At 44.3% G+C, this 288,358-nt stretch overlaps 1 long non-coding RNA gene across 1 annotated transcript; it reads left to right on the top strand.

Annotated features, from left to right (window-relative positions):
• Nucleotides 1-18,494: 18,494 nt before the first annotated feature.
• LOC122456812 lies at nucleotides 18,495-222,502 on the top strand. The gene is made up of 7 exons (XR_006275894.1): nucleotides 18,495-18,547; nucleotides 27,061-27,152; nucleotides 129,709-129,811; nucleotides 170,322-170,462; nucleotides 214,502-214,628; nucleotides 220,380-220,545; nucleotides 221,015-222,502. It is a non-coding gene; the product is annotated as an uncharacterized LOC122456812 (long non-coding RNA).
• The last annotated feature ends 65,856 nt before the right edge of the window (nucleotides 222,503-288,358 follow it).

Genomic DNA, 288,358 nt, shown 5'->3' on the forward strand with positions numbered 1-288,358 from the left:
CAAATCAGCCAATGTATGGGAGTTGCTCAGATACTAAAGGGATAGATTGCCTTCCAAGCCACCATGCCCTCCTTCTAATGAAGAGATTCTGAACCCTGCTGACCTGGTACTGCTAGGCTCTGGCACCATGAAATTCGGTCTTCACATACGAAGGAATTCGAGGCCTCACAAATCTCTGAGTTTGTGAAAGTTCAGCCTGGGAAGCACTGGGGTCAGGGGCCAGTCACACCACTGGGTCTTGCAGCCCTGTGAGAGACTGAAAACCAGCTCAGGTGAGACAAGGAAGGGGAAGTCATTCCTGAGAACTCAAAGCATATCTCAGTCACAACAACCTGGGGCGTGGCCGAGCCTGAGGGAGGATGTACAGGGCTTGGAGCAAGATGTGCCACCTTCTTGAGTAATGACCAGGTTCTCTCCATTTCTCACTCACTGAGTGGAGACAAGATGGGTGAGGTAATATCTTTTATTGGACCAGCTTATGCTGCGGGGAGAGACAAGCTTTCAAGCTACACAGAGCTCTTCTTCAGGTCTGTGTGGCTGGAAAGCATGTCTCTCTCCCCAACAGAAGTTTGTCCAATATAAGACATTACCTCACCCAACTTGTCTTTCTAATAGCCTGGGACTGACATGGCTACAACTGTGCTGTGTATCCCTTTCCTGATTGCCACCCTCCCTTCCCCTGTGGTCTCTGTCTCCCTCTCCTCCTCCCTTTTTTGCTGCTTGTTTCTTTTCCCTTTACCTAACCCTCCCCTCCCTCTTCGAAAGATAAGTGGCACAGAGCCAGGCACTTCTGCTTCTTGCTCTGCCAGCTGTCTCAGGGTCACTGGTTTCTTGCTCTTCTCTATTGTTCTCATGCTGCTCAGCTTGGAATCGCGCAGCACTGTGGGGCCTGATCCAGTGAAAAGTCTCCAGTTGACTTTAGTGGGCTGTGGATCAGGCCCCATGTCTGTCCAAGTGACACTCTCCTTTTGAGGGTGGGAGGCAGCACCAGCATTGGCCTTCTGTGCTCTAAGCCTGCTGCAGTCTAGATGGGCCCACTCAGAAAGGCACTAGTGGTCCCAAGACCTTCTCCAACAGTAACTCTGTTCCCAGAGGGGTTAAACCCATCTGAAGTTAGCACACATCCTTGCTTCAGCTTAGAAGTGCTTTCCACGGAGCTGTTTCACAAGTGCTCTGACATATATGAGCAATGGCTCTTGGTGCACACCACTGCAATCTGCTGATGCAACAGTTTACAGAGAAGCAGAAAGCTATCGTGCTGCTCCCTGCTACAGAGGGCTAAATTAGACCTTTCAGGAAACAACATAGTCCTGAGCATTCTGCTGTGAACCTTCAATAATGCAATTTAGGATTGACTTATTTCCACAGGGCCAGCAGTTCTGAGAGGCTTTTCAGGCAGGTATGAAGGCAAGGTCTGTGGAGGTGCTCAGATAACTATCTCTGAGGCATAGTATGAAAAAAATTAGATACAAGATCCCTTGCACCAAAATCAGTAGCGGTGCAGTCTAAATGGATCCAAAGCCCCAATTCACCAAAGTATGTGCTTATCTTCCTTTGACTTCAATGAGTCACACTCATAAGCATATGTTTAAAAGCATATGTTGCTGAATTAGCACCTCAGTGCCTACAGTTGGTGCGACTTGCCTGGCAAACTCATGTGAAAACTACAAACTGCCTGGTCTTCCATAGGATTTTATGTCAAAGTAACAGGTTTCAGAGTAGCAGCCGTGTTAGTCTGTATTCGCAAAAAGAAAAGGAGTACTTGTGGCACCTTAGAGACTAACAAATTTATTAGAGCATAAGCTTTCATGAGCTACAGCTCACTTCATCGGATGCATTTGGTGGAAAAAAGCCACCAAATGCATCCGATGAAGTGAGCTGTAGCTCACGAAAGCTTATGCTCTAATAAATTTGTTAGTCTCTAAGGTGCCACAAGTACTCCTTTTCTTTATGTCAAAGTAGTTAAATTAAGAATGCACATTTTCCTAGTAGAAAGAAAAGGAGTACTTGTGGCACCTTAGAGACTAACAAATTTATTTGAGCATAAGCTTTTGTGAACTACAGCTCACTTCATCGGATGCATGTAGCTCACGAAAGCTTATGCTCAAATAAATTTGTTAGTTTCTAAGGTGCCACAAGTACTCCTTTTCTATTTGCGAATACAGACTAACACGGCTGCTACTCTGAAACCTGTCATTTTCCTAGTGAGAACAAAGCTACAGGAGTTTGCACCAGTTGATTAAATTGACTTAAATTTACACCTTTAGTTAAACTGGTGCAATTTTTGCATGTAGACAAAGCCTTAAACTTTCATCCTGCAGCTACCACTGCACTATTTGGGTGCCTTATGTTTGGCTAACAATGCCTGTTAGCTGCCCTCTGACTATCTGTGTGTGGGATAGGAGGACTTAACCTGTGACCCATTCCCCTCATTCTCTAGGGCTGAAGTGTGGCCTGTGAGCCATCTCATGGGCATGACGGAGGATGGGAGGAGGAGGAACACACTCCACCTCTTAGCATGAGGACCTAGGGGATTATAGGATTGCAGCCAATTCTGTGTGTTAAATCCCGAGAGCTTGCAGTCCCCTTCCCCAGCAGGGGAGCATGATAAAACATGCTGCAATATGGATCTCTGGAGCAACGCTGGGCTGCACACTGGCCACAAGAAGCCCTGGCTGATAATTTATGCCAGAGAGATGGATGAAATTGTGCAGTTGGGTATGACAAGACTGGCCGAGAGCTGTCACAGTGAAGGACTGCCAGTGAACTATGACCAAACATTTCACAGGTCTTCCACCTCCGCCCCTCTTAACCTGCCCTTGTTGAGTGAGGAGCAGATTTTTTTAGGTGGAAGAGGAAAATAAATATGTAAAAAGTGCCTAGAAACGCAGTTGGAATCAATAGTGCCCATACAATTCCCTTCTTTGCCATTTTTGACTTCTAGGCTTTGTTTGTTTGTGCAGCAGCCATGTCTCTTAAATGAACCATGGCAACTGTAAGCAAAATGGCCTAGTGCTTCCTAGGAAATCATTCCCTCTCTGTGTTGTCCTTGGTGAGGGATGGATGTGATCCGTGCTGGTTCCAGGGAAAGAGAGACTGCGTTGAGCTACATGTGCATCCTGGCACAGCAGGTGATGGCTGACAGAGAAAATGAAAAAGAGGAGGAATGACTGGGGGATGTGTCTGTTCTGGCAGAATGAGCAGGCAGTCAGGAGCTCTATTCCTCATTCAGCCAAGTCACTTGCTGCTTTTCCTCTTTTCCCATTTGTGAAAAAAGGAATGTGAATGCTAATTCCCTGCCTGCCTTACAGGCAGCGCCGGATTAACCTTTTGTGGGCCTGGTGCCAAACATATTTGTGGGCCCCCATGGGGGCAGTGGAGCATGGCGTGGGGAGGTGGGTTCCTGGAGCGAGGGACAGGCCAGGGGTAATGGGGCATGGCATGGCAGGGGCAGCCCCACTCCGCCCAGCTCAGCGTGAGGGCACATTTTGCATCTGGCAACTGCCAGTTTGTACGCTGGCCCACCTGGCGCTGTGCTGCCAGCGTGCCTCCACTGTGCCATACCCCCCTGCCCAGCTCCACCCGATTCCCTATGCCCAGTGCCCCCTGGACCTGCCATGCTTTGTGCCCCCCCAATACTCCACAAATACACAGCACTCTGCATACCACCACTCCTGCCCAGCACCCCACAGCCCCACCATAACTGCCCAGTACCCCCAACTACACAGCACCCCACACAGACCCCCCACTAGCACCCCAACACACAGATCACCCCCACTCCCACTACACAGTGTTCTTCCTCACATCCCCACCACCACAACTACACAGCGCCCCCGACGCATCCCCCCTGCCCACCACCCTAACACACACAGACCCCCCCACTGCCTAGCATCCCAGAACACACAAGCCTTTCCAGTGCCCTCCACCCCTTCACAGCCCAGCACCTCCCCACATAACCTTCCCCCCAAAGACCCACTTTCCAACGCCCTGCCCCTGGCTACACTCACGGGCCCTGCTGAGCCAGCACAGGGCAGGGATCCCCCCTCCCAGCACAGTGCTAGGGGACAGGACAGCTGAAGCTCAGGAGCACAGAGTAGCTGTGGCCCCATCCCCCGGGGCCCCACCCAGCCCTGCTTGCCTGGTGCTGGTGGGGCCCACGGTGGGGAGAACACATTTCCTGGCAGCGGGGACAGGGAGCCGCCGACTTCCCCGGCCCACGGCTTCTGCAGAGCGGCAGGGAGAGGTGGGCCCTGCCCCAGGGACCCGGAGGTGGACAGTCACCTGCCCGGAGGCTCGGGGTGCCAGTGTCTGAGGCCTCCTCTCCGCCTCTGTCACTGGCAGGCAACCACCACTGGCTGCCTGCCAGTGATGGGGGTAGAGAGGAGCCCTCAGCCGGCCGGCTGGCAGAGAGGAGTGAGCAGTTGGCAAGGGGGAGGCACCAGGGGCAGGGAGGAGCCGGTGGGTGGGACCAAGGGATGAAGAGAAGCCCTGGCTGACTGGCCAAGAGGAACGAGTGGTGGAGGAGGAGGTGCCAGGGGGTAGAGAGGTGCCAGCAGCTTGGGGGGCAGCACAGAAGGAATGGACGAGGCCCCCCTTGAGCATGGGCACAGTGCCACTGGTGCCATTGTAAACCCAGTATTGCTTAAAGATTTGCTGTGACGGTGAGGACCAGCAGGATGTGATTAAGTGAAAGTGAATACTGGGATGTTTTCAGTTGGGGCGACTCTAATCCTACCTGAGAGGAAGGAGTCACTTGTATTAAAGCAGTTGAATGGGACTCAGTTTTAAGGTTTGCCACTCACCTTCCTTGGGCACTTCACTTTTCTAACTAATTTTTCCTGTCTGAAAAAGGGGGATAACAGTTACCCACCTTCCTCACAGGCTGTTGGGAAGATCAGTTCAGCAAGAGGTATATATGGAATCGGGAATACAATCTAGAGCTGGGATTTTCAAACACACTTAGTATTGTCCTAACTCAATGTTGGTATCAATGGATGCAGAGTTGGGACAAAATTGAGTGTTTCTGAAATCCCATCCTTGAAGTCCTGCACCCCAACCCCTTTGTCTGACCAGCATATCTCATTCTCCAGGATTTACCAAGGCCAAGTTGAAGCTGGAACTTCCCAAAGCCACAAATGTAAATCATGATCAATTCTCCTTTTCTTATGCATGCATAAATCCCTTTGATATTCAGAGTTACTCTAGCTGCAGGAGAGCAGAGGCAAATAATCACACAAATAAGATCCAGTTTCATCACTGCATCGGACCATGCAGTACCCAATTTCAAATAAGATTATATAATCAGCAACATGAAAGACAGAAGTAAAATGCAGCAAGAGAGACCTGCTGGTAGATGGCACCAAGGGCAGGAGAAGGGTTAGGATGAATGAAGAGGCATCTGAACCTTTGCCTGCTTTTAAGACCAAATACCAACTCTAGCTTCGTTGAAATGGTGGGATAACTACATGTGAATGTACAGTGTCCGGCACAAGGAGGCCCTGATCCCAGACAAGGGCTTCAAGACACTAGTGTAAGGCAATAATAAATAACATACGTTTGCATGTGTATGTTTCTCAGATCTGAAGAAGAGCTCTGTGTAAGCTGGAAAGCTTCTCTCTCACCAATAGAAGGTTGGTCCAATAAAAGATATTACCTCGCCCACCATGTCTCTTTAATATCTTTTGCTTCTCCAGTTTCCAATGCAATGGGAAATTCAGTGCAATGGGAATTTCAGATTAATTTTTTTTGGCATCTATCTCAGCTATTGGACTGAACCCAAATTACGAACCTGTTTGGGTTTATCCAACACCCGCTTTGCATGCACAGACGGTGAACACCATTGGACAGTGCTCTGAATTGCCTGAAAAACAAGACAGAAACCTTGCTAGATTAACTCTGTCATAGAATGGTAGGACTGGAGGGGACCTTGAACTGAATTTCTTGCAAAACTATGTGGTCTAGAGATAAGAGCTTCACTTCCTGCTGTGAGCTGGAATGAGCCAGAGAACAGAACGTTTCATCTCAGTGCAGGCGACTCTTTAACCTCTGAGGATAAGACAAGAAGCAATGGGCTTAAATTGCAGAAAGGGTAGTTTAGGTTGGACATTAGGAAAAACTTCCTAACTGTCAGGTGGTTAAGCACTGGAATTAATTGCCTAGGGAGGTTCTGGATTCTCCATCATTGGAGATTTTGAAGAGCAGGTTAGACAAACACCTGCCGTGGATGGTTTAGACAATACTTAGTCCTGCCTTGAGTGCAGGGACTGGACTAGATGACCTCTTGAGGTCCCTTCCAGTCCTATGATTCTATGACCGGATCCAAGCAATCGGACAGCTCTGCCTTTGACTTGCTGGGTGACCCTGGGTGAGGGAGGAATGGATCAGTGCATGTTGGTATTTACTGGGTGATAGAACCATTCAACATATTCCGCCATGCCTAATCTTAAAGGGGAGGAGTTTCAGCCTGAACTCTGAATTTACATTTTATGTGTGTATGTAACTCTCCTTTAAGTGTGTTACAATGGACAGGAAGGTTGGCTGTGTGGCTAAGATCCTGGCCTGGAACTTGGGTGGCCTGAGTTCAAGTCCTATCTTAGCCATAGACGACTTATGTGATCATAGGAAAGTCATTTAATTTACACTGTGCCTCAAATCTCCATCTGCTAAAGGGGGATAATACCTCCTCGAGGTGTTGGGAGGATAAAATCCATTCATGGCTGTGGTGTATGACCAGAAAGGGTTAAGCATCCTGCAGGATAAATGACTCAAATTCAACCCTTAAAAACATATGGGGAGATAATGTTTGTGGTTTTGTGTATTTACATATATATTGTTAGAGGTCAACAATGTAATCAAACAGTCCCTGTCTATGCTGTATTCTGTTACTTCAGAGATCAAAAGAACATCTTAACATTTCAATGAACTATAAACATAAGATGTCTCTGAATTCATTTGTCTTTGAAATATGTAGCCAATCATCTGCAAATGGTAGAAAAACAGGCAATTGCCTTATGTTAATGTGTGTGAATAATTACCGGGCAATGCTTAGGAAATGAGTGCCTGTTGTTCTGTCAAAGAAGGTCTGAAACTGTATGAAAAATGGCTTGGTTCCTGATCCTGTCATCTCAGATCTGCTTGAGGCTTCATGCAGGGGAAGTCTAAGCCATAAGGATCCCAGTCCTGACTGAACCGCCCTGAATATAAACATTGGACTATAACTTTTAAACTGTTTCTGAAAGAACTCTCTGCATCTAGAAAGCTCTCCATCTCTGCTATGAATCTGAATCTCAAGGTTGACTCATTCTGTAGGTATGCTGATCTTTTAACCAATGCTCTCTCCCTTTTCTTTTTTAATAAATTTTAGTTTAGTTAATAAGAATTGTCTGTAAGCGTGTATTTGGGAAAAGTCTGGAATATTCATTAACCTGGGAGGTAATATGTCCCATCCTTTGGGATTGGTAGAACCTTTTTTATATGATGAAATAAGATTTTCAGAAATCCTCATCATACCTGACTTGGGTGTCTGGGTGAAGACCTGAGGCTGGGTTACTTTAAGGGAACTGTGTTGTTGACTTCTGAGTAACCAGTGAGGTATAATAGAAGCTGTTTTGTGCTGACTTGGTAAATCTAAGTATTGGAATATCCACCAGCTTGGGGGCTTGTCTGCCCCATTCTTTGCAGTTCACCCTAATTGAGTGACCTCAGCTGGCTCTCCTGGGATTCTGGTCACAGAGGCACTCATTGCTATGGTGATAAGGATCTTCAAAGTACTGGGAGAGATTACAAAAACCTAGGTGTGTTACTCTCAGGGGTGAAAGTGGGCCAGTACAGGCTAGTATGGCCTACTGTAAGAAGCTGGTACCAGCCCATACACAGCCCCCCTTAAAGCACTGCCCCTTTCCTCTTCACTGCCCCTTCTCCGTCAGCAGCCCTCCAGGGCTGCCAATGGGGGAGGCAAAAGGGGCAACGATGTTAAAGCGCTGCGGTGGCGCTTTAACATCATTGCCCCTTTTGCCCCCCTCCCCCAGCTGCTGATGAGGGGGAAGGGGGCAAAAGGGGCAGCTGATTTTAAAGGACCCAGGGCTCCAGACTGCTACCTTGTCAGTGACCGGAACCATGTGCCCTTTTAAATTGCTGTTGGAGCTCCAGGCAGTGGGGGACAGGCAGCATGGATGGGCTGGCTGAGGGAGGCTGACCCCACCAGCCCTCCCCTTCTGCCTGAGGCCCCCATACCGTAAGAATTTAATATTACTTTCACCCTTAGTTACTCTAAGCATATGTTGATACATCCTTTTTAAAATCTAAACATCTAGTTTTGCAGAAATTTGTGTACAGAAATCTTACTGTAAAGTTGGAAGAAGTCAGAAAAATTTGAATAATACCCGAGGGAATGGTCTGATAGGCTAATGCCATACGTCAGTATAGTGGCATTTAACTAGTCAGGAAAACAACAGAAAATGACACTAAGGCTGTGTTTAGACTATCAGAGGAGGTAGGTTTTTTTAAAAAAAAAAAGTTTAGCTAATACATTTTAGTTATCATTTGAAAAAATTCTAGTTTAGACAGAGTTCATCTTGACCAATGAGCATGTGTTAAAATATAGCTAGCCCTGTCTACACTTGGGTTTTAAAACATTAATTAAAATGTGTTAGCTAAGGGGTATGTGTGTGTGTGCATGTATGTATGTATGTATGTGTATATTTAAATATTTAAGCACCCTTTACTCTTGTCTAGACGAGCCGGGGTCTCCATGATGGCATTGAACTCACTCTGTTTGAAACCTAATCTGACTGCTTTATCCCATCACTGCATTGGGGATTCACTCTGTCATTAGCATTTCAATTTATTTAATTCATTAAGGCTCGCTGAGCAATGTAACCAAGTCACTGTAAAGCTACCACTAGCAATTTTGCTGTCAGAGATAGTCTCGCCTTCTATTTTTACAGATACACTTTCATTTCTTGCTCAAGCGGGTACATTCTGAATTTCTGGAATAGCCTCCCACTGACCCCTGTATCATTGGCAGACATCTTTATTTAGAGTCAGCATGGACATGTTTGCAGTTTTCCATTGCACTAATTACAACTTTCTCAAAGGTATACACAAAATTATGTGGATATTTATTTTAGTTGGACAGTAACTCTAGGATTAAGCTTTTACATTATAGCTGCACATTTTCTGCATTACTTTAGCTAAGGAGGGTTGAAAGGATTTGGTGTTTGATGCCTGGAATAAGCTCAGTGAAATTTCATCCAAAAAATAAAGTAAGGTTCTCCAATTAACCGTTCCAAAAACGTGAAATGTTACAGTTTAGGTTGCACATGCAACCCCAACTCCGCCTCATTGTACCCACACATTACAGGCATTGACTGCGAAGCTGGTGTGAACTAGGAATAACTCCAGTGAAGTCAGCAGAATTACTCTGGCATGAGTGAGTTCAGAATCAGGCATGTGATCACATACTATTTCTAATGGAATGTAAGCTACCCCTTTTGACATGAGCAGTTAGCCAAATTTGGGGTGTTTCACATTGTTCCATTTAGGAGGAGGAATTGATGGTAAAGTCAGGTATTTTCTCTGATGCTTTCTTCTCTATGGACTAAGAACGTACAAGGTCCTGAGAGTTTCTTGGCTTACAGCCCCAAGTCTTTTTAGCAAGTCCCAGCCCCAGAAGCCCCCTCTCTAGACTTCTCTGAGGGTCACACACTCTGCTTGTCCTGGGCAGGACAACAGAGTAGCTGATATGGGACTTGATTAATAAAGAATTAAAGGAGGGTAATATAATGAATACTAATCAACATGGCATTATGTAAAATAGATCCTGTCAAACTATCTTTCCTTTTCTCTTTTAAAATGAAATTACAAGTTTGGTTGACAAAGGTAATAGTTATGAAGTACTAATACTTTGACTTCTGTAAGGTATTTAACTTGGTACTGCACAATATTTTGATTCAAAAACTAGAATGATAGAAACTTATATTATACATTAAATGTATTAAAAACTGGCTAACTGATAGATCTCCAAATGTAATTGTAAATGGGGAATCACCATCAAGTGGGTGTGTTTCTAGTGGTCCCACAGGGATTGGTTCTTTACCCTACGATATTTAACATTTTTTATCAGTGGCCTAGAGGAAAACATAAAATCATTACTGATAAAGTTTGCAGATGACACAGAAATTGGATGAGTGGTAAATAATGAAGTGGACAGGTCATGAGTACAGAGCAATCTGGATTGCTTGGTAAACTGGGCTCATGAAAACAATATGCATTTTAATACTCAAATCTAGCAACCTGGCATGAACCTAACAGGACCTGACTACAAGTGTTTGGGTTAGGTCTGAAAACAACACAGCCCTCTCAAGCTTGGGGTAGGATAGGCTCTGATCACCTCTCCTGCCTATGAATTTGATGTGGAGATGTTCTCTTGGTAGTGTCCTCTCCTGCTGGACACTACCACTTTGCTGTGCTGTGTGTGCCTCAGAGTCACAGCACCTCTTGCTCTGCAACGCACAGAGCATGTGAGGCAGTGGAGGCTAGCAAGAGAAGAACATGCAGTAGCTGATGCCTCAACTCCACTGGCAGATGGTGGCCAGAGATGGTTCTCAGACATACGGAGTCGGAAGTCCCCACCAGGCTGAGCCCCAGAAGACAAGGCAGCAGTGCTGATGCAGGTTGGGGGACTTGTTGAATCTGAAAAGGAATCCATGCTCCTGGGTTGAGTTGAGGTGTGGGTCAAGCTGTAAAATTAGGCCTGAGCAGACCTCTAGTTAATATGACTGTCAAGGTTTCTTCCGCACTCTGAATTCTAGGGTATAGATGTGGGGACATGCATGAAAATCTCCTAAGCTTATTTTTACCAGCTTAGGTTAAAGCTTCCCCAAGGTACAAACTATTTTCCTTTTTCCCTTGGACTTTATTGCTGCCACCATCAAGCGTCTAACAGGTATATAACTGGGAAAGAGCCTGCTTGGAAACATCTTTCCCCCCAAAATCCTCCCCAAATCCTACACCCCCTTTCCTGGGGAAGGCTTGATAAAAATCCTCACCAATTTGCATAGGTGAACACAGACCCAAACCCTTGGATCTTAAGAACAATGAAAAAGCAATCAGGTTCTTAAAAGAAGAATTTTAATAGAAGAAAAAGGAAAAGAATCACCTCTGTAAAATCAGGATGGTAAATACCTTACAGGGTAATTAGATTCAAAACATAGAGAATCCCTCTAGGCAAAACCTTAAGTTACAAAAAAACACAAAAACAGGAATATCCATTCCATTCAGCACAGCTTATTTTCTTAGCCATTTAAACAAACAGAATCTAACGCATATCTAGCTAGATTACTTACTAAGTTCTAAGACTCCGTTCCTTTCTGTTCCCGGCAAAAGCATCACACACAGACAGAGAGAGACTTTTTTTCCCCTCCCTCCAGCTTTTGAAAGTATCTTGTCTCCTCATTGCTCATTTTGGTCAGGTACCAGCGAGTTTATCCTAGCTGCTTAGCCCTTTACAGGTGAAAGGGTTTTTCCTCTGGCCAGGAGGGATTTTAAAGGTGTTTACCCTTCCCTTTATATTTATGACAATGGTTAACTGTAAATGTATACATTTAGGAGCAAAGAATGTAGGCCATACTTTCAGGTTGGGGGACTCTATCCTGGGACACAATGGCTCTGAAAAAGATTCAGGGGTCTTGGTGGATAACCAGCTGATCAGGACCTCCCATTGCGACACTGTGGCCAAAAGGGCTAATGAGATCCAGGGATGAATAAACAAGGAAACCTTGAGTAGGAGATTTTAACTTCTGCTTGGCAGAGGTGTGACTGTGGCTGGAATACTGTGTCCAGTTCTGGTGTCACCAATTCAAGAAGGATGCTTTGATAAATTGGAGAGGGTTCAGAGAAAAGCCACCGGAATGATTAAAGGACTGGAAAATATACCTTAGTGACAGAGCTCTTTCAGTCTATTTAGCTTAACAAAGAGAAGGTTAAGGGGTGACTTGATCAGAGTCTATAAGTCCCTACTTGGGGAACAAATATTTAATAATAGGCTCTTCGATCTAGCAGAGTCAGGTATAACACGATCCAATGGCTGAAAGTTGAAGTTAGACAAATCCAGACTGGAAATAAGAAATACATTTTTAACAGGGAGGTTAATTAACCATTGGAACATTTTACCAAAGGTCATGGTGGATTCTCATCACTGACAATTTTTAAATCAAGATAGGATGTATTTCCAAAAGATGTGCCTAGGAATTGTTTTGGGGAAGTTCTGTGACCCGTGTTATACAGGAAGTCAGACCAGTCACTAGCTTTTTGGAATATCCCTTCTGACCTTGGAATCTATGAATACCTGACATTCAGAACAAAACTCAGGTGGTGTGAAGCCACATTCAACAAGTATAGGAGAGAAAACATTCACGAGTTACTCTATGAAGTAAAACTGTCATGTTTATGACAGCTCCAGCACTGTGTACCCTTAGTGCACAAGTGGTTTTATTCCCCAAATGCTTTGCAAAGTTGACAAAAGAACCAGGCTACTGTTTAGCAGAACCATTGCATGGGGTTATAGCGTAACTGGAATTTTCATCTAGGGACTCAATAATACACAGTTCAGGTCACTGATGTATACATTTTCTGTTTGGGCACATAGCTCCCATTAATACTAATGGGAGCAACGCATCACACATGAATGCAGGAGAATATTTCCCATTACTTTTGGTCCCAAAGCTCTCAGCTGGGAGATCCTCAAGGAAAAATGGCCATTTATTTCATATTACAGTCTGTAATACATCAGATACAGTACACTGTGAATCTTATTTGTGTTATAGTATTGCAATGTGGTCTGGATTATAAATCTCTTAATGGCCTGTCTACTTTAAAGGAAACATGCATTTGATTTTCCTCTCACTTATGCCAGTTTTACTCCAGTGTAACTCTATTGGCTTCCAGGGGTGACCCCTGACTTATATTGGTGTGACAGGAGAGTCGGGCCCCATGAATTTTTATAATTTAAATTAATCATTCATATATCATTATATGAGGAAACACGGACTAGTAAAGGCAGGATCTTAAAGGCACCTTTAAGAGAGATCCATTTGTTCTCTCTTTTATGAGTCAGCTGGTCATGACTGGATATGAGGAATGGAGGGCAACTTGACAGACTAAATCCTAGCCTTAGTACACTGGCATCTGAAGTTAACTCCCTTAACATTAATGTAGATACTCCAGACTTATGCTTGTGGTAACTGAAGGGAATACTTGGGCTACTGGGCATATCCAGTGAGGTGACTGAATTCTGAGAAGGGTTTGGGGATAGTGGAGCCCTCCACTTGGAAGGAAGCTGGTCAGAAATTACCAGCAAGTGTTTAGAATATTAATAATAACTTGACTGTGGTGATGACAGAGTAAAAGATACTCATTTGCTTTTTCTCAGTCTACTTGGCCAATAAGCCCCCTCTCCCCAAGGCATCTGAACTAAGCCAAATCTATTTATCCCTTCACTGTAAAGATGTTGCTTCTTTCCCTGTCTCTGCTCTCTTGCTGCATCAATGCTTTGCTGGGTATGAAAGGAAATATTATTTATTAGTATTGCCATAATGCTTAGAGGCCTCAATCATGGACCAGGACACCACTGTGCCAGGTGCTGTACGAATGCAGAAGAAAAGAATGCTCTCTGCCCCAAGAACATCCCAAGTAATGGGATATTCTCTTAGGCTGCCATTACTGGCACTCCATAAGCTGATCTGTTTTGTGAGCACATGTGTGAAACAGAATGATCTGTTCCCAGCTGTCTGGAGTTGAAGGATCTGATCCAAACCCCAGTGAAGTCAATTGAGAGACTCCCATTGTCTTTAGTAGACTTCAAGCCTTGGTCTCTGTTGGGCCGAGGAGTGTGATTTCTTAGGTCACTCCCGAGTTTAGTTGCTTTTTCAAATTATTTTACATGTTTTATCTAATTTTGACTTATTTCTTCCCCACAATCACTTTCACACCATTATTATTGGCTGCCTGTGTGATAGTTGGGTTGGTGTAATCCTTGGAGCGCCAAACAATCGCTGCTTGCCAAATTCTTCTCCCAGTACACCCTGTGCCAAGGACACATACTAGCTCTGGCTGAACACAATGCTGCAGATTCTTCTCCTCTCTGTGTTTTGTACTGCTGAAGCCTCTTTGGAAAGCAGATGTCTGATGTGTCACCATTCTGTGTAGATGCCACATCTCCAGGCGGTTTCCGTCTTCTTCCTTCTCCTTTAATTTTTAAAAAAGATATGTCTAGTAATATTTCTATACATCTGAGGAAAGTAACAAAAGGCTATCCTCCCCTTCCAGGAAATTATCACAGAAACATCTTTACAATCTAACAATGTGTGTATGTGTGGGCATGTACACAAACACACAAGTTAAATATTTGCGCATCACAAGATCTTATGAAACTTCCTCTATTTTTTATATCTCTAGTTACAACATAGAGTAAATCCAGTTCTAGGGCTAAGGCTACATCATATCTCCCTTAACTAAAAGGACCTGTGTGTGTGTGTGTGTGTGTGTGTGTGTGTGCAGATGGTGTTTCACTGCCATCTTCTTCCAGGGTATACCAGGGAAGGGTGGTAACAATGGTGTAAATCACACATGAATCTGGCCACATTTTGCTGCGAAAGCAGAATTGTTCCTAAGTGGAATAACTTTCAGACTTTCCTATAGACAGTCAGTATCCCTGTACTCTGAGAACAGTTTCCCCTGTGCCAGCTCAGAGAAGAGTTACTCTGCATTTACACCATAGAATCATAGAATCATAGAATATCAGGGTTGGAAGGGACCCCAGAAGGTCATCTAGTCCAACCCCCTGCTCAAAGCAGGACCAAGTCCCAGTTAAATCATCCTAGCCAGGGCTTTGTCAAGCCTGACCTTAAAAACCTCTAAGGAAGGAGATTCTACCACCTCCCTAGGTAACGCATTCCAGTGTTTCACCACCCTCTTAGTGAAAAAGTTTTTCCTAATATCCAATCTAAACCTCCCCCATTGCAACTTGAGACCATTACTCCTCGTTCTGTCATCTGCTACCATTGAGAACAGTCTAGAGCCATCCTCTTTGAAACCCCCTTTCAGGTAGTTGAAAGCAGCTATCAAATCCCCCCTCATTCTTCTCTTCTGCAGACTAAACAATCCCAGCTCCCTCAGCCTCTCCTCATAAGTCATGTGCTCTAGACCCCTAATCATTTTTGTTGCCCTTCGTTGTACTCTTTCCAATTTATCCACATCCTTCTTGTAGTGTGGGGCCCAAAACTGGACACAGTACTCCAGATGAGGCCTCACCAGTGTCGAATAGAGGGGAACGATCACGTCCCTCGATCTGCTCGCTATGCCCCTACTTATACATCCCAAAATGCCATTGGCCTTCTTGGCAACAAGGGCACACTGCTGACTCATATCCAGCTTCTCGTCCACTGTCACCCCTAGGTCCTTTTCCGCAGAACTGCTGCCGAGCCATTCGGTCCCTAGTCTGTAGCGGTGCATTGGATTCTTCCATCCTAAGTGCAGGACCCTGCACTTATCCTTATTGAACCTCATTAGATTTCTTTTGGCCCAATCTTCCAATCTGTCTAGGTCCTTCTGTATCCTATCCCTCCCCTCCAGCGTATCTACCACTCCTCCCAGTTTAGTATCATCCGCAAATTTGCTGAGAGTGCAATCCACACCATCCTCCAGATCATTTATGAAGATATTGAACAAAACGGGCCCCAGGACCGACCCCTGGGGCACTCCATTTGACACCGGCTGCCAACTAGACATGGAGCCATTGATCACTACCCGTTGAGCCCGACAATCTAGCCAGCTTTCTACCCACCTTATAGTGCATTCATCCAGCCCATACTTCCTTAACTTGCTGACAAGAATGCTGTGGGAGACCGTGTCAAAAGCTTTGCTAAAGTCAAGAAACAATACATCCACTGCTTTCCCTTCATCCACAGAACCAGTAATCTCATCATAAAAGGCGATTAGATTAGTCAGGCATGACCTTCCCTTGGTGAATCCATGCTGACTGTTCCTGATCACTTTCCTCTCCTCTAAGTGCTTCAGGATTGATTCTTTGAGGACCTGCTCCATGATTTTTCCAGGGACTGAGGTGAGGCTGACCGGCCTGTAGTTCCCAGGATCCTCCTTCTTCCCTTTTTTAAAGATGGGCACTACATTAGCCTTTTTCCAGTCATCCGGGACTTCCCCCGTTCGCCACGAGTTTCAAAGATAATGGCCAAGGGCTCTGCAATCACAGCCGCCAATTCCCTCAGCACTCTCGGATGCAATTCGTCCGGCCCCATGGACTTGTGCACGTCCAGCTTTTCTAAATAGTCCCTAACCACCTCTATCTCTACAGAGGGCTGGCCATCTCTTCCCCATTTTGTGATGCCCAGCACAGCAGTCTGGGAGCTGACCTTGTTAGTGAAAACAGAGGCAAAAAAAGCATTGAGTACATTAGCTTTTTCCACATCCTCTGTCACTAGCTTGCCTCCCTCATTCAGTAAGGGGCCCACACTTTCCTTGGCTTTCTTCTTGTTGCCAACATACCTGAAGAAACCCTTCTTGTTACTCTTGACATCTCTTGCTAGCTGCAGCTCCAGGTGCGATTTGGCCCTCCTGATATCTTTCCTACATGCCCGAGCAATATTTTTATACTCTTCCCTGGTCATATGTCCAACCTTCCACTTCTTGTAAGCTTCTTTTTTATGTTTAAGATCCGCTAGGATTTCACCATTAAGCCAAGCTGGTCGCCTGCCATATTTACTATTCTTTCGACTCATCGGGATGGTTTGTCCCTGTAACCTCAACAGGGATTCCTTGAAATACAGCCAGCTCTCCTGGACTCCCTTCCCTTTCATGTTAGTCCCCCAGGGGATCCTGGCCATCTGTTCCCTGAGGGAGTCAAAGTCTGCTTTCCTGAAGTCCAGGGTCCGTATCCTGCTGCTTACCTTTCTTCCCTGCGTCAGGATCCTGAACTCAACCAACTCATGGTCACTGCCTCCCAGATTCCCATCCACTTTTGCTTCCCCCACTAATTCTACCCGGTTTGTGAGCAGCAGGTCAAGAAAAGCGCTCCCCCTAGTTGGCTCCCCTAGCATTTGCACCAGGAAATTGTCCCCTACGCTTTCCAAAAACTTCCTGGATTGTCTATGCACCGCTGTATTGCTCTCCCAGCAGATATCAGGAAAATTAAAGTCACCCATGAGAATCAGGGCATGCGATCTAGTAGCTTCCGTGAGTTGCCGGAAGAAAGCCTCATCCACCTCATCCCCCTGGTCCGGTGGTCTATAGCAGACTCCCACCATGACATCACTCTTGTTGCACACACTTCTAAACTTAATCCAGAGACACTCAGGTTTTTCCACAGTTTCGTACCGGAGCTCTGAGCAGTCATACTGCTCCCTTACATACAGTGCTACTCCCCCACCTTTTCTGCCCTGCCTGTCCTTCCTGAACAGTTTATAACCATCCATGACTGTACTCCAGTCATGTGAGTTATCCCACCAAGTCTCTGTTATTCCAATCACGTCATAATTCCTTGACATCACCAGGACCTCCAGTTCTCCCTGCTTGTTTCCAGAGTAATGGAGATCAGAATTCTGGCCCCTTGACTTCATTGGACCGACTCCTGATTTTAAACATCGTAAGGCCCTGATCCACCAAACATTTAAGTGTGTCCTCATTTCAAGCGTGCAAGTAATCCCATTGAAGTAAATGGGACTATTTACAACTTGAAGTTAAGTACATGTGTAAGTGCTTTGCTGGGCCAGGACCGGAGGGACAGCAGCATCTTTTCTTCAATTCACGCAACTTGGCTGGTATGAGACATGCTCATGGCACAGATGTGAGCGTGTAGTAGTGATGGGCAAGCCTCTTTGTTCCTGGAGGTTCCATTTGGGTGAGCTTTCCAATGTTCTTTGGCTCGGCCATTTGGTGGCAATTTGTTGAGAGATTTCCCTGCTATGCAATGGTATTTCAGCAACTGCAATAGCTCATTTAAAAAACACAGCTGTAAAGATGCTAAGTTCTTAAAATGGAAAGTGCATTTTTCTAAGGCTGACAAAAATCTGAGCGTAAAGGATTGCTCTTGCTGTCTGCATTTAGCTGCCATTTTTGTTTTTTCTCTCTCTCTCTTAAGGTGTCTGCAAGTGTGTAAGTCTCATTAGCGTTAATAGGAACTGAATTCAAGCATTAGCTGGAGAACAGTTCCCTAAATGCTGCCTTTGCTTCTAAAGCCAAGATTTGGTCCCCGCCTCTGTTGCTAATCTGCTTCTTGCAGACTGTAATTGTCGTCCCCCCCGCCCCGTGAAGTAGCAACCAAACAAGGCTTCCCTCAGTCACTGTGAGACTACAAAAAGAAAAGGAGTAATTGTGGCACCTTAGAGACTAACAAATTTATTTGAGCATAAGCTTTTCTGAGCTACAGCTCACTTCATCGGATGCATGCAGTGGAAAATACAGTGGGGAGATTTTATATACACAGAGAACATGAAACAATGGGTGTTACCATACACACTGTAATGAGACTGATCAGGTAAGATGAGCTGTTACCAGCAGGAGAAAAAAAAAACCTTTTGTAGTGATAACCAGTGTGGGCCATTTCCAGCAGTTGACAAGAACATGTGAGGAACAGGGTCGGGGGGGGAATAAACATGTGGAAATAGTTTTACTTTGTGTAATGACATATCCACTCCCAGTCTTTATTCAAGCCTAATGTAAAAGTGTCCAGTTTGCAAATTAATTCCAATTTAGCAGTCTCTCGTTGGAGTCTGTTTGTTTTTGAAGTTTTTTTGTTGAAGAATTGCAACTTTTAGGTCTGTAATTGAGTGACCAGAGAGATTGAAGTGTTCTCCGACTGGTTTTTGAATGTTATAATTCCTGACGTCTGATTTGTGTCCATTTATTCTTTTATGTAGAGACTGTCCGGTTTGGCCAACGTATATGGCAGAGGGGCATTGCTTACACATGATGGCATATATCACATTGGTAGATGTGCGGGTGAATGAGCCTCTGCTAGTTTGGCTGATGTGATTAGGCCCTATGATGGTGTCCCCTGAATAGATATGTGGACACAGTTGGCAATGGGCTTTGTTGCAAGGATACGTTCCTGGGTTAGTGTTTTTGTTGTGTGGTGTGTGGTTACTGGTGAGTATTTGCTTCAGGTTGGGGGGCTGTCTGTAAGCAAGGACTGGCCTGTCTCCCAAGATCTGTGGGAGTGATGGGTTGTCCTTCAGGATAGGTTTAGATCCTTGATGATGCGCTGGAGAGATTTTAGTTGGGGGCTGAAGGTGATGGCTAGTGGTGTTCTGTTATTTTCTTTGTTGGGCCTGTCCTGTAGTAGGTAACTTCGCTTGGCTGACATTGTAATAAACTAAAAGCCAGGGGTGAAGAGAAGGGGCGACAGTAGGAGATGGGGAAACCACTTATTTCAGGGAACAAATCAGTTGCTAACAAATCAGTTGCTAACACACCACTTGTGCACTTGACATTGGCCTTGGGTGATGTTTGGAAATGGAAGGCATTCTGTAGACAGCTGCTCAAGGGAATGCTAATTAGCTGGCAAGCAATTAATTATTAATCAGACTTTTTGTTCGTTGTTAAGACAATGCTTTCTTTGGCAGCCTTTTAACATTTTTAGTTTTCTTTGTTTTTTAACCCCCCCCCAAAAAAAACCCCAACAACCCTGATAAATGTGGTGTTCCATAAAAATGCTTGATACTGAAAATAGCTTAGAGGGAAAACTCTTGACCAGTTCTAGTAAACATATTTAGAAGAGACCGATTCCATAGCATAGCTTTCAGTAAACCATGGAAAATGTTGGCATCTGTTTCTGGCCCCAGAGGGAACAAAGAAATTGCATGAAATAAAATATAAGTGAATAAACATAGTTACCCACACATTTTTTTAACACCAGTTTCAGAACATGGAAAGGCTCATGCTAAGTTCTTTTCTTTTAATTTATCCATCTTTTGTTAAAAGACCTTCCTTCCCTCCCCCCCCCAATGTGTTAGATCTTTCCTTATATTGCAATAAACACTTTTAATCTGGAGGTTCATGGCATTTTCAGGCAGGAAATGGAAAACCTATCAATATACAGGGGTTCAAATATTCTTCTAGAACTTTTATAAAGTTCTGGTTGTTCAGTAGAACAAGGTAGACATGTATTTTCCCCCCACTACTTCTCTCCCCCTCTCTCATAAATGAAGCAAAAAAGTTAGAATATTTGCTATACTTCTTACCTCCTAGGTACTTTTGTGGCTACCCTCATCAGCCTCTGAATGTCAACCGAATCGTATATCTCTTTAGATACTTAGATGATCCCCATCCCACCCAAATGTTTCACAATTATTAATGGCTTTTAACCTCACAATACTCCTCGGAGAAAGGGAAATCTTTCCCCCATTTTACAGATGGGGAACTGAGGCACAAGATAGTTCCAGTCACAGTGTCATGTAGGAAGTCTAGGGAATTGAACTCAGGTCTCCTTGCTCAAAGTCCAGGGGCTTTGGGCTTTCATTACATCACCCTTCTTCCCATATGCTTATAGCCTCCCTTCCTAGAATCTGGTATCTTGCCGTCAGTACTGGCTAAGGCCTAATGCTTCAAAAGGAGGCATAACCCAATCATAATGTAGCTATTCAATTGTGCACTGCTATGCATACTGGGGGAAAGTTCAATTATACTTTGAATTCTGCAAAGGCTTGAAGTTTAATTATGTGCTTCCAGAATACTGCTTGGGATGATGATCCTCAGTAACTTTAATGAATCATGTGTGACCTGGATTCTCCAGCCAAGAACACACTGCCAGCCAATAGCCAGCCACAGCCACAAAAAAGATACTGAAAGATTGCCACTTTGATAATATAAGGAGATAAATGGGTTTGGGGGGGGGGATGTTTGTGTGTAAAATGCACTATTGAGAACACACCACTAAAAAACAAAATCCAACAATTTTAAAATAAATTATGCATGCCTTAAAAAAGCATTAATGCAATACCAATAATGAAAATGAACATAAGAACGGCCATACTGGGTCAGACCAAAGGTCCATCTAGCCCAGTATCGTGTCTTTCAACGGTGGCCAATGCCAGGTGCCCCAGAAGGAATGAACAGAACAGGTAATCATCAAGTGATCCATCCCCTGTCGCCTATTCCTAGCAATGGACATATATAATTCAACCTAAAAATCTAGGCTAAAGATTGGTAAGGTGGAATGTCTGTACAGTAATAGTTTTGGAAAATGGGACTGAGGCACCTTTTGAAAATTTTATGCTGTCTATCAATCCAGTTCCCTTTTCTACAGGCACATCATCTCAGTCTATTCTTCCCTTTAAGCTGAGGTTCAGAAGCAGAGCATCCCAGTATGACACAAACATCCTGCTTGTACATGGCTGTAAGACAAACTATGTGCTGCGCTCTGTGCTGTACAACAACTTCAACTTGCAGGCATGAAAATATCTAAAATGCCATCTAATGCTTCTTATGAACTCTCTCAAGCCTCTGTACTGGGGAAATTAAGTGGCATAGCTATAGTGGAATAATTATGCTGCTATAGCTATGTTGATACAACTCCCCCATGTGGACAGTATTCTGGAATAAGAGTGACTTTATTCTGGAATAATTACTGAAACAGAATAGCCAATTTATTTGAGCATAAGCTTTCGTGAGGTACAGCTCACTCATGAAAGCTTAAGCTCAAATAAATTGGTTAGTCTCTAAGGTGCCACAAGTACTTCTGTTCTTTTTGCGAATACAGACTAACATTGCTGCTACTCTGAAACCTGAAGCAGAATAATTCACTTACAGTAGAACCTCAGAATTACGAACTGCCCCAGTCAACCACACACCTCATTTGGAACTGGAAGTGCGTAGTCAGGCAGCAGCAGAGACCACCCCGCCCCCCAGAATGGCAAACACAGAACAGTACTATGTTAAATGTAAACTACTAAATAAATAAAGGGAAAGCAGCATTTTTCTTCTACATAGTAAAGTTTCAAATCTGTATTAAGTCAATGTTCAACTGTAAACTTTTGAAAGAACAACCATAACCTTTTTGTTCAAAGCTCCGAACAGTCTCCATTCCCAAGGTGTTTGTCACTTCGAGGTTATACTGTAATGACTTTTGACTGTTATGGCTATGCCGGTCAATTTCCCCATGTTGACAAGTCCTTAGTTGCACAGAAAACTAGAAATGATGTGTTTTATGCAGTCCTGGCAATTCTTTAGTTTTTAATGTCCATTGACTAATTCTGAATGATAATGGAAATGGTACAACATGAAGACAGCTCACATGATTTCCGCATGATTATCAAAGGGATTTGGATCAATTCTTTTAAATCTTAATGTACTGATGATGATGATGAGAGGCTTAAAGTTAAACATAACAGACAATTGCTTGCTTGCTTGGAAAATATGAAACAGTTGTGGCTGCATTCGTCCATTCCGCTGAAATGGCTGAAACCTGGTAGTCTACAGAACAAACATTGTTTTTTGTTTGTTTGTTTGTTTAGCAGTCTTGCTAGGTGCTGAACCCAGATTTTTGAACGAATGGATCCTAAAAATATATTAGAATGGGAAGTTCACCTCCTCCCCCCCCACAGCACTTAGGTTTGTTTCTTTTTGGAACAATTTAACATTGCAATTTAGGACCCTCAGGCCACATTTACAAATGTATTTAGGTGCCTAAAGATGTAGATAGGCACCTAACTCGCTTAAGCATTTTTGTAAGCCCTACTAGTTGCCCAACTCCATTAATTTCAGGTGCTTGAACATCTCTGAAAAGCCATCCTTTGGACTCCAAAACATGTTTGTAAAACAGGCAGCTAGTTGTGATGCTTCATATATATTTTGTTACAAGATATATTCAGTGTGGTTTGTTGTTCACTACAAAAATGGTTACATTTTCAGTATCTTTGGGAAAACATGTACTAGTCAAAGTATGGAGGCAAAAAAGAATAAAAGGTATAGAATATAGGGTTGTGGGTTGTTTTCCTTCATACATGAAAAGCAAAATGTACTTCAAGGCTGAATGATGTTTGTTTTTAGTGTTCTGATTTTGGTTCAGTGGTTAGGGCAGTAGGTTAGGAATTGGGGAAACCTGCTTGAAGTCCTTGTTCTACCACAGACTTCCCGTATGGCCTTGGGCAAGTCACTTAGCCTTGGTGTGCATTATGCCCAGAGGTAAAAGGTTGCAATACCTAACTGATTTAGGAGCCAAAATTTATTGGCAGTCAATAGGATTTTGGCTTCTACATTCCTAAATCCCTTTTGAAAAATGCCATTTAGGCTCCTAAATCAGCGAGCTGTTGCAATGCGGAGTGCAGCAACAGTGAAACACCTTTTAAAACCTTGGCCCTTGGTTCCCCATCTGTAAGGGGGGATAAAAGGGGGATAACAGGTCTTCCCTACCACAGAGAAATGCAGTGAGTATAAATACATTAAAGACTGAGATGCACAAATATTGTGGTAGTGAAGGCATAAGCTCAGTAGCAGAACAGGAAGGGACAACAGGAAAATCTCCAGGAAAAGGTACACTGTGTGAGACTCCCTTTTAACAGGTTGTCCTGAACTGTCACCAGGCTCTGCAGATGGCAGAGTCCTTAGGAATTTAAGGGCACTTGTAACATAGAAAGAATCCTACTGCTCACACAGCCTAAGTACAAGGAGGAAGAAACTTGTCAAAAGTTGCCAGACATTCTTATTGCACAGCGCCCGCTAGTCATGAGAACTGCCCCCCCATCAGAAATATAAATGAGGGCGGGTGGGGGGAAGGGTGTACGGTTTCCCTTGATTTCAGCTGGATCCATGTACATATACCCAAGAGTGGAATATGGTACCTGTGGCTAAATCCTGTACTGCTACAGGAGTAACGTGGTCCTTGCACAAAGGATGTGTGCATAATTCAGGGCAGGGAAGCAATGAATTCCTCTCCATCAAGGATAGCTGTGCCAGCATTCTATGGCTGGTCCTAGGTTCTAATAGATGCCACTTGTGTGGTTCCCTTATGCACTGGCACAGATCCATAGGTCAGGCTACCAGGCCCTTCTTCCATCCTGCCCTCAGCCTCCCAACACTACAGAGAGAGCTACCATGGAGTACAGCTGCAGTGCTTAATTTGTAATGAAAGAGGTGTTGGGGCTCAAGCAATTTTTTTACTTTCATAACTGACACAGCAAGCCCAGAGGTGCCGGGGCTATGAACTGCCAAGCCTAAAGGTGCCGGAGCTCAGCCCTGGCAAGCCCTGGCACAAATTAAGCACCGCAGTGCTGCTTTCTTACCTCTAGAGCCTTTGTTTTTGTAGCCCAACCCCTGTAGCTTGGGTTGGGTGGGTCATTCCTTACCCCTTTGGGCAGCATTTCTAAATTAGAATTGAGTATCACAGCTGCCCTGCCCTGTCATTGAATCAAGGATAAAAAGGATGTAGCTTCAAGGATAAAAAGGATGTAGCTTTCAGGGCTGCTTGCAAAAGCTAAATTGTGTGTTTTGAATAATGGGAGATATAAACTGATGGGACATTTCAAACACAATCCAGTTCCAAACAGCCAGTGTACCAACTATGCCTTAAGGGGACATAGGCTGATTGCCAAATCACAAGGAGATGCTTATCACTTTATTTTAATAAACAGTTTTCATGAATGTTAACATTTTAATGGATGATTACATTCATATTTAGCTAGCAGATACATTAGTTTTGATTGATGTTATTTCGATGAGTACCAAAGGAATTAAATAATGATTTGCCACTTATTGTAAAGTGCTGCTCCAAATATCTTTTTAAATAAACAACTTTATTTTGAGTATATGTCAGATGGAAATGTGGCGTAGTGGTGTGCTGTAATGCAGCAGTCACAATGAGCCATTTGGGGCATCCGTGGATGTCATCTATAACTGCAAGTTTCCCAGTTCAGACACTAGGAGCCAGATCTTTCAACCTGCCAGAGGACAAACGTGGGAGGCCCAGGTGAGACAGTGACCCAAAATGTGGGGCACCAAAATATATGATTCAAGTAGGAAATTTTAGGATGCTGAGGGACTCTTTCTTTTAGTGGAGTGAACTCTTCCTACATCCCCAGCTCTGTGGCTCATTGTTTCAGATGTCATCGATTTTTAGTAAGGGGACACTACATCAGTGTGGGAGCTAGGAAGTAAAGTGAGTGATGCTCCATGGAGAGGAGACAGTAGAGAAGTATGGTAGATATAGTCATGTTATGGCAGGAATGCTGAAAGGTGCTCAGCCTGGTGCTCTGTCCCACTCCTCCCTGTCACCCCAGTAGTGGCTGGGCCACAGAAAGAGATTGATGAGCCTACTACTGCCATAGTGAATGCAGGTGGGTTTTCTAGCACAGGTAGTAGAGGCACATGCATTTAAATGCAGTGATCCCAGATTCAATCCCTGCTGCTCACAGCCCATGGAGTGTGTGTGGCATAGATGTGTTCACCCTCTAAATCACCGGGCCTCTAGCACTGAGCTTTTTGCCTTCTTTAGTCTGTTTTTAACCTCCTCCTTCAAATCAAGAGTGCATGCCCAGAATGCAGTCCTCCCATGCGAACACCACAGGTCATTATGGCCCTGTAACAAGAAAAAAAGCTGCTCCTTCCTCTTAGCTTGACCTAAGAACACTGTTCTAGCTGACTGGTTACACGCTCTGACGCTGCAGTCTCACTGTAAAATGTCCCTGCTGTCTTCCATTTGCACTGCGGACCTGAGTAATTAAAATCTCTATCCTTCCATCATCGCCTGGCCGTTATTTATTAGTGCTGATAACATGTGCAGTGCTTCATGATGAACAAGAGAAAAGTCAGCTGCTGCCCTGACATGCTTAAATTCTAAGAGCTAGAGTTTCAGGAGAGGCTGCATCCTGACAGAGACGGTGGTCTAGCAGATTTGGGTAGCAGTGCCTGGGCAAAGTATGAGGAGAGAGGAGGATTCCTATTTTCTGTAGAGAGTTTCTTGTTATAGATTAAGGGTCCTATATATCACTGGTTCCCTCTCTGGAGGCTTGGTAGAGGGGCAGCTTCCAGACAGTGGTAGGCTTTGAGGTGGTGTGAGCAGCAGCCTACCTGACGGACTCTGGGGCAGGCCATCCGACCTAGCAATCACAAGTGCAATCACTTTAGCTGGGTTAGGTGGTAGATCTCCCAGCACAACCCAGGTAGCACTTCCTTTAGGGCCTGGAGACTGAGTGGTCAGAATTCCTGGACCCCACTAGCCCTGGATGACAATCTGTGAATGGCACGCTGGGGAGGAGGGAAGTGACTAGAATGTGTTAACCGTTCACACTTGAAAGAGGAGGATTATTGTTGGGACACCTGGAGGGAGTGCGTATTTATTGGTTGCTGGCTTTCCCAAATTTATTGTGATGTTCCCCCTTTCCCCCAAAAATTCTCTTTGTCTTAAATCCCAGGCTCAGAGCTTGCAAGTGTGGAAGTATTACTTATAGTTTTCTGGCTGGAGACTTGAGCTGCTATCTCAGTTTTCAGAAGGACCTCCTAGAATACCGAATCTGGACTTTTTTGCTGCTGACAATGGCTGGCAAAAGGGCCACACGGGATTCACAAAAGTGGGTCTTTCAGGAGGACCTTAAGGAAGGTTAAAGTGGTGTCTTGGCAAACTGGGATGGGGAAAGCATTTGTAAAGAACCTGAGAGAGCAGCATAGGGCACAAGAACTGCTGCAAAGACACTGGGCTGACTGGAAGACACATGTGCCTCTAGAAGTTCTACTGGGATCTGGAGGCTTGACTTCTTGCCAGTTCCACTGGGGTTGCAAGGAACCTTTAAGAAAGGCCCTCTGGTCGCATGCTACTCTGAGCTGGGCATAGATGCATGCTGGGAAAGAGTGTCTGTTATATAAATAAAAAGAAAAGGAGTACTTGTGGCACCTTAGAGACGAACAAATTTATTTGAGTATAAGCTTTCGTGAGCTACAGCTCACTTCATCGGATAAATTTGTTAGTCGCTAAGGTGCCACAAGTCCTCCTTTTCTTTTTGCAAATACAGACTAACACGGCTGCTACTCTGAAAGCTGTTATATAAATCCTTTTCCTAGGCATGTTGGAGGAGATTTTGAAAGGCATGGTAGCTGCTGCTGGTGTGTCTCTTCAGGGTAGATCTGCACAGGACCCTGGCAATGGGGTAAAGGTATGTACGTAATGGAAGGCCAGGCTGTGAATTTGGGCTGTGTTTGGAGTTTTCTTTTCCCTGGCTGATGGAAATAATGTGTCCCCATGGCACCCAGTCTCTGGTCCACAGAGCGTGTTACAATCCCTTAGTTTTCCAAGTCTGGTTCTTTTGCTCAGGTTGTAAACACCTTCAGCTTTGGAGGTCTCTGGTGTTGGCCAAAATGGCTACTATCACATCTGCAGCAAACATATGTTTCTTTCCTTTCAGACGCCCAGAACTGTGGCTTCTAGTCAAGGGAAACAGGAAGCCCCTACTCCCTACAGCAGTTGGAGCGGGAAGTATGTTAGCTCCCAGCTGGGAGGGCCTGTGATGAGCTAGAGCCTGTGAGGCTCTGGCCAGGGACACTTTTTGGGGTGAAAGAGACCTTATAGAAACCTGAGAGAAGGAACCCAATGAAGGAGTGTGTGTAACAAAAGCTTATGGCCAGTTTGTTGGCCCATTTAGGCCTTTGGACAGTCTGGAAGGGCTTTATGTTTGACTGAAGGGCTAAACTTTCTACAGCATGAGGCATTGCTCTGGAGAGGAACTGAGGAAATGCTTCACCCCCTACTTGAGTAAGGGCATCAGTTGTAGGGCCAGACCTATGCCTTTACAGCAGAATGATTCTGGAAAAAATTAGCAAGGCTGTCTTCTCCCCCACACGCCTTATCCCAAAGATTTCCCCTCCCCCCAAGTAAGGTGTGACACTCTCATTCTTTTTTAAAACTATCATGCTTAAATGACTAATATAGCCTATCACACAGGGCTTAGCACATAAAATAAGGCTTCTCTACTAATGGAAATTGTGGGCCTATGTACTTGTGCAGCCTGTGCTTGGGTGCGTAAGCCTCTATCTTTGGAAGGCCCACCTGGTGAGGTGCATTATGGGTCCCCTCTACTCTTCCTTGAGGCAGGATACCAGACTTGATGAACCAGTGATCTGATGTGGTATGGCACCTGCTAAATTCCTGTCTCTGACTAAACCTTTGGAGGTTGCACAAATAACTTCACAGTACATTTGATGTACTGGTTTCAGTGTAAACCCATTTTTTTCTGGAATCCGTTGTCACGAAGAGAATCCTGGAAATCCCTCTTTCTCCTGTGTACACTCTTGCCCCTAACTGCTGTGTGGCAGTGAACTGCTAAGTGAATAAAGTAACTGGAAACTTTAGCCTAGCTTTAATTCATGTATGGTCCATTAGCAGCTCAAGATTTCCTATAATTTGTTTCCTTTTTGATATTTCTTTCAGAATATTGCCTGCCAAATTCTGTTGTCTAGATCATTCATGAGCCTTTTATAGTGAGTTGTCAATGTTTGGTATTCAAGTTGGGTTGATTGGCTTTGATTGGATGCACAGGGTCATGTGGGAAATTTCTCTTCCCTGATTGGTAGAGCTTAACACTTAGAGTCCAGATTCTGGTGCAAATACTATCCATTTACAAATTAAATATTTGAACTACATATCTTCTAATATTAGCTAAAAATCAACTTTGACTTGAACAAACACTGCAGTTCTCTGGAGGGATTTGCCAGTGGTGCAGTGATTGAGGGGTGGGAGGTGGGAAGTGGGTAAACTCATTTGGGGGATATAGGGTTTAGTTTAGACGTGGGCAAACTCCCTATTCCCTCAATGAGTTTACCCTCGACTACACTACTGGGACATGCTAAGACTGGCTGCAACACTAGCTGAGCAGCAGGACCTTGCTTCCTATGGAGCCTGATACTGCTGGTCTCTAACTGACCATTAGGAGCACTGCTGAGCTCTCCTGCTCTCCTGAAAGGTGCACACTGCTGGTTCTGCAGTGTGCCCGCTTATGTTGGCAGAGGAGCAAACCCAATCTCTGGACAGGGATGAAGTTCACCCCCTACAGCAGGGCCAGCACAAAGCAAAAATAATGTATTCCATTTGGGCTAGGCCTCTGCACAGGGGTCATTTTTTTAGGAAAATGAAGAGCATTTATAAGGCTATTTGTAGAGCCCCTTTAAATGACTGTCATAATCATTTTCATCCATAAATGGCCACTTAAGTTACTTGGTTTCCCAAAGCTGCATTTGACTCTTGTAACTGTTCCACCAATAAAAAAACAGTTGAAATAAACAAGCAGTGGCTAAAATTGTTTCCCTGTAAACCCAGTTTGCGGAAAAATGCTTCATTTTTAAACAGGAAGCTCTTGCCAGATTATCTTTGGGCATCGTAAAAGATCTCTTAAAGAACCATTAAAACTAACAGTCAGCACTTGTTAAATTGCTGCACTTAGCCAAGAGGACAGATCATTTTACGCTGCTAATTGGGTGTTTCATGGCTTATGCTTTAAAAAAAAAAAGTTGGCTTAAGATTCCAAAAATAACCAGTAATTTTGGGTGCCCAACTGGGACACCTTAAAAGGGCCTGAAATGTTCAGAGTAGGTACCCACTCTTTCTAAAACCTCATGTCCCTTTAAAGTTTCTCAAGTTGGGCACCCCAGATTCTTAGTCACTCTTTAAAAATCTTGGCCATTTATTTTAAAGGAAAACCCTGTCACAGATTAATTGATTCACCACTTTGGACTGAAGTCCAAATCAAACCTATAAACTAGATATGGTAGACATTGTAGGGAAGACTGATAAAATTCATTGCCTCCATGCACAAAGCTGGCTCCAGGCTCTCTATGAGAAGTCTGGTTGAAAAATTTCCAGTGGGGAACACATTATTTTAAAAATCTAAATTGGAAGAAAACATTCTGACCCATCCCAAAGGATTTTTTTGGAATTTCATTTCCTGGAAATTTTCAATTTTTTGTTATTTCACATTGGAACAAAAACAAATTTCAAAATGTCTGTTTCCTGTGGAACAGAAACTCCAAGTTTTGACCAGCTCCTAGTCTTTATTGACCTAAGGCAAATGGAAAGCCAGAGGTTTTCCTAACTATTCACTTGCAGATTATGGCTTTAAAAATACACGAGGTGCCATTATGATTATCTACTCTGACCTCCTGCATAACTTGAGCAATGGACTATCAAATGGTCCTGCACCATTTCCCTGTCCTAGGACATCACTTTTTCTACTAGTCTGATGGGGCTAATGTAGTGCATCTGTGTGACAGACATTTCCTGTACCTTGCAGCTCTTTGCTGAATTATAGTTCTGTGAACTCAGTCATATTAAATATTTCCCATGAATGAAATGGAGATTAATTAGTCCATGTTGGTACAATGCTGGGAAGGCATAACGCTTTATGGAAGTGCTGTGTATTACAATCATCAAAGCTATGGGACTGGATCCTGCAAATCCTACAAGGGTAGAGTGCTTACTGCTAGATTAGTGAGTTCGCTGGTAGTGAGTAATGTGATCATAATATTGGCAGAATCTGGCCCTTGGATTGTAAACTCAGTAGGTCCAGATCCATCAGTTACTGGCTCTGCCACAGATTACTTGTGTGACTTGAGGCAAGTCTCTTGATCTTGCTGTGCCTCAGTTTCCTAGCTGTTAAATGGTGATGATAGTACTTGGGCTGTCTGTTTAGCTTATAAACTTTTTAGGACAGGGACGGTCTCTTACTCTGTGTTCAAATTGCACTTAGTACAATGGGGCCCTGATGTTGGGTGGGATCTCTGGGTGCTACTGCACTAAGATACCACCACTTCCCGTTGTGATTGTTAGCCTGGCATAAAAGGTAGAGCACAGCACAAGCTGTCATTCACTTCATCAGTGCTTATTGTATGAGGAAAGGCAGCCCTGCAAGAGAATATTTAGTGTGAAGAACAGCATGTGCAAAGTGTGTGTGTGGAGGGGGGGGTCTTCAAAGCAATCAGGTGCTGTGTGTATGCAAATAGCCCATCCGTCTCTCAGCAACTGAAATAAATGTAGCATGAAAAGCCGCTGACCAAAGCCTTGTTGTCCTCCAGGAACTGAAGCTTGCACAGAGTGGATTGGCGGGTGGCGTGGAGTGAGGGAGGAAGAGAGAAATAATTGTCATGCATCATTTAAGTCCTAAGCAAAATAAGACCTCTAGTAAAGCCTGACTCGAGTGCCAATGCCTCCTGACCCTGGCTGGTTGGTAGGATTCTAGCCCCACCAATATTCTTGGGCTCAGTGAGAGCTCTTGAAAAGTGGTCAGCAGTGAAATCAAGATGACTTGGAACCAAAGTGATCACAGCTTTAGCAGCTGAGATCAGTCCACATGTTTGAAAAGATCCTTCTAAGGAAGAACTCTCACTGCAACTTTAACACAGATTCCCAATGAAAGGCTGCTGACCCCTGCCATGAAGCTGAAGGTGCTGGGTATGATAAACAAGCCCCTCTGATACATCCTATGTTACTGACTGGCCCTCACAATACTATACTTGTGTAGCCAGCTCCTGCTAAGGAGTCAAACAATGTGTCTTCTTCAGATTGACCCCTCGAATCCACCAGAATGACCTATTCTCTGTGTCCCTTGAAAGAACCAGGAGGCTCTAGGCCAGTTTCTGGTGTAATTACACTGGTGCAAAGCCAGTGAAGTTACTGTGGATTTATACTGGTGTACCTCATATCGGAATCTAGCCTTCTGCGTCATGGGAAGAGAATTTTTGCTGCACTTCTTAGAGGTGTAGTGCAACACTCACAGCCAACAGGAAGGAGTGGAAAATTGTCTTTAAGACACAGTTTGCACTCTCCTGTTCTGGGCTGCTGGGGCTGCAATGGTCAATGTAGCCCAGGTCAAGCTGGTCCTGAGCAGCGGTGCTGCCCAGAATCACAGTAGCAGTGTTGATTTATGCTCCCAACTCACTATGTGCTCTACCTTGGGGATTATGGAGACTGCCTCAGAAGAGAGCCTGCCACAGCAATGCTAAGGATTAGTGGGAAGAAGAATTCTTCCCATGAGGTTTTAGTGGTTGGGAAAAAGCCGCTATCTCCTCCGTTGCTGTGCTGGGGTTCTGCAGGTCACCCCTAAAGTTTTCCCACTGTTAGAAGTGCCGGAGATTTTCCAAATACTAACCATGGCCTAATAAACTACATAAGCTACATTTCCCTGATGCCGCATTACTCACAATTTCTACCACTCTAATAGTAAAGCAACAAGCAACGGACTCCAGTTTAGTAAATGAGGACTCCGAACTTAGTACTGGATACTTAGAGGTGTGTGTGTGTGTGTGTGGTGAGGCACCTTCTGATAGGATGTAAACTCAGTCCTTGGGGAACAGTTGTTGAGGTATTATCTTAAATCAGAGTACGAGTGTCCAGATTGGGCTGAGATACACTTACGGGAAGCAGTCTTCCCTGTTTGAATGAGAATGGACTTATGCAAGGTCCCTCCCACCTCTATCATCTGTGATTAACTTTAACTCCATAGTTTGTCACTGCTGTTCTTGACATGTCTCATGCTGGGAACTCCCAAGTCCTGGTGGCCGGGGGTTAACTCAGATAAGGGCTAGTTTCAGTTGAAATATTCTTCCTTTCTCAGACTAGATTTGTGCTTTTAAGAGATATCTAATTCTCCTCTCCCTCTAGGCCAGGGAGGTTAATTGGAGGAAAGTGACTGTACATCAGGCCCAAGAGCCTCCTACAGAGATACTTGGCACAAATAAATTAACCTATTTTTTTGATGAATAACAAGGCCCCAAAGGCTCCATTTCTTGCAGCCTGCACAAATTGCAGGTATAAATTTCACGGCTGATCATAGGGGTTGCAGAATTCAATTAACTCTCTGCTAGCTAAAAAGTGCTGCCTGGCTGTTTTAATTATGAGTGTCACCAATACTATACATGCTGTTCGGGAAAACTCTAATTAAGAAACCACTGCATCATTAACATGAATGATGGCAAGGAACCTGCTATTCTTCCTGAAACCCACCATGACCCTCTGCAATGGTGGAGTTGGGAATTAATATGGAACTAGCATCCCTCCAGCTTCATATGCATGGACAGCTGGAAGTACCCTGAGATTCCCACATCTGCAGATTGTTTCACATGAACATGGTGAGGCCATTGTTTCGGATGTAATGCCTATAGTTGATATCTTGGTCTATTCTCTACTAATTTGCAGTCTTCAGGTGCTTCAGGCAGGGAGTGGGGGATATAGTGCAATAACCCACAAAGGTGGGTAGGATGTGCGCTATATTCTGCATCAGAGCATGCCAATGGACTTCATGTGGTTTTAGCTATAAGTGTCAGTAATTTTATTGCAGACAAAGACTCCATCAGCAGGGAGAGCTGTTAATTTACTGCAATCTCATCTCCTGACCTGTCTGGCCTCATCTCCTCCCTTACACTGCTTAGCCTCAGGCTCTTTCTGCTCCCAGTGCCTTAGTCTCTCTGATCTTAATCCTCCTCTTGACCACTCCTTTCTTCAGTTACTGCTGTTTCTGTCCTTCATCTCAAAGCTCATTGAAGGTACTGTCTAGAGTTGTCTCCTCCAATTCCATCCTAGCCTCTCTACAATCCAGCTTCTGCCCCGGCACTCCATTGAAATGGCTCTTGCCTTGGGTTTAAGATTAGCATGTCCAAAACAAAGCTTTGCATCTTTCTCCCTCCTTTCTGAATCACTGTGGATAACCCAATCCTCCTCCTCACTCCAGGCAGTTATCTAGATGTTACCTTCAATGCAACAGTCTAGATCTCCCCATCCTGTCCATGTCTAAATCTTGCCACTACTTCCTGTTTTGCGCTAAATCGCTCCTCGAGAACACCATCTCCAGCATTGACAAATGCAGCTTTCGCCTTCTCTGGTATTGACAAACCGAATCTTTCCCTTGTATCCATTTAAAATGTTGTTGCAAAGATCACTTTTCTGAGCTTGACACTGACTGCACCAGCTCTCTTCTCAGTCCTCCCCAAGATCAAACACAAGCAAAGACTTGTCTTTACATTTAAGCCCCAGTATAATTTATCCTTGCCCTATCCACCATCTCCTGCACACTATGGAGGTAGGAGTAACATCAGCCAGTGATGTGAGGGAGTGATGTCACTCCCATCAGCAAGTGATGTCAATCTTCACCATCCATTTGTTGAAACCTTTCAAATGAGCATCTTCATGTTTCCTTCCATCCTCCCCTTCATGGATGGGGGGAACCTCAGATGTAAACATCTGCAAGGCCCATCATTTTCCTCCTCTAAATCCCTCCTTAACAGTTTTCTCTGCCATGATTTTGACTTAAAACGAAAAACAAAACAATCTCCAAATCAAACTGACAATGGTTAGGCAGTTGCTGGTGTGCTGAGACCACTTTCTGACCAGTCTTGTCTCATTACCTTGTGCTCCTCCTGTTTGCTGCATCCACATGTTCACTTATTTTGCTCTTAAATTATAAGCTTACCAGGGCAGGGTCCTCATTTTATGTATTTGCACAGCACCTTGTATAAGGGGGTCCTGATTGATGACTTGGGGGCTCCTGGATGCTATTACAATATAAACAATCATTGGATTTGATCATCTCAGCTACTCAGCCCACCTCAGCTTCAAAAATAAACCTGTTTTATAAATAGGGCTGTATAACTTGATTGTGGCTGACCTCCCTGGGAACTTGTGAGGCAATTCTATTGAGTGCTCTAGCTCTGCGGTATCTGAATCAGGAAAGTGCAATTATATCTGGCCTGTTTGTCTCATCCCAGCCACTGAACACAGAGAGGGTGAAACACTACTTGTCAAAACATGGAGCTAGAGCTTTGTTTGAAGAATCAGTAGTGGATTACGGGCTACAGCATCATAAGAAGCAGTGTGGCCCAGTGGACAGGACATCAAACAGAGATTTATGAGGGCTGGGTTCTATTCCTGTCTTTGACCTGCTAAGAGACCTAGCACAATTCATTTCATCTCTCTAGACCTCCATTTTCCCATCTGCAAAATGGGGAAATGGTCCTGAGGGTCCTTTTTGTAAAACACTGATTTCTATGGATGAAAAGCTCTGCATCAAGAGCAAGTATTTGCACTGAGCTGAGTGCTCTGAATCCCATGAAGGATAAACTGAGCTGCTACCATGGCAGCCTTTATTAGCAGGTTTGGGTGGAAAATGGTGCTTTAAAGGGTCTCATCTGAAAGTTGCTACTGTGTTACAGGCTACTGTATGGGAGAGGATGACTTCGGGATGTACAGGCCAGTGACACCTGCTGCTGGCAGAGCCACACTTTCACTCCTGCTGCCTTCCCACATGGCCCTCTCTGAAAACATCATTCTTGCCTGCAGTAGCATTCCTTGAAATGTGGAAGGGAAACAAGACTGCAAGAGGTGGCCGCACAAAAAATGATATGCAAATGAGGAAGCTGCCCTGGGAAAGGGCTGCCTGAGCTCTGAGAATTGCTGCCTCTGGGCTTTCCCGGCTTTGAAGTCAGTCTCTAATAAGCTGGCCTTGCTGTGGTGTCCTGTGAATTGGGATAAATGATTTCCTACAAGTGTGGTTTATAACCCCTCCCCCCTTTGGTTTATAACTCACCCCCACCCCCTTCATTCTCTGAAACAGAGAAGGCACAATGCAACTACAAATGACACCTGCACTAACCTCGCACTTTGAATGGTGGAGTGGGGAGATGGGGATGGAACATACTGAGCGGGAGAATGCATTTGCATTTTGGCTCTCTAGTCATAGATTGGTGTTTGCTTTGACTTTCTTTCCATTATTGGCAGGGCAGTTTGGCCCATGCCAGCAAAGAGGAAACCAACCTTGTGCTGCAGGAACTTGGGATCCAGCATTCAGACACACAGTGTTTCCCTCCTCTATCTCTCAGTCCTCTGGGAACTGAGCATGGAACTCCCAGTGCTGTAACTCATAGCTCAAGGTCTAAGTTTGAAAGGCCCCTGAACATGGTGCTTGGGATGGATTTTCTACACTATCTTCAGAAGTGTCACTGCACCACAGGGTGGCTAATCTTAAAGTGCTATACTCTTAGTCTGCGATAAAAAAGGGACACTAAGTCTGTAGCTATTGAAAAGAACTGTCCTAACTAAAAGGAGTAGGGGGAACATCGGTTCAGTCCAGTAAACAGTAGACACCAGATGTAGTTCCACTGACTTTGATGGAGCTATAAGTACACCAGCCCAGGGTCTGGACCCTGACTCTTTGACAGACAGCTCCCAGAAAGGCAACTGCAGAGTGGCCTCTATTTACCATCTTCCCAGGTCTTACTGTCTAATTCAATCGGAGACCCCCATGTAGGACTTAACCGATACCAGCAATAATCCAGGGCACAGACCTGAAATTCATAGTTCTTTATTGGGTCTTTTATGCATTGTATCACATATGGCATGTTGCTGGCAAGACCTGCATTTGACAAAGCGTGGTTCAACTTCTTTGTAATTTTGTGTGTAATTTTTCTGCATCTCTCTACTATTTGCTGGTTCCAGCTAGGATCAATAGCATACGTGCAAAATGTGGGAGTGGCAATTTTGTTCTAGTGCAAGTCTGACAACAAAAAGAATCTCGTGAGAAGGCCAGCTGTTCAGTGGAATGTTTGCTTGCTTCAGAGTTTAACAATCGGTTGCCTTCTAACGAACTGATTTGGAAAAATGTAATGGGCAAAATTGGATCACGGAAACTTTCCTGGTACACTTTAAGACACCTTGGTGTATTATCACCTTTGATTGGGACATGCAGCCCAAGTCAGAGATTAACCTGTAGCAGTGTAGCCACAAAAGCACAGGCTAGTTGCCGTACTATGATCCTTCCGCATCCCCAGACTACATACTTGGGTGGCTAGCCCAATCCACTGTCTGTGCTGCTGCGGCACACTGCTATTAGTAGGTTCTAGCTTGAGCAGAGCTAGTGAGTATATATGTACCTGTGCTGAGAATTACAGCTCCCGGCTTCTGGGTAGACATTGGGCTCTTAACATTAGAGTGAAGGGAAAGAGCAGGGTGAGAAAGGGGGTTTTCTTGAGAGGAGCTGAAATTGATGAGGGAGCCAGCTTGTTTTCAGAAAGACTGTCCATGCTTATAGTAATGCTGATCCCTACTAATGCTAGGAGGTCTCTTTTGCTCTCCTTTCTTCATTCCCAAATATAAAAGCGACCCAATTTATGCAGCTGCTGCCTCTAAGAAACACCCATTGACTTCAAAAAGAAAAGGAGGACTTGTGGCACCTTAAAGACTAACAAATTTATTTGAGCGTAAGCTTTCGTGAGCTACAGCTCACTTCATCAGATGCATGTAGCTCATGAAAGCTTATGTTCAAATAAATTTGTTAGTCTCTAAGGTGCCACAAGTACTTCCTTTCTTTTTGCGGATACAGACTAACACGGCTGCTACTCTGAAACCTGCCATTGACTTCAGTATAGCAGCTATGTACTCTGCATTACTAGTGAAGTCTTAGAGCCTATTTTTAAAAACAAACAATTTGCTTTAAAAATCCCAGCAGAATATTTACATAGGGAAATGTTGTTTAATCATAATAGCCTTCATTATAGTTGGCTGGCAGGCAAATATAAAAGGGCCAAAGCTAGGAGCTGAAAGCCAGTGAAAGAACTGAAACTCCCTTTCTCCTGAGTCCTAAGTGGATTTCATTTCCACAGGTTTTGCCTCAAGCAGCATTATCCAAACAGTGCTCTGGTGGGAGGGCAGGTTTGTTGTATAAATTCCCTTTGATGGAACGATTCACTGAGATCTAGCTGAGCACTCAATTCTCGTTTCCCTCCAATTGCTAAAGATAACAAGGCAATGCCTAGAGATCATAAATAAGCAAACTGGTTTGAATAAAATAAGAACAGGCCTCATCTTGAATGTGTCCTTCTTATGTCTGGTTAAAAGCTTTATTCTCTCCCTCTCCTTTGCAAAAGAAAAGGCTGTAATGTGGGTTCTGTCAGAATGATGGGACTTTGAATCCAAATTTTCCAAGACTTCAAAACCTGGATCCAAATTTTTCAACTGCTTCTTTTTCTATCATAGGCTAAAATGAAATTTCAAATGCAAACTCTGTCTTCAGGTTCCAGACCTGGACCCAGATCTAAGTTTTGTAGCACTTTAACTCTTACCAGAGCTCTGCTCTGAAGATAGGACAATGCCACTGAAAGGCGTTGGGAATATTTATGCAGTAGATCAGTGACTTAAATCGCTTCTTTGCATTTAATGTTATCCAGGACTCTAATTTAAAAGTGTTTTCATGTGCCCTTATGGTGGGGAGGATGGAAAGGGGAAGCATGTGAGTGTCCTACAGCTGTTTCTTTTCTCCATGGTCTTGGCCTCCTCCAGTCCAGAAAAACACTTGCTTTCTTTTTGAGCTTGAACTTCCTCAGGAACAGCAAAGAGGATGTTTCCCCTCATTATACCGAGCGGCAATGTCCTCTCCCAAAATCCATATTTCAGCCTCAACTTTCTAGCATGTTTATCTTTTGTAGAATCACTAGATCTTACACTGAGAATGGATTCTAATTTATCTACAGAAGGGGCTTATGGCCTGCATTCCCATGGTATCTGAGCACTTCACAGTCTTTAAATCGTTTATCCTCAATGTCTTGGTTTGGTTTTTCTTCAGGTTCTTTTGATTCTTATTTCTCTCTATACAGAGCCTAGTCTAGTACTGTTGGAGCCTCACACATACCAACAGATAGTCAAAATGGTCTCAAGTAGAAATGTGTGAATAATTAATTGTTTGGGGGGTTTTGCTAGTTTTGGCCAGTGAACAATCCCCCCCCTCCAAATATTAGCTTTAGTTTGACTAAAATGTTTTTGTTTTTGACCCAAAACAAAACATTTTGTTTTGGCATTTTTCAATCCTCTTTAAAATTAGGCAAATTCTGAAACCATCACTTTGAATACAAAACATTTCAACTTTTTCACAGTTCCAAAAAAAAAAAAAAAACGAATGGCCAAAAATATTTGCTGAACTGTGAATAGTTTTAGCTGACCCCAAACTGCGATAGCTTTAGTGAATAAAATATTCATCTGAAGAACTTCACCAAGCTGTAGCGTCAGGCTTAGATCTTGCCTGATGGTCTAACCTTTGAAGACCTTCCACAAATACAGTGAGAATATTTTCCGCCACTCTGTTGCACCTAATACTTAGCTTTTATAGCACTCTTCCGCTGTGGGTCTCAAAGTGCTTCACAAAGGAATCTTTCTCCTTGCCTCGCAAATCTCTAAAACGGAGAGGGGCAAGTTGCTTCCTCTCTAAAGTCACCCAACAGCGAAGCCAGTAATAATACCCAAGTCTCCTGAGCACCACTCCAGTACTGAATCTGCTAGGCCAGGCAAGGAGAATATCTAGCTTTTTTTCCCTACCTCATTAGATCAGTGGTGTTTATGTGCATGCTCATTGTGATGCTAGCAGACCAGGTGCCAGCTCATGCCAAGACTCAGGCCTCACTGAGCACTGAGGAATGCATAGCTGGAAACCAGTCTGGCTCACCTATGTGTTAGCATTATCAAAATAGGTATTAGCTCTTAAGTTGATAAGAATGTGTTTAGACTTTATGAAATGTTTGTGGGATGCTGCATGTATTGATTTAATTTATAACCTCTTTAGCCTATGGTATAAATGTCTGCATTGTAAATCTCTTTAATTGTGTAACTCACTAAACAGGAAATACCTAATTAAGGTAAAGAGCTCGTCCCACGTAAAAGACAGCCCACTGAAGGCAAATGTGATACTGTGTAGCATCAAAGAACAGAGGCCCTGTTGACAGCATTCCTAACTCCCTCTGGGAAGGAGAGACCTATGCATGAACTCATCACATCTGTTGAGCTCTGGAGTGGAGGATAAAAATCCCTGACAAGGAGAAACTGAATCTCTTGTGCTGTCTGGACTATGAGGGGCAAAGATTCTTGAAACATAAGCAAAGAGATCTCCCTGCTGCTTGGCAAGGGTTAGCCCTGAAAGGCCTGAAAGACACATTGAATTGACAGATTACTACTACTGTCATCTTTTGAATCACAGACTGAAACTAATTTGTGTAGCTATACTTGCTTGCTTTAAGCTGTAAATAACTCTTATTTCTTTTTCCTAGTAAATAAACGTTTAGTTAGTTGATTGCAGAATTGGCTGCCAGTGTTGTCGTTAATACATCTAAGGTACAGATTGATCTGGGGTAAGTGACTGGTCTCTTGGGACTGGAAGCAACCTGAATATTTTGTCTGGTGTAAGTGACCATTTATCACACAGTCCAGCTTGCCTGGGAGGCAAGATAGACCAGAGTGTCCAAGGGGACTGTCTGTGCCTCCATTATAAAACTATTGTAGTACTTTGGGAGTTCACATTTGGTACTGGGTTGGTGAAATCTAATTCTCAAACATACAACCAGTTTGGGGTGTCTGCCCTGCTTTTTGACAATCTGCCCTGAGGTACACTCAGTCAAGAGCCACTCCAGACAGCGTGACCCTCATCAAATTGGCTGCTCTTGTCTGACTTCCATGCAGAAAGTGTCTGTATTCCTCACAGTGGTTTCATGGACTCCCTCTCTTGGCACCGACATGTTTAATTTCTACTACTGGAAATAGTGGAGTGATACCAGGCAAGAAATATTTTATAACCTAATGAATTTGGCATATGGAAAGGTCTTTAAAGTGCTCAAGACCATGTCTGGACCTGTTTATGAAGCTTCACACAACACTTTTTAGTCAAAGGATCCAGCCTGTAAGCTTGGGAGATTGTTTCCTAATAAATTATTGAGCAGAAGCTAAATGATTCTGGTTGCATACAGTGTTTTCCTTCTCCGGAATTGTAGCCCCAAGATCAGTGCTAGAAAAGGAGAGCAAGATAAGCTTAGCGATGCCAACAAAAACTCCAGAACATGTCGCACTCATCAGTGTAATTTTAGATTTGTTTTCAAGTAGTATTTCTATGATGATATTGGCGCTGGGAAAAATAATACTCCTGGGTTTGCTTTACAAACAGGACAGAGTTTTTTGATTTGGCAGCTTTCTGTAGTAGGAAAAAAAAAAAGAAGACAAATGTTCCATCACTTAAAACCTCTCTCTAACAACAAACTGCACTTCTTCCTGCTTCCTCTCGGAAGTTAAAACTAACCTGGAAAAGTAGCTGAAGTACTGATCTGCACCCCTAAGCATAGGGCTGTTCATATTCCCATGTAGGAAAACGTGTGGTGTTTGGTATTTGGGGGGGCTGGGGGGGGGGAATAGGAGCACATGTGGACAAATTCTGCAAATAGCACTGTTTGTATTAAGATAGGGCCCAGGTTCCCCAGCTCAGATCTGGGACCAGGTAGGTAGGGCTCAGGTGAGGGGTGTGCATGGGAGGGCTCCCCAGGACAGCATTAGGGTGGGGAGAGGTTGGGCTGCCAGGGGCTGTCTCACAGGATAGGGTGGGGATGGGAAGGGCTCCGAAGTGAGGGTTAGAGTGGGAACAGGGAGGGCTCCTGGGGTGAGGATTAAGGCTTTTCAGGGAAGAGCTCCCCAAGTTAGGGATGGGTTTGGCACTGGTGGGGCATCCCTGGGCAAGGGTTGGTGTTTTATGGAGAGGGTTCCCCAGCCTAGAGTTTTGCAAGGAAGGGTTGTTCCACCTGGGGTTAGGGGTGGTGCGCTCAGGGTTGGTCTCTGTGGGCTGGAGTTAGAGTTTAGGTGTGTGGAGGTGGCTGGGCAAGGGTGACTATTGGGGTGAGTAAGGTACCTACTCCTAGGGTTAGAGGCTGGAGATTAGGGGTTGGGGTCCTGCTCTTGAGGGCTCTTGGAGCTACATGAGGATTGGAACAGCTAGACATTCCTGAGCTGAGGTTAGGGTTGGGGTGGGTGGCACAGCGCCACCTAGGGTAGGGCTGTGGAGGGTAGAGTTCCTGGAGTTGGGTTAGGGTTGGGGCAGGTAGGGTACCTATGTCTAGGTGCAAGATTCTGCTGGGATAATCTCCCTCGGCTTGGGGCGCGGGTGGGGGGGGGGAGTGCGGGAAGGCCTCCTCTGGGTTGACTTGGGTCATGGAAGTCAGTGGAGTTACTCCATACTACATTGCTATGCCTGGCTCAGTGTGTTGCTTCCTGTTTGGTTGATATTTGTTGCTATACACTGCCCCCATTAGGTGAATTAAGGCATGTCAGTGACTGCAATTTCTTGTTCAGACATTCTGACTGCTCAAGAGGCGAGACATAGATAATCTGTTTTGCCTATTAGTCTGAGAGAACTATTGGGTTGTCTCCCAGGATAGCAGTGCACAAAGACAAAAATGGAAAATTCATGGTTATTTCCATGAAAAGAGATGGGAGAGGAGGAAAACATTTTGAACATTTTGCTTTTGTCTGGCTAAATTATTTACACTGTGAGCTCTTCAGGGCGGAGCTGTGTCATGCTATGTACGTGTGTAATGCCTAGAAAATCTCGGGCACTGTTGCAACATAAATAACAAATCATCATCTCATTGGATTCAGACTCCAGACACCCTCAGGGAACATTAAATTCTTCTGTGAACGTGAGCTCAGTGGGAGAAGTCCAATGCTACGTTGATGTGAGATTTTCCTTCCCAGTCTGCATAAAATGGCCATAAATCTAGGGAGATTCCAACCTTTTTCCTGCTCAGCTTTTATTTTGTTTTCTATTATAAAATTAATGGGTGTGCAGTTAATGCAAAACAAAGAACGCTTTTCTCCAGGCAAAGGGTTTTTTTGTTTGTTTTTTGTTTTTTTTAAATGCATTTATTTTGGAGGATGAATGCAAGATCTTGTTCAAATGCAAAGATCTGAACTCTGGGTGTTTAGCAATGAAATAAATGTCATAGAAAATGAAAGATGTCATCTGCTCTGTGTCACACAGTGTAGGTGGGGTTCCTAACTCTTCTCTGCTACACACATTCTTTGGAACTAATGGGTTGAAAAACAAATAGGGCTGTTGTCAATCGATTGCAATTCTGCTTAAGTCAATGGAGTTCCGAAGATGATTTTGGATCAGCAAATGTCGCGTCAACAGGGCCAAGTTCAGTGGTGACATAAAAGGTGGCTCAGAAAATGGTTGTAAAGCAAAAGTGATGCAACTTGTTTGCAGGATGGTGGCATTCAGTGGGCCCTTGAAATCGATGGGGAATTTGCCTTGATAATCAATGGCGTGATATAGTTCAGTGTAAAATCAGCTGGAAAAGGAAGATACAGGAGAAGCAGCATCCACCAGGAGGACACTGAATAGATCTACTCATGAGTTAAGAGCTAGCCCCTATTTGATGAGTTTCACTGAACCCAGACTAATACAGAATGATCCAGATAAGGTTAAACCTTAATGTTGGTGTATATAGAGACATGACAGAGGTCAGTGTCCAGTGCCACTCCAGTGGCTGCTAGTGCACATGGGAGCTCACCCACACAAGAGGCCTCTGCTAGGAGTGTCCTTATGAAAGCAGAGGGCTTGTATTAAAATATATTTTTAGTCAAACATAACACAGCTACGATAGCTACTTCCAGCTGCGTTCCAGAATCCCACCTTCCAAAATGAAGGATGACCTTTGGGGTCTCATTTGTTAATAGCACCCACTTCACACAATGTGGTGGTGCAGGTGGGGCCCTTTGCCACTGGTTGGGACCCCTCTCTGTCCCCTGCACTCTGTCTTCACATGGGTTTGGAGTGTGCTTTAGGAACAAGAACGCCACGACCCAGCAGAGATGTGCATGCACTGGGTGAGCTAGACTGGCTGCTCAAAGCCACTTGAAGAAGACTTCTGGTTTGGGTTAGTACTAAGTAGACAGTTTGGCATGGGATACCTCTTAGGCGGTGAAGCCTTTCCAGCAAAAAAGGAGCCAGTGAATGGATGTCTGGACTTAGCTATAAGAAACCCTGCTACAGAGCAGGAGTGCAGGCCAGGAGTTCTGGGCACCCCTTAAGAATAGCAAATAGCAAGATGCTCTTTTTATACCAAAGCCTAGAACAACTCACTGGAGGCTTAATAGGTTGAGATGAAGTCCCTCTGGGTTTATCTGAGTATCCGAATGATAAGTCGTCATCCATCCTGCTCTGGGCAGACCTGGGTTTAATGTTACAATGAGACTTTTAAAAAATGCTGATTGCAAATCTTTTATATATACATATAAAAAAAATCAGCAACACAAGCAGAATTGACTTATCCAGATCCAAGTGCTTCTTGCAGTGGAAAGTTTTCAGATGGTAAGTAGTGGTTACAAGGGCTCCAGATAAATAGCTTTCATTAATTTATGGAGATGTGGAAGTTCAGGATAGCAATAAAGGCAGCTCTAGGGGAGGCAGGATCACAGACTGTGAGGAGATAATTAAACCCCCGAGGATCAGAAGCACAGCTGCATTTTATGCTGTGTAACACCCCAAGGATGTGATTATCTCGTGATAACAGCACTCCCTGTGTGGCTTATTGCCTAACGGGGAGCGTGGATGTGTTGGAAACAATTCCGTGGTAAGGACTCCTGCTTGGAGGGAACCTGCTTCGGTGGCAGTTCCAGAACTAAAAACAAACTTCTGTTAGCATAATGAAAAGGTGGGGCTAATAGCGGCCTTACCAACAACTGCTCCGTAAAGAAGCCCTGAAGCCACTGGTATCACTGGGTCACCAGAGTGGAATAGAGCCAATGTTACATGGATTGGTGAGACAAATGTCTTCCCCATAGAGTAGCTGTGGGTCACATGGCTTATCCCAAACCAACACTCACCCATATAGGAAGTGATTGACAGAAAAATGCTGCTTGGTCCTATGTGAGCAGGAGGAGGATCCTATTTCTGTGTTTCATGCCCATCTTCACCCAGCTCTCCATGGGCATTCAGCATGTCCCACTCAAGCTGTGGGATTTGTCTATTTTACGAGGCAAATCCTGCAAGGTGCTGAGTGCCCTTAACTCCCACTCATGGGTTGAGAGCACACAGCACCTCACAATCAGGCACTGATCCTACAATAAGGCCTCACCCAGTACATTTCTCCACGTCCTGTACACACTGGTGCCCTGCATGGGCCCGGGGGGAGGGGAGGGTCTGTCTGCCTATACAGACAGGTTTCAGAGTAGCAGCCGTGTTAGTCTGTATTTGCAAAAAGAAAAGGAGTACTTGTGGCACCTTAGAGACTAACAAATTTATTTGAGCATAAGCTTTTGTGAGCTACAGCTCGCTTCATCGGATGATGTAGCTCACGAAAGCTTATGCTCAAATAAATTTGTTAGTCTCTAAGGTGCCACAAGTACTCCTTTTCTTTTTGCCTATACAGAGTTTATCAAGGGGTTGCGGTGTAATTTTGCAGGGTACCTTTCAAAAACTGAGTTAATAGTTTAAAAAGATGAACTGGAATTGTGCCTTAATCTGTCATTAGCCTTGGGTATACCATGGATTAATCTAGCTCATTGACCCCATGCTGGACCCATAAATCTCTAAGGAAAGGAAGGAGTGATTTCCTAGATCTTGCTTTTTTTGGTCATCTCTTTTTGAAATGTGCTCTTGCTGCAGTCTGAAGATGGAGGAAAAGTTGGGTGGGTGGAGATGAAACAAAGATCACTTCAAACTATTTGCTGCTGCTAATGATAATGATTCACTTTTCACAAAGTCCCTCTCTGTTCGCCCTCTGAAGTTTTCTCATTTTACTGCTCCTCTTCTCAAAGGGACAGTGTAGCAGAGCGATGACTCAGCCGGGCAGCGCCTCCCAGTGCTTGTCCTGGGAATTAGCACTTTCAACACTCGGAGTGCCTCCTGCTGGCCGGTGTCTCACCTGCCTCAGGCCCCGTGTCCCTCCCCAGTTCCTCTTTACCTGAGGGTTCTTCCCCAGCAGTACCCCCCTACTCTGGGTCTCCCCTCTCCGAGGAACCCCCAACCTCTATCCCCATCTTGCCTCAGTGGCTACTGCCAGTCGTCATCTAGCCCCCACTCACTGGGGCAAGTTGCAGTCCATAATGGCCACTCATCATTGGCAAGGGGGTTGGACCAGTTGCCTCTGCCTATCCCCAGGCTGCCCCTCTGCAACCCCAGTACCTTCTTAGTCCTTAACCAAGGCCTAAACCTGGGGAGTTGCCAGGCTGGAGTGCCCCAGCTCCTTTGCCCTTCCCCAGCACTGCTCAACCTCAGGTACCCTGGCTCCTTCGGGCAGCTAGGTCCTTCTCTCTCCAGAGAGAGAGTCTGACTCAGCTCCATCCTCAGCCCTTATCAGGGCCAGCTGTGGCCTGACTGGCAAAGTGGTCACAGCTGCAGCCACACCCAATCAGCCTACCTTTCTCAGGAGCAGGGCCACTGCCCCGCTACAGATAGCTTTTGGCAGGAGGATTTGGCAAGAAAATAACATTTAAAAATATTCCAGCGGGGAGTGACTTGATGCTCCAATGTTGAATCTGGACTTGAGCTTTCCTAGAGCATAGTGTTTGCATCTGGGGGTTGGGTCTATGGACCACATCCTCAGTGCAATAAATTGGCACAACCCTGACTTAATATCTATCCCATAGTTCCTAATTTAAAGCACATCTATATCACCGGCCCTTACGCTATGTTGGGAGACAAAGTACAAGGAAATGCACAGTATGGAATATGCCTGTATTAGCAGGAGATTAGGATAAAAGACCTAATTTGTTTTAGTCTCTTTGAATGTGGTACTATGGGAAGTGGTCGTTCTGGGAATGAGGATGCAGGGCTGGATACTGCAATACCTGTTCCCAGGAGTACCTCCGTCAGGAGTCGGTACCTTCCAGGAAGGAAAGCTGTTAGAGTAGCACAAAATGAGGTGGGTTTGTTTGTTTTTTATTCCCAGCTCTTGTGACATTGGACAGCGGTGAGTGGCTTTTTTTTTTTCTGTTTAGTGTATCCTCCTGGTAACTGCTAGATTGAAAAGAGATGCAAGTTTTGTATCCACTCAGATACAACAATACTGCTCCCTTACACCACCTCAGCAGTGTGCTAGAAAACTGTTCTGAAGAAGACTTTTTGTGGGCACAACAGAAATTAATTTTTCACGTCGCATGATGTGTCTCTCTGTCTGTTAGGCACTGAACTGAGACCAGGAATAGTCATCAGATGATAAGGATGATGGCCAATCGCTATATGGATTTGGGCTAGACTTGAACCAGAAGCCTAGAGGTGAAATGCTCTGAAATAACCTGTTGCACCAGCCACAATGAGTCAGCAGACCTTAAGCGTCTGTATGCAGGGTTCTCAGACCTGCCAGCAGCGTGGGTCAATAAGAGTCCGATCACCCTGTCAAATATCTATTTGTCAATATTTTCTTACAATTGTGTTTAACAGGCTGAACTTTCTGAAGCAGCTAATGGAGGTAAACACATTGCGCACTTCTGAGCCAAAGCTAGCCAAGCAGTGACACTGACATGCAGGAAATGAACTACAAAAAAAGCTATTTTCCTCCCAACAACATGTGTGGGGAAAACATCACCTTCCTGTAGTACTCCAGACTTCTTATGAGTTTGCATCAATCACTGGAAATGATTGACTGGAAGAATGGGGCCACACTAAAATACCCACGCTTCTTGACAACATCAGACAGCTACCTTGGCAGGGATGAGGTTTTTTTTTTTTCCTCTTTTGTCCTTCTGGGTATTCCTGTACACATTCGGTGCCCCTCTGCCATCCTGCCCTGTTCCAACCCCTTACGCTTCTTGTTTCTCTCTTCCTCATGGTACTCATCAGGATTTGGGGCTCAGCAAATCTGGCATCTCTCGCTTGGATAAACTTTCCAGCCCTCTGGCTTTCCTGAGCATTCACCCTTGAGTGCCATTCTAGCCTCAGGCAGGAAGACCCATGTTACTGGGTTCAATTCATCCCTGTGTAACTCCACTGATTTAGTTACACCAAGATTAATTTGGCTCATTTGACCTCAGACTTAGTGCTTGATTCTGATCCTATTTATGCCTTACACCAGTGCAACTTTGATAACTGCAAAAGTTACTTCAGATTTACAGCAGTGCAAATGAGATCAGAATCAGGCCCATCCTCCCAGAATCCCACAGTTTTATTCTGGGGTGCATTGAGTAGGGATGCCACAGAGCAATGAGCTGACTTTTGGGCCCTTAATGAAGATTGGTATCTATTATGCTAGGCTAATCTCTAAACACCAAAGTAGGGCCTGTATGATACTAATAATCAATTATGCCTTCCCTTCTCTTTTTGCAGTTTCCATTGCAAAGATTTATGGTCAATATCCTGATAAGCACCATCTGGTGTGTTATGTGCTGTCTGGTTTGTGTTCTGTTAGGGTGGATGTGATGCCTTCCCGAATAAGATGCCTGAAGTAATAGACTGGTCCTGTAGATTTCAATGAAAACTCAATTGTCTTGTAACTAGGTTTAATTGGAAGTTTATTGACGTATCCATAATGGAGAGTGCAATAGATACGTGCACCAGGCTTAATACACTGGAAGATGTTAGCACATACTTTGCATATTGATCACGTCAATTATAAATGGAACAGCAGGAGGAGAATTGGTTATTGTGGCACAAGAAACTGTCCACAGGGAGAGTGGTGAGTGTGGGCTCCAAAAGACCACATTTGGGAGGAGTGGGGAAGGGAGGCAAATTCAAATCGGTGTGAAGGAAGGTTAGGTTAGTTCTTCTGCAGGAAGGACAACTGTGCAGGACTAGTGTGATTTGGCAGTGGAGATAGGTGTAATAAGCAACTGGCCAAGAGCAAATCAGGAGTTGCTGGTGAATCTTGTGTGTTGGTATAAATCCTGTGCCAGGTGCTGATATACCTGCCTACAGAGCCTGTGGGTTCCATATAGAATTTCCAACCATACACAGGTTGACTTCTGTGTGAAATCCGGTCTCACATCTCAGTAGCAATAGGTCCATTTTAACTTTTCCACTATGTTACCTGCATTATCTCCCTGCAGTGTACTGTAATTCAACTCCTGCTTCAAAGACACTAATCATTTCCCTAGATCAGATACACAGTAATCCCCCTTTACAAGCAAAAACACAATAGGCCTCCTTCACCAGACATGTTGTAATCCTGCCGCATTAGATAAAGAATCATTTTCCTACATCACATGCACTATTGTCCTTCTCTGACTCCTTATCCTCCATCAGATGCTGCAATCCTTTCCCACCATTGGATAGACATCTTCCTACTGTAGGTCTTCCCTGATCTCCAAATGCTATAATCTCCTTGTCTTCCATCAAATATGCTGCCACTTTGCTGTAACGGATACAGGTGCCCAGATACCACAGTGATGGGTGGAGTATAAGGCCTAGATAAATCAGCTTTCTGACATTACATGTACGGTGCCCCTTAAAGTTGGAATTGTCTCTTTTCTGTGTCTGAGCAGCACCCAGCACAACTGGGCACTCCCATACTTTAAATATTGACTACAATTTCTACGAACTGTAGCTCTTCTCCATCACCTTGAATGCTTTCCTCAGCCTCTGTTCATAGCACAGTCTTTCAACATCCAAGACCTGTCTCAAACACCTTGCGGTGTCTCTGTGAACCCTACAGTCTCTTCCAGAATAGGTGCCCCAAGCTTCTGGCATTAGATGCTCTGTAAATTGTTGACAGCACTGCCAGTTGCTGTCATGGATGCCAGTTATGGATGCCAGTTGTCCCAGCTGCACACTGATTGCCTCCTGGAATTTCAGTGACACTTGTTCTATTTTGCACACACACTGTTGTTCTCCAGTGCCAGCTGCACTAGAGTCATACTGTTGGGTAGGATGCAGTGTCGTCCTCTTATGCACGTGCTCTGAAATCTTTCTATAATCCTCTTCCTGAGTCCAGAGCACTGTAATCTTCTCCTCAAGCACAGCCCCTTCTAGCTACTTGGGTAGGAGGGAGGGAATGCTGTCATGTGGAAGGAAATCAAGCATCCTATCATTCTCCTAACCCTCCGGTCTGTGTTAAAGAAAGCAGCTACACATCCTGCATAATTGAATAGCTGCCTCATAATTCAGTCTTGGGGTTCTGCTGACATTCATAAATAAATTAGGTTGCTGTGCTGTGGTGTACCACTAGACAAACTGCTTGATTGAACTGTGGGCTTGAATTCCATCATGGAGTCCTTTATATTTGCTCCCTGCATGTGTTGTAGGGAGCCATTTTAGGCAAATAGTGTTGCAGTGATGTTGGAAATGAATATAGAACATTGCATGGAAAGGTAGGCTGTTCTTCATGTGGAGGTTTAACACATCCTTCATTGGTAGGGGCTGGAGGATGCAGGCAATTAATAATGGGACACAGAACCTTTTACCTGTTCAAATTCACCGTAGTAGTCAAAAGTATTACTGCTCAATGACTTATGCCTTACTGATCTTGGTTGCTGCAATGACGGTTCACTGTGGAATGAGTTGGGGGTTTGTTGGGTATCCATATCACAAAACCCACTGTCACATTTCAGCACTTATTGGCACCATCCTTGGCAATCCCGGCACCCTTAGCAGAAGGGAGAGTGAACTACTTTCCCAACCTCAGAGATCCCCCATACAGTGACAGGTAATTGGAGAAGCTTGCACTGGTTTTGCCCACGTTGTTCCTCCACTGTAGAAAAACAGTGATTAGTTTTGCTCTCCAGAACAGTCAATCTGGCACTTTTCACAAAGTGGAATATTTCAATATTTATACTGAATACTCTATTTTAAGAAGAAGAAATCTGAATAACTTTCCTCATCCAGTTTGTGCCATCACTGGTCACAATTTTATTTTTGCAAAACAAACATCAGTGACGTTCCCCCCCCGGTTTGCTAGTGAATGGTTCCAGTTTTGCTCTACCCCAAGTCCTCTGAACTTTAGGAGAGATGGGCATATATTTTACAAAATAAGACTTACCACCTCCCCGGCCCCATAGTTATGGTTTTATACAACCCAAACCTGACCAACATGATGTTGCAAAAACAAAACCACTCTTGGTATTGAACATCTGTCAACAACATTGATGGTATTTTTGTGCAGTAGCATGCATCACTGATTTGGTGATATTACAGGCAATTCTTTCACTGCAGCACATGATCATTAACCAGATTGCTGCAAGATGAGTTTCCTCTATGAAACCAAGAACCCTCAGCTTGCTATTATTTGTATAGCAGTAATGACTGGAGAGCCCAATTGGGGATTGTGCTAGGCATGTGTGTACATATAGAAAACAAAAAGATGGTCACTCTCCCAAAGAGCTTACCATCTATGTATATGAAAGAACGGGTGGATCTAACAAATATGGAAGAGCTCATAGTAAAAGCAATAATGTGGTTGAGATTAATTTTAAAACTAGAGTTGCTGTGCTGTGAACCTGAGCTGTGTTCCCTACAGCTTGCCCAGTTCATGTTTGTCATCTGAGCTCACTCTTCCTTGTGAGAATGGATCCAACCGCTTTATGTTTTAAAACAAAGCAAGGGACCGAAAAAAGGAGGCAATACGATTGAAGCCCAGAGCAGGTAGAAAAGGTTCAGAGTTTGAAAACCCATTTCACGCTCGGTGTTGCAACTGGCATCGGTACCAAGCAACTTTATGTGCTCCGTGGTTTCTTTTCCCCTCTCTGAGGGTTTTAACTTGCATTGGGCTCATAAAGGCTAAAACAGGGTTCAAAAAAGAACTAGATAAGTTCAGGGAGGATAGGTCCATTAATAGCTATTAGCGAGGATGGACAGGGATGGTGTCCCTAGCCTCTGTTTGACAGAAGCTGAGAAGGGCTGAGAGGGGATGGATCACTTGATGATTACCTGTTCTGTTCATTCCCTCTGGGGCACATGGCATTGGTCAGTCGGAAGATAGGATACTGGGCTAGATGGACCTTTGCTCTGACCCAGTATGGCTGTTCTTATGTGCTTATGGTGGGTGGTGATGGACACAGAGGACTTTGACAGACAAGATGGCTTCTCCTTTTCAAACAGACAGTACTAACTTTGCTCTGCTCTGCTCTAGCTTTTTCTGTGCTTTCTGCACTCATCCCTTTGCCTAAACCTGATGGCTTCTCCCTGGGAAGAGAACTCCAGAACAACTTCTTAAGCAGAGAAGACTGACCCAGCAGCAATGCTCTTGCTGTCCCTCTTGGCGGCTTTATTAATTGCCATTCTCTTGTAAGGTGGCTCTCAAAGGAGCCAGCCCTGAAGCACCTTTTAAAACTGTGAATTGTTTGTTTGCTACCTTCCACTTCAAGGGCCATAAACAGCTTCCTAAAGCAAGGGAAAAACCATTATTAATTACCTTGCCTAATGAACTTATTTGGCTCTATGCCCAGCTTCCAAAGCAGCACTCTCACCAGCCTGGATAGTGTTGTTTCATTGTAATTATGTTTATATGGAAAGTTAATTTTTGTTTTCATAAATTGATCTGAGATTTCTGGAAGCTATTTGGAGATAATTAACTTTGCCCACACAGACCTATATCAGAGGGTTGTTTGCTTCATTTACAAGGCATTGCTCACTATAGGAAAAAAAATAGACTTGTTTTCCTTGATTCATTTGGAGCTATTCAGGTAGCAGTTCTGTGTGGCTATTTCAGAGTTGAATTCCTATTACTTGATGGCCAGTAATAACAAGGACATATCTGGTACCATGCCCTGATTTTCAGTCTGCTTTTGAGATGATGGGCTAGAATGTTGACAAACATTCAGCATCGTGGGTAAGTAGTGAGAGGGAAGTTTGTTGATTCTCTGCCTGGTCCCTGGCTTGATGCAAGTTAAACTGCAACAGCTTGCAAGAGTCCATCCACCAGCTGAGAAGAAACTGTGCATAATTCTTTATTGACTCCTTCTATCTGTTCCTGACACTACTCTCTCCCTCCCCTCCACCCCCGTGCTCGGAGCTGCAGATGGGGTGGAGTAGGAGCTAGTCCTACGCCTGCTGAAGGAATACCTAACTATGGGCATGCAGTCAGTCTCATCCCCTTTGTGTCATCTGAGCAGGGAATCTGCCCCCACAACGTGGAGATTAGGGATAGGCAAAGTAATCTGGATAAAATAACAAGCACCCTTAACTTTTGCACTAACCTTGGACTGACTGTGGATGTCAATAGCACTTTTGGAAGAGGATCAGGCCTCTAGGTAGCAGAACTACTTGTTATTATGAGGGAAGTATCTGCTTAAACACCAGTATCTGTGATAATTGGAAAAGCAATGTACCAGGGACGTACAGAGTGGCTTAATGTGGTGAGTCAAATACTCTGAATATAGGGCACACAATGGAATACTCCCAGAAAAGATCCTGACTTCCCCACTGGCTCCTCAATCATAGCCTTGTTAGGAGCCTGAGGATAAGCTACTGCCCCCTGCAGTGAACTCAGCTGCAAATCAATTCATTAATAAGTTCATTCATTATGTATGGGGATCTATTAGGGAAATGTGTACTGACCTTGGGAGGCAGAACACGGCTCTCCATGCAATGCCACCAAAGAATAGTACAATGGAAAAAAGCAAGACTTCTCTGATTTGGCTGGCAGCCCAAAGCCTGTTTGGGAGCTCTGGAATGACTTCCTAAAAATGAAAGGGAGAACATAAGGGACTCTGGGTCAGGTTTAATAAAGCTAATGATGGCCTGGCTAAGTGAAGCAGCTCTCTCAAGTCAGTGCTCAGAGTGCTCATTTTTAAAGCTGCAGAGCCCCAATTGTAATCCCAACATGGGCTTTCCACACTGAAAAGAGAGTATGCTCTTCCCTCTCCCCTCTGGGCCGCAAAATAGGCCTGTTCCTAATTGCACACATCTAAATCCTACACAAAGCTGCATCACAGACGTTATTATAAACTATCCCAGCTCTTCTGGCTTATCAGTTTCCCCTGGAGGAGAAGATTCATGGTAATTAGAGGTCGGCTTTAGACAGGAAATCCCAAGATTTGGTCTACAGTCAGCCCTTTCAGATTCACTCTGCTTATTTATGATGATTCCCTTGTAGAATACCAGTGTGTTTGTCCTGCAGCCAGCCAGTTAGGGCAGGAGCTTGTCAATTTTAGCCTCGTCTATTTGAATTTCTACACTCTGGTCTCATGGGCAAATTCCCAGGTTTGCCATTTCATAAGATGCATCTAGTGCTTCAGTCAGGAACAGGAATTTTTTACATATGAAAGGCAAGCATGCTGGAGCAACAGCCCTGGATGAGATCAGACAAATAACTTCCAGGAGAAACTAGTAGTGTTTCATCCACAATTCGTGTAAGTTTAAAGAGGCAGGCTGTGCTGTTCACAGAGAGGCTGCTGATTTCAAAGTTTGATAATTTCTCTTGCCTGCTTTTTTTGCCCCCCCTTTGTGTAGCAGTGAAGTTAGCAAATTTAATTCCCTAAAAATGAATAGGCTTCCTAGCAAGAGTGATTCAATGACACTGGGATCCAATTACATGGATGAGAATGACTTTCCTGAGACATCACTTTTTCCAAAGTGGTTACTGCAGAAGGCATTTACTATAATTTCTCCCTGATATCTGAGTTTTCTAGAGACCTTCAGAAAGAGCAAAGGGAGTGATCAGCCCTATGGTAGAAAAGCACTTGGGGCAGATGGTGCTCATCCCCAGTTTACTGCAGAATTCACCTGGGTACCAATTACTAGGTCAATGTTGAATTAATATTTTAAAAGTGATTAAAACTAGCTATAGCAAAACAATCAATGGACAGAGAACTGTTTGCTGTGAGAGAGGAAGGTTAAATGACTGTATTAAGTTTTAATATACAACTGTATTCTAGATGGGCCATGGAAGCAGTGTTTGGATGTGGATTGCTGTAGGCTGGGGTTCAAGTTGAAATGGGGATTAGCATTTGGTTAGCAGGGTAAGACTTCTCATTGTCAATGCAGTTTTCAGTGGTGTGAACCACTATGCTGCCTTTCACAATCCATAGGCAAAAGGTGCTAATGCCTACCTACAAAAGGTTTCAGCTGGAAAGTAAACCAGCATTACTCCAGGCTGCAGCATTCAGGTTCTCTTTGGCAAGCTTAGGTTCATCAGTTGGGCGCTCACCGTCTCCCGGTGCAAAGGGAGTTGTGTTCCAGGCAGAGCCGTCCCTTGAGTAGGGTGAATAGGGTGACCACTCCTGGCCCCCCTCCTTGGGGAGCTCCACGGGCTGGTGCTATTGGCTGACACAGTCAGTCCCAGAAGACAATTCCGTCACTTTCGCAAGGCCCGCCATCTTGTTGGAAGTTAGCAGAGACCGTGCCCGGCTCAGCTGCCCAAGTTTCGGTGTAGCGAGTGTCCCGCCCCGGCCAGAGCCCTGAGCTGTTGTGGCGCTATGGCTAACAATAGCCCCACGGTAGGTGCTGGCAACTGCCAGCAGCAGCAGGCGGCCCAGCACCAGGCCGGATCTGGCCCGCCGGCCCATCCGCCGATGCAGAAAGGGGCCTCCAAGTCGGCAGGGGCTGATTTGTCTCAGGCCCTGTACCCCCCCTAGGGATGGCCCTGATTCCAGGAACCTCCTCCTCAGGCTGCAGAGAGGCAGAAAGGGCTGTGCCCGGCCCTGGAAAGCTCTGCTGCTTTAGTTGCCCAGCTCAAAATGTAGTGGCAGGGGAAGGATGAATCACAAAGAGGAGGCCAGTTTCCAGAGTGGAACTCAAATGTTTCCAGGTTTGCCCATCCTTAGTGATGCATTTTTATCAGCACATTATGGCCTCAATCCAGCAAAGCATTTATAAACAGACGAGTAGTCCCACTGAAATCAATAGGATTACTCACATGGTTCAGCGCTTCACTGGTTTAGACCCTAAATGCTCCCAGCAAGTCACTTTATTGGGTTTGCTGACTGGCATCTTCAGGAAATCCATGTAAGGTTGATTTTTAATCCTGTCTCTTCAGCCCAGCTCTTCTCTCTTCCCTTCAAATCTTTCACTGGGATTACCAACAGCTGAAAGACAATGCCATTCGATACAGTGAACAATGACAGTGGACAAAGTGGAAGTTGAATCAAGACAGCCACACTTGAAGGCAAAAGGATCTCAGAAGGCTGTGATCATCCCGTTCAGATATAGGAAGAAGGGGGGAGGGATAGCTCAGTGGTTTGAGCATTGGCTTGCTAAACCCAGGGTTGTGAGGTCAATCCTTGAGGGGGCCATTTTAGGGATCTGGGCCAAAAATTGGGGATTGGTCCTGCTTTGAGCAGGGGGGTTGGACTAGATGATCTCCTGAGGTCCCTTCCAACCCTGATATTCTATGAAAAACAAGACATTTCTGAGTAGGTGGCAACAAAAAGTTATTTGGGGAGGGATAGCTCAGTGGTTTGAGCATTGGCCTGCTAAACTCAGGGTTGTGAGTTCCATCCTTGAGGGGCTATTTAGGATCTGGGGCAAAAATTGGGGATTGATCCTGCTTTGAGCAGGGGGTTGGACTAGTTGACCCTCTGAGGTCCCTTCCAACCCTGATATTTTGGGGGGAGGGATAGCTCAGTGGGGGGAGGGATAGCTCAGTGGTTTGAGCATTGGCTTGCTAAACCCAGGGTTGTGAGCTCAATCCTCGAGGGGGCCATTTAGGGATTTGGGGCAAAAATTGGGGATTGGTCCTGCTTTGAGCAGGGAGTTGGACTAGATGATCTGTGATTCTGAAATAACACATTCTGGAAGGAGCTGGGGAGATGATGAACTGATTCTAAAGTGCACTTGTTCCACCTCCCTCTGCCAGGCACTTTCTCAATTGAGAGATGAAGGGTGTAGCTTTTAGCCTCCCGTTATCCTCCATTCTTGTGAGGTTGCTTATTGTGCACTACACAGGTGACTCCATAGGAAGGTCCTAGGCCAACCACCTTGCAATATGATGAACATGTTCAGTGAAACAAAACTGCTTGTAACGCTCTGCCTTTGGATTTCTCCTTCCCACAGGGGCCAGTCCTCTGAAGAGGAACCCTGCTGCTCACAAAGTTGAACTCTAGATTCCAACTAATTGGGCATAGTCATTAGGGGAAATTCAACATATTGTGGGAATGCAAACAGAACTTTTTTTAAATAGAAATATCTACAATGCATATTAATTATCCTTGGGTGGAAAAAAACCCACCCACACTGCAAACTATTTTTTAGCACAGGGGAAAAGCTGATAATGAGTTGTTTTTGGCAGAATGACTACCCAGCTCTTAAAAACTTGCAAAATCTTCTGTTGGAGCCTGCTCATGCAGATCGACATAATTGTTTATATGGTACCCATGCCAGAGAGTCTCGAATCACTTAACAAAACATCACTTCCCTATGATCTACTCAAGTATCTCTCCTAGCTGTTGCTATTGTCTCTATTGCCCATTCCTGACTCTCTGCCTTCTTTCATACCAACTTCTGATGTTTTAAAACAGGCTCTCAATTAATTACCGACGAACCTTCTCACTCTCTTCTTCCAGAAACTGTTCCCAAGTTCCATCTGACTTGTGAAGCATTCCAAGCATAAAGACTCTGCCCTTGCCTCAGCCAGATTAGGACTGGCATAAACTGGCTTTAACTCCTCTGATTTCAGTTGCTTCTCCTTACACCAGTTTTGAATCTGTGTGTCTCCTGTGCATTGTAGCACTTTATTGTGCTTCCTTGGCTGGCAAGCTGTCTGGAGCAGAACCTTGTTTGGTCAGCACACTTTACCCATTGTTTTACGTGTCTGCGGTCAAAGGTTCCTGTTTGTGGGTAAACTGTAGGCTCAGCTATACTTAAGAAAATGATTCTTATTGAGAAATTTTAGAGCAAAATTTTCCAACCAGAGAGCCTAAGCTGGGCTCTTATATCTAAGTGGCCTGACTTTGCTGGGTACTTCATGCTTCTGAAATACCACTGTGCAGGAGATGGCGTTCTCGGTGCCAGCCCAAAACTATGCAATGAACTTTCCCAGTGACTAAGGATCATCACAAATCTCACCGTCTTCCACTGTCAGTGCAAGGTGCATTTCTTTGTTCTCATCTTCTTTAACATAAAGATACCAACACTTGTGTGTGTGTGTGTTGAGTTCGTTGAGGCTAAATGAACAAATAAATGCTCTTTTCTTTAGTGATAGCTGTAACAATGGAAAATCACCATCCAAGGACTAGATGACCTGCAAACCTGGGCAGTGACTGGACCACCTAGTCCAAGGGGTTTCCTGGGGTGTCTGATAATATGCAAGGGATTAATTTGATTGCAGCTATATATGTGAGAAGTAGCAGAAGCACCACAAATCACACAGAGAAGGAGGCTGGATAGACAGTTTAGTCTCAGGATCATACTACAAATGCTTCTCTAGCTAAGAGCTTTTGGGTGGAGAACTGTGACCTAATAAATTGTCTCCTACTGTGTTCAGAGAAACAGGACTCTATTCTATTTAAATAAACAGGATTGCATCTAAGAAATACTTGCTGCCATCACTTTCTCCCCCTAATGGAAATAATCTGCAAGGCCCACAAAATGGGCTAACTGCTGGAGTCTAAAGAGGTGACAGTATTTAAAAATCCAAAACAAAACATTCTACTGCCCACCTTTCTCCACCTGGGGAGAAGATGAGAGAACATAACAAATGTTAGTTACACTGCTTAATGAGCAACTGGAAGATGTTCAGATATTATGATAATGAACACAGTATAGGAACCTATATAGGAATAGCAACTGCAAGAACTCAGCGCCTCTGCAAATCAAGCCACCTCTGTTCAGGTGCCTAAAGTTCAGTTTAGGTCTGAACTTTAAGAAACTAGGTCTGCAAACCTTGGCCCAAGGCATATTAAACCACTTCTGCTGGTGCCATGCAACCTGTTTTGCTACACAGATGGGCTGATGCTTTTGGTCCCCATTGGAGCTTTTTCAGTCCATGTGACTTTGCTCTGGAGTTCCAATAATTCAGGACAACAAAGAAACAGGAGAAGGGAAAGGAATCTCTAACCCCTCCCTACCGCCAACATACAGCAAATAAAACAACCACTGACAAAATGCATCATCTAGAAAGAAAATAAAGATTCCTTTGGAGAATGCTATGCATGAGGAGAACAATTGAAAGTCTTGGCTTTTGTCTTCTAACTTCTTAGGGGGTGGTTGGCATCTCCAGCTCTGACATTCATTGCCAAAAAGGAAGATAGAGCAACAAATTCTCAGCCAAATAAACTGGTGTATATTTTAAGGAAAATATCTTGGAACTCTCTCTTCCTCTGCTCCCTGAATTGCTGAATCTTCAGGGTTTAATGTGAGGTCTATCCTTTCCTCTCGTCCAAGACAGAGGTGCTGTGTAGGGAATTTTTGTTGTTCTGGTTGTGTTGCTGGGTTTTTAATTTGATCAGAGGCAATTGATGGGTTTGTTAATGTATTTTTAAGACTGTCAAGGTCACGCAGAGCATTGGATAGGCACTTCTGTTGGTGTGTTTGTGTGTGTTTTAAAGGAAATGAATAAAACTCCAATTAATTTTATTGGGAGAAAAAGCTAGGTAAACTGTAAGTGCCTTTCAAAATCCCACTGTAAGACTTTGATAGTGAAACCTTTGTAATTTTTAAGATTAAGTTCTTGATGCACACTAGCTGGATCTCTGACATCTATCTTTAACCAACTGTTCACTCATGTTCTATATTAATAGCTGAAATAAGGGACTTTTAAAACAGCATTTAGTCATAAGGTTTAATAGGTTCGTGGTCATATATTCATAAAGTCCAAGGCGCTGTGAATCTTTTGAATGGAATAAAAGTTAGGGACACAAACCACCTGGAATGAAATTCAGCTGAAATGTCTGAGGGAATTCTCACTTCCCCACTTCAAGCTTCCAGCTTCTTTGGATTTTTCCTTATTAAAGAGATTATCCCCCTCAGAAATACACTGTTTGACAGATTGTCTGGGCCTTATTGACAGACCTAACTCAACTCATTCCTTTTGGCTCAGGTGGACGATCCATCTCTTTTTCCATTGATTTTCTGTCCTGGTGTTTTTGAGATTTATGAAACTAGATGCATCAAAGAGCGAACTCTGTTTCCAAGCCCTTGAAAGATTAAAGCAGTTAGTATTTTATTCCCCCCCTCCTCCCAAACACACACTAAAAAAGAAAAGTGTTGGCTTTAAAAGTTGACAAATTTAGAACACAGCAACTTAATTCATTCTTTCCAAAGGACTGCATGTAGCCAGATTGTTTGGGATTTATTTTCTTTCCTTGTAAGGTCACATTAGCTTTTAGAGAAATCCTGATGTACCACAGGCTGGTGGGGGTGGAATCAGTAAGGAGAGTCACAAGCCAGAAAATGTGACAAAGTCCTCTCTCTCTCTCTCTCTGTAATTCCCTGGTCAAGTTAGAAGGGGAAACAGGAATCTGAACCATATGGAATAGGCCTGTAACCCTAAAGAATTCCTCAGTGCCAATTGGCAAAGGCTTCACTGTTCGGATAACAGTAATTCCTGACAGTCCTGACAAACTCACAGCACCCAACACATTTCTTTCATAGTATTTATCCAAAGAGGGTCAAGTGAAGTCTTTAATAAAGCTTATATCATACTGTATGCTCATAATCATTGCTAGCTAGACGTATGTACACATGATACTTAAGGAGTTGCGTATAAAAGTCTTAATCAAAGCAGGGTTGTCAAGCAGGCTTTGACCAGACAAAAGATGTATATTCACCTCTCTGCCTTGGTTCACATGTAACATAACCATTGGAAGTCAACGCCATGGCAGCCCATTTGTGTACAATGTCAAGATGAGGCTGTGAAGGCAATCTGGAGACAGCACACCACAGAATAAGCACACCATAGGGGTTATCTTGAGTCTGGGAACTTGGAGGATATGAGAAGGTAAAAGGACACTTTTTAGTCCTTCCTTGAAAAAACCAAAAGGACAGCACTTTTTGCCTTTGTGAAAGAGGGGCCCCAGCCATGTTGGTTGGAAACACAGGGAGATTGCTTTAGATGAAGGAAATATTTAGACAAGGACTTAGCTGTAAAGTTAAGTTTAGGCTCTAGGACGCATGTTCTTGCTTTTCATTTTGTGTAACCATTCTGTTTCCATTTGTTATCCCTACGCATTAGCTCTCAAATCTTAGCCTTTAATAATAAACTGCTGATTGTTTTCAATATAAGTATCTCTCTCTGTGCTGTGATGTTATATTGGAGCCAATCTTCAGTTGAATCAAACAAGAAGGTGTGTGCACTGATCCTTTGGGGCAGCTTGCCTGGTCGTTTCTGAAAGTGTCCAGTAGCTAAGGGCTGGATGCGCAGGGCAGTGCTTCGAGGAGGCTTGGGGACTGGGGTACACCTATTGTTAACCAGCAAAGCAAAGTAAAGGCTTGCAGAACCCTGAGGAGAGTGGTTGGTTGGCTGACAGGCCAATGGTGTCAGCAAGCAAATCTTCCTTTTGCTGGAGGCAGGGGGTTACAAGGTGACTGAGTCCTGGGCACCCCAGAAAGCATCACAAGGGCAAACTTGGTTTCTAATATAACATAGCAAAGGATGGGAACAGCGTTCTTATATGCAAGATCCTCCACATTATTAGTAACATCTGAACTTCCCTGACACTCCCTCCCCATCCCTACTCCATTGATGTGTCTGAATATATCCTGCCATAAGTAATATGGGGTACTGGATCCTAATATCCGTTTTGAACCAAAATATCCCCTACACATGAAAGTCCTAGGAAATCAGAGATAGCAGTGGACGGCTCAGGTTTTAACTGACATTTGTATAGATACAATGGAATGCTTATGGAGAATGCCTGAACAATGCCTGGCTCAAACTTGTGCTATTCAATAGCCTGATTCAAAGCCCAAGAAAATCATTGGGAAGTCTGCCGTTAACTTTAATGACTTTTGGATCAGGCCCTAATCCCTTGGTTTAATGAGTGTGAAATGGTAAATTAGATAAGAAAAGTAACATGGAGGGAAGGCAGGCCCTTCTTTGTGGAAGAGAGCAGGATCACTTTGCCCACCAATGAGCAAGAAGCCTTGAAGACTGTCAATGCAAGCAATCTCTTATGTAGATAGTTTGGACTTGTAGAGCATTGCTCATGTTGGAATGCACGCAGTAAGTATTAGAACTTGAGATGATTAGGGAGTACTTGGAAGAGTGATCTGGGCCTCTATTTCTCCATATGTAACATGGCAAAAAGTAAGACTTCCATTTTTCTGCCCTTTCTCTTGTCTACTTTGATCATAAGCTCTTTGGGGCAGGACTGTTCCGTATTGTGTGTATGTATGGAACCTAGCATAGTTGGCCTCCAATATCAGTCGGGGCCTCTGGGCACCACTGTAATAAAAAAAAGATTTAGGGCTCTATTATGCCTTTATAGGCCCAAGTCTGTATTGCAAGGAGAAAGGTGTGGATCCATATAACCCAGCAGGAGTTGGAGGAAGCTCTCCTGGATGCCAGCAAGTTCTGGGAAGTGTGGCTGCTGCTACATCCCTTAAAGCTGATCAGCACTGCCTTCTCCAGCCCCCTTAGGGATAGCTATCGGGTGAGCACCCAGTTTCCATGCTCAGTGGCTCTATCCACTGCAATAAGAGCCATGTGCCTGCATATTGTACTGCTGAGCAAAGTAGGTCTGTGTGTTTATTTTTATCTGGTTTTGTTTTTCACATTTTGAGTGTTCTGAGAAACAAAATCAATAAAATGTGTTTTTTAAACCCAAGCCTGGACGTGTTTCTTGAAATGAGTAATGAGACGTATGAGGGCACTGTGTGACTGCTGCTCAGCAGTAGCTCCAAAGCTGTTTTGATCAGCTGTCACGTACAGCAAGTGCTTCAGTAATTGTGTGTGAACAGGAGCATAAGTTACTGTGGTGTCTTGTGTGGAAGCCAGCGTGAGTTACTATGCTAGTTACTGTCTTTCTGTTTTCTGGAATATTTTCATTTCAGATGGAGTTGAGTGGCTGGGCGTAGACTGTAGACCATGTTCCTGATTCTAGAAAGGAACCTTCTATAGGCAAGGAAAATAGAATATAATCCTGACATTACTGCTAGATTAGTAGCGTAGTTCAGTAGTCCAGATCCTTGCCTGCTATAAACTGGTGTAGCACCACTAACTGACTGACTTTTATGACAGCTGAGGATCTGACCCAACATTTCCAAAAGGAATGGGCAAATCTTACTATTATGTATTTGTATTACTGTAGCAGCTAGGAGCCCTGGTTATGGAGGAAGACCCTGATGTGCAAGGTGCTGTACAAACACTGAACCGAAAGACAGCCCTTGCCTCAATGGGCTTACAATCTTAATATAAGACAAGAGACAGCAGATGGATATAGACAGATGGGAGTACAAGTAACCAATGAGACAATATTGGTCACCATACCAGCAACCTAAATGTTGTCAAGTTTTGTTGTTGTTTTGTTTTTACCTGGAAACAGGTTTCAGGAGAGATTTGAAGGTGGGATCATTTGGCTTGTATGAGAACTCCAGGGTGTATCTGGCTAGTTTGGCAGGGTTTACAAAGCCAGACTTGAGGAATCTTTCCTTTGTAATTTAAACATATTCCCCCCCCCTTCCCCAAGGGAGATTAACTTTTTATAAAAGAGCAAAAAAAAAGAGCAAAAAAAGGTCTGCTTTGTATTTAAACAGAATAACCATTTTACCCAAGAGAGAGGCTAGGATAAGTAGTAAGTGTTCTATATACAGTAATAATGGGCCAGATTCTGAGGACCTTACTCCATTTTAACTTGGAGCCTCCATTCAGCAAGGTATTTAACCACAACCATACATTCAAGCATGTGAGTTGTTCCACTTATGCTTTGGATTGGGTCCCGGATTATTTAATCAGTAGTGCAGTAGTTCAGATGCTCCCATTAACACGAATAAAAGCAGCTTGCTAAACTTCTCACACCTTGCTGACAATTCGCTTCCTAGAATCTCACCTTGTCAGTTACAGCACTGTGAAAATGAATCCTGTTCAACAGCATGTTTGGATTGTCTTTTGGGATTCCCCCTTGAATCTTCAGCCTCCGCTCATACTGGGATTTGTAGGTTATCTATTAACTTCCATATGGAGTTCAGTGGATTAGACTAAATCAAAATTTTGATAACTGAGGTTTGCAGGGTGGATGCTGTACTTAAATAAACTGGACTCCTTGGAGCAGAAAGCCTTGGCAGCTATATAGCCTTGATTGCTGCTATTTCTCACATTGCAACTCCTATCCTAGATTGGCTAGATCAGGGGTTCTCAAACTGGGGGTCGTGATGTTATTACATGGGGGGTCGTGAGCTGTCAGCCTCCACCCCAAATCCCACTTTGCCTCCAGCATTTATAATGGTGTTAAATATATTAAAAAGTGTTTTTAATTTATAGGGGGAGTCTCACTGAGCTTGCTGTGTTGAAGGGGTCACCAGTACAAAAGTTTGAGAACCACTGGGCTAGATGAACAAGTATCTGGCTAGGCATCATGAAGTTACATGCTGGTTGGGAGACAGATTCTGTAAGGCACTGTCTTCTATGCTGCATGCAATATAGGTTTGGAAACTCGGTATCAAGCTCATTCCTGGTTTATGCAGATGCAACCCCCACTAAAATCAACGGTGCTGCTCTCCTAGACAGTGAAGGAAAACTACAAGGAGCCCAGAGCTCTTGTCTTCTTGTCAACTCTCTAAATGGGCCATCTTGATTATCACTACAAAAGTTGTTTCTGTTTTTTTTTTCTCCTGCTGATAATAGCTCATCTTAACTAATTAGCCTCTCTCAGTTTGTATGGTAACTTCCAACTTATCTGTATTTTTTATATATAAATATATCTTATTATATCTTCCATTCTATGCATCTGATGAAGTGGGCTGTAGCCCACGAAAGCTCATGCTTTAATAAATTTGTTAGTCTCTCAGGTGCCACAAATACTCATGTTCTTTTTTCAGAGCCTAAAGCTGACTTGCCCTGCCCCGCAACAGCCACATGGGTCTCAATGGATCTGCTGCATATGGGGACTGACTCTCTTGCTGCTTCTATGTGTGTGGGAGAGGGAGCTGAAAAGGGGCAAACCCTATGGCCTGTTGGAGGAACTCAGAAGAAATTCTGCAAGGGAAATGTAACAGTTTTGTGCTTCATTATGCAACCCACCCTCTCCTTTCTCATGGGAGTCTACATGCAGGGCTGTAGAAGAAAGCGGCAAGGACACTGATCTTGATTTGTGAATGGTTGGATGGACTGCTATGCCTGTAAGGAGCCCCAGTGAAATCAACCAGGTTCAGCATAGATGCGTGCAGCAGTCTAGCTGTGTGGATCCCTGGTTGTTTAGAACTTTTGATCCCTTCATACTTGGAGTCACTATTTTGCCAGACTATGCATATTTAATTCACTTTAAAATGATTTCTTTCACAAATCAATCCCTCCAGCCCCTGATTCAAACTTGCTGCTCTGCATTGCATTCCCTTCCAGCCTGGTACCTTGGGTTAGAACCCAGAACCAACTGCAGAATGAGGTGTGGTCTAACTACAGTGTACTCTTGACTTCTCTGATGTTAGTTGTGTGCATGAAATCTAATGGATTATTAATTTGGGTCTGCATAGTGCTACCCAGCATGACTACTGAACAGAACCCAGGGATGATGCAAGCTTATCTAATTACACTTTAAATAGCATGTTACTCTGTATTTATCAGTGCATGGATGTGGCTAAATTTGGAATTGTATTAAAAACAGCCTTTGAGCTGTAGGAGTGATAAATTAATTGTTAGGTGTGCTATGGACCATGGTAGATTTTTTTTTTCTGTCTTTTGCAAGAAGTTATTAAAACTAGTGACTATTTTTTAACGGAAACTAAGTTAACCCCTTGCACCCCATGGTTTTATTCTATGTGGGCTTTGTACCATTCCCATAAACTTGGTATATATCTGCGCATTCTCAGGGCCAGTTTTTGGAGATGGTCTCACTATCTTCAATGGAGAAACAGAATTTATAGTAGCAGTGTGTATGTCCTTGAAGGAGGTAGTGTTTTTTCCATCTGTGAGGCTTGCTTCCATGGATAGACTCTCCCTTTTCCTAGAAGAGACTTAACTGAGCCCAGAAAAGTAAGATGGAAAATACCCATCTGTCTGGACTTTGGAGAGTTCTGTGCCAATGCTGCCTACTCAAGCACTACCGTAGGCCCATGAAAACTTCAATGCAGTTTTGTGATACTCTTTGAACTGGGTTCAGCATTTGGGAGAAGTCACATGGGATTTCTTTAGGTTCATGGGGAACTTCTAGTGCTTACACTAGTGCATGGCAGCAGGATCCACTGGGACAGTTAGTGCAAAGCAGGCTACTGTAGGGTAGGCTTATACCCCAGCTTGCTGCAAACTACATGTTCATGTAGACTTCATATGTTCGTTGACTTCAAGGGGCTTTTGCTCAGTCCTGTAAAGACTGCGACACTATCCCTTGCCTGGAGGGGTGCGCGTGTGCATGCAAAGAGCTCCACTGTCTAAGGGCTCTATCAGCTAGCTCGTTCATTTAAAGTTACTTTTCAAATCTTTTCCTGAAAATTATCCTTCTGCTAACGCATGTTACTCTGCAGCTAAGAGCCCCCATAGTATTTTGTTGTAGCATTGTCTAGTCATCTAGCTTAAGGTTCAGCAAAACCTACTTTACATATTTTAGGAAGCATCCATTGTGTTAGCTGCTCAGTAAAAACCTGCTGTGTGTGCCATTTCAAATGGTAGGTTTTGACACCCAGAAAAAAAGGAAGAAGGAAATAAATTTCCTCTCTGCGAAGCTATAAAAATGCTAGAGGAAGTTCTTAGCTGGCATCTCTCTTGCTCTCACCTGTTACTCCTGCCTGCCTAGTACAGATTTTGGAGTAGTAAACAAAGGGGATGTCATCTAATCTCTCTTAAATGAGAAGCAGAATTCTTTTGCTAATGGGTATCTCCTACCATGACCCCAGAGATTTTAAACGATAAAGTGAGTGTTATGATTAAATGCCAGTAATGGTCAAATATGTACTGAAGTCCTCTAAAGAGCACTTTTACAGCTTCCACTATAAAGCTGTATAAACATCAGTAATCTGTGCTTTGTTGGGCCACATTAGTCATCAGCCATGTCTAAAATTATCAAAGTGAGAGGGTGAACTTTGTGTGATACTCTTGCTTCCAAGGAAAGTTTTACCCTCTGGAGTATTAAGCTCAGTTCTTAATGCTAAACTCACAGAGAAGTGCCTGTTTTATTGAAGAAAATCTGATTCATGGTTCCCCAAACTCACCCGTACCTCAACACTGACCAGCAATAACTGTGTGAGTTTGCAGTAGCACGAATGAATCTCATATTAACTCCTTCATTGTAGGCATCTGTCAGGGAAGGAACCTTGATTGCTCATAGAAAAAGCCTCATTTAGTAGATGGAGTAAGTGTTCTGTGATCGAATTACAAGGTCTAGGCAACCTGCCATGATTGACTGATGATGAGAAAAAGGCCAGTGTTGCCAAGGGATAATTGCAGGGGGGACATGACTGTAACTCTGTAACTTGATGTTCCCCCTGTGCCTTTCTGAAAACAAGAGATGGTTTGTTGAAACCGACTGTGATAGTGCCCCCTGCCTTGTCTCCCCATTCCCTCCCCACTGACTACCTGCTGGCAAATCCTGTCTTCAGTTTGCCCCTGAGTGTGGTAAATGCCACATTAAAGTGAGGCTCTTTTGTCGTAACAGTGCAAATATTACACTGTCCGTCTCCATCTATAGCCTTCTTTAAAAATTCAAACGGATCATGTACCTGTTGCAACAATGTCACTTTTTGAAGTACAGGAGCTTTGACATGAGATAGGAGAGCCACAGAGATTAACACTGAATCTCTGCCCTATTCACGCTAACGCTAACAACGGTGCTGACTGCTGCATATTTAAAAAGCTCTGGCCTGCCAGGTAGGTACATCATCGGCTGGGCCAGTCAGACAGCCTGACAAAACTTAGCCGCTGTTCTGTAAGCCTTTCACTTAAATTCTTCTAACACTGCAATTATTTCAATATCACTGTAAATAAAGTCCAGGAGCCCTATTGCAACTGCACCTTTCTTTTTCTAATACCTACACGTAACAGTCTCACACTCTCAAAGCATACCATTAAAGGTCGTGAGTCAACACGATGGTTGAATTTATCCCGGAGTAAACCTCTTGAAATCTATGTGGCCCAGTGAATAGGGCACTGAACTGAGCCACTGGCTTCTAGTGCTGGCTTTGACATGGCCTGCTTTGTGACCTTGGGCAAGTCCATTCATTGCTTAGTGCCTCAGTTTCCCATCTGTAAATTGGCATGATGATGCTAACATCTTCATAAAGTCTTTGGTTACTATGGCTGAAAAGGGCTAATAAGAAGCTAGGTATATTGTATGGGCCCTAGTATGTTTCAAGTTAAATCAAAAAGGGGAGCAGAGATACCTTTAAAAACATTTGAAAGACACTTCTTCTCCCATTTAAGGGTTGTCATATTATTTCCCTAAAAAGAAGCCTCCTATGTCTGAAGTAACAAGATTGGTATCATCGGTTTTTTTTATAATGGATGTCTTCAAGCAACATGTGTGTGCTGCTCTGTGGATGGAACAGTCTAAAGCTTGGATCTGTGGGACAATGGCTGCATAGCATTGGGTGCTCATGCTCTAATAAATTTGTTAGTCTCTAAGGGCCACAAGTACTTCTGTTCTTTTGCGGATACAGACTAACACGGCTGCTACTCTGAAACCAAAGATTGGTATTAGCACTTACAAATATATCACCCCACCCTGGTTAAGGCTGCCAAGCCAGTTCAATGAACACGGCAAAGCTTCAATGTTGGCTGTTTGCTAGAAATCCTATCCGCCAATTCCCCTTCCCCCACGTATATGCAAGTGACTACAGCAGGGTAAATCTTTTCATGAAGGAGAAGAATTGCCTGAGGCTCTTTTGATTAAGGTTCGTTGAAGCTGGGATGAGAGATTCACTTTTGTGGTCTCTATTGAGATCGTGTTCCCTCGACTTTCATGCCACTGCAGGTAACCCAACTGGGTAAGAAAAGCCACTTAGCAAAGAATCACCTCTCTGCAGAGCAACTGTAAGCTTTTCTTCACTGTTTGTCTCTTCTATCATCATACTATCTATAAGCTGGATAAAAGCCTCAGAGGAAGGATTGTCTGAGCAAGATTGAATCTGGAAGAGAGGATCATGGAGCCCTAGAATAAACTGGCTGTCAGAATTTCATATTGACTTGAAGAAAGCAGGTCCTTGGAGGCACGATTGACTGTCATTACTGATGTAGTGGAGGCTGTCTACAGTGCTGTTCCTTGAGAATGGCATCATTTTTTTGCTGTTGGTTTTGTTGTTGTTGTTTTGAAAGGGGGTGGGGGAGAGAACCCTGGCTCATGTCATGAATGAAATGAAAATATATGCTGGTTTAGCACCTTCTCAGGGACTGGTTTGGAAATCAAGGGGGGGGGCTGACAGACTCCCTACTTCCGCCCCGTACCTTGTGCTGCTACAGAAAGTATTCATTGCCTTTGTGTTTGCTGATCATTGGTAACCCCCATATTCACGCTACGTTAACTAAAGGACAACTTTTCCACAATAAGAGCTATTAAGCCAGTGGTTCTCAAACTTTTTGTATCGGTGATCCCTTTCACTCAGCAAGCCTCTGAGTACAAATCCCCTTAGAAATTAAAAACACACTTTTATATTTCACACTATGTTAAATGCTAAATTAAAACCCTATTGCTTAAATGGAATTTTCTCACTGCTCTTAAATTAAGACTAACACACATTTTTATTGAATTTAAATTTCAAAGCTACCTAATAGACTTGGACTTCCAGGTTATGTTAATGGGACTGGCAATCAGGTGTTCAAATCCCCTTGAGTTGTACTGACAACCTCAGCCTTAATTATTTTGCTTTTATGAATCAGTTTCTTGTAATTAATAATAACAATTAATAATTAATAAATTAATGAATAATAAAACCTCTTGTGTGTGTCCAAGAACCTGTTTATTTCCTGTGTTGCCAATGGTCTGCTTTACAGACCCCAATGACTATGCAGCCATTGTCCCACAGATCCCAAGCTTTAGACGGTCCCATCCCACAGAGCAGCACACATTGCTTGAAGGACATCCATTATAATATACCCCGATGATAAACATGGATGGCCTGGGTGACATAAGCTACACAGCTGATGAAGAGGAAGGGGATTTAAAAGCCCTCTGATGCAGGGGGGGCAGGGACTGTTGAGTCCAGAATGGGGCCGTCCCTAGTGGTGGGGTGCGGGGCCCGGGACAGAGGTGCCAAGTTTCTATCTGCTCCCCCTGGCTCCGGCCAGGCCCCGTCCCCACTCCACCCCTTCTCCCCAAGGCCCCATCCCTGCCCCGCCTCTTCCTGCCCCATCTCTTCCCCGCCCAGTTCTGCCCCCTCCCCCGAGCGTGCTGTGCCCTCGCTCCTCCCCCCACCTCACCAATGCCGCCTGCCTCCCGCCTCACCTCCCTGCCCGCCTCCTCACAAAGTGCGAGCCCCCCCCCAAAGCCCGGGGCCCGAGGCAGTCGCCCCGACTCGCCATACCCTAGGGATGGCTCTGGGGCTGAGGGCCTGGGACAAGGGCATTAGAATTTGGATTCTTCATAACCCATGTTAGTGACCTGGCCAGAGGACTGAGTTGTGAGATGGGGTGAGCCACCCCAGGCTTGAAGGGGCTATCTGAGGGGGTGCCAGAGTTGAAGAGTCTGCCACATTATGCCCAGCCATGGGGGGGGGGGGGCGCACAGGCCAGCGATTGACCCTTCTACCAGAGGCTTTTGTTCCCCCTCCCGCACCCAGCAGAGTGCTGAAGCACACGCTTAAATTTAAGTGCGCGAGTAATCCCACAGAAGCAGGGGCATAATGGGGGGAGGAGGGTAGACTCCCCCGTGGCCTCTGACCAGACAATGGAGGGCTCGCTTGGTCAAATCTGAATAAGTAACATTGTGACCTGCTGCACAGGGTCGCAATACCACTCAAGTTCGGGGCAACTGGGTAAGTAACCTGGGCCCGCTTGTGAGCAAAATTCTGCTTCCTCTTCTGCATCAATGTCAACATATGTCCACAAACTGACTCATTTACTTTGTCAGCCCTTGGGAAATAGGGGATGATATTCACTGGGTGAATAAAGAACTCTTGTCTGTAAAGTCGGGGGAGAGGACTGGGCTGTCCCTCAGAACCCCACCGAGCTGGTCTTTAACTGCAGAATAAAGATACTTTGGTCTCACTGATGAATCTGGTAATTCTGAGGAATAATTCTAGGATTGCACAGTGTAACTGTCCGTGAAGCTGTAGTGGGAAACAGTGAGCTGTTTGTGCTACCTAATTACAAGTATGCCCTGACAGCAGTATAAAGCCAATGACAATTGGAGTGATACACAGACACAAGGATGTTAATTATCCTTGTTAGATTAGGCATACTAGATCTGTGTTTGGAGGAGAGTAGGAGGGGACAGATAAAATTCTGAAGCTATTGGCAGGGACCGATGCCACAAGGCTTTCAAAGTTAATGTTAAAAACAAGAATGAAGAGGCAAGAGGTCAAGGTTGAGGAAAGAGCTAGGCAAAAAACTTAGGCAGACTTTTTTCATGCAATCCCTTATATGAACGGTATCATGTTCATGATTCTGTTCTTTTGTAAGAGGTCCCAGAGGATAGTTTTGGGCTGTTGCTCATTGGCCCAGGGAGTTGTCTCCTCTGGGCATCCTGTTTTAATTTATTGCCCTTTTCTTTCATGGGTATGCCCTAATGTTGGGGGAGATATTGAGATGACTTGGGCTGAGGTATCATTAACACGCTGATGACATAGAATCATAGAAGATTAGGGTTGAAGAGACCTCAGGAGGTCATCTAGTCCAACCCCCTGCTCAAAGCAGGACCAACCCCTACTAAATCATCCCAGCCAGGGCTTTGTCAAGCTGGGCCTTAGAGGTTTTTCAGGATGGAGATTCCACCACCTCCCTAGGTAACCCAGTCCAGTGCTTTACCACTCTCCTAGTGAAATAGTTTTTCCTAATATCCAACTTAGACTCCCCCACGGCAATTTGAGACCATTGCTCCTTGTTCTATCATCTGCCACCACTGAGAACAGCCTAGCTCCATCCTCTTTGGAACCCCTCTTCAGGTAGTTGAAGGCTGCTGTCAAATCCCCCCTCACTCTTCTCTTCTTCAGACTAAATCAACCCAGTTCCCTCAGCCTCTCCTCATAAATCATGTGCCCCAGCCCCCTAATCATTTTCATTGCTCTCCGCTGGACCCTTTCCAATTTGTCAACATCCTTTCTGTAGTGGGGGCCCAAAACTGGAAGCAGTACTCCAGATGTGGCCTCACCAGTGCCGAATAGAGGGGAATAATCACTTCCCTCGATCTGCTGGCAATGCTCCTACTAATGCAGCCCAATATGCCATTAGCCTTCTTGGCAACGAGGGCACACTGTTGACTCATGTTCAGCTTCTTGTCCACTGTAATCCCCAGGTCCTTTTCTGCAGAACTGCATCTTAGCCAGTCAGTCCCCAGCCTGTAGCAGTGCATGGGATTTTTCCATCCTAAATGCAGGACTCTGCACTTGTCCTTGATGAATCTCATCAGATTTCTTTTGGCCCAATCCCCCAATTTGTCTAGATTACTCTGGATCCCATCCCTACCCTCCAGCATAACAACTTCTCCCCCCATCTTAATGTCATCCGCGAACTTGCTGAGGGTGCAATCCATCTCATCATCCAGATTATTAATGAAGACATTGAACAAAATCGGCCCCAGGACAGATCCCTGGGGCACTCTGCTTGATATCGGCTGCCAACTAGACATCGAGCCATTGATCACTACCCATTGAGGCCAATGATCTAGACAGCTTTCTATCCACTTTATAGACCATTCATCCAATCCATACTTCTTTAACTTGCTGACAAGAATACTGTGGGAGACTATCAAAAGCTTTGCTAAAGACAAGATATATCATGTCCACTGCTTTCCCCATATCCACAGAGGCAGTTATTTCACCATAGAAGGCAATCAGGTTGGTCAGGCATGACTTGCCCTTGGTTAATTCATGTTGCCTGTTCCTGATAAATTTCATCTGCATTTCAAGTGCTTCAAAATGGATTCCTTGAGGACCTGCTCCATGATGTTTCCAGGGACTCAGGTGAGGCTGACCAGTCTGTAGTTCCCTGGATTCTTCTTCTTCCCTTTTTTAAATATGGGCACTATGTTTCCCTTTTTCCAATCGTCTGGGACCTGCCCCGATTACCACGAGTTTTCGAAGATAAAGGCCAATGGCTCTGCAATCACATCAGCCAACTCCCTCAGCTCCCTCGGATGCATTAGATCCAGTCCCATGGACTTGTGTGTGTCCAGCTTTTCTAAATAGTCCTTAACCTGTTCTTTCACCACTGATGCTGCTCACCTCCTCCATATACTGTGCTGCCCAGAGCAGCAGTCTGGGAGCTGACCTTGTCTGTGAAGTCAGAGACAAAAAAAGCATTGAGTATTTCAGCTTTGTCCACATCATCTGTCACTAGGTGGCCTCCCCCATTCAGTAAGGGTCCCACACTTTCCCTGACCACCTTCTTGTTGCTAACATACCTGTAAAAACCCTTCTTGTTACCCCTCACATCCCTTGCTAGCTGCAACTCCAATTGTGCTTTGGCCTTCCTGATTACACCCCTGCAGGCTTGACCAATATTTTTACACTCCTCCCTAGTCATCTGTCCAAGTTTCCACTTCTTGTAAGCTTCCTTGTCTTGTTCTCATCAGCCCCGGACTGGGTGGTGGTTTCTTTGCTTCCCCAATGCCGGGCGGAGATTGGGGAAGTGGATGAGAGTAAACTGGCTGAAGATTAATATCAGTAAGAATGTTGTACTAGTGAGATGAGGGAGGATCTTGAAGATACAGCGGAGGAACGTCACGCTTCACTGGAGCACATTTTCCTCCCATCCTCTCTCCGAAAGGTGCACGTTTGGGAGGTGCTTTTACAGTGTCAGAGGGTCACTCTCATGTAGAGCTGGTTAAACTTTTGCAGCCTTTCCTCTTTGTGACCTCACTCCACATGGGGAAAAATTTGTACCCCTCGCCGGCAGAGTTAAGCCGACTTAACCCCCAGTGTAGACAGTTCTAGATCGATGGACGAATTCTTCTGTCGACCTAGCTGCTGCCCCACCTCTGCTGCTGGGAGAATCCCTCTCATTGGCATAGTTAGTGTCTACACTAAAGTACTACAGGGATGCAGCTTCTGCATTTTAAACAAAGATATCCCCTCTACAATGACACAGAAGGGAGTTAGTTTCCCAGCTTCCCACTCATGTTCACCTAACTCCCCTTTCTGCCTTTGACAATCCACCCTAATTTGCTTTTCCTTAAAGGGTCTGCTTTTATGTTTGGTTTTTGCGTTACTATTCCCGCTGACATGGAAAAACTTTTCATCTAAGTGCGCCTTTCTCCAAATGAAACAGATTTGCAATGAGAGCACCATTTGCTTTCACTGAGCCCTTGTGTAAGGGATCTAATTATAATACAGAAAAAGGCAGTCTGGAAAGCTCATAAACCCTGAGAGGAACTTCCAGTATTAGGCCATTCTTGACCTTGAGCTTAAATTTCACCTGCCACCTGCACAAAGATTCTGACCAAATATTAATAAATCATTCAAAAGAAAGATCGATCACCTTCAATAAAAAAGTGTAATTGAAATAAACTAAAGCTGAGTTAACCTTTCCGGAATAATTAGATTGAAAACAATGGCCACCATTGTGGATTGAAAATAGGTCAAAATTTAACCCTGAAGTTTGTAGCATTTTTTTCTTTTTCCAGTTTACATAAATGTATTAGGGTAAGATTAATAATAGGTGGAGTCTCCTTAAGGTAGTTTTAGTTTCAAGTGCAGTTGTTCCCAGGAATAAAGTTCAAAAGTTGATAGCTTAGAAGCTACAGGCACAACTGGGAAAGCAGCTGTATGACGGATTGGTTCAGTGATGGACTGAACACTTTCAGAGGGAATGCTCCCACATCCCTTACACACTCTATATTGATTTGAGATAGTCTGGACACACTCATTTTGGATCTGGACTTTCCTAAGGCATCCAGGGATCTGTGAATCTAGGATTTGGAGTCAGGCTTATCTCAGTTAAATATATTTTTGGATGTTTCTCTCCACTTCCCCCCGATTTGTGCATTTTTTTTTTTAGTGTAAGAGAAATGATCCTTACACTTTTAGAAGGTTCAACAAAATTAACACTTTTGATCTTCCAAGGAGCTTAAAAACAATTAACTTCACTACACCCCTGAGAGGTGAAGTAAGAACATGTTGAAAGTACTGAGAAAAATGGATTGCCTGAAGCATTCCCTGTTACCTGTCTGTAAGAATGCACGTTGCAGGGCATTTCCAGGGCAGCTGTACTCCTTGTACCTTTACGAGCATGCTGTGTCTATGGCTACTGCTAGGAAAGAGAACACGACCCAAACTTCTTTTCCTGTAATCACTGTCTCAAATCTTTTGTATGTTGCACAGAAGGATGTTTTCCTTGTTAGAATATGGCATAAAAGGGGGTGGAGTAAGGGCTGCAGCTGCTCATCCTCAGGGGGGCAGGGGAGGAGGACGAAAGCAGCCAGCAGGATCCACAAGCTGCCTGGGTTGGGTGGGTTGTGTAGTTCTGTAAAATCCTGTCTAGCTCAAGAAATGAACATGTTACACATCTGTGCTGGAGTTTTTCCTGTTGTCCCTCATTTTAATGTAGGTGGGCCTGAGCTGTTTGCTCTTTTTCCTGCACTGTTCGGCACCCCTGAATCCACCAAAGCATCTAAGCATGCAGGTAACTTAAAGCATTTAGCCCCGGGGTGGGGAGTGGCCTTAATACTTCCACAGGTATTGCTTCCTCAGCTGCAGCTTGTCTTTTCTTGCTTTTTTTAAAGGTCACTTACATATTTGCCCTAATAACAAATGATTATTTTTTGGGTCTCTGAAAAATGCTCCTTCAAAGCAATGGGATGGCTTTTGTGTCTGCCTGGGCCCAAATCCTCCATAACATGGGGCCCTGAAACAAGAATGTACAATGGAGAATGGGATAAGTTTGTCCGTATCACTTCAGCAACTGCAGAAAAAGTGCACAGGAGAGGACCAGGAATGAAATAACATGGATACTGCGAATCATAACTGAGGGGTGCTCTTGGAACAAAGGGCTGAGGGAGGGAATGGGGAAAGCCTGCACAGACTCTCTGCACTAGTCTTGCTTCTAGCCAGTACAGTGGGGATCTCCCTTCCAACATTAATCCTATAAAAGAATAATGAGGCAAATAATGGGGTGGCCACAGCTGCTCCATAGTTAAAGCTGCAGCCCGCTTTTAGGTTTCAAGCTGAGATTTTGCATCTTCTCTGAAATCCACAGAAATTGTCAGAGTGGCTTGAAAATAATACCAGGTTTATTAAATAAAAACACCGTTGGCTGTGAATAACCTATCTGGAAACATGCTCTGTGTAAGACACGATCTTCAAAATCATGGTGCTACTCCGCCATCCCCAAGAAAAATATACCTTGGGTGATTATTAACTGCAGCTTCTTTAATTTAGTGATTTTTTTTAAAAAAAAACCAATTAATCGCTGTGGGCCAAAGCCTGACTCCTTCTAAATCAAGGACAAAATTCACTTTTAATGGGACTAGGATTTGACCCTATCAGAAGTTTGCCATGGGATATTAGCCACCGGGGACAGATTGTGACCTGGCTACAGCATCTGAGCTGGGCAGCAAAAGGTTGCAGCTGCACTGTCCCCAGACTCCCCTGCACTAGCTACATATATTGCAAGCAGCAGCCCAAGAAAGCAGCTTCTGTGGGGCTGCAGCTGTCCCCCACAAGTGGGTGGGTGTGAAGAGGAAGTGGGCATGGGAGCCAGCCCCCTCCCCCCACAAGCTGGTGAAACTGAGGAAGGTCTGGGGCAGTTGCAGATTATTTGATTACTGATCCCTTTCCACCCCAGAGCAAGGGAGAAGCTGGGACAACAAAGTATGACTTAGCGAATCACAGTCTGTTCTGCAGCAGTGTGCCTGCCCTTGTGATTTAGCCCTAAACGGTCCCAAAATGCCTGGCTTCCAAATGGAAACCTCTTTCTTTCTCTGGTGACCTCAGCCAATTTCCAGATCTTTGGTATCATTTATGGAATCCTATCGAAGCAGCCCGAAGGCACACAGGTGCCTGAGGTGCCGTGGCTGCGCCCCGCGGGGAGCAGGCTGTCCCTGCTCTGCAAAGTGGATTTTGATTAGCTGACTCAAAGATGCCTAGGAAAGATTATTGCATTTTTTCAGGACAGGGGAATCTTACCATCGTCCTAGTCCCTTTGTGGCAGTTCACAAGTTAAATTTACCAGGAGCATTATCTTTAACAGCTGCTACTGTCTGACAGATTGAGTTTATAGTCAGTCTTAGAGGCACTAAAAACATTTTATTCTTGTGGGTCCAATTTCAGAGCTATTCAATTTATTATCTCGAAGAGTCTACAGCTGTTCCCCATCCATACACGCTCCACCCCCTAAAAATGACCCCTTAATACAACAGGTAGACTAGAAAAAGTAGGTATGGGGGTAACTCACCCCTTTGATACAGGGAGCTTTGCCATAGGTTTCAACCTCCCGGGAATTGTGTGAGAACCGCCACCCCTGAATGTTAACTTTTATCATACTACAACAAGAGAGCACTACCTGCCCTGGTTCTGCTAATAGTCAGAAGGAACATTCCTCTCATTGCAAATCAATAGAGAGCAGGGAGCTGTCCTCAGGAATACAAAGCAAAAGTCACTGAGGGGAAGGGGGCAAAGCCCCACTGTTTTAATAGGATGATTTACAGCTTTATCTCTGGGTAAATAGAAAATTAAAAGAATGCTGGGGTAATTGGAAAAGAGACAAATTAAGATATGTTTCCCCTGTGAGTTTTCTTCATAGCTCTGAACTACACATCTAATCATTTGGAGTTCCCAGCCTGTGCAACCGAATCTGTCATTCTGAGCTGCATTGAAGTCCTTCTGTTTTAATCCATGGGCTACTGGTTACATCCTCTGTGACCACAAATATTCCTGTACCGGGGAGAGTTTCACCATGGGGAAACAACAAAAATGGCGTTGGAGAACCATAGTAGGGTGCTGTCTGGGAGAGGCACCAAACTGACACATTTCCCATCTGCCCTGGGCCTTTCTTGGGTCAGCCGAGCCCACTTTTAGGGCAGCTGCAACCTTCCAAGTGTAGGAGGAAGAAAACTTAACTTGGCAGCAAGCACACAGTGTACAGGCCTCCTGTGTAGCAGGCTGCAGAAGCTCTGAGAACAAAATGGCAGAATTCCCAGACTTTCAAAGGCTCAATCCCAGGAAAATGAAAGTGTCACAATTTCTTAGCCCCATACACCACACTTGCCCGCTGGTGTGAGAGGGTTCAGGGTACTAAACACCTTGGGCCAGATCCTCAGTAGTGTAAATGGGCATAGTTCCATTCATTTCAATGCAGTTACACTGATTTACACCACCTGTGGAGCAGGGCTGTGGCCTAAAGTTTTCTTTCTACCGGGTTAGTTTTTCTGAAAGCTGCCATCTCTTGACGTAGGCTGGGATGCTCCGACTCTGGAATAGGCTTATGCTGGGCTGCACTGTCATTCTGTCATTTAAACATTTGCCATTTTATAGACGCAAGACTCAATAGGGCATAAAAATAGAAGAATAATGCTTGAGTTTGGGGAAATAAAATCATAGAATCATAGGACTGGAAGGGACCTTGAGAGGTCGTCTAGTCCAGTCCCCTGCACTCATGGCAGGACTAGGTATTATCTAGACCATTCCTGGCAGGTGAATGAAATATTGTGCTGCTTTCTAATCTTGCCACCTTTTATAAAACTCTATCTCAACATTTTCAACTGGCAATAGTGGGAGTTTGGGCTATGGAATAGAATATTACCATGTATGCCCACCCACCTCCATTCCCCGCAATTTGTGCACTATATAGACAATCATATACTTATTTCTGTTGCTGTCAAAGACATCAATTACACAGCTTCACCAGTGACTAATATTTCTGCAGAGAGTAAATTCTGCAAAAAGAGTATGATAGATCTTAGAGATACAAAACTCAGAAATGCCCCAGGCAATCATCAGCTCTAAGTACAGATGCAAATGTTATTACCTTTAGACATGCACAGAGCAGGCAAAAAGACATTCAAATGCTTGTAGAAAGGAATAAAGAAGACAACAAGAGGATCTCAGTTTGGCAATCCGTGGGCTGTACGAAGTTCCAAATCGTTTTATTCTCAGGAATGAGATTTGGGGTTAAGTCACTGCAGTGGGACTTGGAGATGTAGGTTCAATTCCCAGCCCTGCCATGGATTTATTATTTATTACTTGTATTGCTGTAGCACCTAGAGGCCTCAGTCCGGAAGCAGAGCCTCCCACCCCCCACCCCTCCGTACTAGGCACTCTATGAACACATTACAAAATGATAGTGCCTGCTCCCAATGAGCTTCCTGTGTGATCTTGAAGAAGCCACTTAATCTTGCTACACCTCAGTTTTCACTTGTAAAGTGGGGCTGAGCATGCTTTCTTTCTCCAGATCTGAACTAGGACCTCTAGGCACTAGGATTGCCAACTGTCTAAACACACAAGCCCAAACGCCCTTGCCCACCCCTTCCCTGCCACATTCCCCAAGGCCCCACCCCCCTCCCTCCATCCCCCCTTCCTCTGTTGCTTGCTGTCCTCCACACTCACTCACTTTCACCGGGATGGAGCAGAGGTTGAGGTGTGGGAGAGGGCTCTGGGCTAAGCCTGGGGCAAAAGTTTAGGGTGAAGGAGGGGGTGCGGGCTCTGGGAGGGAGTTTGGGTGTGCTTCAGGAGTCTCCAGGAGATCAAGCCCAATTCCGTGAGACTTCCGGTGAAACCGGGGGGGTTGGCAACCCTACTAGGCGCGAGTGCAGCACGTACAATTAATAAGGAGACTGGATTAGATCTTCTGAGAAATGGGATGAAGGGGGACCTCATATTCTTGTTGATGTAATAATCTTCCTCTAGAGCAAATCACTTATTTTCTGTGCCTCATTTTTCTCATCTCCTCCATCCCACCACCCTCTGATTCACAAGAATGTTGTGGGGCCTGATTAGTTATGTTGGTAGAACACTTTGAAGATGAGAAACATTGTATAAAGTGCTAAAATAGTAATAGTAAGAGTCCTAACATGTGAATTTCACTTGTATTGTCGGCACCATAGAAGGGTGATGCCATCGTATTTCAAGCTTGGGGCCAATGCCCATTGAAATCAATGAGTGTCTTTCCACTGACTGCTGCGGGCTTTAGATCAGGCTTCTAGAGTTTCAGGAATTGTCAAAAGGTAGTGAAATCTCAGGGAGTCTCAGAACGTAAGAAATAATATCAACAGACTGTCACAAAAGGTGTCTGTTCTCTTGTAAATGATGGTACTTCTTGAATGACCAGGATGTGATGGAACTGGTGCACTTGTACTTCATGACCTGCTGATGGCTCTTCACTTCTGTGTTAAAGGATGGTAGCATTTGATATGGAAGGTTTTCCCAGAGCAACCAGCTTCCACTCAGAGCATGTAGAGATCACTGGAGAGAAGTCCTCATGTACAAATAGCTAGAGCCCATGTTTTGCCAATTTTAAAAAAAGGTAAATGGGATGACTCAGGTAACTATAGGCCTGTCAGCCTGACATCAGTCCCTGGCAAGATAATGGAGTGGCTGATACGGGACTCGATTACTAAAGTATTAAAGGAGGGTAATGTAATTAATGCACATCAACGTAGGTTCATGGAAAATAGATCCCGTGCAACTAAGTTAATATATTTTTTTTGATGAGATTACAAGTTTGGCTGATGGAAGTAATAGTATTGACATAAGAGACTTCTGTAAGTTGTTTGACTTGGTGTTGCACAGCATTTTGATTAAAAAATGAGAACAATATAAAATTAACATGGCACACATTAAATGGACGGAAAGCTGGCTAACTGATGGGTCTCAAAATGTAATTGTAAAAGGGGAATCCTTACCAAGTGGGTTTGTTTCTAGTGGGTCTCACAAGGATCGGTTCTTACTCCTATCCTCCCTAACATTTTTTATCGATGACTTGGAGGAAAACATAAAAGTATCCCTGATTAAGTTTTTAGATGACACAAAAATTGGTTGAGTGGTAAATAATGAAGAAGACAGGTCACTGATTCAGAGCGATCTGGATCGCTTGGTAATCTAGGCACAAGAATATGTGTATTTTAATATAGTTAAATGTAAACGTATACATCTAGGAATGTAGAAAGTCAACCATACTTACAGGATGGGGGACTCTATCCTGGGAAGCAGTGAATCCAAAAAAGATTTGGCGGTTGGGGTGGATAATCAGCTGAATATGAGCTCCCAGTGTGAATCTGTGGCCAAAAGAGCTAATGCGATCCTGGGATGTATAAACAGGGGAATTTTGAGTAGGAGTAGAGAGGTTATTTTACTTCTATATTTGGAACTGGTGTGACCACTGCTGGAATCCTGTGTCCATTTCTGGGGCCCACAATTCAAGAAGGATGTTGGCAAATTGGAGAGAGTTCAGAGAAGAGCCACAAGAATGATTAGAGGATTAGAAAACATGCCTTATAGTGATAGACTCAATATGCTGAATTTATTTATCTTAAGACAAAAACGATTAAGAGGTGCTTTGATTACTGTCTGTAGGTATCTACTGGGGGAACAAATATTTAATAATGGGCTCTTCAATCCAGCAGAGAAAGGTATAACCTGATCCAATGGATGGAAGTTAGTTAGACAAAATCAGACTGGAAATAAGGTGTAAATTTTTAACAGTGAGAGTAATTACCCATTGGAACAATTTACCAAGGATTGTGATGGATTCTTCATCGCTGACCATTTTTAAATCAAGATTGGTTTTTCTAAAAGGTCTGCTGTAGAATTATTTTGGGGAAGTTCTATGGCCTGTCATACAATAGGTCAGACTAGAGAGTCATAATGGTCCCTTTTGACCTTGGAATCTATGAATCTTCCTGCTCCTCCTTCCCTCAGTTATTTCTTTCTTTATCCCTTTGCTTCTATTCAAGTCCTTATACCAAGCCCACTGCCAAGGCATCTATGAAATCAATGAAAGTGGAGCCTAAATACCTGTGGCGATCTGGGACTAAGTGCCTTCCACTGATAATACTTTCATGATGAGATAGTATCAACATCTAATCCACACATTTTGTGGTACCTTGAGGGTCCTCTCTTGATCTACTTCGCATTAGATCACTTCTGCCTGGCGTACCTGCAGCTGCTCTGGGGGTATCATAGGGCTATTCCCACTCACCTGCCAGCCACCCCACAGTGAAGGAAAGAAGCTGTCAGAAAGCAACAAAAACATTAATTGTGTCATAAATCGCTACAGAGAATGTCATTGTGGCGGTTTGCACTGACTTGCATATGTTTCCCTGCAGATAAATCTCCTCTTCCTTTCCCCTCTAACTCACGGTGAAGCACAGAAAAGAGACAAATAAGAGATTTAAGGGAGGCTGGCGCAAATGTAAGGGGACTGTTGTCGCTTACTAAAACTCCATGGGGATGTTTGGCTACCTCCCAGTACCAAAAGAAAGGGGAAGGATTGATGGGAAATCAGGACCCTGAGACTGGCAGTCCCCAGGAACAATGGGGAGACGCCTGGTTGACAGGGAGGGCAGGTTAATCAGGGAGTCAGGAGGCCAGGGGGGTCCCATCTTCCCTGTGACCTGGAATTGCTTGGGTCAGACAGAGTGGGGCCGAGCTAAGGAGAAAGCAGCAGCCCAAGCCAAGCTGGGGAGCAGAGCCGTGCCAGCCAGAGGGGCCAGAAAAGCAGCCCAGGAAGCAGGTTAGAGCTGGGAGCAGAGTCACAGAAGCAGCCCACAGAGGAGACCTGTGCTGGGAGCAGAGCTGTAGCAACCAGAGCAGGGGTAGGCAACCTATGGCACGCATGCTGATTTTCACACTGCCCCGTCCGGGGGGCTCTGCATTTTAATTTAATTTTAAATGAAGCTTCTTAAACATTTTAAAAACCTTATTTACTTTACATACAATAATAGTTTAGTTATATATTATAGACTTATAGAAAGAGACTGTCTAAAAACATTCATATATATTATTGGCACTCGAAACGTTAGATTAGAGTGTATAAATGAAGACTCGGCACACCACTTCTGAAAGGGTTGCTGACCCCTGAACCAGAGCCAGAGGGGCCAGAGAAGCAGGCCAGGGAGCTGGAGGCAGAGCAGCAGCAGTGCTGAGGCAGAGTGGACGCCCCCCAGCCAAGATGCTCTGCGGGCCAGACTTGGAGAGGGACCGTAACCCTGACTGGGTGGGGGCAACGCTGGGAAGAAGGGTCCTGCCACCTAGAGCCTGAGGGCCTGTGGCCGCTGCCAGAGCGAGTGTCCAACCTGCAGCCTCCCTGCAGCAAAGCCAGGGCTTGAGAAGGGGCCTGGGACTTGTGAGGAACAGACTGAACTGCCCTGATATCCCAGAGATGCTGGTTGTGACGTCCCTGTGCCACAGAGTGGGGTGACGGGTTTTCCTTTCACCTTTCCCATTTTTTCCTTATTTTTAAAAATTGATCGCGATGAAATAAATTGTATTTGCTTTGAGCTGTATGTAAGGATCAGTGGGTCAGGGAAGTGCCCAGTGAGGAAAGAGCACCACGAAATGGGGACACCTTAGCCCCTGCCCTAAGTGCACACGACAAGGTTGGGGGTTGAGCCCTCCCAGGAATCCTGGGCCCAGTCTGGTTGGGGTTTCTAATCCTGGTCGAGGACTGTGCCACACAGGAGAGTGGAAGGGGAGCCCTCAAGGTCAGGCAGGCGTTTGGGTAAAGGAAGTGGGAGCAAGGACTCAGATCCTTTCCGCCGGGGTAGTGTATAAGCCAGGAAAGTTCCCACAATCATGGGACCATTCCCCCGCTGACACAAATACGGCAGAACCAAAAGCAGTCCTGTGCTTTCCAATTAAGATTTTCCCTGAAAGGAAAAGGGTGCTTAGGGCACATGGTGAGCAAGAGTTTTACAACCTCACCTCACCTCTCCCCTGCTGTGCAGAGCCAGTGGTAAAAGCAGGAGAGGATCTCTCACAACACCAACCAGGAAGATGGGGAGATGAGAGGGAGCTGCTTACCAAAGCAGTGAGAGGGTGGGAGGTTTCTACTCCTGGCCCTTTCCCCTTACTTGAAGCCATCTGTATGACAATTGTTTTCCTGTGTGTGCCTGTTTGCCAGGCACGTTTTGTTGTTGCTTTCTCCATTGTTTCAAGGGGTCCAATTCCTGATGTGGGTGGCTCCTCCGACGGAAGGTGGGAAAAGGGAGAAAAAAAGAGGGTTAATCAAATCATTTTATCTTGCCCTTTGTCAAATTAAAACCACAACAAATGGCACAGTTTAAGTTGAAATGTAATTGTGTTTAATGAAACATTATGGGCAATTAAAGGCGTTACCGTGGCAGCCTCTCTATACCCTCCAGGGTTATTATGGTCTGATGAAGTGCTCTTATTGGCTCACTTGGCAGGGGTTTGTTAATTGCATTAGAAACTGATAGCAGCTTTCTTTTAATACTTAAGGTTCTAGTGTTATCCAGCTGAAGATCAGCAACTAAAACTTAGGGAGGCGGGAAGTGATGCTCACCTTCCTAAAAGGGAGGAATGAGGATAGAGGGGCAGATTTAGGTGGCAGAGGCAGCTCTGAGTTTTTAAAGACTGGAAAGACAGCCTTGGAGCTATGGAACATGCAGTGCAGTCATGAGACCTGGATTCTGTTCCTGGGTCTGACACTGGCATCCTCGGTCACTGTAAAGTTACGTAAAGAAAAGTGAGTGACACGGTGAATAAGAGACAGTGAGATAAATGAACAAGGCTATTGAGCTGGTCGGGAGTTTTTTGAGGAAGTGTGTTTTCACCAGAAAGTGCTGATTGGTCAGAGCTGAAACTTTTTGTGGGAATGGGTTGGTTTTGATTGATTTTTTAGAGTAAAAAAAAATTCTTGAGGAAAAAGTTTCAAAAATGTTCTGTTTTGACCTTTTTTAAACAAAAAGTTCCAGTTTTCTGGTTTGAGATGACTTTTTCTTTAGAAATTTAAACTAACTGAAATGGAACATTTTAAAATGATCAAATAACCCATACAAATTCTTTTGGATTTTTAGTTCATGAACATTTTTTGAGACTCTAACTCTTTGCTCTGAAATGGGACAGGAACACTTTTCATTATCTCAGAACTGTTCATGGGATGGGAAAACCATTTCCCATGCAGCTCTAGTTGTTCTGATACATCCCTTTGATTGTATTGAGGGCAACACCCCTGAACTTTGAGCGTTCTCCAACTGTTTTGGGCCATTCTTGGTTCCAGGAATATGCCCCTAGATGCTACCATGTGCCTTTCCCACCCTGCTTGCTACATGGTGCATGAACAAGAGCTGATTTATGAAGACACATTGCTGTTGGGAGTCTTCATCTTACTAAATAAGTGTTTTGCGACTGGTTTCTCAGGAGCTCTGCTGTTTCAGTGTTGTAAGGAACATGACAAAACTTTGGATAATTAGGACTATATTTGTCACTTTAGCAGTTATCTCTCATTAACCTATTTATTGTGCTGTCCTTCCTTCTCACTAAGGGCAAAGCTCTCAGCATCCTGCTGCAGGGCTACAGCACTTCATGCTGTTCCCTAAGGTACTGCAGGAGGTCCCTATGGAGCCAGGCTCTATTGCCTGCAGGAAGTGCACATCCATTGCGTACATTTTTCAAATCCTGCCCTCCTCACCCTCACTGCACAATAGAACCACACTGACCAATGTCTGGGCCCTCCACAGTGGAGGGGGAAGGATTTGCCCCTGAGGCAGTAATCTTTGTGGGGCTGTATTCACAATATTGGGAGAATCTAACCATTGGCTGGAACAGAGGCAGAGAACGCATAGGGTTCTTCGGACACAGCTATGGAATGGATTCTGTTTCCGATGTACAAACCCCCCAGCTAAATCAGTCAGGGACTTTCTGAAGTGTTTGTACAGTGCCTAGCACAAAGGGGTACTGGTCCACAACTTGGGCTGCTGGGCACTATGGTAGTACAAAAAACATTGGACTCTTGTTGCATTGTGCACTGTACAGGAATTGGATAGTATCCCTATACATAGTTGGAAGCATTCTAGTGGACTTCCCGGTCTTCTACTGCAGTAGGCACCAGAATCCTGCCAGAGCAGCAGCGTACATATGTATATCATTAGTAAACGCTATTGTTTGGAACAAGCTGTGTGCATGTGGTTTACATGTATTAACATTGTTGTGTTGAGAATAAAGACCGTCACATTGTAACGCTCTGTTTGGGCCTTCTTGAGCACTCTTCCCTTACTTCTTACTCAAGCAAAACTCCCACTGAAGTAAATAGAAGGAAAGCAAAGCTCCCAGTGGAGTCAATATTAATAACCCAGATCTCCTGAGTCCCATATCCTGGCCTATGCACTATGTGCTTCCAGTAAAGCCTCCTGTATGGCAGGTAAGTTATTATGTGATATTGGTACACTCTGTTGTATACAACAGAAGCTAAATGGCATAATAATCCTTTTGCAGGTAGGTAACAGTGTTGCTAACTTTCATGATTTTATCACGAGACTAAAAGGATTTGATGTTTTTCCTTAAAGCCCCAGCTGCTGGAGTCAAGGGATTACTTGTGAATCTGTTTTCAAATTTAAAAAGAAAAATGAAGTTTCTAGCTTTTTGAAAAAAAAATTTGATTTTAAAGCCAACTTCATGATTTTCGATTGCTAATGGTGTGGTAAACTGAGGCACAGAGGGATTTGTGGGTGAAATCTTCGCCTCATTAAAGTAAGTGGGAGTTTTGTCATTGATTTCAGTGGGACCAGGATTTCACCGTGTGACATTTCCCAAGGTAACACTGCAAGAAACAAGAACAAAACCCAGCAGCTCTGAGTGCTGGTCCCTTTCTCTAACCACTGAACCATCCTAAACCCCAAATAAATGAGCATTACTAAAGCAAGGAATAACCACTGCTGAGATAAACAGACGGCAAGTAAGGCTGAGTGCACTGGGAGCTTGGTGAAGTGGGACAGATCTTTCTTTAATTTTTCTCCTCTTCTTTTAAATATGACCTGTGGCTAAAAGACACAAGGTTAACAGATGCTTCCTGAGCATGTTGCTGGCTTGACAGCAGCTTTGTGGCAGCCAGGCTGCTTTCACCTCCCTGACAGAGTGACTGCTGTTTAAATCTTGGTAAAAGATGTCACTGCAACACATGTTCCCCAGACACCGGGGGAAAGGAATTATATATGAGAGAAACCTGTCTCCAGAGCCTTGCCATCTATTTCTCAAGTCTTAGGGAAATGTTGCCATCAAGCTGTCTCCATTTATCTTAAGTAAATATGGAGAGAACGCTCCAAATAACAAGGGCCTCTTTTCTGACAGAGGTTATTTTTTTTTTTGACACCAAAGACTTTTTTCCCTTCCTCAGCACATTTCCTAAGTACTTAAACAATATAAAGTCTTGGCTGTCTGCATCTAGCATTGTCGTTCTACCTCTGGCTCAGCAAGCCCTGCCTGCTATGCTCTTTATCTGTCTCTAAGGGATTTGTACACCCATGTGAATTAGGGGAAAGACTTTTATCTCCATTTTACAGATGGGGAGTGGAGGCCCAGAGAAGCTAAGGACACACCCATGGTCCTACAGGAAGACAGTGGTGGCAGGAGCAGGTTTTCTGAACTCACATTTGCTGAAGCCTGGGTTAGTGCCAGGGAAAGCTGCTGGCAGGCCGGGCTGGTTTGTTTACCTGTAACGTCTGCAGGTTCGGCCGATTGTGGCTCCCACTGGCCGCGGTTCGCGGTCCAAGGCCAATGGGGGCTGCGGGGAGCGGCGCAGGCCAAGGTGGGTGGCCCTGTATTCCCCCCTGCCCAGTATCCTCCCGTACACCGCACCAGCATGGAACAGGGGGCTTAACACCAGGAGTGGATTCCCTTCCATTTGGGTAAATCCTTGGCTGCTTTTGGGCATCTCTAGGGCTGCTTTGTGCTGCTGAGGTAAAGCCAGGGTTCCAAATCTATCCCTCTGTTTCTGGGCACGTTGTTTCACCAGGGCTATCAAGCCTAGGGAAGTTATATTTGGTGCTGACTGGGAAGCGCTATCCTTAGGCTTTCTGATGTAGAACAGGGCGTGGGAAACCAGGCTAGTTCAAGCAAAGCTGGGATCCCCTACAAAGTCACTCAATAGTTACAATCAGTGTGTGACCTCTGCTATGCCATGGCAGGTGGAGGGGAGGGCAGGGAGGGTCTCTGTCTGAGGGTGGTAGAATTGAGGTAATAACTGGTGCACAGAGTGTGTTTGCGGAAGGAGCCACCTGTGCATGTGTAAGTGAATGTGGATTTTCTGTTATACAGGAAAAGGGGGAACCTGTAATGCCCTACAGGCAAGGCTGTGTTAAAGTGGGAGACACCAAGCTACTCCCAGAGAGCTCTGTCAGCACATCTGTATATTGCCCTGGACGATGGCCATTAAACATCATCCTGGCTTTGGTGGGACCATCTTGCCCACTAGTTTCTGCAGCATGAGTCTCCTTGAGTCTATCGAGGCTTGGCAGTGTTGTCTGCATAGATTCAGAAAAATGTTCAGTAGCATTCTGTAAAAACTGCAACTGATGCCGTAATGATGAAGGAAATTGAGGTATTACAGTGCAAACTGGAAATCAAGAGGAGAACAAAAATGTACCTATATTAGGTATTAAGGAAGGACATTTAGCCTTTGAAATAATTCAGGGAATTAAGCACAGAGCAGAATCTGGGCTGGACATTAAATTTGAACCTCTGGTCTCAATAGATAAAGTACGTTTTCAAGAAGCTGAATTTTCACTGGAAGTGCCTGTTTTCTTAGAATATTTTTGAACTTGTTTGTTGGAAAACTAAAACCAGAATGGTTTGTGGTTTTCAGCAACTGTTCCCCGTCCCCCCCCCATCTTTGAGTTTTTCTTTTATGATGGAAAAATCGAAAATTTCCATGCAACATTTCAGTGAAAATGGAGGGGAAAAATCATTTTCATTGATATTTTCCAGAGGAACAAAACCATTTCCTGATCAGCTACAGTGATGACTCCTGGACCCGTCAGAAGGTCATGACCCCCAGACTGAGAACCCTTGTTCTAGACATTCTGAATGGTCAATAACCAAGATCACGGTCAGCACTGGGGCTACCATAGTGTCGCTTCCTCTTTAAATGATCAAGGACAGAGTGCCACAATGACATGCAAAGGGCAAACCCATCAGGCAGGGTCATTTATGAGACCAGTGGCCTGGAGGTGAAAGGCTCTTTGCCTGGCCATTGAGCCTGCCTGTCCTCTGCAGTTTCGTAGTGCTGCATTTCACTCAAGCTGGGTCTGAGCAGGAGAAAACAGAAATGCTTCGGGGGGGGTGGGGCAAAAGATAACAAAGGAGGACAGCTGTGGCTTGCTCTCAGCTAGGCGGGGCGGCGGGGGAGGGCTTGGTGTGTTATGCTGCCACTGGGCAATTCAACTCCACAGGCTGGATTCTTCCCACCCCTTGGAAAAGCTTGGGGGAGAGGAATACTCAAGATGGCTCCTCTTGTGGGGTTTCCCTAGGGAGGGGGTGGGAGGCAGGGCTCAAACATGTGGCTCCTGAAGGCTCTGGAAACTCAGTGGCATTCAATGGGGGTGCTATATTGAACTTGGCCCCTCCCCCTCCAGCTCCCTGGCAGAGCAGCACCAATGAAGCCATGCTGTCCACCCATCACTGCCCCTGGAGACTTCCCCTCAAGTGACATTCCATGATGTGGAAGGGTGGGGGAGGATGACACTGTGAAGAGAGTTCCCTCCCCTGGAGCAGAGGGCTCTGTGGGCCCAGAGATAGGGGCGGATTTTGCTGTGGAGATAGTGGAAGGGCAGGAGCAGCTCAGTGTGTAGCTCCTTACTGTGTGGATCTCAGGGACAAGGTGCTTCTGGGGCCAGTGTCTCCTCAGTGTGGATCTCTGGGCCAAGGTGCTCCCGGGTCGAGTGTCTCATAAGAACGGCCATACTGGGTCAGGCCAAAGGTCCATCTAGCTCAGTGTCCTGTCTTACAACAGTGGCCAATGCCAGGTGCTTCAGAGGGATTGAACGGAGCAAGTAATCATCGAGTGATCCATTCCTTGTCACCCATTCCCAGCTTCTGGCAGTCACCTCAGTGTGTGGATCTCTGGGACAATGAGGTGGCCCCAGGCCATGAATTCATTCCTTGCTTCCCAGGGTGGCAGAAAGCAGGGCACACTGCAGAGGCTGCATCACACACATTGCCACACAACTTCCTCTTCCAGTGGGAAGGTGACTGTAGAGCCCTGCTCTGTGGCCTGATTTCTCAGTGCCTCCCACAGAAAGATTCCTGGGATGAAGTGAACTGCGCCTTTCAGATTTATGCAACCTCCTCCATCCTCTCCCTATTCTCCTGGGATCGTTTGGCGGACTCCCCTGTTAACACTGATGTCAAGCGCTTGCAGAGTGCGGGGGGAACAGACCTCCTTCAATTTGCAGGATGCCCCCTAGGAGCAGTCGCTTGATTAGGCTTGTCAAAAGGAGAGCTACTTCTTCGTGGGCATTTACAACTGGGCTGCAGCAGCCAGACGCCAAGAAAAGGGACAGATATGGGCACTGCTTCCGTGGAACAGAATGATTGAAGTTTTATTTAATTGAACCAGTATAAGGGCCATTAAATGAGTTATGCATTGACCACCTTACCGTGCCCTCTAGTGCTAATGCTGATTAAGTGTCTTTATTACTCGGCTCAGTGGGCCTTTAGAAATGAAAACAAAATATTCACTGGCAAGAGCACCAACTCCTGCACCGCCATGGAGGGGCCTGGCAGCCCTCTCTCTTCCTACTGGGTTGCAGGGTGGGGGGAGGAAGGCAAAGGGAGAGCTGGTTGGCCGGGGGAGACTCCAGCAGCACCTGATCCGTTTATCACACAGATATGCCGTAGCGGAGGCTTAATGGAGATTTAAATAATTCAGAGCACTCAGCCCCGCTAAAGCTGCATAATGAGCCTTCTGTGCTGCTGAGAGCTGCAGCTCGGCTGAGCGGATGGAGAAGGGAGGGCACCGGGTTTTTTCATGCATAATTAAAGGGATGAGAAGGGATTTGGAGCAACAGTGTTACAAGGAAGCATGCGGGCAGGGGCTTCGCTTGTATTTAACTTGGAGACGCCAAACTGTTGTGGACTTAAAGAGTAAGCGTCCCTCTCCCTCCTCCCACCTGCCCATGCTCTGTGTGTGTATGTAACACTGTTTGCTTTCCACACCAGACCTACCACTGTCAGCCCTGCAGATGATGGGCACCTCTGCTGGAGTTTCCAGTGCTGTGGCTTGCTCTCAGGGATATGTGTGTGTGTGTGTGTGTGTGTGAGACACCCTAGATATGCCTCAAGCCACCCAGACCCTTCAAACTCCAAAGAAGCCTGTTGTAAGGGAATTTCCAAGGAACATTGATAGTAGCCACCCAAGCATCCACAGAACATTCATAGGGACAAACAGGGTTCACCCCCTAGGGAAGGGGACCATGAAAATGGCAGAAGAGGGAGGTTGGAAGGACACAACAGGAATCGTTTTAACTTTGAACACTCACTGTCAGCATTTCATTTACAATGGTTGATAACAAGGATGATGCCAGGTCTCTGCAGGATGGATGGGGTCTGACCTGGCGGAGGTTGAGGTCACTTTCTCTCGCATTCTTTATTCCCTATCTTTCTTGGCTCTTCCTTCCCACCTTCTCCTGCCTCCCTTGGTCTTTTCCACCCCAGGCTGATTCTAATGTAGGCAGAGAACATGCAGTGGGGTAAGGAAGAATGTGCTGATTTCTAGAGATGGCTCAGAGTTCCCTGGGTGGAATTGGGAACCTGCCTGCCACACAGCGCTGGCCAGGAAGCATGGATTGCACTGGTGCCAAATCAGCCATTTGCTGCAGATAATCTGTGCCCAAGGCCGAAAAGGAGGAGAAAATGGTTCTGCACTGACTCCCTCCCAGTAAATGGCACCAAGGACGGAAATGCTGTACTGCTGGAAGTGATTATGTTCTCAACCACCTTGAAAAGAGGCTGTTTGATTTTAGGTTTCTTTAATGCATCTTCCGGACATTCCCCACTGCAGACATGCTGTGCTGTGGGAAAGCTTCTGGAAAACATGGCGGGCTGCCCTCCTGCTCTGTTACCTGCCAGTTCTACTTCAGTAATAATCATCCTTTGCCATTACATTGCACGTTTCCACCCAGGGCTGCAAAGCTCTTTACAAACATGAATTAATCCTCATCACATCTACCTGAGGTTGATGTTATAACTATTTTGCTGATGGGTAAACTGAGCCAGCCATGTAAGGCGATCTGCCAAGAGTTGCACAATAGATTAGTGGCAGAGCTGCAGATGTAACCCTGGAGTCCTGATCCACATTCACTTACTCTAACTACTAGAAACACCAGCCTGGAGCCTGGGGGCTGGTTAAGCTGCATGTCTCGGAAGAGAGGGAGATCAAAGGTGGTTTTATGCCATCCATGCACTCCTGCAGTCTGGGGTCATTAGGAACATACATAGCAGCACACCTTCAGTGAACATAGCTGCATTGTTGAGAGAGGCATATCCATCCTCCAGCAGCCGCTCTGCCCTTCCCACTTGCCTCCAGATAAAGAGTCCCAAGGTGCGTGAAAGACAATACATTTTTTTAACACTAGATGGGTGCCCATACTCCAGCCTGCTCATTCTGCAACAACCCTCAGAGGTCAGTTGCACAAGCTATTGGTAAGGCCCTTCCATTCCTGGTCTCTTGAGCACTGAATTTATTATTTTCCTTAAGTAAACAAAGCAAATGGGAACCATGACCTGTGATCCTGATATTCACTGGAATAGCATATGTCCATCAGTCACCCATTACAGGGGTGGAGGCCCGAGGAATGAAGCATCCTATACAATCTCAGTAATGGAAACATCCATCTTGTCTCCCTTAATGCCTGCTCTCCATTTAGAAATTTCAAAAGCACTTCTGTCAAATATCACTCTCTGTGCGATCCGGTTTGCACAGCTGATGAATGGAATCTCAGATTAAGACTGATCCCTCTGATAACCGCAGTGCCATAGGAGAGTCTTCTGAACAATCAGAGCTATTTATTATATTTGATTAACTGTGATGGCAATCTTTACAACCCCCTGTAAATTCTGTTAGGGGCATTTTGAGGGCCAGAATGCAAATTAGACATTCCAAGACAGACACACGTATTTGCCTGCTGATAGGATAATTTCCTCACATTTATCTTGGTATTGGTGTCAAAGAATTGTTGAGGTTTGCCCTTTGTCCTGGGAAGAAATGGCTGCATGTAATCGTATTAGAAGAAATGCTGAGATGACAATCTGCACATGAAAATTACATTAATGGACAATCTTCTTCTGAAAATTACATTAAGGGACATTGGTATGCGAGACTCTCCAATTAGCAATCAGAGATGGGCCAGGTTTTGTAACTTATACTCGTCATCTTCAGAGTTTGTTGGGGGAGGTGGAGAGGGGGCTATCCTGGACTGTGTGTGAGGAAGTTGTATGTTTGAGGAGATGTATATTATCATCCAATAATTCACAAAAATCCTCTCAGAAGCAGAAACTATTGGACATTAACAGTTAATGCTAGAGAATCCTCTGGGGGAATATCTCCTTCCACTGTGGCAAAAAGCCAAAAAGATACCCAAGAAAGAAAGAGGGTTTTTTTTCTTCTCCCCTATATAATGTACCTCACTAAGGAGTCACCACATAGGCATTCTTGGGAATCAAAACCTGCTTCTCCTGTTGGTAAGAAACATTGTCAGTTTGTTTAGGTCTGCATCTATATTGTGTTCATGAAACAATTAGTCCTGGGTACGTAATCACACACAGTAAATGGCAGAAGATGAGAGATCTTGGGTACTTCTCACAAGAGTGATGATGGGGTCTGACCTGAGTGAAGGTCGCTCCTTTTTAGATGGGCAACCTTGGACACCAATGTCCTGACTTCGAGAGGTGCTGAACAGACACAACTCCTATTGAGTTTAAGAGGGAGTGCAGCACCTCTTGACAACCAGGCCCTAAATGTTTCCAGTCTCCAGCTGAGTACTCAAAATTAGTTCACGTCTGGAAATTTTGGCCTTACTTTCATGGGCTCAATTATTTGTGAAGCGAACATAATATTTACTGGTACCTATCTGAATGGATTGCTGCGAGGCTTAATAAATATAGATCAGTGTATGAGATCTTTGGATGAAAGGCCCTTTTTAAGATACCGTTGTTCTTCATGGTAATGTGAATGACTGAAATATTGCTACATGACTACTAGTGAAATTCAGAATTCGCTGGCGCTTGATGTAGCAGGTCTGGCAGGAGTGCATATTCCATACTGTTAAATGAATCCAGAAGTTCCATCCATTTCTGTAGAATGTCCATTTAAAATAGCATCATGGAGAGAACAAGTTTTTCCAGTCGTGAAAGGGTATATTGAGGACAAGCAAAGCAGTGAGTCTCTAGAAATCTATAGTCACCAGTAAATGAGTTGACTCGTAGCTTGCTTTCCTGTATTGGTCATGCTTTACATTAAGGATACTTTTATAGAGGGTTTATAACAGGTTAACAAATGATTAATAGATATTATTAATGTAGACTATTGTTAATGATGAGCCACTGATAATTAATTGTAATGAACTCTAATAGTCACAGCTGATTACCCATTTATTAAAGCATCTATTAATCCTTGATTGACCCTTAATAAACTATTAATAAATGTCTCCCCTAATATAAAGTCTGAACCATCCTATATTTCTAACTTTTAGCTTCTGCCCCATCTATTAAGGTTCTTATTCTATCATCTATTGCATTTCCCACGAATGTGTTTGCATCAGGATTTTCACCTCAACAAGCTGCTGTGATGTGTGGCTTGAAAAGACAGCATGGGGCTGTGGATGCTTGGAAATATGTTGAATCTTCTCAAGAGGTTAAGCAAATCCTAACAAGATGAATGAAAATTTTATCAGGGCATGATAAGGATCCCTTGGTCCCCGTAATATGATGTAGTCTGTTTCTTTCAGCTCCACAAATGCTTTTGTTATCTTTTCTTTGATTTTTTTTCTCTCCTCTCTATATCGCTTTGATTCCCCCCCTTCTCTTTCATCACTGTTGCTTGTAAAACCTTCCCCTGGTAGAGATTAGAGTACGAATGAGTGATAGATGCTGTCAGTAATAGGAGCTAATTTTACCCCTGATAATAGCTCTGTGATTCATACAGACTTCACTGTGCTGCTACAGACATACAATGAGAGGGCCTTCCTCTGTCTGTGCTCAGCTTGGCAACCCCCCATGCTTGACAACAAGGGGTTGTGGCTGTTGTTGGGGAGGCATATGAAATTGCTGGCGGTTTAAAAAAATTTATCTCGACGAAGCCGTTCTGTAAACACTTCTCAATGCAGAAGAATGCCTGTCCCCCCACAAGCCTCTTCCTTCAAGAATATCTCACCTTCTGGGGGAAAGGGCCTGGAGATGGGTCTGAGTCACATCTCCTTTACGCTGGTGAAATTTCATTGACGTCCAAGCAGTGACGCTGCTGTAAAACCAGTGAGGGAAGGAACTGTGAGTGTGGCAGGCAAGGGCGATTGTGGAGGATGTTGGAATGCTGCCTTAATAACAGCTGTTAAATCACAACATTTCATTATGTTGTGTCATATTCTGCACGACCAAAGGTTTCCTGTAGTTTGTTGCAATGCCCAGGACTACAACTAAGGATTTGTGTTGACAGCTCCCCTGGTTGATTCCACAAACCCATCAGTTTTTGAAAGCTGGAGGAGGATCCTCCCTTGAGGAATTAGCCCAGGAGCTGTTGCATTTACTAATTCTGGTCTTGCCTGCCACTTTCTGAAATCCAGCTTAGGTCACATGTGCTGGGGAGTTGTTTGACTGCATCCTAGTTCCATATGGACATTAAGACTATGTCTACACTGCAATGAGACACCCCCAGCTGGCCCCTGTCCTGCCTGAGCCCTGGGACCCTCCTCCTCACAGGGTCCCAGAGCTCAGGCTCCAGCCCAAGCCAGAATGTCTACACTGCAATTTTAAAGCTCCATAGTCTGAGCCCCACGAGCCTGAGTAAGCTGACGGGCCAGCTGTGGGTGTCTCATTGCAATGTAGACACACCCTTAAGGTCAGTTTTTCTCACCTGTGCTGCTTCCTCCTTCTACAATTCACGTAGTGCCTGGAGGCTGTAAAAGGGGCAGAGTGACAGCCTGGGGAATTCCCCTCCTCACTGTAGGAGCAGTGTAAGGCTGGTGTATGTGGCCCCATGCTGTCCCTTCTCATACCACCCAGCATAAAGCTGTGGCTGTGGGCAGAAGAGGGAGTGGCATGAGCACAGAGTGCTCCAGCAGTTCTGGGTTCGCTATGGCTACTGCATGATTACTCTCATGGCTTTCCAAAATTATTATTTAATGGGGGTTGGGGGGGAACGTACCAACCTCCAGAGCAGCCCAGAAACTGGATGAGTGGTACATTTTGACCACTTCCCTCCTCACTATGTGGTATCCTCTGTGTTTGTGCAGCACAGAATCTGGCCCTAAATCTCTCTCCATCACAAAGCCAATGTGCAATTCCTTTGGAATGGCGTCTCACATTCAAGATAACCCCAGGAATGGAATAGCCAGGGTGGTTCATCATCATCACAGTGGCTCACAGACAGAAAGTGAGTTGGTAGTTTACAGAAGTTTGAACATCGAGTTTGGAAATCCATCTGTCATGGCTCTACTCCAACTTAGCTAATTACATTCTGCCTACCTAATTATTGCAGGCGATTTCAGTTTGAGTCCAGTATTCTTTACTGTTAGCCTAAACTATTGTCCGGAGCTTCTGTGTTGTTGGTGTGTGTTCCAACCCAGAGGCACCTGCATTTCAGTGGGGTGTGAAGGGATCCTTGTTTAACTGCTTAGAGTTCCTTGGATGAAAGGAGCTATGTCAGTTCAAAATATGACTTTATTCTTTCCTATCTATCATCCATTTCCTAAGTCTATGTGAATCTTTTCATATCTTCCTATAGTTCCTTCTCTTTCAGACTTTCCACCCCCATCTTCCACCTTGGTCCAGTGTAAAATAGAGGAATTTCGAGCCTCTAAGTTCATGGAGCTGAGTGGGACACAACTATGCAGCAGCTCCACTACAGACACACTTTTTTGTTTTGAATTCAATGTTTTTCAGTTACCATAAACCTCTTTAGTTACTTTAACCTCTGTCATTTCCTCCTGCCCTTGGCAACTGTCTTCCCTCACTTTATCTTTCCACCATTTAAAGTTATCCTGAAATAATCTAAAATGTCGTGCATCCTCAATGCTGCTCCACAGTGATGCTCTGGGAGTGAGAGTGAAAGAGTCGGGGTGCAAGTTGTGTTCTTGTCCATCCTTCTGGCTGAGGATAAGAGCCCAGGCAAGGGCTCGACATCCACATCCTAGAGCTTCAGCCCCGGGTGATGGGACTTAGGCTTTGAGCTTTGGCCCTGGGCCTCAGCAAGTCTAAGGCCAGCCCTGGCGACTCTAGTAAAATGGGGTCGCGACTCACTTGGGTCCCAACACACAGTTTGAGAACGGCTGGGTTAGATATTAAGAAAACCTTTCTAACTATCAGGGTAATTAATGTCTGAAACAAGTTCCAAGGGAGGCTGTGGAATTCCCATAACTGGAAGTTTTTAAGAACCCTTTGGACAAACACCTGTCAGGGATGGTGTAGGTTTGCTTGATCCTGTCTCAATGCAGAGGACTGGACTTGATGACCCCTTCAGGTCCCTTCCAGCCCTGAATTTCTCTGACTCTAACATTATAGCATTTTGCTTAGATCCTTACTCATTTCTTTAAAAATATCCGTTCTATTTCCTCCCTTATTCAGGCCAGGGTTCAGGCAAGCATTTAAGAACATGGTCCTGATTAGGGATGACTTCCTGAATTGGGGTCTCAGCTGTACATAAGTAGATGGCTAGCAAATATCTACTATACCCATTTTACCCCTTCTTCCCCCTTTTGTGCCTATGCATTCTTGACTTACTGGCTCTATAGGTAAGATAGACTTTCCCTCTGTGTGAGTGGACTCAGCTCCCCTATCCGCTCTCCAGCCACCCCCATTATCAATATATTATCAATATAGTATATTGACACCCATAACGGTGATTGAATGTGTCCAGTAAGGCAGCTTATTCCATTGCTACCCTCTCCCAGCTAGAGACACAGCAGAAGCCAGGCACCCTTTTTGGAGGTATTTTAGGCATAGTGAGGTTTGTTCTTCTTGGAACTGTTATTAGAGAGGTGGAGGGAAGGATAATTGTAAAAAAAATGTGGCACAGCTGTTCCAGCCCTGTTTCATTATGGGCTCCGAGCAGCTGACTTCCTCTGATTGCTGGTGATTTTGTCAATTATGGCTGGAGAGAACCAGTGGGTGGATAGAGCACAGATGCCATCTGTGAGGCCAAGTCTTCTGCTACTCCCAGTGCTTTTGTGCATGCATGGGAGCTCTGTGCCTATTGTGTGCTAATTCAATATGGAAGTCCAAGGCATTGCTGCCTTTTGACAGGATGTGTGCAATTGGTGTAATTACAGGATAGTTCCTCATTAATAACTATTTTAGAAATTCCTCCTTTTTGATTCCAGCACCAAAATGATTTTACTGCACAATCTGCGGAACATAAATATTCATGGCCTCGAATGGATGTGTATGTCGTGACAAAGTTCCTTCTCTACTTTGGTGGGTCTTGCGCTTATTGGTGGATTTGCTCGCCTTGGAGCTTCACAGCAGCCCTCAGTTTAGCTGTTTTTGTGACCCACAGTCCAGGTCAACTCCTCCTGTGTCTGACCAGGAGTTGGGAGGTTTGGGGGAGAACCCGGGCCTGCTCTCTACTCCGGGTTCCAGCCCAGAGCCCTGTGGAATGCAGCTGTCTAGAGTGCCTCCTGAAACAGCTGTGCGACAGCTACATCTCCCTGGGCTACTTCCCCACGGCCTCCTCCCAACACCTTCTTTATCCTCACCATAGGACTTTCCTCCTGGTGTCTGATAATGCTTGTATGCCTCAGTCCTCCAACAGTCCGCGTTCTCACTCTCAGCTCCTAGCGCCTCTTGCTCCCAGCTCCTTACACGTGCACCACAAACTGAAGTGAGCTCCTTCTTAAACCCAGGTGCCCTGATTAGCCTGCCTTAATTGATTCTAGCAGCTTCTTGATTGGTTACAGGTGTTCTAATCAGCCTGTCTGTTTTAATTGTCTCCAGAAGGTTCCTGATTGTTTTGGAACCTTCCCTGTTATCTTATCCAGGGAAAAGAGACCTACTTAACCTGGGGCTAATATATCTGCCTTCTATTACTGTCCTGTAGCCATCTGGCTCGACCCTGTCACAATGTACAACAGTAGCAGATCAATCATGTGTTAGAGGGAGGGGAACTTGAATGTCTTAATGGATTAGTAATGGGGATGATACAGACTCTCACCTCTAGAATAGGTTTCAGAGTAGCAGCCGTGTTAGTCTGTATTCGCAAAAAGAAAAGGAGTACTTGTGGCACCTTAGAGACTAACAAATTTATTAGAGCATAAGCTTTCGTGAGCTACAGCTCACTTCATCGGATGCATTTGGTGGAAAAAACAGAGGAGAGATTTATATACACACACACAGAGAACATGAAACAATGGGTTTATCATACACACTGTAAGGAGAGTGATCACTTAAGATAAGCCATCACCAACAGCAGGGGGGGGAAGGAGGAAAACCTTTCATGGTGACAAGCAGGTAGGCTAATTCCAGCAGTTAACAAGAATATCAGAGGAACAGTGGGGGGTGGGGTGGGAGGGAGAAATACCATGGGGAAATAGTTTTACTTTGTGTAATGACTCATCCATTCCCAGTCTCTATTCAAGCCTAAGTTAATTGTATCCAGTTTGCAAATTAATTCCAGTTCAGCAGTCTCTCGTTGGAGTCTGTTTTTGAAGCTTTTTTTGTTGAAGTATAGCCACTCTTAGGTCTGTGATCGAGTGACCAGAGAGATTGAAGTGTTCTCCAACTGGTTTTTGAATGTTATAATTCTTGACGTCTGATTTGTGTCCATTCATTCTTTTACGTAGAGACTGTCCAGTTTGGCCAATGTACATGGCAGAGGGGCATTGCTGGCACATGATGGCATATATCACATTGGTAGATGCGCAGGTGAACGAGCCTCTGATAGTGTGGCTGATGTGATTAGGCCCTATGATGGTATCCCCTGAATAGATATGTGGACAGAGTTGGCAACGGGCTTTGTTGCAAGGATAGGTTCCTGGGTTAGTGGTTCTGTTGTGTGGTGTGTGGTTGCTGGTGAGTATTTGCTTCAGATTGGGGGGCTGTCTGTAAGCAAGGACTGGTCTGTCTCCCAAGATCTGAGAGAGCGATGGCTCGTCCTTCAGGATAGGTTGTAGATCCTTGATGATGCGTTGGAGAGGTTTTAGTTGGGGGCTGAAGGTGATGGCTAGTGGCGTTCTGTTGTTTTCTTTGTTGGGCCTGCTTGTCACCATGAAAGGTTTTCCTCCTTCCCCCCCCTGCTGTTGGTGATGGCTTATCTTAAGTGATCACTCTCCTTACAGTGTGTATGATAAACCCATTGTTTCATGTTCTCTGTGTGTGTGTATATAAATCTCTCCTCTGTTTTTTCCACCAAATGCATCCGATGAAGTGAGCTGTAGCTCACGGAAGCTTATGCTCTAATAAATTTGTTAGTCTCTAAGGTGCCACAAGTACTCCTTTTCTTTTTACCTCTAGAATACCAACTCATATCCAGTCCAAGTCAGTTGTGAGTAAAAACCCAACACCACCTGGCTGACTGGCTGATGGATGGCTGATGGACTTTGTCATAGGTTTTCCAGCGGGGGTTGTGAATAGGTGTCTAGGGGTCACAGACACTCTGTCCTTCCCATGTTGCTAAATGGGAAGGAGGCCCTAGTCAGAAAATGGTGGAGAATCACTGCTACAAGAAATGGGTTGATGGTTTAGGACCGGTTCTGTCTAAGGCCTTGATCCTGAAAAGCTATTCTATACAGGCAGTTCCCTATGCATGCATAGAGCGCTATTCATGGCGGGGGTAGACCTGTGCAGGATTGGGATCTTATGTGTCTAAACCACAAAGTAACCACAGTTGGCATTAACGGTAACACACACTTTTTCACTCTCCTAATGTATGTGCTTTCTTTCCTCCAGCATAACATTCTGTCCTTAGTCTCCATTCCTCTTTCATGCTGTCTCTTGCATTTTCAATCACAACTCCAGAGCAAGCTAAGAAAAAAAGCTACAGTCCCCCAGTCATTACATTCATCTTGCCTTTTGTTTCCAAAACAGCATTAGAATTCAGGCCTGTTTCAATACTGGTGTATTGAAAACTATGCAGTTATGCTGCTGGCTTAGACCTGGGAAATTGAAAAGTCCTCTGAACGCTGGTTTGAATTTTTAACCAGATTGCATTTATTCCATATATATATATATATATATATATATATATATATATATATATATATAAAATACATATTTTTTTCCACAAAATATTCTTATGAACTCATTCACTAGAATATTAATAAAAAGACATTTCTTTTTATTAATATTCTAGTGAATGAGTTCATAGGAATATTTTGAGGAAAAAATGCATTTAAGCAAAGTATGGAAGACTGTATTTATGATTGGTTCAGTCAAGCAAGAAGGGCATATCAAATGGGGTCCCACAGAGATCGGTCCAGGGTCTGGTTCTGTTCAGTATCATCATAAATGATGTGGATAATGACAGAGAGAGTACACTTATATAGTTTGCAGATGATCCAAATGGAAGGGGTTGTAAGTACTTTGGAGGACATGTTTAGGATTCAAAATGATCCTGACCAACTGGAGAAATGGTCTGAAATAAATAAGGTGAAATTCAGTATGGACAAATGCAAAGTACTGCACTTAGGAAGGATAATCAATTGCTCAAATACAACACAGGAAATGCCTGCTTAGGAGGGAGTACTGCTGAAAAAGATCTGGGTGCCACAGTGGATCACAAACTTAATATGAGTCAACAATATAATACTATTGTAAAAAAAAAAGGAAAAGAAAAAAAGAAAAGCAAACATTATTCTGGGGTGTATTAGCAAGAGTGTTGTAAACAAGACATGAGAGGTAATTCTTTCACTGTACTCAGCACTGATAAGGCTTCAGCAAGAAGTGCTGGGCTTAAATTGCATCAAGGGAGTTTTAGATTAGACATTAGGGAAAACCTCCTAACTGTAAAAGTAGTTAAGCACTGGAACAAATTATCACACCTAGGGAGGATGTGGAATCTCCATCACTGGAAGTTTTAAGAACACTCTAGACAAACACCTATCAAGCATGGTCAGAAGATAATACTTTGTCCTGCCTCAGTGCAGGGGACTGGACTAGATGGCCTGTTGAGGTTCTTTCCAGTTCTACATTTCTATGATTCACAGAGTGAATTCTGAAGTTATAAACATGAAGATTCATACCGGAAACCTGAATCAGAGAACCAAAATGCAACATGTGATCCATGTGTCCAATCAAAACTAGCCAATACAGATCCTATTTTGAATATTTACAGTGAACTGCTGAAAAATAACGCCCAGGCCCAGAATTTATTTGCTGACAGTGTGGAACACATTAGGAGAAAATTGTGATGTTCTTGTTAACTGTTCTGAAACAGACAAAAGAGGCAGAATTCAATTAATGATTTATGGGGTACAAATTATTTATCCAAGTCCACCCAGGGCATAAGAATAGCTGAGAACTAAAACTTGAGGCAGAAACGTAAAGGGAGGGAGGGAGAGAGGGAAGGCTTAATGGATAAACCTTTTATGTTTGTGCATGCAGTTCAAATTCAACCTAAGCTTTCCAGTTAAAGGACTCTGATCAGCTCAGTTCTGTCCCTAGTGGACAGTATAAGCTGCTTTGCAAAGTTAGTACCCTGAACGTGGTTGGCCTAATACACAACAGCCAAGGTTTGCAATGCATGTACGTTCCACTGGGCTACTGGGGAAACTTGGTGATTTTGTAAGGCCACTCCCTTCATGCCCATTCTGCTTAACCTCCAGCCACTCTGCTTCTCCTGCGCTTGAGGTCAGACATGGGCGTGACATACCATCTGTGAAAGAAAACTGCGTGGCAGAATCTGAGGGTTGCTGGGGGAACAGGCTGCTTTGGCAGGGTAGAGAAGACTGTAGAGAAGAATAATATCTACAAAGGAATGAAAATATTTGAGTGTTCCTTCTCGCTGCATGCAAACACACAGTAGCTCTTCTGACATTCCCTTTTATCCACAGGAGACCTACACTCAGTAGCCTAGTGTCTGGGGCTGAAATAACCTTGGGCAGAATTTGAGCTACCAGTTAAACTAATGTTGCTACCCATTGAGTGGAAGAGTCCATTTTGTCCAACATTAAGAGACAGAGACTTTTCTTTTTGTGTTTTTCCATTTTGCTGCTGAACAAAGGTGGGCTGGGGGGGAAATGCAGGTAGGAAGAAAAAAGAATAAAAACAAAATCAAATAAAACACTTAAAGACCTCCCCCCATGGAAAAAATAATCCTATAATTTTTCAGGTTTCATAACAAAAACTGAACTTAAAAAAACCACAAATTTTTGGTCAACACATTTTTCACTGCTGCAAGACAATTTTTGACAGACTTCTTATTTTATTCAGAAAATGTTGACCAGTTTTAGTTTTCCTGACTGGGGGGGGGAAGGGGAAGAAGTGGGGGGTTAAATGAAGGCATCAGTCCAGAAACACCTGCCTTGTTTTGGTTGCTAACTTCTCTATGACCTTCAAAACTGAAGTGTTCTGATCTTCAAATGTGCTCAGCACCTAGAGCTCCCATTGAAGTCAATACAGATCAGACCATTTGTTCTGAATTTGTGAATTCTGTACTCTTAGGGTATTCCTCACCCCCACCCCCCAGTCCCTATTTTCTGTCTCTTTGTAGAGATGAGAAAAACAGCGTGGTTTTACAGAACTGCAGTCTGGGTTTTGTTTGATAATTGACTGTTCATATCTGGGTCCCATTTCATACAACCTCCCCTTCCTTCAAATGTTTGCAATAGATCAGTGGTTTTCAACCTTTTTTCATTTGCAGACCTCTAAAAAATTTCAAATGAAAGTGCAGACCCCTTTGAAAATCATAGACATAGTCTGCGGACCCCCAGTGATCTGTGGACCACAGGGTAAAAACCACAGCAATAGATTATTGGGGCAGCCAGCCTCACTGAAGGCAATGAGATAGACTCGAGCTACACATGCACTGCCCTCAGAAGCCCTGATGGTTGTGTATGTTTGTCACACCCGTCAAGGCCTCCCTGAGTTCCCAGAGGGATTCCTCTAAAGATAATTATGACCTCCCATGGTCAGGAGGCTGGTGGGGGATCAGAGGGCAGCTGCAGAAGTCAGGGAAGGGAGTCCTGGTTGTTATGGAAGGAAAGAGTTGCTAAAAGCCAGCAGGAAGGTTGAGGTCATTAGTGATGAGGTAGCAAGTGGAGGCCGAAGGGCAGTTGTCCTGGTGGCTCTGTGCCCTCTACCTGATCTGAAGATAAAATAAGTTCATTCTGGTTTCAGCACTGCTGGGACCTTCAACAAATACAATCAAGCATCAAAATATACCCAGTCCGAGGGATACAGAAAGAGGGAGTGACAGTTAGAATCCATTAAATCCCGACACAAAGACAAGCATGTAGCACATACAGAAATGGAGCTTTAGTCCTGGGATTCTTCTGTTCCTGTGTGTGTGTGTATGTGTGTGTGCAGTCCACAGCACAAAGAGTTCCCTGGATGGGCCCGCTACATGTTACTAATGATACTAATGATAGATAATAATGACAAACCTTTTTAATTCAACCCCATTTTTCAAACAGCAACTGAGACATGTACACAGCTGAGACTATCAGTGTTAGGTACTGAAATTTTCCCCTTTAAATTCCACTTCTGCTAGGGGTTTTGTCCTTAAACGGGCATGTTCTCTTGTTAATTGGAAATGAGAAACCTGCTTTTTTGCTAATGGAGACAACCTGCACTAATAGGATGCAGATCCCAAGCCACTGTTTGACTGCCATTAGATTCGATTTGCCAGAGAGTCGCGCTGCTTTGAAAGCAGCCGTTGCGCTATCATGTCAGAAGGTAATTAAATAGACCCCAATTCTTTTAATTATTGCTCGCTCCTTGATACATGCTCGCGTACAAGGGTGAAATGAAGGGTATGGAAATAACCACTGACAGATCACAGCTGGAGCTGTGCAGCACCTTGGATAAACATTGAAACAAAGCTGCCACACGCAATCCAGGCAACTTGGCTTTACAATTACTGTGAAATTTGTCTAAAGGGATTGGGGCATGGGACTGGAAAACACAACATCCTTTCTTTTGAATGCGGGTGTGGCCTCTTGGGAGTGGAGTGGAAATGCAGGGTTTCAAGGCTGTGATCAGAAGTATAGCTAATACGCAGATTTTCTCCTAGGCAGGAAACCTCAGGCAAGATACTAGATGAAATAAGCTGATTAATGCTCATACCAATCACTAGTCAGGTATGGATAGGTGAAGAATGCAGAACCCTTACACCTTATTAGCAATATAGATCAACGCGTCATCCCTTGTCACTGTCATGCCAACCAGATTTAGTCACTCACAATAGGGATGGCACCATTCTGGGTGTTACAAGGCTCTTCTCTGCCTAGAGGCTGCACCTGGCTAGACATCCAGGTGCCACCAAATTCCTGTACAAGTTGCTTTCCTCTATATGTTAAGGAACCTGGAAAGCTGAGGGAATCTTGTGTGTACTGTACTTGACATAGGTAGAATCTTGGCCTCTTTGAAGACAATAGAAGTCTTACTCTTGATTCCCCAGGGGTCAGGATTTCACCCATAGCCTTCCCACCTGTGAAAGGTGCAGATTGGAGATGGAATTAGTTTCTGTGTGAGTCTGAAACAGAGTCAGGATGTATGCCTGGGATGGAGAACACCAACAGACATGCAAATTCTGCTGGTGGAAAAAGCTGCTTGTGCCCCAGCCCTTCGGAGTTCACTCCCATTTGTCAGGTAAACCCTGTTCTTCAAGGCCTCAAGACAGCTTTGACCACAAGAGAATGAGTGAGAAGGCAGAAACACCAGCCCCCAATCCAACTCACTGAGAAATTCCAGTTGGACAATGCAGGCGTAGGAACCATACAATGACTGAGACAAGAACTGGTCTGAAATTTGTTCAAGGGATGTGGAAATACCTAGGAGACAGAGGTTCATCTCTCTTTGGCATCGGATAGTTGTTAAACTTTTAACACTGCATTAAGGGCCTGAGCCCAAGCAGATTAAAGTCACTGGGAGCACTTCCGTTGACTTGACTTTGGACAGGCCCCAGTTGTTCTAGGCAAGTATCTGTTCATCTTTACTGGGATACTAGAGTAATCCATGGCTTGGATTCCTTATGGATGTCTCAGTGATCCCCAGCTTTAGTACTCGGCTAGCTTCCCCTGCAGACATAGCCTCTCCCCGGCCTGCTCTTCCTCTTGACATTGTTCCTCTCTATTCACCTGCTCCCCGACAAGTGCCTTTCACAATGTTGGTGAATCTGCTCTGGCTTTTGGTCTCCAGAGGTCACCTCAGCTGTAGCTGTGAGATGGCAATCCGCTTCAGCAGGCCCTGGGCATCAGCCGTGGAGGATGCCATTGGCAGGAGCAGGGCCTATTTCAGACAGCCCCAAAAGTGCTGACTGACAGGGCAGGGATGTCGTGAGCCATGACTCAGCTTTTGGGGGTTAAAAGGTGCCATAGCCGTGTCACGTCGCTGTTTTTTATTTAGAACTAACGGGCTTTAAGGACACGAGTAGCTTAAAACCCAAACTGGGTGAGGGGAGGTGTGCGAGGAGCGGCACCACCCCAACAGCGAGAAGAGAACCAATGGTGACTCAGAGAATCACACTAAATTACCTCACCCGTCTTTCCCTGGAGCAGCTTGTTCCCTCCCGGGAAGCCTGGCCATCTGCGCTAGCTGGCTGGTTGGGGGCACTGAGAGCCAGGCCGCCTCCCACCCGTCCCCTCGCCCCCAGGGGAAAGCATTGTGTGAAGAGTCCCTTCTCTCCACCCTGAGCACGGCCAAGAGGAGAGTGAGTGGAGAGGGGCCCTTACTCCCCTAATGGTTAAGTGACAGCTAGGCGGGGTGAAAGTAAGTCGAGTGACTTACCAGCACTCTGGGGCCAGCTCGGAAGGGGCAGGGTTGAGGGGGTCAGAGTCAGCCCACGCTGTAAGGTAAGTCGCCCCCCACCCCCCGAGGTAGCAGCAGCAGCTTGGGGCTGTGGAGGCAATTTAAAGGATGCGGGGCTCCCCTCTTCTACCGCCCTGGCCCTTTAAATAGCCGCCGGAGCCCTGGGGAAGCAGCTGGGCTCCAGCGGCTATTTAAAGGACCGGGGCGACAGAGGCAGCTGGAGCCCCAACCCTTTAAATAGCCCCTGGAGCCCCTGCTACCCCAGGGCTCCCCTGCTTCTACTGCCCCGGCTCTTTAAATAGCCGCCGGAGCCCTGGAGTAGCGGCGGCGGGGCTCCAGTGGCTATTTAAAGGGCCTGGGCGGTAGAAGCAGGGGAGCTGCGGGCCCTTTAAATAGCTGCCGGAGCCCTGCAACCGCTACCCCAGAGCTCCAGCAGCAGGGCTCTGGAGGCAATTTAAAGGGCCTGGAGCTCCAGCCACTGCTGGGAGTCCCAGGCCCTTTAAATTGCCCCCTGGGGAAGCCAGGCTGCCCCAGTACGGTGCACCAGCTCTTACCGGTACGCTGTACCGGGGCGTACCGGCTTACTTTCACCTCTGCAGCTAGGCCAATCTAATCCAAAGTGAGTAATATTCAAAGGCCTTATCTGACCCAGTGACTCAACCCAGTCTTTCCTGCAAGACAGAAAAGTCCTTAAAGCCGTGCTGCAGACAACATGGTATATCATTGCTTGTTTACCCACAGCTGTGTCATGAGTCCCTAGAGGCCCATCAACCACTGGTAACTAAGTGCAATTTTTCCTGCAGAGCTGGTGAGCAGATGAGTCACACAGACGTCCGAGTGGTGTATCTAATAAAGGTTTCAAGTACTTGACCCAACATGCCTTTGTGGAGAGCAAAGAGCAGTGTGTGTGTGGTGGGGGTGGGGGGGGTACAGTTTCGTCCGGGAGTAAGTCACATGCTTTTATTACTTCTCCCTCTATCTATCTCTTTACTCCTAAAAAGCCTGAAAATGCCTCGGGGGGTTTATAAAGCAGAGGTGGAGGCAGGAAGCTGTATTTGGAGTCCAGTTTATGGCTGGGGAAGTTTATTGACGATCAAGAAGAGCAAGAAGGCAGAGCAAAGAGTGATACCAAAGTGAAGGGCTGAATGCAATTCCCCCACGGTCGGATTTCCGAGCAGTACTGGCCTGAGACAGATTCATTTGGAGAGCATATGGAAACAGGGCCTGCAGCAGAGCCATTCTGTAGTAGGCTGCCTAATTGGCTAGGAAGAGTCAGCAGAGTCATCTTAAGCCCAGCAGGACCAGTTTGTTGGTGCTCAAAGCTGAGATAGTACCTATGCTTGTTTATTCCAGTCTTGGACACAGCCCTGCTCCTGCCTGGCCTCAGTCCTGGATCTGACCCTGGGCTCTGGCTCCTGCCTGTTGATGCCTGCTCTGACCACCAGATGCTACCACTCATGTCCCAGTCACTGACACTGATTTGTGCTGAGATATATACAGAGAGGGGTCCCCTATAGCTTAGCATTCGGCCCCTCCTGCACTGATTTCCAAGTCAGCAGACCCTTGAACCCATGTGGAGCCCCATTGAGATCAATGGGGGCCTGCCAGAATGGAACACTGGCTTTTAAGGGGCTGAGTGCAGATCTCTTCCCACCAGGAGCTTGTGGCAGGACCAGGGCCTTGATCATTTCTTTGTGGAGGATGACTTGAGGTGCTTTCCTCTCACCTATGCAACATGCATGCTGCTTTCTGCTTCATTTATCTGGGGGTTGGGAGAGCCTCAAAAATCTATTTCCAGGCAAGGTTTATGTGCGATAGAACCTTTTCTTTTCCCACAATCTATCTGTCTTTAACTTTGTTTTGTTTGGTATTTTTGCAGCTGCTGAAACATAGCTCCTGAGTGACTAAGATTTGGGGTTGATTGTCAAAGGCACAAATGGCAGTTGGGTGCCTAATTCCCATGGGAAGCCTGGTTGATATTCTGCCTTGCAATCCCGCTAACCTTAATGATCTTGCTTGGTTTAATCTGAGTTGATCAGATTATGGCTTCCAGAGAACTCATCTGATGCTTGCGTGTCAGGGGCTTCATTTTCTGTAAGCACCCTCCTCAACCCCTAGCTCCGACACACCTGCTGTCTGTATTCTCCCTGTAGATTCACCTTCCCACAGGGTGTGTCCGGTATCCAGAGCTTAGGAAGCTGGAAGCCATGCAGCATGATGACTAGCTATATTTATCCTCCCAACTAAGATCATCGCAGTTTATTAAGGCCCTTTTTGGAGCACTGCTTTTCATCCAAATCAGCTTGTTGTTACAGGGTCATTATGGAAACAACAGGCAACACCCGCTCCCCTTCATTTCCATGGTGTTGGCATAGGGAAAAAGAGTCTGCAAATGGAATTTGAGGTTGGATCCCTGCATGGCAGTGAGCAGCATTAGTACCAGGGGGCTGAGTCGGCTCAAGGCTGTCATATCATGCCACATGAATCTCATCCCTCCAGCTCTTTCCTCCCGCCCCCACCCACTGCTCTGCTGTTCCTGTGTATCAGTTTCCTTTACTTATGTACTAGCTTTTGATAAGAGCAGCAGTCTTGTTGACAGAACTGCTCAGCCTTACATCACACCCATGAGATCTCCCCTCAGATAAGAGGCACCTGCAACCCTACGCATAATTTCAAAACAGAGGATGAGATCATGCTTGCTTCATCTAATATATCCATCGCTGGAGAGCATGAAAGTGAGCAATGAAGCCTCCTTCTCAGTCTATTTCCTTGCATGTGTATACTTTGGGATAAAGACTTGAGATTTGCAGCTCGTTTAAGTTGCTTGCTTGCTTGATTGTTACAGGCCAGATTTTCTGTCTCTTGCCTGTGCAAACAAACTTACAGAAACATGTACATCTCTGCATGTTTTAACCATAATTGCATGGACAAATAGGATTGAGAGAGAGAAAACCGATGGTGGTTGTGGGGGAGGACAAAAAAATTACACCACCATATTGGAGATGGGGGTGGAAGAGGCCAATAGGTTGGATTAGCAGTGAAGAGATTTCTAGATGCTCCTGTATGAACTATTGAATCACACTAAGCAAAAAAATGGAGGGGCAGATTAATGGGCATACACTGATTTACACAAACTAAGACTCTTGCCCTAGAGGTTAGTGCTAGCTAGGATCTTAAATGTGAGCACATGCATCTTGCCAGTGTGGGAGATAATAAGCAATTTAGTGCATGAAGATCTAAGTGAGAGAATGTCTCGGACCTATTCTGACAACTGCTGCCTCATTATACTTAATCCTGCCTCTGCGGGCAGAGGGGTGTGTGGACTAGAGGTTTTTTCCACCTGTACACCTCTGTGATCTCCACCTGCCTTAGCTATGGAAGGAAATGCATGACAATGATTAGAAAGGAGAATGTGAATCAGGACTTCTGGTTCTTTTCCTGTCTCTGCCACTGATTAGCTCTGGGATCTTGAGTGGATCATTTAACCTGCCTAAGGCTCAGTCTATCCACCAGCAAAATGAGTTTAATAATTATTTCCTGCAGGGTCCTTGTCAATCTTTGAGGTCTTCAAATGCAGACATGATATATGAGTAAACTGCTACCATCTTGGAGCTGCTATACTACTTTTAGAAGCGTTGGGCTTCACAGACTCCGATACTTCAATATTCTGACATCTGAGCACATGGCGGCTGAATACATGATATATGGACATAAAATAGGCTTTTGCATTATAGAAGGAGGTTGTAGCAGGCAAAGTATTTATTTAAAAAAACACCTGTGTGTGGTCTCCAGGGTAAAAACCTCAATGAAGCAGGCTTGTATATTGGGTTATGAGATACCATTAGAGCATAATTCAGCTTTCTGTATAAGCAGAATATTGTAGTGCTTCTTATTTTGCTGAAGTCCCCTGGGGCTTTTGGTTTTCTGTAAACATCACCTCCCCATCTAGACACAAAGAAATCATTATACACCCCCTGTTGTTGTTCATTAGAAATATCTTTCCTGTTCCATTAGCAAGGTTTTTCAATCTGGTTTTTAGGTGGTTCTGCTTAATGATTTTTCCATGTATATTTAAAGAGTGGGTGTGCACTGGGACTGATGGTAATGTGATGTTTTTGCTGTTGGGAAGGATCAGACCAATCCTGATATGAATATCTCAGTTAGAGAAGTTGCTGGTTTTACTGACTGCCCCTCTGTGTTTAGATAGGAGGCATGGAGGTCACCTCCCTCCAGCTGATGGGAGAACTGATGGATCAGTAGCACAGGGCATGACAAATCACTTTCCTATTCCAGTTGTTGCTGAAGTACTATGTGGATTTGGGTGGGGATCGGTCACCCCCACCATTGTGGGGTTATTTTTTGGCTTTACTGCAATAACAGAGTTGAGAGCAGAGATTGAGCACAGGTCTGTGTGCCCTCATGTATACATGTGCCGAAGCCGTACCTGAGAATCTGAGCTGGACGAGAGATGCCGGAGGTGTACAACCCCGCAAAATGCTAATTCTATTCAGAAAGCTTCCATGGAATTATTGGGGACTCTGGAAGAGGGAAATCAAAGCAGGGGACATTTGCAGCAACACCCTGAGGCCCGAAAGTGGTGCTTGAGAGTCAGTTGCCCTGTCACATAATTATAAAATGCTCCTGCCTCCAGGAGCTGACAGCTTAATATTGTTTGCAGTGTTGTAGCCGTGTTGGTTCCAGGATTTTAAAGAGACAAGGTGGGTGATGTAATGTCTCTTATTGGACCAACTTTTATTGGACCAGTCATAATTATAAAATGTAATAATTCCTGTAGTTGCTTTCCCCACGGTCCTTGTGGCTTGCATGGTACAGGTGCTTAATTCTATCTTAAGATCAGTGCAACACACTGGCTGAGAGTGTCTCTGTCTGCTCTAGTGGCTGGATCACATAAGAGTTTTATGAGTCAGCTACTACCTCCAGGCTAATGGACCTGATCCTGTAGCTCCAGTGGAAGAGGCTCATGCCTCTAGATTCAGAGGTCCTGGGGTTCACTACTGAACCCATCCAGAAAGTTGTCACATAAATGAAAACCTCTCAGCTGATCTCCCCTGTCCTTCTCTGTCTCCTCCCATGCGTGTCTCTTTGTGCAGCTGGTGAAAAAGTCATGCCCGTACAGCTTTGTATGTTGTTAAATCAAGCATATAAAGGGTCTAAGTGAATCTGGAGAACGGGGAACCCAGACAAGAACTGTCTTCTTTATGCCTATGCAGACTGTTCACATTTCTCTATTCCATCCAACATTCCTTTCGTGGTCAGACCTGAGTCAACTATGGAGTGCGACCAGAGTTCCTACCTGGGACACGGGCAGCAGAGAAGTGATGGTATGGATCAGTGCATGAGGGGGAGAGTTTCTTGTTGGGGGATTTAGGAAGGGTTATGTTGGGAGGGCTTTAGCGCCTTGGGCAGAGGAAGAAATGAGTCTGCCCATCTCTTCCTACTCCAGCAGCACTTCATGGAGAGTGGCAGCTCTGAAGCAAGTTTTTTTGTAAACCTATGGAACAACCCCCTCCCCCTGTCCGCCCCCCAAATCGGGCTGACTCCTGGCTTTCTGGCCAACCTTGTGACATCACCATACATCCTGAGATGCTAGAGGTGATCATAAGCACCTGGGCAATCCTCCAGAAGCCTCAGGCTAGGCAAGAATACACAATTATTACGTGACTGCTTGCTAAGTGAGGGCAGCATCTAACAAAGGTAGATGGTGTATAAATAATCATTTAAAACTGTATGGAAAAGCAGGTTGTCTGTTCCCAAATCTCTTTAATAATGGAATAGCAAGTAGCTGTCAGTCTACCTCCCCCAGATCCCTTACTCAAGCAGACAGCCACTGCATTATTAATCATCTGCTCCTGTAGAATGGCTTTAAACTCAAGGGGACGGAGTGTGGTCTCAGGATAATGGCCAAACAAATGGGGAAGTAACATCTTCCTTTTGCCTTGATGTTTAGTTCCAGCAAATGGCTCCACTTCACTTTGATATTCCTCTTGCTATAGCAGCTTCGGCGTGGCTCAAGTTGGTAGCACTATCACCGGGGGGGCCAGGAGTTCATTATTATTATTTGCATTACAGTAGCACCTAGAGGCCCCGCCCACCATTCCGCTCATCACTATACAGACAGATGAGAAGGGGCACGCTCTTTGCGGCGGGGATTACATTGTTAGATCCTCTTGTTGCCCATGGGCAGCTGAGGCACAGGGCGATTACAGCCTTAGGATAAAGCCCTTTGAAGTCAATGGGAGTTTTTCCATTTAATTTAATGGCTCTGGGATCAGTTCTTCAGGGTGAGGACTATGTGGTAGTAATACATCTTGTGCTATGCCTAGAAATCTGATTGTACAGCATTTTGTATCCATTGTTTTTTTGTTTAGGAAGGTGGATTAAGTCATCCCAAAAGCTGCAAGTCTCAAAGATGCTGTCACAATGTAGCCAGAACACTCACTAGCCACAGGGCACTGAGAACTGACTGGCTGATGCTGTCTGTCTGCCCCAGGCTAAAGCCAGGACTTCTCTAGGGATCCCAACCAGGACTCAAGCAAAATCAACTGAGCAAAACAAGGCTTTGCAGCCAACATCATCCAGTGCTTTCAATCAAGGGAGAGTTTACCCCACTCTGCAAATCAAGTACCAGAGCAAGACATGCCCATGTCCTCCTCCTGCTTATATAGTTCCCTGCTGATTAAAGTCCCAGTTCAGCAAGGTACGTAAGTGCATGCCTAACTGCAAACATAGATACGAGTAGTCCTGCGGACTTCAGTGCTTTAAGTTAGGCATGTGGGTAAGTCCCTCACTAAAGTCCTGATCAGGCTAAGTGTCCCATACCCCCTGGGAGGAGTGGTGCTAAGTGACTGCTTTGGGAGTTTGGGGCCCTCAGTGCCTTGCAGGAAATGCTGAGCAACTTGGCTGCATCACAGCTGGTAAACTAGCTGCACCTGAGCCCAGCTTCACTGCCTCCTTGGCTGGTGTTTTTAACTAGAGCAGAGCAGGGGAATAACTTATCACTGAATTTAAATTCCCAGAAAGCAAATGCCACCAGACCAAGAAATTTATTTGAGCATAAGCTTTCATGAGCTACAGCTCACTTCATGCATCTGATGAAGTGAGCTGTAGCTCACAAAAGCTTATGCTCAAATAAACTTGTTAGTCTCTAAGGTGCCACAAGTACTCCTTTTCTTTTTGCGAATACAGACTAACATGGCTGCTACTCTGAAACCTGCCACCAGACCAAGCTGTTGTGAAATTCTAATATAGATTCACAGGCATATTCTTCTTGCAATCTTTGTCCAAGTTTGTTTTTCACTTTTACCTCCAACAACTCCATGAGAATGCTGGTGCTAAAACTGGCTGTGAAATTCACAATTTCTCTTTCATAAAATTTCACCTGAAAAGACTGGCTGTTTTTGTGTATTATCATACCGCCTCACAGTGACTTGATTTGTAATTTTGTAATTTTTTGCAGTGCACATATGCTAAAATGTACATACGCGTCAATGTACTTTTACCAACCACTCTTCCCTTATTGTAACTATTGGTGACCTTGGAAACATTTATATGTTCAAAAGGGAATGCAAAAAGCCTTGAATTTCAAGGACTTGTTAAAAATATTTGTGCATGCCCCCATTCTATACAATCCCATTTAGAAGGAACGATGTGAAGTATGAATTTAGTTTTAGCTTGGGAAAAATACTTTCCTTTCCTGTTTAACTTGAGAGCATTTTCCAATTGGAAAATGATTTTTTCCCCCATAAGCAGTCCATCCCTTTCTCTGGTTAGGTTAGGTATCACAAGTTGTATATCTGTTACCTACATCAGTGACAAAGCCATAGGGAGAATTGTACTAATGTTTTAATAACCTCTTTTAGTAGGAAGAAGGGTTACACTGAAGAGAGGAAAGGAGAAGCTCATGTATCAAAGAGAAGCAAGTAGAAGCATGTTTATCCAAGTCATTGGGATGGCTACATGTAGTACCCAGGGAATAAACCTAGAGCTGGGTGGCACATCCCTTTGGGATAGGACAGGTAGTCTGATTATACATACACCTATAGACATTATTCATCCATTGGCTGTGCCGTGGCAGCCTCAGAAGGAAGTTATTTAGAGACTGCATGTCACTTAACTCCCTTGGCCCTGAGGGCGTGATGAGATAAGATTTTCAGTGCTTTATTTTCATAAACTGCCAATTTCTTCCTTGTTATAGATACTTCGCTTTAATCTGCTTTTCATCTCTTCTGTCTGCAGCCTGCTCTGCTGCGCTGGAAAGGGAAGAGGGATCGTGCACTATTATCCTGGGAGGGGAGGGGGAAAATGTCCAGATCACTTTAGGGCTAGGTTATAATTTGGCCTACATGCTTATGCAGGGGAATAAGCATCCCACTGTCACTGCTGCATGGGCTACCTGGACCTTAGGTCCAATGTTTACTCCCTACAGAGGAGGTAACTAGGGATGGATTTGGGCATCTAACTTCTTTAGATTCCTTTGAAAATCCCAGCTGGTGTGAAGAAGGTTAACCTCTTATACCAGCAGGCTGCTTAATGGCTTTTAAATAAAGCCAGGAAAATCCCTTCTTGTTCTGAGAGGTTTCCCAATCCCACAAGATTTATTTGACCAAAATGGCAGCTGCAGAGAAGGTTTCCCCGCGGTTCCTGGCTTACCAGGCTGTGACGGAGAGCGGGGTGTGAAGAAGGCTTATCTATTCACATCACACCTCTAGAGAGAATGGGGGTTAAGTGTAGATGTGAAGATTTTCCCTGATTCCTAACCCCCACTGTCTCCTCCACGAATATCTTACCTGGATTGATATTTCAAAGCTATTTTGGGCAACAGCAACAAATTTAATCTACAGCTTGTTCGCATGCTGAAGTACTGTACCATGAAGACTCAGATCAATTTTGACAGTTCCACTATTTAGAGTGGCATGAAAAGCTAAACCATGAATCACTGAGTATTTACAGTGGAATTCATCCCAGGGTACCAGTACTCCCCTCGCTCTGAAATGAAGGTCTGATCGAAGATATCTGCGAGAGCTTAAAGGCTCTGGACGAGAGGCTCAGCTAGTGTAAACAGGCATAGCCCCATCCTGTCCCTGGACTAGGATCCACATGGTGGATAATACTCTGTAGTGGTTCTGGAATTCAAAGGCCCTCCAGCCAATATAGTCTACTCTGGAAGTTCTTTGGGACTAGTTCCCTATACATTCTGGTGAGAATTAAGCTCTTTAAATAGAGCAAACATATGTTTCTTTCCTTCTGGAAGCTGGGAATGGTAGAGTAATGGGGAAAAATGTATTCACAAATAATTATTTAGCAACCAAATGTTAACAATTCACAAAAAACATAATTAACAGGGAATTATTGAACTAGTTCTTTTGGAACCTTTATAGTGCTAACGGAGATGGCCCTGGCTGATGCACAGAACACTTCGGTTCAATTCCCAGCTGAGACACACATTTCCTGTGTGACCTTAGGCAAGTAAATTAATCTACCACGTGCCTCCTTTCCCTTCTCTAAAATGGGGATAATCTATTTGTTTTAGCATTTTTATCTCACTGCCCATCGCTGTAGTATCTGAGTACCTCCCCAGTGAAACTCATTTGATCGCTGTTCTACCCAAGAGAGTAAAGATGAAGGTCAGAGTGGGAGAGCTACTGGGCGAATCAATCATTGAGAAGAGAGTGGTTAGATGAAAGAGGAATGTAATGGCCTTTTCATCTCAAGACGTGGAAATAATGGATAATCTGGCCACCCAACAGAGTTCTCTACTGTGCATTGACAAAACCATTCTCAGAGCACAGATAAGGGTGGCAGTTGTCCTTCCATCATGTGATGTTCCGTTGCAAGGGAGTTAGTTACGTGAATTAGGCAATGCAGTTCAACATGCAGACTTGCTAAAAGGCAGGGCCCATTCAAGTATGGCTGAGTCCCCCTGCAAAGCTGTTAGAGCTCCAGAATTTCAAGGCCCAACATTTGGTGCCTTACACTAATCCGAGCCCATACATCTTCCTGTCCCTGAACTCTCATGCTATGTCGGGTAAGTAGGTTGGGCTCAGTGTGGTGCAAGAGGGGTAAGTATTGTGTCCAGGACTGTTGGATGTGCTTGCAGAGGAAGGAAAGCAAGTGTAGTACTTCAGTATTACAAAGCACTTTGAGATCAGCAGATGGGAACCGAGCAGTTATTTATCAGTCTCCTAAACTGTGCTGGGATAAATCAGGACTCTTTGGCTAGTTCAAGGTATATGAAGCCTTGAAAGAGTAAGCAAACTGGACCGTAGATTGCTGAGTAAGAGTGTGCTTCTGTCATATATGGCCTGTTTGTCATTTAGATGCAGAGAGAACACACATGAGCCTTTAGTTTCTCTGAAGTGGATTTCCAAAACTCTAGCAACTCACTTTAAGTGTCAGGCAGGGGTTCTGGGTAAACTAGATATAGGGTAAAATGTTCAAAAATGCCCAACGGGTTTAAGAGCCTAAGTCATATTGATTTAAGGGCCAGAGTTTAAAAAGTATTTAGGTGCCTAAAGATGCAAATGGTGGAGGGACATGAGACGAAGGTTCATGGGGATTGATGGGTATTGGCAAAAGCCAACAACACACCCTGTGCTGTCCAAAATAAGCATTAAAGCATGGAGAAGTCTGTTCGAGGGATCAGAACAAAATGGTCACACAGGCACTTCCTTTGCAATAAGAGTCTAATATCGGGAGAAGGGGTTTCAATTGAAATATGTTTTAAAATATAGTTCCTGCCTTAGTTTATCTAGCAAACATTTCGACTGCGACCCAGTCTCACCCCCAGATCAAGGGATGAAATGCCACACGGCTTCATTTTTTATTGCGCTCCTGCCAAATGCACTCTGCCCTTTCCAATCTTCTTCTGTTTCTGGCATGAAGCAGGGTGCTGCTGAGCTTTATGTTACTGGTCTGCTGGTACCTGCTTTCACCAGAGTCCCTGCCAGTATCCTAAAAGGACCTGCCTCTTAGCTCCTTTTATTGAGTCTTTCTAGGTGCGGTTCCACTGCCGTACGTGATGTCAGTCCTCCGTTGCCTCCGGCAAAGTGGAAAACAACTGCCTCCTATAATCCTGCAGTCATTCACAGGATAGTCGGTATTTTGCTGCCCTAGGTAACCACCTGTTTGAGCTGTAGCTCCCGAAAGCTTATGCTCAAATAAATGTGTTAGTCTCTAAGGTGCCACAAGTCCTCCTTTTCTTTTTCACCTCTTCTGGCTATAGGGTACATCCTTCATCATGCAGATGCGCTTTCACTTGCTGTTTCTCACGCAGGCTGTGTGGCAGGGAGCTGTGGAGACTCTGTCTCCTGGTGACTCCGGTATTGGGTGCTGTGGATTGTTCTTAATCTAAAAAGAATATGAAATAAAATGAGTGCTGTGGCCCTTCTCTCTGATCCCACTGCTTCCTGCTGTGCAAGTCACTCCCCTTGCTGTGCCTTGGCATCTACTATCTGCCTGGCCTATTGAGTCTGTGTAGCTTTGGGGTGCTGACAGTCTCTTATTTATTATTTGTCTTACAGTAACACCAAAGAGCTCTACTCACGGACCAGGGCCTATTATTCTAGATGCTTTTTATACAGTGCCTGGCACAACAGGGCTCTGATCCTAACTGGGGGGGCCTCCAAGTGCTACCCTATTAAATGCCCCAAATCAGGTTTTAGAGCAGCTGTATAAGATCTTGCAAATCTGTCTCTCTTATGGCTGGTTCCACGCGGAAGCACCGGGTGCAGGGATTAGAGTGGATGTGCTCGCGTCATAGCAGATGGTTGAAAGAACAATAGCAGCAAATCTCCCGACACGTTTGCTCGTAATCCAGCACCTGTCTGTGCAGACCACAGATGGCATAAAAAGCCCTGACAAAGGAGAGACAGGCGTGATGGGGGGTTGAGAGGGTGACAGGAAAAAAGCGAGGGGGGGGGGAGGGATGGACCTCCTGAAAGTGCTGGGCATGCTGATGAATCACTGGCACATTTACTGTGTGCAATTTATGTGGAGGGAGGGGCCTGTTCAGTTTTTTGGTGTTTATGGGACCTGAAGCCCCAAATCAGCAAAAAAATGCCAATGGGGAGATGTCTACACGTCGCTAGGAAATCATAAAAAGTGTCAGCGAAGGGCACATCCATTCACGTGGTTGAGGGAGGACTGGAGAGAGAGAACTCATTATATCGTGGGATGAAACGGCAGTAGAGATTTGTGGGATGGGGACAGGGAAAAAGATGGCACACTTTAACCCATGCAGAATCTGGCTCTGATTCTCCTCTTGAAGTAACCACAGTGAAATCAATGCTGATACATTGGTGTAAGCGTGGAGTAAGTCAGAGCAGAATGAGGCACACTGGGCTAGATTTTCAAAAGCGCTCAGCATATTAGGCGCATGGTATGTGTTTAGCTCATTTCACAATCTGGCCATAAGTGTCATGATGGAAGCTTTTATTTTTATTTATATAAAATGATTTCTTTCCCTCCCACCCCAAAAAACAAGGGGAGGAAAAAAAGACAAAAAAAAAAAAAGAAAAGTAAAGGACTGGAAAGGGAAAAAAGGGAGGGGAAGGAAAGCAACATCATGATTTCCATCCACTAGGAATTAATCAGTTTTCTAAAAACCAGACCAAATCTCCAATTTGTCTGAGAAAACATTACCCACTCTGTAGCTAATGGGAGCTTTTAGTTACTGAACACTTATTTAAATGCTAAAATGGCACCTGGGCTTTTTTTGTTTGAAAATCTGGTCCCAGTTTTGGGATGCTGAGCACTTGAAAATCTGGCCTTGATGTCTTTTGGAAATCTGGCCCATTATTTGCCAGATTGTAGCAAAAATATTCAGTCATTCAAAAACAATTCCTATCCTTGCAACAAAGCCCGTTGCCAACTGTGTCCACATATCTATTCAGGGGACACCATCACAGGGCCTAATCACATCAGTCACACTATCAGAGGCTCGTTCACCTGCGCATCTACCAATGTGATATATGCCACCATGTGCCAGCAATGCCCCTCTGCTATGTACATTGGCCAAACTGGACTGTCTCTACGTAAAAGAATAAATGGACATAAATCAGACATCAAGAATTATAACATTCAAAAACCAGTCGGAGAACACTTCAGTCTCTTTGGTCACTCGATTACAGACCTAAAAGTGGCAATTCTTCAACAAAAAAACTTCAAAAACAGACTCCAAGGAGAGACTGCTGAATTGGAATTAATTTGCAAACTGGATACAATTAATTTAGGCTTGAATAAAGACTAGGAGTGGATGGGTCATGACACAAAGTAAAACTATGTTTATTCCCCCCCTTTCTCCCCTCCCAACTGTTCTTCAGATGTTCTTGTCAACTGCTGGAAATGGTCCACTTTCATTATCACTACAAAAGGCCCCCCCTCCCCGCTCTCCTGCTGGTAATAGCTCACCTTACCTGATCACTCTCGTTACAGTGTGTATGGTAACACCCATTGTTTCATGTTCTCTGTGTATATAAATCTCCCCACTGTATTTTGCACTGAATGCATCTGATGAAGTGAGCTGTAGCTCAAATAAATTTGTTAGTCTCTAAGGTGCCACAAGTACTTCAATTCCTTTCTGGTGAGTTTAGTTATAAAATAAGCCAATTTTCTTATGGAATGCCCAGGAAACTTGCAACACAATGATTCTGAAATGAGTTGTTTGTTTCAGGAAAAACGTATATTTGTTTAAGTTTTAAAGTTATTTTTTGGGGCTGGCTAGTGTCTGTGCCGTACTGCCATCTATGGATGGAATCAGAACTGCTCCACTCTGTGTCATAAGCCCTATGACGCTACTATTGAGACTTGGTTAGTTCAAGTGCCAGTGAAGTAGGAGATTGAGTTCTAACCCTGTGGCTGTGTTATCCAGCAAAGAGATGACTGTGAAGATTTAAATGACCATGGAGTTGTTGGAACAGATTAATTTGTTAGATACCTCAAAGAGTCCATTTATGGACTTTGGTTGCTGAAATATATTACTATCCCGATTAGTGTGGAATAGATTGTGTTGGTCTTCAGGCATGGAATGGGGAATGAGACGCCCCCCCGTGTGCCCCTACACAAGCTATCTGAACCCAGGAGTAAGTGGGCACTGCTGGTTTTCGTACTACTTGATGGAGCAGCTGAAGACTTAGGCGAGAGTGAAAAATGGGGGAACCTTTGCACTGCATGGTACATTGGAGTGGTGTTGTACATTGTTGCTGGTATACATCAGCAGCCACTATCCCCTGGAGCAAGGGTGAAGCAGGGAGGGAATTGTATCTCTGCTGGGGGTCTCTGAGGCACAATACCTCCTGGGCTGGTGCAGCTTACTTACCACCCTGTGCTCAAGGCTGTGCCTACAGGCAAAATCAAGCCCAGAGGCTACAAAAGTCAATTTGCAACCCGTTTTCATGCTGGCTTAGCAACCATAGGAGAGGTTTGCTGTGTAGAATGTAAACATAATACCTAATCTGTGATTATGAATTAATTGTGCCGTTTGCTGAAGTGATATTACAGCAGGAGGGAATCCGATTTCCATTCTCTGGTAAGGGCTCCCAGAATGCCAGTGTCCCAAATGTTCTTACTGAACAATGATGTCAATGCTAGGAGTCGTCTCAGAAATGCCAACAGCAATTGAAAATAACAGGCCAGATCCTCAGCTGGTATAAATCAGTGTAGCTCCACAGCAGGCAGCATTCAGCCATGCAGGAGCCATGTAGACCAGCAGTTCTCAACCAGGGGTGTGAGGCTCCATGGGGGACAGCGAGCAGGTTTCAGGGGGTCCGCCATACAGGGCTGGCATGAGAATCATCGGGGCCCTGGGCAGAAAGCCAAAGCCAGGCTGCCCTGAGCCCTGCCACCTGGGGAGGAAGCCTGAGCAGCTTAGCTTCATGGCGCGGGTGCCCTCCTGTGGCGCAGGGCCCTGTGCAATTACCCTGCTTGCTACCCCCTGATGCAGGCCCTGGCTTTTCTACACAGAAAAACAGTTGTGGCACAGGTGGGCCGTGGAGTTTTTATAACATGTTGAGGGACCTCAGAAAGAGAGAGGCTGAGAACCCCTGATGTAGATTTACCCCTCAGAAGAGCTGGGCTGTTATTTCCCAGCATGGTGAGAAGTGCTTTTCGCTGAATAAGTTGGCAGGTCAGTGTGCTGCGAAAATGGGGTGCAGTTTGTTTGTGTTGACAGATAGTAACCAAAAGTACCCTTCCGACAAGTGATGGGCCATAAGCAGCCGCCTTTTCTGGAACCAGCAGTATTCATGTTTCTCTCGTGTCCTGCGGATCTCCATTCAGAATAGAGCCGCATCCCATGAATACACCAGAGCCCCCGGGAGTGTGCGGAGTCTGCAGAAAGCCATGGTACAGTGGCCAGTCAATGTCTGCTCCATGATGATGTACAGGAGGAGGAAAGCTGAGGGCTTAACACTGCAATTCCCAGCAGGGTGTGATGTTTAGGTCTCTGGGGGTGAGGAACAGCAACCACCACACAGCTGCATGAGAATTTCTTACTGGCCAGTTCATGGTCCTGGAAAAATCACCAGGGCTCTGCCCTTCTGGCTGAAGGGTGCAGTGCTAGAGGTGGCAAAGTCAGCTAGCAAGAGGGATGAGGAAGACAAGAGACCCCTAGGCTGGGAGCTAGTCACTCTCCATATATCCTGAGGCCAAAATACAGTAGAAATAAGCCCCGGTGGCTGGTAAATTTCCACACTCTTGAACACTGCAGATTTCAGACCTAAGGAAATAACACAGCTTGGCTAGACTTTACAATGCATTTTGGGGGCATAATTCACCTAGCTGTTCACCACTAAAATCTTGCATTAGGGCTTATGCGGTATTTAGATGTTGCATCGACCTTGTGCTGGGGTGAATTTCATTCTTCCTCAATAAACTGATAAGGGCTAGTCAGGTTGTAAGTCATGATCACTACTTCCAGATTGTGGATTGTGCCACACAAGGACTAAGGATTGTGCCACACAATAGGTTTTGTTACTCCCTGACCACTACTCCCTCCTACCACCATGGCTTGTTTGTCTTGTCTGTTTTGACTGTAAGTTTTTTGGGGCAGGGACTTTACTCGCAGGGTTTGTACAGCACAATGGTTGGCCTCTCAGCGTTACCACAGTAAACAGTTTAATAATAAAACCACACAACCTGCGCTCAAAGTTTGGAAGCTCATTATATAGTGGGCATTTAAAACAACTCTTTAAATTGATTGTTGGGGTTTTTTATTGTTCAGTTACTGTATCTGCCAGATCTCTGGAAGGCTTTGGACTGTCTATTACTTATTGTAGTTCAATTTGTGACTGCTTCTTGGAGACAGAAAGGGAACTAGTGGGGCAAACCCTGGCTGGAGGCCAAAGAAAGGCAATATACAGTAGGAAGACGCTGTAATTCATTCAGCACAGATACTTCTCTGCAGTTAGTCTGTGCTTTCTGAGGTCAGTGACAAGACATTGCCTGTCAGACAGGCAATTATTCCATTTTGGAAACAATTCTTTCTGTCCATGGGAATATTTCCAAGTGTGTGGCTCTGTTTTGGATGACAGTGTACTGGGCTGCCCTGGATCAAAATGGCATTGTTCTTTGGATCATGCAAGGCCATGTTGGTACTGCCTAGGGAAGTTCTTGAATAACAGCTGCTATTAGTTGCTCATCCCTGAAGCTCCATGCAGGTGGCCAGACAATGTTTTCTTCAAGTGAAACCTGGAGGCTACAGTGAGAGTGCTGGCACAGAACGGAAATACCTCCCACGCTGAATACACCCACGCACCAGAGATTAGACTCAGCAGCTTTAGTCTTGAAATGGTGAGCCTCTCCTACCTCCTGGATGGCTTAGATTTTAACAGGGCCTAAAGGGGTTAGGTGCCCCAGTCACAGTAAGGGAGTTTAACCTGGTGGTTCCTCGTTGGCTCACCAAGGAATCAGACCCTCAGGTGGAATTAGTTCCCATACATGTTTTCTTGCTGTTTTGATGCTGTGCACCATGGACTTGATCCAGGCCCCATTAAAATCAATGGAAAGTCTCCCACTGACTTCAGAGGGCTCCAAATCAAGCCCCCTAAGGGCTTCTTTTAGTCAAGAAGTTGCAGTGGCATTGAGTGTGAGTGTGAGCCTCTGTAGTCAGCCTAGGAACTGAGGGACCCCAGAGACTGGTACATAGTATCTCTCTTTCAGTAGGGAGATGGCTCCCATTATCATCGGAGCATCTTGCAGTGGTTAAGGTATTGATCCTCCGACACCCCTGTGAGCTTGTGCAGTGCTAGTATCCTTGTTCTCCAGTTGAGGAACCCAAGCACAGAAAGGTTAAGTGCCTTGCCCAAGCTCACATAGGAAGCCTGTAGCAGAGCAAGGACTTGAACCTGGATCTCCAAAGTCTAAAGGTAGCACCTGACCCACAGGACCAGCCTTCTGTTTCCGATGGGCTACCTACACTATATGACATGGCAGTCTGGCTCACAGACCCCTTCTCACCAGGCGCTTAAAGTTGAATAGTGCTTAAGCAAAGCACTGTGACCCCCTCTGAGACTTGATCAGTCAGAGTTATGCCCTTTTGCCTTACGGATCTGCTTTTGTGTCCCCTTTCACCATAGTACACGAGGGTCTGTTTCCCACCTCTCCTGCCAAATGTCCAATTTAGATCTTCTGCTCCTGCAGTTTGACTCATTTTGTGGTGGAGCTTGTCTCCTCGTGTTGTTTTACAGCCTGGCTGCAGCCTCCTGGCAGTGTGCTTATGTCATAAACATTACCACAGCCCCAGATGGGCTTCCTAATCACTGCTGCAGAATGAGCTTTTGTGAGTCACTGGAAAAACTCGCAGACCTCCTTGTCTTTGTCTTCCTTCCCCCTGCATCGAGTTCCTTCAGGCACGTAAGCATTAGCAGGTTCTTTCAGTCAAGAAGCATGTGGCACCTGGGTCAGGCAGTGCTGTTGGAAAGGAGCTGCCTGCACAAGAGCTGGCACTCAGCAGTGTTATGCTGGCTGCTGCCCCTCACAATCTCTGCCCTGTCTAATGGGGTTGACTGGCTTGTGAGCTGGCAGGCTGCCCTCCTCACACATGGCCATTAGTGCAGGTGGGCAAGGCCGCCAAGACCTCATTGATGATCATTAAGCAAGAGTCTGAGCCAGAAAGGCCCTAATGATCTTATCTGTCCTGTGGTTAAAGCTGATCCACGGGCAAGGGGAGGTGGCAACCATAATTCAGCTCCCAACTAGATGAACTGCTCAAATGAAAAACCTGCCACAGGTCTAACTATTGGCCTAGAGCTCTGCCAAATGCAATTTCATGCTAATCCAAGAGCATGGGACTTGGATGGGGGTTGCAAGACAACAGAAATGGGGAAGGGGTCTTGTCTTTCCAGCTCTCCAGGAGACTCCCCTTCTCCCCCATAATGTCCTTGCCCCTGAACACTGCACCGTCCAGCACTGGAAGCTGAGTAGCCGTGCTCTGCTGCTGGGGCAGTGGCTGCTGGCCAGGGATCGAGGGGAGGAGTGGGGCTTATTCTACTGTTCTGCTCTTAACAAACTGCAGTTCCCATGCCCAGAACTGATAGACGTCCACTTGATGTGGAGGGTCTGATTGATCCAGTAGTGTGGCATATGATGGTAGGGAAGAAGAAGGGAAGGAGTCCCACAGGCAGAGCACATTCCCTTGGATTTATCTCCAGGAAGTCCCATCTCCAAATGGCTGCAGGAGGCTTCCTGGGCTCTCTTTCCTCGGTCACATATCGTGCTGAAGGCTCTGAAGTTGCACAAGGTCTTAAATGCCCATTTAACACAGCATGAGACTGGGATGAGTAACACTGACTGTGGTTCAGAGTTCCTTCTGTGGGCTGCCAGCCATGGCCCATAGCAGCAATGAAAGATGATGAGTGTTCCTGCATTCCACGAGACAAGGGCTCCATGAGCGGCAAACAGGCACAGCGGCCAGTTTGCAAGCTGCTATCCCGCCACTGCTGACATCTGCTATTGCTAACACTAACAATGCGCCTAGCGGTAACACTGTCTGCCTCACAATAGACTCCCAGCGAAGTTCAGCTGGGTGGAAAAACTCTAAAGGGAGCCAGCACCTGTTTAAAGAAGTTCATGAACTTGTTTCAGTTTCAATGTCCCTTCATCCTACACAAAGACCAGAATGATTAGATGTGACAATGGCTGAAGAAAAGAAAAACCTCCGCAAAACAAAACCTTTTCCCTTCCTCCTCCCACTCTATTTTCCAAAGGAGCCAAATGAGATTTTTTTTTTGTACTCTGAATGCAAAAAACACATGCCCACTAATCATTCCACATGGCCTCTTACTATTCTGTGTTCATCTGATTCCATCTCCTCTTTGGTTAGAATTAGAAGTGGGTGCAGGATGGAAAACATTCAACTGTTGGTTACGCCTGCTGCATGGAGATGGGCCAAACCAGGCTGGATCAATGCCTTGGCTTTCAATCAAACTTGCCCTTTGAACACTTGGGAAGTACAAGAAAACTTTGGTTAACTTCTCCCTCCCACACTCGCCAATTATTTTGCTGCCTGTCTGGGTTCCTGCCAGAAGCAGAAATGTTGAAAATATCACAAGGAAAAGGCTGTTTCCAGCATGACCAAAAGCAGAGAGCCCCAAGAAATCCTGCGCAAGAAAAATCTAGTCTTGCAAAAGTAACAGCCCAGTTGGACAGACTTTTAAAAAACCCTCATTAAAATGTCAGCATTTGTTGGGTTTGCAGGGATTGTGGGTCTGTAGCATCTAATTAGAGGAAGAACCTGAGGTTCCTATTAGAGCTGGTTGGAAAATGGGAAACAAAATTTTTTTGGGGGGCCAAAGATTTCTTTCCATTTTTGTGTCATAATTTCCCAGTCAGTTGCTGCTCTCCTCAATGTGATCTGCATTGCAGGGTTAGGAATGGTTGGGTAGCTGGAACTGTGAATAGCAATTATACCCAGGCTAGTTGCACCTTTTTTTATTTTTGCCAGGCTGAGTAAAATAATCCAGTTTGTAATATGCAGCATTTATGGGGACTCCCTGAATGCTAGAGCCCAGGGAGCCAGGAGCATCTACAGCCTTTGCCTCTGAATCTGTGATACACACAGCAAGTTACCAGCCATCTAGAGGGGACAGATCCACGACCCTCACAGTAATGCCCTGCGTGAGGTCAGTTACAGGACTCCTCAGTGTGACTAAGCGGGGGAGAATAGGGCCTCTACCACGTGTGGAAAACCTCTGCCGTTCCAACAGGTCCAGTGCATTTTTACTGTGAAATGATGCCTTACCTCATTCAGTAATACGAAGAAAGAGGGTATGTTTCCAACAGTGATTGGCAGTGGGAATCAAGTACGTCTTTGGCAAGGAACTAGAGTATCTCTTTGCTGAACATCTGCTAGCTATGGATGGTGCTCAGAAGAAAAGGTGTCACAACCCATAACATGTCCAAGCCATGACAACAAAGGGTTTCTTCTTCCATGCCTGTCTTCTCCTGTTTGGCAAGGGCTTGCACACATCATTCCTGAGACTGATCTCATTCACGCTGGAATAACCGAAAAAGCATTAATGATGCACCACAGGGATTTAAAACTGTGTGAGTGAGAGAAAAAAAACCCTAAAAAGAAGGAGCTGAAGGCAGCATACAGACACAGCTGAATGTTACTGATTTTATATTTTAAACATTATTTTTTCACATAATAAAATTCAATATGGACAATTTAACCTTTAACTAACAGAAGATTTTCAAAATTGGCTTTCTAAAGTTAGTCTAAGTCTATATTTTACTTCACAGCAAACAACTGGGTGCTCAGCACTTCTGAGAATCAGGCCATATTTTTTCAGTGTCTAAATATGGATTTGAGAACATAACTTTAGGCAACTTTTTTTTAAGTTATGGCTAAAGCATTTTGCTTCTGTCTTGTTTACTCACCATTAAAAAAAAATTTCATATACAAACTCCATGTAACGTGTACAAATTTGTTAACCTAAGCCAGTATCATCCTAGTTATTAAGGACTGGATCGTGGCCTAGCATAAGTGGGAGATTAAGATACACTGGTCCTCTCACGTCCCTGTATGTCTGTTGAAAGATATAGTATTCACTCCATGCAGCAAGTTAGTAGCCTTAACTCCACCCTGCCCCTAATGCACTAGCAAGTCCAGTGTGTGTGTGTGTGTGTGTGGGAGGATAATTAGCTACTGGTACATATCAGTAGCAGATGGCAAGTCCTCAGAAGCAAAGTGGGAGCCAAAAATGACTCAGGTCTCTCTGAAGCACCATTCCTGTTCTGCTGTATTCCTGGGGCACTGCAGTTCCATGCCACTCCTTATACAGGCCAGGTTATATAAGGGCAATGTATTTTTTATCCTTTTTTCTTGACTGAATCTTGTATTATTGACTCTCTACTTTCTGATTGACCGAAGCTTACCTATTAACCAAAGTATTCTGTTTCGTACCTTTTTAGTGAAATAAAAGTATCCACATGCTCATGCAAAAATCTTGGGCTCTTTTCTTGGGCCCTTCTTCACTATGGGCCTAGGGAGCTAAGACCTTCATCTGCTGCATATGTTGGGGATCCATGATGGGTAACCCTGATCCAAACCCCATGGCCCCTCAGCAAAGTGCACTAAGTAGTTCTTCCCTCCATCTTCCTCTCGGAGACCTGTCCTGCACAGAGGGGGCAGGTAGTAGTGCTGTGAGCATGCTAACTTATCCCCCTTTGGGGTATGGAATGTGGCCTCTGCAGTGAGGAACATAAAGCAGATGCCTCCCCCCAACTCCATCCCACTCTTCTCCACGTCTTCCTGGATCACATGAAGCTGTAGCCCTGCTCTGTTATCACAGGGTGGGGAGGAGGACGAGGCTACTATGCTGACATGTTTCACTTTTGCAGAGACCCACCTCTGCACTGCTCCTCAGAAGGGAACTTTTCTATAGGAAAGAACTGGCTACTGTGTCTGTTTCCACCGACCTCTTCTGGGTGGAGTCAGAGCTGCTAAACTGAGTGTCCTATACTGGCCCTACACTGCTAACAAGTCACAAAGATCTCCTTTAATTCAGATGTGCCTCTTTTGAGCAAGAGGTTGTGAGTTCCATCCTGTCACAGAAGCTCTGAGTGGCCATGGGTGTGAGTGGGTAAAAATTTCAAAAGTGCTTAAATCCCATTTTCAAAAGTGACCTAGTCATTTAGGAGCTTAAATCTCATTGAGCCTAAGTCACTTTTGATAATGGGACTTAAAAGTGCTTAAGTGACTTAGGGACTTTTGAAAATGCTGCCCCCGTCTGTCTGTCTAATTTATTAATCAGATGGGAAAATAATTAAAGGGGGAAATCCTCTCTGTCATGAGATCAGCCTCTATTTTAAAATCTGGGCATGTGGATTATCATGGTTTCCACCCTTTCAAGCTCCCAGTTCCTAATGTCCTTGAGAGTGTTCAGTCTTGGCAGAGACAATGTCACCACTTGCCAAGTCATCACAAGGACTCCAGAACATGCCTAAAGACCGGAGCAAGAGAGAGATGAGGGAAAATAGACAAGTAATTCTGAGACATTTTAGTATTCCTGGCGGTACTGCTGCCATCAGCTGTTCTATCAGCTTTCACAGGCCCTGCTATAATTAAGATCTGTCAACATGGATAAAAGGAAGAACATTCAGTCAACTAATTAAGTATCACTTTAATACTCTAATATTTAAATTCAGGTTCCTAAATCAGCAGAATAATAAAATGTTTTATGTATGCTTAAATGGCAGGGGAGCAGAATGTGAACATCTCAAAAGTGGATTTAATTATCAATCCGTCTTGCCCTTACAGAGCCGAGCTGATCTCACCACTGTTGAAGTGGAGCTGGAGTTCTCCTGCATCTCTGTGAAATAAACATACAGGCACAAGGCTGGCCCTCGGAGTTGGGAGCCAGGTAAGCAGTGAGACGTGCTGAGACACAAGTCGACTTCAGTAACCCTCACAGCACATCTGGAGGTTGGGAGGGCTTAGAAACAGTGTTTCAAGGATACTTGTTGTTAAGGGGGGGATTTTACTATATGGTGGCAGGGCAGAGCTGGAGTAAGAGCTGGCAAGTGGGAGGAGTCTGCTCTCTCACAGATCATCTTTCAAGGTTGCATCAATCCATAGTTTGACACAAAGTGATGGATGTATTCAGGGCTCATGTGGGAGGAGGTGCTAATAAAATGGGCTCCTCAAAAAGTCAAGGCCCCGTGTAGCCACACACATAGATACATAGATACTAAGGTCAGAAGGGACCATAGTCTGACCTCCTGCACAACGCAGGCCACAGAATCTCACCCACCCACTCCTGCAAAAAACCTCCTTATGTCTGAGCTATTGAAGTCCTCAAATCGTGATTTAAAGACTTCAAGGAGCAGAGAATCCTCCCTCAAGTGACCCGTGCCCCATGCTACAGAGGAAGGCGAAAAAGCTCCAGGGCCTCTTCCAATCTGCCCTGGAGGAAAATTCCTTCCCAACCCCAAATATGGCAATCAGCTAAACCCTGAGCATATGGGCAAGATTCACCAGCCAGATACTATAGAAAATTCTTTCCTGGGTAACTCAGATCCCACCCATCTAATATCCTATTAGGCCTATTTACCATGAATATTTAAAGATCAATTAATTACCAAAATCATGTTATCTCATCATACCATCTCCTCCATAAACTTATCGAGTTTAACCTTAAAGCCAGATAGATCTTTTGCCCCCACTGCTTCCCTTGGAAGGCTATTCCAAAACTTCACTTCTCTGATGATTAGAAACCTTCGTCTAATTTCAAGTCTAAACTTCCTGGTGGCCAGTTTATATCACATGCCTTGGACAGACCAGCCCCAGCCACTCTCACACAGGTTCAGACTGACTTTAACCCAGATAATTTTGGCTAGCGTGTGTTTTTTTAGCACATTGTTTGCTTATTTCTTAGGCCAGAAAGCTTCCTGAAGCTGAAAAAATTAGACTTAATGTAAACCTTTAACTGCAGTGGAAACCTGTAATCCTCGTCAGTAGTTGCTAGGGTCCGGGGTGGCTATGGATGCCTGTGGAACAGGGACGAATGGGTCGATTCAGGGAGTGCTAACAACAGCAATGGGAGAGACCCTTTAATATTAAAAGCACATGCTGTGGAAGCTGACTATGATCTAGGTACATGAAATGTAAAACCAGGCAGGCAAGGTAACACGTTAGGCTCCTTTTGTCTTCTGCTTCAAACTCCCAGGTGAGCCACTGACTTATCTGCGGTAGAAGATCCATGAGTTCACTGGGTCAGTCACCTCCAGAAAATTTCTTCTGGGCCAGCAAGTCTCTGGCATACACAGCTAAGTGGGATCTCTCTGTAAGCATGCAAGTGTGCTTATTGCGGTGAGAAGACTAATTCCTGCTTGGACTATCCCACAGGCTATCTATGGAAACTCTTTCCATTGCAGGCCATCTCTGCGACCACTAGGATGACTTGTCCCCTTAGTGTGCGTATCTTGCATCTCTCCATTGTGATTCCTTTGCTGGGCTTTCAAAAGTACAGCACTGGCAGAAAATCCAGAGAGAGCTGTAGGCCACGCTCCCCACGGGCCACAGCTCAGTGAATGGAAATGGGCCACCATGATCTCAACCAGGGTCTTATTCTTTGTGGATGATGCAGCCTGATGAGTTTCATCTCAGAACATGAGCCAGTTTTTGCCCACCAGATGTGGCCAGACATACCAAATCTGTCTGAAGTCAACATGCTTAGCAAAACCCTTATGTCCGTTTTGAAGTCCCAGCACAGGACCCTTTTGAGTAGATCAGTCCTGCCCCTCCCCCCCCAACCTTTTTCAGGCCTGATCATCAGCTGGTGTAAATAAGCACAGCTCCACTGACTTCAGTGATTTACATCTGCAGAGGATCTGGCCCTCACAGCAAGTGGAACCTGCTTAAAGCCAAAGTCCCTCCCCATTTGTGGTCACTGAAAATCCTAAGGCTCTTTCTGCAAGAGGAGCTGTGTCCTGGCAGTATTCAAGTTTGGATTTTTGCTTGCTTAAAATCTCCCTGCAATTTCAGATGGCACCTGTGTTCCCACTTCAGCCCTTTGAGTCTGTGTCGTGTTGCTTGCTAGTTGCCACCCCACATTTCAGTGACAGGTGAAATGATTTATCTTTCTGTGTTTTTCTATCTCTGGCATAGTAATAGTGCACTTCAGCATCCTTCCAGATGAAAATAGACTTTATGGCAATCATGTTACAAAAGACGACTTATGTGAATTTCAACAAGTGAATCTTTTCACTTATGTTATATAACACATGACCTAGCTATTCTCCAAGCTTTGCCCCAGGAATGGGATGAATGAGCTGAGGGGGGAGAATTTTATTTGGGTTGGGCTGGTGTGGAGCTGGGCAAATGCTACAAGAAGGTTTCCTTAAAATTTATGTGAATTTTGAAACGAATTCACTTTGTGTCCCATTTGCTAATTTTTTGTGTACGTTTTACTGAGTTACCAGGCAGGAATAAGAAAAGGAGTACTTGTGGCACCTTAGAGACTAACAAATTTATTAGAGCATAAGCTTTCATGAGCTACAGCTCACTTCATCGGATGCTCACGAAAGCTTATGCTCTAATAAATTTGTTAGTCTCTAAGGTGCCACAAGTACTCCTTTTCGTTTTGCGAATACAGACTAACACAGCTGCTACTCTGAAACCAGGCAGGAATATTCATTGGAAGAGCAAAAATTGTAGAATATCCACCCAAAGTGAATTATAGCTGTAGAATTATGGGTGTTCACACTAGAAACCTGATTCTAATAGTTAATCCAATTAGAGAACAGAACTGTCCCATAAAAGCAGCTCATATTTTGCATATTGAATAATCTCAATCGAGCTGGCCATTAGCCATCTACAGATAAAGATCCTGATCCTGTTATGAGCTCCAGATAGGTGGATGGGTGCTGTCGCGTGAGGCTGTCTTCAGGAGTGGCCCTGAGAGTTATTTTCAGAAATCCCTTGGCAAAAAGTGTTGGAAAAACAATTCCATTTGACAGGTTTCAGAGTAGCAGCCATGTTAGTCTGTATCCACAAACAGAAAAGGAGGATTTGTGGCATCTTAGAGACTAACAAATTTATTTGAGCATAAGCTTTTGTGAGCTACAGCTCACTTCATCGGATGCATTCAGTGGAAAATACAGTGGGGAGATTTATATACACAGAGAACATGAAACAATGGGTGTTACCATACACACTGTACCGAGAGTGATCAGGTAAGGTGAGCTATTACCAGCAGGAGGGCGGGGTGGGGGGGAGAAACCTTTTATAGTGATAATCAAGGTGGGCCATTTCCAGCAGTTGACAAGAAAGTCTGAGGAACAGCGAGGGGTGGGGGTGGGGGGGAATAAACATGGGGAAATAGTTTTACTTTGTGTAATGACCCATCCACTCCCAGTCTTTATTCAAACCTAAGTTAATTGTATCCAATTTGCAAATTAATTCCAATTCAACAGTCTCTCGTTGGAGTCTGTTTCTGAAGTTTTTTTGTTGAAGAATTGCCACTTTTAGGTCTGTAATAGAGTGACCAAAGAGATTGAAGTGTTCTCTGACTGGTTTTTGAATGTGATAATTCTTGACATCTGATTTGTGTCCATTTATTCTTTGGTGTCCCCTGAATAGATATGTGGACAGAGTTGGCAACAGGCTTTGTTGCAAGGATAGGTTCCTGGGTTAATGGTTCTATTGTGTGATGTGTGGTTGCTGATGAGCATTTGCTTCAGGTTTGGGGCTGTCTGTAAGCAAGGATTGGTCTGTCTCCCAAGATCTGTGAGAGTGATGGGTCGTCCTTCAGGATAGGTTGTAGATCCTTGATGATGCGTTGGAGAGGTTTTAGTTGGGGGCTGAAGGTGATGGCTAGTGGCATTCTGTTATTTTCTTTTTTGGACCTGTCCTGTAGTAGGTAACTTTTGGGTACTCTTCTGGCTCTGTCAATCTGTATCTTCACTTCTGCAGGTGGGTATTATAGTTGTAAGAATGCTTGATAGAGATCTTGTAGGTGTTTGTCTCTGTCTGAGGGGTTGGAGCAAATGAGGTTGTATCGTAGAGCTTGGCTGTAGACAATGGATCGTGTGGTGTGGTCTGGATGAAAGCTGGAGGCATGTAGGTAGGCGTAGCGGTCAGTAGGTTTCTGGTATAGGGTGGTGTTTATGTGATCATCGCTTATTAGCACCATAGTGTCCAGGAAGTGGATCTCTTATATGGACTGGTCCAGGCTGAGGTTGATGGTGGGATGGAAATTGTTGAAATCATGGTGGAATTCCTCATGGCTTCTTTTCCATGGGTCCAGATGATGAAGATGTCATCAATGTAGCGCAAGTAGAGAAGAGGGGGTAGGGGACAAGAGCTGAGAGAATCTCTATCAGTTCATACACAACTTGCCAACAGAAACAGATGGACTACAAGCCGTCAGGAACAGTATCCCCGATAATGTCACGGCTAACCTGGTGGCTGAACTTTGTGACTTTGTCCTTACCCATAACTATTTCACATTTGGGAACAATGTATACCGTCAAATCAGCGGCACTGCGATGGGTACCCGCATGGCCCCACAGTATGCCAACATTTTTATGGCTGACTTAGAACAACGTTTCCTTAGCTCTCGTATCCTAATGCCCCTACTCTACTTGCACTACATTGATGACATCTTCATCATCTGGACCCATGGAAAAGAAGCCCTTGAGGAATTTCACCATGATTTCAACAATTTCCATCCCACCATCAACCTCAGCCTGGACCAGTCCACACAAGAGATCCACTTCCTGGACACTACGGTGCTAATAAGCGATGGTCACATAAACACCACCCTATATCGGAAACCTACTGACCGCTATTCCTACCTACATGCCTCTAGCTTTCATCCAGATCATACCACACAATTCATTGTCTACAGCCAAGTTCTACAATATAACCGCATTTGCTCCAACCCCGCAGACAGAGACAAACACCTACAAGATCTCTATCATGCATTCCTACAGCTACAATACCCACCTGCTGAAGTGAAGAAACAGATTGACAGAGCCAGAAGTCACCTACTACAGGACAGGCCCAACTAAGAAAATAACAGAACGCCACTAGCCATCACCTTCAGCCCCCAACTAAAACCTCTCCAATGCATCATCAAGGATCTACAACCTATCCTGAAGGACGACCCATCACTCTCACAGATCTTGGGAGACAGGCCAGTCCTTGCTTACAGACAGCCCCCCAATCTGAAGCAAATACTCACCAGCAACCACACACCACACAACAGAACCACTAACCCAGGAACCTATCCTTGCAACAAAGCCTGTTGCCAACTCTGTCCACATATCTATTCAGGGGACACCATCATAGGGTCTAATCACATCAGCCACACTATCAGAGGCTCGTTCACCAGCACATCTACCAAGGTGATATATGCCATCATGTGCCAGCAATGCCCCTCTGCCATGTACATTGGTCAAACTGGACAGTCTCTACGTAAAAGAATAAATGGACACAAATCAGACATCAAGAATTATAACATTCAAAAACCAGCTGGAGAACACTTCAATCTCTCCGGTCACTCGATTACAGACCTGAGGGTGGCTATCCTTTAACAAAAAAACTTCAAAAACAGACTCCAACGAGAGACTGCTGAATTGGAATTAATTTGCAAACTGGATACAATTAACTTAGGCTTGAATAGAGACTGGGAGTGGATGGGTCATTACACAAAGTAAAACTATTTCCCCATGTTATTTCTCCCTCCCACCCCACCCCCCACTGTTCCTCAGATATTCTTAAAAAGAAAAGGAGTACTTGTGGCACCTTAGAGACTAACAAATTTATTAGAGCATAAGCTTTCGTGAGCTACAGCTCATCATCATCATCCAATGAAGTGAGCTATAGCTCACGAAAGCTTATGCTCTAATAAATTTGTTAGTCTCTAAGGTGCCACAAGTACTCTTTTTCTTTTTGAGAATACAGACTAACACGGCTGCTTCTCTGAAAACAGAAACAGTGAAATTTGTCAAAGAAATGAATCAGGACAGATTATTTGCTCAACTATCATGGAAAGATTGTGGATATTGATCTGTTTCTAATTTGGAATGTCTCTTTATGGAAATTGTATGCCATGTGGAGTGTTAGGCACCTGTGATCAATTGTACATGTGAACGTGTTATTTATATTGCACATGGCAGCCTCAACCAAGATCATAGCCCCATTGGGTCACACACGTTGCACACAAATGATATAGTCATTGATCCAAAGAGTTCACAACCTAAATAGACAAGACAAACAAAAGGAAAACATTATGGATTATCATCTCCATTTTACAAGTGGGGCAGTGATGGATTAAGGGCTAGAAGATCCTCCAAGGTATATAGGCTCTTAACTTCCATTTGTGTGTGTTAAATCAAATCCATTGATCTGAAATCAATGGAAGTTAAGAGCATGAATTCCTTCTGAGGATCTGGGTCTAAGTGGCTTGCCCAAAAGTCACAGAGTCTGTTGCAGAGGTTGGAATAGAACCCAGTCACCAAAATCCTAATCCAGTGTCTTAACCACCAAGTCGTCCATTCTGTTTGGGTGAAAGATCCTGGAGCTGGAATTATTGGCAGTTAATATACTGTGCATGCCCACTAAAGTAACCTCACCTGTGCATGGCTGGGAAAAAAGGGGCTTCCTTATGGATGGACCTGGCTGGTTTCGGCGTATTGCAAATTTGAAATTCTTCAATTGGCTCTCTGGAGGCCTACTGGAATCCAGGCAGCTGGAGTCTGGATTTTTAAGGAGAGCGAGATCCAGTACAAGCCGCTGTATAAATCCATAGTACTCCCACACCTTGAATACTGGGTGCAGTTCTGGTCACCCCATCTCAAAAAAAGATATATTAAAATTGGCAAAGGTAAAGAGAAGGGTAACAATTGTGAGGAGTTTGGCACAGCTTCTGTACAAGAAGAGATTAAAAAGATGGACTGTTCAGCATAGAAAAGACTTCTGTTGAGGAGGGATATGATAGAGGCCTATAAAATCATAACTGGTGTGGAGAAAGTAATAAGGAAGTGTTATTTATCCCTTCGCATTACACAAGAACTAGGGGGTCACTTGATGAAATTAATAGGCAGCAGGTTTCAAACAAACAAAAGGAATTCCTTCTTCACACAATGCACAGTCAGTCTGTGAAACTTGTTGCCTCAGGATGTTGTGAAGGCCAAAAGTATAACTGGGTTCAAAAAGAATTAGATAAGCCAGTGATGGACCTATCCACCGTGAACTATTAGCCAAGATTGTCAATGATACAATCCCATGCTCAGGGTGTCCCTAAACCTCCGACTGCCAGAAGCTGGGGATGTCTCATTTGAAATTACCCTGTTCTGTTCATTCCCTCTGAAGCATTTGGCAGCAGCCACTGTCAGAAGACAGGATAGTGGGCTAGATGGACCATTGCTCTGACTCAGTATGGCCGTTCTTAGGTTCTAATTCACATTGCAATTTTCTACAAAGTGCTTGTGCGTGCTCTGAATCTTTCATTTGCCTTCTCTATACATGGTGCACTTTCTGAGGTCACTTAATGCATATTGCCACCAACTACCATACGCTGGGAGTAACAGTGTAGCCATAAAGTGATTTGGAAGCAAACTAAGCCAAAAACACAGGAGAGGAGAAAATGTTTCTGGAAAAGAATGCAATACAGGAGATATAATGCAGAACTAGTTTACATAGCTGTTATTCTCTCTCCTTATCTTGGAGACTTCATGTTGCTGTTTATTTTTACACTGTTTTATGTCTGGTGGGGCTGGCATAGAAGCTTCATAGCAAATTATTCTCTCCATACTCCCAGAGAGTTTCTGTTTCGCTGAGCACATTCAGAGAATGTAATGGGATGAACCAGCAAAAACCGCTGGGTTTATTTAATTTTTTTAAATAGCGAAATGCACCTATTTCATACCCTGCAGTTCCTTCCTGACAACTCAGCCATACACATCAAATTCCAGTGAGTGACAGCAACCAGAGGCTATTCATAAAGGTGGTGTATCAGCATGTAATAATCATAATTACATGAAATAATAACTATCTAAAGGGCACCGCAGTGAGTGACAAGGCAGAGAATGTACCTTGACACCTGCCAAAGATGTACTAAACACACACAAGAATATTCCCCAGTATTGTCACTTTGTCAGCTCACAGAGGCAGCTGAAGTTAATAAAATTACTCCGGCAAAGTCAAGCAGGGTTTTTTCCCTTGCTGTCAGAGGTACGCTGCTGTAACACAAGTTCACAAAGTCATTTAGGAGTTTGATCCAAATCTGGCAATGACTTTATCCTTCCTCTTTCTGGCTCTAATTATGGTAAGAAGTGCTTCCACATGGAGCTTAATCTGATAATTATTAATTATTATAACAATAATAACTGATAAAATGGAGGCAGCAGCGGCCTTGTGGGAATTGGTTGAAAGACTCTCTGGAAAGGTTTGATGTTTTCTCTCATGCTCTCTTTAATGTTTAATAGTGGGGGATCAAGGCTGGGATATATGATAGTCAGGGCTTAACATTCAAGGCATGATTTTCATAAGTGACTGGTGATTTTGGGGTGCCTCCATTTTTGGGTGCCCAACTGGAGATGCCCAAAAAGGGGGCCTGATATTCAGGATATGGGAGCTCATCACCAGCTGAAAATCAGGCCCTTTAAAGAAGCGTCAGGGTGAGCATCTAAAATAACTGAGTTGCTTCTGAAAAATCTTAGCTTTTTAGGGCTTGAGCCAAACCCTTCTGAAGTCGATGGAAGTCATGTTCTATCCATCTGTCTATCTTATCTATTTAGATTATAAGCTCTTCAGGGCAGGGCTGTCTACTACTTTTGAACAGTGCCTAGTACAATGGGGGTCCATTCTTGGTTAGTCCAAGGCACTACTGTAATAAACATGATTTAATACATTTAATTGACTTCACTGGGGTTTGAATCAGCTTTTCAGAGAGCAAATATGAAATTACTTCCCTCTTTCCCTGTCTGGCAATGTTCAGCCCTTTAACTACAGGGTTAGGTATTATTGTGAATCTAAGAATTTCCAAACAGGGACAGACCAAGGGTCCATCCATTTCTGACAGTGTACAGATGCCAGAGAAAAAAAGACATGGTACACTGAACTGCAAAATGCTTTAGACCATGGGGAGAGATTTCTTCCTGATTCCAGCTGGTGATCAACTTATGCCCTGAATCATGACAGTTGGTAGCCTTTATCAATTTTTATGCTTCCTCGTGCAGCTGCAGGTGGTAATCTTATTCATGGTGTAAGAAAGTCTAATCCTTTTTATTTTAAAAATAACTTACAAAGCAATTTGAACACAAAAATCCATATGGAAAGGCAGATATGAAAGTGTGTGTGTGTGTGTGAGAGAGAGAGAGAGAGAGAGAGAGAGAGAGAGAGAACATTGGAATAATTAACCTTGGAATGTCATGGATCATCTATTATTTGCTGATTTTAATCAAGATTGGAAGTCTGTCTTAAAAATATGCACTAGCTGAACCAAAAGTTACAGACTTAATGCCAGAATCATTGGCTATGCAGGAGGTCAGTTGAGATAATTACAGTGCTCCTTTCTTGCCTTAAAATATGTCTTTGTCTCTCTCCCTCTCCCCCAAATTAGAGCTGAGCATGGACTCAAGTCCCCAGATCTCCACACACACAATTTGGGGAATGGAAGTTTGAAACCAAACCAAGCTACAGAACTGAATTTAAACCAGAAACCTGTATTGGCTGTGGCCAGTACGGTTCAGTGAGGCCTTCTAGGTACTACTGTAATATAAATGATGATGATAATAATTATATTATAATAAGACTGGCACTCTTCACTTAACCTACTGCCTGGTTTTTCCCCATAGTTGTGTGAGTTGAGGCTGTAGTGCACCAGCTCTCACTATAACTTTCCTAGCTGTTTGCATCCGATGAAGTGAGCTGTAGCTCACAAAAGCTTATGCTCAAATAAATTTGTTAGTCTCTAAGGTGCCACAAGTACTCCTTTTCTTCTAGCTGTTGGTGTTACTTAAATACCAAAAAGTTCACTAAGGAACATTCTTTATACTTTTAAAACCCTTGATCTGATGTACTTTTTTAATTGATAGCTGAGGGAATACTTAATTCATCTCTTTTTGAGGGAGACCAGAAGGCCAATGCACCACTTAAATTCCACTTAAGTCCCATTGTAAGAGCTTAAATGGCACATAGGCCTTGTGCCAGTCTTATGCACAGAGGTGAATTTCACACCAAATCTTCATTGTACCCATTAACTTCTCAGCTGGTGCATTCTGATGTATCACATATGTCCTGTACCCTGCACCTGTCTCCATCTCTACCAGGACACAGGCATGTCCCCACCATCAATGAAGGGGTTGGTATAATGTCTCTACACTACCGCACGTTCTTCTGGTGATCACTGATTTAGGAGGGATTTTTTTTTTATTCCACTGTTGGAAATACATTGGGAGAAAATGGGACTCCAGGAAAATTCCAGCTTTATTATCTCAAGGTTTTGCTCGTGTGTAGCTATGCAGCGAAACACAGGGGAGAGCCTCTGTACACAGTGCTGATTCCAAAATAAACTCCTACTTCTGGCTGCAGCATGCTGATGAGCCCATGAGAGGTTCAAACACACAGCTGGCCTGGCCTGTGAAAGCTGTCCTCCATTTTGAAAAGCTACAGGCCAAATTCTGCCCTCAGTTACAAGTCCCTCACCCTCACAAAATTCTGAGGGCAGAATCATCTACTCCCTCCCCTGCCCCCTTCTGACAGGACAGGATCTCAGATTTCAATGGGCTGAAAGGGAAGTCTGGTGGGTTCAGCTCCACGTAGTTCTCCAGCTTAAAGCACTTTGATTTTCATGCTTCCACGAACCAGAAGCCACGTTATATGCCATCACCCTATCTGCTTTCATGTCCTAAGCAGGGCTGCATCTGGCTAGTGTAGGGTTGAGAAACCAGCAAAGAACACACGGATGCAGCGTAGCCAACTCTGTAAGTTTGTCTCTCTCGATATTGGTATCCTTCTTAACGCTCCAGCTCTTAGAGCTGTGTGTTTGAGAATCTCAGCTTTCATTGATATATATTTAAAAGCAATGTCTAGCTTTCATGCTTGCAGAGAAAAGCTTGAAAAGGTGAGCCTGGTGTGAAGGCTCAGAGTCCAGAAGGCACAGAAAGAGAACCCCGCCATTAATTTTTCTGGTTTATTTTAATCTATGATTTTTCTGGGGAGACCTAACTCATGATTTTTGAATGTTTGGGGTTGGCCAGGGGTTACTGGTACTGCAGGAAGCAGTGCTGGCGGCTCAGAAGGTGTCATCCTTCCCTCTCTGTGCTGAGACAATGTGGTGGCTGTCTTGGGGAGCAAACAGAACTGGAATATTCACCTGAATTGTAATTAGCTCCCACTTATTACATTTGACATCAATGAGACTATGTGTGTGCTTACAGTGAAACACGTGCTTTGCTGGATCGGGACCAGCTTGCTCAGGACCATGCAGGATCAACTCCTAAATTCCCTCTGTGAGATTCCTCCTAAGAGATTCCTCTTAAAGTATTGAGTCATGGTGCTAACTGCTCCATGTCAGTGGTGGATGAAGTGATCCCAATATGCTCATTAGCTTCTTCCCCACGGTGCTAAGAATGCTGATTAATATTTATGTAGAAGGCTTTGAGATCCTCAGGTGACTGGAACTATGTACACACAAAGTATTTTCAGTACCACTGGTAGTAAAGGAGATAGGGACCATGTTTGTGTGTGGAGTGGGCTTAGTCAGTCTGGGCTTTGGAAACAGGTATGCTGGCAGGGCTCCTGACTTTTCGCCCCCATAGTCTGTGTATGCTATAAAGTTCTCTGACTGAGCACATGGAGCTGTCATTACACTTCATGTCAGCCTCCCAAGAAATATGCCAACGGAAGAAGAAATTATTTTTTGCACTCTGATGTGTTTTCCAATTGGGCTAGTAACACCTGAGTGAGCAGGCAGAGGGATGCCCAGCCCCTAACACCTTGGCCTCTTGGCACAGGCATGCCTCCCATAGTTAGAGGCAAAACTCTTCATCTTTTTTTTCTGTTTTCTGTGTGAGCCCAGCCCAGAGTAAAGGAGACCAAGTGTGGTGTCGCATGCTGGCTGCATATGACAACCAGCAGAAACACACTTGTAGTTTTGACCAAAAGACACCCAAGAGCTGGGAAACAGAACAGCCTGCACTGTGAAAAAGAACGCTATGGCAGAGCCGAGTATTCAGCTTCATTTGCTCTTCAATAGATTTCTATACAAATTGCTGGACTGGACGACACCCAGGGGCCATCTAGTCCAATATGCTCCAACAGTGCCAATACTAGCTGCTTCAGTCTAAAGTGTCAGAGACCCTCAGTAGGCAGTTATGGGACAATCTGCCCACAGAGGAAATTTCCTCCTGACCCCCAGGTCAGCTCAAATCCTGAGGCAGGAGATTGTATTGGAAAATGTTGAGCCCGGGGCGGTATTATCCAAGGATGTGGAAGGAATGCACCATGTATACAGATCGCTGTATAATATGCCGACATTCTAGGGCCAGGTGCTTGGTCCCACCCCATCCCCTTTGTGAATAACAAATAACTTAATTTGTTATTCCCCTCCTGAAGATGATCCTCTAATGTCACAACAGCCCCTTATCAACCATTAGCGCTGTGGACTAAACCAGGCCCCTGCTGCCCCAGGATTGAAGGGGCAAGAGAAGGCAAAAAGATGGTAGAAAGCCTCCTGTACCCTCTTCCCTGGATGCGCAAGGCTTGCTCCTGTACCTGTGGGTCTGGTCCTCTATTTTTAAATCTCAGGTGCTTAATTTCATTTGCCTTCATCTTCACAACATGAGAAGCTGGCTGTGACCCCCAATCCCACCAGGCCTCATTCTTCTGCATGTCTGGAGCACTAAAAATGAATCAGACTTAAAGGGAAAATTATACCTGTCTGTTTAATGTTAGGCATTTTTCTAAAAAAACCCCCCAATCTTGTAAATTTTTCATTACTTAATGGCTGCAATTTCAGATCTCATCCCATCTCTCTCCATGCCACCTTTGGGGGCTTCTGAGCTATCTAGGGTTCCTGTACTAGGCCCATCACCTTTACATGCCCTTAACCTAGTTTGTATGTAGTGTAGTTGTAGCCATATTGGTCTCAGGTTATTAAAAAGCAAGGCGGTGAGGTAATATCTTTTCTTGGACCAACTTCCCCTGTTGGTAGAGAAGAAGAGCTTTGTGTGGCTCAAAAGCTTGTCTCTCTCCTCAACAGAAGTTGGTAATAAAAAATAGCACACCCACCTTATCTCTTAACCTAGTTTAGCTTTTTATGTCTCACATCTTAAAAACAAGCTGGCGTGACACACTTGATCAGTGAAGAAGCCTGGAGGGGGTGATTAGTGATGTAATAGATGAGATAGAGAAGTTTCAATATCTAGCACTGTCCTGCTTCTATCTGTCTAAAGTTCTTTTCTGTAGCCTTCCTTGCCGCAATATCTAAGCAGCTGTCTGTGGGTCTTGTCTACTATCTAAGACTTTTTGTTGCCATTCAGCATCACCGCCCAATTCAAGTCCCTGCAAAAACTAAAAGTAAAGGTAGCTCTGGGGCTGGGTGATTCAAGCTGGTGCTTTTCAGTGTTAGTTTGTTGGGCCAAGTCCAGCCCAGCTCTGTTGCGACTGAAAAGAGGGAGGCCTGTTTGTTGGCCTTTGTGCAGTGAGTTGATCGCTTCAGTCTGGCTGCTAGTGCTCAGGTGGTGGTATTAACCGGCATCCTTATTGGATGCCTCAGTAGAAAAGCCAGAGCCTGGAAACTAAACTAAACACTCTACCTTCTAGGTCAGGGATAAAGTACAGTGTAGGAAGGTTTGTCTCAGACCTATTCTTTAGTCACACAGAGGACGCCTGTCTCTAGGGCTCTCAGTCACTTAAAGGTAAAGTAAAACTGCAGCCCCCCTGGGCGATGGTCCTCACAGAACACTGCATCTAAAGCAAAGGCCAGGCTGTGACCTCGCCGTCCGTCAGCAGCAAATTAGACATGGAATCAACCTCATACTCTGAGAGACGCTCCTAAATGGCTAGAATGTGCTATTGAGTCATAGCCTGGAGAAAGAGGCTCTCTGTTTCAGAGGGGCACAGGGCCTGCTGAGCTCCCCAGTTGTGCTGCGGGGAGGGTAGATGTCAACATCCTCTAAAGGGTGTGGCACACTCCCTTCCTTGCACACGCTCTGCTGGCCAGCGGCAGGTGTGGCCATACCTGCGACCCGTTCTACCCTGTCTCCTGGTGGCTGATTGGAGCCTGGTAGCAGGCCCTTGCTTTTCCCTCAAGCACAGAGACTGCAATTCTGACTGGCCCTTGTGCCAGGTGAGGAATCTCTTTGCTCCCTTGCCCCACCCAGTAGGGCCACATAAGAGGCAGCCACAATTGTTGAAATATAACTCTTATGGGTCTGTGTAGTTGGGGCATGGTGCATTTTAGGGGATAGGGAACTGGGTTGGGGCTTAGGAAACCTGGGTTCTGTTCTGCCACTGCCACAGACCCTGGTCATGTCATTTTCCCTCTCCCCTTTGCCTGTCTTGTCTACTTAGACTGCAGTCTCCTTGGGGCGGGAATTGCCTCTTACTGTGTGTCTGGGCAGCACCTAGCACAGTGAGGCCCCAATCTCAGTCAGGACCCATAGGTCCTATTCTAACACAAAAACTAAGTAGCTTGAAAGATACAGGACTAAAATCTCAGACTTTGCTTCAGAATTGCAGATGGAAAAATCGTGCAATACCAAGACAAATGCCAACTTTCGGATGCGGCTTAGCCAGCATGTGAATGGAGTCACAGAAATTCCCAGCCCCCTACGCGTGGGGCTGCCATTTGAACCTCTGCCTGTTCCTGCTCATGCGGTCACATTATCAGCTTTCAGCAAAAGGCCGCTTATGCTGCTGGGCCTCCCTGAAGAGACCTCCTGGCAGCAGCAGCCCTGGGCCTCTCTGGTTTTGTGTCCTGAAGATGGTGATGGCTAGAGCAAAATCTCAATTACCCTGTCTTGTGCATTGATGGCTGGGGTTTATCTAATGTGTTGGTTTCCCATGATCCAGTAATAGCTTGATAAAGGTGCCATCTACTGGGCAGTCTTTCCCCATTCAGAAGGCTGTAATTTAGTGGCAAAAATATCCTTGGAGCTGGAGATTGACAAGGAGAGGCTGGGGGTTGTTAATAATACAGTAGGTGGGGAAAAGCAGAGGAGAAAACATGCCAAAAATTGCATTCAGACAACACAGATGACAGTTATTTTGATTTGTAAATGTCTACCTGTTTGGAAAAACTGCCTTAAATAATACACAGCTGTCAAACTGTACTGATACATGGGCTTGTTTACCGTGACTTCAGCCAACCACTGTACCAAGGGGCGATCTGTATTTTCTCACAGTGCATGTACGGCATAAACATACAATCTCCTCGCCTATGTTTGTCCCTGACAGATCCCTGTGGCACCTGCACTATGTCATTACTGAACTCAGCCATTTGGGCCTTTCTCTAGATTTTTTTTATGCGAGCATCTGCTGAGGGGCAAGGAGGGGAGAGAGCAATTCCCAGTGTCATAGCTATGTTTTTGTGCCACCTACAGTAGCACACAAATTGGCTGAAAAATTGGAGATGAAAAGCACTGGCAAGATTAGCACTTAGCTGGCAATCTCAGCAGATGAGTTTGAGGACTATGCACAGGATGAGCGACAGGATGGACTAGTGGATAGAATATGAGACTAGGAGACCTGGGTTCTAGCCCCTGGTAAGTGACCTTGGGCAAGCTGCTTCACTTCTTTGTGTAAAATGAGGATAATGATAATAGCTTACTTTAAAGCGCTATCTGTTACTGATCAAAAGTGCTAGTTGTTGTTATTCTCATCCCCAGGCCAGGGATGAGGCCCATATGGCAGGATAGTGCCAGGGAATTTACTCTGCCAACCCTTTAGCTGTTCTGTGGATAAATTGAGGACTTCGGTTGTCAGGGCTGATGAATCAATTTTATGCTATTTTTGGCTATTTGGCCAAAATTGGTGTTTTGCAGGTCAGTTACCTGATTGGAGCAGAGTTTAGTGAAGCAGACTCAGGTATTTTCCTAGTGGAATTTGTTTAGTTACAAAATGGCCATGACCTCACTTCCTTGAACAGAGATGGTGACAAGTTGCATTCAGGCAGTTCCGTTTCAGAGGAATCTCATAGGAAAGGAAAAACTGGCCTGTCTGAAGCAGATGCTATTCTGAGCCTCTGCCTCTGTCTAGAGATTCACACCAACTCCCAGCCAACTACAGACCACTTCCTTCCAGAGACCATGCGAAGCCCCATGTCCTGACTGTTTCACACAGCTTCGGTCCAGCCCCCAGCTCCTAGGAAACCCCTTTAATGCTATAAGAAAAGGAGTACTTGTGGCACCTTAGAGACTAACAAATTTATTTAACTGCATCCGATTAAGTGAGCTGTAGCTCACGAAAGCTTATGCTCTAATAAATTTGTTAGTCTCTAAGATGCCACAAGTACTCCTTTTCTTTTTGCGAATACAGACTAACACAGCTGCTACTCTGAAACCTTTAATGCTATACTCTCCTTATGGACTGCATGGTCTGACCAGGCCATTCCTGTGTGTGCGTCTCTTAACAGGCCTCAACTGCTCCTACTGTTGGTCACAGAAGAGTGTGCTGTAGCTCACACACCTTCATTTTAACAAGAATTGCCATTAACTTTGGATCTAAGACTCCTAGTGGGGTCTATTAACATCATCATCTTCCTTCAAATCTCTCCTCTGCCATGATGTCTAAGGAGACTGGTTAGGCAGATGGAGACCACTGGTGTTATAGATCCCACCCCTTCATGGGAAGTGAGTATCAAGCCCCTCAGGCCCACCGGAGTCAAATCCCCACGGAAGCGATTGGCTGCTATAGCAGGGATTGAATCTGGACCTCCAGAGTTAACGGTACCTGCTGCTATAGATGGTGCTAAAGAGTCAAGCCTCTCTAGAGAGAGCTGTTACAGATTCCTATCTTCTGTAGATCAGGCACAGAGGAGGACCTGAAACACATTCTTCAATGGGTTACACTGTGACCATTGCTTATTATATAATCATCATGCTACCACCTATCATGCCCCTTGTCTTCTTCCTGTAGTTATCTGTTGTCTCTTGTCTTATACTTGGATTGGAAGCATTTTGGAGCAGGGGCCACCTTTTCCTGATGTCTGTATACAGCCCCTAGTACACTGGGGCCTGACCATGGACTGGGACCTCTAGGTGCCACTACAATACAAAAAATTAAAGAACAATAATACTGTGTTACATGAAATGAATACTGTTGTATTGTCCAACCCCATCCACGCATTCCTGGCAGTACCACTAGAAGGTACTGGACAACATTCCTGGGCAGTGTGCATTGCGTTTATGGTCCAATGACTAGTGAGAAAGAAGACCCAAACTTTCTGAGACTTCCAGGCCATTTCCACCAGAGCTGTCGAAAGTGTTCATAATCAAGCATGATACCACAGGAGACTGACTTAGTTCAGGGTTGTTCTGTATTTGAGACTCAGATGAATAGCTTAAAAAGTTCACTAGTGTTTGAGAGACATTTTGGGGCAAATCGGGGTTGATTTACAGTTTCCTGTCATAAATGATGGGAAACTTGCAGCTTTGTGTGACTTTGGCGGAAAGTTTGGCTTAGTTTTGCTTTGAGTTTGGGGTTTAGACAGATTTGCAAGTTAAATTAGGGGGAGATGATTTATGTGGACTGAAACAGATGAAAAAGTTCATGTGCCTCCTTGGGAGACAGAACTGCTGGCTTTTGTGCACAGTTGCAGTCTCTACAAATAAGGAAATCTCCCCATTTAAAGACACACAGATATTCTAACAGGCCCCTCTTTCAAGGTTGAAATTGCTTGTAAATGCTGTGTCTGAAAATACATTTTGCAGAGTAGTTGACTTTCATGTACCATTTCAGCTGGCCTGCCTTCCTGGGATCTCAACGTAGAATTTGCTGAAAAATCAAAGTGCCTTTTTATTTTCTTTTCCCCGTGATTGGTACGTCTCATCATGTCATAGATCTATATATAGCTTCTCCTAACAGGGAGAGGCAGTGGCTGCTACTGGCCATGTCACTTTGGGTGGGATTAATTAACCCTGACATCATAGGTTTTCATGGATGGAGACCCCATTCCCTGCTGCTTATCAAGAGAAGCCGCTTACAGAATGAATGCAGTGGGGACTCGGGAGGCTATGTAAACATGATTGGTTTGCACAGAGCCAAGGCATTTGCAGTGCCTACTGAAAAGAGCAGAAGCCAATTTTCATCTCCGTGTTTTTCTTAGTGCTTAGCAAAGAACCAGTGAGTTTGCTGCAGCTCCGATTACAAACATTTGCTCTTTTCTTTAGTCCCCGCTGACTCTGCTGTTGGCTTGGTGACAGCATTTAGCCAGTGTCAGTGCTTGGGCCATTCCACAGCACTTGTCTGATCTTTTGGAGACAAATCGTCCCCCCCAAACCCGGCCAGAGCAATAAAGTCGCGTTGTAGGAAGCAAGCCTCTTCAGGCTGCAGAATGCCAGGAGGCTCAGGAGTGGGTCCAGCCACATTAGACACCACAAGCTTAATGCCCCACCACATCATCACCCATATGCGAAGGCTAAGGCTGGAGGATCCATAGAGAGCTGGCTCCTTCAGCCCTGCACCATCCCTAGTGCTGACATTCAGGGAGCCCTCGGGTGGATTGCACCTCACCCCATTCGGTCGCTCCGACTTACCCCTTCCACCCAAATTTACTGTCAGAATAGCACTGGTTCTGTTCTCAGAAGTCCCTCTGCACCCAGGAAGTTGAGGGGAGAATTTTCACCCCTATGGAGAAAAAAAATTGCTTTCTGCTACTCCGACACTGTGTTGATCTCAGGAGGCATGCACAGCCCTGTGGGTCTATTCCAAGGTTGGCCCTTTAAGGGAGTTGCTCTCAAGTGATGGGAATGTGAGTCATGGGTGTGGCAGTCAGGTACCAGTAAGGGGAGCCAGTAACTCAATTGAGAGAGAGGATCTGTCTAGTGCCTAGGTGAAGGTAAATAAAAAGAGCCACAGCGAATGTGAATGGGGAGGAAGCCTCACCTGGGAGAATCTGGGAAGGAGGTTTATTTACTGGGGAAGCTTGAGGAGGCTTGTGGAGGAAGAAGACCTGTAGAAAAGTGAAGACCATGACTGGTGCTTGGGTGGCTAAGGGCGGGTAGCCCAATTATGGAGGGTCCCCAGGGTGGGGGACCTGTAGTAGCGGGTGAGTGTGGGTCCCTTCTCTGCTGCTGCTGATAAGGGCAGATAGGGGGTGATTACAGCCCAGGAGAGCAGGAAGCTGAGCCCTGTGGAAGGCTGAGGGGGACAGACCTCTGTGGCAGATGGACTTTATTTGATATGCTGGAAGAGGTGAATTCAGGCTGAGCAGGAGGGCCGTGTCTTTTTAGTGCTGCAGTGCACTAAGACTCCTGTAAAGGAGCAACACCGAGGTCAATCAGCTTGGGATGACGATGTTGCATAAGGGAGAAACTGAGGCAGCGAGCGGACTTGATGCTGCATTTGGTAAGCCCCTGTGACAGCTACATTGTATATACAGGGTGCGTCCATCTCAGCCACTCATGACCAGGTGGAGTATGTAATTGCTTCCTTTGTTTTTGCCCAAGTGGCCCAGACCACTAACGTTCAATCAGGGTCTCTTTCTTGTTCAGCTGGATGAAAGAATGCCAAATTATTAGAACTAATCACAGAGCTTTTACCTCTCCACCCACCACTCATCAGAACGGGCCCCTGTTCTTGTGGGATCCTCTATTACACTGAACTGTCACTTTCATGTGTCCTGTCTCTATTCAAGACTTGGTGCTGTGGAATGGGTGTTTGGGGAAAGGATATGAAATGGCCTCGCAAGCATTCAAAAAGCCGGGCAAATACCACCTACCAACTGTAGTTTGTTTAGGATTTGGTATGAATCTTTGTGATGCCATCTCAGGATATGCTCTGCTGGGGCTTTAAACGGAACAATCAGTGCAGTGCAGAGCAAAACTGTTTACAAGGCCCTGAAACAGGGTGCTTAACCCTATCTGTACTCTAGTGGTTTCAGACTTAGTGATGGGAGAACCTCAGGAATGTTCAATAGGGCCAGGATTTCATTCTAGATCCCTGCCATAAATGGGAATTTTGCACTGACTTTCTAGGGGTCAGGATTTCATCGCAGACTGCATATGAGGGCTGTGCATGAGATCTAGTGTCTGCAGTTGTTCTTTTGTTGCCAGTTATGGAGCTAAATTAGCACAAAATTTGGTCCTCTCGTGTCATTTGAGTTCCTGGATGGTGGAAATACCTTGGAGACCAGATCTTATTGTTTTGTGTCCTGTAAATAGCTCTCTGGAGCAAGAACAGTCCGTGCAAAACATAGGATTATTCAGGTTTTCAGGGACACGGAGGAATCCAAGTTTACTCAAGATTCTGCAAAACCTGAAGGCTCAGCTCCATTGATACCCGTTTCCTCCTAAGAATGTTACACTAGCATCCTGCTCCCTTACTGAAGAGTTTCCCTGAGAGTGCAGTTCTCTGAAATATTGCAAGGGGAAAAGCATGGTAGTGGAAAGAGAACTTGCCCCTGTTGGGAGACCAAAATGAGAATAAAATGGCCTTAATCTCTCTCTAATCCATCTGTCCCTTTTGGGTCTGACACTTCAATACAGTAAAGCACTTGCCACTACTGTGGCAATGTAAAGCAACCTTAAATTACTTTTATACCTCCTTTAAGGGCCCTGCCCACTGCGAGTTTGGTATAAAGAGGCCATTGTGAAAATGAGCATCTGGGCCTTTGGGGTGTTTTGTACTTGCAGATCCCACAAAAACAAATATAGAGGCCTCCCTCATTTCTGTGGGCTGGACTTTGTGCCTGGTTCTGCTGTTGTGCAGTTTTCTTTCTGGCTCGCGGGTGTCTCTCCTGCTGTGCCTGGCAGTGACACAGTAGTGAGGCAGAGAGGGATGGAAGGCAGCTGGTGTGAGACTCATTCAGTAGGTTCCTCCTGCAGATTGGATTCTGGATCCTGCTCTCCAGCATTGTTCTGAGGCTACCACTGTGCTGATTAATAGTAAGAGTCATAATTTCCCTGGACAGCAGCTGAAAAGCTTGTGTGGCTCTTTGCTGCTTGGTGGAGGGAAAGTGCTACAGTAATAATCCACTTCTCTCTCTGCCCTGGAATCCAGCAGCCAGCTGGCGTGCTAATCTCCCTGGAAGCTCCAACTTTACAAATGGCTTAGGTGGGTTATAGTATGGGAGGAGGAGGGGGAATGAAAGGTACTACTGCATGAAATGCTCTCCGCCAAAACTGAAACCAAGCACAACTTGCCTGCTCTGGGGTTCTTTACAAACCTGAAACTCAGCCTAGGTCTGACTCTTTCATTAGAAGTTTCAAGAAGCAGAGTGGCCTTAGCAGGTGCTGGGCTGGGCCTGGGAGAGATGGGTTCAGTTCCTGGCTCTGACACAGACTTCCTGTGCGGCCTTGGGCCAGTCATTTCATCCTTCTGTCTAATCAGTAAAATGGGGATGACAATACTTCTTTTACCTTCCAGGCTGTAAGCTCTTCAGAGCACTGTAGGATGACCAGATGTCCCGATTTTATAGGAACAGTCCCGATATTTGGGGCTTTGTCTTATATAGGTGCCTATTACCTCCCACCCCCATCTCGATTTTTCACATTTGCTGTCTGGTCACCCTAGAGCACTGACTCTGTGCTCAATGCCTAGCAGAATGCAGCCCTGAACTTGGTTGAGGGCTCTAGGCACCACCTTCTGTCCTAGAAGTTACAAAGCAAACTAATAATTTGAGTGAAACTGTCTGTGTTTCCTCGGGACCCCTGTGAGTGAGAGGTTGGTTTATACCCTGAAACGAGAGCTCATATCCTTCCAAAACACTTAGTGGTTTTTAAAACCTTGCTATAGTCTGGATACCTTTGGTGACTCTGTACATATAGCTCTAAATCGCACTTGTTTGTTTATGAGACAAGGTGGGTGAGGTAATATTCACTCTGTCTCTCTCATATCCTGGGACCGACATGGCTACAGCAACACTGCATAATTGTTTGATTAGCAGCCATGTTGTATTGGTAGCTTGAAGGAAATGTGGTGGCCAAAGTCTGACCTTTCTCTACAAGAATCTCCCTCCCAGTGAATATCTGTGTTTTGGATTCTTTCTCCCGTAGCTCCCGCAACGAGTGTTAGCTTTGTATTTTGATGGCTGGAATTTCATTTTGCTATTTCCTGCCCTCATTGCTAACTTGCTTAGGTCTCTGTTATTTCTGTCCTCACTGTTTGCAACACCTCCCCATTTAGAATCCCCTGTGAATTTAATTCATGTACCGTTAGTTCTGTCTTCCATGGCCAGATCATTAATAACAATGTTAAATATAACCAGGCCAAAAACTGAACCCCATAGTGCACCAACGAACACATCCCTTCAACTTGATACATTGCTGTTTATCGTTACCCTTTGTTTATGGTCTTTCAGCCAGTGTTTAATCCAACTGACAGTACTTATATTCAAGCCAGTTTGGAAAATGGTATAGTAATAAATGATTCCCTGTATAAAATGCAAACCACTAACCTCTGGCTTGTGGAACTGGAGTAAGATATTTTAAGGCTGTATAAATCATGGCTCAAGGGATACTGGCTGGCTCAGGGTATTGGTAAATGGGATACTGAGGATGTTCACCTCAATCCAACACAGCTGAAAAGTGTTAATCATCTGATGTGTGTGTGTGTGTGTGTGTGTGTGTGTTTGTTTTAAAGGCCTGTCTGAGTTTAACTGGTTGCAGTCCAGTTGTAGCAAGAAGCAGCAGCGTGGTGTAGTGGATGGGATGCTGGACTGGAAGCTGGAACGTGGATCTATTCCCAATTCTGCCACTGACTTACTGTGACAAGCACACCTCTTTTCCCTTGCACCTTTTGTCTGTCTGAAATTGCAAGCTTTTGGGGGCAGGGGCTCTCTCATGTGTCTGTACATCACCTAGCACTGTGGAGCTCCATTCTCCGCTGAGGCCTCTAAGCACTACTGTAATACAAATAGCAGGCAGGTCATAAGACAAAACCAATACCAAATTTTAGCAATAATTAGCACCCTCATTATTCAATCTCAGGTAGGGAGGACAAGAATTATATAACGGATTGACACCTGTAGAAGCTGAAATGTGCAGTGTGTTACTTATCTAAGTAAACCACTTATTAGCATAGTAGGTAATGGTTAATAATTGAGTATTAACTATAATTGATTTAAATCTAACCACACATGCACTTAATGCTGTATATACAGTGCCAAAGGTAGCTGTCAAATATAGCAAACTGTTTCCCCACGTGATTTGTGACTGTAAAAGACATGTAAATGTGTTAATAGTGATTGTGTCTCCTGTTTCAAGCTCACTCTGGAAATAAGTTGCCTTAGCTCATTTGTGTGATCTACATTTTTATGAAATCAAAGACTAATGAATACTGCATTTCCACAGCTTCCCTCTTTTTTCTCCCCCTACCCCAATTAAATTTATCTCAACACCAGTGCTCGTTTCTGCTACACTGGAGGGCAAAACACTACGACTCAAGCCTTGGTGGTAGAATTACTTGCTATGACCCCTCTTCTCATGGGTTTCTCCCTTTGTTGGCCTGAACTAGCCCTTTAGCTTGTGAAGTCAGCAGGAAAATCTTTCCTGTTTGCTCATTTGGGCATCCACTTCTCCTCCCCGCCCCCAGTGTACAATATAAACTGGTTGGATTGACTGAGGTTCTGGATTTTGTATAGGAGGCAAGAGGGGATAGACTGAAACAAATGAGCTTGTGTGACCTGAAGATCTCAGGGTGCTGAATCTGGGGAACTGTATCTTTTTCTTATATTTTTCAGAGTACTTTGTGGGAAAACTATTTTCTATGTAACTGGCCCTGGATTAATGCACAAACTGTATTCAGATAAGAATTCACCTTGGAATAGCTAACGATATATAACACAACAGACTTGGAAAGCTTAAGCAGTAGGGCTATAGTGTGTGTAGGTGTTTGGGGATGGAGGGAGCTGTTAAATGAACCTTGCAGAATGGAAACACATATGGATTTAAAGCAAAATACCTCCTTGCACAACTATGTTAAGTTAGAGCAGAAAGTGCATTCATTTAGCAGATCAATATTCTATTTCCTTTTTGCTTTTTTGATGCACTGATGGTTAAGTTTATTTCTTTAGCTGGAATTATTTCCTCAGCATTTCAAAGGACTCCACTGTGTGTCTGTGACTGTCTGGCTCAAACCTATGGAAATCAGCCAGCCACAGTCTGCATCTTTAACTGACATTCTTTCAAGTCAGGGGAGCAATATGTTTTTATCGGACAGTGATTGCTCATATCCAAACCAACTTTGAAATACTTCTTACTCTGCATGCAATGTATTAAATATATGGACCAAATTCTGCCTTGGATTATATCAGTGCAACGCTATTGAAGTTAATAAGGTGGCATCATGCAAAAGATCATAGTATTTGGCCCATAACAAGTCATTGTTACCCCTCTGGCAGATGGTAGTAGATGGCCAGGGCCTTGCAGGTCAGTTTCCCAGTGGAGAGGAAATCAGTGACATGGAGTCTGTGTATATTCTCGTTGTATTATTGACCCACGTACATCAGATCTGAAATAGAGATGGTCAAACAACATGCAGGGTGATCCCTTCTTTCAGGGATCTCAGCCCAGCACCAATGCTCAGTTCCACTTCCCAGAGCAACTCTGCTTCAAGTATTGACTCTGATCAGAGACCCAGGAAGAGAATAACCTCTCCTGTGGCTCACACAGCTCTCCCTACCCAGAACTTTGCATAACAAAAGCTAAAACGCAGCAGGTCTTCCCAGGACTGAGGTTTTGCTCTCATATTATGAAAAAATAACTTGGAAGACTTTGTGCAATAGCACCAGTTGGTGACGCAGGCCAGAATATTTCCACAGTGGGTTTTTTTTGACGGTGTAATCTGAGTTTATCGCAAACTATGTATATAGTAGAAGATCTCTGAGGCCTCATTCAAAATAAGGATTCTTTAACGCAGGGGTGGGCAAACTTTTTGGCCTGAGGGCTACATCGGGGTATGGAAATTGTATGGCGGGCCATGAATGCTCATGAAATTGGGGATAGGGTTGTGGGAGGGGGTGAGGCTCCAGCTGGGGGTGCGGGATCTGAGGTGGGGCCAGAAATGAGGAGTTCAGGGTGCGGGAGGGGGCTCTGGGTTGGGGTGCGGGTTCTGGGGTGGGCTGGGGATGAGGGGTTTGGGGTAAAGGAGGGGGCTCCAGGCTGGGACCAAGGGTTCAGAGGGCAGGAGGGGGATCAGGGATGAGGCAGGCTGTTGGGTTATGGGGAGTGAGGGCTCTGGCTGGGGGTGTGGGCTCCGGGGTGGGGCTGGTGATGAGGGGCTTGGGGTACAAGAGGGAGCTCTGGGCTGGGATCGAGGGATTCAGAGGGTGGTGGGGGATCAGCGATGCAGGGGATTGGGGCATGGGGGGGGCTCAGGGATGCAGGCTTCAGGCGGTGCTTACTGAAAGCAGCTCCCAGAAGCATGTCCCCCCTCCGCCTCCAAGGCGTGGCCAGGCAGCTCTGCGCCCTGCCTCATCCGCAGGCACCACCCCTGCAGCTCCCATTGGTCAGGAACCATGGCCAATGGGAGCTGAGGGGCAGCAGCAGCGGACAGCACACAGCACAGCGTGCAGAGCTGCCTGTCCACACCTCCACGTACTATGTAGGAGCTGGAGGGGGGTCATGCTGGCTGCTTCCTGGGAGCCGCATAGAGTGGGGCAAACCCCCGACCCTGCTCCCCAGTGGGAGCTTGAGGTCTGGATTAAATGGTCTGACAGGCCAGAAATGGCCCGCGGGCCGTAGTTTGCCCACCTCTGCTTAGCGGTTGGCACATTGTGAACACATTGCTTCCTCCGGCCCCATGCTAGCTTTGTGAAAGAGCAAAATACTCTGGAAAAGATTGTCAAAGACATTCAGTGGTGGTCAAACTCTGCTCCCACTGAAGTCATTGGGAGTCTTACAACTGAACAAAGTTAGGCCAATGCTGCATGCTTCTGAAAATCTCACCCTTGGTTCTCAACCATTTTTTTAAAATAAAGGACAGTTTTCACAAGTAGGGAAACAACTCATGGCAGATGGTCCCTGTTGTGTGTATGGGGGATGATGGGGGTGGGGAATGGTGTCATGTATCTAGGAAAATGGTGACTTTCCCCTGGACAAAATGGCCCGAAATTCACAATTTTTTCCCAGAGAAGGACTGATAGGAATTTCACCACCTCCCTTTGAATAACTCTTATGCTTCAATGAAGCATATGTTTAAGACCCTGATTCAGGAAAGCCCTTCAATGGGATTTAAGCATATGCTTACATACTTTCCTGACTCAGGGCCTAAGTGCTCTCTGCAGGTTCACACCAGAGTGCTCAGGATCAGCCCCACCCCCTGACCATTAAACTCCTTCCCTTCCATAAGTGAACTGCCTTTCCCTTTTCGCACTACCTTGCCACCTGCTCTCTGGAATTCTCTGGGAGTCTCCAGACACCAGTGCCGGTTGCTGTGAAGCTCTGCTGCCTGCATGGTGTGTGTTTTATCCTTGTCTCTTTTCCTTAAACACATTGGTGTGCTGGAATCCAAAACTTTCCTTCGTCCCTCAGGGATCCTTATTGACTTTTATGGTCTTTAAAAGACCTCTGCATGGATTTGTAATCATTCTACATGTACACGAAGCAACATTAACATAACTGGTAATTAATTTGTTTTAATTGTTTTTATATAATTCCCGCAAGCGACCTCATGTTTTGTTTTGCATCTGTTATGTTTCTGACTCAAATTTTAATGCCTTAATGGGAATGGTGCCAACTGCTGTTACACTCAGCTATGAGCAATCTGTTGGCATTCTTCCAGTCCTTTATTGTGGAACTAACTATACAGCACTGTAATTTAACTAGCAAAATGTGGCAAATCACTATTATTAATAACAATAAATCTATTGCTGCAGGTTGACAGCATTAAAATAACAAATTACTCTGAAAAGAAAGCTGGTAATTTTGGGCGCTTTCCACTGCGATCATTACTGAAGTGTGATATCCATTATTAAGAACCCTTTGGTGGCTCATGACGGAGCTGTTTGCATATGACTATGCATCATGGTAGTAACTGTGGAGGAGGACACGAGGCCTCGACCATGGCTATTTCAGTCACTTGGCGTTTTCATTTAAATATTAATGGCGGGGAGTGGGGAATTGTAATTTTCTTTATCTCTGATCTCTCATCTAGCCCTGCCAAATCCTAATGCCTGAGACCTGGATTATCTTTTCCCTCTTCTCTCTCCAGTTCATTGCTCTTTGTTGCTTATCTTGTCACATCTTGCAGGTTGCAAACCCCCTAACCTTTAGCAAAGCACTTGAGCATGTGCATAACTCTAAGCATGCGAGTAACTCTCATTGTAGGCTAGGATTTTCAAAGAAGCAGAAGGGAGTTAGAGGTCAAATCCTATTGAATGTCACTGGAATTTGGGTGCCTAACTCCCTTGGGCTCCTTTGGAAATTGCAGCCAAGGTCACAGGCTTCAAATTATGCACAGGCATAACTACGTTGTTGAATCAGGGCCTTGTTGAATTAGATGGAAGTATTTACATGCTTAAATTTAAGCTTATGCTTAAATGCTTTGCTATTATAGTGCTGTAACCCCATCTGGCACCCTTGTTCTGGAGATTTGTTATAATAATGACTTGTGTTTATTGCCTCTATCCCAACACACTTTACAAGCCATTTATCTACAGTGTAATTTAAGAAAGCCACACCAACCCTATGTCATCCAAACATATATAATCACCAGTGAACATGATGGGAGTTAAGGCTGCATGCTGGCTGTTCAGGACGAGGGTGGAGATATGTGGGCTGTGGGTGGTGAAAGGGAGGTAACTGAGGTTAAGAAATGGAACTGATGTGTAGTGCAGTAGAGGCATTGACTGACTTAACGGCTTATTTCCTTTCTTTATACAGTGTGTGTTGGTGGGATATTCAGTCTAGCAAACTGAACTCTGTGCTTGTTTGTTTTTTGGTGTGTGCATGGGGGAAATATAATACAGTACACAGCTTGCTAGAATAGCTGCATCATAAAATACCTACATTACATCAAAATATACAAGTCATAAAGATATTCTAGTAATTAGGTTCGTTTGTATAAGACTTTGTCATACATTAGGATTTTACCCGTAGTGTTTAGAGACCATTTCATTGAACCCAGGTGGCACAGAGAACACTGATACAATTTTTTTCTGCTTCTATGTGGGATTTTCTTTTATGGAAGGAAAAGTCTTTTCAAAACATCTGTTTATTTAAAAATAGTTAGAAGATGCAAAGCAGTGTGGGGTCAATTCTTAAGCTCTATGCTAAAGGCCTGATCTAAAGCCCCTGGAAGTCACCAGAAGTCCTTCCCTTGACTTAAGTGATCTTTGGATTAATTGTTAAACTCTAGCACAGAGCAATCTGATCAGAAACCTTCAAAATGTCATGATGAAGATTCACTGCTGGAAAATTTGAGATATGAATATGCTTTGCTGCCATTTCTGCAAACTCACTAATATAATCCTTTACTCTCTAACTCTCTTCTTCGGGTGGCTATAGTCAATGATGACTGGGAGCCAGGATTCCTGGGTTCTTTCTTAGACTCTAGCACAAACTCGTTAAGTGACCTGGGGCTGGTTACTTTAGCCTCAGTGTCTCGATTCACCTATCTTCAGCCAAGGCACAACAATATTTACCTCAAAAGGGCACTGCAAGGCTTTTGTCTTGTTTGTAAAGCATTTTCAGATCCTTGGATGGAAGGCACTATGGAAGATTGAAGCACAGTTATTCTTGTGAATTTGCTGGAGTCACGTTCCAAATGACATTGCTTTCCCGTCTTTATTCTTTACCAGTATTACCTGTCTTAGGGGGAGAGGAAGGATAGCTTTGTGGATAGCAATGGATTGGTGTGTCAGAGATGTGGGTTCAATTTTCAGTTCTTCAGACTTCTTGAGTGACCTTAAGTGCAAAGTCACTTAATCCCTTTGCTTTCATTCTACTGAGGCTAGCAAACCAGCACCTCTCCTGCTCTTTGTCTATTTAGATTTTTTTAAAAGCATTTTGAGGCTCTCTGTTGCTGTGTGTCAATATAATGTCTAAAACAGTGAGGCCCCAGTCTCACAGTTTGTAGATGCTACTGTAATACTTCTTCTAATGCATCCTTCGGGGATTATTTTTTGTTACAGATTATGGTATTTCTACTGTTGGCTGTGTCTGTGCTTCATAGGACAAAGGTTCCTTTATTTCTATTGAGGAATGCCCTGGTGAGAATCTACATCGTAGGGGCTTCTGTTGTAAGTGTTTTAGTAGCTAAATAAACTTGCCAGCCAATTCTACAGCAGAAGAGGATAATTTCTTGCAGCTTTTTTCTCATGTAAGGCCTGACTGAGACATTGAAAGCAATATGATGGGATACGTTGAAAACCTTCCCGGTACTAACTGTGTACCATCCATTGACTGCATTAAGTTGTGCGTAATAAGCAAATAATACTTGCAGCATCTTAATGGCTGGGTGAGCCCTGCTGGCCGTAGAGAATATGCCTCTAATGTAATACAGTGATTTGTACATGTTTGTCAAAGCAACATGAACCCTGCCAGAGTGTTTGTTCACTTCTGTGGAGTGGAGACTGAATGCTACAGTTGAGTCTATTGAGCTGGCACTATCTGCAGCTCATAACTTGGGCTTCCATGTTTTTGCCTTCAGACCAGTAACAGTTGCCTATAGCTAACACTGTTTAATTCTGACTAGGTGGGGAGAGTTCAGCACCATTATTGGGTTGGAGACTCTCAAGGATTCCTCTGCAATCCTCCATATGGGGCAAACCATTCGCCAAGTAATTCCAATTAACTCCTGTTGAATCTTGGCTTTCAGTCAACACCATATGCCCTGCTCAGTCCTGTGGGACACATGTGAAATGTTGAATAACCATGGGTCTCTCCTTGCTACACGTCTTTAGTGGTCACTGACAAGCCATGTGTGAGTGAAAGTTCATTCATTGACCCCATTTTGCTTGGTTCTGGCCTATTACTGGTTTCCCTGAGCACTGTAGAGTAGTTTTGTAATCCCAAACCATATTTGGGCTGATTTTTTTGCAGTTGCTCTCTCCATCACAGGCCAACCCAAAATGTCATATCTGAACACTCCCTGACTTCAGAGTTCAAAATGCACCATGGCTTTAGCTATAAGGTACATCTTTATTTTTTTTTCATTGCTATTGGAGAGTCCTGGGCTAATTATTTATATTGCCATAGTGACAAAGAGCCTTAGTCATGGACCATTACTCTGTTATGCCAAGTGCTGTACAAACACAGAACATGAAGATGGTCCTTGACCTGAAGAGTTTACCCTGTGTGTGTATGTGCGCACGCATGCACCACATATATACAATATCTAGTTTGTGTAAGAAATATCCACAAAGGGTCAGCTTTTCAAAAGGGATGAACTCCTATGCAGGCACTTCAATAAATGGCTTGACTTTCAAAACAACCCAGCAGTTTTGAACCTGAGGGCATCTGAAAACTTGCTCCTGAGCATTTTTGGAAAGCATGGCCCAAAGTATCAAAGCTCACCTCAGCAGTCTTGTTGCTGATTTGTTAGTGAATTGATCTGAAGGGGGAATTACCATCACCAGAATGATGGAATCAGAAATTATGTTAGCAGCAGCATTTTGGATGAGTTGGAATGGGAAGAGACATGCTGCGAAGTGGGGAGACCAGAGAGGAAGAGGAGGCAGTAGCGAAGATATGAGGTGAACAAAGTGGTTGATAGATTGAGGAGAATGGGCACAGAGATTGGGCCATCGTGAGGGCATGGGGGACATAGAGAAGAGCAGTCTCAGTTAAATAGAATGCAGAGGATCCAGAAGAGGGTTAGAGGAGAAGTCTGGGTAATAGATGGCAAGCTCAAGGAGTGTGAAAAAGGAAGATGGCAATAGATTATCCACAGAGTCCCTGGGGGGCTTTGTAAGGTAGCAGAAACAAGAGTATTTACATGGCCTGAACTGGATAAGGGGGAGAAGTGGAGTATAAAAATGCAAGAGATGTCAGACACTTGGGACAACTGGGACCAAGGGAACAGGCTGAAAGTTTAGAAGCAGACAATCTCTTCAGCGACAAATTTACTTCTCTGGGATTTACACCCACCTCTGTGGTGGCCCAGTTTGGTCCATGGAGTCAGACCAGAATGACAGTGGAAAAGTTGTTGAAGGTGAAGAAGGGGAATAGTCCAACTTCATTCATGAAGCTCTCGCTCTTTAAACAGAATTCTTCAGAAAGCGAGAATTCTTCAGATGTCTTATGATGGGACACCATCATAGGGCCTAATCACATCAGCCACACTATCAGAGGCTCGTTCACCTGCGCATCTACCAATATGATATATGCCATCCTGTACCAGCAATGCCCCTCTGCCATGTACATTGGTCCAACTGGACAGTCTCTACGTAAAAGAATAAATGGACACAAATCAGATGTCAAGAATTATAACATTCAAAAATCAGTCGGAGAACACTTCAATCTCTCTGGCACTCAATTACAGACCTAAGAGTGGCAATTCTTCAACAAAAAACTTCAAAACAGACTCCAACGAGAGACTGCTGAATTGGAATTAATTTGCAAACTGGATACAATTAACTTAGGCTTGAATAGAGACTGGGAGTGTAGCCATTCCCAAGAGGTGGTAGATAGGTCGACAGAAGAATTCGTCTGTTGACCTAGCGCTGCCTGCACCAGGGTTAACTCAGCTTAACTATGTCACCTGGGGTGGGGATTCTTCACACCCCTGCGTGATGTAGCTGGGTCAACTTAACTTTTTGGTTGAAGACCTGGCCTTGGAGGGTATATCTAGATGGAGATAAAAGCCATATGGCAGGGGCTTGGGCTTGCATGGCTCAGGCTGTGGGGCTCAAGATTGTTTCTTGTAATAGTTGTCTGCAGGGTTCCATTGTTGAAGCTGATCGTGGTATCCAGGAAGTTGATGTTAGTGTGGGAGTGTTCTAGAGAGTTTGATGGATGGGCAGGGAGTGTTGTGGTGGATATTTATGAGGGAGTTTTAGGTCATCTGATGGAAAATATCATCTATGTATCTCATTGGTTTTCTGGTGCATTTGTCTGGAAATTCTTCCCTGAGGTAGCCCATGAAGAGAACCATCCTCATTCCTATGGCTATTCCTATTCATGGTTTGGATAAAGTGTTTGTTGAATGTAAAATTGTTATGGGTGAGGATGAAATGGATGAGTTTGGTGATGTGTTGGGAGTGGATATCTGAGTTGTCCGTTGTGATATCTGTGTTGTCTGTTGTCTTGTGGATATTTGAGGCAGGCAGCTTTGCTGTTATTGTGAGGGATGCTGGAGTATTGGGAGGTGACATCTATGATCACAAGGATGATGTTTGGAGGGAGGTTGTTAATGTTGTTGAGTTTCTGGAGGAAGTCAGTTGTGTCTTGGATGAAGCTGACCCTTTGTGTGGTGAGTGGTTTGAGGATGGTTTCTATGAGCCCTGATATTCTTTCAGTAAGAGTGCCATGGCCAGATATGATGGATCTGCTTGGGTTCTCTTGTTGGTGTATCTTGGAAAGCATGTAGATGACTCTGGGGTTGGTTTATGGGCGGTGAGATTGTAGAGTTTCTCTTGGAGTTGTTTGGAGAAGGATTTGATGGTATCCTTAAATTCCTTCATGGGGTGATCTTTTAAGTTTTGTAGTAGTTGGTGTTGGAGAGTTGTCAGTTGGCCTCATTCACTTAGTTATCACATTTGAGAACTATGATGGCACCCACTTTGTCCGCTGATTTGGTGCTAACTAATGGTTGGATTTCAAGGACTATAGCTGTTCTCTTAGCAGTGGAGAGATATGATGTGATGTTTAAGGATGTCACAGTCAATATTTTTTCATGATGCAATCAATGTAATGATGAAGTATGTGGTTTCGTCCACTGTTGGGTGTTCAGACAGATGTGGTAGTTGTGGTATGAACGTCAGTGGGGATGTGGTAGTTGTGGGTGGTGCCATCACTGTTGTGAAAGAATTCTTTAACGTGGAGTCGGCAAGAGAATTCTTCTAGTTTTCCTCACGTTGGTATGGTATCAGGTTCTGTGGTGGGCAGAAGTTCAGTCCGTTGGAGAGTACAGATAATTCAGATCCAGTTAGGGGTAATCTTGGTAAATTGCTTATGTTGGGGTGTCATGTAGTGTCTATGTGGTGGGTCCTGGGGCCATGGTTTCTCCTGGAGGATTCTGCGAGTTGTGGAGTTGTAGTTGGTTCCATTTTTTATTTTCGTGTTGGATGATGTCATCAGTTTTGGTTTCCTGCTTTTTTTTCTCTTTGCAGTGTGCAGGACTATGTGATGACTTCTTGTTTGAGGTGGTTCCTTCTGGAGTATGTAAGGTGCATGACTTTCTATTGTATAGAAAGTTACCCTTAGATGCTTAAAAAGAAAAGGAGGACTTGTGGCACCTTAGAGACTAACCAATTTATTTGAGCATAAGCTTTCGTGAGCTACAGCTCACTTCATTGGATGCATTCAGTGGAAAATACAGTGGGGAGATTTATATACACAGAGAACATGAAACAATGGGTGTTACCATACACACTGTACCGAGAGTGATCAGGTAAGGTGAGCTATTACCAGCAGGAGAGCGGGGTTGGCGGGGGGACCTTTTGTAGTGATAATCAAGGTGGGCCATTTCCAGCAGTTGACAAGAATGTCTGAGGTTAACGTCTGAGGAACCTCAGATGTTCTTGTCAACTGCTGGAAATGGCCCACCTTGATTATCACTATAAAAGATTTTTTCTTCCCTCTCTCCTCCTGAAAGCTTATGCTCAAATAAATTGGTTAGTCTCTAAGGTGCCACAAGTCCTCAGTTTCTTTTTATGGATACAGACTAACACGGCTGCTACTCTGAAACCTTAGATGCTTGTAAGATCATGTTATATATCTACAATTGTTCCATGATTAAGACCAAGCCCTTGGTTTTCATGGAGATTAAAATGCCTCCTCAGTAACAGAGCGGACTCTGCAGGGTTTTATCAGTGTCTGTCTGTAGCAGAGGTACCAACCAGAGAAGGAGCCATTTATAGACATACATCCACTTGTGAGCATTAATAGTGAAATACAGCTTCAAGCTGTTATCTAGCATAATCTGCTGATCAGACTGTGATAATTCAAGCTTAGTAAATTTGACACCAGCTGCCACCTTCTCCAGCAAATCCCCAAAGTTTTAGGGATTCAGGTACTGATCCCTTTCCAAATGGGGGATGTGGGTCACTGCAGTTACTTTGTAGTTGATATCAACCTCCCCAAAGTTTCAGGCTATTCTTTTTATCTTCGGTTCATTGCTTCCCACACTTCGCTGACAGCCAAATATCCTGCTGTATTTGACAAACAAAATGCAGACACTTGACCCCTCTTAGCGCTTTCATCCTGGAGATTTGCAAAGCAGCCAAATCCCCACTCTGGATTCAGGCATGGTAGAAGGCAAAGATAATTCAGAGCTCTCACTCAACTGTAGGGAGCAATCTGTGTGCAGTACATGCTGTGTATACTGGCATGCACATATACCATAGTCACTAGAGCCTGTAAAGCTCCATGAGAGTTAAGACATGTCTTTGCAGGAGGAGACTAATTTGTGGCCCACTGTGTAACCCTTTGTCATGTCTTCTGGCATCTCACCATCACCAATGACACACTTCAACCTGCGGGGAACAATTTCCTCTAGTTCCCAGCTGCTTTCCTGCGTATTGAATTCCCTTGTTCAAAGCACATATCTGCAGCACCTCTCACTGGAACTTCTGGCCTGGCATTACTACAGAGAAAGGGTGAACCTATTAGACATCAGAGCGGGACAGCAATAAGACAGCAGAGCTGGGCCTAGAAGGAAGAATTCCATTCAGGTGGAGGATGCTAAAGGAGGGAATTGCAGAAAACATGGAATCCTGGTGATAGTTCATATTTATATAACACCTTCTATGCTGAAGAATGTCAGTCATCGACAGGGATCACTTGCCCATCTCTGGGATGAGGAATGCAGTGACTATTTTTCATTAGCACTACAGGCTTATTTAATTTAATTTTATTTTTGGAAGTAAATCCTCCAGTTGAAACAGGAGGAAGATAGGCAGACTAACTCCCCAAGATGGAATTTAGCCAACACATTAGGATTAACATTTAACGTCCCCAAGCATTATGAAAAGGGATTTCTTATTTTTTTAATCACCATGAGTGGCCAAGCCATAGAATTTCACCTCATCTGAAGGATGGGATCTTCAGTAGTGCAACACTGACACGCGAATGTAAGGGGACTGTTGCCCCTTACTAACATTCAGTGGGGGTGTTTTAGTTGCTAGCTCCCAGTACTAAAAGGGGGAAGGGTCGATGGGGAATCAGGATCCTGAGACTGACAGTCCCTTGGAACAATGGCGAGAGGCCAATGCTCCAGGTCAGGCTGAATGACAGGGTGGGCAGGCTAATCAGAGAGTCAGGAGGCCAGGGCGGTTCTGTCCTCCGTGTGAGCTGGATTTGCCTGGGTCAGACAGAGAGGGGCCAAGCTAAGGAGAAAGCAGGGGCCCAAGCTAAGCTGGGGAGCAGAGCTGGGCCAGATCCAGAGGGACCAGAAAAGCAGCCCAGAGAGAGCAGACCCTGTCCTGGGAGCAGAGCTGCAGCAACCAGAGCCAGAGGGGCCAGAAAAGCAGCCCAGGAAGCTGGAGGCAGAGCAGCAGCAGCAGTGCAGAGACAGAGCGGTGGAGCTGGGGCTGGAGCAGTCCGGAGCTGGGTGTTGTGAGCAGCTGGGGAAAGCGAGGGGGACCCTGAGCAGTGGGCCCAGCACAGGGAGACGCCTCAGCCAGGAGGCTCTGCAGGCCAGACTCGGAGGGGGATTGGTAACCCCGACAGAGCGGGGGCAATGCTGGGAAGAAGGGCCCTGCCACCTAGAGCCTGTGGCCACCACCAGAGCGAGTGTCCAACCCACAGCATCCCTGCAGCACAGCCAGGGCCTGAGCAGGAGGCCTGGGACTTACAAGGAACAGACTGTGAACTGCCCGGACATTCCAGAGACACTGTTTGTGATGTTCCCTGCCACAGAGCGGGGTGATGTGTTTCCTTTAACCTTTCCCATTTCCCCTTATTCTTTTTAAAATTAACTGTTGATTAAATAACTTGCATTTGCTTTAGCTTGTATGTAATGGTCAGTGGGTCAGAGAAGTGCCCAGTGCAGAGAGAGGATCCCGGAGTGGGGACACACTAGCCCCTGTCCTAGGTGACCACAGCAGGGTTGGGGGTTGAGCCCCCCAGGAATCCTGGGCCCAGCCTTGTTGGGGTTACGAGGACTCTGCCAGACAGGAGAGTGGAAGGGGAGCCCTCAAGGGCAGGGAGACCACTGGGTAAAGGAAGTGGGAGCGAGGACTCAGATCCTTTTGCTAGCCCACTTCACCGGGGTAGTGCAGAAGCCAGGAACGTTCCCCACAATAGCGGGACTATTCCCCTGCTTACACATAGAAGAGTGTTATCTGCTGATCTGTTAATGCCACTTTCAGCAATAGCTGGGTGTTTCCCTAAACATTTCCCATGAAAGTACTAAGCAGGTCAGTTTCTGTTTAGTTTATGAGAGTACCACGCCAGGCAATATGCCTATGCTATTGAATCATACAATCAGAAATAATGTATATCATTCACCATGGTGATGACTATACCAGAAGTTCCAAATAATAATGATCACAGCAGCTGGCACTATGCAATCCAAAACACTGTTGGGGTTGCAACTGTAAATTTTACATCATCCTCATGGAATAGCTTTATTAATACGGGGGGAGAAGAGAAGCCGAGCCACTTATCAGAATAAACGTAGGAAAATGAAAAGCATCCCTTTTGAGTTTTTAGTGTCAGCCCAACAGAATAGTCCTATCCAGGGGTGAAGCAGTTTGAATCGGATAACAACTAATCTGAATTTTTACCCCAAACCTGATAGGAACTTTCTTTTTGAAGTTCTAAAAGATTTGAATAACTTTTTTCTCCATTTAAGTTCTGTGTCTGAGAGAGGCCGTTCTTCTGGTGTTTCCAGGCAGAGGTACTAGAAATCGGCCAAAACATCTTATCACCAGAAGCTCAGTTTAATTTTTCAGGCTTGCAAGGCATGGTTAGATGGCATAAATACCTGAGCTCCTCAGTGCTAAGGACTTTGATACAAGGAAGCCAGTGGGACAGTCTGATTGGCTTTGGCTCTATCTCTAACAAACTCTAATGCAGTGTGTCAGCATCTGATGGAAGGCAGTGTGCCCAGGCCACAGCAGTATGAATAGTTAGTTGCCTAGCACTGTATCCTCTGCACAGCCTCTCTTTCTAACATGTTGGCTAATTTAAGCTACAATATCTTATCAGTCAATGTCTCCCCCTTCTTCTGGCCTAGCATTCATGACAGAAAACAGATTGATGGAAGCCTCTAATAAATAAGAGCCAGTGTGTTCCCCACTTACTGTGAAGTCATGAGAGACCTCATCAAAATTCCCTTCAATTTCAGGCGAATATGCATCCTGCTAATGAAATAGCTCAGCCTGGAGGAGTCCTTTGTGGCCCAAGCTCATTTCAGCAGAATGAACAATGGAAGTAAAAATGTGCAAAGAAAATTGTTAATGCAGTAGCAGTGTGGCAGGGAAGAGATAAAAGTAGGCTTTTCTTAATCCTAAGCAATTCTGCTTGGGCTGCATATTTATATATTCTACTCACAACAACTGATGGCTCACTTCTTATTTCAGAACGAGTCACTCTTCCTGATCTTATGTGTGTGTGTGTGTTTCTTTTGTTTTCCTGTTTCTGTCAGTGGCACCGTGAACTCCCTATCACATGGCACTTCTGGTTCTTCCGAAATGCCATTGAGAGAAATGTCACTGCAGTTCCCTGGGAGCTGATCACTGGGAGAATATCCAGTGACCTTGGTTCAATTGTATGTTGTCCAGGACACTGACTGCATGTCTAGATTTTTGTCTGAAGAGTGTGTGTGGAACAATTATAACAATTAATAGACGTGACAGTCTGAAGTACTTCTGCCGGGGTGGAAAAGCTTTGTCATAAGCTAATGTAATAATGCTGTTGTTCACATGGTGTGTGTGTGTGTGTGTGGGGAGTTGTGCCAGTTTACATCAGCATAGGGTCTGATTCATCGTCTCTTGCCTGCCTGATCAGCTAAGTGTAGGAATCCAATGTGAAATGCCAAAATGTCAACTTTCCACTGACGTCTCTTCCCAACAGAGAAGTCAAGAGAAAAGCTGGGCTGGTGCATGTCCTTCAAACGAGATTCATAGATATCCATTAATTGGTGCAGAAATAATTGTCAAGGATTCACAACCCATCCAGTGGCTCATAATGGCCATCATGAAGCAGGACCTTCTAATCTGATTTCTCAGGACTTAAATGATGGCGTGCATTGGCTTAGTACCGTTGTGATTTGGAAATACAAACTTTTACCAGGATTTACTGGCAAGCACATTAGAACTTGGAGGTTGTCTGCCTTTGATACTTCCTGACAGTTACAGCCACAACTGCTAGTTGACATACTTTGAAGCAACCTTTAAAAAACAGAAATAGTCACATTCAGAAATCAGAAGAGTCCTAGATAATCTAGTTACTCTCTCAATTGCTAAACAAATACAGTTTTCAGAGAAAATGTAACCTGCTCCTGCACAAAAGAAGCCTTCCAGAAAAAGCTAAAAAATACCAAACCCTAAACACATGATGAAATAAAACAAAAGAAAAACAGGTACAGCTCTAAATAAATACATAAAATCTGCAAGTTATTCATTCAAAATTTAATGTAGTCTACAACCCAGGCAATCATTTATCAATGTGAAGCAAACTTCCAAAACCAGTTAGGTCTCAAATAAAATAAGAGAGCAGAACTTCCATAAGTAAAACAAAAACCAGACTGTGAGCTCATAAAAACACCTACTTCCTTTTTCGTAAACAGCGACAGCCAAACAGGTTTCCACATCACTTGTTCCAGCTGTCTGCGATGACGTTTACCAAGGATCACACTCTTTGTACTTTTTAAAATCCCGGACATTTAGGCTGTGTCTATACTGGCATGCATAGCTGGTTACTGGGCCATGTGCATGCTTGTGGGTGCTTCCCATAACTGTTCCCAGTGTCCCCGTATATGGTGCTAGACATGGGTATAATACCGTGTACATGTATATACCCGCATCCACACTGCCCCTGTTGTTACATAAGATTAATGCTACTGTTTCAGGGGTAGTATCCCCGGGTTCTGTGAATCATAGGAAGACACTGTCTGTAGGAACTGCTTTTGCTGTGAGTTGGTACTGTCCCCTGCTTCACATATTTGCTGGTGGCAGTTCTTGCTTGTGTCTTCCCCCTGCCAAACTGGGTGTAAGAATGTAGCAATGGCAAATGCTGTTGGTGTAATCGTTGCCTGCAGTGTACTCCATACGTTTGAGGGTAAAGGGGAGTGGTTCCATCATGAGTGGGCTCAGGACAAGACTGGTTTACAAACTCTGCACAGGCAGTCAGATCCCACCCATGTACACACTGGTCCTTCCTGGTTCCCATTGGCAAAGGAAATTAGGGATGCCATATGTGCACACATCTTGGCACAGCAGCGAGGCAGGGGATGACATCTACCTGTGCCAACGGTCACCTTCACACTCTGTGCAGCTGCTGGAAAAGCACTCGAGGGAACATTGGCACCTGAGGGAACATACTTTGGGGCTATTAGCTTTGTGAGGGTTTCCCCCTCCCGGTAGCTTAAGGTCATTAGTTGTTTGTTCCTGTGACATCACATATATTAAAAGATAATTATAACAGGGCATCTCTACTGGGTTAACAACATTTGGTTGGGCTGGCCAGTGGAGGGTGGCGGCGGAGTTGAAATGTGGTCACTGGGAAATACTTTTGTCTTTACTGTTCCTGCTTGTTTACAGGTCTCTGCTATCTGGGGCACTCAGTCTCACTTAACAACTTTGTCAGCATTTGCTTTGGGGTAACAGTTCTTTGTCAGTGGTGCTAACTACACTTAGCAGCTGTTACGGCACGTGAATTTCTACTAAGATTGAAACTGGTCAAGGTTTTGGGCGGGGAGGGAGAAAGAGAGGCCGTTTCATCGCTGGGTAGTGACAGATGCCTGTGTTACTTGAATTATGTTTAATTTTATTCATGTGAACTAAGCCATAAAGACATTTATCTGCACACTTCTCTGTGTGGTGAGCTCTCCTGCACTGAGAACTAATCGTGCTTTCTGTAAGCACATAACTCTAATTGCACTTTCCCCATCCCTCCCATGTATTCTTGGGCTTTCCGATATTTCTTAACCAGGTGTGGGACAGACAGAAGAACATCTGCAGTGTGTGATGGCAACAGAAAGTTACACCATTCCAGTGCATGTGCTGCGAATCAAGTGGCCCACACACAAGTCAAGGAACTAATAACATTTACTAAAGCTGCACTATGGAACATGTGAGTAAAATATTTTTAAAAAGATAAGTCAACCAACAAAACATAATGGGAACCAATCTGTGAACAGCAACCAAATATTAGTGTCTCTGCACCTAGCTCCTTGCCCTCCTCCTGACCAGGGAAGAATGATGGGAAAAAATTGTTCTTGGGGACAACTGGGAACATTTGCATGGGGTTTGGGAGTGGGCACTTGGTAGGGTTCAGGGAGTGGCACAGGCTCATTTTTTGTTTCTCTTCTGGGTGCGAGGGGAGGTTCCCCTCTGAGGGATTTTGGGTGTCAGTGCAGGGTGAGGTCCTGGGAGTCCTGCAGGTTCCATGTTCTCCTCTTGGTCACTTGCGGGGGATTGGATTATCTACTTTAGCAGCAGCTTGGCTGGCAGCCAGAGGAGCAGAAAGTAGTGGCGGTTCGTGGACTTATGTGCTGGTGGCATGGCAGCAGTTACACCACCTCTTCAATGGGCATCTCCCATAGAAAGGTGTTCCCTATAGCAAGCTGCCTGCTCCATGAAACAGTTCATCGGTGTCTCTTCCACTTAAAGACCCTGATCCGTGTTCTGAAGACCTCAAAGTGCTCCTGGTTCCTCCTGCCCGTTCCTCTATGAGTAGCTCTTCCAGGATCTGTCTGCCTCTGTTGTCTCTAAGCTGCTCACGCTCCTGCTCTCTCGGCAGAATGGTTTCCCTCTCAGGAACTGAAAGTCCTGCCCGTTCAAAGGCAAAGGTAGCATTATCTATATTTTGTCTCTGAGAAATCCCCCCACATAACTATAGAAGCCCACAATTTTGCTGTAGAAGACCACAATTTGTATACTTTTCAACACTCCAAGAATGTGACTGTTACTGTCCTTGGTTCTCGGAGAGCTTTTGCATCCCAGGAGGAAAGAGCAGAGGCTGTTTGCAATAAGAAATATTTATTGATGTTTTTAAAAATGTAAAATGTTCATGGTGTCTCAAGTGGGGGAAGGGGAGGCAGTTCCTTCTAGGGGTTGTTTTACCAGCTTGCAGTTTCTTCTTTAAAGGCTGGCCAACCTTTGGAGAAAAGTAGGGATTTTGAGGTACCGGAATGGAAAAGAGGTCGCTTTCCAGTCCTGTAGAGGAGATTGGGAAATCTGTGCAAAAGAGAGGTTTCTGCTAATGTCTCCCCCTACACATTGCTGAATGGAGGGGTTTGGTCAGCTATGCAGGTGGACCTAGCGTATTTGATGGCTGTTGACCCTCAAGCAGCTGGAATTTCCGCTACACCAGTCTGCATGGCCCCCGGACCACTGCTGTCTGAGTGCTGGCCAAGTAACGCACAGAGAGACAGGGGCACAATGATTTTTCATTGTTAATCCATTTTTCAGACATAGCTTCTGCCACATGCATAGTCATGATTCACTGGAAGTCAATTAAATCATTAACTTATAGCCATGGCTTCCTCAGGGATCATCTCAGTCATTTCAGGGTGAAGCAGAGCAGGGGCTGGACTTAAAATTAGGAACTTGGCACCAGAGCAAGAGGGGTATTTGTGGGGGAGGTTGGGGGTCCATTGTAATTTATTGGCTTCTGCTGCAGCTTGTGGTCCTCCTTGGAGGGGCTTACTCAAATGGCGCCTCCAGGTAGAGGTTTAAAATTACATGTTCCTTGTCCTCCAGGGCTTCCTCTGTGGTCCGTGGGCATCATTAATATCCCGCTGGACAATGAGGCTGGTGGGGTTGAGGAGTTGTGATTGAACCACTTCAGGATCTGTACTGGGAGTCCTTGACAGCTCCAGCTTGCTGTAGAAGGGGCATGTATGACGAGCCCTCTGGGAGGGGGTGTTCGAGTCTCTTCTCCTCCTGTACAGGAGACTCAAGTGCTTGATGTGTTCCTGGCTCTGGCCTGGAGTCTGCTCAGTGCCCACCTGCTCCACCCTCTATGAAATTTCCCAGTACAGGTGAATGTTCCCACTGCTCCAGGCGAAGCAAGTGAAGATTGGTGGGCTTCAAGCACACGTTGATCAGCACCTCGGTGTGGTTGGCTAGCCAAGCAGCTGGTCTTGCAGCAGGATTCATGTTCATTTGTATGGAGCTGTAGCTCACAAAAGCTTATGCTCAAATTTATTAGTCTCTAAGGTGCCACAAGTACTCCTTTTCTTTTTGCGGACACAGACTAACACAGCTGCTACTCTGAAGCATGATGTGTGTATTTATCCACACCCTTCAGGCATGCTAGCTTACTTCTGGGGTTTAGATGTGGTCAATGGAGTTATAGCATGCACATGTGTACAGCCACTAGTGTAAACGTACCCTTAATAGCTGTATAAAAGACTACAAGTATGTATCTATAGCTTTATACTGCCACCAGCAAGATTCCAGTCTTTCTATCCATAGACTAGCAAATTCTCCAATCTCTAAGGGGACGGACTAGTGGGGGCACTGATCCACTCGACTCTCTGGTGTCCCAGATCTTTGCTTACTAAGAAGCAAAGTGCACAAAGGAAGCAATTGCAAAACATACTAGGCCAGATACTCAGCTCATGTAAATCGGGAGTTTCATTAATGTCAGCAAACTGATTGTCTAAAGATAGCTCCACCATTTCATTCCCCATATCTTCAATAATTTGGATCTCCTGTTCCTGAATGGTGCATGAATACAGGATAAGTATGTATTGGTCTGCATTACTGTCTATGAAACTGAAAGTTGAGAGTTAAAATATATGTGACTGTCACCCTCTAGAGGCTCACTCATACAGAATATATGCTCAATGGAGTCTCTATCCGAAAAGGAAGAGACCAGTGATACTGGAGATGGAAGGCCCTGGGTTCTATCTACAGAGCTGTAATCTGAAAACTAGCTAATGATCATGATGTCTATTGTTTGCAGCCACGGACTGTTAGAGTATCTGCATCAGAAAATGAATGATGGCCCAGGTCAGAAGTCAATGTTTTTGAATATTCTTTCCTTTGACAAATCTATTTTTAGCCACTTAAGCATGTGACTCCTGAATAGGGATTACTCACATGCTGAAAGATAAACACATGTTAAAGTGCTGCTCTGAATTGGGGCCAGAGTGCATGGCCAGGGAGCGCGAATGGAAGGAGACAGAGTGAGAACATAGTTGCAATAAACTGTTATCAAAACCTAAAAATGCCCATAAAGAACTTGCAAAGCATCTTATGTTGCCTTAGGAAGAGGCCTGATAACTCCCAATTTTCATCAAGTTCACTTGACTGATGGATAAAAATGAACCAATTTACCCTGTCTCCACTGGCTTGTTGTGACAAAATAATGGGGTTCAGAAAGAAGCCTCACACATCATGGTATAACACTAAAGAAGTGGAACACATGCCAGCTAGACAAGATTCCTAATGGCATTGAAGATAAATGCTGCAAGAGCACAGCTTATTTGTAAACCCATAAAAAACAGATAGCACAGTAAGGGGAACACTGCAGACAGACACAGCTCCCAATGACAGGATTTTTGGCCTCCCGCTGAGGCAGGGGCAATCAGTCATTCTTTTTTTTTTATTTAAATTTCTCAGCAGCTAAACGGTGTGCTTTATTTCATTAGTTGTTTCGTATCTAGAAGATATTCCTTATCAGGTTTGACAGGTCAACTGCAGGATCTAAATTACACAAGTCCTTTTAACTCTGAACTCCTGGCTTTTGTTGGTCTGTCTCATACCCTTGGTGTTATCCAACTTATGGAATTTGATTTATTTCTGTGTTGGCATATCCTGGCAAATCTGTGTACAGGAAACAGACTGCATGTGCCACCTTCAGAGGAAATCTCTGCTCCTATTTCTCTACCCACTAAAAGCTTTATCACTCAGCCTTGTTATTACCATGCTAAACGGAACACTTCAGAGCTTAGCAGCTTAACAAGATAAAAACAGGCTTTGCGGTTAATGTGGTTACCATAGGCATGCACATGGGGCCAGAGAGTTTGAGCTGCTGACTTCTTTCCACAGCTGTATCAGTGGGGTAGAAAATAAGTTTGCATGATAAAGCTAAAGGACATTAATTGTTTGCTTTCATGGACTTCATAAGTGGTAGCATATTGAACATTGGTACTAAGACAGGGTGGAATCCTGATTTCTTATTATTTTTTAAACATAGATTCGTCCTCACTGTACTTAATCTGAGAGAGGGGCTGTTTCCACAACTCTTACGCAAAGTAGCCCTTTCTTAGGGGAGCTGTCCCAGTGACAGAGGGCCAGATTGCGATTCCTGGACTTGCACTTAGACCTAACTGCACCAGTAGTCCTGTTGGCAATTACTTCTATTCATTGTGAGTAAGGAATAGCCCATCTGGCTCTAAATGGATAAGCATGGTGCTTCAGAAAACCTCTATGCTTTCTATCGTCTTTGCTGAGGGGTCCATAAGAAATAGGAAGGATGGATGTTTTTGGGTACAGTCAGTGCAGATATCCAGATTCTCAGATGGTGTAATTTCAATGGACATTAATTTAGAAATGGAGCTATGTCAAATTACATTGCCAGAGGACTGGCTGGATTGTTTCCCAACTTTTTGATTTGCTTTCTGGGACAGCTGGTCAGGAATCCATCAATTTTTATGGCTACCTGAGAGTATTTCCCAACACTACCAACTTCTAACTCTCTGAACCAAGGCAAGCTTCCTCAAGTTATTCCTCAAAGGTGCCAATTCTGGCACTTGGTACTTGCTGGTACAGTATCATGTAGCATTAGCTTTCATCTGTTAATCAGCATCTTTCTCCAAAGTACCAGGGAGCAGCATAATAGTAACCACTACTAATAAATGGTTATATTTATTTCAATCATAGACTCCTACTCTGTGGGTGCTCTGGGGCTGGAACACCCGGGGAAAAATATAGTGGGTGCTCAGCACCCACCGGCAGACCTGTGGATCCGCCTCTCCCTCCCCCTGGGGCAGAGTGGGGGGTCAAGCACCCCCTGGCAACTCAAAGACGGTGCCTATGATTTCAGAGACATTTCTCACAGATTCTCTTCTGTTGTTGCCTGGAACCTGAGCTGGTTGGATTTTTTTTCACCCCCCCCCCCCACAGAAAACATCAACTAAATAAATATTTTTTTGTTTTCTATCAAAATTCCCAGTGGAAATTTTCAATTTTTGTTTGCAAGGTTAACATTTTCTGTCAAACTGCTGCTGCCACGCCAGCCTCCCCTTAGCCCTCCCACCCACTTTGGTCACAGATTTGGTTTTCAGCTGACAAGCTTTGGGGTTCCAATGAAAACTCTAAACTTCCTAAGGAAAGTAGACACTTACAATTTTCCTTTGGAAAGCTGGGGGTTTCAACCATAGGGAAAAAAGGTGATGGATATTTTTTGACCACCCCTTCCTAGAACTTTAAGGGAAGAAACTGAAATACAAAGACTTATTCCTATGTGAAACTCTTCATTGACCTTGTTCCAGTCTACTTTTCCTGGCGCTTTTCCCCGCTGCCTCCAGAGCTTTTCACTGACACTTGTTGCCAGCTGCATACCACAGCGTGGACTCAGCCTGCTTTTCATTGGGGCATGTAGCTCCACCTACCCTACATGCTGCTGCCAATGGTATGCCCAGTACGTGTAGCCTATAACTAGGGTCGGCAAAATCAGATTTTTATTTTTGCAAAATTCTGTCGGATAATGTCAATGTTTATTTTTAGATGTTCTGACAGGACGGGACTCACGGCCTCAGCACCTTCTGCTGGCCATGCTGGGAATTAACTCTTGGTTACCAGTGTGCCTTCCTCTAGAGGTGTCTCACCTCCATCACTTCTGCTCCACCTCTAAGACCATGTCGGTCCCCGGACTGCAGCATTCTCTTCTGGACACAGCCTGCCAGCTGTTCCCCACTCTACTTTCTCCCCCTTTCCAGGGAAACCAGCTGTCTCTAGTCCATCCATTTGCTGCTGTGGCCTACTGCAGCCTTCGGTCTAGTCCCTCACCTCAAGGGGTACTGAAGTCCGAATACTGGCCACCCTCTCTGTGGCAAGTGGGGGAAAAGGGGGGGGGTAGGCCTGCCCACTACTCCGGGCCTCGACCCAGGGACCCCATAGCCAGAGGCCATGTGCTGCCGCTCTTCCAACTCCTGCCGCCTATTTCCCTGGGCCATTTTGCCCTAGCCCCTTCCTGGCCCTTTGTATCGGGGTCTCAGGCTGGAGCTGGAGCTGGAGCTGGAGCTGGAGCTGGAGCTGGAGCACTGCACTGCACTGCACTGCACTGCACTGCACTGCACTGCACTGCACTGCACTGCACTGCACTGCACTGCACTGCACTGCACTGCACTGCACTGCACTGCACTGCACTGCACTGCACTGCACTGCACTGCACTGCACTCAAGGGAGAGACTGCCCCTGCTCACTTGAGCAGCCTTTCTTATATGGCCCTCCTTGGTCCTGATTGGCTGCTCCAGTAAACCTTCTCCTGATTGGCTCTCTACAAGCCCTCCTCCCATTGGTTGCGTTTTGCACAGCCTCCCCGAGGGCTGCTTTAACCCTCCATCTACCTCTGTGGGGTAGCCGCCCCACCACAGGTGTTTATTTTTATTGATTTAAATTTTCACAGTTGCACAAAGTTATGGGTTTAAGCATTTTTGTCAATTTTTACCCATTTAATGTCCTGCAATTGTGAAAATGTATGGGGGGGGTTAGACAGTGCTTATTTAATGACAGTAGATGTTGAAATTCAAAAACTTAGAGCTTTATAACTATTAAAACACAAATTGTCACCATCACATGGCAAAATAAACAAAGTAAATATTCTTAAATAAAATTCTAATGGTTTTCAAGCAGCATTTTTCTTTCTTTGCCCATCTGTAAATTTCTATTTTCATGGATGGAAATATTTTTTGTCAGTTTGTGTGTGTAGGTGAAATTAATGTTAACCAATTTAAAAATTCTCATCCTTCCAAGACTAAGTAATTCATTTAGGGTCTGATGCTGTGTTCCTGGTGCACACCAACCTTCACTTCATGCATTGTTTTGCACACACCAGATCACTGTGAGGATGATCAAAAGAGATACAGCCCAGACTTTTGAATGTTTACAGAGTAATGTCTTGTCAAATGTGATATTCTTTATTTGAAATGGGAGCCAAAATGTGCTAGTCTTAGCACTAAATCCATTATATCCAAAGTTAGAATATGTGCTTAGTATTGATCTCTGAACAGAAGAAGGGGGCAGAGTGCTTCAGAGAGCTAGAGGGTATAAACACTGTATTTGCCTAAGAAAGCTATTGCTAATAGAACTAATTTTCCATCTGCTGTGAGTGATTGTAAATTGGTTTGTAGATAACTCTGGCTATTCATCCCAGTGAGGAAGATCACTGGACACTACAGTAATAGATCTGAGCATAGGTGACCAACAAGCCAGCAGGTAACCCCCAGCACCAGATTTGTTCCTGCACAGGACCATGTTGGTCTATTCTTAGCATTGACAATATCATCCATATATAGAGGGGAGTAGACAGCTGCCTGCATCGTGTGTGCTGTATTCCTTGCATGTGGCTCCATGGATTTTACACTCTTGGATATGTACTGCAAGTCAAGTGTTCTCTGCATCAATATCAGCAGCTCATACATTATTCAGCATGTTTGTAACAGTGAAGCACTAAAACAGGCGAGAACATTTGGAGTTTGAGCAAAATGTACACGTTGCATTACATATACTGATTGTAATGTATCTGTTTTAATTAATAAGTGTGGAATGTAAATTTTAATGAGTTGTAATAGCAAATAGTCAACTTGAAGTATTTATGGAGGCCTGATACTCCATAGGTAATTAAATTTCATATTCACTGAATTGTTGCCATTGATTTCCACTTTGGAAATATTTTTTGATATATTTCAGGTGAATTCTCTGCCCCTCATCCCCAATCTGTGTGGTGACTCTGAGCCACATTTTATAAACCCTGAACTACACAGAATTTCCCTTCATGCCAATTGTCATATAAAGGGAAGGGTAAACACCTTTAAAATCCCTCCTGGCCAGAGGAAAAACCCTTTCACCTGTAAAGGGTTAAGAAGCTAGGATAATCTCACTGGCACCTGACCACAATGACCAATGAGGAGACAAGATACTTTCAAAGCTGGCGGGGAGGGGGGGGAACAAAGGCTCTGTCTCTGTCTGTGTGATGTTTTTGCTGGGGGCAGAACAGGAATGGAGTCTTAGAACTTAGTAAGTAATCTAGCTAGATATGCGTTAGATTCTGTTTTCTTTAAATGGCTGAGAAAATAAGCTGCGCTGAATGGAATGGATATTCCTATTGTGTCTTTTTGTAACTTAAGGTTTTGCCTAGAGGGATTCTCTGTGTTTTGAATCTAATTACCCTGTAAGGTATTTACCATCCTGATTTTACAGAGGTGATTCTTTTTACTTTTTCTTCTATTAAAATTCTTCTTTTAAGAAACTAAATGCTTTTTCATTGTTCTTAAGATCCAAGGGTTTGGGTCTGTGGTCACCTATGCAAATTGGTGAGGATTTTTATCAAACCTTCCCCAGGAAAGGGGGGTTAAGATTTGGGAGGATTTTGGGGGGAAAGACGTTTCCAAATGAACTCTTTCCCAGTAACCGGAGTTAGACATTTGGTGGTGGCAGCAAAAGTCCAAGGGCAAAAGGTAAAATAGTTTGTACCTTGGGGAAGTTTTAACCTAAGTTGGTAAAAGTAAACTTAGGAGGTTTTCATGCAGGTCCCCACATCTGTACCCTGTGTTCAGAGTGGGGAAGGAACCTTGACACCAGTGGACTCTCTTCATACCAAATATGTTGTAAAGGAGCCAGATTTTGCCCTCAATTTATGCCAGTGTGCTGCTGTATAAACTCCATCAGATAAGAGGAAGAATGGCCTTGTACAAGGCACTAGATTGAGATTTAGGGGATCTGGGTTCAGAGACTTCTTGTATTCCTTGGGTGAGTCACTTAGGCCTTGATCCTGCAAACTGTTATGCATGTGCTTAATTTTACTGCTGAATTAATCCCATTGAATTGCAAATAAGTCATGATAAATGATACTACTAATGATAGTAAAATAAAGCACATGCATTTGCAGAATCAGAGCCTTCATCTTTGTGTACCTCAGTGTTCACTCACTAGTGTGAACATCTTGCCAGAGAACCTACATTGTGAGGGTGAGATAGGAATCTTTAGCCAAAATTTGAATGTTTGGAAAACAGGAAATCCTTAAAACAGGTAAAAAAAATAATATGCTGAAATGATTCATATCTTCTAAAATTTCAATTTTCGGTCAAAATATCCTGAAATCAAAACCTTACTAGCCTCAATTATTGGCAAGCCACTGGGGACACTGAGGCCTGGTCTACACGGGGGGCGGGATCGATCTAAGATACGCAACTTCAGCTATGAGAATAGCGTAGCTGAAGTCGACATATCTTAGACTGATTTAGAATCACTTACTGCGTGTCCTCATGGCGTGCGATCGACGGCCACCGCTCCCCCGTCGACTCTGCTTCTGCCTCTCGCCCTGGTGGAGTTCCAGAGTCGACGGCAGAGCAATCGGGGATTGATCACTACCTGCAGATCCAGCGGGTAGTGTAGATGTGGCCTGAGTAAATTCACATAAATGAGCTTTCTGAGAATGGAGAGAATTTTTAGTGTAGTGAATGGGTGTCAGGAGATTTGATCCTAATTTGATACCAGGGAGTTTCTGGGTAATTGAAGTTTGAATAATCTAGGTTGAACTGTATATCTGAGCAAATGAAGATAATGTGGACAGGGTGTGTGTTGAACTGGCATCTTTTGTCAGCAATAAAATTAGCCAGGCTGGAGATTAAAGCCACCTCTTTTCCCAAGTGCTGCGGGTCACAGGCTGCAGTTCTTGAGGATCCTGCATATTACTCCATCAATGGGCCTCTACTCTGAATATGGAGGGGCCATCTACAGACACTGGAGGATAGCTGAGCATCTCTGGTCTCTTCACTCCAGATGTTGCCAACAAGAATGGCAATTGGGCTGCAGATATTTGCCTCTGTGAAGCTAAATCAAGACCACTAAATTCATATCATACAGTTGAATGGTCGCCATCCGGTAGAATGGGATTCAAAACAGCAATAAAGAACTTATACTCAGACTCCCTTTATATGAATGTTTTAATGTGATCCCGTGCAGTGCCTTAAAAATATGATCATCTTTCCCCAGCATCTGAATGTCAAATCCACGATATTAGAGTGGATTGAAAATTAGACAAACCAGCATGCCCTAAGCCTGCCACTGAGAGATGGCACAAAATACACCAGATCAGAGCTATGGGGAGAAGACTGAAGGGAAAGGTGAGAATCATCCTGGCCTCAGCTGGATGCTGAACAGAGGAGACTAGATGGGGACAGAAATTCTGGGAGAGAAGTGGAACCACAGCAAAGAGAAAGTGTCAAAGCAGGGAGGGAAAGCATAAAGGGGAGTTTAGATAGAATGGATGTCAAGAGAGAGAGTTGCTATAGAAAGAAGGAAGGGAAGTAAAAGGAGAAATGCCAGTATTCATGTGTCTTATATTAGGGCTTATGTGAACTCCTATGGCTTTGATAAATATACATCTCTCTTTGAAAGTGTTACCAAAAAAAGGACACCAGTCAATGCCAACTATTTCCTACAGCAAGATTCTCATATATAGAACAGGGAAACTACCATAGACCACAAATGGTAAACAAGCAGAGCCATTGACACCCTTATAAATCAATCTTTCTTTTAAAGTATAGGTTAAAATCAACTTTGTTTTCTTCATTGCAGAAGTACATTATATTTTCTTTAATAGAAAATTAAGACCTACAGCATGATTTGGTAATTGACATACAAAAAAAAATACAAATGGGAAGTAGAGAACTACCCAAATTACAAAAAGCTCAGCACATAAAATGCTTCTGGTACAAACTTGTCACTGAAGTGCCAACTGTCAAGGGTTGGATACGATTCATAAACCATGGTTTTAGCCTTTATCTTAATGTCAGTGCTTTGTTATAATTGACCTTCTTCTGGACGGAAGCCCACTTAAGCTATTGTAGCCTAAACAATATGATTCTGTTCTGAAGGGGGAGAATAGAGAATGCATTGTTACTTTGTAAAACGTCTTTGGACTGAATCCCAGATGGGAAGGAAGTGGTGTAATTACTGCACTCAATACAGAGCACTGTAGGGCATGTAAGGCAACCGGTCTGTAATGAGCCAGGCGGCACACCACACCACCACTGAATGCAGGACAGTACTAACTGGCCAATTTTCATATTAGTGCTTTATTTGTTCTGCTAAATGCAAAAAATTCTGAATTTGACCACTGTAAATTAAAAATTAAAGCCAGGCTCCCTCAGCATACAGGAATAAATATATACTAAGTCTGTTTAACAGTGGTGAATTTTACAATCTGAGAAAGTTTTGTTTTCTTCCCAATGGAAGAGAGACCATTTCTCACTCCAAATCCCTTGACATTTTTATTGTGGAATCTTCATTGGATATCAAATTGCAATATGATATGATCTCTACACTGTCCCATTTAGATCTGCACAATGAAATACAGTCAATCCTGACACTACAAATTACGCTTCTGAGCTATTGCTTAGATACTATGGTGATCTTGTATTTTAATGTTTCTTCTGATATGTATTTCCCTGAACATTGCAACAACAGCACAGTTAATGTATACGTGATACATTAACTAGTATTAATAGTACCTACCTATTGTAAGCGAGAGTCTTGTCATAAATAGCTCACAACTGTAAATAGACAAGACAGAGGGTAGGGGGAAAAGGGTATTGGCTCCATTTTAAAGATTTATTGTCCTATCCAAAGCCACTGGGGAAGTCTGTAACAGAGCCAGGAATTAAACCTAGATCTTCTGGGATCCAGGAGAGTGCCTTCATTGCAAGATTATCCACTTTCCCTAATATTTATACTACAGTAGCACCTATAAGCTCCAGTTGGGATCAGGGCCCTGCTGTGCTAGGCACTGTACAAAACATACACAAAGAGATCGTCCCTGCCCACAGTATGCAAAATCCTTAGAAACAAGCCGACCAACTGTTTGCTTTTAGAACTGTGTGTGTGTGGTTTTGGCACAGGAAAACAGCTGTACAGTGAAAGCCATTTGAAGTGATATCTGAATTCTAGAAGATATATTACAAATATATTATTAACAAATCTAAATATTCAGACTCTATTCTCAGATACACCCCTTCTTCCGCCCTCATTCCCCCAAATGAATAAACCGACCCCTGCTATTCACATAGTTCTTGATTTAGCTAACCACTCAAGCATGTGCTTAATTTTAATCCTGGGCATTGTTCTCCTGGAATTTAATGGATTAATAAATTGCTGCTGCCCTGTACCTGCAGCAGATCATGACAATCCCCTACACTGGCTCTGTTGTCTTGGCTGGTGAATTGGGGGACTCTGCCCACCTTGTCCTAGTAAGGAAGTGGTGCCCACTTGAGGTATGTCTGCATTGTAGCTGGGAGCAAGCCTCCTAGTTCAGGAAGACAGACTCGTGCTAGTGGGGTTCACATTAGCGCACTGTGTGGATGCTCTGGCTTGAGTGGAAGCATGGGCCCTCACCCATGTAGGCTTCGGAGCCTGAGCTCCAGCCTGAGCTGGAACTTCCACATTTTTATTTTCAGCACACTAGCTTGAGCTCTGCTTGCATAATTCTGTCTACCAAGGCTGGGAGGCTTGCTCACAGCTGCTTTCCCGTGGTGCCTGCTTAATCCTGTGCACCTAGAGACCACAGGTATGTAAGGCAGCGTCTGCCAATTCCTCATGCCCATGCATGGTCATGCAGTTGAGGGCATATTTCAACTATGGGATATTCTCAGTTCTAGCTGGAAATATAGAGTCAAATCCTGAAGATTTTCCTAAATCTTCCCTTGACGCTCCCATAGGCTTTAAGCAGAGTATAGCCTGAATGGATTTGGTTCAGTGGAACCCACTGAAAACAGCTTTCCCTGCAGCATTTCCACTTTCTGCTCTGGCTGAAAGCAAGATGGTGCATTCTAGAGAAACCTAAAAACATTGGCCAAATCTTGTGCTAAACAATAATATTTGTGTTTTGCACAAAGGCTCCTCCTTGTCTTAGAAAAGGTTTGTTCATCCCTAGTTTGTAGGGTCGCAAAAATACAAAGGAAAGTGTTGCACACCTCCTATCCTTTATAATGCTGAGCCTTCTGACCTTAAAGTGGGGTTATGAAAAAGCAAGAGGGGATCTTTGGGACTTATGTCTGTGTAAAATGCTCTACTGGTTCCATTTGTTTCATATGGAACTTTTTCAGTGAGAAGCAAATTGAAAAGTGCTTTTCTCCATAAGAACCTATCCTGGAAAAGGGATGTTAGAAGAATGTTTTAAATGGATGCTTTGTTTCTATGTGAAAGAGGCAGCTCCAAGGGGTTTTTCTGGATCCCTGATGTGTTTTTGACTCCCATCCAAAATTTGGGTCACTGTAGACAGAAAGCTGGATGGGGGAGTCTCAGGATCCCATGTCAAATTGCTCCATTGCTTATAAGGGTCTTTACTCTTGGGATAACCCCAGATTGTGATGGAATTTAGACTTCAATTCCTTCAGTGCTGGCATATGTACCAGCTAGTACACTGAAGAAATGATCTTGGTAGCTGACGTAGTGGAAAACTAGTACAACAGAATGGGCACTCATTCCATTAAAACTTCTACTAAGACATATGCCTGGTCCAGCAGGAGTTAAAGTGTTGGTGCCATACATAGAAAAATGTGCCCTTTCATGCATACAGTGATTATTTGAGACCATCACTGGCTTCATCCTTAACTTTCCTTAGGGATCATTTTCCATATGTTTTCAAAAAGGCCTCTGCACTTAAACAGGGGAGTTGGAAGTCAGCCATGGTGATCAGAATTAAATGTGGAAGACAGCGGGGTGTGTGTGTTTTGTGTGAGAACAACATTTTTATTGTAACAACATTGTGGAAATCATAGCTGACGTGCACAGAGGCATTTTGGCAAAGGAGCATTCCACCAGTGTTGCCTGTTTTCATTGTTAGTGGGATTAGTGAGATGACTGGAGTTGGGAGGGGTGGGGGGAAGAGTGTGATGGGATTTCATAGGGAATTGGAATTTGGATGGGTCTGAATGGGAGGCCTCATTACTTGGATTGCTGCAGGTAATGAGATTGCCTTTGTCTAGTTAGAGAGAGTGTGCTCCCCTCCATAACACTGATTATAACTGCATTGCTTAGGTTGTTGTTATTGGGAAAAGGCAGAGAATTCTAAAGTCAATCAACTCTTGTCCGCCTTTTAGTTGTTTGGCTCAGGCAGAAGGTTGGTTATACCCAAGGAGTGTCATCTGTTAGAGAGAGTGCATTCCAAGCAGTGACATTCCTTGGATTTAGCAGTTCAGGTGGCAGAGAATTTGCCTGGGAGGCTCAGGTTATTGCAGCAATGTTTAATAGTAGAAACTGCAGATGGTGTGATGTGATGTGTTTTGTGTCTGTCCTTTGAATTTCCTCTGCATTTCTAACTGCTGAATGCATCACATCCATTCTGTAATCCATCCTGCCTCTAGACAGCTGCTACTGTTAAGTTGCTTCTCAGCTGGGTTCTGGAGCAGGTGGGGCAATTTTCCAGCAAACGACTCCAAGTTGTGGCCTCCCTGCTTTCTTGAGGCTTAGTTATGGTGACTAGTACATTGGTCAAATGGGTGATTCTGGCAGAAATTCAGGATTTGGGAGTCTTACAGTGCTAATCCAATTAAGTCTAGGAGCTTTGTAAGATCATGCCCTAAGCACTAAGGAACAGAGGAAAGTGAACTGCTCTACATCCTCATCTGCTTGGTGATCAATGGCTCCACCAGAGCTGCTTAAATACTTTCTTATTAGCAGAAAGAAGGTGCTGTGAAAGAAACTGCCAAGCATGGATGGGTGTATTCAGCTACATCTTCCCAAAATATCTTAGGAAATCATCTTCCTGGGTGATCCACCCCTATGCAGAGGGCCAGTACAAAGCTTATGCACCATTTATTTTCCTAGGGCTTAAGTGATGCCTAGATCTTATGCTGGTCCTCTGTCCAAAATCAGGAGACGTGTATCAGAAGAGGGACTTGCTGAGGAATTAAGCCTTCCACAGGCAAGGGTACTGGATGACTTTTCCCCAAGACAAGGAATGAGGAAGTCAGGTTGAACAGCAGGAGGTCTTAGCCCTGCTGTTCTGGGGAAACAGTTTCTGGAAAAATTATCTGCTATCCTTGACCTAAGAGAGCACATCCAGCCAAGCAGAGCAGAATCCCAGTTTTCGGTCCTACGCTGCCTGAGTCACAGGAGAATCAGAATTCAGAAGGCCCCTAAAAGGGTCAGCTTTAACATCCAAGGTGAAAGGTTTCATTGCAAGTTGTAATTAATGGATTGATTTAGAACTGGAAGCTATAGGATTCTGTAGACCTTTGGAGTGCTGCATAAACGTCAGTAGTTGTCATGCCACAACACATATCCTTCCTGTGGTCACAGATAGTGTCCGGGGCTAGCAGCGGAGAAGGCACGAGTCACAATCCTAAGTGCAAGGCCAGTGTGAGGCTAGAGCTGACTGCAGAACTCACCTTTCCAAAGGGGATGAGGCAGGAGACAGGGCCAGATACAAACATAGCCTACCTTTCCCCCGGCACTGAGCTGAGGGAAGCATGGGAAAAGAGCACCTGATGCACCTTATAAATATGTGTAGCACGTACTGCCGTGGGCCATGTGCTCCCTGAAGTATGAACTTGAGTTTATCCCAAAACCTCTGGGAGTTGCTTTCTGGGATGCTGTTCTTCCTTAATCCTCCTTTCTGGTCCCTGCATGCTCTGCCTTAAAGGTGCCATTTTGCCCAGTCTTTCCCTCTGTCCCTAGCTTTCCTGCTTAGCACTGGGCCATCAGACTGTTGACTGATTCCACTAACCACTGGACAACAGCAAAGCAAGTTGAGATGCAGGAACCAGTGCAGAATTACAAGGAAATAGTTTTTTTCAATTTAGAAAATGATGTCCTCTCTCCATCTTTCTTTGTTGTAAGATTTCCATTGCTACATCTGAAGGGTGGGGAAGGAGGGGGTGTCTGGCAACTGGAGATGGGCTGTTATTCATCTGGCATTGTAACGTATCTGCATAAAGCCAACTGATCGGATGATGATCTCTTGCATCTCACTTGAGGAGGTCCATTCTCCACAGTTCAGCTCAGAGGAAAGTTGCCTCTGGCCCTTGCAGTGTCTATACTGGCTGATGGGGATTGTAAAGGAAGAATGAATCAGCTCCCCTGCCACCCTCTGCGCCCTCAGCTCCCACCCAACTCACAACAGAACAAAAGCTTTGTTGAAGTTATGAAATGTTTGGATAAATGACCCTTGCTTTTTTTTTTTCTGAGAGGGAGATGGGGTAGGTCATTAAATGGCTCCTGTATCCTTTCAACCTCTCCCCCTCTTCTTACCTTGCCTGCAGGTCTGCTCTAGGTGGGAAGGGGAGGCTCAGTGCTTTCTGTCCCTTCTGCTTCAGTCTTCTCTTCCTTGTATTGTCAATAGGCCCACCGCATCCCAGCCAAGACTTCTGGAGAGCAGGTGGCCTGCACGCCCCCTCTGTTTTTCTGCAGCCTCTCCTGTTGGTGTCTCTGGGGCTGCTTTAACAATGAAAGAGCTCTGGGGATGAAATGCATAGGCATGCAATGGGCACAAGTCTGAAATCCCTGTTTGTTGCAGACAAGCTGGCGTTTTAAGGGGAGTTGGGCCTAGTGCTACCTGTGATGCATCTGCTGGGAGGAAGCTGATTCTGTAAGGCCAGGGATCAGGTGATAGCTTGAAGATTGCCTGCCCCTCATAAAAACCACCAAGTAGATAGGTAGGTGCCTGCAGGAGACCCTGGGTGAGGAGAAAGAACCCAATTTCTATATGATTCTCTGTTGGATGGCCTGCAGAGTGTAATCTGGCAGGGAGTAGATAGGATCTTTCAGAAGACACTGGGTCAAGGGGGAAAGGACATGTTTGAAATATTGAACTTGAGTAACTCTGAAGAAATATAATTTGAGTCCCTGAAGAAAAGGGGGCTGGAATCCTGTGGCTGAAGACTGTTCTTTGGCCATGCTGGTGAGTTAGCCCACAAGCTCATACTGTTCTTGTGTGAGAGTGGGAATTGGAGATTGTGGCTCTTTGAATTCTGGAGCATCTCCAGCCGTTTGCTCTAAGAGCTAAGGTGCTGCTGCCACTCGGGGGGACACAGAGGTGAAGAATCTGTTGCAGAAGAGTGGGCGACCTGGCACACTGCAACTTCCATGTGGGGCTTTAGAAGGAATGGGCCTACTGGCCATTCCTCTTGGGGAAGGGACTAGCCACTGCTGTGCAACTGAAGGGGGTGGGGAGCAACAGAACTTCTCACTTAAAAATTCATTCTACTTGGTCCCTGAAAATCCAGTCGGGAGAAGTTGGCCACCTGGTTGGGTTCCAGTGAGGAAGCTGGAGTTAGAGTGAGGTAGCAGGTGACAGCCCCCTACCTCCCAGGAGAACTGCTGTGAATCCTAGAGCAGTTGTTCTCAAATACGGTCTGCTGCTTGTTCAGGGAAAGCCTCTGGCGCGCTGGACCGGTTTGTTTACCTGCCGCGTCCACAAGTTTGGCCGATTGCGGCTTCCACTGGCTGCGGTTCGCCGCTCCAGGCCAATGGTAGCTGCGGGAAGGGCAGCCAGCATGTCCCTTGGCCCGCGCCTCTTCCCGCAGCCCCCATTGGCCTGAAGCGGCGAACTGTGGCCAGGGGGAGCCGCAATCGGCTGAACCTGCGGACGCGACAGGTAAACAAATCGGTCCCACTAGGGGCTTTCCCTGAACAACCAGCGGATCGCCTTTGAGAACCACTAGCCTAGAGTTTTCTTGGGTGTGTGGGTCGCAGGTGGGCATCATCATGGAGAGGGACCACAAGGGTTTGGATGAGCAAGTTAAGAGGTTTCCCTGTCCCTGGTTGGCACTATCCTCTGAGAGAGGCTAGGTATTGAATGTTTCTGTAGAGCATGGCTCTTTGTCTCTGTTCTCTCTGCACTGTCCCTGCTCTGAGCAGCTAACTAGGCTTGAGTAGAGAGGAAATGGGGTGGGTTTAACCTACTTTATTTACGGGTGCTGGAAATTGACATGTATTATTTATGCTGCTGCAAACCTTTTATTTGGGATGAGAAATCCTACTGCTGGGCTTCCTGCTTCTAATTATCATTCCTCTAGCTAAATTGTCTCCCAAAGCCCAGGGCTGCTCGTGCCAGGGACCCAGCTGGTGTTACTTGATGACTTTATGGCATAAAAAGTCTTCCTGATATAGCAAATCCACCAATGTGCACATCAGTCACCAGTGCTGATAGATGGGCTCTTAAATCAATAAAAAGAAAGGCAAGGTACAGGGTGACACAGGTAACAAATTTGGGATCAAACACACAGCCTGATTCTGTACCGCCAGGCATCTTGTGTAGCTATAAATCTGTGCAAAACTGGGTGTAAATTGCTACCATCTTTCCCAGGTATAAATGACAACGCAAGGTGCAAAGCACTAGAGAATTTGAGTCAGAGCCTGGAACAAAATACTTTGAGGTTCCTAAATCTGCCTAAATCAATTGCCTGTGCTATCCTTCTGCTACATTTGTTCATTTGGAAGATAATTCATTCCCTAATGGCTGAAAGATGGCTTCTGACAAACCTCCCCTCTGAAAACTCTGCTCAAGGACGCTGCCTTTTACTGTTTGCTCAGTCAAAAATGTTCTGGGGAGGTTTTTTTCCTTTTATCTGAGGCAGCATAATAAAATACCTTAGATAAACAAATTTATTCTTGGAGGGATGTTTATTAAGTGCTGGCAATCCCCTATGATAAATAATTTCTCTGGGAGAAAAAAATAAAGAAGAAAGTAGGCCAAGGAAATGATTTTAGTAGAGGAGATTATGCAGGATGTACAGGACACTGAAGGCTTCTTTTTCATGTCATCTTTTAAGAAAGCATCCTATGTGGTTGGTAAGATGTTACCACAGTGCCATCTACAGGCTAGCTGAAAAGAGTAACACACTCAGCTGAGAACTTGGCTGGCTAGCTGTTTTGAAGAGTATTGTAGGTGACATAAGAAGCGCACCGCAGGAGGCCCAGCTCTGCAATCCTTTCTCATACCCAGTTGCCTCCTGGATTCCACTGAAACCACTTGCATGAGTAAGTACTAAACAAGGGAGTAAGGGATGTAAATTTGGGCCCAGAGCTACAGATGCACCAGCCAGCATCAGGCTGGTCTTTTTTCGTCAACACAGAGTCCAGAAGGCAAACAATGAGACTAGTCAATATTATTAGTAGTGTTTCAGCAAAGCCTAGAGGCTTTGAGGCCCTGTTGTGATATTGAGGCCCTGTTGTGCTAGATGCTGTACAAATGTGTCATAAGAGACTCCCTACCCCAAAGAGCTTACAGTATCAATGGAGGAGTCACACCAACTGGGAGAAAGGAAGTATTAATATCTCCATTTTACAGGTAGGGATCTCTGACATAGATTGTGATTTGCTGAAGGTCCCACAAGGACTCTCTGGCAGATGTTCTGAGTCCCAATCCACTGTGTTATTCACAAGACCATCCTTCTCAAGAGTTCAAAACTTCTACAATACCTCAGGGAAGTGATAACTAGTAAAGCATATGTGTAAATCAAAGATTGTATGCAGGAACCCAGGGTATATTGATTGTGCCAGGGGAAGCATTAGGAGATTTTGTTTTAAAAGGATGTTTTAGTAAATGATTGACCCTGGGCAGTAAAAGATCAAGGAAATTACTCTGACTGTGTGTCAGAGCATCCGAGGCCCTTTATGGACGGCTAAGCAAGAAACTTCTTGCTTTACATTTTTAAAAAGCTGGCAGCCCCATTTGTAACTGTGGCTGGAGAAAGCACACAAGGTTTGGGTGTGGGTGCAAGGATGGGGTTCATACAGAAGATGTGACCCCCGATGAGACACACATAGCTTTGAAGCCAAAAGAAAAAGGTTTTGCCTTTCACTTTCAAGTGTTTCAGAGTAGCAGCCGTGTTAGTCTGTATTCGCAAAAAGAAAAGGAGTACTTGTGGCACCTTAGAGACTAACAAATTTATTAGAGCATAAGCTTTCGTGAGCTACAGCTCAATGCATCCGATGAAGTGAGCTGTAGCTCACGAAAGCTTATGCTCTAATAAATTTGTTAGTCTCTAAGGTGCCACAAGTACTCCTCTACTTTCAAGTGTGAATCCCTGTCTGGGATTTCCAAAGGGGCCTAAACTCCCATTGAAAATCATCCTTAATGCAGGAATGGGTCATCATCTCATAGCATTTGGCATCTTGCAGATTGTTTTATATCGTTACCCCACCCTTTGAAGGTTTACGTAGCTTTTGTTAGAGATGCATAAGAGAGGAAATATGCAGGCAGAGATCCAGTAACTGCTACCACTTATAACTACTGTAAAATCACCTACTTCTTTGGTGTGTCAACATGTTAATTGCTATTGATGAATGTGGCTCAGAGGGCAGCTTGGAAAAGCATCCAGAAGATTGGGTGCTTATCAGACTTTCACACGAATCAAACTATCGGCTTTGTTCTGCAAACCTAGGTTGGCAATATTATGAGATTTCTAGTAGAGCCTCTTTCCGGCTGGCCTGGATGGTTTGGGGAATCTGTGTACAATTTACCAAGTCTGGTTGCTGTTATGAAATTGCTGTATCATAGAATGCCCGCTCAGAGTATAGTGAATGTTGTTATGGCTATGTCAGTCCCAGGATATTACAGAGCTCGTCTCTCTCTCACCAACAGAAGTTGGTCCAACAAAGGATATTAATTACCTTGTCTCAGTGTGTAGTGAGTCAGCCAGGAATCAACAGGGGCTGTGTCAGGTACTTGTCAGACCAGGAACACTGGCCTGTCATTAAACCTTACTGGTCTCCTGTTTAGGTGGAAACACGTGGGACAAGGGATTGGCCAAAGCTAGGAGAACTAGATCCTCCAGCTTCTCTGCAGGGGGTTGGGGTTTGGAGAATGGAAAATCTCCAGCAGCAGAACAAAGAAATAGAGGTGAGGAAGCAGGGGTTTAAAAAGGATTTACGGCAGAAACAAAGGGCAAGGCATCTGAAGGGAGCAGGTACTTTCGTGAGCAGAGCTAGCATCGATATGCCTACTCTAACTGCGAAACATACCTCCCAGCTCCAATGTAGACAAACCCTAAAAGTCAGATCCCACATTTACTGCTTCAATGAAATACAAGGACACCAGTTAAAGACTTCAGGTTACAGGTAAGGGTGTTTTGCGGCTACCTATATGATTGAGCAAGTAATGAGCAATACAGACGGGCAGGCAGATTTTAAAGATCATTTATGTGGCTTTACAAACAGAAAAGGTGGAAACATTAGCACAGCCAAAATTCTTCTGGATTGGCACCAATCAAATTGTGAAGGTAGAATGTGGCCTCCTGGGATTTCAAAATTAAGACCAAATTCATTGAGAGGCTCACAAACCATTCAAGGGAACGAAAGCTGAAATAAGGTTTTGCATCAGTCGCACACAATTTGCAAGTTTTGAAGTATGAATTGGAGGCAAACCAAGTTAAAGTGGACATATTTGATTGTTTCACCTTAAAAGTTTGGGGGAGTTTAAACTCCAAATCTAAAACAAAATCTGTGAGCGAGAACTCCCATGGAGTGGCCATGGCATCAGTTCTTGCATAGTGAAAGTGCTGAGTTTTGCACCACTCTATTTTGTGAGTCAGCAAAGTGGCTTCAGGAGGAACTTAGCATAGCTCTAAGTGTGTGTGGATCAGAGAGATATTTGACTGATTGGTTGCTTGGTTACCTAGCAGCTTGTGCCATCATTAGGAACAAGTGAACTAGATTAGATGACAAAACAACTCCCACATCTGAACCTGAAATTGAACCTTTTTGAGTGCTGCAAAGACTTAGATATCCTCCACCCTCTATTATTCATATTTGCACCCTTCTGTCACTATATTACATTTGGGACTGGAATCAGAACTTCTGAAATACTGCAAGGTAAGCCATTTTGGCCTGACTGAAAAGGGGAAATTTCTTCTCAGAAAATTTCCAGATTGGTTTCATAGATTTAACAGTTGTGGCTAAGCTTCAGTAAAGAATTAAAACTCTTGGTTGCTTTTTCAAATACATCCAACGCCCCCACACTCTTGAGATTCACCCATCACTAATCATTGTCATGCTGTGGGGTTTGTTTGCATTGTACAGTAATAAAAGTTGCTTAAAATTATACCAGAGTTCAAAAATAAATGCCAATACTCACTCTCTAATTTGTCTGGAAACTGTCAGAAAGGAGATGCACCTATCTGAGCTTCCCTGAACTTTGAGGATGTTTAGGTTTATGGATCCAAAACCTTTGTAGGTACGTGTACCTATGTACATACACACACACACACACACACACACACATACATACATACATACATACATACATACATACATACTGGGTACTTCTTACATTTCCACTGGGTCCTCTGCTGTTAGAGTGTTGCTAACAGTGTCATGCTAGACACTCATTGCATTATTTATAAGTGCTATATCAGAAGTATTTTATGTCCATGATCAGCTCCTTGTGGGAGCTCATTATCTCCAACTACTATCCACAACGAATTGATGACTCACCAGTTCAGGCTGTGGAGCCATCTTGAGTGGCAGCGGGTTGCACACTTGTTCTAGAGCTCTGCTGAAATTGTGCCCAAATCTAGGGAATAACAATAAAGGGGGTTAAATCACTTAGCAAATTCACCCAAATTTCCCCCTTTTTACAAGTATAGAGAAGAATGGGGCTAAAATACCCATATTTGGGAGTGGGATGGAAATAGGCTGAATTCTAGTCCATGGACTTCCACTAAAGTGCAATTTACTGTGTATGTGGTACCTTGGACCTTGCTGGACTTAATGAGCCAGAGTCTTAACAGGTATAAAGTAGCATGGCTCCATTGGCTACAGTCGAGTTACACCAGTTTACACTGGCTGAGGATCTGGTCCAATGTCTGCGAGTGGTGTTTGTAATTCAGGCACCTGTCAAAGAATGGTGTATACTTTAACACTGAAATACTACAGGCCTTCTGTGAAACACACTGCTCAGAGAGGTGGTTCCTGGAACATTTTGAACTCAGGTATGTGGAGCTCGGAGGAAAAGGAATCAGAAATGGAAGGAGATTAATTTCTGGAGGCCGTCTGCATTTTTTTACATAAACTCTACTCTGCATCTGTGAGCGTATGTAGGCAGAGGAGGGGATAAATATATATGGATGAATAAACAAGGCAAGTAATCCAATCTCATTGCTAGTATTCAGTTCTTGCACTGTTGCTCTAGGCAACCAGCTTGAGTGGGGATATTGTCTATAACCTTAAAAACTGATTATAGGCTACTTCACTGTCTTAAAGAGGATTAGAAGGGAGTGTAAAGCTGGTTTAGGGACTATGTTAACAAAGCCTCAAAGGCATCTGCAGATTTCCTTGTTCATGAAGTGATTAACTTATTTAGTAACTGTGGAAAAAATGTGCACATTCCAGGATCCAGGCTGCTAATAATTAAGAGATGTAATTCTTGTCATTGTGAGCCTGGCTTGTACTGACAAATGTCTGTGTTTGGCAGAGATATGGGTTTGTTTTGTGCCCAGACTTGTACAGGTTTCCTCCATTGTTTTAAGATGAAGAAGGGGTGGGGGTAGAGAGGGAAACAAACCCACTTGTCTGTAAGGCCTTTCACCATTCGAATGGGTTGTGTCTTGTTTCCTGACTGGTATGTGTTTCAATGCAATGCGGTTCTCTAGACTGTATAGTATAGCTGAAGCATTTCAAATGAGTTACTGGAGATCTGCTTATGCTCTTCTAGTTCGTCCCAGTGTTTACCTGCAAATGCAGAAGGACGCTTGAATCAACATCTTTATTTCCTGCTTCTGCTGCTTTAATTTTTTTTAACCCATCCTACGCAAAGCTTTGCTACGGGAGCGGGGCGGGGAAGCAAAGCATCACAATGGGAAATGCCACATGACAGAATCTAAGACATTAAATCCAAACAAATGTCATGTTTTCTATGGTTCAATGACAAGGTTCTTTTTTTCAATTCTAATGAAGCCTGGCATCATGATCCCTAGCGTAAGTCATCAGCAAGGTTTGAACATGGGGCCTGAAGCACTGGCCTCTATCAGTTGGGCTAAAGGAGTAACTCCATTAGATGGTAGCAGCAGTAGGCTGTCATCCACTTTATGAATAGAAAGGCTTGTTTGGCCAGTGCATTACTTACCCTCCACCACACTCTTCAGAGAAGCCTGAGGTTCACAGGAATTTGACTTTCTCGTAAAGGCCAAGGCACTGTAACAGTCTTCACTAGAGGCCATCAGTAGGGGTAAAATTTAGAACCTTCAGTGAGAAAAGTGAGGGTTTTTACTACTCGGGCCTTATTGAATCTTTTAAATACTCTCCATCTGTCCATGTATTAGTCTTCATCCAACCCCCTTTCTGGCACTCCGCAGGGAGGTATTGTAAACCCCTAGCCTTACTCCAGGTACCCCAGACATTACCCCTCTCTTGTCCCAGCTTCAGCTAAAGACAGTCCCTTTCTCTCTGTGGTGCCTCAACACTCAATAACCCCAATTTAACAATCTCGGCATCTAATTCAGGTTGATTTTAAATTAAAATACAAGCAGATTTATTGGAAATAAATGCATCTAGTCTGGTACCAGAAAAGGCATATCTTAGTGGGCAAAAAAAGCTTGTGTTGCAACGAATGAAAATATTACACACAGTGGCACAGAACAGTGTGTCTCTCTCAGCCTGTCTATTTAGAAATAGTATTTCAAGGCTTAGGGTGGGTTTCTGTATTTTATAGGAAACATGCTTTCTTTGGTCTCTCCCCAAAGCCTGTACCCTTATACCTAGGTTCTCCATTACATCACCTTCCTCAAACCAGCTTTATAGATCGAGTCTCTGGTATGATCTGTATGGATATGGGGCAAGAACTTCTCTAATGCTTCCTTCCAAAATCACTTGCCTGTTCATGCCCTTTATTGAGCGTATTGACCCACAATAAACAAGTCTAAGGCATGTTTGACAAATCACTGGTTACTCCTGAGCCCAGACTCATTTCTCAGTAGTTTCAGTATATTTGGTAGAGATAACTACATTTAAAAATGATATTTATATAGCCCGTAAGTCATGACTTGACATTTATGTATTTGAAAGGAACAGAGCTGTAATAAAAATGTCTAATTGTAATAATCAATCTACTGCACAATTTTGAATATTTGCACTATTGACTGAGAAGCATTCCTCATTCCCCTACCCATTACTACTCTTGCCTTATAGTGTGGCTAAAACTTCCAAAAGTGATCAGTGATTTTGAGTGCCTCAATTCTTGGGTGCCCAACTTGACACACACTACAAAAGTCTGACCTTCAGAAGTGCTGAGCACCCGTCCTCTGAAAATAAAACCCCTTTAAGGTGCCTTAGGTTGGGCTCTTAAAACTGGAGGCACCCAAATGCATTAGTCACTCCCGAAAAATTTGGCTTATACCCATCCCTGAAACAGAATCTACAGATTTGCTGAAACAAATAAAGCTTGTTTGAAATAATGCAGAAAATGCACTTTTTTCAGCAGAATTCTTATAGCCAGAGGAACCCTGAGCAGGCCTTAAACAACAAGTCTAGAACACAAGAGTAAAAGGAATACTGTCATGATCTGCAAAGCAGAGGCTACAATTTCCCATCAGCCCTCCTCCCCACTACACTTCCCCATCCTCCTAGCTAGGTGAGGGAAACGATCCAGAACCAAGGAGTGGCCAGGCTCCATTTGAAAGTGGTGGCCACCTGGCGAGCAGGAGCTGCAGAGAAGCGGAGACAGAAAGAATTCCCCAGGAACCCTATGCAGAGATGCGTGTGGCACAGGCTGCAAGCGCCAGACATTACAGCAGGGTGTAGGTCCAGGTGGGACTTGTGGAGAAGCAGAAGCAGCAGGGCAGGGATCCAGTGCAGGGGGGCCCCAATGAGAGACCCTAACTGAGCCTGGCTTGGAACAGAGACTGGACTAGAGAGGGCAACCCAGACATTAGGCTTGAAGAGCCCAGACTCTCTATTGGACTGCCCCAGGGACCCAAACATTTACCGCTGTTGCTCACTGTGAACTGTAACAGTTTAAGCCTCTGTAGCTAGGGTATTTGAATCCTTTCCTTTTCCTGCTGGTCTTACTAAAATTCCCTTTCCCTTAGCCACGTGTGTGAGGGGTTAGTGGGACCCATCATGGCTAGCTGCTGAAGTACCTGCAATGCTTGCCTCCAAGTTGCTGTGCACCTGGTACGCTCCTGCCACCCTGGGGGTTTGGTGTATTCTGGCACTGAGCAGCCCCCATAATGGCACTACATAGAAATCAGAGATTAGCTGCAAGCTAGCTGGGGTTTTAACAAATCAGAGCACTGGCACTTCCAAGGGACTTCTGACATGGGCCACGATGCCGCATTATTATCGGCTCTGAACTAAGATTGTCACTGGGAATTGCACCAACCTCACCCACATAAAGGACGGAGGGAAAACCAACCCTTTGGTCTTGGAGTTTTTCCAAGCTGTCAGGGTTTCTTTATTACATTCACATTCACAAATTCCTGCGGGGGTTCCATGAAAACGTGGGTTCCTGGTGGAAATGACACGCATTGGTTTTTCAGTGTTGCCGTCAGAAGGTGGAGAAACAGTGCTACTGCGTGACAATCTCAGAGAGACTTCCCTTCCCAAACAATTTCTGTAACTTCCACATTTGGTTACTGTGGTGAGCTAGAGACTGTAGGCCAGCTCATAGCTCTCTCCCACCAGAAAGGCAAGTAAGAGGGCCCCAAACAATCAAATAACAGAAGGTCTTCATGATTCCTCAAACTCTTCAGAGAGCTGATTTTGTTTTGTTTTGTTTTCCTTTTCAATTTCTTATCAAGCTCCTGTCGGAAGGCAGGGTTGACTCTGTGTGTTACTGTAACGTACCTTGTCTTCAAAGGGTTATACTTGGGAAATCATGGCACTGTGGTATGACATGAATGTTAAGGCAGCAGGAGCAGCATGGGACATTCTGAACCAATGGATCACGCAATTGTGCTACAGGTTCATTTGCTTCCCAGGAAATTAAGAAAGGCCCGACTTGTTCCTCTTCTCTTTACATGAAAAACAGCTGCTGCAAATGGCATTGCTGTTGCAGCTCGTTTATAAGCAAAGTGAAGCAGCATTTTGAACCTCCACATTCCTTTGCTAAACAAAAATGATGTTGGCTTCTGCCTACTTGTTAATAAAAATTCTCGCTTTAACCTCTCAACTCTGAGGCTCTTTTGAGCACTAAAATCAGGTCTTTGGTTGGCTACCAGAAACTCTGAAGCTTCCCCAGCGTAAAGGTTCAGCCTGAGCGATGAACTCTCATTGCCCCATAGCAGATGAGAGAGAGTCTCCTCTCTGGTCAGCCCGGCAGTCAGGACACCAAAGGCTGCACCATCCTTTAGGCGTCTTCTCTGGCCTGTACCAAAGGAACACTCCCTGTGTTCCTTTGAAAAATCATGACAGACCCTTATGCAGGCCGTGCAAAAAGTGGGGGGAGCTCTTTATGTGCCCTCCATACTCTCATACCTAATGCCTTATCGCAGTCTAGCCATTGGGATGAGTTTAGATTAAGGGCTGATGGAGCTCTTCCTCTTCTTGGCGAGCACTTACTCACCGGAGTAGTCCCAGTGAAGTGTGGATAAGGGTTCCACAATGGAGCCCAGCCTGTGCCATAACCCGCTGTGGGCTAGATTGTGCCACTTAGTGACACGTACCTCGTGCTGATTGCTCCCTATGGAGTGTTCTGTGGGCCAATGTGTATGTTGGAGGCTGCGGCGTGGCTTCACCACTTCCCTGCCTTCTGCACCCCTTTATGGCTACCTGGCTGTGCAGGGTGAGCAGGAGCAAGCAGTGAGAGGAAAACAGGAGAGCAGGGCTCTACTAGAGGGTAGCAGCCCAGAAGTGGGGAAGAGTAGCTTCCAGGCACAACTGATTCAAAGAGGAGACAAAATGCTTTGTGGGAAAGGTGTCACAGCATCATGGGGCTATGATGCTTATCAACACACCCTTGAGTATCTAATAATGATGGAGAACATGTTCAGTGCTTGCTTGGTTTATGTAAGAACAGGCCTTGCATCTTCCTAGTTGTTCTCCTGCCTCTAGGTCAGCCACAGTTGATGGGGGCAGAGGGGATTTTCAGAAGTGCCCAGTGTTGTGCTTCAGAGAGCAGCCGTGTTAGTCTGTATTCACAAAAAGAAAAGGCACCTGAAAAGAAAAAGAAAAGGTACTTGTGGCACCTTAGAGACTAACAAATTTATTTGAGCGTAAGCTTTCATGAGCTACAGCTCACTTCATCGGATGCATAACATTTAATACTGCTCCCATTGAAGTCAAGATGACTTCTGAAAATCCTGTCTTTCTTTCTTTCTTTCTTTCTTTCTTTCTTTCTTTCTTTCTTTCTTTCTTTCTTTCCAGGCATGGAAAGTTCTTAGGGTGGAGGGAGAGTAGGAATTTTGGGCTAAAAAAATAATTAGCCACCAGAGTATATTTGGTCTTTTAGTCATCTTCCAGGCAGGGACATGAGAGCTTTCAAAATGCTTCTCTGGTGCAATATCCCATCAAACACTGTTACAGAAGCACCGTGAGTCTCAATAGGAATATCAGCATCTCTGGGAAAAGCAGAAGCTGCTTCTTCTGGATGAAGAGTCCCACATTAATCTGCACAAATGCCAGTTGTTCTAAACCTATGTACTGCGCTTAGGATCCAGGTTTATTTACCGATTATTAACCACATCCCCTGCTACACTAGGAAACACATTCTGAATAAATGTTGGCTGGAGGACACCTTAAGTACTTGACTGCCATTCTTGGCAAACCGGTCTTTGTCCCTCCCCTCCCATGAGTTAGAATACAAAGCGATTTTTCTCACAATGCTAGCATTGTATGAGCTTTCCAACATACACGAAATAGGGGATTTTTTTCCTCTTTCATTTTCACAGCAGCATCAATCTTGCACTTCTTGGCTCTATGCAGCTTCAGAAGGAGGACCTGCTTTAGAAATAATGGGAAGATGTAGGAAAACCTATAGATGGGAAAAAGTCTAGCTCTGGTGTTTCTGTTCATCAGACTGGGCTTGCTAGGGCATCAGTCACACAACTGAACATGAACTTTAATTTTTAAACCCTATCAAGATGCAAGACTTTAAAAAAAATTCTCTAATCAACTAAGTTAGCTGAAATGTAATGGGAGGGCATGTTTTATGTTCGGGAGTCCTCATGTCTTCGTTAAACGACTGGCCTTTCAAAATCATGTCTGCAGGTCTTTAGTCTATTTCTCAAACTTATGTGAGACCACTTGGGAAGACTGTAAGACATCTGGGGCTATGACAGAATAAGACATAAAGAGAGAACAGCTTCATAGCCCATTATTGATCTCTTAAGTCATTCCACTTTCAAGGAAAGTCCTCTGGGCCTAGTGAGGCTTCCCTAGAGAACAAGAATTTAACAAGAATTAAGCTCACCTGCTCTGGGAGCTTTCTGGTCAGCCTGTGCTTGCCAGCAGGCCTAACTGCTTATTTACACTCCCCCCCCACACACTCTATTATCATATGGGGAGAAACTGGCAGGGGAGAGTGGAGAAGCAGTTATAGAAAACAATAGTATAATTCTTGCCCCAGTATTTGATTTGAGTCCAAGAAGCAGACTGCATTAGTCTCCTCTGAGTACCTGATGGGGCCATAATTCCGTCTAAGTCACATAGAGGGAGGATAGGAACTGGATTCCACAGAGAAGAAGAGTGCTCTGGAAGTGCAGCAGTACTTGTCACAGCTGCATATATCTCCTGAAGAATGATTGCTCCCTTGCGTTGGGGCTGCTCATCAGAGCAAAACAAGAGTGGCTGTGGCATGTTTCATTACAGGAGCCCTGGAATAACACTTCAGGCCTTGCTCAAAGCCACATTTTTTAATGAATGAGTAATCTTCTCTTTTTTGACACTAAACTGAGAGGAGTGGTAGATCCGCTGGAGGATAGGGATAGGATACAGAGGGACGTAGACAAATTAGAGGATTGGGCCAAAAGAAATCTGGTGAGGTTCAACAAGGACAAGTGCAGAGTCCTGCACTTAGGACGGAAGAATCCTATGCACTGCTACAGACTAGGGACCGAATGGCTAGGCAGCAGTTCTGCAGAAAAGGACCTAGAGGTTACAGTGGACGAGAAGCTGGATATGAGTCAACAGTGTGCCCTTGTTACCAAGAAGGCTAACGGCATTTTGGGCTGTATAAGTAGGGGCATTGCCAGCAGATCGAGGGACGTGATCGTTCCCCTCTATTTGACATTGGCGAGGCCTCATCTGGAGTACTGTGTTCAGTTTTGGGCCCCACACTACAAGAAGGATGTGGAAAAATTGGAAAGTGTGCAGCAGAGGGCAACAAAAATGATTAGGGGACTGTGGAAGACATGACTTATGAGGAGAGCCTGAGGGAACTGGGATTGTTTAATCTGCAGAAGAGAAGAATGAGGGGGGATTTGATCGCTGCTTTCAACTACCTGAAAGGGGGTTCCAAAGAGGATGGATCTAGACTGTTCTCAGTGGTAGCAGATGACAGAACGAGGAGTAATGGTCTCAAGTTGCAGAGGGGGAGATTTAGGTTGGATATTAGGAAAAACTTTTTCACTAGGAGGGTGGTGAAGCACTGGAATGGGTTACTTAGAGAGGTGGTGGGATCTCCTTCCTTTGAGGTTTTTAAGGTCAGGCTTGACAAAGCCGTGGCTGGGATGATTTAGTTGGGGATTGGTCCTGCTTTGAGCAGGGGGTTGGACTAGATGACCTCCTGAGGTCCCTTCCAACCCTGATATTCTATGATTCTATGACTTTTCCTCCACCAAAAGAACTTTACACCACATAGAGGGAAGGAGAAGGGGGAATTATTGACCTTTCAGCCTGAGGGATTAACAAGGGATCCTGACCACAAGGTGACAGACTGAATAACTTGCTGGCCACCATAGCCCAAAAAGGAAGGCCACGCTCCTGCTTTTCTAGGAAAGCAGACATGCTCTCTGCACCTGCAGGGAGAATACCAGTGTAAATCATTTCATTTATTCTTCCTCCTGGGAGCTGTTTATGTCGCGTTTTAAAACTGTTCTACAGATGAAACTCGAAACCTTCCTCCGTCTTCTCCTCCCATTGTAGACCAAGTAGCTGAGGGAATTGAGCGCCTTCCAAAACTAACAGGCCATTCTCTGTGAGCCGGCCAAGCTGCAGCAGCTGCAGCTGGAGTCCTGGGAGGGGGAATATTAAAGGCAGAGTGTTTGTTTGTTTTTGTGCCGGCAGTTGCTCTTTGGGTACATGGGGACTTTGGTACCTGAAGGGCTTTCAGGAAGAATCATTGATCATATACAGCAATATAAACAAGAAATGGTAAAAAAACCAAACCAAACCAGTTCCCACACAGCCTCACAAGTTTCTTCTAGGGAATAAATTAGTGCACTGAGTACAGATATCACCCTACATCATCTAGGCTGGCCATCCTTCTAAAAGGGTGTCTGTAACCATTTTCCAGGCATAAGGCTACTGCATTCTGTCTCCCAGTTCTGACCGGACTGTCAGTTCTCTGGAGCAAATCTGCAACACGTGTCAATGCTGAAAGTCATTGGAGATACCCCAGTTAATGCCAGCTGAGGATCTGTCAGTGTCCTTACAATATGCTCCATGCAAAACATTAGAGCTTCAAAATCTGCTTTGTAGCAAAGGGAATACCTATAGCTATACCTATACCTATACCTCTAAACTAACAAAAATGCAACTACTGTATTTTAGTTACTTTGATTTTTACAATCCAATGGTAGCAACCTGCATTTTTCTTGTCTCTGTTCATAGCTACAGTAGGAATATTTGGTGGCATATCAGTCTCCTGGCTGCATTTTTTCCTCTGCAGCCACACTCTCTCTTTCTGGGAGGCTTTCCTTGCAATCTGGATATTTACTCACTTCTGGCCTGTGGCCCCTTTTGGCGGGAGAGGGAGGTTAGACTCTGCACTTTGTTTCATGGAAGGTCGGTCTCTGCAGGCTAAGGGGGTAAGCTAATTCATTCATTATTAGTAACTCTGAGGAGGAGTTGAGTAAAGGAATCAGCAGTGAAGGCTTTTATGCCCTAAATGTATGTAACCATTTTGTAACAGCACATGCTTAAACTAATTTTATTTTATTTTTTAATCACCTCAACAGCATAGCTGGTTTCTACTAGCTCCAGGGTCATTCTGGGGACTGGCAGCAGCAAGTACTAGCTGTGCCCTGAAAGCAACTATTTTCATTGTTCTTGCTGCTGGAAGTCTTCAGTACTATCAATTGGGAACTTGGCCCTCTCTGTTGAGAACGGAATTTCTACTAAATGAGAAGCAAAGCTGAACAGAGGAAGGATGGCTTGGTGGCTGAGGCGCTGGATTGATCTCAGGAGATCTGGATTCAATTCCTAGCTCAGCCACATATTCCCTCTGTGATCCCAGGTAAGCCACTTAATCTCCGTGCCTCAGTTCCTCTTCTGCAAAATGGAAATGACAACCTTTGTCTGTCTTGTCCATGTAGAACGTAGGCTCCTCAAGGTAGGGGCTGTCTATGTCTGTGAGCAGCATCTAGCACAATGGGGCTGCTGGGTTTTACTGTGATGTAAATAATAACCTCAATAAATCATACACCACATTCATGGATGCTCGGTTTCAATGTGAAATGAAAACTCAAATGACGAAAACCAAAGAGAGCAATGAACTATGCAGAGTTACCTTTGTAAAAGCTTAATTGGCAAAGGTTTAGGTGCCTACCATAAATCCTAATCTTGGGCTCTGCACCCTGGTGGTAATCTGAGAGCTATATCCCGCTTCATTATGTATGAATCTGTAATTTTCCAAAAGCATAAATGTGGCCTCCAAGGGCGCACACATTAATAGCATTTGAATGAACCAATTTGTTTCCTGCCCAATGTGTTTATCTTCCAGCTCTTAGTTCTGTGTGCCAGTGGAAAGGTTAATGACTCATGGCTCCCTGGCAAATGATGCACTGATTTAACCTTTGTGGTGGCTTGATCTTTAATTGTCTTTGGCCTTTCATGTGTTGAAAGTTAACAGCTGCATTCTGGACGCTAGCTGACATGGAAGAGGGTTCTCTTTAAATGAGTGCACGCATCATGGGTTAAATTAAACCCTCTTGCTCACTACAACTTATCGAGGTGCTGAAGCATGTGTCTAACTTCACAGTCCCATTGGGTTCAGTGGCGCTTCTCGTATGCCTACAGTAAGCACTTGCTGAATGAGAACCTAAATCAGGAGTAACTCTCAAGTCCAATGGAGATACCTTGGCATACATGGGGGGTGGAGGTAGGGAAAAGGCCCTTGATTTCTTTACCAGCCCTGCTTAGTGCCACATTACAGTCGAGCCACTGGGAAGAGATGATAACTTTCCTTGACAGGGTTACTGGCCTAGTGGATAGGGGGAAGAAGTAGACATGATATATCTTGATTTTAGTAAGGCTTTTGACACAGTTCCCCACATCGTTCTCATAAGCAAACTAGGGAAATGTGATCTAGATGAAATTACTATAAAATGGGCGCACAACTGTTTGAAAAAAGCCTACTCAAAGAGTAGTTCTCACTGGTTTGCTGTCGAACTGGGGAGGACGGATCCAGAAGGGTCCCGCACAAATCTGTCAATCATTATTCTTATTAATTATTTGGATAACGGAGTGGGGAGTACGCTTATAACATTTACTGATGACACCAATCTGGGAGGGGTTGTGAGCAAAAAACACCAGTCAGGGATGGTCTATGTATCTGATCTGTGGTCTATCTTGCTCCTGCCTCAGCACAGGGAGATGGTCTAGATGACCTCTCAAGGTCCATTACAGCCATATATTTCTATGAAATGTTCTCAATTAAACCAAACAGCTAGTATCTTGCCTAGTTAAAGGCCACGCTAAAGCTCACAAACCTGGGCACAATTTTGATCATAGGGCAATTCCTGGTTTTTCATAAAAAATCAAGCAAAAATATTCTATTTTGCACAATTCTGATGTGAAACCAGGTTAAACTTACCTGTTTTCATTGAGATTTTACGTTGGTTTGAACCCCAAACTCATCACATAAGAACAGCTATACGGGGTCAGACCAGTGGTCCACCTAGCCCAATATCCTGTCTTCAGACAGTGTCCAGTGCCAGATGCTTCTGAGAAAATGAACACAACAGGGCAATTATTGAGTGATCCATTCTTTGTTATCCAGTCCCAGCTTCCTGCAGGCAGTCAGAGCCTGGGATTGCATCCCTGACCATCTTGGCTGATAGCCATTGATGGACCTATCATCCATGAACTTCCTTTGTTCTTTTTTGAACCCAGTTATACTTTTGGCCTTCACAACATCCCCTGGCAATGAGTTCCACAGGTTGACTGTGTTTTGTGTGAAGAAATACTTCCTTTAGTTTATTTTAAATCTGCTGCCTATTAATTTCATTGGGTGACCCCTAGTTCTTGTGTTATATGAAGGAGTAAATAACGCTTTTTTATGCACTTACTCCACACCATTCATGATTTTATAGATATCTATCATTTGCCTCCTTAGTTGTATCTTTTCTAAGCTGAACAGCCCAGTCTTTTAAATCTTTCCTCATCTGGAAGCTGTTCCATACTCCAAATCATTTTTGTTGCCCTTTTCTGTATTTTTTCTAATTCTAATATATCTTTTTTGAGGTGGGGCAACCAGAACTGTATGGCAGTATTGTGGACGTACTATGGATTATATAGAGGCATTATGGTATTTACTGTCTCATTATCAATCCCTTCCCTAATAGTTCCTAACATTCACAATTCAGGGATGGCAGCCGAGACAGATGCAAAGCAAAGAAATGTTTCCCAAGAAAGAAATAAAATAGTCTCTGTGCCCTGAATATCTGAGGAAGAAACCATCCAAGAGGCAGTGGGAGGAGAATGGATGCTACCATGTCCCCTTTGAAAACACCAGTCAGGGATCTGACTGCAAGAGACCTAGAGGTTATATAATTGTCCCCTGTCCTGGTGCAGAGGCAGGGGGGAAATGCTTTCTTGGTGGTTTGTGCTTATTGAATTCAGACCTGCAGGGTGTTGATTTTGCAAAAAGAAAAGGAGTACTTGTGGCACCTTAGAGACTAACAAATTTATTTGAGCATAAGCTTTCGTGAGCTACAGCTCACTTCATCGGATGCATTCGGTGGAAAATACAGTGGGGAGATTGCAGCCTACTTCATATTAAATGAACCACAGGGTTGCATTTGCGCACAGCATTGTGAGCCAAGTACTGCAGATTTGTCTGGTTCTGTTTTCACTGTTGGCTGTCATTCTGTAACATGCTGAAAATTCAGGACTCTCTTTTGGATGTATGAGGAGCTGAATCCTCAATCACCTTTGCTCATCCACATCAGAACCTCTGAAAATTGTCTCTGTAAATTAAACTAACTCATCATTCAGCAAATACTTAAGAATAGCAAACACATTCCCAGCCATCGAGTTTGGTCTGTGAATGTTTTGTAAGCAGGGGGAAAGGCGCTAAACTCAAAATGAATATTATTTCCAATGAATAATGGCCAAAATGTTCAAACATGAGGGTCTAAATCCAGATTTAGACACCTCCATTAAGTGCTTCTGATTTTCAGAGTTGTTGAGCAACAGAAAATGTCATAATGCCAGTATATAAATCCATGGTACACCCACACCTTGAAAACTGTATTCTTGTCACCCCATCTCAAAAGAAGATATATTAAAATTGGAAAAGGAGCAGGGAAGTGCAACAAAAATTATTAAGGGTATGGAACAGCTCCATACAAGGAGAGATTAAAAAGACTAGGACTTTTCAGCTTTGAAAAGAGACTACTAAGAGGGGATATGATAGAGGTCTATAAAATCATGACTGCCATAAAGAAAGTGAATAGGGAAGTGTTATTTACCCCTTCACATAATACAAGAATCAGGGTCACCCAAAGAAATTAATAGGCAGTAGGTTTCAGACAAATATAAGGAAGTACTTCACACAATGCACAGTCGACCAGTGGAACTCATTGCCATGGGATGTTGTGAAGGCCAAAAGTATAATGGGGTTCAAAAAAGCATTAGATAAATTCATGGAGGATAGTCCATCAATGGCTTTCAGCCAAGATGGTCAGGGCTGCAACCCCATGCGCTTTTGCGTCCCTACACCTCTGACTGACCGAAGCTCGGACTGGACGACAGGGGATGGATCACTCATCACCCTGTTATATTCATTAGCTCTGAAGCAACTAGCACTGGCCACTCACTGAGACAAGATACTGGACTAGCTGGATCATTGGGCTGACCCAGTATGGCCTTTCTAATGTTATCTGAAGCTTGGTCTGAAGTCAATGCTCAGCATCTCTGAAAATCAAACTACTTATTTAGGTGCTTAAATGTGGATTAAAATGTGGGATTTTCAAAAGAGCCTAAGTGAATTAGGAGCTCAAGAAAAGAGTGACTCCTTTTAGACACCCAGTTTTGAAAACTGTAGCCAGTTAGTCCAACTATGGTTGTTGTTTGTTTCCTCTTTATTGTCTGAATAGTTAGCCAAAGTTCAGGAGCCTGCAGGTTGTTTCTATTGGGATCAGAAGTTGATGATGGAGTCATGTATCTTTGTTGCAATCCTGTTTGTTCACAAAGAACATACAAAGTGCTCATTCCCTGAACACAGCAGGAGTCAAACCGCAGGAGATAGTTTCTCTGCTCACGGTTCTGACCCTCTTTCAGCCAGCACTCAGCCCCCAAAGCTCTGTCTCTCTAGGCTTTACTCAGGCCCAAGCTCCCTCTTCATGTTCAGACCGGGTCAGGACTGTCCTGGCTAACTCTCCCTACTTCTCTGGTCTTTCTGTCCCTCCCCCAACCCATAGTCACATATAACTCCACCAAACAATGCCCCACAGAAACCCTCCACCCACTTAGTTCTAATTCCTGAGTGGACTCACATGTGCCTGCGTTTTGGTTTGAGGCCCATATACTTCTTTACATTTATCCTGAATGCTGTTAGACTCCCCAGTTTCAGCGAGGTTTAACCGTGCCTGTAACAGTATAATTATTTGTAGGCCGCCAATCAAGATTCAGAGCCCTTTTGTGTTAGGTGCTGTACACACTCATACCAAACAAATTATTCCTATTCCAAAGAGCTGACAATAGAAGTCTGAGAGATCTCAAGTGAACGTCACTGAGTGGGGCGCACAAGATGATGCTGAGATGTATTTGGTCAAATCTGTAAAAATTCCATGCTTTCTAAAATATCAGGGGGTAGCTGTGTTAGTCTGTATCCACAAAAACAACAAGGAGTACGGTGGCACTTTAAAGACTAACAGATTTATTTGAGCATAAGCTTTCGTGGGTAAAAACCCCACTTCTTCAGATGCATTGAGTGAAAATTACAGATGCAGACATAAATATACAGATGCAGACATAAATATGCCATGTACATTGGCCAAACCGGACAGTCCCAACGTAAAAGAATAATTGGACACAAATCGGACATCAGGAACAGTAACATACAAAAGCCAGTAGGAGAACACTTCAGTCTTCCTGGACATTCTATAACAGATTTGAAAGTAGCTATACTTGAACAAAAAAAACTTTGGAAACAGACTTCAAAGAGAAACAGCAGAACTAAAATTAATTTGCAAATTTAACACCATTTGGGTTTGAATAGGGACTGGGAGTGGCTGGCTCATTACAAAAGCAGCTTTGCCTCTCCTGGAATTGATGCCTCCTCATCTATTATTGGGAGTGGACTACATCCACCCTGATCGAATTGGCCCTGTCAGCACTGGTTCTCCACTTGTGAGGTAACTCCCTTCTCTTCATGTGCCAGTATATTTATGTCTGCGTCTGTAATTTTCACTCCATTCATCTGAAGAAGTGGGGTTTTTACCCACAAAAGCTTATGCTTTCTAAATCAACTCTGGAGCTATGGCAGAAGAATAAGCAACATTAACTAGGCAGGCACGGCAGCCTGGAAGCAAAAAGCAAAAAGGGATGGTTATTTCTAAGCCTACTGTGACAGGCCCAGACCAGTGGGATACAGGAGTCTGGTAGAAGGCAAATATATTGGCCACTGGATGAACAGTTTTCTGTTCCCTGAGTGACCAGAGCAGGGGCTGCCCTAGAGCAATCAGGAACCTGCCAGAACCAATTAAGACAGGCAAGCTAGTCAAGACATCTGGAGCTAATTAAGAACTTTCTAGATTCAATTATGGCAGGCAGGCTAATCAGGACACCTGGTTTAAAAAGGACCTCCCATCAGTTACTGGGGGGAGGGGTGTGTGCGTGCCAGGAGCAGGGAGGGAGAAGTCGTGCTGCTGGAGGAGTGAAGAGTTCAAGCGTGATCAGGCTTCAGGAGGAAGATCCTGCAGTGAGGATAAAGAAGGTGCTGAAGGGAACGCAACAGGGAAGTAGCCCAGGGAGTTGTAGCTGCCACACAGCTGATACAGGGAACATTGTGGACAGCTGATCTCCACAGGGCCCTGAGCTGGAACCCGGTGAAGAGGGTGGGCCTGCGTTCCCCCCCATCTCCCTAACTCCTGATTGGACACAGGAGGAGTTGACCTGGTCTGTGAGAAACACCAGAAGGGAAGGTCTAAATTGGAAATGGATCTGCCCTGTCCCCGACCCACTAGGTGGGGCACAGAGACTGCGGGGATTGTTCTCCGTTTCCCCCATGCTGGCCAGTGATGAGGTTAGCTGAGTGGACGGCAGGTTTGAGCCACTAGCAAGAGTGGCCAAACTGAGGGCTGCTGTGAATCTCTGAGGCGAGCAAATCCGCCAATAAGCACAGGACCCACCAAGGCAGAGGAGGAGCTTTGTCACACTACGTAACAATTAACTTTTGTGAGTTCCACCGGGTTTTACAGGAACTAATCAGGGCCATGAGCTCTGAGGTGCCGGAGCTAAACAAATGGATAAAAAAATAAATACATGTCAAAAAACCTCTGTCTTTTCCCCATGGCCCCCTCAGTGGATTAATCTTGGATCTGAATGGAAATGTAAGTGTGTCTAAATGTAGCCTTGCTCCTGACAGAGGGAGTGGATATGTCATCAGTGATCTGTCAGAGTCAATAACATTCCACTGTCAGCCCAGGAGCTTTGCCTCAAGATCTAACATTTCTGTCTGAATTACCAGCTAATGCGCTGACAAATTGCCTGTGATTTTTCTTTTTTTCTCCCTGAGTGGATGTGCCTGGTCTGCAGATTAGGTAAACGCCGCCTCGCCCGGTGTGTAGCGGTGGCGGCTGATTTCCAGCGAGACCTTTTCTGTCAGGCTGTGGAAGTGGGAGGGTGTCAAGGTAACAGACAGGCAGCCAATGGGATTACACAGGAAAGGCTGCAGATGCGTTCTGCTTTAGGCCTGTAGTGGAACAGCTACAATCCGCTCCCTGGAAGCTGCTCCCCGATTAGGACAACGAGAGGTGGCGGGGATTCAGAGAGTGATAGGATTTTGGGAGCGGTACTGTAAATGTTTCCTTTGCTCATGCTATGTTTGGGGGATCGGGGAAACCACATTCAAATCATGCTACTATAACCTATCGTGCTAAGTTTTATGTTGTGCAAGTGGTGTAGGTGGCTCAGTGCATCAGTTTCCTGGCTTTTCATCGGTGAAGAGGTGGATTCAGGTGCTGGCTGAGGAGACACATTTTAGTGAAGATGGTATTCATACTAGTCCCTTGAAGACATTTGTCCTTGGCATAAAACTACCGTGTGATATTGCAGTCTGTGTTCAAAACTGGCCCTGCAGTGGTAAGATGTTTTAGGTCATGCTTGCAGGGCCTTGCCAGAGCCCTGTGATGAAATCTGCTTCTGTACATGTCTCCTCTTTGTCTAGCTGTTAGTCCCCCTCTTTAATGTACACCTATCTTTTAAAAATAATGGAGGATATATTCCTTTTACCACAGAGACTGCAGGGTACATCTTACAAAGCAATGGTAGCCACTACTGGAAGGCATTCAAAGAACAAATCTCTGGTTCTAGCCACAACTGCAGGACGTCAAAAGCACAATCAAACCTAAGCTTCACCAGCTCCAACTGCCTGGTCTCTGCCTTGCTGAATTTGCAATGGTCTGTTTGTGAGTTTGCTATAGAGATGATTTTCCATGAAGCATGATTCGTTTCTTGAGCACTGTGGCATCCTGTGTCTACAATTATGATCTTGGAATAGGACCATGAATAAGGAATGGGGAAAATGAAATCCTCATTCATGTCGTCATCATCATCTTCTCTTACACTAGCTGTTACTTTCCCATGGACGTTTTCTCTCTCTGTCTTTCTCTGCATCCGATGAAGTGAGTTGTAGCTCACGAAAGCTTATGCTCAAATAAATTTGTTAGTCTCTAAGGTGCCACGAGTACTCCTTTTCTTTTTGCGAATACAGACTAACACGGCTGCTACTCTGAAACTTCTCTCTCTGTGTCTCCTGACTCCCCCATTCAGTCTAGCCACTGTTAGTGTGCCACCTTTTTCTTCTACAGCTGTTGTCATCTGGAGCAACCTCATCGCTCCACTACAAATGACTTTCCACCTTGTTTCAAATCTCAGAGGAAAACATTGTTTTTTGTCCCACCTCTCTTCTTGCAATTTATTATTTAACTCCATCATTACATTATTCAAATTCTGTGAAATATTTTACGATAGAGTTGGTATGAAAGATACTGCACAAAACACACTTGTCTTGCTTTAGACTGGGGGGTTATTGGTCTCAAACACATTTTAGAGCAATGGGACTTCGGAAGCTAACTCCCTTAGACTTCTTTTGGCAATCCCAGCCCTGTATAATTTTGTAAAGTTCTAAAACAAAGATGAGATGTGTCAGATTATTACACTTCCAGTCTAGTAAGAATGGTTTTAAAAAACCCACTTGGAAGACAATTACGGACATGCACATTATAAAGACATCTAGATGCTTGACAAATGAGCTGTGGCAGCAGAATATTCTTGCATTATGCTAAGTAACCAAATGACTAAAGGCAGAGGCATTTATAATCCTTCTCAGGCGTCCAAATAAACACACAGAGCAACCAGTAATAGAAATGCAGTTTTGGAAGCTTTTTGAGCAATTTCAAGATAGGCACATTGATTGTTCTTTTATTACATGTGCAGTGCATAATGTTTGAAGTGAGTGAGGGGAGAAAAACAATGGGGTGTTGCAATACACAACATCATACTTATAAGTAATTATTAATTATAAGTAATTAGAGCAATGGAAGGAGAATGATAAAAGAGGGATTTAGGCAGCTTTGCTACTCACTGTACCAGCTATAAATATTTGGAAATTGATATACAATGTACATAAATAAACTTATTATGATGGAAATTAGCAGATATTACTGCAAATTATCATTGCTTATAAAAATAATTTGTTACCTTGAATTCCAAGTGGATTTTATGCATTATTTGAAATGCACAAAAGCAAATCAAAAGATAATCCCTTTGTTTTTTAAGTAGCATTATATGTGCTGAGGACCAGGAAGATAAAATCTTTAAAGAAGCCATGGAAGATGGATTGCATTTAGGACAGACTGGAGACCCAATGAATATTAGATATAGCAAAGGCCACAGGAAACAGAGATAGGGAGATGAAATGGTAGGATTTTCAAGAGTTGCAGTATGTGGACATATTTAGCCAAAGATAAGAATGCTAGATGGCATAGAAATAAGGCAGTCATCCTGCAGTGGCTGATTGAGGCTGTTCACTCATAAAGACCCTTTCAGTTGGAAAAGGACAATAAAGAATGTTAGAAGTAATTATCAGTGTGACAGCCAACACCCTCAGCTATCTTGTTCATGAGGTGTGATGTCAAAGGCGAGGAATAGTTTTAATTATTCATCTACAACACAAAAGCCTCGTTAAGAGGGCTGGAACACAGATGTAAAATGTAAGGACTGATTTTACTATCTGTTACGGGACTTACAGAGAAGAGATACAGCTATATAGATGCAAGGTTATGTAGATAGTTAACATAAAGCATATTTTCTGCAGATGTATCAGAATATGCGACACTGTTGGTAAATTGTGGGACCAATAAAGTTGTTGTTGTGCAAAGCAAATAGCATCCAGACTGTACAACTTTCAACACAATCTGAATTCTACGCTGCAGTTTGTAGATGGGCCTGAAGAATGAACCACCCTTTCAGCACCTCCCAAATCAGCCCCTCAGGCTAGGGTGGAGGCATCTTGGCAAAGCAAATGGAGGAATCAGTACTATCATTGTCTGTACTGTACCCATCCTGTGGGGAAAGAGAAGATTTTGTACGTGCAGGACTGTCAACCTGACTTCTTGCACAAGCACTGAAATTAACTTAAAACCTATTTCTTTAGGTTCCCCTATTCCTGCCCCCACATGGTTTTAATTTTCCTGGGAAACTAAACTTGCAAATTCAGAAATAACACATAACAATAGGCTAATGTTCCCATTACCTCCGGCGTTGCCAAGGCTAACAATGTTCTTGTGAATTGAGTAATATTTTGTGTTTTTCTTAAAGTCCCAGCTCCCTGGTTCACGTGATTATGTGAAAATTTCAGCTTTTATTTTTTAAAAAGTAAATTTAATGGTTGCAGAGAATAGCTTGAAAATGTGACCCAATTGTATCCCAATGGCTCAAAAAACAGAAAGCAAATAAAAAGCACCCAATATTTATCACTTTAAAAATAATCTCATGCTAGGATTGCCAACTGTCTAATCACACAAAGCCAAACACCCTTGCTCTGCCCCCTGCCCTGCCCCTTCTCTGAGGCCCCACTCCCTCCTTCCATGCCTCCCTCCCTCTGTTGCTTGCGCTCCCCAACCCACACTCACTTTCATTGGGCTGGGCCAGGGGGTTGGGATGCGGGCTCTGGGCTGGGACCGAGGGGTTCCGAGTGTGGGAGGGGGCTCCGGGCTGAGCCTGGGGCAGGAGGTTGGGGTGCAGAAGGGGGTGCAGGGTGCGGGCTCTGGGAGGGAGTTTGGGTGCTGAAGGGGGCTTGGCTGTGGGAGGGGGCTCAGGGCTGGGGCAGGGAGTGGGAGTGCAGGAGAGGGCTCAGGCAGGGGGTTGGGGTGCATGCAGGAGGGGGTGCGGGGTCCAGCCAGGCAGCACTTATCTTGGGTGACTCCTGGGAAGCAGCCAGCATGTCCGGCTCCTAGGCTCAGACGCGGCTTCAGGCTCTGCCCTGGCCTGCAGGCACCGCCCCCGCAGCTCCCATTGGCCAGGGTTTTATGTGGTGTTTTTATAGAGAAGGATGGCCCTGTGATTACAGCACTGAACTGTGCTTTTAGGGGTTCAATTCCTAGCCAGGCCATAAACCTGTAGTCCTGGTCAAATTGCTTAATCTCTCTGTGTCTCAGTTCCCTATTTGTAAAACCAGTAGATGAATGCATCTTTTCTTCTACCCTGGATTGAAAGTAATTTTCAGCAGTGACTAGCTAAGCAACAGGTGCTACTGCAATACAAATAACAATAATGATAAAGCAGATTTGAGTCACTTATTACTTTCTCTAAACGGGTGCCCTGTCCCTTTAAGAGCAGGCTTGGGTCAGTCCATCTCAGCGCCAAGGTCTGGCCCTTTACAGGTAGGCGTTGTCAGACCTATAGTGCCCGGGAAGGATCACGTGACTGCAAGCTAGCAGCAAACCCTGCTGGGATATTGGGGCAGGTTTATATAAGGCAAGCTCTGAAGAGACCATTGTTGAGGTAGGACTTGGTGTAGGACTTTGAATTGAGGGAATTAGAAGAGGAACTGCAGCAGCTGTTGGGAATCTCTTCTTGTGAGGGGCCCAGCAGCAGTTTGTTTAAGCCCAGGGAAGATGCCTGAGCCACAAGATCTGTGAGAAGGAGCCCTGGTGGGCTATGCTAAAGCATTGGGGTGCCTGAAAAAGAGACGGGTGATCTTGGAAGTGGTGCTAAAAGCTGTAAATCAGAGAGCATTGTAGGTAAAGGGCAGCCAACTCTTTCATGGCTTTCAGTCCCAGGGCTTTTACTGATTAGCCTGCGGAGGGTGAATCTTGATTGGCAGCCTTCTGCGCTGAGGAGTGAAGACTGTGGCCCAGAGCAAGCTAGTGACAACTGTATCTTATTTAGGAATTTTGTTGACCCTGGAAGGTCAGAACTTTATTGCTTTGCCCAGAGGGCCCAAGACCAAGGGGAAACTGAGGCCCCGGACTGGAGTGGAAACTGAGGCAGCAGAAACATCCTGATGCTGAACCAGGTAAGCGGTGCTTGTACATACCCATTTTTAACAGCTAGAGGTGCTGGATAGGTTCTGTGATGTTGGGGGTGGTCCTTAAAAAAGCTACAGTATGAATCCATATAAACCCTTTCATGTTATCTGTCTAAGATACCACAATGATATTTCCACGATGAGCCTGTGTAGGTAGGAATGTCATCAAAAATTTGCCAAGTAAAATGCATGAATGCTGTTTCTCTTGCCATTAAAATTTCATGTAAAAGTACCACAGACTGCTCCTGTGTCCTATTTATAGATATTTATCTTACTGCCTTCAACAACATTATTAAGCTCTTTTACTACAGAAAGCTAGCCTGAAAATGAGTCGACCTGGTAAATAAAACATGCACTTGCTTTTTCTACCATACTTAGCTCCACAGAGAACTATTCTGAGTGTATGTTTTCCATATATTTGTGTCAACACATTATTATATATGCCTACATCCATAGTAAGCCAGTTGTGTTTATAGCAGTGACTTGTCAGGACTGTGCTGGGGGTGGGGAGGAGTAACGGGCATGGGGCACGCACTTAATGTGTTCCTGATCTCAAAGACTAGAGAAGCTGTCCAGGAGCTCCAGGGAGGCTGTGTTGAAGTCCCTGTGTCCCTTTGCAGTTTAAGGGACCTTATAGCTCTCACAGTATCACTGTTGTATTTCCCCCCTTCAAGGATTCAACCTACAGTAAAAGGAGGACTTAAAATGCTTGCTAACTATTTTGTTAATCAAGGTTTTCTGCTCCATATTATTAACGAGGCAAATTAAAGCAAGAGTCTGTGGTGCCCAGAAAACATCTGCTCGACAAAAATGAAATGCCAAACAAAATGGAATTCCCTCTGTGGCTCATTTTCATCCAGCTGTGCCTGACTGTACAGGAATGATGGGAGGCAGTTACCCTTTTTCTTTAAACTGAGAAAGAGTTTGGCAGGTAACCTCTCGGCCTCTGCTAACCAGTCCCTAGTGAGATAGGTCTCGTGCTAAATTCCTACACAGTGAGCCACCAGTTTGTACACATGTGCAACCCTGCTGAGGCCAAGAGCAGTGTGCGCCTCTGAGATTGTAAAGTGACTGCTGGTGCAATCATACACTGACCTTGTGGGCATGTATCTTGATCTTGATTTCTCCTCCGCCCCTTCAAGGCCATCGCAAAGACTGGCATTTGCCCCTCCTGTGAAAACAAGTGAGTGCTGGACACCGCGAGAGCAATACACCACTTTGTTTAGTTTTGTTTTGTTTTTAAGTCATTCATCTCTGCAGCTTAATTATTGGGGTCTTTAAAAAATGGAGTCAGCATGGCCTAGAGATCTGACCTTCAGCAAGTCACTTTCCCTCTGTACCTTAGTTTCCTATCCCATCGTCTATTTGTCTTGTCTGTTTAGGCTGTAAGCTCTTCGATGCAGTCACTGTCTCTCACTGTGTGTTTGTATAGCACCCAGCACATCAGCCTGTTGATCTCAGTTGGGGTCTCTAGGTGCTTCTGAAATGCCACTGCTGTTGCCTTATAGTAAGAGTGGAGGCTGGCATCCCCATGTGGGGATGCAGCTAGTACCCCAAAACTTGCACTCTCTTTATCTGCAAATGAATCAAGGGTGCAAACCTCAATACTTAATACTGTAATCAGAGGTGTAAGTAGTTAGAGTTCCACCTCAAATTTGTGGAGGGGGGGAAGGGAAAAAAGAGAGGGGGATCACACGAAAGAAAGGTCACCATTTTGAAGATTTTGCCCAGGGTCTCCAAAGTCCATGCTGCTGTTTATCCTGTGAATAGGTCTGAAGCAAAAGCCCTATAATAGCGTCCCCAGCTGATTAATAAAAAAGAACAATAATCAAGTTTCCTTTCTCAAGAAGCATATGATCTTCCCCAGGTTGTCACTGACAAATGTTTATGGCAAATGCTATGTAGGGGTGGGTGTAGCAGTGCAGATAAAATAAAGAACTGTCTTAGTTTGCAGATGTTTATTTACACACACAAACTACATTGAAAGAACATTATTAAGGTTGCAAAGTCAAGCACTCAAAAGTTAGGCAATCCATCCGCTCCTACAAAGCTGTTTGAACAGATTATTGTCCCATTGGACAGATTGCCATACTGCAATATTGTTAACAAATATCACTCACAATCGACTGATACAAAAACTTAAAAATCCAAACAAAACAATCCTCTTGCAGTTTGCATGGCTCATTCTTTGCATGGAAGATGCTTCTATAGAGGTGCAATCAAGACAACAATGGAGAACATTTTCCAGCTCTTTGTAGGGGAAATTACTGTACAGGTACAAATCCCAGTAATAACAGTGATTACATATCAGCCTATTTCCCCATGTACTCTATAGAAAATTCATCCCAGTTGTGTGCACCAATATGCCCCCACTTAAAATCTGTGCCTATAAAAGGGTAGTAGTTTTGCATCAGCTTGTCCTTTGATGTCTGAGTTAAGTGTCATGGATGCCTTTCGTGCACTCTACCAACAACAATTTTTGATACTTTCCGTTTATAATGTGCTGTTAGTAGCTCTGGAGACTACTGAACTAATCTTACACAAGTTTAGGCCACTGGCTTCCTCTTGTGTATTCCCTGTATTTTCACTTGTGCAAGCAAGGGGAGAATCTGGCCCTATGCCTGGAGAACTTAGAAGGGTGGGCAGATGTGGGAGTGTGACCAGATATGCCTAAAATTTTAAATTATACGTGGCAGAGAAATTTGGGAACATGGAAAAGTATTGTGGAAAGGCAAAAACTGTACATCCATTTGCACCCTCACCCTTGTAGATAAGCAGCGATCCAGGTGTAAGGGAAGATTGTTTTGAGAAATTCAGGATAGCTCATTGCTTTGATCCCTGTACCTCCCTGCATTATAAACACAGATTGGGCCAGATTTTCAAGTGCTGTAAAACAGGGCCCCTCCTTTGATGTCAATCGAGCTACTCCCACATCCGCTACCTACAGACCTGGCCTGTTGTTTTTATTTTTGCTCATCCAAAACCCTCATAAATGGAATTTCCAGCATTTACAATTACTCTGCAACTGGGCAGAAATGTCCTCCCTCAAAATACAGTGGAATGAAAAACCCAACTGCTGGGGATTAAAGCTTCTACCATCTTGTGTGAATTTAAACACAGATTAATCATCTTTTTGCTCGGCTGTAAAGACGCACATGAATTATGTTGCCAGCTAAATGCATAGGGCTGGCCTCATTTATTTCAAAGCTACAGGATTAATAATGCTCTACCGTCTCAGGTACAAGTTGAGCAAGTTATTCCCAGGGGTGTCTCATAAAGAGCAGAGACAAATAAAACGGACAGAAGAGTCGCAGGTAGACTAATCTCACACTGATTAAGGCTGCGTCCACATTAGTCCTTTCATCTGTTCCTGTAACCAGATGCTTGCGTAACTGGATTTCTTGAGAGACCGCGTGGAGAGGGCAAAGGACTGGGAGTCAGGGAAGTTGGATTGTATTCCCAGTTCTGACCTTCTGTGTGACCTGGGTTACGACACTTGGTCTTTCTGTGCCTCTTGTTTCCCCTCCCACTATTTGCCTGTCAGATCTATTTTGAGTATGAGCTCCTTGGGGCACAGACTGTCTCTTGCTATGTGTTTGTACACTGCCTGGCACAATGGGTCACTGATCTCAGAGCCTCAAGCCATCACATGGTTGTTTGCCTGTAATTAGGTGCCTCCGCCCCCATGTGGAAAGGACACGAAAAGCACCTGTAGCTGATTTATGTAGTCTTCTTTCTTCTTAGCTCACTAGAGACATCCCAGAATACACTGTCCCACATGCTGCTCGTTATGTATGCCCTCTGAAGTCTCTGTGCACCAGTGGGACAATGGGACAGCTGTCCTGATTTTCTCCGAAGGTGCCGATAGAGAAGGTGTGACGTGGCATTGTAAGCACAGACACACAAATGTAGCTGTGATACCAAAAATCTCTGCTGGGGGAATTGTTACGTGTAATTGGTCAAGGTGACCATGCCTCTATCGTAAGTTAAACAATCACAAGTACAAGTTGTGGCATGGGCAGGGTTAAGACCTCCCCAACTTGTATGCATCTAGCAATGGAATTGCAAAGTAAATGCACACTGGGACACTCACAGCTGTGTGCTCCTAATGTCTGCAAAGCTGACCCATACTATACCTCACTGACTATCCACCAGTCAATGTGTTTGTAGGAATGTAAAGCACGCACACTTTCTTTTACCCTTTTTTTGCCCCACAAAACTAAAGACTGGGGCACATCAGTGGTCAATGTTCAAAAATCAGTTCTTCTCTCAATATTCAGGACAGGTGTCAATCCTTTTCTGTGAGGTGTTAGTAAGTGGTAGAAAGAAACCTCATGTGCAGATGATTTCTACTTCCCCACAGATTTTACTATTGGGTGCCATGCTATAAAGAGGAGAGAGAATATGATACCAATTCTTTCCTCGTGGTTTTTGTTATTAAAAGGAAAGTGGAACTGGAGAGGAAGGCTAGTGCAGTGGTTAAGGTGCTAGCCTGTAACTCAGGAGACCTGGGTTCAGTTCCCTTCTGTGTCACAGACTTCCTATGAGACTTGAGCCAGGAACTTAGGGTATGTCTATACAGCAAAGGAAAAACCTGTGTCTTGCCTGTGCCAGCCAACTCGGGCTCGTGGAGCTGCGGGGCTGTTTCATTGCTGTATAGACTTCCAGGCTTGGTTTGGAGCCTGAGCTCGGGGACTCTGACCTCCAAGGGTTCTAGAGTCTGGGCTCCAGTCCAAGCCAGGAAGTCTACATAGCAATGAAACAGCCTGCAAGCCTGAGTCAGCTGGCACGGGCCAGCCACAGGTGTGTAAATTGCTGGATAGACATACCTTTAGTCTCCTTGTGCCTCAGTTCCCTTAGCTGTAAAATGGAGATAATAGCATGGCCCTGCTGCACAGCAGCGGTGATAAACACATAAAGATTGTAAGGGACTCGGGTACTACACTAATGGCATGGATGGTGGAAATAGCTCCTGAATTAAACCCTTTAATATTCCTCACAGCAGGGCATGCTACTACTTTTAAAAAAAACTGTTTCTACTCAGCTGAATATGAAGACCCTTCATTTTCTGCCATCATCCTGCAATGCTCAGTCTTTCCAACCATCAGTCCACCCCACCGGTGCTTGAAAAAGACTGCACTGATCTGACAAAAAGAAAAGGAGTGCTTGTGGCACCTTAGAGACTAACAAATTTATTTGAGCATAAGCTTTCGTGAACTACAGCTTCAGCATCTGATGAAGTGAGCTGTAGCTCACGAAAGCTTATGCTCAAATAAATTTGTTAGTCTCTAAGGTGCCACAAGTACTCCTTTTCTTTTTGTGAATACAGACTAACACGGCTGCTACTCTGAAAACTGATCTGACACTTATTGATGAAGCTATTTTCCAAGCACTGTGTATTACAGGCAGTAAGTTGTGTTGTGCAAAGGATTCTATTGCTAGGGACTTTTTTGACTCCATCTCCAAGGTGCAGTGCAGATCCATATACTTCATCGGTCTTGGGGAATGTGCTCTGGTCCTAGTGTTCTGCTGATATTGAGAACTATTGGGTTAGTGCAGTGCAGCATTTTGAAACGCCAGCTGAAAACCAAACTGGTTAAGTTAATAGCTGAAGATAGTTAAATTCACTACTCCATCCTTCCTTATCCCCACCCTAAGCCAAGGGTTGTTTTTTTTTTCTTTCATTATTTACTCCTACATTAAATTTTATACCTTATTTTAGATCCATTCCTTCTCTAGGAATCCTGTGTGTGTAACTGCTCCAACTTAGCCTGCTTTGTGGAGAATGGCCAGTTTCAGCACTGCCTTGTAAATTCTTTAAACACAACAGGATGGTCCCGTTTCTATGAGCTGACTCCCATACATTGGTGCAGTCAGGGCACTGGTGTGTCCAAATGAAATGCATGTAAGTACAGAAGAATCTTCCTATGATTAGCTTATCCTGTATGCTGTGAAACCTCCCTTCACCCTGTACTGCATGGCTGCATGTTCCTTCCTGCTGGGTGGCTGGGGAATAGGTGGACCTTGACTTTATCATGTGACTAATTGGCCAGTGCAGCGTCACCAGCCACAAGTATTATCCTTTCCTGCCTGCCCGCCCAATTTCAGGAAGCAGGGGAGTAATTATGAGTGGGAGGTGTGTCTGAATCACAATGCTTCCCCCAGGCGACACAGTTGTACTAATGGCATAAGCTAGCCCTCTGTGCATCTGTTCCAGGCCCATTCTGCCTATGTGGAATAAAGCACGCCACACATGCATGTCAACTTTATTTAACATGCAGCTGTGATCCTGCATTAGTGAATTATATCACACTTTTTTGCATTTGTAACGAAGAGAGGAAAGCAGGAGACTAAAGTGATATTGCCATGTTTAGAGTACAGGTCTGCTGCTTCCAAAAGGTTAAGACACTTAACGTGTGCAAGTGGAATGGGATGAGAACCAAGGCAAAAATCTGCCTCTTGTCATCGCTGGCGTACTGATACTGTGGGAAGTGCAATAGAAAAGTTCCAGCCATTAGAGTTTAAAAAAAAAAAAAAAGCCCTGATTTCGTACAGCAGCTGATCCAAATAACCTCGTCAAGTGAGTGCTCAGAGGACTTGCACATTGACTGTAACAGTGTGTCACTCCGCTGTGGAGCGAGAGAGGAGCCGGAGACAAGACTTACAGCTCTGAATCCAAACATCACCAATATGGGAGGTGAAGGGCTGGGGTGGGCTGGTTTGAGTCTCTTTCACACTGGAAGGGATCTGGGCTTTTGGAATTATTAACTATAGACCTGACCTGAAGTCCATGCAAAGACTCTAGTTGACTTTAAGTGAGCTTTGGAGCAAACCCTCTAACTGGAAATTCACCATCCTAAGGGATAATGTCTATGTATTGATACTTGGAAAAAATGGATTCTGGGGAAAGGGAATCTTCTGTGTTCCTGCTGGAAACCTGGGGGTCATCCGTCCCTCTAACACTTTGCATGTGTACACCATACGTTCTGGCTGACATCGAATGAACTGGACTCCTTTGAGAACCTGTCACTGATGTGGTAGGTCCCTGCTCAGGAATTCCTCCTTGCACAGTCTAGGTGCACTGCCTCCAAAGCGTCCCAGTTCCTGAAGATCTTAGGAAGAACAGAAATCCAGCCTCAGTCTCTTGCATGCCAATTCAGACAAGTACTAGTCAAACACATGCTGTTAATAAGCTAAACAGTATTGCTAACAGCATTCTTCATTTCCCTTAGGATCCAAAAGAGAAAAAGTTAATGTATAACTACATGCACAAAAAAAGTTACCAAGAGCCTTGGCCGTTGTTTATACATTTAGATGCTGTGATTAAATTACATACATAATGCATAGTGTTTGTAACACATTAATAATAATAATACTGTCTTGTATTATTCAGATATAAGAAGCATGTTCCCAGTGATGGTTCATTGGTCTGTTCACACACAATTTTCGTACATCTCTAAAGATTACCATTTTAACAGCTTTCTGTATGGATACTGCCAAGCAGTTACATTTAACAGTGCATAAATCTAATTCCCTCTGCACTCAATTTTCTCGGGTAGCGGAATCAATTTGAATCTGTCAGGATTTTATTCTAAAGTCTATTAATGCCTCCTGCCTTTTCCTGTCTTCTCTCTCGCAACAATCTCATTCTTTCATGAATTCACTCAGCTGCAGAAAAAGATGGCCTTCTGCTACAAACAGTCTTTTATCTCTTTACAATGAAACCTAATTAGGCATGAAGGAGACACAGAGGGTCACAATTAGCCATCCAGCAGTAAAGGTTAACAGTTGTGAAATGCTATAATAATGCTGTTGAACTTTGTTATTATCAATAATGATGGACTTTGACAAGGTCAATTTCATTATTCTTAACAGCCAAACACCTCTAAGGCACTTAACATAGCTATCCCATTAACATATCTTCCCAGCCTTCCCCCATATCCTGGGTTCTAACACTGTAATTGCTGACACACCATTGGGCGGCACAGCCCATTGGATAGAATATAAATAGGCTTCGAAGGATTAGGTTTTTATCTGTAAGTGTTGATAAACTTTTATTTCACTGTACACACACTAACTGATGAAAAATATTTCCGTTGATAACAGAAATTTACAGATGGGACAAATCAGAAAACTGCTGCTTGAGAAATGATTAGAGTTTGATTTAACGCTATTTACTTTGTAGATTCTGACGTGATGTTGACAGTTTGTGTTTTTTACCAGTTATAAAGTTTTAACTTTTTCAATCTCAGCATCTAGTGTCATTAATAATGACCCCCCGCCATAATTTCCCGCAACTGTGAGAATTTAAATCAACAGAAATTTTAAAAAAATGCTTACAACTAAACATTGATATTATCCATCAAAATGATTTTAAAAAAACCCCAAAACCTGAATTCCGTAAAGCTAAAATATAAGGCATGCTCTATTTCTCTTCCCCACCCCCACTTGGATTCACTTCCTCTAGTTATTACTTGTTTGTTTGTTGCAGACAATTATCAGCAAGTATGATTTCTTTTCTAAGTTTGAATTAAATGATTGCACCAGATAAAAACTTAGTTGGGGTGGTAACAGGAAAATAACACAAAGGCATGTTGATAAAATATTCGTAAGGGTAGACTGGAAATGGAGACATTCACTACTGTTAAAAGCAAATTTATTGACAACTGGTGATGGGTTTTGTGACATTTTCTAGGAATTTATGGGGAAAAAAATTCCCACCTGATTTAATATGGATCAAAGCAATCAGGTTCTTTTGAAATTGCTCTTAAAATCTATAGAATTTTTAATAAATTCTTTCCAAAATATGTTAGAACCGCCCTGTAGAATGGTGTGGTCAACCTGCTGATGAGTACTGTAGGTTAATGTAATAACTAATTAATAAATAATACAATTTTTAATAGGTCCCTTCCAGAAGGGAGATCACATCAGTGACTATTAAGCCTGCAACATGGCACTCTGTTTTACTCCATGTGAAGATACTGTTCTATGGACATGTTCTTTTCTGGTCTGCCTGGGCCAGCATACTTCTGCCATGACCTTCCAGCTCAGGTCTGTATTGCATCACACACACTCTTTGCATACGTGGTTCTCTTAATGTGATGTGACTGGAAGGTTTGCACCTGGGAAGGTGCAGAATATTCAGTAGAGATAAGTGCTGCCTTGTATCTTGTTGGATGCGGTGTCCTTCCAGGGGTTAGGAGCAATAATGGGGCTTATTGATGGCAAGCTGGACATTTGTAAGCTTTCTCCTGTTGCCCCATGTGTTCCTCTGGGTTTGTTGTTCATTGCCATACCCATTCAGTATCACTGAATGATGTATACCTTGCATAATGACAGGTTTCAGAGTAGCAGCCATGTTAGTCTGTATTCGCAAAAAGAAAAGGAGTACTTGTGGCACCTTAGAGACTAACAAATTTATTTGAGCATAAGCTTTCCACCGAATGCATCCGATGAAGTGAGCTGTAGCTCACAAAAGCTTATGCTCAAATAAATTTGTTAGTCTCTAAGGTGCCACAAGTCCTCCTTTTCTTTTTGATGTATACCTGTTTCTGTTAAGCAGCAAAATGCTGACTAAAATGATTCTGCTAAAGAGGCTGCACATGCCCAGCTGGAGAGAAGCTAGTGTCTGTCTCATAGGCAATGGAAGGCTGAGTTTCTGCCTTTCGAGAGAGTTTCAACTGGATTACCTTTTTAAACTATCCTTTTTTGGTTTCTCACCAAGCTGCGCTGAACCTTATACAACTCCCATAGGACGACTGAGACATCATGCATAATCTAACCAGCCCCTACAGGACTAGATAGCAGCTGAACTGGTAATTCATGAGCATATTTATACCCTCTAGATGCTTGCATAGATAGGAGCACTGCCCAGTTGCTTGCATGAGTAAAAACAAACAACCACCCCACGTCGGCTTTTATGCTGTCCACAGACTCCATGATTGGGGCAGTGTTTGACAAGAGGCAACATGTGCTGCAAGCATTGTTTAATTCATGGTCCAAGGGTGAAATTCAAACCGCATTTTCAGGGAGCACAGATATAGATCATAGGATGCCCTAAGTATGTTCTTCCAGGAATCCTGCGTCGTTGCCTCCCTGCTTCCATGTGCTTGCCAAGGACACTATGAGGGTCAGAAAGAGATCTGCAGCTGGTGCAAATCAGCACAGCTCCACCAATATCAATAGAGTTGGGTTGATTTACACCAGCTCAGGATCTGGCACAATGAGTCTGTATAAGATTGGATGAAAATATCTGATCACACATGGTGGGAAAAGGGTAACAGCAGATAAACTCTGGAGACCAAAGTTGCTAAGAGACTATGGATGCCAGTATCCTCCCTCTTATTTAGCTAAAAAGAATAAACAAGATGCCAGAAAAATCCATTTAAAATTCAATCTATCAGTTTAAAATCCAATTAGACATGTTGCTGGTATGTAAAATTTGGTAACACTTTTAACTTCCAGGTCTGAATAACAGAAGATTGCTTTCCCAAATACTGAGAATAATGAAACCCCCTTATAATCAACTTTAATAAGGTAGAATCCTCCTATCTGTGAAATTGATCATAAATCCCTGTCACATGAATCTTCCATATAATTACACTCCTCCCACTGACAGAGCACACAGTATGTGAAATCCTCCTACAAGGAAATTTTCTTGCAGAATTGTGACCTTTATGCATAAAGTGATTTAACTAGGTAAGGAAAAGCAAGCTGTTTAGCCTTCCAGTTTTTCTTGTTGCAGTTAGTGGGCATCTGTCTTACTAATGTTACTGTATCACCATTTATATCCAGTTGGTAGGAGCCTTTATTTGCACATGGCAGTAGATTTATCATTTTATAAAGATAGGGACATGTCCTTGTATGTCAGCAAAACATTTTTCAGTATGATTGACAGTTAATGCCTATGCTATCAAAATATTGATTGAAAAGGTTATTACGCTTCCTTTGTATCACACATATATCTAATCTAGGCTCTATCCAGTCAGTGTAATATGTTGCTTGCCAGACAAGAAAATGATATATTAGCCATCTGGGCAAGGGGCCCAACCCTGGGCAAGATTAGTGCTTCAATTAGCTGTTGATTGCATTCCATTAGAATATTGGTTTCAAAGAGCACTAAACAAGAATGTTGTGCTTTGATTTTTCAGATTTAATTACTTCCATCAGGGCTATAAATGAGCTCATTAGTTGCTCTGAAGCCTAGAGACAATAGCCGTTATTGCTATTGTTATGGTTTGTGCAAACATTATGCTCAAAATGTTATTAGTGATGGCTATCAACCTTTTCTCTCCTCGTAAAGCAGCCAGCTGCACTGACCCCATGATGGCTTTGGCGTAAATATGGTATAGATTTCATTATTTGTGGCCCACGTTTATTGGATTGAGAGTATGGAGATCAAATACTTGTTAGTATAGAATAATTTTTATTTTAAATTCCATTGCATACAAAAAAAAGTTGGTAATTTAAATATTCATGATATTTGGCCTTCTCTGTGTTCTAAGGGAGCGTGTGTTTTAATATACAACTTAGATTTATTTCATTAAGGGTTGTTAGTGCTTTGGAGTTTCTTGAAACTCTTTTTCCCCCCCCCTTCTCTGGGTTTCATTATACTTTTTTTTAAGTTTTGCAAAAAAATCTTCTTTTTTTCTTCTTCCTTAATTTAAACCACTCTTTTTCCAGGAAGACTTAGTGTAAAATAGTTTTTCTAGCAAGTGGAATACTATGCTATGCAAACAGCAGTGGTGGTTCTTTGCAAGTGGGTCTTGCCTTGTTTCTAGTCTGACAAGGAAAACATAAAATGGAGGGGGGAAATGCAGCCCCCCCCCCAGATTCTAGCATTTTGAGAGCTAAATGGAACGGGAAGCTCCAGAGTTTTGAGCTTCAAAAGCCATACGTTTTGAGTGGATTCTGAATGTGCCGCATTGGCCGGGGATGAAAAGCCGCTCACATCTGGGTTCTTCCTGCTGGTTCCTCTCAAATACTGAAATAACTGCATGTATTGTAGGCCAAACCAAAATCGCCAATGGGAACATTCACAGGTCACAACTAGAGAGAAATTGTCCCGGTTGAGTGATATGTCTGCATGGAAGTACTCTTTTTGGGGTAGTACTTCTGAGGCCTTGTCTACACTGCCACTTTACAAAGCTGCAACTTTCTCACTCAGGGATGTGAAAAAACACCTCTTCTCCCCCCCCCCCAAACCCCCCCCCGAGCGCTGCAAGTTTCAATGCAGTGTAGACAGTGCACCAGCGCTGGGAGCTACTCTCCTTATGGGGGTGTTTTTTTTGTTTGTTTGTTTGTTTTTACTGTGCTGGGAGAGCTCTCTCTCTCTCAGCACTGGTTCTGTGACTACACAGCCACGTTAAAGTGCTGCTGGGGCAGCGCTTTAACATTACTAGTGAAGACATTCCCTGAATGGTGATAAACAAGGCAGTGCCCAGTTGTGGGTTCAGCAGTAGTTTAAACAGTTGTTAGGGCCTTAAATCCTGCATGGCCTGTTCTCTACAAGGGGAGTTCCACTGGCTAACAATCTCCTTTGGGCACTGATTTCGTTCTCCTGCATTTGACAGATGCTATATATAAATAAAGGATACTGCACTCAGTACTGCTACAATTTATTCTATTAAAGCTGTGATGAGAACTGTATGTCTTAAGCTGTAATATTACTATGGCATCATGTCTGAAGCCTCACACATGCTTTATATTAGCATCTGTATAATTACTTCATTTTTTCACACTGTAATTCATTTTGATGAATCCATAACTCAATGCTAATTATTTTTTATCTTTTAAGTCTGTATAAATCCCAGAATATGATGCTGCAAAGTTGCTTTGAGGTGCTAAATAAAGTTGTGTTAAGTTTTGCCAGAGACTTGGGATGAAATTCTAGATCCATTGAAGTCAATGGCAAAACTCCCATTAACTTCAATAGGCCCAGGATTTTACCTTTGAATGCCAATGAACAAGCCCCCTTATGCTCAGAAGAATAATGGCTCAGATCCTTTCAATGGAAGTTGATTAGAAGCCTAAATACCACTGTGGATCAGGCTCAGTGTGACTCTGTCATCTGTTAGGCAGATGTCTAGCATGGTTTACCTTGGCCACACGGTTGTTCTGACGTTGCAGCCAGCCTAGGATTCCATTCTCATGTAGATCCTTCCCCCAAGTAGTTTATGGCCCAAATAGAGAAGGGCAACGTAGCTCCAATTGCTTGTAAAGAGGTGAAGTGACACAGAACAGGCCTGGTGACAGGGCTAGGAAGAGAACCCAGCTCTTTGGGCTCATAGCCCAATACTAGCCCATGCTGTCTCTTCGGTTAAGCAGAAATTTGAATTGAAGTAAATGGGAACAAGGTTGCACACTCCTGTGATAAGGGAGAAAGAAGAACCATTGCATGTCCTGGGAGAATGCAAGGCCTGCAGCTGAGCTGGTTAAAGTTTGGATGAGCATTCAAACTGTTCTGTCTTTATCTCAGTATTTGCAGGGCCCTGATCTATGTAGTACAGGAGCTACTCTCAAGGAGTTAAAAAGAGAAATAATTTTCTTTCTTACCCATCTTTAGGAGAAATCACATACCCAGCCTATAGCAGGATTTGTTCCCTGTGGTTGATAAATTGAAGAAAAGGGACACATGAAAGGGCAGAGGCCTGTGGTCATTATGTCTAGTGGGGGTGAATTCAATAGACTCTGTCCAGCTCCGGTGAAAGCTCAGATACTCCCCCATGTCTAGGTCTATGTTTGGAATGTAGTTGAAATTATGCAGATTACGCACACAGTGATCCGAGAGCTACTCCCCGCCCAAGAGGGAGGACCATTAGTTTGACTTTTGGAAAATAATTCTCGTCCTAGTTCTCCTCTTCGAAGTGTGTTCTGCTCTCACAAGCCTCTCAATATTCTGCCACATTTTAATTGGTCTCGTACAACAATACAGCTGTGATGGGAGACAACAAAGCCAGCACACTACTTGGCACGACTGCCAGCCTTTGCTCAGCAGAGGCTCCTGCCTAGAGTGGTAGAGCAGGTGTTCCAGGTGTTTGATGCCACACACCATCACAGACACAGTGAGTGTGTGAGTAGAGCTGCAGGGAGATACTCGTACAGCAGCTGCCAGCACTAAACCTTGCTCTGGACAGTGCTGTCAAACTGTGACTTTTTTTTCCACAAGTGATAAAATTTACTTCTCAAAGAAATGTAAAAACAAAGCCAAAGTCTCATATACTGTAAGGCCAATCGGGACTGAGTCACACACCATTCAAACCTTGTTTCCTCTCAGTAAGTCCCTAATGCTGTAAGTAGAGACTGAAGGGCTTCTTAAACAATCATTGGCCACCAACGGGTACAACGTTGTTCTACTCGCCAGCAATCGGTGCAGGCTGCATCACAGCCCTGTTGTTAGGGTTTTGAGCCATCTCGTGTGAAATCAGGCAAGAGTTCCTGTTTCATAAGGCCTGAATCTCATACAGCAAGAGCTATTTGAAGGCAGAGCCAAGCCAGCATCAAAGCCAAATAGATCTGGCTTGGCAGCGGAGGCTAGCATGTGAGCCAAGCAACTAGTACTGATGGTACATGCATTTAAAATAAAGAGACTGTGCATTTACAGTGTAAGGTCCCTCTGAGTGCCTGCATGCAGTGCCAGAGTATTCGCATTGGTCCACCCTGGGGCTATCCCAATTCGTGAACCCAGAGCCGAGCCCTGGACTAAGGCTCCTGAGAGCTAATTGCAGTAGTTAAACCCTTGTGAATGGTTACCCTTTGCTATCGCTTACGTTTATATTGTCGCCCGTGGAAGATTTCTGCTGGGTCAGGTCATGTTCTCCCATGGCAAAGGTTTTCCCCCTTGCAGAAGAAGCAGTGGGGGTGGATGCCCAGATCCTAGGGAATTCCAATGGGCAAAGGCAGTTTGATTCCTTCCCTCTTTACACACTGGAGGGTAAAATCTGCACTTTGAGGGTCCCTTCATCAGCATATGCATCTCCATTAAACAATCCCCCCCCCCGAAGATCTCATACACTTGCAAAACAAGAAAAGGGGGACCAGTCAAAATACCAGTCAAAGGGCTGCTTCCATCCTGGACTAGGATTGAGCCTACTGCTTTGGGTAAAACAAGATCTAACCACCCTATTTTTCAGTTGTGTGAACCTTTGGGTTAAGGCCAGGACTGAGATACTGGGGGGGAAGGCTGTTCTCACGGTATTTCCATCCCAGCCAGATTCAGGACCTTTTGTATGTCTCACAAGAAGCCTGGTCTCTTGAAAAGTGAAACCAAGTTTTGTGGACTCGAGGCTTAGATCAGAAGTTGTGAGTCTAAATGCTAATTCCTAATCTTTTCAGGCTCATCCCTCACTAATTTGACTCCCAAGCAGTGCACTAAGTTACTTTCCTGGGGCTAGAAAGCACCTATATGATGTGTGACAGGGTTGGGCCAGATGGCTATAGGAGAGTAATAGAAGACAGATATATTAGCCCCAGGCTAAGTAGGTCCCTTTTCCCTGGGTAAGGTAACAGGGAAGGTTCCAAAACAATCAGGAACCTTCTGGAGACAATTAAGACAGACAGGCTGATTAGAACACCTTCAGCCAATCAAGAAGCTGCTAGAATCAATTAAGGCAGGCTAATCAGGGCACCTAGGTTTAAAAAGGAGCTCACTTCAGTTTGTGGTGTGTGTGAGAGGAGCTGGGAGCCAGAGGCACTAGGAGCTGAGAGTGAGAACGCGGACTGTTGGAGGACTGTGGAGTACAAGCATTATCAGACACCAGGAGGAAGGTCCTATGGTGAGGATAAAGAAGGTGTTGGGAGGAGGCCATGGGGAAGTAGTCCAGGGAGATGTAGCTGTCACACAGCTGTTCCAGGAGGCACTCTAGACAGCTGCATTCCACAGGGCTCTGGGCTGGAACCCGGAGTAGAGGGCGGGCCCGGGTTCCCCCCAAACCTCCCAACTCCTGGTCAGACACAGGAGGAGTCGACCTGGACTGGGGGTTCAGAAAAACAGCCAAGCTGAGGGCTGCCGTGAAGCTCCAAGGCGAGCAAATCCACCAATAAGTGCAAGACCCACCAAGGTATAGCAGGAACTTTTGTCACAGATGAATCAGAAAGAGAAGCATTTGGGCCCTTCTCCCTTTGTGTCTAGAGATGCCACAAGCATTTGTATGGACCATAGAGTGAGTGCAAGAGGAAAATGTACCAGATCACAAGATATTACAAACTCTAGGCACATTTTTTCCCTTGTCTAATTAACCATTTTACCCATGATATTAAATTCACATGTGCTCATAATACAGTAAATGAGAAATTTGGAAACCCATTTTCAAAGCACATTCCATTATGCAAGTAGCAGGAGATGTACCGTAGCTTTTCAATAAATTGTTTGGTAAATGGTTTTCTCTCTTTTTTTTGGCTTTGTTTGCTCACTTTTCCTCCCAACTAATGCCTTAATTCAAGGCAATCACTCAGACAATTCATGTTTTCAACTTTAAGTGCACAAATAAAGGGTAAGACTTGTTTACTGAAGTATCTTGGAATAATTCCAATGAGTCAGTGACCTGTCAGTTCCATTTGTCATTCACATTATCTTCCTTCAATACAAATGATATCCCTCCTCAATTTAAGCAAAAATAATCTAGGTAAGAAATCAGCAAACAGCTAGTTCTTGTCCCAGCATGCTCTTCATGACTCTGAAATTACCAACAGCTGTAGTTACAGCTAATACTTTCATGTGCCTCATGTCTAATGTACCTGTGAGATCAACAGCCATCGAAATGAGAAACCTGAGCTTTCTGTAATGTGCTTAAGGCCCGTGTTCAATGTATTTAAAAAGAGGTGATACCATTGAGTCAGCTCCTTAGCTGGTGTGAACTGACTTCAATGGAATTTTGCAGATTTGCTCCAGCTAAGGAGCTGAGCCATTATTCTGATATTTTATATATACATAAACACACACCATGATACTGATAGAGAACTGTACCAGTTCTCTATCTTCCATTAATCCTAATAGCCACCCATTCTTATTTCTGGTGGCACTAACATAAATGACTTAATTTTGACTGTGTTAAGGGCCGAAGTATGTCTCTTAGAGCCATAAGAGCACAGGGGACAGGTGGAATAGGAGAGAAAAGAGTAGTGGCTGAAGAAATTACCTCTACATAGAGCAGAAACTTAACAGGCATGATATTAATCTCACTGACTTTGGTTTTACATGTTGCTGTTTAAATAATGAGGTTTCTCCTGATTTGACCTTATGGAAATGAGATCAGAATCTGGCCCAATGGCTTTAGGCGTGCTGCAGGAGAGAAGTAGCAACTTGACAGTACTTGCTACACCTTTAAAAAGGTGTGTTGTGTTATCCAAGTGCTGGCCCCTGAACGAGGAGTAGCTGGCTTACAAGAGAGGTATTTGTGCGGTGGCCATGTCCCCAACACACTAGTCAAGATATGTTACTGCACCACTGGATGCCCCAACTTATACCCAGGAAACACTGCCTGCAGCACCATGGCAGCTTGGCACATGAGTGCACTTGGGCAGAGAGGTGAAGCAGTTCCCTCCTCTAGAGCACTTCACACATGGGCAAATGGACTGTGCTCACGGATGTCATAAAAGTAGATGTCAATAGCGAAAGAAACAAGTTATTGCCAAGGGCTGGTGGTCTGGCAATGGGATAAACTGATGATGATCAATTGGGCAGGTGCTTCAAGTCTCATGTCCTCCAAATGCAAGATCTCACAAGCAGACAAAGGAATGAGTATAAGCCAGTATTTTCACTAGCAATAACTTCTTATAGCCATAACATGCGGGGTAACATGCATTCAGTTAGCTTAGCTGGTGCTAGCACTATGCCCCTCTTCAGTGGAATATCTCTTTGTTGTACGGAGTGCATGGATCTATGAATGTTGTCATGACACAGGAAGTGATGTTGCATAATTATATTGTAACAACACGTTAAACTTGGAAGTCATCGGGAACATGAGTGCTTATAGCTTTAGATCTCCTGATCAGGACGATGTGGTTGAATGCAGTCGTTTGAACTGCAGTGGCAAAGCCCTTTGAGTGACTTTACACTACAATTAAAAACCCCTGGCTGGCCCACATCAGCTGACTCAGGCTAATGGGGCTCGGGCTAAGGAGCTGTTTAACTGCAGTGTACATGTTCAGGTACAGGCCATCCCAAAGGTCTGTGCTGCAATTAAACAGGCCCTTAGCCCAAGTCCCACAAGCAAGAGTCAACTGGCATGGGTCAGTCATAGGTGTCTAATTGCAGTATAGTCGTACCCTTAGTCTCTAGGGGAACACTTGCTATGCTGTGCTCTATAGTGTACTGAGGAGGTATGTCTTACAGCAGGCATTTGGATTCCACATAGGTGAAAAGTGCAAAGAAGAACTGGAGTGGATTTCAAAGGCATGTGTGGTGGGGGAGAATACTTGGCATTCTCTCGAGTAGGCATCAAAACTCCCACACCACCTACTAAAAGGAGAGATCTAGAGCCCAAGCTAGTGTGGCCTGCCACTGATTGGATCCCCTTTTGCCTATCAGTCCTAGTGGAATCATGGTCTTAACATTATTTCACTGGAAGAGCAGTGTGAGTGAATGTGTTTTCACTGTTTAACTCGACTATACCTGGCTGAAGAAATATACAACCAAGGATTTATCCTTCTGGGAATGGTGGTTCCTTAATGTTCATATAAGCCATTATTGACCAGTGGGAAATCTATATAATGTATATAGTCACTACTATCTATTTTATCAACTGTAACAGAAGTAAAGACAGGGAACTAATGTACTATTTCAGTCTTAATTAGCAGCTAATAGACAGACACAGGTGAGGCTTAACTGTATGGGCAGTGTATTATATCTAAAACTTTCTAATAATACAGTTACAGCACTCCTGGAGGGGCTAACTAAATGATTTTCATGCACTTAAGGTTTGGCACCAACTATATCCAGTGCATTTGTTGCTTAGGAAACAGAATTAAACAGAGCATAAGGCATGAATGTCTACCTTTTATTACTTGCATAGACGATTATCTCATTGTAATATTTTTCTTTATTAAAGTCCTAAACTCTGGGCATATATAAGAATGGGAATGGGAAGGAAAGAAACTGGGGAATGGCTCTTAGAGGCAAATTAGGGACCTGTGATAGAACAGCTGAGCTTTATACAGTGCATGTGTTCCAATTTCCAAGCTGGCAGTGTCAAATGAGTCCTTAATGCCCACAGATCTGAGGGCTAGTCTTACTGGCATATACCTCTTCCTCTGTATAATTCAGCACTGTGCCATGGATTTTGTAGACTTCATATGGACTAGGTTGCCCAATATTTGTTTACAATGAACTGCACAAACTCATTATTACTATTCTGCCAGCGTAAGGAAGATAACAGTGTTTGCACTAAATGTTGCAGGACAAGGACATCAACCAGGGCAAGGTGCACAAGTACCAGATGACTTGCCTGCCCTGTTATGCTCTTTGATCCTGATCCTGTTGGAGTCCATAAAAAAAAACCTTCCATTGGCTGAAATATGAGCAGGACCAAGTCCTGGTTTGTTGTACAGACTAAACAGAAGAGTTGGTCATAATGTTGTTGTGGTATTATGGTTAAGGATGCTTTGGGGAGAAGCTCCCACATTACCCTTAGTTCAGCTCCTCTGTGCAGAGGAACTGCAGAAGGGGTGTCTGTGATAGTGGACTGAGCACAAGCTTGTGAAGCAGGAGGTTTGGCACCTGACTCTGATCTCACACCAGTCTTACATCTATGTAACTCTACTGGCTCCATTGGTCCAGATTTTCACTGGCTTAAGTGAGATCCAATGGAGGCCCTTAGATTCCATTCCCATGTCAGTTGCTGATTTGCAGTATGACCTTGAACAAATCACTCCACTGCTCTGTGCCTCCATTATCCCCTCTGTACAATGGGGATAATAATAATGCAGACCTGCCATCGTGCGATCTATGACAGATTGCATCATGCAGCCAGTTCCTTCATTAGACTAGGGTCATTTTGTGGGCTCCCTTTTCTGCTAATTGACTATGGTATAGATTTAAGTGGCTAGTTCACTCCGAGTGATTGGTATTAGCTAGGAGTTCTCTGCATTATGGGTTAGTGGAGTAACTGCCCCGTTTGGAGATACTGAAACTTTTCCAAAATGCTACTGATCATCTTTACTGCTCAGTTCACAACATGTTGGTACTTACTGATCAAAGAAACCAACTGAAGTCCTTGAATAGCTTGTGCAAAGCAGCTGGCAGATTTTTCTCTTTAACCTGAATTCCTCAGAGGGCAGGGGCACTGACTTACAAGTGCAGCCTTAGACACACAGGAAGCTAACAATCTATCCAGAACAGATTTATTTTGCTTTTTTTTTTCTTTCCCCTTCATTATGCCTATTGCAGGGACTCATTGGATGGAATCCAAAGGTGCACACTGCCCCCTTCTGTTACCAAGCAGGAAAGGCACTCAGCACCTTCAGTGATGGAGAAGGGAAATGTCAGGTTTTTTTGTTCAATTCTAAAGATGCTGTTTTTAGTTCACTGGCACTTCTAAAAAATTCTGTTTGGGTCACATCAAAATCCAAATGGGTTTGAATTTTTGCTGAATTGAAAAAGTTAGAAAAATGTTCTTTTGGGCCAAGCAAAACCCAACCTGAAATGAAATGTTTTTGTTCTGATCGTTTTTAACCTTTTTTTAAAAAAATGAAAGGCTAGATTCACAAAACTGAGGAGGAGGAAGTGGTGCTGGTGTTTCCCCCCCCCCCCCATATGCCTTCTATCCCAGTGGGTAGGACACGGAGGTGGGAGACCCTGGTTGGAAACCCAATTCTGGAGTAGGAACTTGAACCCAGGACGCCTCACTCCTAAGTGAGGGCCCTGAATTGTCACTGGGCCAGAGAGAGAGCAAGTGAGAATGCCCTAAACACCAGCCTGTAGAGTCACTCACCTGCAAGTGGGCACCTGGGTTCAATTCCCTGTTCCAGAGTGAGGATTCAAACCAGGGTCCTACATCTCAGCTGAGGGCTCTAACCACAGGAGTATAAGGGGATGAACAATGGCTGGAAGTTGAAGCTAGACAAATTCAGACTGGAAATAAGACAAATTTTTAATGGTTAGAGTAATTACCCATGAGAACGATTTACCAAAGGTTGTGCTGGATTCTCCATCAGTGAAAAATTTTAAATCAAGATTGGATGTTTTTCAAAAAGATCTGCTGTAGGAATTATTATGGGTGAAGTTCTCTGGCCTGTGTTATACAGGAGGTCAGACTAGATGATCATAATGGTCCTTTCTGGCCTTAGACTCTGAATCTGTGACCACTGCCGCTTCCCATTTCACAAATAATACCTAAATTCTCTGGTGAATCTAGCTTAAAAAATCAAAATATTTAGTTTTGGTAATGTTGATTTTTGACATTTATGGAATGTTTTCTTTTTGTGTTTTAACTGAAATGCTTTGTCAAAATTGACACAAATTTGTGAAATATTTTGGTTGACATGAATCTGCACATTTTGGGGGGGAAAAACAAAAAACATTTTATCTGAAAAGTTTTGCCCAGCTTCTGTGTATGTGTCAGTTTCCCTCTTGCAAATAAACAAAGCTAAGCCAGCTAGTAAAACAGTCTGTCTAGTTATTGGAAGGGGTCAGGTTCTTTCTCCATACAGTTTCTTAGAAACCCCCCTGATCTTGAAGCAGGTGGCCTCTTTACTACCAATATTGGCATTTGTTTTCTCATAAATGTCCACTTGGCTTAATCTCTCAGGATGTACCAAGTAACCTTTGTGGCTTCTGAAAATGTCCCTGGTGTGCAGGCAAAATCAAAGGGGCCAATTGCTGCAGGTACATAGATGACTTTTGTCCTTCATTATACATCCATTGTGACACTGTGTTGCAACATCATACTGTGCTGGGATGTTGCCATGTTACAATTAAGAATAGTCAGGACTCATGGAGCCTGAGGCTTAGAGATTCCAAATCTCACACTTGCTTATTGGTGGGGGTAGGGGGTGAAGGTGGAAAGCGGGACCTGGAGTTAAAATCGTGTTTTTCCCATAGGGGAATCAATCAATTTTTTTCCTGTTTTTAGCTTAAAGGAAGCCTGTGATACAAATATGGATGGAAAACCCTGCAATAGCGAAGATGGTGAAAGTTGGTGTATACACTCTACTCAGTTTTTCACTGGGATTTTCTCTTCCTTTCTCTGCTCCCTTCCCCCACGTCCCGCAGTATCTCTGTATTGATTTTTTCCCCCCTGCTGCATGTTTATAACGCATTTAGGGAGCCTAGGGAAACCAGTATGTCAAGTACTTGGGGCACTAATAACTTAGGGCCAGACTCTGATATTCTTACTGATGCTGAGTAGTACATTACCCCATGAATAGCCCAATTGAAGTCAATGGGACCACTCTTGGAGTACGGTGCAACATAGTGAGAGCAAGGTTAGCAAAACGTAGCCATTAGGTGCCTCCACAGTGCCCATATCAATGTACCAGGTATGCATGGGAAATGTACTTGTTTGGTGCTACTGGGTGTATCTGATTGGTCCTCATACCCTAATCAATTTGATTTGAGGCTCTGGCAGAGATGCTTCAGAACCAAAACCCTACTTCCTATCAGCTGTTGGACTTTGACGGAGGGAGGAGGAGTCAGAATCAAAACCTGCCTCCAGATCTGAATTGAAAAGACCACTCACTATTTCTGCAATGAGATGAAGCAAAACTGCAGGTACAGATACCAAATTTTAAAAGGGCGAAGGATCTGAACTTGGATCACAATTTTGCTGTTCTAGTTTTGAGCAAAATCTCTCAATCAGGCAAAAGAATAGTAGATTCAATAAAAGAGAAAGAAAAGGAGTACTTGTGGCACCTTAGAGACTAACAAATTTATTAGAGCATAAGCTTTCGTGAGCTACAGCTCACTTCATCGGATGCATCAAATCAGATGAAGTGAGCTGTAGCTCACGAAAGCTTATGCTCTAATAAATTTGTTAGTCTCTAAGGTGCCACAAGTACTCCTTTTCTTTTTGCGAATACAGACTAACACGGCTGCTACTCTGAAACCTGTCAATAAAAGAGAGCCATTAAAAAAAGGAACAACATCAACAAGTGAGAAGCAATTGTGTGTGATTGCATGTTTACCATTTGTTTTACATAATTAACTTTAGTTTCACAAAAAGGGAGTGTTTCATGAAACTCTAAATGATCTCCCACCCTTGCCTCTTGAGATCCATCCAGTGGAGTAGCAATGCAGGGGAGAATGTTACCAAGCAGGTGCATGTTGCTCCTGAGCAACATATTACCCCTTTCAATCGCCTCGTTATAGAAGTGAAACTGACAAGCAATGGTCCCAATGGTCACAGTGCAGAATTCAAGCATATGGTGCCATTGATCTCTCTGATACCTGGTGTTTTTCTCCACCCATCCACTAACAGCCTATATTTATTTTTAACTTGCATTTCTCTATCCCTATACTTTTTGTAGCCTTTCCACACCCCAGCCTGGTATCCATCAGCTTCGGGTCAGACAGAAACATACACACCAGGGACCTGAGTGTGAAGTGGGTATAAAATGCAACTGAATCAGAAGGGTAGAGTTTACACTCACTTTGAGCAAGTGTAAATGGCAACACAAAATATAAAGCAGTGGAGGATCAGGGTCTGGGCCTCTCTTGGGGTAACATGAATTTCAGTAAAGTGCTTTAATCCTTATGCCTTTTTTTAAGATGGAAAAATTGCTACTATTCAGAGGGGGCAAAAAAAAAAAAAGATTTTTTTTTAATCTCCAGGCCTGAACAATCTTCCGCTCCCTCCCCCCTTCTCATAGTTTCATCAAATTCCTCCTAGTACCTGACAGCCAATTAGGAGATCCGCTGCCTTTCACTCTTCCTGAATTCTGTTGCTCTACAGTGCTGACTCAACATGCAATTAGCTGGGCCCTTCTGATTATAGAACTCAGTAGGGCAGAAATCAGAAAAGCAGCTGGAAAGCCGGGCTGACAAGGGAATGGATTACAGGAGGCAGGTGTTCCTGCTCTCTGTAAGAACCCAAGTCCCTCCTCTTTTCCTAAGCCCTTTCACAATGCATCTCATCACAAGAGACTCCCAAAATCAACTATAGACTGGGCAAGAAGAAATGTAATAAGAAATATACCATGTCCAGGCACACCAGAATCACAGGGCAATTTAATATTTTAAAGAGGAGCTTTCAGAATGCGCGGAAGATAGAAATAAAGGGAGCCCAAAGGAATTTCCTTCACTTGCTGCATGTTGAATTCTAATTCTTATTATAGAGGATTTAATTTTGACAAAGAGCTCTCTCCAGTAAGCTTCCATTGTTCCCTCTGCTCGAACGATAGGAAGTTATAGATACTGCATAGCTAGATTGAGTTGGATATAAATATGTAGGACTAGATTCACGACTATACTCTGGCTGGTTTGCACTGCTCGGGTGATACAAGCCTGATTAAACAGGGGCAGAGGCAGCTATTTTAGGAAATGCTGAATGCAAGATAAATCCGTATACTGGAACTGCAGTGCTTCTGAGGCTGCTGGGGATGCTGGCCATACATCTTGCACACCGCAGTCAGACTCTGTGTGAGGGGTACTGCAGGAGCTGCGCTCTGGATCCCATTTGAGTGCCTCTGAAATGCACCCCTCAGATCACAGGCCTGGCTTCCTGCCCCTCTCTCAAGGATGGAACCCATGGTCCTACCGCTGGATATCTGGGCTGCAGCCCCTCTGTTTACCCTTTGTGTTAACCCAACAGGCCCAGCTGTGATTGTCATCAGTATGCCTTCTTCCTCCAGGAGCCTTTGACTGCTGCTGATTAAAGCAACTCAAAAACAGCTTCTTCAAAACAGAGCGTTTTTCCTTCATTCACCAAAGGTACATGGCACGCAGAGCAAACAGGCCCATCAGCTGGGTCTTACCTATAGCATAATTTTCCTTGCAAACTTTGGTGACTTCCATTCAGTCTAATTACCTCCATCTTTGGGGCAGGCAGAATGTTATGGGTCTGAGCAAAATCTAGGTCAGAGGCCCCGGAGTCCACCAGCACCCTCAGCTCGACCTCGGACATGGCAGGATGTCGTAGCCAAAGAGGGAGTTGGAGGGTAGTGGCTCACTAGCCAACCATGGCCAGGGTACTGATTGACAAAAGGGGTTTTCCTGATTTGGGCCAGGACACAAATCTTACTGGGGCACCCCTGGACATAGTGCCCAGGTTCCCAGCGATATAAGTATAAGTCTAAGGCTTATTGCTGTTTCCTCTCCTCCCCCCCCCCCCACAGCAGCAAGGCAGGGTTCAATCTGGCCGGCTTGTGGGGGTGAAAACTGGACTCCCCTTCTAGTCAGCATTCGGCCAGGTGATTACTGATGCTGATGCTCAGCCTGATCACAGCATTTAGGTTGGATGGTGGTTCTAGCCGTGCTTGATTTCTTCATTCAAGCCAGGCTGGAAATAGTAGCACTGTGACTCTTCATTCCATCTAGCGTCAGCCACGGAGTGCCAGTATTCCATGGCGAAGCTGGCAGCTAGTCTGTTCCCCGTCATAGGTTCTGAAGAGCGCTCTTGATGGAGTGGGTACGATTTAGATGATCAGAAACAATTGCCATTGCTTGGATGAATTTCTCAAGTGGCCTCAGCAAGGGTCTGGAAGTCTCCAGGAGTGGAGATGTGCAGGCCTCCTTGGTTAACAGTGAATCTTTGGTTCCCAAGGGACCTGGGCCCCGCATAGCAAGACCTGCACCTGCAGGTCCACGGTCTGGGTTTGCAAACTCTGCAAGGGACTTATCTCCCTCACGAAGAGAGAGGCCTTACCAGGGGTCAACCTCGTAGCCAAGCCTGATCTTCAGTCCTCCTCCTTTTGGAGCTGCACAAACTGTCAGGATCACGACTGGGATGTGGGCAGTCAGGACTAGTGGTCACAGCCATGGTGGTGACCAGGCCTCGAAGGTAGAGCAGCGCAGAGACAAGCTGAGTCAAAGATCACGGCCATAGGATGCCTAGCGGTATGGTCAGAGCCAGGGATCAGAAGTCAAATGCCAGAGCCAATGGGTGAACTGAAGACATGGTCAGGAAGTGGACCTGGGGGTCAAAGCCAGGGGTGTCAAGAATGGAGGAGGGCAGATGTGGAATTCATTAAGCAGCAAACAAGAACTGGTTGCTGCTGGGTCAAATAGGAGCTTAGCTCTGGCCTTCCACCAATCAGGAAGTGCAGGCAATCAGGATGTCCTGACCAGGATCAGCTATGCGGAGCGTGTTGCTAGGACACTGACCCTGCTGCAGCTGACAGGCTGCCTTCCCTGACAGGGTATTTCCCCAACCGGTAGCTTCCCTATTGTTTCATCAAGCATCCTTGGCATTTTCTTGGACTGTACATTTCCCCTGCCCCATTGTTCTATTTCCTATTGGTTTCCCCTAACAGCCTCCTTTGATTTAACTCTGTGCAGCCAGGCAGAACAAGCCCAGCCAGATAAATTGATGTCCATAGGCTATTTTTTTTTAAAAGATAACTTTCATTCTCCACATATCTGCCCTCCTAAAGACCACAAGTGACTGAGAGAAGTTCTGGCTCCTGCCTCTTGGATGGAGAATTTATGATCACCTCTTATAGCTTCAAACTTCATACATTCATGCTGCAGTCATTCCCCATAACTAAACCAATATATAGTTTAGAAACTCTGATCAAGATTGGGATCCATTGTATACACACACACACACACACACACACACACACACACACACACACACAGAGTCAGAGACAGTCCCTGCCCCAGAGAGCTTACATTCTAAATAGATTAGACAGACAAAAGTGTATGTGGAGGGGTGAGGGGGAACGGACAGAGGCACAGAGAGGAGAAAAGAGCCGCCCAAGGTTATATAAAAGATCAGTGGTTGAGCCAGTATAGAACCCAGCTCTCCTGTCTCCCAGTCAAGTGCATTAGCCACTCGCTCATGCTGCCATTGACCCCACTGCTGAGCCGGCCCACAATGTATCACCACTTTGGGGCGGTCCCCATTGGAATAAATGCCTTAGTGTGGTTGAAGCAAGGGAGTGCCAATATTCTTGGTGGCTAGGCGGCTCTAGCAGCACCAGAGTGGAAGGACCAAGTGAAAGGCACTCCCAGGATATTTTATCAGGACACCAGCATATTGCAGCCACAGGTAGATCATTTAGGGCTTAGTAACCCACTGCAAAGGCAGGTTTATATCATAACTGTTAATACTCAAAATGCACAACATATTTTAGCGCCCAGATGGTTGCTTAGGCTTTCAACTCATTGCAGTATTTTGATGAATGGGAAATAAAACTCAGCATTATTGTGGTTTAAAGAAGCCGAGTCTCGAAAAGGACTAGACTCTCTGACTCTAAAACAAAGCAGTCTCCTTGGTCCACTGGCAAGGCTTGGCAAACAGATACACAGAGAACATCTCTGCTCCTATTAAACTGATTTGGCCATTTTTATTCTCTAAAGGATGCTAGTTATGAGATTTTAAAAAAACCCATATATCATGCTGCCTCATTAATTTTCCATTTGGGCTCAGCTGTCAGAAGGATGCCATATTAAACTGCTGCCTGGAGTAGTGCACGGTGGCTGAGAAATGATGTTTGATACCCTCTGCATTTCACACAGTCCATATAAAAGGTCTCATTGATTTGCTGTCCCTATTATTTTCTGTCAGAGAACCCTACATGGCCTAATAGCCCCTCTCCAAAACCTTGAAGGCCTATTTGTGGTTTCCATGGTGACAAACTGACCCATAATATTCTCTGTCTACTTCAGTAAATGAAGGACACAACTGGGCCTTTGAAGAATAATAGAATCTTTCTTTTTTTTTTAAAAAAAAAAGAAAAGAAAAGAAAAAAGACACACTTGTGATCTTAAAAAGAAAAGGGGGATGAAAAAGATATTACAGAGCAGAGATTTGGCTTGTAGCTCAAAGGGCTTTGTGTCAGCAAGAGCAGGAGGCAGCACTTGTTGAAAAACAGACCTCGAGCCATCTGGTACCACAACAGACCTCCAGCCCTGTGGGTTCAAGCGGTGGTTAAAATGTTTCCTTCCAGCAACTGTTAAAACTCTGATCGGGCTATCTAGGAAGAAGGATGGACAGTCCCAGCAGAGTTGGGGCTATATGTTTCAGCAAGGTATTCTCTTCCATTCCTGAAGGAACTGGGTCTCTGGATTGTTTATTAGGGTCCTATGAATGTACGTATTGGATGGGCTATTTTAGAAAGATGCTGAGCAAACTGTATGTCATTTGGACCTGTAATTGTCATACTATTTCCTTTCTCCTACCCTTTGTCTGCCTTGTCTATTTAGACTGTAAGCTCTTCAGGGCCAGGACTATTGCTTACTATGTGCATGTACAATGCAGCCCTGATCTCAGTTGGAGCCTCTAGGCATGACAGTAATACAGGTAATAAGAATAATAATTATACAGTGATCTTTTTCATCTTGAAGGCACTCTACAGTGCTCATAGCACTCCTAGAAGGCAAGGACTTAGATTAAACCCCATTTTACAAAGGAGAACACGGAGGCACAAAGCAGTTGTTAAATAATTTGGGCAAAGCAACACATGATATTAGTGGTTGAGCTGGGATTAGCAGTTTGGTGTTTTGTTTCATCCTTGCCTTCCCGGAGTTCTTAGTCCCATCCCTATGTTAATTCCACTGGACTGTGCTTTTTCCCTTAAAGGGCTGTAACTCACTTTTCTGCAGAACCTGTTCCAACGACAGGTAATAGCGTACATGGGACAGTAAACTGCTGGCTTAGCTGTGCATCAGACTAGACCTAGAGAGAGAATTGTCAAAATTTTTGATTGGACAAGGAACAACAACAATAATAATAAAAACCTGACAAATTTGGATTTCCAGAGTTAGTAGCAGTAACGGTTCTGTTTGATTTGGTTACCTAATCATCTAAACCTCTGCATTATCCAACCATTGTCAGTCTGCACAATCAAGCTGGAAAATTCGTGAGACCAGACATTCTCATGAGGTTTCCAGAATTTCCTGCTTCTAGTCAGGCCAAGCCAGATGCACCAAAACAAGCTTTCTTTTGGTGGATTTCAGTACTTCAGCTTCCAATCCTGGAGGAAGCAAAGCACAGAAGTGCATAGAAAAAGTAAGTTTAATGCCAGAGACTCCTAACAGTTCACAGACAGCCCTGAAATGTCTTTTACAGTTGTTACCTGGGATTTTCCCAATCCTGTCAGAAGGGAACTGACGTCTGGTGCAACTGGTTAGTCACCACTTACTCTGCATGCTGGTGATCACTCATCTGCATGCTGGTGGTCACTCGGGCTTTCAGCCTGAGAACAAATTAACTATCTAGTCTTGTTGGTAAAAATCATTTGCCTGACTGACACCTTGCTTAATACTTGGGCTGGGTCCATTGAGACAACACTAATCTGATAGGCAGCATAATGGAATGAAGGAGGAACTGCACCAACTTCATCCTAGAACTGCTTCCGCTAAAATAAGCCATTGCTATCAGATCAGCAACTTCCTACGTGGTTCCTCTTGTCTTGCACGTGAATACCTTTGCCAGAGATGATTAAAGTCTCTGCTGCTTCCACTTTTATAAGAAAAAGCCTTTTAGAGTCATATTCTAGCTTCCTCTTAGTACAGCATTTGACTTCCTTTGGGACTGACCTTTTACTGCCCACAGCCTACCTACATCCTGTTAGAATGCCTACAGAGAATTACTAAGCTAAACATCGTAAATCCCAGCGATAAATGATTACACAGGGCTTTTCACTAACAATCTTCTGCGGGGATGTCAAGCTTGACAGAAGCATAAATAATCTAAAGAAATTTAATGAGGGGAAACCTGAAAGAATTCTCTGAGCCTATGTGGGCCAGGAAAAAATGTATCTTGAGCAACTGAACTATTTCAGCCAGGGCCTCACTGCCCTTCTGTACAGTTCAGACCATGTCACCGTTCCCTAATGTGAGGGCATTCCACTGTGCCTAGAGCAACTTTTCTCAACCTTTTTGATACCAGGGATTGGCTTGCTGCTTTCTTAAACTGTGTTAGGGAGATCTCAGGGACTGACGCTGGTCCACGGACCAGGCATTTAGAAACACTGCCTTCATGGGCGGCATGTGAACCCCCTTATTCAGGGAGGCTAGTCCTTGCACCTCCCCTTTCACCCAAGGCCCTGCCCCTTTCCTGCCTGCCGGAGCCAGAGGAGCCTCGAGCCCCCACCTTGGCTGGAGGAGCCCAGCTGAGCTGCCCTGAACCAAGCCTGCCTGAGCCCGTGCACCCCAGCAGCCCCAAGTCCCAGGGCACTGGGCACCCTGGGCTGCCAGCCGGTCCGATCCCCAGTCCGCCAGCTGGCCTGAGCCCCTGCCGGCTTCAGGGAAGAGGCAGAACGAGGGCAGAAAGAGGAGCAGTGAGAGTGGTAGCACAGGGGAAGAGCGGGACGCTGGAGTGGGGCTTTGGGGTGGAGCATGGGCAGGGCTATGCCCTGGCCATTCGGGGAGGCTTAGCCTCCCCGGCCTATTCTACCTACTGCCCTGACTGGCCTAGAGCACGTGGGACGCTGTTGCTGAGCACTATAAAGCTTCTGGTAGGGAATGGGTCTTGTGCAGTGTATTGGTATAAAGCAAGCCTATACAGAGTTTTCTCCATGTAGACTGTAAAAGGGGGATTGAACAGAAGAGAACACCAAAACAGGCAGTTCAGAGCAGACCGAGAGGACAGCTGAGCAAAGCTGTCATGAGGTCTGGGGATCCTGTACAAAGGACTTCAGAGTTGGAGAGGTTGATATGTGCTGTGGTCGTGACCCAAGGCCTGAGACATAGGTAGAGGGTGAATGTGGACTACCGGTTCTCTTGCAGAGAGAAAGGCTTTGCACGGTGGCTAGGGAGAGTGGTTAAAGTCTGCTGGGGGGCCCTGGGGATTGGGCACTGGATCGAAAGATAAGTCAAAGCTGCGCATCAACAAGAGCCTGGGTCAGGAAAGAGAGCAAGGTGGAAAGCCAACTGTGCTGTGCTGGGGAGTTTGAAGGAAGGAACCCAAGGGGTTGGACACTGCCAGCAACCAATATCCCAATAATGGCAGATGAGGGATGGCACTTACATAGTACTATGATGATGAGGGCCCTAGAATTTCCTATAAATAAAAACAAATTAACATACAAGCAAGGGACAAGTCCAGAATAAGAAGGGATGTATGAGCCTTGAATTAGACCTGAGGAGTCCCCCCCCCCACCTCCATTTGCTGCCTTATTAGCAGCTGCACATCTGAAATATCTCTCATTGAGAGTCTGTGTTCTCCATTGTCCTAAACTATAGCTATCACTGGCTTTGGTTCAAGGCATGGGAATGATGGCTTACACTGAAAACCTGCTGCTGCTCAGAGACTGGAAGTATCAGTTGATTGGTAATGGGACATGGAGGCTTTCACCCTAAAGTTACTGGTTAAAATGGAGGCCAGGAAAGGAATAAATAAACAGCAATGCCCTTTGCTAGCCGTGGCTTACTATCAAAGAATTGGTGGGCTCAGTCCAATTCCTGGTGACAAGTGACCGTATCACAGCTGGCATCCATTAGGACCCTTGCTGATAGGCTCAGCAGAGGGGTGGGGAATTGCAACAGGAGCAGCGCTCTTCGAGCAAAGTCTTTCCTGTCATGCAGGGGTGCTTATAAGATCTTAGGAAGCCTTCCAGCAATTCATCATTTATCTCTATAAATAAAGAGTTATGGAAAGTGTGGTGTGCTTGCCACCTTTCTGGCTAGGTTGCTGCTGCATGTTACTTTTCCCGGTGACCTACAGAGATGACTCATGGGTTCTTTGATTGACTGCTGTGATTAGGAAGTCAGTAATAGTTCTGTCCTTTTCTTGTGTTAAGGATGAAGTCAACAGGAAGTAGATATTATTGACTGCTGTTTTTCCAGAAAAAAAATCAAGATCCACTAAGCTGAATCTGAGGTCAATATAAGCCCTCAGAAAGAAGGTGGCCAATAAATCATGACACTGAATAAAACAATATTTGTATCACAGTTGAGTCTGGTTATTGGATCTTGTTTGCTCTTGACTAAATAACAAAGATGTGATGTTAACAAGACTGGTGGGTTTGGCGGGTAGGTCATTGTATCAAGTTAAATAATATTATGGTGAAGTTAGTGACTCTGAGGAAATGTCATTTTTCAGGCATCATCTTCCAAATCCTTACACATTATGGGGCTTAGGCTTGGTCCTGTTGAAGTCTGTGGGACTTTTTGACACTAACTTCAATGAAAGCAAGATATTGCTGGTATAGTAGTAGTAGCATCAGTAGTAGTAGCATCAGTCATGGACCAAGACCCTATTATGCTAGGCACTGTATAAACACAGAATAAAAAGATGGTCCCTGCCTCAAAGAGTTTACAGCCTGTAAAGAAGCCTTAGTCCCCGTGAAGCTAATGGAAGTATTTGTGTGAGCAAAGGTTTAGGATTGGCTTTTTACTGCACAGAGCTGATTTCAAGTTAGTTCTTGTTAGTTTAATTTGCAACACTGTTAGTACTACAGAGACTCAATGAAATGATGATGATAAGCATTATATAGCGCTTCTCTCTTTGAAAATGTAGAACTGCATCCTTATTCTGAATCCTAAATCATCAACAAAATATGTTACTGAGTGTGGATTCCAGATTCTGTATACTTAGTGATAGCATAGCATTTGGAAAGAACACAGATTAATGTTCAGGTAGATTCAGGAGCATTCAGTCCCAATATTTAGGATAATAGTGGTCTGAATGTTCAAAAGTAGCTGGTGATTTTGGGTGCCATTTTTAAGTGCCCTGCTTGAGACACTTTGAAAAGCTCTGATTTTCAGAAAATACCGGGCACCTACCTTCTGAAAATAAGATTCCTTTAACAGGTCTCAAGTTGCAACCCAAAAATCAATGCACTCTAAATGCATATGAAAATCGTGGCCATTGTCTTTACTTGTAGGCCAGTCTTAATTTGATATCCAGCCAGTTGAGGGAGGCTAAATCCAACACATCTTGCAGGAGACAAAGACAGGCTTTCGGGGGTGGGAGCAAATGTGGAAAATTATTGCTTGATGCAGGCTACTTGGCAGGTCTGAGTCATAGCTCAAGAAATGCATCTTTAACCTACAATTTAATGACACTGTAAATTAGATTGTAAGATCTTTGGTAATTAGATTATAAATTCTTTGGGACAGAGACTCTCTCCCTTTTTTTTTTTATTTTACACATGTGCGTACAACACCTAGTACAACGTGGCCTTGATCGCTGATAGTGCCCGCAGGTCTCAATGGTAATAATTTAAGTAATCGGGCCAGATCCTCAGCTGGTGTACATTGACATTGCTTCATTGAAATTACTGGAGATGGGCTCATTTATACCAACTGAGGACCTGATCCATCATTTTTAATGATTTACTTTTCTGACTCTAGCTACACTCTTAAACAGAAGTTTAAGGGGTGGGATTTTTGAAAGCATTCAGCGTTGGTCTAACTTCACTCCCATTAAACTCAGTGGGTGTTTGACCCCACGACTCCACACAGACATAGAGCCAGAAGGCTTGGATTCAATTAAATGCCTGCTTTAATACCAAGGGTCCACTCCTCAGCCAGAGTAAATCCATCCCGTTCAACTAATGTCAGTGGAGCAATGCTTATTTATACCTGCTGAGCATCTGGTCCAGAATGTGCATGTTGCTGTAGTCAGAAGGAAAACATGTCCCAGAAATGTCACTTTCACTTTTGAGGCAACATCTTATTTCCATCAGTAACAGATAACAGGTTTTTTTTTGTTTTGTTTTTTGCCTGATGCCAGCTTGTGAACGAATTAACACTATGGGGCCAGAAGACGGCCCACAGATTCTCAGCTACCCTTTGATGTTTCATGGTTGTGTCAGAGCGAACATCTAACTCCAGCAGCCTAGCATTCATGGCTGGATGTATGACAGAGAATTTAAATATAGCATATGCCCAAGGATTGACAACCCTGTGTCTCTGGAGTTTCATATTCTATCTGCAGCAAGGGAACAATATTGCTGATCCCGTTTTCTTTATAAATTCATTTAGTGAGGATTCAGGCATGTTATTGATAGTCACTGAAGGCAGGATGATGAAAGAAGGAAGAACTCTGCCTGATTGTCTGCCACCAGGGCCCCCACTACATGATTAGTAGCTTGCCCCCGAGGGATGTAGGAGAAGGGGAGGAATGTGGGTAAAGCAGAGGGTCAAATCCTCAGCAGGTGTCAATCAGTGGAGCTATACCAATATGTACACTAGTTGAGTTGTGCAAGAGAGCCTTTTCCCAGTTCACGGAGGTCTGCTTGGATCTCCAGACACTCTCAATTTAGGGTAACAGATGGGGTCAGGTTAATGTAGGGGCTTTAGGGGCTGCAGCCCAGGGCCCCGGCTCAAGGGGGGCCCCCGCAAAAATAAATCACAGGCAGCGATCTCTGGGCCACTAAAAGGAGCACTCAGGCAGGCTGCCTACATGCTGTGGCCCCATGCCGTTCCTGGAAGCGGCTGGCTGCTGGCGCGTCTCTGCGGCCCCTGGCGGTGGCAGCTCTGCGTGCTGTTCCTGCCCCCAGCACAGTCCCCACAGCTCCCATTGGCCAGGAACTGGCCAATGGGAGCTACAGGGTGGCACTTTTGGGTGCGGGCAGTGCACGGAGACCTGCTGCCTCCTTCCCCCCAGGGGCTGCAGAGACGTGCCAGCAGCAAGCTGCTTCCAGGAGTGGCGTGGGTCTATGGCAGGCAGAGAGGCAGCCTGAGCCCTGCTGCGCCACCGTCCGGGAGCCGCCTGTGGTAAGCACCTCCTGGACAGAGCATGCACCTCGCACCCTCTCCTCCACCCCAACCCCCTGTCCCAGGTCAGAATCCCCCTCCTGCACCCAAACTCCCTCCCAGACCCCACAGCCCCTCCTGCACCCCAATCCCTTGCCTCAGCCCCCTCCTGCACCAAACTCCCTCCCAGGAAAAAGACTTGTGTACGGGGCCCCACAAAATCTAATAGCCCCTGGCCCACAGGAGAGTTAATCCAGCCCTGGTAAAAGAGAGATAGGAAGATTGTGGATATTAAGAAAAAGGTGAATATTGGGGTGGGGGAGTGACGGGGACAGAGTGAGTCCTGAAATAAGGGACATAGTGAGGAACCCTTCCCTCCCATTTCCATTAGTCTCCCCTTTTTCTTTCATTTTGGGATTGGACCACTGGGAAGTCAAGAGAAAAGCGGGGCCCCAGCTACATAATCTAGATTCTGATTCTGAGGGCTCCCCCCACCCCCCAAGTTGTTGCGGTCGTAGTCTGTTGCTTTGGCCCAGGTCCACCTTGATATGATCTATTTCAGACATTCTGGTTTCCTACCAGATGCTGCATTCGTCATTACAGGAGAACAGGCCAGTTTGGTTTATGCCACTGACTGTGTAATATGTAATATATGGAAAATATTAGTTTTTCCCTTTATTGGACACTCCCCGCGGCCTGAATTTTCTGGGCACTGCCAGTACGCCAGTATAGTGGTTATCTGTTCTGCAGTCAGTCTCTGAGTTTTGGACTTCTGAGTCCTCCTCCACTCTCGGGGATGTGGGGAAGTAGAATTTATGTCAAATCTCAGTGAAAGAGACTGAGAAATAATTTCTGCAACACTCCTGACTTTCATAATAACCTACATACTGTATCAATCAAAGGTGACAAACCCCCTCAGCTTCCTTTTGCAAGTGCCTGGCTTCCTCTTTCCCCTCCTGCAAATAGGTCAAAGCTGATAATTAAAAAAAAAAAAAGGCAGTTTCCCCCAGATGCTTCTGTTTTTGAAATAAATCTCCCATCATCTTCCTATTTCTGAAAGCCTAGATGACTTAAGCCAAATTGCATTTGAAGCAGTTATCCTCCCACTTCTGTTTTATTTACACTGTCATGTCTTGCGCTAACACTTTTGTGAAATATTTATTTGCTCCTGTTCTCTTGCCGCTCGGCTCGGCATTCATTAGGCCCCGCGTTACATCTCAATTCCAGGCAGCTGCATTATATCAAGAAAGGAGAAAATGAAGACTCCGATCTGTGTTTTACATTATAACAATATACTGCGTATTACTATAGCTAATACCATTTGATAGACATTTGGTTTGCACCTATTAGTCTCTGGGCACATTACAATAATTGAATACACAAACAATAACCACATAGATGTTAGAAACTAACAGTTCTTTTAAAATGCCTTCCCAGCTGCATCATCAGCCCTATCCTTCCCAGTTAACCCACCTGAAAGAACCTGGAGGAACACAGGCACCTTGCAGCATCTCCCAACAACCACCATACTGCTGATCTGGCAGGCCAGGGAGAAAGGGAATTCCAAACCTGAGCATGCCTCTGTTAAAATGCCATCTTCAGCCAAGTGCAATCTCCATTCTCTACCTAGGGATAGTCGGAGATCTGAGAGCTCCAAACATTACTGAATTTGCTTCCTCAAAACCGTCTCAATAATCTTCCCCAAAATTGGAAGATAGAGAAAGGGCAGCAACTGGAGAGACTGTACATCAAAAAATGCCTAATTGAGCAAGGGTCTAAAATAGCTTCCTTCAGAGAAGTTGGCACCCCTCTCAACAGGTCAACAATGTCAGCATCAACAATGTCCCCAATAGTTTCCCTTTGACTCTTGTCGGCCATGAGGGACATAGATCTAACAACACACACATCATAGCCTACACCCCACCCCAGCAATCTTCCGTCACCCACCCCACAAATCCCCCATTGCCTTAGCTCCGTTTGCGTGAACCAAAATCCAAGCAGGAGTGCAGACTGCATTTGTTACCCTAGGCTCACATATTGGGCTTTTTTTTTTTAACCTTTTAAGGTATATAGGTAAGGATCAGGGAGCTTAAAGGATTGACAGGAAGAAAGTCTGCTTCTCGTTATCAGTCCCCATTCAAATCCCAACCAGGCATGCAGTGACCGACAATCATTACAATCGGGGTGGGCTTTGGTGGCTGGTGTGGAATGAGTCAGTGAAACTCAGTCCAGTTCCTGATGGACAAGTTTGTCTAAATGATGAAAAATACAAACAGAGCTGGCTCCTGTGTCAGAGCAAAGAAGTCAAGGATAATGGTCATTGTTAGTAAACTGTCAATGCTCTTACCAGTAAGCTCTGTATGGCTGAGGTGCAGTATGCTGTCAGCACAATGCCTTTCAGAGGCTATATCCATTTAAAAATAATGTGGACAGAGACATATCTGCTAGGTGTCGCTTGCCATTTGCTGCTGAATTCCACCAGCAAGCTGCCTCTGGCGTTCGCTTTCCAGCAGCATTTACACTGACATTTCGGATGAGATTCTGGCTTCACAGAGACTTGCTAATTCTTGCTGGGGATCAGGGTACGGGATGTGCAGCTCTTGCAGGAGGTGCACCCTTCCATACAACCACACACCACTGCTGCTGTCCAGGGTAGAGCGGGAAGGGCCATCACTTTACACTCAGCTTGCCCCTTTCCACTCCCTTTCAAGTGGCTAGCGCCCTGGGTGATTCTATCAGGGTGTAGTTAGCATCTGTGCCTCCCTAACAGCTCTCAGGGCCTCTAGGGGAAAGGATGAAGCTCTTTGCTCTATCACCAGCCAGGTGCACCCACACCACAGCCCTTATATTGTAAATACCTTGGGCCAAGGGCCATGCTGTTGTGTTCTTTTCTAGAGCTGAGTGCTCAGAGCACACTGATCCTTAAAGGGCAGGCATTTGGCCCACTGAATAGGTTGTTTCTCCAGAAGAAATCTGCTTGAGGACTAAAAACTGCATCTCCAGACTCCCCCGCCACCACGTTTTTTGGGTTTTTTTTTTGACTGATGGAGTAGCATCAGTAGCTCCACAGCACAAAAGGGAGCTAGCTCCCCATTGACTTCCAATGAGAGCTGCCTGCCTAGTTGCCCACCATGCCTTTTGAAATCTCCCCTCAGTCTGCATAATCTCTTCCCAACGCCTTTTCATTAGCTTGTCATCCTGGAAGAAGAGACCAAGAAGTCAAATAGTTCAACATGTTCAAAGATCGTTGGTCTGTCTAACAGCTGGTAGGATAGATGAGTTAATTCTAGAATTGGGCCTGAGCTGGTACTGTAACAGATTTGGCAATTTCCTGCAATATCCTTGAAAAACCTTATTGGATGGAGTTTAAGTTTCTTTGGAGTCCATTGTATTAAATGCAAAGGGTGTGCATTATTGTGAGCCCTGGGAAGTGTTATGAACTTCAAAGGATGGTGTTGACCAAAAGGCCAGACAAAAATGGAGTTTTGAACAAATAGTGGCAAGAGATTAGTCACTCCCCACTCCAGGGAGAGGTGAATTCACACCTCCAGTTATGCACAAACCCAGACTTTGAAGCTACGCTCTGAAGAAGGGACTGTTGTCTACAGACAATGTGTTCCCAGCATCTGAAGACCAAAGGCCCCAGCTGTATAAAGAAAAGACTAACCTATGCACGTGGGTGCTTGTTCTGAGCGAAAGCTGTTATGAATTTATAACCACAGAAAAAACTCTTGCTGAGGTTTGAAGGATGGGCTCCTACCCAAACCCCTGCTGGAGTTGCAGGAGTGATCTCTGGTAAGCTTATTAGCATGTCTCTAGGTTTTTATTTTTTTTAATGAGTTTTCTTTGTGATGCTTTGTATTTTAAGAATAAATGTGCTTGCTTAGGAAAGGCTGTGTGGGAACTTGTAACTGCAGGCAATTATAGCCTCTGAAAAGAGAGCAAAGTGCAAACAATGGCCTGATTAGGAAGTCTGGCTTGCAGGAAATATCACAGTTTAAGCAGGGAACTGTGCAGCCAGGAAAAACCCTGGTCCTGAGGGAGAGAGACACGGTCTCCACCTAAGAAAACTGACAGCTGGGAGCCAGAAGCCTAAAAATGGGTGCTCTTGCTGGACCATGGAGAGGGACTACAGATGCATTTGTCCTGAACTGTGACAGGAATCAGTTGGTTACATAGAATCGTAGAATTGGAACCTAGAATAGGGACCTCAGGAGGTCATCTAGTCCAACCCCCTGCTCAAAGCAGGACCAATCCCCAGTTTTTGCCCCAGATCCCTAAATGGCCCCCTCAAGGATTGAGCTCACAACCCTGGGTTTTGTAGGCTAATGCTCAAACCACTGAGCTATCCCTACCCCTATCCAAAATAGCCCCATCGAAAGTGAACCCCTAAGTATATTGGCAGAACCAAAATATTGAGGGTAAATGGAAGTATCCAGTAATGTTTGGGAAAACTGATGCAATGCTTTAAGATATGTACTCAGCATGAAATAATTAACTTACGCTGAACCTCCAAGTCCCTCTCTTGGTGTACTGTGCTGGAGCAAGGTGTGCTCATTACAGACAGTGTATCTGCAGTCTTGGAGCCTTACCATTTCAAGTACCCTATAGAAAGGCAGTACTTTTTGAGTATTCTTCAGTGGAATTCAGCCTGCCGGAAAGATGGAGTTTTAAAACTTCAGGACTTCACTACAGCCAGGAAAACTGTTTGGCCCAAAAGAGGCCTGGCCAAATGAAATTTGAATACCATGGTTTGCAGCCTGGCATGCTTGAACCCTCAGGAAAAGGTGGCATCACATTGTCATGCCATGATGTTATTCTAGGAAAGCTTACGGTCTGGGAAACCATATAGCTGGCAAGTGAAAGCTGGCTGTAGAGAATATATATATAGTTGGCAAGGGAAAGCTGGCTATAGAAAGGGGCTGGTGGTTTACAGCCAGCCACTAAGAGCCTTCAACCTTAGATGGTGGCCTTCCATTTCTCTGTATGGCTGGCGCTTGTCTTGAATGGTGGGCAGCATGACTTGATGGTGTTTGTAGCTAAGCAGAGTTTTCGTCCATCCTGATATGGACATCCCCAGGCAGGCTCTGATTCAGCAAGCTACTTAACTACATGCCTAACTTTAAGCATGTGAATAATCCCACTGAAGTGTTAAATACCTTACTGAATCAGGGCCATAGTTAAGATCTGTTAAACATGGTAGTCGTCTGCTGAAGCTGCCCACAAAGTCATTCCAGCTTTCTAAATGACACACTTTATAGAACACTTCCTTGCCCTTAACATTGTATATAGCAGAGGCATTCATTCATGCTCGCTCTTGGCATTACTCCAGTGTCACCAGAGAAGTTATATCAGACACAAATGTGGCAGAAGAGGCCAAATTCTGCAGTGACCTGCACCCCATGCAACCATACTTCAGTCTGTAATGGGGTAAATCAGAGCAGGATCTGGCTCAATGCCTCTTCCTATAACAAATCTATTGCTCAGGGTGGGGTTATGCTTAATTCATCAATGTCTGCAAAGTACTGTAAGAATCTCAGCTGCAAGGCATTAGACAAGTGCAACATATTAATAAACAACTAAAGGGTGTTTTTATTCTTTTAGCATCGAAAAATAAAGACGGATTCATACCCTCTAGCATCAGTCTACAGCCCAACCCTACAACCCTGCAGGACTGGCTGGGCCACCAGGGAAGAAATCCTCACTTGTATCCTTTATTTCAGCCAGTCCGTAGCTCATCCTAAGCACACTAGCTGGAAAAACAGCTGCCTTCTCTACTCCTTCTCTGCCTGATGAGGTTAATAATAACTTCGAATGCATATGTACAGCATTAGCTTTCATGGTAACATGCATAATTCAAATCCCCCAAAGAACAGTACAGCTTTGAGGAAGCAAACTTCCTTAATGTACTGGGCAAGGATCCAGCTTTTACCAGCTGTTGAGGGTTGATGTACAATTTTTGGTTAAGTGAATAATTTATCATGGATATTATCTATATTGTATCACATCCCAACAGTTTGTAGGCCTGTACATATGGCTGTACACTGCCATATGCTTCATGGCCCATTACCACTTCAAACTCCCTTAAGATTCCAACCTCCCCCCCCACACACACTATGTTAAGCATGTTAGAAGCTTGGTGTTTAGTGGGAATGTTATGCTAGCTGGACATTTTTAGAGGACTTGCTGTTAAATGGGGGCCAGCCCCACGCCCGGCATTGTTTATTGATTGCCCTTTTAAAATCAGCTGTAGGGTTACCCCAGGACACAAATTTGGACTATAAATCCTGAAGAGCACCTGCCCAACACCCATTCCCCAAATGCCTCTCATTACGCAGGATTATCCTGTTGTGGACTCAGTTATTGTAGCTACAATTTACTGTTGACAGAAATCAAAACTCCTTTAATCAGCCTGTCATACTGCCAGTGCGCCAGCCATGTATATTACCAGGGCAGAGGAGCAGGAGGAGAACTAGGACACTTTAACAACCTTATGAAATGTGTGTAACATAGTGTCATGAATTCCAGGGAGGGGTTGTCCTATTTCTTATGTGGAAAAGTTGTCAGAGACTTTGCACTTATTGGCTATATTTTTTTATTTGAACACAACAGGTCTCTCGTAGGGCTTGTCATTCTTCAGATATGAGCTTTGTGTTGCAATGCTACACTCCCTGGGCATGACTTTTCTGTCTCAGGAAATCTTGCCTTATTCCAAGCAGAGTACACAATTCATTTGCACAATGAATCTCGATAAAGGCGGCTCCTCTCTCTTTTGGACACATACCAGCAAAGCCCAGACCAAGTACTCCATTTGAATGTACATTGCTCTCAAGTCTGGAGCAGACAACTTAGTCCTAACCTGGATCATACTGAAGCATAAGAATTTCTGTATTTTTTTGCTTATCCACTGCAGTGAAAGAAAGAACAATCTTACTATTTGTTTGTAAAGATCCATAATTGTGTAAGGAGCAGTTGAATACATAAAGGCATGGTTGAATGAAGATTAGCAACAGTGACTTCTTAGTGAGCCATATTTACAGCAACACATAATTTTGCAAGAGAATGGAGTGTTCTGGACACATTCTAACTGTGAAAAGAAAAGGAGTACTTGTGGCACCTTAGAGACTAACAAATTTATTAGAGCATAAGCTTTCGTGAGCTACAGCTCACTTCATCGGATGCATTTGGTGGAAAACTCCTTTTCTTTTTGCGAATACAGACTAACATGGCTGCTACTCTGAAACCTGTCATTCTAACTGTGGTAATAACATTCTCCCGTGTCCTTCTTTACCTTCTGTCCTAAGTTGTATAGTGCTCCATAGCTATATGGTGGCTGCAATTTAACAGTAAATGGAGCAATTCCATCATATATAAATATTTTTAAAGTGCTTTGAGATGCTTCAGGATGAAAGGTGTTTCTAGAAATAAAATTTATCATTATAGCTGGGTGAATAACTAATGAATGTCACCCTTTTTTCCTTCTGTTTCAATGTCTGTGAACAGATTGCAGTTTTCTCAAATCTATCTGTTATTCCCCATATTTCTATGGATAATTCTTGGCTGTAGCTTGTTCCTTGAAAGTATTCAGTAACCAGGCTCTTTTGCTAGGATGCATGGATCACACTGTGTGGTATGTTTCTGTCTCCTGACTGGATGAGTGTAACTCTTAGAATCAAGTTTGCAGCATGAATTCCCTTGTTTACAAACCCCCAATATTTCCTCATGATTAGTCCCTTTAAAAAAAATCACTGCTACCACAAGCTTTCCTGCCGTAAATCTAAAGCTGCATGAACACAGTCAAAATGAATTAGCTCATATTCAGATGAATATCTATGGAACATGCATGTAAGTGTTTACTTGTAGTAGATGCCTAGCTCATTCTTCTTCTACAGTAAGAGTACTCTCTCCTAGGCATTTCCATGAGAAAAAAAGGATGGCATGTCTCATACATGGCAGCTGTCACTGCCACTTGATATTTATGTGGAGAGAAAAACTGAAGGCTTCACTGTGGGCTAGATTATCACAGCTCTTATTTGGCTATGCGAGGGGCCAGGGGGAACAAGCCCCTGACTTCCTCTTACTCCCCAGCTAGAGAATTTAAGGGCTTCTCTGAGTTGCCTATACAGAGAAATAAATGAGTCAGTGCTCCAACTTTTGTGGATTTTTAAATAGGCTTTGTGTGGCCCCGAAGTGAGAATAAAGTTATCTGCTCTGATAGATTTTTATGGTATCACAATCTGTATTAAACCCAGTTTTCCAAGACAACCTTGTGCTATCACTGCATTTGTTGTGGACCTAAATATATATCCTCCTGTGGACTCACAGACTGGAGCTGGGCGTCTGAAAAATATCCATATTCAAATGATCCCCCGCCAAAATGTTCCTTGATATTTTCTCTTCTCACAAATTCCTCTTTCTGGTGCTCCCCACCGATAGCTGACTTGCCCTAAGATGCTTTCTCCATCGCCACAGGTTCCATGTCCTGATGGTCAGCTCCCTGGCATGCCCAGAATTGCACTGCACCTTCTGAGTCCACTTGCTTCTTCCCTCTTCATAGATGAGATGATCCCTGTTGTTCCTTTAATCCATCATGGCCCTCTGCTTCTTCACTTCCCCCAGGCGCCGCTCTCCGATGTAGCCCATCACCAACTCATGTTTTTGTTGTTTCACTCACCAGAGAAGGCTTCCCACTATCTATCTGCTTGGAATGAATGTCCAGGCTGACAGACAAGTCAGGCTTTGCCGATCTTCAAAGCGTACTGTGTATTAGCATTCAGGAGAGCTCAGTGAATGTTTCTCCCCATGTCCATGTTGGTGGAAACCAGGAACTTTGACATCTTAGGTGGGAAGGGATGAGAACTTACATCTCACCTGTAATGTGCATGTGTTACTTTCAAATCCCATCAAAGAGACAGGAAAAGATGAAGTGCATGCAGTACTGCTAAGATTTAGTCATCTGGAATGAGATGTCCCCCTCTTGGGGAAAAGCGTTTTGTTGTGGGGCCTGTATCTATCTACTTATATGGCTCCCATTACCACAGCAGAGTGGCTCCCAAATATTTAGCCTCACAACAAGAACTGGTTGAATAGTTTTTGATAACCCTGTACCATGATAACCAATAGGCTGGTGGGTAGGGTAGTTACCTGGGATATATGAGACCTAGGTTCAAATCCTTCTCCTCAGGGTGAGTGCTTTAACCACCAGGCTACAGAGTCAATGTAGAATAGTGAGATTAAGTGATTTGTCCAAGATCATACCGCACATTAATGGCAGAGCTACAGATTAGACCCAAACCTCCTGGTTTGCAATCTGTGTCTTTTCTACAAAACCAACCATATTCCTAAGAGACAGACCCCCTGATATTTTTTGAAAGATGGATGAAGGAGAGTGTTTGAAATGTAAATGTTGCAGTTGGCTCCCAGAACCACACCATAACCTAAAATCCAAACCAATTCACAGACTAGGGGGTTCAAGATCTGCATCCATTTCTGGTTTTATCCGCTCCTTGTGGTGAAGGATTTTGTAATGCGCTTCAAGTAGACATTTACAATATCCCTCATGAACTTCCTAAAAAATCTCTCTCATTCAAATGTTCTTAGCCCAACAACCTGTGTTTGTCCAATGGAAAAGGACAAAAAAGATCAGTAAGAAGGGAGGTATCATTTTCTAGCTTCTCCGAAGGCATTTAACAATGCAGCCTATAAAATCAATATTTAAACAAAAACTTCTTGACATTGTTCCTTTTAAGAAGATACAATACTCAGCTGAATTGTGAGCAGAACAGTTCCCATTCATATAGCGAGAGAGCTTGTCCTGCATTTTCCCCATAAACATCACGCCCATGATGTTCATGCAGAACCACACTGTTAAACTAAGATCCTGGGGTTTAGTTAAAACGAGGGCTTTAGTTTTTCATCCTTTGCAGCAACTGACACAACAGATAAAAAATACACTCAAATGAAAGACCAAGTCTGACATCTAGTGGTTTCAAGCAAGGCAATCAGGAGGCTCTCTCTCGAGAACCTTTTAGGAAAGGGGTTCTAAACCTTTTACATAGCATAAGCGTCAGGACCCCAACTTTTGTAAGTGTCAGGAGCCCTCCCATCTGGCAATAGAAGGTGGGTAGTTGTGGCCCAAGGTTCAGAACCTATAGTTTAGATTTTGCTCTCATCTTGTTAATTTTAATGTTAGTGATAGAGCAAATCTGAGCAACTTCAGTATGGTTTCAGTAAGTTTCACAGAAGTTTGGAACCAACTTTCAGGCTCTAAATTAATGAATATCAATTCTTGAAGTAACATAACCACAGACTAAGGTCTGGGCTTTCTTTAAGGGTTTTTTTTTTTTTAGGGAGTGGACAAATGGCTATCTTGAGTCAACGATATTTTTGAGCACTGATTTCTTTGGTTGAAGCCACATAAGGAAGGAGACAAAAGATGTGTGATCATTTGGGGAGAATGTCCTATTTGTACTGACTTTCCATTGCTCTGTTTCTTGTGTAGTCATTTACAAATCAGAAAGGTAGAACTATACACCTACTTTGTGCTAATGTTAAAGACTACTCAAAGTTGCAGGGCAATGGAGGATCAAGCCCAGGGTATTCTGATCAAGAATAACTAGTCACTTGGTAGCAGGTGGAATTCCAGATGCTTGACTATGTGGTTGAAGTGAAAGATTCTATTTAATTGGGGTGTCTCATGACCCACTTAAACTGGACAGAAAAGTTCTCCTTCTCTCCAGCCATAGTGTCAGTCAGGAGATACTTGTCCCGGAGGCAATGGTCTAAATGTGTGACCATTATGCAGCCTTTAGCTTTTCTTAGTGTTTGTCTAGCCAGGTTTGCTGTGCAGTAATTTGCCATGTAGACAAACCCTTGTAGACTGTAGTCAACAGTTATACTTCCTGACTTTTAATTTGCATCTGCAATAATGAGACGATATTGTGGGTGTAGCAATGCAGAGAGAAGTTCCCTGTGATGGAGGAAGTGTCTTCACAATGAATCCAGGCTATACAGGAAGTTTGAAAGGTGCTAGTTTGCAAGAATTGGGAGTTAGGTAGGTAGCTGTGAACAGTGGCAATCAGAGTCTGGTGAGAATGAAAGTGCTAACAGATTCATCCTAGCTAAGAGGCTGGGATATTTTAGAATAGAGGTCTCAAACACGCAGCCCATGGGCTGAGTTTTTCCTGTGGCCTGCCATAGCTACTCTCACCCCTCGCTCCCCTCCTCCGCCCCCCGAGCGCGCCACTTCCCTGCTCCTCCGCCTGCCTCCCAGCACTTCCTGCTGCCAATCAGCTGTTTGGCAGTGCTTAGGACTTTCCAGGAGGGAGAGGGGAGGAGCGGGGATGTGGCATGATCAGGGGAGGAGGCGGAGAAGAGGCAGGCCCAGGGCAGGGATTTGGGGGAGGGGTTGGAATAGGGGCAGGGAGGGGCGGAGTTGTGGCAGGGACTTTGGGGAAGGGGTGGGAAGGGGCAAGGCAGGGGTGGGGCCTCATGGAAGGGGTGGGGTGGGGGCAGGGCCAGGGCAGGGAGGGGGACTTTTGTATCTTTGTATGAAAAGGTGTCAGTGATGCGGCCCTCAGTCCAATGTACTCGTCCTCATGTGGCCCTTGTGGTGATTTGAGTTTGAGATCCGTGTTTTAGAGGCAGATGGATTCTTCAAGGAAAACCATTTTTTGTAAGTTGTTTCTATTGAGACTTGATAGGCTCCTGTGTAAAGGGGAATCCACCTTCTCACCAACATCCATCTCTGCTCTATCTGAAGAGTCCTAGAATCTGCTACAGTATTATAGTGCCTGGATATGGCTCTACATGTCTTTCTTCAGGAACACAAGTTTGAAAATTTTGCACCCATGTGACTTGTCCAGAGTCATGCAGTGAGTGAGTAGGACAGCTGGGCCCAAAACTTCAGGAGTTCATATCCCTCTTTCAGACAAGGAAACCACGGCATTATAGCAGTCTACAAGGAGGAGCACAGGTTGCAAGAGGGAAGAGTTTGGAGGAGGCACCGGGAAGTCAGTCTGTGTGCACATGGCTGGAATGCTAGCTGCAGTTGCATAGTATCTCTGTAAATAGTTCTCCTCATAGAGAGCCAGTTTAGTTTTACAGGCATGGAGTCCCTTCATGTTATTACCCAGCATGCAGTGCACGAAACAAGGATAAAATCTTCAGAAAGACAGTCTTAGTTATGAAGTAATTTTAATCACAGTTCAGGCGGGTCCTGACCAATGTGTAACACCCAAGCGATAAAACAGTCTAGACGAACAACAGTAAACAAATGGCAAGTGGCACAATGAAGAAGCCCAGGCAGCAGGGAATGTACAGAACAGGGCAATTATCGAATTATCCATCCCCTCTTGTTCACTCCCAGCTTCTGTCAGTTAGGGGCTCAGGGACACCCAGAGCCTGGCGTGCATCCCTGACCATCTTGGCTAATATCCATTGAATGACCAATCTCCATGACCGTATCTCATTGTTTTTTTAACCCAGTTGTACTTTTGGCCTTCACAACATCCCCTAACAATAATTCCATAGGTTGACTATGGATTGTGTGAAGGAGTATTTCCTTTTGTCTGTTTTAAATCTGCTGCCTATTCATTTCATTGGGGGAGCCCTGGTTCTTGTGTTATGTGAAGGGGTAAATAACACTTCCCTATTCACTTTCTCCACACCCGTCATGATTTTATAGACTATCACATCCCCCCTTAGTTGTCTCTTTTGCATACTGAATAATCCCAGTCTTTTTAATCTCTCCTCATGTGAAAGCTGTTCCATCCCCCTGATCATTTTTGTCACCCTTCTCTGTACTTTTTCCAATTCTGATATATAGTTTTTGAGATGGGGCCACCTCAAGTGCATGCAGTATTCAAGGTGTGGACATACCATGGTTTAAACAATGGCATTATGATATTTTCTGTGTTGTTATCCTAATGATTCCGAACATTCTGTTAGCTTTTTAGACTGCTGTTGCATATTGAGCAGATGTCTTCAGAGAACTGTCCATGATGACTCCAAGATCTTTTTCTTCAGTGGCAACAGCTAATTTAGACCCCATTGTATTGTATGTATAATTGAGATTATGTTTTTCAAGGTGCATTTACTCTGCATATATCAACATTGAATTTCATCGGCCATTTTGTTGCCCAGTCACCCAGTTTAGTGAGACCCCTTTGTTAGAGATGAGCCCAAGTCATGCAGTTAAATCTGGATTCCAAACTGAGGCTCAGCCTTCCACTAGTTCAGGGGGTATTTGGATTTAGGGTTCTGGTTGGGACCCTACCCCAAGAGTGAGGTCCTCATAGTTATACATGCCAGAAAGGATGAGGCTTTCACCTCTTCTGTTGGGAAATGACTGCACAGTGGAATAGCTCCAACCATTAGGAAATGTTTCTTCATAGCCCTCCCTTAGGAAGCTTGTACTTGAAGAGGGCAAAAAAGGGAAATCCAAGATTGCTTAGGACCTGTCTACATGGTGGGGCAATGCGCTCTACAGTGGATGTGATTTCTAAAGCGCACAATGTGCTGTACAGTAATCGGTCTGTGTAGACCCTGCTGCTACACTTTAATGTTGTACGGTTTGAAACAGTGCTACATTAAAGAGCACGAGGGGACTTTTAGTGCACACCAGCAGGGTCTATGCAGACCAATTGATGTGTGACTCGTTAGTGTGCTTTAGAAATCACACCCCCATACAGTGCAGTATCCCACTATATAGACTAGTTCTTAGACTTAAAAAATCTGTCTGCTTTAAATTAAACAAATGCTGTATCTAGGACTACAAATCCCTGGGATTCACCATCAAGTCCTTTAATTTCAAGTGGTGTCTCCATGCACCACCCTTATTCTACAGAACCCTAGCTGCTGGCTGGCGGAAAGAAACACTTTGAGACCCAGGCCAACAAGGACTGGAGGGTGTAGAAGAGGTGTTCTGTAGGAGTCTCTCTCTATCTGGCAATGTGGTCACATATAGTCCATGAATCTCCAGAATACCACAGAATGAATTATTTTGAATATCAAGCAGTAGTGGCTAGAGGGGGGAGTTGGTTCAGCACAGGATCTCTCCTATGAAGTTGTCTGCAGAATAATAATTTTAGAGACATATTGTTTATGGCTTTTTACTTCTTGAGTGTGTGCACAACCTACTAACAAGAGTATTCAGATCAAGGTGAGCTATTCAGTGTGACATGAAAGGACTCTGATCAAATGACCCTTTGATACTTGTTCTTAGGCTTGTTAGAATCACAGAGATTAACCCATCAGATCCCTCTTTCACCTAGGATTTCTCAGACCAGATCACACCAATTCTCCAGCTAATCCAGAGCCATAGCAAGGAAGCCAAGACATTTAAACAAAACGTGCAGTTACTGCATCTGTCCACTAGATGTTGGTGCTGTCACACAGACATTCATAGCCTGCATCACAGCAGTTGTGGTTTGAAATTGTGAGTCTTTCCTATTAAACTTGTAGAACCAAATTCAGTCCTGGTGTTGGACCATGTAAAATTCCTTTTGAAATAATAAGGAAGCTTATTTTCCTTCCCAGCTTTTCAGATTCCTGCTCTATATTTTCTTCTCTGACTCTGCAAAGAGCAATAGTTTTCATGGTAGAAATTAAACTGGAGACCATTGATCTTTAATGATTCATCCTACATTTAATTGGAAGGGATCAATCTTTCCCAGTTTCTAAAGAGATGTAAGGTTAAATGCCTGCACCCCAGATCTTATAGGTAGTTAACTAGCGGTTTGCAGATCAGGTCTGAGACTATACATGTATAGGCAATGCACAGGCTTTGTTCTGTTCTCCTGCACAGGGGTGGATTTCATCCCGTGCAATTTGAATTGTGAACACTTTTTCACATTGTGAATTTAAAATTGGTCCCACTTTTCCACTAGGCCAGAACCAGCCCTGGGGATAACGGGACAGTTCGAAGCTAAATGGATTCTGCTGTGAAATCGGGCAGCATTGCATATTTTTTTGCCGGATGGCTTGCAGTATTCACAGCGTTTTGCAGAAACACAGCAGGGGCACAAAAACGGGTAAAAAGAAACAGTAGGAAATCTATCGAAAAAACCTTCTGCAATTTTTTTGAGAAGTCTAATAATCAACTAGCTTCTCCTCCGCAGCCTCTGCAGAGCTGAGTGGCCAGTGCGGTGGGGTTGATGAGTAAGGTTTCTCAAAGAATTATGGTACTTTGTGGCCCTGTGTCTGCCCTGCTATGCTTTTGTACCCTGGTACACTTGAAAGGTAGGATGTGTCGGGCATTCTACAGGGAGAGGAATAGAGCAGAGATTAATACTCTCCTTTATGCTTTGCATCACACTGACAGTGTCAACGGGCCGTAACATGAACGTAAATGTAGTTTATGCCCACTCCGAGGCTCTACCTCAATGCGAGGGCAGTGTAAAGTATCCTTTGTGTAGATGAGAATCAAAACCTTAGTTTCTAGAGATCTCTGTGCAGAAATTGGCAGGCTTTGCTGAATAGATTTTTAATATTGATTAGCAGGGGAGTGCTGAGATTCAAGGCTGAATGTTTTCTCTACATGGTACTTTTGCCACCAGTCTCAATAACATCCTGATTAGCATGGAATGATGAAATGCAAGAATAGGCACAAGGGTGCTTCCAAGTTATCTGCTCAAAGGATTTTCTTTTAGCACTGGCCAGATAGACTCCCTGGATATCACAGCTCAGACTCGTAGCCAGACTGTACTTTATCTGGCTTAAAGATGAATTTCACTGTCCAGAAATATAATAACCTGCTCCTATTTCATCCTATATAATCCATCTCTCTCTCTCACTCACACATACACAGAGTCACTGTGCTTTTTCCAGCACCTTCTGATCTCTCTTTTATGCTTCCCTGTTGCCTGCAAGTAGAGAGCTCTGACACTTGGAAATAGCATCGTCTAAGCAGGAAGTTGGAGTTCAAACCAGTCCACTGTCCTCTTTCTTATTTGAAAAAAGAAAAGGAGTGCTTGTGGCACCTTAGAGACTAACAAATTTATTTGAGCATAAGCTTTCGTGAGCTACAGCTCACTTCATCAAGTGAGCTGTAGCTCACGAAAGCTTATGTTCAAATAAATTTGTTAGTCTCTAAGGTGCCACAAGTACTCCTTTTCTTTTTGTGAATACAGACTAACACGGCTGCTACTCTGAAACCTGTTTCTTATTTGAGTGTCTTACTTTAGATGCATGGCCCAGTATAACTGAGGATGTGCAAACACCATTCTGTTCAAAGTTTTTCCAAAACTCTCTAATTTGACTTTTGCAAAGCTAGTTTGAGATCCTGTTTTTCCTGGTCTTGTAAACCAGATCAAAGCTAGCTGAATAACAATAGCAATGAAGTCTCATCCCTATTCCTTTGTTTCATAGACTGTTTGTTTTTCTCTCTGCTCCATTATTTTTCTTTTTTCTGTTCAATATTTCTCCCTCTGTGGGCTCCTGTAGTTTTCCCCACAGTCTCTCTCACAAGTGGAATGGAAACCCAGTAACACTGAAGTTCATGTCAAACTATCAAGCCCACATTGTTGGAATAGGTTCGAGATTATGCAGAATGACTCATGGCTATTTATATTGGCCATTTCTTAATTACCTGGCCAGCATACACTATTGGATATAGCTGGACTGAACAGAATAAGGTTAAAAATATTTATTTGTTTTTTATTTTTAAATAACAGTTTTGGGAAGAAAAAAACTAAATCTGCTTTTGTGACCTTAGAATCATGGTTGTTACCCAGTATACACCAAACCACATCAGTAGTGCCCTGGTCTAGGATAACATGCAGTAATAAATGCCAAACAAATCATTTAGGAGCGACTTTTTAATTAGAGCAGGCATCTCTGGCAAGGCTGATAGACAAAAATTGAACATACTGTGCTAGCTAAAGTCTGGACTGCAAATATGTGTACACAGCAAGCTGCTTATGGATTCACCACCACACCTTCCTACCACACCTACTACCTACTTGTCAGCCTGTCTGCTTTGTCTTGGGAACAGGTGGCATAATGAAAATCACAAGAATTCAGCTCTTTTCGAGACTGGCCTTGCTCTCACTGAAGTCAAAGGGAGTTTTGCCACTGATTTCAATAGACACATGATCATAGCCTTTGTTAGGATCCCTGTAAATTCGAATATGCTGCCTGCTCAGAAGAACACAGCAAATGTGTCTGTTTCTCTGCCTCTACAATCCCTTTCCTGCTTTGCTTTCCCTGATTCGTTATCACACTGTATTACTTTCTCAACATCTCTCACCCAATTTTCTTTCTCCTCTCAGCACAGTCCTTTCTTTCTGTACCTGCCCATCTCAGCTCCCTTTTCCTTCCATCAAGCAGCAAGGCTCTGTTTTGGGAGGTTCAACAGCTGCTACATCACCCCAATATCCAGAGGCAAAATATCTGGATTTGGGGGAATAGTCTTATATCATTGCTGGGGGTTTCTACAATTATGGTCCAAAGCACATTCGTTACTAGTGTAGCTCCATTGATGTCAGTCAAGTTCTGCCAACAGATCATTTTCTCCTGTGGGTCTAATGCTGGAGTCCTTACTCAGACTTCATTCAGTCTGAACACGGCTGCTACTCTGAAACCCGTTCATTCAGACAAACTCCCTTGCAAGATCCTGAGTGACTCAGAAAGGAGGTATCTGTGATAATACCAGATGACAGGTTTTAGAGTAGCAGCCGTGTTAGTCTGTATCCGCAAAAAGAAAAGGAGGACTTGTGGCACCTTAGAGACTAACAAATTTATTTGAGCGTAAGCTTTTGTGAGCTACAGCTCACTTCATCGGATGCATTCAGTGGAAAATACAGTGGGGAGATTTACATACACAGAGAACATGAAATAATGGGTGTTACCATACCAGATGCTTATCCTCTTTGCAGCCTTTTCACATCCATCATCATGGCCCCAGGTGGCATCTTAAAGTTGGTGGAGATACCTAGATACATGCCAGCTATTGAGGAATTGCTAAGGCACCACTCATCATTGCTTCTGGCCATTGACGACAGGTATATAGGTAGAAGGGGCACACTGTTATATTGTGAATATTATCCTCTTTTTACAGCTGTGGATCCTTGAGACACACACAATAGCTGACAGGAGGAGTCATTGGCAATGCCAGGATCAGAATCAGGAGCCCATTCCTTGCCATGCTGGGCTCAGAGTACTAGTCGTGCAGCCATTCTTCTGATAATAATGTTGTGAGGTGCAGGGTGAGGTTGGACCATCACCCCAGAATACAACATCCTATTCAAGCGAGCACGTTTCCTTCAGATACTTTTATTTGCCATATGTGCAGGCGGATGTGAGCAATCCTTTGACACCTTATAGGTCTGAAATAAATGGGATGTTCTGTTTGTTACTTTGGATTGCCATCCTAAGGAAGCCAGCCTCACACCAGTGGCACCTTTGGCAGGTATTTAAAAATATGGTTGTACAAGTCATCCAAAGCAGCAGCACTTCCCCTGCCCTGCCACACTTATCTAATCAGCAGATCAGCACTGCTTAAAACTTTCATATCACATTCTTCACTGCCTCAGGCCTTGGCCAATGCCCACCCAAAAAGAAGGGCTATGATACGACTGGAGAATCATGGGCTGTTAAGGATTGGGAATGAGGGAAGAACATTCCAAAGAAGAGGGACCCTTGGAGAGTATGCCCTGCTGCAGCCATCTTTCTTTTTATACTGGGCTATCAATACTTGAGTGTCCCTGCTGAGCTCAGCAGCACTATGACCTGAGTGGAGAGAGAGTCTCAAAGGTTTCTGGGCCCATTTAGGGATTTCTAGTTCAAAACCAAGACCTTCAACTCTACCAGAGGCATAGATTGGTCATATGAAGCACTGAGGTGCCAGGTGGGAGAGGGAAGATGCAGAGCACGCCTCTAGGCTACACAAGCACACTGCTCAGACTGACACTGCTCAGCGTTCTGCAAGCTAGGTCTTCAGTCTTCTCTCACTCCCTTTGCTTTTACCCTTGAGTAACTCCATGGACTTCAGTGGTGGTGCTCCTCATTTACAACCCTGCAAGTAGGAGGAGAATCGGGCCCAAAAGTTTAGTAGAGCTGGGTGGAAATTTTCATCGAAACATGCTATTTTTGGCAAAATAGTCTTTATAAAAAACCTAAATCAAGTGCTTACTAATACTGACATCTTCCTTTTTCACACTTTGTGGAATAGAATGTTTTGATTTTTCATTTTGAAACAACTTTTTGGAAAGGAATTAATTTGTTTTAATAAATTTTTTGGAAGTTTAAAATAGTCAAAATCGGAACAAAATTTTAAGTGTAAATTAGTCAAAACTGGAAACTTTTTTTTATCAAAATGAACCATTTAAATTGACCTAAATAAAGCAAAAAATAAAAATTGGAACTTAATTTTGTAGGAAATTTCAAAATTTCTTGGTTGTGTTCCATTTCAGAATGTTAAAAAATCACTGCAGAATAACCTATGAAATGAAAAACCTAGTATCCACCCAATTCTAACATTTAGCCACAGGAATTAACCGTCACTCCCAGGTTAACATTATATTACACCATGTCATCTACGCAGTCCCTCCCAGACCATTAGCAGGGGACTTGTCCTTACACTGTCCTGACAGAACATGTCATGGTTGTGTGTGTGTGTGTGTGTGTGTGTGTGTGTGTGTTTTACATATTTCTACTAAAGTGCAAAGGAAACAAAATATTTCAGTTCAAGGTTTAACATAAATAAAACATTAGGTTTCCCACATAAGCCATACTTTACCATCATGCTGAGACACACAAATATAAGAAGAAAAAATACCTCCTATACAGCACTCAGCGGGCTTCCATCTTGTTACTTATACATAAACTGAGGATTGGTTACCTCTCTGTTCACATTACGAGGTGATTAGCATGTTGTTTGATATTAATTATGCATGTCCCATGTTTAGGGAAGTGTTAAATTATGCAAATTGTAGTCTTTTTAGATTTTTTATTTAATTTGTTAAAAGTAAAAAAAGTCCCTCCATCCTCCCTTCTCAATTTCCTCCCCTCTTTTTCTTCAGGTGTGTCCTGGCTTTTACATTCAGGGTGATGCCACTAAATTAATTGCTCCCTTTATCCTGCTTTTTCTGTCAGCTCTGCTCTTCCCGCTGCATCCAGACAGCCTTCTCTGACCTGCAAGGAATATCATGGCCTAGCTGATAGGGTTGCACATGAACAGACTGTCACCTGAAAGTGACTGGGCTCAGCAGCATAATATGGGTATCTAGGAAAACGTGTCTGGAGGAGCAGAGCATGAGGCAACTCAGTTGAGAGGAGCAGTTGTAAGAAGTGGGATTTTTCCTTCCAGTGCCCTTTTCCCCGGGTCTCCTTGCAGTGACCGTTATTTGCCCAACAATAGTGAGTACGAAAAGGTCCAGAGGTGCCTTGATGTCCTCCGATTCAGACTGATGCGTCATTGTCCTACAGACAGACTGGCTCTCTTACGCTATAGGCCAGTCCAGTATAGCATGTGTGAGCACAGAGGAGCTGAGCCCAAATGAGCACTCAGCCCCTTAAGTAGCATGCTGTATTGAATGACCATATCTGCCTAGGTATAGAACTAAAAGATCTTTGAGAAACATGCTTCTCGGAAGCAGTGGTAGGGTGCAGCCTACGTTGTTTATCAGCACATACTATAACGACAGTGTTGCTTAAATCTTCGTGTCACCAAAGAGGGGCTAGGAACTCTGGCCTGTTCTGGAGAGCGTGGATTCTGTTGTGTCGCTGTGCCTTTTTACCTAAGAGATGGGTGGCACTTATCAGTGTCTGTGAGCAACCGCTGATGGTTCCAGATGTCACAGTAGGAGGATCCCTGTTTTCAGACAGGAGTCCTCTAACTTCTAGGAAAGATTCTCATTGCCACCATCTCCAAACCCTCCGCAAAAGGCAGGCAGGGACCAGCATTCTGAGCATGGGATCAGCCAGAAGGCAGGTTTGTCAAGGTCCAGGAGTACTGCCTTGAGCAGAAAACATCTGGTGACTGAACTCCTTAACTAATCCTATTGGGCTGAGGCACTGAAAGGGTCTAAGATTAGCCCATATTCTCCCATCCCGCATATTGGTTATATCAGCACATACCTGTGTGGTCTCTAGGCTAGATTTTAAGTCTCAGCTTGTTAGACTTCCATCTATTTAAATTCAAATGATGTGCTCAGGCATGTGATGAGCAGGATCATGGCTTCCAAACTCCAGGCTTTGGCGACAGCTAGCTGCAAGGACCCTGCAGACAAGCAGTAATGAGAAAGTAAATGGCTTTTTGTTATTTAGTTATCTCAGTGGGGCTTGTTTTGCCCCCAGCCAAAACCAAAGTACTATTCACCTTTGGTTTACTGATATTTAAGTGTGCAAGGTGCATCTCCCTGATGTACTAAAGTTAACCAGGAGGGTTAAACAGCGATTGAGAGTCCCCATTCAGCAATATTCAGATGCAGAGAGCACTCTAGTTTCATGTCACTGGCAAACAGATGAAAAGGAATGTGATGCTAATAGTCTACTTTACTATTAACATAAAAAGCCAGAATAGTAATGGGCCCAAGATGGAGTCTTAATGCACACAAAGAGCTCATAACCCAAAACAATCTGTGTAAAGCCCCAGAGAGAGACACATATTGCTGACTGTGATTCAATAATGGGAAGCCACGCCATCAATATAATTCATCATGGTCATAAATATTAAATGCATCCATAATACTGAACAGGCTCAATAGTGAAAAAGATTCAGAATTGTATTTTACTACCTTGTCTCGGCACATCTTGGCATGCTGCATCTATGTGCTGTGCAGGAGATAAACATATACACGTACACACATTTCTCTCTCTCTTCCTCTGTCTGTGGCTTTATACATCCACAACATTCTCACACAGAGCTCAGAAACAGATGGGAAGGCTTGTAAAATAAGTTTATGGAAAGGCAAGAGTCAGCTGGAGAGGCAACAAAATGCCCACAAACTTAAATAAGAAATACATGTTGGCAATGGGACATGCTTAGAAGGAACAGAGAACCCAATTCTTGTTTAGCTGCAGTGGAGATTATGGATCATTTAAAAGGGCTTTTAGAATATGTCCCAAGAATAGTAACATCATTTCAAAGGGCTGCGGTGACATCAGTTAGACTGTGAGTTATGGTTCCCGGTGATATATCACCAGCTGTCATATCATAACTCTACTGAGTAAAATTGGGATAGCTCAGAATAGAGCACAGGATTATTTTGCCAAACTAACTGTGAGATAGTTTATAGGATCTGATGATATAGGACAAGGTAACCTAGCAGTTCAGCAATATCCACTGCACCACTTGGGCACATAAAATCTAAAGCAGCTTTTTCCTTAAAGTATTCTGCTCAAGTCCTACATCCACTCTGACAACTTGTCATGGCACTCCAAAGAGAGAGAAACAGGATAAGAGGCTGGGGAAGCATACAGGGGAGAAGAAGTAGGCAGTAGCTCAGGGACCGAGAAGGACAGCTTCTTGCTGTTCAAAACGAGGGCCCTGAGTTGGAAGCCAGAGGAGTGGGTGGGTCTGGGTTCCCTACTCCTCTACTCTAGCCAGGTGCTTTTGGAGAAGGCCTTAAATCCAGGAGGCTTAGGGCTAGGGTGAACAGATGTCCCAATTGTATAGGGACAGTCCTGATTTTTGGTCTTTTTCTTATATAGGTCCCTATTACCCTTGCACCCTCTGTCCCGATTTTTCACATTTGCTGTCTGGTCACCCTGCCTAGGGCTGATTATCTCCTCCTAATGCCATGGAATGTCTGACTCCCCACCATCCTAAAGGGGACACAGATCACTGAGAAGCTGGCCAGGGGTCATAATGGGGACTTGACAAATGGTGAATTGGGTGTGGTGACATAAGTGGGGTGGGAGGCATGGGAGATTGGTGTAATTCCTCATCTTTCCACAAGGGGTACTAACAAAGGTATTACATACCTATAAGGCTTTGGCCAATTAACAATGACTCTGTTGGCCTGAGCAGTTGTTGGCTTTAGCTGGAATTTATAAAAGAAAAGAGAATTCAAATGATTCAGACCTATCGAGTTGTGCATACAGCTACTATGCAACTGCATGATCTTATGGTTATGGTTCCCTTGATCTCCCTTCCCCAGGCCTCTTCCCACTTAGTGTTTGTTACCACTTGGTTGAAATTAGATTGTGAGCTGCCTGGGGCAGGAATATTCTCTGCCTATTTGTCTGCACAGTGCCCAGCTCAAGGGGTCCTTTGGGTTCTACGCCACAGTAAAATTAATAATCATCCCAGTGACAGAGAATGTTTGTTGCACACCTACAATATATAGTAGACTGTGTGCGCAAACTTCCCTGGTATAGCACCAAAAGCACATAATAAACATTCAAACTGTTTCGAGAAATACATTTCTTAAGTATGAGTAGAGCCTTTGTGAAGCAATAAAGCTGAAGAAGAGCATTCTGTAGACAGCAGCATTTCCTAAATAGCTCCTCAGCATGCTGATCGCTCAAACAATCTCTATGAGGACCTTCTTAATAAGCAGCTCAGCAAATGTTAGAAGCAGGTACAATCACTGTTCAATATTAACTGTGGCTGAACCTCAGAACTGGGGCTTGGGTTTGTTCCCTGCTTGCTTTTGCTTCTTTCTAATCGCCATTTACATATAGGACACTCCTTTCTTCCAGCCTCTTTGCTTCACAGCTCCTACACATAGATGACAAGGTCCATCCACCATCTCATTCCAACCTCACTCACACAAGGTCAATACACCTCAGTACCGTGCCACCCCTCCACTGACCTGAAGTCCCTGTTTGACCCACGGAATTGTGGTTGCCCCATTGTCAGGACAATTTTTGCCAAGTAATCATTTAGGTGCCAATTTACTTGCATTTTAATCGGTCTGGCCATGGGAAATCTGAGCAGCTCCTCTTGGAGATGGAAGCAGGACTGCACTTGGCTACCAACACATCCCTAGCCTAGAGAGGTTGGAGGAAAGTCTGCTTGAAGGCAAAGTTCTGTCTGATACTGGTTACAAATTAAGATGACACTATTAAAGTGGCTAATCCCTCTTCTGCCCTTGACATTCATTGTGCCCATGAATAATTATGAACTAGCTAGTAATAATGTGGATGCCATATGAAACTGCATAGGAATCCTCACATTTCAAGTCTACATCTTTTAATGCCTTGCCATATGAAATATATCATTAACTTTATTTATCGCCTATTCCAGACTTTAAGCAGGGACTTCTAGTTCTCAACTTCAACCAAAGCTATTTCCTTTCCTTCTGAAAAGCACTGTCTCCTCCCATTCCCCTGGCACATTCAGGGCAGTGGATTTTTCTTCCTTTAAAAATGCCACGAAGCAGTCCCCCACACTCCATCTTCCAATTTTTATTGCAATTCCAAGGAAATAAAGAGGAAAAGCAAATCTCACAGGTATAAAGGATGCCAAGAAAGACAAAATAAAATTTGGAAGATTATAGATTCCCATCTGCCTCGTTTGACTTGTTTTAAAGTCCTAAGTCTTGCTTACCCTAGGGAGGAAGGTGGGCCTTGTAGTTAAGGCATGAGGTTGATATTCAATTCCTTGCTCTGATACAGACTCCCTGTGTGACCTTGTGCCAGCATTATCATTCAGCATAAGAAAGAAAAGGGAAACATGTCCAAATCTCTCTCCTGAGTCATTCTGCTTCAGACTACTCCATGTCAACTTCACACACAGGAGTGCTGGAAAACTGAAAAGTAATTATCAAGTGCCAAACAGTTGAAATGAAAAAGCTTCAGAAAGTCCAGTCCCAATGAGATGTCCAAAGGCAACAGACATTTTCATTTCTTTAAATGTTAAAAAACTGAAGTGTTATAAAGGGTGTTCCTTTAGTGGGGACATTATGCTGTATTTGCATTGCTAGCCTATCATCCAATATCATAAGATTGGCTCCATCTGAAAAGGCTCCTGTAATATAATATAGAAAAAATACTTGCAATATTATTCCTAGAGAAGGGCTCAAGCCACAGTATTTGGAGCCAACACCTGAAAGACTCAAATTCTGAGATTTGGGGTGTTTGGATCCAAGATTTTGATTCAGCCAGTTATAAAGGTAGAGGCAATCTGTGAAATTCTGAATTAATTCTGGACGCAGAATTTGAACATCCAGAAGTTTTGTGGTTAATATCAGGGATTTAGGCAGGACCCCCTGTAAATTCATTTGGTATTAATTATAATGAACGAAAATCAGCCTTAAATCACATGTGTGTGTTCATGTGTACGTGTATGTGTATATGTGTTCTATATAGGTTCTTATACTACCCCCATCACCATAGTAACTGAGCACTTTCCGGTAGTGCCTTACACAACACGACTAACATCTGTCGTGTGATTTGCTCTCTCTCTCTCACCCTATTATATGTGTACTCTATTATATTTCCATGGCTCGGCTCACCCAAAATAAAACATTTTCTTGCTACAGCCTCCTTTCAGATTTGACCCCAACTGATTCCATTTTTGACCTGGATTTGACCCAAGTCTGATCCAAAGCAACACTCCTGCGAGTGAAGTATCCTGGTTCAGTGAGAAGTTAATAAGATGCAGGTGAGTGAGAGCCAACCCGAAGGCAAAGGACATTTTATGATAATAAACAATGTGTGATTTGTTCGTGTGCGCATCTCTGTGACATTCACCAAATGTCCTTGCTGTTCAACGCCAGACATTCTAATTTGTCTTTATCTAATCTATAATCTTTGATTACCGGATGGGAAGCTGCTCAAAGGCCTTTTCAATAAGCGCAGGGGGAACTCAAGGGGAAACTGAAGCACTGCTCAGAAGGAAGGAGAGCATCAATGGACTGAACAAAAGATGTCACTGATACCAAGAACAAATGACTGAGATTCATGTCAAGGGACATTCATGACTGAACAGTAAAGATTCCCTGGTCTTATTTTCAAACTAAAATGGAGCTTGATTAGGAGCAGTTTGGACAGTGATATTTTGTGTGCTGGAATTATTAGGTTGGCAGCATTTACACAGTATGCAATCTGAATGTAGAAAATAAGACCACCATAAAAGAGATATTATAATGCAGATACTTGTTTGCATTTTACCTCTGACTAATTTAATATAAAGTGTAATTTATATTGCTGATCAAAAATATTTAACCTTTCCCATCCCTCACACGTTGTTTCAAATTAGGAACAGTATAATAGACTTGTAAATACTCTCTAGCCTAAAGAAGTATCAAGATCCCTCTAAGGTCTCATCTACACTAGGAAAATTGCTACTTGTCTTCAGTCTTGGTGCAGCTCTGCCAGTGCTACTGACACTGCAAGGTCTAATGTAAACATCTGTCACCTCACCCAGCTTGTGGTTAAAGATGCCTGTGCCCTGTTTGCACTGGAGCTTATGCCATTTGTATCACTGGTGCAGCTGCACTGGTGCTGAAAAACAGTATAGCTGGTCCTTAAGTGTAACATGTTAAGGCTCATGATAGAAACATACCCGCTTAGCTCTGTCTCCACTGAAGTTGGTCATGTAGGTCAGAGGATATAACAGTGGTAGTACAGGAAAGCGTCAGCTGCTGCTGCCAGAGTCCAGGCAATCAATGTGTCCGGCTGAGTTTGGATGGCAGAGAATTGCTGCTCTTCGCCCATTCCTGGTAATTTCCCACAGTCGTCTAAGCCCATACGTTCTGCTGCTAGGCAAAAGGATCAACCCGGGGGCACTGTGGGCCTGGCTCTCAAGAGCAGCAGAGGTCAGGGATTCAGGCCGCCCGTCTTGTTGACCCTGGAAAGCTGAGTGAAGGAACTCCTTATTGCACGCCCCTCATGTGCATTTTCCATCATGCTGGCTGCTTAGCAGTGCCCAATACCCAGCTGTTGTGGGCTATATCTCTGTGGAAGATAATTCAGGAAGGGTTAACTGTCTGTAACTTCCCTTGTGGGTCGTCTGTGTAGGGGAGGGACCTGCTGGGGCTTCCTCTCGCCCCGCCATTTCCTAGTTCTACCTACGTCTTCCACAGTGCATGTTTTGTGCAGAGGTAAAGGTTGCTACTGGGAAGGCAGATGACATTGTGCTTAGCCTCTTACCCTCTCTTTGGGGACCCCGTTAGGCAGTGGAGAAACAAGTGCCATTTCTTTGTTGTGGAAAGAAACACCAAAATGACTTTCTTACAACACAGGGATTAAATTCAGCCAATACAATTTAACATTAAGTAGTAGGTCTTTTACTTTTGGGTAAAAGTACACAAAAGACCAGATTTCACAGGGGCGACCAGATTTCACAATCTGTGATGTGTTTTTCTTGAGCATGAATTTCATAGGGCCCTCCAGATAATCATGTATTGTGCATGGAACTGATTTCATCCTTTTTGTTCCTAGGTATGATTCTTATTATCAAGCTCTGCCTTGAATTTTGTGTAATTTACACCCACTTTGTGCTTGGTTACACAAATGAGTGTGCAAGATGCCAACCAGCACAGAATCACTCCCCTTGTTCATCACTGCTTTGGTCCAGTTTTACTCTGATGTAACTCTATTGGGTTACACAGGAATAAAGCTGGGCTAACACAGTGGTGAATCAAGCCCCTGTCTCCAATGCTTTGGGGAGATGGCAGCTGTGAAATTATACTGGATGGCTATAGGTAACTCCTTAATCATCAGAACATTTCTCTCTATCCTGTAACCCTTCCCTTGGGAGAAAAATCTAAATCTAATTTGAAAAATGAATCCTATGGAAGAAACAAACAAACCACCTGCTTTGGTATTAGAATCATCAATCTTGGTCAGTCATTACTGCCAGAGGAGAACTGTGTTGGAGAAACGTTCGTGTTGGTATTCATTACCTCCATTAGATATTACTTTGCATTGAGATGTATTCAGTGAAGGAGAGTGCGAGAGGTTGACCTTCCACCACCTCACAATGGCATATCCCACACTACTGTAGCAGGGTTAAAATGTTTTCACCAGCTCATGTAGGTATTTATCTGAGGCAAGGTGGTCTGCCTGCTGGGTATATTAATGTTGGCTGCTTTAATGTTGGGGGTATGTGATCTAGTCCCATGCTCGGAAATGTGCAGTCAGTGATCCATAACTTTTAAAGGGTTCAGATTTAGATGGACACAAATGGGGGAACAGAGCTAGGAATAGATTGGGCACTTGCGCTGTGACACCAGCCAGGAAACAAAGCCCAATCCTAGGATACTGATTTCAGTGGGAGTGGAGGGAGCCCTGCAGCTTGGCAGAACAAGTCACAACTTTACATAGGGATTGCTAGTGATATGATTGCATAGGGATTGATCCTGCACTGCTGACATCAGTGGGAGTTTTGCCTTTGGCTTCAGTGAGAGCAGGTTCAGGCCAATGTATAGATAGTAGGAAGGAACTGAGCCTGATTCTCCCCTGCCTTGACTATTCTGTTATTTATCTCAGTAGAAGTCTGCATGACCACACTTTGCACAGGTGTAAACAATGACATAGTATAGGATAGGGGACGTTAGACCCATTGAGTTCTCTCTCAAGGCATCAGAAGTAACCCAAAGAGCCCAAATACTGTGAGAAATCGTACACGTGAAACTCTCTGCATCAAGGCTAATTATGCATTTCCCCATGCTAAAAGCCAAATGTCTCCAGCATTCATCTGTCATGCAGTGTTGGCGTCACACTGTGTTGGAGAATATAGTAAAAGCAGTTGATCTGTTGCCTTTAAAGAAGCCCTTAAACTGGCTAAAAAGTAAGTAGCAATAATTTAAAAGACTTCTGTTGTTTCCTTCATGCTGTGGCTGGCTGTTAGTCAAAGCCATAGCTAGGAACTAGAGCTGGTCTGAATTTTTTTCCCCTCTACAGAAAACTTTGAGTTTTCCTCAAAAAACCCAAAAACTTTTGGCCAAACCCCAGAAGTTTTCATTGGGTCAACTGGACCCAGAAATACTTCACTTCAGTTTTCAAAGGATGAATTCAAGCTGGAGCAGGTACAGAGAAGGGCTACTAGGATGATCCGAGGAATGGAAAACTTGTCTTATGAAAGGAGACTTAAGGAGCTTGGCTTGTTTAGCCTAACTAAAAGAAGGTTGAGGGGAGATATGATTGCTCTCTATAAATATATCAGAGGGATAAATACAGGAGAGGGAGAGGAATTATTTAAGCTCAGCACCAATGAGGACACAAGAACAAATGGGTATAAACTGGCCACCAGGAAGTTTAGACTTGAAATCAGACGAAGGTTTTTAACCATCAGAGGAGTGAAGTTTTGGAATAGCCTTCCAAGGGAAGCAGTGGGGGCAAAAGATCTATCTGGTTTTAAGATTCTACTTGATAAGGTTATGGAGGAGATGGTATGATGGGATAATGGGATTTTGGTAAGTAATTGATCTTTAAATATTCAGGGTAAATAGGCCAAATCCCCTGAGATGGGATATTAGATGGATGGGATCTGAGTTACCCAGGAAAGAATTTTCTGTAGTATGTGGCTGGTGAATCTTGCCCATATGCTCAGGGTTTAGCTGATCGCCATACTTGGGGTCGGGAAGGAATTTTCCTCCAGGGCAGATTGGAGAGGTCCTGGAGGTTTTTCGCCTTCCTCTGTAGCATGGGGCATGGTTGACTTGAGGGAGGCTTCTCTGCTCCTTGAAGTCTTTAAACTATGATTTAAGGACTTCTATAGCTCAGACATGGGTGAGGTTTTTCATAGGAGTGGGTGGGTGACATTCTGTGGCCTGCGCTGTGCAGGAGGTCGGACTAGATGATCAGAATGGTCCCTTCTGACCTTAGTATCTATGAATCTATGAATGTTTCATTTTGAGGCAGCTTGGCTTCAAATTGTGTCAGCCTGAGCTTCCACAGTGCCACATGGGAGTTGTAATTTAAGTGTCTCGTGCCCACATTCTCCCCTATGGGAGGTTCCCTGGCCAGAGAACCTCTCAGCCCAACCAATGGACAAAATGAACAAAGTTTTGGGATCGGAATGCAGCTCTCTTATTCATTCCTAATTTGTTCACCTCTCCTCTGTTAGCTCAATAAAGAGGCATTTAGTCAAAATATTTCCCTATAAAATTGTATTACATTCTGGGTTTTGTATTATTGTTTTATCTACATCTGATCTTGTTTTATCTACATCTACATTGTTTTATCTGATCAAATATTGCCTCCTTTTGTGCCCTTGGATCAGTCACTCAAGCTCTCTGCCATTGTATTTCCTCATCAGTAAAGTGGGGGTAACAAAACTTCCTTTCTCACACTCTGCCTTTTTAATTTGTAAGCTCTTTGGGGCAGGGACTGTCTCTTACTGGATATGTACAGCACCGAGCACGATAGCTTGTGTGTGCTGCTATCATGTAAATAATACATAGTAATGCATTGCACAGCAAACATGACGCTAGTGTGAAGGCTACAGTTGCATTAGACAGACCCTACTATATTGCTCTCTGAACTCCTGCGGACTGTACTCCCCACTTTTTCTTTTACCCTTAAAAGGCAGACTCTCCTAATCCAGCAGTGTCTATGTTCTTCTGTGCAGGTTTTATTTAGTCTAGATAATACACCATTGAAAATAACTCCCTGCACTTCACAAACCTCCAACCTGTGCTGTTCCTCATTCATTTTCTTAGTCTATGGAACATTAGGATTCATTTGCCAAGGCCTAAAATGTACATACATCAGACGATAAAGCTGATACTTAATCACACTATTGTCTTTCTAACGTGCATACTGGCCAGCATTAGCATCAGTGCTGTCATGAATCATGCACCCTACGTTTTGATTAGTGTAGCTCTTCACCTAAAGTAATTCTTTATCATGAAAAAGCCATTCTTTCATGTAGCACGTGTTTCCTCCCTTCAGTCTAGTTGTTCTTTTGTTGTTTTTGTAAACTGGAACACCGAAGCTTTGCAATTGCTTCAAGTAGTTTCTTTAACAAAGTGGAAAGTAGTAACACAGAAAGCTAAGAGCAGATGACATTTTGATTTTGAACAAGTATTTTTAATTCTCACGTTGCATGGCACTGAAAAAGCTCTGGGGAAGCTCACTGCAATACTGGACATCAGAATAATGCCATAAAGCAAAAGCCTATCAAATGGAAACCAGTTGTATTAAAGTTTATTCTCTTACTGTCGTTCCCCCCCGCCCCACCCCACTGCCCCTCTGTCTTTTTTTGCCACTGATGGTGCTAGAGACCCTTGCTTCTTGAACACGGAGTGCAAGGTCCGCACAGGAACGCCTTCTCTTCTCTGCCCCTGAGCACCTGCATGGGGCTAGGCGCAGCATTTGAGATCTCTACCTCAGTGGTTCTCAACCTTTTTTCATTTGCAGTTCCCTAAAGAATTTCAAATGGAGGTGAGGACCTCGTTGGAGATTTTAGACATAATCTGCGGACCCCCATAGGGCCGCAGCCCACAGGTTGAGAACCAGTGCTCTAGCTGGAAGGTGCTATGGGGTGCAAAGTTGTGTTTAAAGCATGTGCTACCCATGTCCAAATCCTTCAGTCCATCCAATTCTAGAGATGCTTAATCTCCAAAAATAGCTTCTTAAAATAAATCCATGGTGTGAGTAGTTCTTGATGTTGACAGTAATCTATAGAATTAGCCTGTGTTTACTTGAATATCAGAGTGGTGGTTGTTTCCTGATCACATTCATCATCACATTTCTCTTTAAAGAAAAAAATGCTCTCTGTGAACTTGGCGCTGGTGAAAAGTGCTGGACTGACAGCGCTGTAGAATGGCTTCTAGTGAAAGAATAAAGAAAAGGAGTACTTGTGGCACCTTAGAGACTAACAAATTTATTAGAGCATAAGCTTTCGTGAGCTACAGCTCACTTCATCGGATGCATTTGGTGGAAAAAACAGAGGAGAGATTTATATACACACACACAGAGAACATGAAACAATGGGTTTATCATACACACTGTAAGGAGAGTGATCACTTAAGATAAGCCATCACCAGCAGCGGGGGGGGGGGAAAGGAGGAAAACCTTTCATGGTGACAAGCAAGGTAGGCTAATTCCAGCAGTTAACAAGAATATCAGAGGAACAGTGGGGGGTGGGGTGGGGGGGGAGAAATACCATGGGGAAATAGTTTTACTTTGTGTAATGACTCATCCATTCCCAGTCTCTATTCAAGCCTAAGTTAATTGTATCCAGTTTGCAAATTAATTCCAATTCAGCAGTCTCTCGTTGGAGTCTGTTTTTGAAGCTTTTTTGTTGAAGTATAGCCACTCTTAGGTCTGTGATCGAGTGACCAGAGAGATTGAAGTGTTCTCCAACTGGTTTTTGAATGTTATAATTCTTGACGTCTGATTTGTGTCCATTCATTCTTTTACGTACAGACTGTCCAGTTTGGCCAATGTACATGGCAGAGGGGCATTGCTGGCACATGATGGCATATATTACATTGGTAGATGCGCAGGTGAATGAGCCTCTGATAGTGTGGCTGATGTGATTAGGCCCTATGATGGTATCCCCTGAATAGATATGTGGACAGAATTGGCAACGGGCTTTGTTGCAAGGATAGGTTCCTGGGTTAGTGGTTCTGTTGTGTGGTGTGTGGTTGCTGGTGAGTATTTGCTTCAGACTGGGGGGCTGTCTGTAAGCAAGGACTGGTCTGTCTCCCAAGATCTGTGAGAGTGATGGGTCGTCCTTCAGGATAGGTTGTAGATCCTTGATGATGCGTTGGAGAGGTTTTAGTTGGGGGCTGAAGGTGATGGCTAGTGGCGTTCTGTTGTTTTCTTTGTTGGGCCTGTCCTGTAGTAGGTGACTTCTGGGTACTCTTCTGGCTCTGTCAATCTGTTTCTTCACTTCAGCAGGTGGGTATTGTAGTTGTAGGAATGCATGATAGAGATCTTGTAGGTGTTTGTCTCTGTCTGAGGGGTTGGAGCAAATGCGGTTATATCGTAGCGCTTGGCTGTAGACAATGGATCGAGTGGTATGATCTGGATGAAAGCTAGAGGCATGTAGGTAGGAATAGCGGTCAGTAGGTTTCCGATATAGGGTGGTGTTTATGTGACCATCGCTTATTAGCACTGTAGTGTCCAGGAAGTGGATCTCTTGTGTGGACTGGTCCAGGCTGAGGTTGATGGTGGGATGGAAATTGTTGAAATCATGGTGGAATTCCTCAAGAGCTTCTTTTCCATGGGTCCAGATGATGAAGATGTCATCAATGTAGCGCAAGTAGAGTAGGGGCATTAGGGGACGAAAGCTGAGGAAGCGTTGTTCTAAGTCAGCCATAAAAATGTTGGCATACTGTGGGGCCATGCGGGTACCCATCGCAGTGCCGCTGATTTGAAGGTATACATTGTCACCAAATGTGAAATAGTTATGGGTCAGGACAAAGTCACAAAGTTCAGCCACCAGGTTAGCCGTGACAGTATCGGGGATACTGTTCCTGATGGCTTGTAGCCCATCTTTGTGTGGAATGTTGGTGTAGAGGGCTTCTACATCCATAGTGGCCAGGATGGTGTTTTTAGGAAGATCACCAATGGACTGTAGTTTCCTCAGGAAGTCAGTGGTGTCTCGAAGATAGCTGGGAGTGCTGGTAACGAAGGGCCTGAGGAGGGAGTCTACATAGCCAGACAATCCTGCTGTCAGGGTGCCAATGCCTGAGATGATGGGGCGTCCAGGATTTCCAGGTTTATGGATCTTGGGTAGCAGATAGAATACCCCAGGTCCTGGCTCCAGGGGTGTGTCTGTGCGGATTTGTTCTTGTGCTTTTTCAGGGAGTTTCTTGAGCAAATGCTGTAGTTTCTTTTGGTAACTCTCAGTGGGATCAGAGGGTAATGGCTTGTAGAAAGTGGTGTTGGAGAGCTGCCTAGTAGCCTCTTGTTCATACTCCAACCTATTCATGATGACGACAGCACCTCCTTTGTCAGCCTTTTTGATTATGATGTCAGAGTTGTTTCTGAGGCTGTGGATGGCACTGTGTTCTGCATGGCTGAGGTTATGGGGTAAGCGATGCTGCTTTTCCACAATTTCAGCTCGTGCACGTCGGCGGAAGCACCCTATGTAGAAATCCAGGCTGCTGTTTCGACCTTCAGGAGGAGTCCACCCAGAATCCTTCTTTTTGTAGTGTTGGCAGGAAGGTCTCTGTGGGTTAATATGTTGGTCAGAGGTGTGTTGGAAATATTCCTTGAGTCTGAGACGTCGAAAATAGGATTCTAGGTCACCACAGAACTGTATCATGTTCGTGGGGGTGGAGGGGCAAAAGGAGAGGCCCCGAGATAGGACAGATTCTTCTGCTGGGCTAAGAGTATAGTTGGATAGATTAACAATATTGCTGGGTGGGTTACGGGAACCATTGTTGTGGCCCCTTGTGGCATATAGTAGTTTAGATAGCTTAGTGTCCTTTTTCTTTTGTAGAGAAGCAAAGTGTGTTTTGTAAATGGCTTGTCTAGTTTTTGTAAAGTCCAGCCACGAGGAAGTTTGTGTGGAAGGTTGGTTCTTTATGAGAGTATCCAGTTTTGAGAGCTCATTCTTATCCTCTGATATTCTTAAAAAGAAAAGGAGTACTTGTGGCACCTTAGAGACTCTAAGGTGCCACAAGTACTCCTTTTCTTTTTGCGAATACAGACTAACACGGCTGCTACTCTGAAATCTGATATTCTTGTTAACTGCTGGAATTAGCCTACCTTGCTTGTCACCATGAAAGGTTTTCCTCCTTTTCCCCCCCCTGCTGCTGGTGATGGCTTATCTTAAGTGATCACTCTCCTTACAGTGTGTATGATAAACCCATTGTTTCATGTTCTCTGTGTGTGTGTATATAAATCTCTCCTCTGTTTTTTCCACCAAATGTATCCGATGAAGTGAGCTGTAGCTCACGAAAGCTTATGCTCTAATAAATTTGTTAGTCTCTAAGGTGCCACAAGTACTCCTTTTCTTTTTGCTAATACAGACTAACACGGCTGCTACTCTGAAACTAGTGAAAGAATAGGTACAGTGCAGGAAAGGGCAGAGCAAGCTTCCCTATAGCACCCACAAGGCAGCTGAAAACTAGCCCAAGGGAACCCCATCAAGGTGTAAGTGGGTAGGTCAGTTCCATGTGTAATGAAGCAGTGGGATCTGTGCTGAGACTGCCCATGAGGAAGAGACTTAGTGCCAGCTGTCAGGGCGGCTTGTGATATGGACGAACTTCTGTGAATTCACCAGCTCATTTCTTTTACTATGAGCATCTGAGGTCTGAGCCAAAGCCCAGTGAGTCATAGGCTTTCAGTGAATGGGTTGTGGATCAGCAATCAAAGGAACAACTTTTGGCCACCGCCAGCTTGGAGGATAGTTTGCAACAGATGACCTATTGGAGAAAACCTAGGAGTCCCGTTATCCAATACCCAGGGAATCTTTCATGTTTATTTCCAATTGTATTTTAGGAAGTACAGCGATGACACTATAAAACATTTTGAAGGATCATAGAGCAAGAAAGTCTGTCTACTCTAATCCACATCAGTGCAGAGTGACTTGTCAAAACCTCTAATTTGCAGCACTGTTGTTGTTCTCTATCTGTCATGGATTTCCACATTCCAAGAGCTGTCTCTGCAAAGAGGCTGAAATGACGGGCACTGAAACCTTCAACTGTCCATATTGTTTAACATCCAATGGATAGTCTTTTGACATGCTTGAGTTACTGTTGCACTTGAGGTAAATCTCAACCTGCCCACTGTGTGGATTGTGATCTGTCAAGTTTTTGAATGTGGGGTATTTATCTGAATAAAAAGATCCAGGTAGGTGTAAGTGGTAGCTATTGAAACCAGCATACACCCATGCAAAATGAGGAACAATAGCCTAGGTTGGCAAGGGCTATTTAAGAGATGCAGGTGAACAAGACTCCACAGGCTAGATCCCCAGCTGGTCTGCGTAGGGGGCCCTGTCGGTTTGCCAAGTAGAACTGCCTGCTGCTCTCTCTCCAGACAAGAACTGCTCCAGCATTTAAAACAGTCAGTGGCACATCCAGGATTCTGAAAGGGTGCTGAGGTACAACAGGAATGGGTGAGGCTTGAATGGATTTGCAGCCCCTGTGATTTAAAGAAATAAAGTTCCTCTTGCAGTTCTTTAATAATTCTAGGTAGGCTTGGCACCAGTATCTAGAGTGAAGGTTGCTTAATACTTTAATTGAAAGTTCTGGTTTTTATTTACTCATAACTTTGCCAGATTTCATCTGTTTGGACTGAAATCTCCCATGCTGGGTCTCTGTCTCCAGCTGAATTTTGCTGATACGATTCAGCCAAAACAGTTCAGCAGTTATTGAGATGCATTCTACAAGCGGATCTGTACTGGTGACAACTGGTAAATAGGAAATCCCTAAAAAATTGTTTGGGCAGGTGTCACCAGATGGCACTGTTACAATTTTTTTTTTTTAGTATGTGTATGTGAGCATGTTTTGTGTCTTAGGAAGTCATCATGTATTTTCATGCCTTTTAAATTATCCAAGGTTCTATGTGAATGCAGTTTCTGGGGACAGGGAGCTGTGTGAACAAACGCTTGCTGCTCTCTGCCTTGGGCTCTGATTTGAGTCAGTTCTTTACACAGAGCTGCTCTCTGGGAAGGACACTGGTATTGGTCTCAGATTCCTGGAAGAAGTGGTTGCCCTGCATGCTGTTTGACCACTTCTGTTCCAGGACTGGTGTATGCATGCAAAATAGAACTTACAATTGGAATATATCCAGACTCCATGTCACTGAATTCTCTTCCACTGGGAAGCCAACTTGCAAGGCCGTGGACACTGCTATCAGTCAGAAGGAAACAATGGTATCTGAAGAAGGGGGTACAGTATGATTTATGTCTGCGTGTTACTGATGAGAGAAAAAGTAATTAAGCTGGTATGCAAGAACTGGGCAAAGGGGTCCCGTGAAAACCCTGTGAGTAAGTTTGCAGTCCGAAATGAAAAGAGACAGCCAATCAGGTCGTGTCTCTGAGTTCTATACAGCATCAAAATGAGAATTAATCTTTCAAACAACAAAGGGAACAAACATCTTGAGGGTGCTACATGAAACGGTTTTGGAACTCAGCAAGTCTCAGAAAAGGGAGAAAGAAAACAGTCTTAATCAGAACTGAATCCATGAGAAATGGATAAACTCAGAGGTTTTGGACTATAGGCCTTTCCATCCCTCCTGAGATCTCTAGAGAAATTCCAAAGGAGACAAAATATAGGGGGAAATCATTCTCCTCTCTCAACCTCCCTCTTATCAAAACTTTTAATCAGATATCAGAATGACACATTAAATGGGCTTTTTCTAGAGACCAGCTTTTACTGGTCAGCCTCTTTTGTTCTACTATAGATTTCAAAGTGAGATCAGACTGTAAACCAACCTTCCTTTCCTGTCAGTTTTAAAAATGTTTGTCTAGGATGAAATTATTGCTAGCCAATTGCACCAAGGAGCAGTCCCTTATCTGATTCTAACTCACTTCTGGTTCAGTGCTAAATAGTCAGCAGGAAAACAAGAGGAACCTTTTACCCACCATTGGCCCAAGGATCTATAAACCACTTTGCTGTGGTGCATGTCATCATAAGCACTGACTCTATGTGTGCTCCAGGGCTGGAGCACCCATGGGGAAAAATTAGTGAGTGCTCTGCGCCCACCGGGAGCTCCCTGCCCCGCCCCACAGCTCACCTCTGCCTCTGCTCCACCTTCCCCTCAGCGCACCACCGCATCCTGCTTCTCCCCTCTCCCTCCCGTGCGTGCGCCGTGAAACAGCTGTTTTGCGCAGCAAGCGCTGGGAGGGAGAGGGGAGGAGGAGGAACGTGGCACGCTTGGGAAAGAGGCAGGGCTGGGGAGAGGATTTGGGGAGGGGTCCAATAGGGGCAGGGAAGGGGCAGAGTCAGGGTGGGGCTGGGGGCAGAGGCACGAGCACCCATCGGCACCAAGGAACGTTGGCGCCTGTGCATGTCATTTGAGCCTTCTGTGCCTATTTCATGAAAACTTTTAGTTAAACTTAGCTCCCTTGGCAGGAGGTGAGTGGGTGAAAGTCACCACTGGTGTATTAGTTTTAATGATGTCAGCAGAGCTGCACCAAGGGTGAATTTGGACCTATTTCTTACACAAGCAATTCTTCACATAGAGGTTCGAGTCTTTAAAGAATGACCTCTCCTAGATTGGTGCAAAAGTGTCTGTAACTGTGTGCCGTAAGGTCTTGTGTTCTTTAGAGCTAGTCAGATAATGGAAAACAAAAGATTAATAGTTTCATCAATAAGTCCAGAAGGGTCCATCTGTGATCATCTAGTTTGACGTCTTACATAACACAGGCCAAATAACCTCACCCAATAACTTCTGCAGTAAGTCTACAGCTTCTGATTGAACTAGACCTATTTTGATTTAAAAATGTGATTGACACCCCTACATCCCTGTGCAAATATATTCACAAATGTCTCAAATTTGACTTATTTGTAGGGTTGTGCTGCTATTTTTCCTGAATAATACTGGGCAATCACCATAGTTTGATATTCATACCAGACATACATTTGTTGTGTATTTGTTACTTATTATTCTTCCAGTCAAGAATTTCCAATATCCAATCAGAGAGCAGAAGCAACACTTTGTGACCTGTTTAAAGCCTTGAATTGCAAATGGCTTTAATGTTCAGGTTAGTCAACATAGTTTGGATGTATGATTTCCAGACTATGTGGTGAATACATTGGCAGAAGTCAGGACCAAAGAAAAGGCCCATTTTCCCCTTAAATCCAAGGGCTTGTTTACACAGAGTGGTGAGCTCATTAGAGGGGAGTGATTTTGTAGAGCACAGAATCGTAGAATCATAGGACTGGAAAGGACCTCGAGAGGTTGTCTAGTCCGGTCCCCTGCACTCAAGACAGGACTAAGTATTAACTAGTACTGGTAGAGTGCTCTATGAGTCATGCCCCTCCAGTGCACTTTGCTAGCACCATGTTGACAAGCTCTAAAGATCGCAACCTCAGCTCTAGCATAGTTGCATTCAAGTCAATGGAGCTAAGCTGATTTACATTCGGTGAGGATCAGGCTCTAACTTTTTTTGGTGTTTGTTCTGTTTTTGTGTAATTATGTAGAGGTATAACACGAGGAACAAAGCCAGCAGATT

Source organism: Dermochelys coriacea, chromosome 15 (assembly GCF_009764565.3).
Source record: "Dermochelys coriacea isolate rDerCor1 chromosome 15, rDerCor1.pri.v4, whole genome shotgun sequence".
Lineage (NCBI taxonomy): Eukaryota > Metazoa > Chordata > Testudines > Dermochelyidae > Dermochelys > Dermochelys coriacea.